General features: G+C 46.0%; 8 protein-coding genes, 4 long non-coding RNA genes and 2 pseudogenes across 12 annotated transcripts; 11 read left to right on the forward strand and 3 right to left on the reverse strand.

The window, feature by feature from the left end:
• Window positions 1-7,074: 7,074 nt before the first annotated feature.
• LOC120360613 (defensin beta 4A-like) lies at window positions 7,075-9,569 on the forward strand. Its single transcript, XM_039461120.2, has 2 exons — window positions 7,075-7,249; window positions 9,329-9,569. The coding sequence occupies exons 1-2, from the start codon at window positions 7,192-7,194 to the stop codon at window positions 9,463-9,465; spliced, it is 195 nt and encodes a 64-aa protein (XP_039317054.1). The 5' UTR covers window positions 7,075-7,191; the 3' UTR covers window positions 9,466-9,569.
• A 9,139-nt stretch (window positions 9,570-18,708) lies between these two features.
• On the reverse strand, window positions 18,709-20,271 carry LOC101051599 (60 kDa heat shock protein, mitochondrial pseudogene; annotated as a pseudogene).
• Window positions 20,272-22,068: 1,797 nt separating this feature from the next.
• On the forward strand, window positions 22,069-24,227 carry LOC101047470 (defensin beta 4A-like). The gene is made up of 2 exons (XM_003944604.4): window positions 22,069-22,265; window positions 23,994-24,227. Exons 1-2 carry the CDS (start codon window positions 22,208-22,210, stop codon window positions 24,128-24,130), a joined length of 195 nt encoding a protein of 64 aa, XP_003944653.1. The 5' UTR covers window positions 22,069-22,207; the 3' UTR covers window positions 24,131-24,227.
• Window positions 24,228-45,202: 20,975 nt separating this feature from the next.
• LOC141580885 (uncharacterized) lies at window positions 45,203-180,267 on the reverse strand. Its single transcript, XR_012513331.1, has 3 exons — window positions 180,015-180,267; window positions 46,955-47,036; window positions 45,203-46,249 (listed from the first exon to the last, which is right to left on the reverse strand). It is a non-coding gene; the product is annotated as an uncharacterized LOC141580885 (long non-coding RNA).
• LOC101047148 (defensin alpha 5) lies at window positions 66,946-68,662 on the forward strand. Its single transcript, XM_003944603.3, has 2 exons — window positions 66,946-67,159; window positions 68,423-68,662. The coding sequence occupies exons 1-2, from the start codon at window positions 66,988-66,990 to the stop codon at window positions 68,533-68,535; spliced, it is 285 nt and encodes a 94-aa protein (XP_003944652.1). The 5' UTR covers window positions 66,946-66,987; the 3' UTR covers window positions 68,536-68,662.
• On the forward strand, window positions 96,516-98,998 carry LOC101046624 (neutrophil defensin 1-like). The gene is made up of 3 exons (XM_003944601.3): window positions 96,516-96,646; window positions 97,999-98,185; window positions 98,768-98,998. The coding sequence occupies exons 2-3, from the start codon at window positions 98,011-98,013 to the stop codon at window positions 98,875-98,877; spliced, it is 285 nt and encodes a 94-aa protein (XP_003944650.1). The 5' UTR covers window positions 96,516-96,646; window positions 97,999-98,010; the 3' UTR covers window positions 98,878-98,998.
• Window positions 116,091-117,225, forward strand: LOC104650357 (defensin alpha 5-like). Its single transcript, XM_010332582.3, has 2 exons — window positions 116,091-116,347; window positions 116,989-117,225. The coding sequence occupies exons 1-2, from the start codon at window positions 116,176-116,178 to the stop codon at window positions 117,099-117,101; spliced, it is 285 nt and encodes a 94-aa protein (XP_010330884.2). The 5' UTR covers window positions 116,091-116,175; the 3' UTR covers window positions 117,102-117,225.
• LOC141580979 (uncharacterized) lies at window positions 134,577-135,756 on the forward strand. Its single transcript, XR_012513389.1, has 2 exons — window positions 134,577-134,877; window positions 135,520-135,756. It is a non-coding gene; the product is annotated as an uncharacterized LOC141580979 (long non-coding RNA).
• Window positions 148,733-151,254, forward strand: LOC104650356 (uncharacterized). Its single transcript, XR_012513329.1, has 3 exons — window positions 148,733-148,834; window positions 150,186-150,372; window positions 151,035-151,254. It is a non-coding gene; the product is annotated as an uncharacterized LOC104650356 (long non-coding RNA).
• On the forward strand, window positions 160,225-161,303 carry LOC141580883 (corticostatin-3-like). Its single transcript, XM_074384176.1, has 3 exons — window positions 160,225-160,449; window positions 160,681-160,712; window positions 161,038-161,303. The coding sequence occupies exons 1-3, from the start codon at window positions 160,278-160,280 to the stop codon at window positions 161,086-161,088; spliced, it is 255 nt and encodes an 84-aa protein (XP_074240277.1). The 5' UTR covers window positions 160,225-160,277; the 3' UTR covers window positions 161,089-161,303.
• LOC141580884 (uncharacterized) lies at window positions 167,161-169,713 on the forward strand. Its single transcript, XR_012513330.1, has 3 exons — window positions 167,161-167,278; window positions 168,634-168,820; window positions 169,488-169,713. It is a non-coding gene; the product is annotated as an uncharacterized LOC141580884 (long non-coding RNA).
• A 6,729-nt stretch (window positions 180,268-186,996) lies between the features above and the next one.
• LOC101049999 (defensin alpha 4) lies at window positions 186,997-189,426 on the forward strand. The gene is made up of 3 exons (XM_003944612.3): window positions 186,997-187,101; window positions 188,358-188,541; window positions 189,124-189,426. The coding sequence occupies exons 2-3, from the start codon at window positions 188,370-188,372 to the stop codon at window positions 189,243-189,245; spliced, it is 294 nt and encodes a 97-aa protein (XP_003944661.2). The 5' UTR covers window positions 186,997-187,101; window positions 188,358-188,369; the 3' UTR covers window positions 189,246-189,426.
• A 45,946-nt stretch (window positions 189,427-235,372) lies between these two features.
• On the forward strand, window positions 235,373-243,376 carry DEFB1 (defensin beta 1). Its single transcript, XM_039460993.2, has 2 exons — window positions 235,373-235,583; window positions 243,142-243,376. Exons 1-2 carry the CDS (start codon window positions 235,523-235,525, stop codon window positions 243,285-243,287), a joined length of 207 nt encoding a protein of 68 aa, XP_039316927.1. The 5' UTR covers window positions 235,373-235,522; the 3' UTR covers window positions 243,288-243,376.
• Window positions 243,377-247,365: 3,989 nt separating this feature from the next.
• LOC101046106 (putative RNA-binding protein 23 pseudogene) lies at window positions 247,366-248,556 on the reverse strand (annotated as a pseudogene).
• Between the last annotated feature and the right edge of the window lie 1,181 nt (window positions 248,557-249,737).

A 249,737-nucleotide genomic window follows, 5' to 3' on the forward strand; every position in this document is an offset into this window, starting at 1 on the left:
AAAGAGAAAAGTCATTCAGTAAAAACAGATCCAGAGATGACACGAATACTAGGATTGGCAAAAAGGGATATGAAAGACCTGTTATCAATGTGTCCAAGTTTGAAGAGAAAAACTCTTCATGATGAGGAGTGAGAGACGTCAAGAAATACATGGCATTTCCAGAGATTAAAAATAAACATCCGAGTAAAAAATATTATGAATTGAATTGTAACATACATTCCAAAATAAAGATCAGTAAACCTGAGTTTATATTACTACAAATGAATGAAGAAATAAAGCAAAGGGCGGGAAAAGGGGCTGGAAAACGATTAACAGTGACCTGCGTGGAAACATCAAGCAATCTAGCACCTATGTATGTTTAGAGGCAGAAAGAAGTTTTGGGAGAGAGGATAGAGCTAAGGAAAGAATGGCCTATTGTTTTCCAAATTTGATGAGACTATAAACGCACAAATTTACCACAATGAAGACATCCAAGCTGAACAAACATGAAGAAAACCACCTGAAGCATGTCATAATCAAATTATGTTAAATCAGTAATAAAAATTAAATTTTAAAAGCAGCCTGAGGCTGGGCACAGTGGCTCACCCTTGTAATTCCAGCATTTTGGGAGGGCAAGGCAGGAGGATCACTTCAGGTCAGGAGTTTGAGACCTGCCTGGCCAGCATGGTGAAACCCCGTCTCTCCAAAAAAAAAAATACAAAAATTAGCCAGGCATGGTGGCACACATCTGTAATCCTAGCTACTCAGGAGGCCAAGGCAGGAGAATCTCTTGAACCCAGGAGGCAGAGATGGCAGTGAGCTGAGATCACGCCACTGCACTCCAGCCTGGGCAACACAGCAAGACTCCATCTCAAAACAAAACAAAACAAACAAAACAAAACTTATTACTTACAGAAGAACATGTTAGTTACAGAAGAACAAAATATAAAATACCTTCAACTGCCAAAAGAAAAAAAAGTCATCTTAGAATTACATCTCAGCAAAAATATAGTCCTAAGAAAAGATAAACACACAACCAAATAATAAGCAAAGGCATTTTCCAGTAACAACAATAAAAGCTAAGAGAATTCCTGACCAGCAAGTCTGTACCATAAAATGCAAAAATAATTTTTTGACAGAAAGGGAAGATGCCAGGTAGAAATTTGGTTCCGTATGATGAGAATAGTGAGCTTCAAACATTCTGGAAGTTCCTTAAAGAGAGAGAGATTGCCAGTTCAGTAGAAAAGAAGACCCAACTGCATGCTGTCTATGAAAACCCACTTCATATATAAACTGTAAGAACAAATTCAGAGTAAAAGAAGGATGGAAGGAGATATCATATGAAAATATTAGTATAAAGAAAACAGAGTGGCTATATTGGCTCATTGGCATAAATTGGGGTAGATTTTAAAGGAAGGGGTATTACAGGAATAATGAGGGATATTTTTCCTCATGATAAAGCAGTTACATCACCAAGAACAGATATTAATATTAAATCAGTGTGCACCTAATAACAGAATTTGGAAATCCTTAAAGAAAAATCAATAGACATTAAATAGACAAATTAACAATTACAATTAGACAATTTAACACTTCTTCTAATAGATTTTTTAAGGGAGACAAAATATTAGTAAAGATTGAGAAAACTTAAAAACAGTATCATCCAGCACAACCTACTTGAGATTTATAGGACACTCTACCAAATAACAGCAGAATCCTTTCAAATATTACCCAATAGAACCCATACTAAGCTATGAAATGTCTCAAAAAATCAGCATTGTTTAAAATTATACAAAGTATAGTGTTGATCTACAGTGGAATTTACAAAGCTATCAATAAAAGAAAGGTATCTGGAAAAATCCCCATGTACTGTAATATCAATGAATGTATTTCTCAATGGTCAAAGGAGAAATCACAAGATACATTAGAAAATAAGTTGAACGGATAGAAAATGAAACCATAACATACCAAGATCTGTGGAACTGCTGCTAAAATAGCTCTTGGAGACAATTTTATAATTAAATGCTATTATAATAGAAGAGAAGCTCACAAATAAACAATTTAAGTTTCCACCGTAAGAAACGGAAAGGGAAAAGGGAGCAAATTAAACCCAAAGTAAATAAAAGGAGTGAATAAAAAGAAACTGGACACAAAAGAAAACATTAAAAATAAATAAGTAAAAGTTGACTCCTTGAGAGGATCCATAAAATTGTGAGAACTCTCACTACGTTCATTAAGGGAAAAAATAAATCACAGCAAGTCTCAGGTGCACACCCAGGCTTCAGGCAGGTTAGATCTGAGTTTTAGGGTCATGTAGACTAGCCGCCGCGAGATGGCGGTAACTGCATGCTCATTCCTCACCCCTACAAGGCCAGGCCAGGCTCTGGACTCCACTCAGCTCGGGAGCTGGCAGAGGATGACAGCAGCTCCATGGACTCTGGCCTCAGGCAGAGCACTACGGTAGCTCTGGGGCTGGAGGAGGATGAAGAGGGAGGTGATCAGGACACCACAGTGATTGTGTGGGGGTGGTTAGGAACATGGGCTTTGAAGAGAGGGGGATTTTATTTCAAATTGCATCTCTGCCACTTAGGAGACAGGTGACCTTCAACATGCCCTCTAACCTTTCTAGGCCCCAGGACCTGCCTCTGTAATCTTGGGTAATACCGGCCTGGCAGGTTTGCTCCTGAGCATTCAATGATATAACTTGCATAAAAATGGCCATGGTGGAGCTGGCTACTAAATTCCCACGGCTCAGTGCAAAACAGAAATGCAGGGTACTTGTTCGAGAAGCAGTAGAAGAAAGCGTCATGAAAGGCAGGAGGACGTTCAGCTCTCTGAAGCCAATATATTTCATTGTTTTAAAAATGTGATAGAGATAATAGTTATGCAGGAGGGATGACAGACTCAAGCAAATCTCCCCCCAAAATGAGTGTCATGATTCTAATAGAATCATAACATCTTATTAATGGGACATACGGATGAATTAAACAATGTTTCAGGTCCACTCATCTGTCAACTAATTTGGCCATCAAAGTTTATACCTGGTGCAACTTCATTTTTTCCTTTCGTGAAGAATCTGCTGAAGCAAACGTTTCTGGAATATTTTCTAAGCTGTGACAATATGAAGTTGAACTATTCTGATATATAAGAAATTTTAGTATATCTGGGGCGATATTTTCGAAATGGTTTTTATAAATGATATAGCTTCTTAGGCAAACCATTTTCACATAAGTTCGAACTGAATTTTACATGTGAATTTATCCAGTGGAATTTTGATGCCTCTTCTGATATTTCCTGTAGTTTGCAGGGACTTACCACAAGAACCAAAGGGACATTATAATCTGTAGTTTATTGAAAATATCTGCTTACCCATTCCACTCTGTATCTTTACTAATAAGAAGAAAAACCATTTAAAAATTGTCCTCCTTGTTAAGGTCTGATTCATCTGAAAGTTTATATAAAAGTAGCACTCTTCTGCATATAATCTATAGAATATAATTATCTTTATAAATGTAATTTCCATTTTTGAGGCCATGCTAACTCCTTGCATAATTCTAAACTCTCTGAAGAACTCTAATCAACTCCCTGGCCGACTTGATTGCGATGTCCGTGTGCACACTTTGTCTCGCCACCAATTACTGAGAGTTTGCTGCCTGAGCACCTGCGGTTCCCGTCCCAGTGCTCAGGCCAGAAGGTTCAGATTTTGCAGAAGCTCCAAGAAGAGTAACTCCAGGGATGAACAGGCACAAAGTGTCAGTGCTACCCACCCCGCCAGAGGCCCCCCTTTCACCCCAGGGCTGAGGACTGGTACTGACACCATAAGTAAGAGTCCTGTGAGACAGTGGGGCATGTGGAGACCAGGACTTTTTTTTTTTTTTTTTTAAATGGAGTTTTGCTCTTACTGCCCAGGCTGGAGTGCAATGGCACGATCTCGGCTCACCACAACCTCTACCTCCTGGGTTCAAGTGATTCTCTTGCCTCAGCCTCCCAAGTAGCTGGGATTATAGGCATGTACCACCATGCCCAGCCCCAGGTGTCTGGGCCGCTCCAGAGATGTGAATGCTAAGGGCAGCTAGACTAGCTATGACCAATCACGTGGCTGTGGTGCCGGGGTCTGAGCCTGTCCACTTCATGTCCATGTGTGTCCACTCTGCCCATGCGCACGCACCGCTCCACTTACAAAACGTTTAAGTTCAAAGACAAAATTACTCAGAATGTCGAGAGGGACGAGGCCTTCGGAGAGCAGTTCTCTGTGGGACCGCCCTGCCCTCAAACCCATGAAGCTGGCCATTCCACAGAAAGAGAAATGAATAAAACTGCCTCTGTGACTTAACACTAAGGATTCACTGCTGAGAAACTTTGTTTTCTAAAATCACAGGCATGAGCGACTTTGTTTTCTGGGATCCTATCTGTAGGAATGAGGCTTCCTTCTTTCGCCTGGGGAACTGAACCATGAGGCCACAAAGAAATAGCCTGAAAGTTCCTCCTCAGTTACAGGAAAGAGGTTTGGGAACACAGCATGGATGCTCATGTTCCATTAAAAACAGGCCACGTGTCTCCTCAGTCAGGCTTGATGGCTCCCCTTTTACACGGCTTTGCTTTGAGCTCATAAAAATAAATTAAATTAGATTTGACCTAAGCCTGGCATGCCCTCAGATTCTTTAATAGCTACATTTCTAGTTTTGGTGAAGAACCCCATGTCTGTGCTGGCGGATGGTCTTCCTTGCTGAAGCTGATAACTACCTTTGAAAGCAAAGGTGATATTCTGATGGTCCTTATCAGACAAGCCTTATCACCAGGATACAGGTGGCTGTGAAGGAGTCCCAGTGAGCTGTGCGGGGAAAAAAGCAGCAGCAGCAACCATAGGAATTTTCATGGGAAGAGTCAGCCCAGCTGTCCTTGAGCAACAGGCCCATGTTACCTCACCCTTGGGGACTTCTTCCCCAGGGACACAGAGGTGCTGCACTTCTCAGTGACTTTCCTATGTCAGAGCAATTTCACCTCCTTCTCTAACAAGGCCTCACAAATGGACTGAGATCTAGAGAGGACAAAATGTGTAAAACGACAATGCGATCGGGGTTCCTGGGATTGGAACAGGGTTATAGCAGAAACTCACACTTTTCTATGGGTGTGTTTTTAAATATGAGTATATTACTTTTATAATAACAATGTTAAGCATAGGAGTCATTAAGAACGTATCAATCAGGAGTGACGCCGCACATGAGAAAGTTGGGAATCAGTCTCTTAACTCAACCTCTAAGCCCCAATAAAGCCCCTTGCCAAGTACCAAGGCATCTCCTCAAGGATAGTTACTCAACAAAGAAAGAGACGTGACAACCTAATTCAGTGTGTGACTCTAGACTGAGCATGTACCCAGAAAAATCAGCAGCCAGGAAGCTTTACTTGGAGCAAGTGCAATGTCCATGGGCACACTTTTGCTCTGCAATTATTTACAGAGAGTTTGCTTCCTGAGCACGTGCAGCTCCCATCCCAGTGTTGAGGCTAGGGAGCTGCTCTTGTTAATTGGTACAAATGGCACTGGGACGGAGGTGGGCATTTTCCCTCATTTGTAAGAGATCCGTGCTGAGATAATTAAGGTGAGGTGTCATGATGTTTGCCTCTTTCTAAAGGTAACAGAAATATATATATATATATATATGTTTTAAAAACATCACTAACTTAGACAAAGCACATAAAGGCTTCACTTCACATTTTGTTTCTCTGTATGCTTTCGTCACCAGGAAGAAATAGTTCCAGTGTCAGGAATGAAGGAGTCTGCCCCTCATTTCCAGCCTGCTGGACACACAGGGAAGCGAAGTCCTGACGCAGCTGCAACCCTGGATGCAAATTCCCTCAGCGGTTCCCACAGCACCTGACCCAGCCCTTTCTTTGCATATCCCATCGGAAACACCCTCTGATGCAAAAAGCCACTGAGGATCCTGACCGTGCAATGTCCTCACCAGCTTCTTTTAAATCCACCTCTGGCCTCCCAGGACCCAGAAATCTTCAGAATGTGACATTTTAAAAGAGGTGAGGCAGGCCATGAGCAAAGGCTCACTGTCCCCATGGCTGTGTCACTGCTGCACCCTGAGACAGCTGGACACGGGCCTGCTCGTCCTTCAAACGCCCCTTAGATCCAAAAAGGGAAGAACCAGGAAGAAGGCCAGTTATACTCCCGAGAAAAGCCCCATCCCTGAGCCCCTGGCATGGGGCTCTATTCATTGGTCATGACCGCTGATGATTTCTCTGGGTTACAGAGGAAGGACAGGGTCCTGAGAGACCCACAGGGAGACCGTGTGGAGGCCTTGCAGCCCCACTGTGTGCTTCTCCACCAAACCCCGACAGCAGTGAGCTCCCTTAGCGCTGAGTCTGTGGAAGGCAGAGGAAGCCCTGGCTCCCAAAGCCCTGAAGCCCCGTGGAGCTGACGCTCCCAAGTGACTGTGTGAACTGAAGGAACTCAAGTGTGGGCCGTAGGCCACCTCCTGGCCCGGGCCTGGGCGGACTCTGAGGGGACACTGAAGTCCAATCACACCCTCCCATTCTCCTTCCCGAGGAAGGAAACAGGCACCCGTCTGCCTCATCTCTGTCCCGTGGGGATGATGGGGAATTTCAGGCGACTTTTCACGTGAATGTCACCAGCTGGGACCTCCTGGGAGGACTGGGCTCACCACGCTGCTGGTGCTGCCAGAGCCGTGAGCCCCCCAGGGTCCCCGGGTTTCAGTCAGCCCTGCTCCATCCCCAGAAGCTGAATGTTCCAGCAATTAGATGGAACCAGCTCCCATGTGGCTCGAGACTGTCCCCAGATAGGAAAAACAGGACGTTCCACAGAGCGGATGGCAGGTGAGCTCCACGCTACAGGCCCTGAGTTTGAGTTTGTTCCCCTGTGAGACAGGCCCAGCCCGTCACTCCAACCATACACTAGGTTTTAAATGATGCAAGACAGGAGGGATTTTCTGGTCCCCAGAGCAGACGGGGATTGTCTGGGGTTTCCCGAGTCCAAATTTGCATGCAGTCTCCTGAGTGTGCACTATTCTATTAGGACCATTCTCTGACTCACCAGCTAGGTGGTTGAATTCTACTCTTTGCAATGCGCATTGCAGCCAATACCAGGTCTGAATTCTACCTGGTGACCAGAGACCAGGACCTTTATAAGGTGGAAGGCTCAGTACCCTTCCCAGACTCAGCTCCTGGTGAAGCTCGCAGCCATCAGCCATGAAGGTCCTGTATCTCCTCTTCTCGTTCCTCTTCGTATTCCTGATGCCTCTTCCAGGTGAGATGGGCCAGCGAAATAGGAGGTTGGACAAATGGAAGAATGGGGCAGAGGCTGTCTGTGTCTGCCTCCTCTCTAATTCTCCGAACCCTCCCTCTCTTTCTCACCTCCTACCTCCCTCTCCCCTCTCCATCCGTCTCTCCTGCCTCTGTCTCTCTCCATCTCTCTCTCCTACCCCTCGCTGTTTCTCTCCTGCCTCTCTCTGTCCTGCCTCTCTCTCTCCTGTCTCTCCTCTGTCTCTCTCTCCTGCCCCTTGCTCTCTCCCTCTCTCTCGTCTATCTCCCTCTCCTGCCTCTCTCTCCCTCTCTCTCTCTCCTGCCCCTCACTGTCTCTATCAGGTCTCTATCTCACTCACCTGTCTTTGTCCTCTCTCCCTCTCCTGATCCTTGCTCCTTCCCTCTCTCTCTTTCCCTATATCTCTCTGTCCTGTCCCTCTCTTTCCCTCTCTGCCCCTCCTGTCTCTTTCTGTTTCTCTCTCTCTTCCCTATCTCTCACTCTCCCTCTCTCCCCCAGAGCTTGTCTTTCTCTTCCTTCTACACACACCTTTAGACTTAGTAGACCACATGCCTCGCTTAATAGAACCAGGCATGGGTTCAATACAAAAGGAGCTTGCGAGCCCAATGGACACTTCAAACTCTCTTTTAGGCTGATATGAAGGGCCCAGTAGCTTTTTAAACTCATCTCCTCACTGCTTTCCACGCTATGACTGCTAAGACAACGGTTGAAACCCTTTAGGTGACTTTTTAAAAACAAAAGTCAGAAATGTTACTTTATCTAGAGAAAGAAGTACAGAATGTCACTTTCTAAGGGTTTGCATTTCAAGGGTAGATACTGCAACTTGGACAACTCCAGAGAATCTTAAGCCCCCGCCTAACCTCTGGGAACTACTGCTACAGACACTCTGCCCCTGGGTCTTTTCTGATCCGAGGCCCTGAGAACGCTTCCCTGCCGCGAGGCCACTGCAGGTTCACAGGACAGGGACGGCCCACCGAAAGCAACTTTTAAACCTGGATGCCGAACCTTCATTTTCTCCTTGATATTATGGAAATAAAATAGAAAGCATGAAAGGATAAAAGAGAGAGAGTGGAAGAGAAGGATGGAGAGAAGGAGAAAGAAAATTTGAGACTGAAACCGATATTATGTTGTCAAAGCCTCGTTTTATCAATTTTGTTTATGGGTGCCAAATTACAAGGGAACAATGGGGCTCTGAGAGGCACCAGAGACCTCGATATTTTCCAACACGTAGCATAGTACCAGGAATAATGGAAGGAAGAAAGGGAGGGAGGGACGGAGGGAAGGATAAAACAAAGAAGGGTGACATTGGAACCAGGACTTAGATCTAAGAAACAAGCCGTAACAAAAGCTATTACTACAGTGAATGGTGGGTTTCAGCTGTAAGTTACTCCATGTTAAGTTCATACGCGTCAATTCCAGCCCAGCGAGATGCATGCTTTGATTCCATCTCAGTTCTCATACTTAACAGCCTAAACCAGGCGTCGCCAGACCTTTTACACCGGGGGCCAGTTCACTGTCCCTCAGACCGCTGGAGGGCCGCCACATACTGTGCTCCTCTCACTGACCACCAATGAAAGAGGTGCCCCTTCCTGAGGTGCGGCGGGGGGCCGGATGAATGGCCTCAGGGGGCCGTGGTTTGGGGACGCCTGGACTAAATGATTTGGAAAGCAAAAGTTACTGGCCTGTATGTTAAGATGGAGGTAGGGTGGCTTTGAGGTTATCTGCCCGTGGTGGAGCTTGAATTCACAAGAGATCCTCGATGAGGTCCTACCTGACCCCACCGGGATGCCCCGGTCACTCAGGAGAGATCAGAGTCTTTCACATTCTGGTTCTATAAAAATAAGCATCCCCCAAACCACAGCAGCGCCAGCCTCCATGTCCGAAACTTAGATCCCAGTGACTGGCTCACGTCTCATTATCATGATGGAACAGCCCAGGCTGGGGAAAGAGGCCCACTGCTGATTTACTCAAGGTCATCCTGACACAGGGTTTGTGGCTTTGCAACATGGGCTTTGAATTCTAACGTGCTGTTTGCTTCTTCTGTGTTTTCTTTTTCCCTGTTAGGTGTTTTTGGTGATATAAATAATCCTGTTAGCTGCATAAGGAGTGGTGCCATATGTCATCCAGCGTTTTGCCCTAGAAATTTTAATCAAGTCGGCACCTGTGGTATCCCTTTTACAAAGTGCTGCAAGAAGAAATGAGGAGGCCGAGAAGCTTCTGTGGCTGATGTGGATTCAGAAAGGGCTCCCTCAGCAGAGCCGTGTAACATGTAAACCAAATTAAACGAGTGTTCAAAGACAGAGAATCTAGATGCTGATAATTGCGGCAAGTTCATGGTGTTGGTTTGGGCAGGCCACTCTCCGGCATCCTGGGAATGTCCTTCTCTGCTCTGCAGACCAGTGCAGTGATCAGGGACACCACGCTGGAGCTTGGAATGCTTTCCAGGGTCACAGCCATCTGTCCCACTGCGTCCCCTGACCTTCCCTAGTCGCTCCCAGCATTTTCCTAGAATGGGTGCTTCCCTCCTCCTGCATCCTCCACTTTCATGCCCTCACCTACCCCTCACCATCCCTAAAAAGAGCAAGCCCAACTCAAAGACCACTTCCCTCATGGAATCACGGGAGACCCGCCAAGGGAGGAGATGCCCAGTCCTCTATTCTCTGCAAGCGCTCCCTTCTTCTGGTTTATGTTTCTCATGCCATTATGCTTCCTACAGAGGTGCATGAGTTTTTAATTCTCCATTTAGCTATGAGATTTCTACTGGTGTGGAGTTCGTCTTATTTATGTGCTGGTCATTCATAAACTATTTCATCAATTGGATGGCAAAATGGAGTTATACAAGGCTTTCCTTACACACAAACATCATAGGATCCAAGTAAATGCTGTTAAAAACAAGTCCTTTTTGAGAGCACTGTTAAATGAGGACAATATAGCATGGGACACAGGACAGGGGAGCAAACCTCAGGAAGAAAGACAGCGCCTGATGCCTTGTCAGCCTGGAGTTTGTTGTCCATGTCGCTATCAACATTTAGTCACATACATTTAACATGTTTCTAAAGAGTTTCAAACTCTCCCTCAACGGCCTGTCCTTTTCAATTTTTTTTAATTGTTGAGACCACATATCACTCTGTTGCCCAGGCTGGAGTGCAGTGGCATGATCTCGGCTCACTGCAACTTCCACCTTCCGGGTTCAATCGGTTCTCATGCCTCAGTCTCCCGAGTACCTGGGACTACAGGGGTTAGCTAACGCACCCGGATAATTTTTGTATTTTTAGTTAGGGTGTTTCATCATGTTGGTGAAGCTTGTCTTGAACTCCTGCCCTCAGATGATCCACCCTCCTCCACTTCCCAAAGTGCTGTGATTGCAGGCCTGAGGCACCATGCCAGCCTCCTCTGCCTGTCTTTTGCTGAGCCTTGTAGACTCTTCCAACCTCTGCCAGTTACCCCGTTACAAGGCCATTTCCCCATTTTTTATGTATCTTCATAGCAATGTCCCCTCCACGGTACCAGTTTTCTGTGTTAATTTGTTTTTTACTACTGTAAGGAAATACCTAATGCCGGGGAATTCATAAAAGGAGTTTATTCTGGTTTACTGTTCTGCAGACGTCATGAGTAAAATGGGGCCAGCGTCTGCTATGGTGAGGCCTCAGAAAGCTTCTAGTCATGGTGGAAGGTGAAGGAGGAGCAGGCGTATCACAGGGTGAGAGAAGCAACAAGAGCGGGGGAAGGTGCCACACCATGTTAAACAGCCAGAACTCCCACGACTCAAAGCAGGAACTTGTGGATTCTCTCCAGGACAGCACCAACCCATTCACGAATGATCCACTCCCCCGGCCAAACACATCCTGCCAGGCCCCACCTCCCACATTAGGAATTACGTGTCAACATGATATCTGGAAAGGCGAACATTCAAACGGTGTCACACCACAAATTACAGCCAAGAATAGCAGAGAGGGGGGCCACTGGAGGGAGGAGGGGTCCTGAGTTTTGGAGAAGGGCAGGGACACCTCCATTCTAGGGCTAGGGTGTGATGTGAGCGCACTGGGGGTCAGACGTCACCAGGCCAGAGAAAAGCAAAAACGCCCTAAGGAAGTGAACGGCAATTTCATGAGGACAGAAAAGACTTGAACACTTTGCACCCCCACAGCGAAGTCAAGAGACCCTCAGAGACCTGAGAAAGCCATCAGTGAGACGTGGTGCTATTTAGCTCTGGATAAAAGTGTTCTGCAACGGCTCCAAGAAACGTGTGAAGCCGTTCCCAAAAGGTCCAGACGAATCTACAAAATCTCAAATGTGAATGTGAATGTAAATAAGGTCTGACAGTCTTCACGGGAAAACAACGAAAGCTGCCACTCAGCCATTTCAGCTCTATAACACACTGAATTGAGTGAAATATTTCCAAGCATACAAACAAGGAAAATAGCGCTCATAACCACGAGGAAGTCATTCAGTAAAAACAGACGCAATGACGACAAAGACACTAGGATTGGAAAGAGGGAGGTAAGGGAGGGATTATAAAAGTCATAAATATGTGCAAGGCTGAAGAGAAAAACTTTTTGATGAGGAGAGACACATACAAAGAAATAAATGGACCTTCCAGCAATAAAACAAAATAAGAATGTGAATAAAAAATATTCTGAACGGAATTAATGGCATATGACAGTGTTGAAGAAAAGATCAATAAATCTGTATATTAATACAAACAAATGAAGAAATAACACAAAGGGAGAGAAAAGTTGGATAAACAATGAACAGTGTGCTGTGCAGAAATATCAAGCAATCTATCACCTTGTGTGTTTAAAGATAGAAGTTGAAAGGGAGGGGATAAAGTTGAGAAAATAATCCGTCTCAAAAAAGAAAAAAGAAAAAAGAAAATAGCCTATTTTCGTAAATTTGGTGAGACTATAACACAATTTGGTATTCAAAGACATCCAAGAAGAATAATTATAAAGAAAACAAGAGCAAGGATATTAGAATTATATTAGTCCATTTTCACACTACTATAAAGACAACTAGTTGAGACTGAGTATTTTTTAAAAAAGGTTTAATTGACTAACGTTCTACAGGCTTAAGAGGAAGCATGGCTGTGAATGCTCAGGAAACTCACAATCATCAGTAAGGTGAAGAGGCATCAAGCAAGTCTTACATGTGGCAGGAGAGAGAGAGAGTGAGAGCGCGAGCGCGTGCAGGGGAAACTGCTGTTTACAAAAACATCAGCTCTCATGAGAATTCACTCACTATCAGGAGAACAGCACGGGGGAACCAACAGCAGGATCTAGTCACCTCCCACCAGGTCCCACCGCCCCACACTGGGGATTATGGGGATTACAATGGGAGTTAAGACTTGGGTGGGGAAACAGAGCCAAACAGTATCAATAATCAAATTATTTTCAATCAAAAATAATGAGTAGTTTTTTTTTTTTTTTTTTGGACGGTCTTGCTCTGTTGCCAGGCTGGAGTACAGTGGCACAATCTCGGCTCACTGAAACTTCTACCTCCCAGGTTTAAGCAATTCTTCTGCCTCAGCCTCCTGAGTAGCTGGGGCTACAGGCAAATACCACCAGGCCCAGCTTTTTTTAAAAAAATAGAGATGGGGTTTTACTGTACTGGCCAGGCTGGCTTTGAACTCCTGACCTCGTGATCCTCCCTCCCAAAGTGCTGGGATTATAGGTGTGAACAACTGCACCCAGCTGAGAAAATCTTAGAGAAGACACACTGCTTACAGAAGAATGAAAAATCAAGTGATTAAGTACCAAAAGAAGAAACACATGTCAAGATAGAACACGCACAAGCAAAAAATATATTTCTAAAATTATGGTAAACACATATTCCAATAATAAGTAAAGACCTTTTCTAATAACAACAAAAACTAAGAGAATTCCTCACTAGCAAACCTGTACTACAAAACAAGATTCAATATATGCTGTCTGTAAAAAAAAAAAAAAAACAAAAACAAAAAAAAATCCCAATGTACAAACTAAATATAAAGACAAAGATAGCTTGACATAAAGGGATGGAAATAGCTACAGTATGAAAACATTAATCTAATAGAAACAATTAGTTGTACCGGCTAACTGACTCTAAATCAAAGTAGAGTTAAAAACAAGGTGTATAATCAGTGAGTAAGAGGGTGTTTTTCCCAGTGTTCAAGCAGTTAAGTCATCAGGGACAGATATTATTATTATTAAATTAGTATGCACCTAATAAGGGAATCTCAAAAATTGTAAAGATAAATTGATAGAACTGAGCGAAGAAAATGACAAATTAACAATTACAATGGGATATTTCAACACTTTTTTTCTTTTTAATAGCTTTTTTGTTTTTTGAAACTGAGTTTTGCTCTTGTCAACCAGGCTGGAGTGCTGTGGTGCGATCTCAGCTCACTGCAATCTCCACCTCCCGGGTTCAAGCAATTCTCCTGCCTCAGCCTCCTACGTAACTGGGATTAAAGGTGCATGCCACCACACTCAGCTAATTTTTATGTTTTTAGTAGAGATGGGATTTCACTATGTTGGCCAGGCTGGTCTCAAACTCCTGACCTTAGGTGATCCACCATCCTTGGTCTCCCAAAGTGCTGGAATTCCAGCTGTGAGCCACCATGCCTGGCCTCTCCTTGATAAGTTTTTTTTTTTTTTTTTTTTTTTTTTTTTTTCAGACACATATATATAAAGATGGAGGGGGTCTGAATAACGGTATCATCCACTGTGATCTGTTTGAGATTTACAGGGCACTCCCCCCAATAACAGTAAAATGCATTAATACGTTACCTAAGAGAGCTCATACTAATCTAAGAAGCAAGTCTCAAAAAATCAAAATAATTTAAAGTCAAATGGAACATAATGTCTATTCACAGTGGAATGTATGACGCTGTCATGAAGAGAGAGTTGGAAAATTCTCCAAATAGTAGGACATTACTGAACATGTTTCTAATGACTAAAAGGAGAAATTAGAAAATAATCTGAAGTGACAGCACATGAAAACATAACAAAATTTGTAGCAATACAGCTAAACCAGTGCTTGGAGAGAAACTAATAACCCTCACTGCTGTTACAATGGGAAGCAGAAAAATGCAGAAATACACAATCTAAGGTTTTACTGTAAAAATACTGGAGAAATAAAGAACTAAACTGAAAGAAAATGAGTGAATAAAAAGAATGTGAGCACGAAATAAAACATTAAAAATAAATAAATGAAAGCTAATTGCTTGAGATCATGCATACAATAGTGAGAACCCTCACTAGGTTCACTACAAGGGGGAAAAAAATCACAGGAAGTCTCAGGTGCACACCCGGGCTTCAGGCAGGTTAGATCTGCGTTTTAGGGTCATGTAGACTAGCCGCCGCGAGATGGCGGTAACTGCATGCTCATTCCTCACCCCTACAAGGCCAGGCCAGGCTCTGGACTCCACTCAGCTCGGGAGCTGGCAGAGGATGACAGCAGCTCCATGGACTCTGGCCTCAGGCAGAGCATTACGGTAGCTCTGGGGCTGGAGGAGGATGAAGAGGGAGGTGATCAGGACACCACAGTGATTGTGTGGGGGTGGTTAGGAACATGGGCTTTGAAGAGAGGGGGATTTTATTTCAAATTGCATCTGCCACTTAGGAGACAGGTGACCTTCAACATGCCCTCTAACCTTTCTAGGCCCCAGGACCTGCCTCTGTAATCTTGGGTAATACCAGCCTGGCAGGTTTCCTTTTGAGGGTTCAGTGAGATCACCTGTATGAAAATGGCCATGGTGGGGCTGGCTACAAAATTCTAGCCCCACCATGGCCATTTCATGAGCATGTGGCCTTCACGCTCAGCGTAAAATGGAAATACAGAGGAGCATGGTTTAAAGAGCAGAAAAAGAGGCCAGGCGTGGTGGCTCACGCCTGTAATCCAAGCACTTTGGAGGCCAAGGCGGGCGGATCACTTGAGGTAGGGAGTTCAAGACCAGCATGACCAATATGGTGAAACCCTATCTTTAAAAAAAAAAAAAAAAAAAAAAAAAAAGATCAGAAAAAGGAAGTGTAATGAACGCAGTAGGATAGTCATCTTTTTTTCAAGAAAATATTTTTCATGAATGAAAAATATAATAGTTATACAGGAGTAACCACAAAATCTTACAAATCTCCACAGAAATTAATTCTATAGTTTTAACAAACAATACTACTTTATTAATTGGATCTAGATGAATCAATTTTTCTGGCCCACTTTTTGTCAATTAATTTATTAAGTCATCAAACTTTATACCTTGAGCAACTTCATTTTATCTTTTGAGAAGAATCTGCTACAACAACTTTCTGGAAAATATTCTAAGCTATGACAACATGCCAATAAATTCTTCTGAAACAAATTTTAGTGTATCTGGAGCTGGCGATTCTTGTGAAATAATCTTTCTCAAAAGATGTAACTCTAAACAAATCAGTTTCACGTAAATTTTAATTTAAAGTGTAAATTTCGCCAATGAAATTTCGATGCATCTTCTGACATATCCTGTAATTTGCAGAGGCCCGCAGATGACCAATTGTGGCATCATGATTTATAACTTATTCAAAACCTCTGTTTATGAATTCTATTGTTGTGTATTTAATAACAAGAAAAACTTAATTTTTAAAATTGCCCTCCTTGTTAATAATTGATTATTCAGGTTTTTCTTTTCTTGACAAGTTCTCTATTTTGACAAGTGTAGTAGTATAGCTCACTACAGCTTGGACTCATGTGATCCACCTACCTCAGCCTCCCAAGCTGCTAGGACTATGAGCATGTGACACCATGGCCAGCTAATCTTTCTCTTATTATCATTATTATTCTTTGTAGAGATGGTGTCTAGTTATACTGCCCAGGCTAGTATCCAACGCCTGACCTCAAGCAATCTTCTGACCTCAGTCTCACAACGTGCTAGGATAACAGGCATGAACCACCATGTCTGGCCCATCAGAAATTTTACACAAATATTGCATCCATCTCTGTTAAATGTGACTATCATTACATGTTTAATTTACATTTCTGAGCCTTAACTAACCCCTTGAAGAACTCTAAACTCTCTGAAGAATTCCAGTAACTCCCTGGTATACTTTATTGCAAAGTCCATGCGCACACTTTTCTTTTGTGACTATCTATTCCCAATCTGCTATCTATCTGAGCACCTATGGCCCCTGTCCTGGGGCTCAGGTCAGGGGTAAGTACTTGTGCAGAAGCTCCAAGGTTGACTCTGAGGAAAAACAGGCACAGAGATGTCTCTGCTGCCTCCACACAGACACCCTCCTTTCACCCCAGGGCTGAGGATACTGTGGCTGCTTCCGCTGCCACCTCCCATCTCCGTCCCTTGCCATCTTCCTTCCCAGTCCAGGTGTGCCTGGGCCGCTCCAAGGATGCCCATGCTTAGGGCAGCAAGCTCCAGCATGTGATCTTCATGCCCCGGGCCTGGGCCTGCCCACCTCGTCTCCTCTCATAGCCGCTTTGCCCATGTGCACGCTCCATCTCAGTGGGCTTCACTTACAAAACACAAATTCTAAGAAAAAAGCAAGGAAGTCAGGAGGCTTTCAGCAGAGCCCGACACCAGGAACCGGCCCTTCTGAGAGAGTCCCCGTGTCCCTGCCCAGCCCTCAAGCCCATGAAGCTGGCCCTGCCTCCACAACTGAGAACCAGTCAAACTGCTTCTGTTCTTTACCACGGAGGACATAGCGCAGAGAAACGTTGTTTCCTAAACCACAGATAGGAAAGACTTTGCTTTCTAGGAGTCTAGTTATAAGAATGAGGCTTCCCACACTTGCCTAAGGAACTGAACCATTTTGCCACGAAGAGCGAGGCTAGAATTCTTTCCTCAGTTGTAGGAAAGAGGTTTAGGGACACAGCAGGGGTCCTCATGTTCCCTAATAGATAGCACAGTGAGTCTGTTTCTCAGTCAGGCTTGATGATGCCCCTTTTACAATCTGGCTTTGCTTTTAGCTCATTAAGAAAAAAAAAAATCAGTCATTTATATTTTTCCAAATCTTCACATCTCCAAATCCTAGAATTGCTGCATCTCTGCTTTTGGTGAAGAACCCCGACTATGCACCAGTGGACAGTCTTCCTTGCTGAAGCAATCACCAGGATGAACATGGATGTGAAGGAGTCCCATTAGACTGTGCCAGGAAAAAAGAAGCAGGTGCAACCACAGGAATTTTCATTAGGAAGAGTTCTCCCAGTTGTCCTGGAGCAACCAGGCCCATGTTACCTAAGCCTCGGTGGCTTCTTCCCCAGGGACACAGACGTGCAGCTTTTCATGGTGACTTTCCTATTTCAGAGCAATTTCACCTCCTTAACAAGGCCTTACAAACGGACTGAGATGGAGAGAGGACAAAAGATAGAAAACCAAAATGCTATCAAGTGGTTCCTGGGATTGCAACAGGATTAGAGGAGAAATTCACACTCTTCCATGCGTGTTTTTAAATGCGAGGGTATTACTTTGATAATAATACTGCTAAGCGTAGGAGTCATTGAGAATGTATTAGTCAAGATTGATGCCACACATGAAAGAGATGGCAACCAGTCTCTTAATTCAAACTCTAAGCCCCAATAAGGCCCTTCTCATAGTACCATGACATTTCCTTAAGAATATTTACTCAACAAACTAAGAGACATGACAACCTAATTCAGCGTGTGAATCTAGATCAAACATGTACCCAGAAAAATCAACCGCCATGAAGCCATCATTGGAACAACTGGAGCAATGTGAAATATTGACAAGATAATAAATAACACTGAGGAATTATTTTTCTTAACGTGTGTGAATTGTATTGTGTTCCATGTGGGAGTTTCCCCTCATATATAAAAGATTCATGCTGAGATAATTACAGTAAAGTGTTATGATGTTTGCCTCTAACTTTAAACAAAGTCATCACACAAAGGTTCTCACATGATTGGATATTTCTCTACTTTGTACACAATTTTTCTCACTCGGCACAGAAAGCCTCTGAACTTCTCATCTGGTGATCTCAAGCACCAAAATCCTGATGTTAACAGAATAGTAGTAAAAATGCCTCAGTGACTGAAGTTGAAAACAGAGCATTGGTACATGACTCTCATACCCAGTATCGGGAATGTACAACGTGTTATTCAAAAATATAAAATAAATTATCTGTAGGCATGAATAATGACTGCACTAAACCATTATGTATTTTGTCAACTGAAACCAGTAACTGATGGTTATTGGGGTTTCTCAACATCAGCCAGACTTTTCTTCATTTCTCCCAACTGACTTCTCCGAAGTTATTGGTGAGGAACACTGCCCTGGGCTTCCTTGCACAATTCGTTAATAAAGGTAAAGCACCATTCCAGGAATGAGAACAGGCCACCTCCCGTGCCACCTCCCATTCTACACATTGCATCCCATTCCAGGGCCATTCTCTTCTTTAGGAATTTGTGACAATATCTGATCTAATTAACAGAGAGCCTATGCCAGCAGCATCCAATAAGCAGTTCTCACAAACTTTGTTGGGTCAATAATTCCTTTTTCCACCATATTCAGAAAATCTCCCACCATAGCATCATAACCAACTTCTGAGGAAATTTGCAGAATTTTCTCAACTATCAAAGGTCCTTCGGCACCTGCATTCTTAGCAATAGTCACTGGCTGGAATTTTGTGTGTTCTTTTAATAATTTCTACACCAGTTTTTGGATCTTCATTAGCTGGGGTCAATGAGCCCAAGGCTGGAATGCACAGAAGCAGGGCACAACCCCCTCCCGGAACAATGCCTTCAACAGCTGCTCTTGTAGCACTAAGGGTAGCTGTAACTCTTTCTTTTCAGCATCTTGTGTCCCAGCAACCTTCAGCACAGCTGTTCAGTTTTTCATTTTCATATTCGCTCGTCGTGTCATCCAACTGCTCAATGATTTCTTGAATACGTTTTTCAATTTCCTTTTAAGAGCATGGCATCATCTTTGATCACACTGACCTCTCCAACTTCTCCTAAGTCACAAGGCTGAACATCTTCAAGGTTTAGGGTCAACCCCTCTTTTCCAGACACTGCACCACCAGGAGCAATAGGCCTATCTTCAAGCTGGTTCTTTCTATTGTCACCAAACCCTGGAGCCTTTGACTGCCACAAGCTGAAGACCAGCCTTTAGCCTATTCAAGATGAGTGTGCTTAGAGCTTCTTCATCAATGTCTTCAGTGATTATGAACAAAGGCTTACAGTGAGCTTTGGCAATTTCAAGAGTGGGTACGATGGACTGGATACCAGAAATTTTCTTTTCATTCAACAGAACATAGGCATCTGGGAATTCACATTTCTGACCTTTTGATGTACTAATAAAATATGAAGAAATATATCCTTGGTCACACGTTTATGCCTTCAATAATTTCTAATTCATCAGTGTTTTTCCATTCTTTACTGTGAGGACACCCTTTCTTCCAAGCTTCTTCACTGCATCAGCGATGATGTTACCAATTTCTTTGTCTCTGTTTGCAGAAATCAGCAACCTGCACAACTTCAAGGGTGGTCTCAGGTTTAGACTGCTTTTTAAGTTCAGCAATTACAGCACCACCAGGTAACATCACACTTCTCCAGATTTCCACTGGATTAGCACGTCTGCTAATCTTCTTGGAGTCTTACTTGGAAATAGAGCGTACCAGTACAATAGCAGTGGTAGTGCCATCCCCAAACTCTTTATCTGGGTTACTGGCAACATCTTGAACAAGTCTAGCTCCAACGTTTTTATATTTATCCTTTAACCCCATTGACGTTGCAACAGTCACACCATTTTTTGTTACTTTGGGACCTCCCCAGCTCTGCTCAGTAATCACTGTTCTTCCCTTTGGCCCCAGAGTAACGGCTACAGTGTCGGCTAGAAGGTCTAGGCCTTGAAGCATTAAGGCTCAGGCATCTCCGCCAAATTTTACATCTTTGGCATCAGCCCGAGTGAGATGAGGAGCCAGGATCCTGGATGCCGGTCTGATCTGGCAAAGACTGTGGGTAAACTGAAGCATTTCTGCGGGACACGCGCGTGGCGGGGCCGGTCATCGGCAGCGAGTGAGGGTCGTCTCTTACTTTCTAATTGTGATGTAGCAAATATACAAAAAACCATAAATTATTAATTTAGGCAGAGCACATAAAGGCTTTATTTCATATTCCATTTCTCGGTATGCTTTCTTTACCAGGAAGAAATAGTTTTAGCGTCAGGAATGAATGAGTCTGCCCCTCAATTCCAGCCTGCTCAACACACAGGAAATCAAAGTCCCAATAATTGGAGTGACTCCCTGGTGACTGAGCTCCAGTCCTGGATGCAATTTCATTTAGCAGCTGTGACAGCACCCGACCCAGCCCTTTCTTTGCATACTGCATCAGAACCTTCTTTGTTTCCTTTGGGACTGAGTCTTGCTCTGTCTTAAGTGATTCTCCTGCATCAGCCTCCCAAGTACCTGGAATTATAGGTGGAAGCCACCGCACGTGGCTAATTTGTGCATTTTTAGTAGAGATGGGAGTTCACCAAGTTGGTCAAACTGGTCTCATACTCCTGACCTCACATGATCCACCTGCTTCGACCTCTCGAAGTGCTGGGACGCCCATGGTGTGAGCTGCCATGCTAGGCCAGAAACTTCCTTGTATAAAAAATGTCATTAAGGCTCTTGGCCTCACGGTATCATCACCAGCTGCCTTTAAATCCACCTCTAGCCAGCCTGGAACCAGAGTTTTTCAGAACCTGACATTTTAAATCAAGAGGTCAAGCAGGCCACGAGCAAAGGCTCCTTGTCCCCATGGCCGTGTCACTGCTGCACCCTGAAACAGCACAGACACTGACATTGACAATGGGGGCCTGCCTGTCTCTCAAACTTCCCTTAGATCCAGAGAGAAAGGAACCAGGATGAAGGTCACTTGTTTTCCCAAGAAAAGGCCCTCCCCTGAGCACTGGGCACGGGGCTCTGTCCATTGCCTCTGGCCACTGATTGCCACTCTGGGTTATGGAGGAAGGACAGGATCCTGAGAGGCCCCAGAGACCTTCCGCAGCCCTGAAAACATGGGGCTCCTTCAGAAGTCTGTTCCATCACCCACAGGGAGACCATGTGGAGGCCTTGCAGCCCCACTGTGTGCTTCTCCACCAAACCCCGACAGCAGTGAGCTCCCTTAGCGCTGAGTCTGTGGAAGGCAGAGGAAGCCCTGGCTCCCAAAGCCCTGAAGCCCCGTGGAGCTGACGCTCCCAAGTGACTGTGTGAACTGAAGGAACTCAAGTGTGGGCCGTAGGCCACCTCCTGGCCCGGGCCTGGGCGGACTCTGAGGGGACACTGAAGTCCAATCACACCCTCCCATTCTCCTTCCCGAGGAAGGAAACAGGCACCCGTCTGCCTCATCTCTGTCCCGTGGGGATGATGGGGAATTTCAGGCGACTTTTCACGTGAATGTCACCAGCTGGGACCTCCTGGGAGGACTGGGCTCACCACGCTGCTGGTGCTGCCAGAGCCGTGAGCCCCCCAGGGTCCCCGGGTTTCAGTCAGCCCTGCTCCATCCCCAGAAGCTGAATGTTCCAGCAATTAGATGGAACCAGCTCCCATGTGGCTCGAGACTGTCCCCAGATAGGAAAAACAGGACGTTCCACAGAGCGGATGGCAGGTGAGCTCCACGCTACAGGCCCTGAGTTTGAGTTTGTTCCCCTGTGAGACAGGCCCAGCCCGTCACTCCAACCATACACTAGGTTTTACATGATGCAAGACAGGAGGGATTTTCTGGTCCCAAGAGCAGACGGGGATTGTCTGGGGTTTCCCGAGTCCAAATTTGCATGCAGTCTCCTGAGTGTGCACTATTCTATTAGGACCATTCTCTGACTCACCAGCTAGGTAGTTGAATTCTACTCTTTGCAATGCGCATTGCAGCCAATACCAGGTCTGAATTCTACCTGGTGACCAGAGACCAGGACCTTTATAAGGTGGAAGGCTCAGTGCCCTTCCCAGACTCAGCTCCTGGTGAAGCTCGCAGCCATCAGCCATGAAGGTCCTGTATCTCCTCTTCTCGTTCCTCTTCGTATTCCTGATGCCTCTTCCAGGTGAGATGGGCCAGCGAAATAGGAGGTTGGACAAATGGAAGATTGGGGCAGAGGCTGTCTGTGTCTGCCTCCTCTCTAATTCTCCGAACCCTCCCTCTCTTTCTCACCTCCTACCTCCCTCTCCCCTCTCCATCCGTCTCTCCTGCCTCTATCTCTCTCCATCTCTCTCTCCTACCCCTCGCTGCTTCTCTCCTGCCTCTCCCTGTCCTGCCTCTCTCTCTCCTGTCTCTCCTCTGTCTCTCTCTCCTGCCCCTTGCTCTCTCCCCCTCTCTCGTCTATCTCCCTCTCCTGCCTCTCTCACCCTCTCTCTCTCTATTTCCTACCTCTCCCCCCCCCTCCTGCCCCTCACTGTCTCTATCAGGTCTCTATCTCACTCACCTGTCTTTGCTCTCTCTCCCTCTCCTGATCCTTGCTCCTTCCCTCTCTCTCTTTCCCTATGTCTCTCTGTCCTGTCCCTCTCTTTCCCTCTCTGCCCCTCCTGTCTCTTTCTGTTTCTCTCTCTCTCTTCCCTATCTCTCACTCTCCCTCTCTCTCACCCCTCCCCACAAGAGCTTGTCTTTCTCTTTCATCTAGACTGAGTAGACCACATTCCTTACTTAATAGAACCAGGCATGGGTTCAATATAAAAGGAGCTTGCGAGCCCAATGGACACCTCAATCAATCTCTCTTTTAGGCTGATATGAAGGGCCCAGTAGCTAAACTCATCTCCTCACTGCTTTCCACGCTATGACTGCTAAGACTACGGTTGAAACCCATTAGGTGACTTTTTAAAAATAAAAGACAGAAATGTTACTTTATCTAAAGAAAGAAGTACAGAATGTCACTTTCTAAGGGTTTGCATTTCAAGGGTAGATACTGCAACTTGGACAACTCCAGAGAATCTTAAGCCCCCGCCTAACCTCTGGGAACTACTGCTACAGACACTCTGCCCCTGGGTCTTTTCTGATCCGAGGCCCTGAGAACGCTTCCCTGCCGCGAGGCCACTGCAGGTTCACAGGACAGGGACGGCCCACCGAAAGCAACTTTTAAACCTGGATGCCGAACCTTCATTTTCTCCTTGATATTATGGAAATAAAATAGAAAGCATGAAAGGATAAAAGAGAGAGAGTGGAAGAGAAGGATGGAGAGAAGGAGAAAGAAAATTTGAGACTGAAACCTAAAGTAACCGATATTATGTTGTCAAAGCCTCGTTTTATCAATTTTGTTTATGGGTGCCAAATTACAAGGGAACAATGGGGCTCTGAGAGGCACCAGAGACCTCGATATTTTCCAACACGTAGCACAGTACCAGGAACAATGGAAGGAAGAAAGGGAGGGAGGGACGGAGGGAAGGATAAAACAAAGAAGGGTGACATTGGAACCAGGACTTAGATCTAAGAAACAAGCCGTAACAAAAGCTATTACTACAGTGAATGGTGGGTTTCAGCTGTAAGTTACTCCATGTTAAGTTCATACGCGTCAATTCCAGCCCAGCGAGATGCATGCTTTGATTCCATCTCAGTTCTCATATTTAACAGACTAAACCAGGCGTCCCCAAACCTTTTACACCGGGGGCCAGTTCACTGTCCCTCAGACCGTTGGAGGGCCGCCACATACTGTGCTCCTCTCAGGCTTGGGAAAGACGCCCACTGCTGATTTACTCAAGGTCATACTGACACAGGGTTTGTGGCTTTGCAACATGGGCTTTGAATTCTAACGTGCTGTTTGCTTTTTTTTTTTCCCTGTTAGGTGTTTTTGGTGGTATAAATAATGCTGCTAGCTGCAAAAAGAGTGGTGCCATATGTCATCCAGTGTTTTGCCCTAGAAATTTTAATCAAGTCGGCACCTGTGGTATCCCTTTTACAAAGTGCTGCAAGAAGAAATGAGGAGGCCGAGAAGCTTCTGTGGCTGATGTGGATTCAGAAAGGGCTCCCTCAGCAGAGCCGTGTAACATGTAAACCAAATTAAACGAGTGTTCAAAGACAGAGAATCTAGACGCTGATAATTGCGGCAAGTTCATGGTGTTGGTTTGGGCAGGCCACTCTCCGGCATCCTGGGAATGTCCTTCTCTGCTCTGCAGACCAGTGCAGTGATCAGGGACACCACGCTGGAGCTTGGAATGCTTTCCAGGGTCACAGCCATCTGTCCCACTGCGTCCCCTGACCTTCCCTAGTCGCTCCCAGCATTTTCCTAGAATGGGTGCTTCCCTCCTCCTGCATCCTCTCCTTTCATGCCCTCACCTACCCCTCACCATCCCTAAAAAGAGCAAGCCCAACTCAAAGACCACTTCCCTCATGGAATCACGGGAGACCCGCCAAGGGAGGAGATGCCCAGTCCTCTGTTCTCTGCAAGCGCTCCCTTCTTCTGGTTTATGTTTCTCATGCCATTATGCTTCCTACAGAGGTGCATGAGTTTTTAATTCTCCATTTAGCTATGAGATTTCTACTGGTGTGGAGTTCGTCTTATTTATGTGCTGGTCATTCATAAACTATTTCATCAATTGGATGGCAAAATGGAGTTATACAAGGCTTTCCTTACACACAAACATCATAGGATCCAAGTAAATGCTGTTAAAAACAAGTCCTTTTTGAGAGCACCGTTAAATGAGGACGATATAGCATGGGACACAAGGAGAGGGAACCAAACCAAGAAAAAAGACAGCATCGACTCTAAGGGGAAGTATTAAGATCACTCCCTGTCCCTGCTCTCTCTCCTTGGGAAGGTTTGGTCCTTAAATCATGAACTCTGTGAGTATATCCTACATGTTTAAGAAGCTTTCTATTTCTTCACGTTAACTCTGCACTAAATGTGCATGTCATCTACCTCTGGGAAAATAAAACCCAGTTGTAAAATAATGCATTGTTTTTCCTAGTCTCAAGATTGAAAAAAGCAATCAGACCTTTTAGAGTAAATGCATTTTTATCTGGTTACAGATTTTATCTAGATTTGATGACAGAGCCAGGACTAGGATTAAGTGAGGGAGGCACTGGCCTCAGGTTTAAAATGTAAGCACCAAGATATTCCATTCTTAACATAGATGATTTCAGAAAGCAGTAATTTTAAGAATAATAACACTGATTAAAAAGTCACCATAATCAACAAAATATCCAAAATTTAAATCAAGACAGGGTCTAATCCAACTCAATCAGACTCAACCTTGAGTCCAGGACAGTCAGACCCTGCCTTTATGTAGCCATTTAATATTCACCACGCACACATTTTTATTTTGGATAAATTAGTTGATTTCCTAGTTCCTGGAAGAATGTATCATTTGATTGCATGAAAGAAGTGAAGCTTCACACAAAAAAATTACAAAGTCACCATGACAGTGACATTCCTTCCTATGTTCTGGGGAAACAGCATAATTCTCTTAGGAAGAAACTCTCCTTTAAGAAGACCTTTCATGGCTTTTTTATTGAAAGATAGGTCACCTGACTGCATCTGTCGGATGAAGTCCAGTAAGAGCTAAATCATTTTACATTTCTAAAAATCAAATGCCTTTTTAGTTTTTCACTTGGAATGAGAGCTAACGGTTTCTTGGATCTCAGAGGTTAACAAGGAAAGGAGTTCTGGGTTCCAGAAGAAACAGGTAGAGGTTATTACCAAGAATGCACATTAGCTAGAACACACTCTGACTTCTAATTTCATTTTTAACAGTTCTGTGAAGTAACTACCCATCATTATCCTCACGCATTTTTAAAACTGTGTCTCAATCAGTGGCTTCATATTTGTAAAATCCTAGAAATGGGGGAAAACCTCAGTCATTCATAGTGCAAAGCTACAAAGAAAATGGGAAGCTGGGTGCAGGAATGAAGTGGAGGTGGACAGAGAATGTCACAGAGAAGCCAGAAGAAAGAATTTCCACAAGATATTAGGAACAAAACACCAGTGGGAGTTCTGAGAAACATTTGACCATCTACACCAATGAGGAGTGGAAACTAGAGCTGTTTAATTTGGATGTTAAAAAATAGAATAATTCCAGAAGTTTAGAGAATTTGCCGAATTCATTCCAACCAAGTGAACTTGTATGTCATAATCTAAACCTCTGGACCTGTGAATTCATGATGTAACAGAATAAAACTATTCCCATTTCATTGTGCCTGAAGAATCGTAAGAAAAAATATTAAACACTGCATCTAATTCATTATTGAATTCACCTGGCTACGAAAGTGGCACCTGACCCTGTTTCAACTAAACTGAAAGCAGATGAGGAAACTCTGCAAAGAGCAGGCTTTGTCTGTGACTATTCTAGACAGAGTTTACTTTGCACACATCCTCTTAGTGTTTTCCAGAACGTTTTGGATATGTGGAATAATTTCACTGGTTTGAGCAGATTTTCAGCCATTAGTTCTTCAGTTATTGCTGTGGTCTCTCCTTCCTTTCTCTTCCTGGAAATAGACTTGCCAGCTAGATAGAGCTGGTACAGAAGTAATTGTGGGTTTTGCCTTTAAAGCTAATGGCAGAAGCCACAATTACTTTTGCACCAACCATATATTTACATATATGTACACACACATGCACACAATGTGTATTGCATATATATTCAATAGAAACACACACACACAGACACAAAGCACCCTTTCACTGTGTCTTCACATATATGTTTATGTCTTCTTTGTATTTTCCATTATTTTATATCTCTGCACTTCAACCTGACAATTTTCCAATGACTTGTATTTTTTTTTTTTTTTGAGATCAAGTCTCATTCTGTCGTCATTAAACAACAGCCATAGTGCAGTGTTGTGATCTCTGCTGCGGTGCAGTGGCACGATCTATACTCACTGCAACCACCACCTCCCAGATTCAAGCCATTCTCCTGCCTCAGCCTTCCAGGTAGCTGGGATTACAGGCACCCTCCACCACAACCAGTTAATTTTTTGTGTGTTTCTAGTAGTTTCACCAAGTTGGCCAGCCTGGTCTTGAACTCCCGACCTCAAGTGATTCACCTGCCTTGGCGTTCCTAAAGGTTAGGATTCCAGGTGTGGCCCACCGTACCTGGCCTACTGACTTGTATTCTTATTTTTGGATCCTCTACTCTGCTATGGCCAATGTGCTATTAATCCCATCTATTGTGATATTGACCTTGCATATGGTATTAAGTGCTAAAATGCAATTATTTAATATTTTTACATAAGACAGGAGAGTCTATACAATAATGAATGTGGTCAGACATTTTATAGATGCCCCAGCCTTCTTGAGATATAGGCTTTTTCATGCTGACACCTGTATCTTAATAAATCCAAAAGGAACAGCAGCTTCTTTTAAAAGAATACATTTCAGTGAAGGTCTTAATCAAAGAGAGATAATTTTGAAAAAACACTAAAGAAATACCAAAAATATTTAATTGTAGGCTATTTGGGGGATGGTAACACATCCAGGAAACTTTTCCTACGAGATCTGTGATAGAACTTTAAATGTGCTTTTCTGTGTTTTGCTCTCACATATGAACAACTTAGAATAAAGATGTATTTGTTTTTATTAATCCTAAATGACTAGGGTGGACAGATTTAGCAAATACAGGACACCCCGTTAATCTCATACTATTCGGGATGTAAATACACTAAAAAGTTATGGTTCATCTGAAAGCCAAATTGAACTGGGCCTCCTATATTCATCTGTTAACACTATGAATCACTGAAAAAAAATTTTCTTTAAAGACATTTGTCTTAATGAGACTATTTATTACCCCGTTGAGTATTATTTTACTAGGTATAGTAGGTACAATAACGGCATGCCAAAGATGCCCATGTTCGAATCCCTAGAACCTGGAATTATGTTACACTTCACAGCAATTAAGAATTAAGGCAGCAGAAACAATAATTTGCTATTAAGCTTACTTTAAAACCAGGAGATTAACTTAGATCATGTGAATGAGACCGGTATAATCCAAGGATCCTTAAACATGGAAAAGAAAGCAAAATAGCGTCTAGGTGATGACATGTGCAATGACTCGGCAGCCACTGCTGGATTTGAAGATGAAGGAAGGGTCCACAGACCAAAGAACACGGGCAGCCTCTAAGATTTGAAAAGGCAAAGAAAAGAAAAGAAAACTCCGCTTCTTAGAGCCTCTGGAAAGGAACAACATCCTGTGGACACCTTGATTTTGCATGTTTGAGCCCCAAAACTGCAAGATAATTTGTGTTGGTTTAGGGCACTAAGCTTATGACAATTTGTTACTTCAGCAACAGAAAATAACACAATTGGCCCTCAGTATCCATGGGGAATTGGTTCCAGGACCCCCTGTATATACCCCAAAAGCCTCAAATGCTCAAGTCCCTGACGTAAATTGGAGTAGTAATTTCACGCAATCTTCACACCTCCTTGCATATACTTTAAATCATTCCTAGATTTCTCGTAACACCGAACATAATGTAAATACTAAGTAAACAGGTGTGATGCTGTATTTCTTAGAAAAATAATGGCGAGATAAAAAATGTGTGCATGTTCAATTCAGAAACGGTGTTTTTTGTAGAATATTTCCTGAATTGGAACTCACCAATAGGAAGGGCCAACTATACACAGGTTTCAAATTATAAACTGAGCATAAAATTAGTAAGACAAAAGAGTGAAGGCTACTTTTGTGTAATGGAGAACAAAGATGAGAAACTATCAACATTTTACTGACTCTTACGTCTATTTTTGTCAAATTTTGAAGGCTTATATGAAAAGACAAAAAGACTCTCAGGAAGAAACAACAAAGACGGATAAAAGTTGAGCCCATTCCTCAGTTTCCATCCAAATGGACTCACTGATACGGGAACTGCCCTCCTAGAGTACACAAGAAGGAACCCATTGGCAGGTGTAAGACAGCTGTGCACAGATAGTGGATTATACGCAGTGCAACCAACAGATAAAGTGGGACTTCTTACTGCCCCCAGTTTGCCACAGGGACAGGTTACAGGCCACGGCACAGGGAGGAAGATTCACATGGAAACCAGCATCCTGTGGAATTGAGGAGACTGAGGTCAAATCTCACGTAGCACAAGATGCCCTGTGTTAGTCTGTGTGCACTGCTCTAAAGGAATACCTGAGGTGGGATAATACATAAGGAAAAGAAATTATTTTGACTCATTATGCTGCATGCCCTGTGAGAAGCATGATGCCTGCATTTGCTCCTTGTTAGGCTTCAGTAAGCCTTCAATCATAGTGGCAAGTGAAGTGGGAGCAGGAGAATCACATGCTCAGAGCAGAGAAGGAGAAAGGAGGTCCCACACTCTTCTAACAACTGCACGTGGTATGAACTCACAGCAAGAACTCACTCCCTCTTGAGAGGAAAGCACTTAGTCGTTCCTTAGGGATTCACTCCCACAACCCAAACACTTCCCACCAGAACCCGCTTCCAACACTGATGATTAGATTTCAGCATGAAGCTTCCAGGACAAACATTCTTCTTCCCCGGACCCTCAAATCTCAAGTATTTCTCACATTGCAAAATACAATCATCCCTTCCCAATCACTCCCAAAAGTCTTAACTCATTCCAGCATGAATCAAAAGTCCAAAGTCTCATCCTCTGAGACTCAAATTCCTTCGACCTATGAGCCTGTACTATCAGAAACTAGTTATTTACTTTCAAGTTAGAATGGTGGTACAGGTATTGGCTAGACACTTCCATTCCAAAAGGCAGAAATTGCCCAGTAAAAAGGGATTATAGACCCTACACAAGTCAGATACTCAGCAGGGCAGCTATTAAACCTCAAAGCTCCAAAAATAATTCTTGACTCCAAGTCCTATATTCTGGTGGGAGGATGGGCTCTGAAGACCCTGGGCAGCTCTGTCCCTGTGACTTTACAGGGTGCAGTCCACGTGACTGCGATCACAGGTCAGAATCGGATGCCTGTGGTTCTTCCATGCTGAGAAAGCTATGAACTGTGCTACCATTCCCAGGTCTGGAGGGCAGTGTTCCTCTTCCCTCAGCACTGCTAGGGAAATACCCCATTGGGGACACAGTGTGGGGAATCCAACCCCACATTTCCCCTTAGCACTGCCCTGGTAGAGTTTTTCTGTCGGTACTCTCCCTCTGCAGCAGGTTTCCACCTGGACAACCAGGCTTTGCCACACATCCTCTGAAATCCAGGAAGCATGGCTAGGAGGGCTCAGGAATCTCACAATCATGATGGAAGGTGAAGAGGAAGCAAGCAAGTCTTCCATGGTGTCGGGAGGGAGGGAGAAACTGCCATTTAGAAAATGACCACATCTCTTAAGAATTCACTTATATCAGCAGAACAGCATTGCAGAAACCACCCCCATGATCCAACCACCTCCCACCAGGTCCTGCCCCCTCACTGGGGATTATGGGATTACAATTTCGGATGAGATTTGAGTGGGGACACAGAGCCAAACCATATCAATAGTCAACGTGTTTTCAATAAAAAAATAATGAGAAAGTCTTAAAAGCATGCTGAGAGAAGACACTGTTTACACAAGTGCAAAAAATAAAGTGACATATTTAAGTACCTAAAGAAGAAAAATATGTCAACATAGCACCCTTCCAAGCAAAAATACATTTCTAGATTCATGCTAAACACATATTCCAATAATAAGAAAACTAAGAGAATTGCTCACTGGCAAACCTGTAGTATAAAACAAGACCTAAGTACTGACCCACTTTGCCACAAATAACAGCCTCTGGTTTTGGGAAGGACCTCATGTCTATGCTGGTGGTCCTCCTTGCTGAAGCAAGGTAATAACCCTACCTTTAAGACAAAAGTGCTCCTCCCCTGATCTTTATGAAACCCACTTAATCCCCAGGATGCACGTGGCTGTGAAGGAGTCCCAGTGGGCTGTGCCGGGAAAAAAGCAGCAGCTGCAACCATAGGAATTTTCATGGGAAGTGTCAGCCCAGCTGTCCTTGAGCAACAGGCCCATGTTACCTCAGCCTTGATGGCTTCTTTCGCAGGGACACAGAGGTGCTGCACTTCTCGGTGACTTTCCTCCTTCAGAGCAATTTCACCTTCTTCTTTAACAAGGCCTGACAAATGGACTGAGATCTAGAGAGGAAAAAAAGTGTAAAACCACAATGCTGTCGGTGATTCCTGGGATTGGAACAGGGTTATAGCAGAAACTCACACTCTTCTATGGGTGAGTTTTTAAATGTGAGTGTATTACTTTTATAATAATACTACTAAGCATAGGAGTCATTAAGAACATATCAATCAGGAGTGCTGCCGTCCATGAAAAAGATGGGAACCCTCCTCTTAACTCAAACTCTAAACCCCAGTAAAGTCCCTTGCCAAGTACCATGGGATTTTCTTAAGAATATTTACTCAACAAAGAAGAGACATGACAACCTAATTCAGTGTGCAAATGTCGATTGAACACGGACCCAGAAAAATCAACAGCCAGGAAGCTATTCTTGGAGCAATTGCAATGTCTATGTGTATACTTCTGTTATGCAGTGATTTGCTGGTGGTTTGCTTCCTGAGAGTATGGTTCCTGCCCCATGTGCAGGCCAGGGAATTATTCTTGTTACTGTGCATAAATGGTATTGTGATGGATGCAGGAATTTTTTCCTTATTTATAAAAGATCCATAATGAGATAATTAGGGTAAATGGTCATGATTTTTGCCTCTTACTTTCAAAAGGTGAAGATACAGAAAGTATATTTTAAAAATTACTAATTTAGACAGAGCACATAAATGCTTTTTTTTTTTCCACATTCAGGTTTTCTGTTTAGCTTCCTTGGCTGGAATAGTTTTAACATCAGGAATGAATAAGACTTCCCCCCTCAACTCCAGCCTGCTCAGCACAGAGGAAAACCAGCTCGTGACAAAGGGACTCCTGGTGACTGAGCTGCAGCCCTGGATGCAAATTCCTTCAGGAGTTGTGACCGCCCCTGACCCAGCCCTCTCTTTGCAGACGCCACGAGAAGCTGTGCTTCATAATAAGGAAGACATTGAAGATCCTGTTCATACGATCCATTGCAGCTTTCTTTAAAAACACCTCTGGCCTGCCTCAAACTGTGAGTTCTTAAAGTGTGACATTTTATTTTATTTTATTTTTTATTTTTTGAGATGGAGTTTCGTTCTTGCTACCCAGGCTGGAGTGCGATGGCGTGATCTCGGCTCACCGCAACCTCCGCCTCCTGGGTTCAGGCAATTCTCCTGCCTCAGCCTCCTGAGTAGCTGGGATTACAGGCACGTGCCACCATGCCCAGCTAATTTTTTTGTATTTTTAGTAGAGACAGGGTTTCACCATGTTGACCAGGATGGTCTTGATCTCTTGACCTCGTGATCCACCCGCCTCAGCCTCCCAAAGTGCTGGGATTACAGGCTTGAGCCACCGCGCCCAGCCAAATGTGACATTTTAAATGTAGACCATGGCTCCAGGCTCATTATCTTCATGGCTGTGTCACTGCACAGACACAGATCCTGGCGACTGCTTGTCTCTCCAACTTCCCTTAGGCCCAAAGAGGGAGGAACCAGGATGAGGGCCACTTATTCTCCTGAGAAAAGCCGGCCCCTGAGCACCTGGCGTCGGAGGCTGTGTCCACTGCCTGTAGCCACCGGACCCTGTCCTGAGAGGCCCCGGAGACCTTCCACAGCCCTGAAAACACGGGGCTTTAGCACAAGTGTGTCCCATCACCCACAGGGAGACCGCGTGGGGCCTTGCAGCCCTACTGTGTGCTTCTCTACCAAATCCCCACAGCAGTGAGCTCCCTTAGCGCTGAGTCTGTGGAAGGCAGAGGAAGCTCTGGCTCCCAAAACCCTGAAGCCCCGTGGAGCTGATGTTCCCCAAGTGACTGTGTGAACTGAAGAACTCAAGTGTGGGCTGCAGGCCACCTCCTGGCCTGGGCCTGGGTGGACTCTGAGGGGACACGTGAAGTCCAATCATACCCTCCCATTCTCCTTCCCAGAGGAAGGAAACAGGCACCCCTCTGCCTCATCTCTGTCCCGTGGGGATGATGGGGAATTTCAGGGGACTTTTCACGTGAATGTCACCAGCTCAGACCTCCTGGGAGGACTGGGCTCACCACGCCGTTGGTGCTGCCAGAGCCATGAGCCCCTCCAGGGTCCCTGGGTTTCAGCCAGCCCTGCTCCATCCCCAGGAGCTGAATGTTCCAGCAATGGATGTAATTAGATGGAACCAGCTCCCATTGTGGCCTGAGACTGTCCCCAGATATTCAGGCAAAACAGGACGTCCCACAGAGCAGGCAAGTGAGTTCCCGTTCACAGGCCCTGAGTCCGTTCTCTGTAATAAAGGCCTAGCCCCTCACTCCATTCACACCCCAGGTCCCAGATGACACAAACAGAACAAAACTCTGGTCCTATGAGCAGAACAAGGTGATTTACTAGGGTTTCTTGTGTCCAAATTTGCATAAGAGCTCCTGGGTTCCCGGAGCTTTGCTCTTTCTAGTACTTTGCTCTGAGGGCCATTTCTCTGAGTTCAGTTTCAATCACTGTAATTACTAACATGAAAGTCATTACCTGTTGTGAATTCTACCCAGTGACCAGGGGCCAAGGCCTGTTTAGAGGGAAGGCTCGGTGTCAGCTCGTGGTGAAGACCCCGACCATCAGCCATGAGTGTCCACTATCTCCTTCTCTTGTTCCTCTTCGTATTTCTGACGCCTCTTCCAGGTGAAATGGGTCAGGGAAATAGGAGGCTTGAATAAGCAGAAGAATGTGGTAGAAGCTCTCTCTTGCCTCTCTTTCACCTCTTTCTCATCCAAGTACTAATTAGGCCCACCCCTCCTTAGCGTCCAAGATCAGAGGAGATAGAGCATGTTCCGGTGGTAGGACCGTATCTCTCCTTTGTCTCCCTTTCTTCTTTCTCTGCCTCTTATTTTTCCCAGTCTCAGTGCACTCTCTCTCTCTCCCTGTGTCCCGACAGCTTGACTCCCTCACTCACACTCTTTCTTCTATGCTCACTTCTAGACTGAGTAGATTGTATGCCTTCCTTGATTGAGCCAAACTCCATTGCCTTCCATGTGAAAGGAGTTTAAGAGCCTCATGGCAGCCTAACGCCCTCCTCCAAGCCGGAGGGGCCCAATAGCTTGTAAATCTCATCTCCTCCCAGGTCTTCACTCTATGACTACTGAGACTATGGTTGAAACCTGTCGGGTGACTTTTATTGTTCAATAAAAGTCAGGAATTTTGATTTAATCCAAAGAAGAACAGAATGTCATTTTTCTAAATTTTTATATTTGAAGTGTAGATTTGAGTGACCTAGAGGATTTGGAGGAATGATAAGGTGCAGCCTGTACTTCGGGAACTTGTTTTTGGGACACTGGTCCTTAGTCTTTTCCAATCGAAGGCCCTGGAGAACACGCTGCTCCTCTGCAGGCTGCTCTAGGTTCACAGCACGAGAAAAGCTCATTGAAAGCCACTTTTAACACTGAATTCCCAATTTCATTTTCTCCTTGATATTTTAAGAATAAAATCAAAGGGTGAAGGAAGAAAAGGAGAGTGGTAGGAATAGAAAGAGACAATTTGAGCCTAAGACCTGAGATAGCAATCAGGCAGAAATGACGTTGAAAAAGCCTCATTTTATCAATTTTCTTTATGGGTTCTGGGTTACAGAGGAGCAGAAGGGTTCTTGGAGGCACCAGACACTTGGCGATTTTCCACCACTTGGGAGAGTAGGAAAGACGAGAAAGAAAGGGAGGAGGAAGGAAGGGAGGAAGGAAAATGGAAGGGTGAGACTGCGAACAGGATTTACAGATTAGAACGAATTCATTACAAAGATTTACTTCTGCTGTTAATTATTGTTTTAAATTGTAAGCTACTTTCTTTTTTTTTCTTGAGATGGAGTCTCTGTCACCCAGGCTGGAGTGCAATGGCGCGATCTTGGCTCACCGCAACCTCTGCCTCTTGGGTTCAAGTGATTCTCCTGCCTCAGCCTCCCGCATAGCTGGGATTACGGGTGCTCACCATCATGCCCAGCTAATTTTTGTATTTTTAGTAGAGACGAGGTTTCAGCAGGTTGGCCAGGCTGGTCTCAAACTCCTGACCGCAGGTGATCCACCAGCCTCGGCCTTCCAAAATGCTGGGATTATAGGCATGAGCCACTGCACCCGCACCTAAGCTACTTTCGTATTAAATTCACATTAAGCAATGTCTACCCTTTGAGCTACATCTTTTTCTTCTAGTTCAAATACTTAATGGACTTCATGATTTGGAAAGCTGAGGTTACTGGCCAGTGTGTGTAAAATGGAGGAAGGGTAGCTTTAGGTTATTTTTTCATGGTGGAACTGAATTCTCAAGGAGTCTTTGTTGAGCTGCTACCTGACCCCATCTGGGGGCCCTGGTCACTGAGCAGAGACCAGTCTTTTACATTCTGGTTACAGGAACTAAGCAACCCCAAAGCGCAGCAGGGCCAGCTTCCTTGTAAGAAACTCAGGTTCACATAATCACTTACTTAAGTCTCATGATCATGATGAAAAGGCCCAGGTTTGGAAAAGAAACTTGTCACAGATTTAATCAAAATGATACTGACACAGGCTTTGTGTCTTTCTGACATGGAGCCTTGAATTCTAGCGCCCTATCACTCCTATTGTTCTTTGGTTGCTCATTGTTTATTGTTTATCTTTTTTTCTTTCTTTAGGTTTTTCTAAAGATAGAAGAAATCCTGCTAGCTGCCACAGGAATAAAAGTGTGTGTGTTCTGAATATTTGCTCTAGAAGCTTGAAACAGATTGGCACCTATGGCCATAATAGAATAAAACGCTGCAAAAAGTAATGTGGATTCACAAAGGGTTCATTCAGCAGAGACATGCAACATGTAAACCAAATCAAGCTACGCTGTTCAAAGATGCAGAATCTTGATCCTAGTCATCGTAATGGTGATTGTGTGGTGTTGGTTTCAGACAAGCCCATCTCTGACATCCTTGGAATGTCCTTCCCTGCTCTCCAGACCAGGGGTCAGGGATGGCACGGGAGGAGTTTTGTGGGTTGCTCCTCCTGTAACCCCAAACCAACAGGAGTGATAGGACGTTAGAATTGAAAACCCCATGTCAGAAAGACACAAATTCTGTGTCAGTATCATCTTGAATAAATCCACCCTGAGTTTCTTTTCCAAGCCTGAGCCTTTCCATCATGATCATGAGAGGTGAGTGAGTGATTATGAAATGAGAGTTTCTGTCAAGGAGACTGATACTGCTGCAGTTTGGGGGAGATTTAGTTCCCAGAACCTGGAATGCTTTCGGGTTCATTGCCGTCTGCTCCCTTTAGGTCCCTTGACCTTCCCCGGTGATTCCCATTGTTTTCCTATAAACTGTGCTTTGCTCCTCCCACTTCCTCTCCTTGCATGCCCTCACCTACCTCACAACATCCCTAAAGACTGTGCCTTATTATTTTCTCAACTCAGACCTCTTTCCTCATGGAATCAGGGTGGATCCACCAGGCGGGGAACGCCCTGCCCTCCTGTGCTTCCCAAGTGTTCCCTTCCTTCTGGTTTGGGCTGTTTATGCAATTGTGCCTCCTGCTCTGGGGATACATTTTTACCTCTGCATTAGACTATGAGCTCCCTACAGGCAGGAGAGAGAGAGAGAAGAGAGAAGCACCATTGTAAAACCATCCGATCTCAGGCAAATTCACCCACTGTCACGAAAACAGCATAGGAAAAACTGCCTCCATGATCCAATCACCTCCCACCAGCTCCCTCCCTTGACACGTGGGGACGCAGAGACAAGCCATAATAGGACTCCAGCAATTCTTTCTCTCACCTGCTCTATCTCTTATTCTCTCTACTGAATCTATACCAACTAAAAGAAAAACACTTCTTGGACACACAAGAGCTGTTATCTTTTGTCTTCGCCCAGCTTTTCAGGAAAACCCTATGAAAGGGGTGCCTACATAGTCCCCACATCCTACCACCTGTCTTTCCCTCACTGCCACTTAAGCCTGACTTCTGTCAAGAGGGTCACAATGCCTCCTGCGTGACCTCACTCAGCCCTGCCTCTATCCATTGATCTGACCCCTAATTATGTGGTCACTGGCAGCTGCTCTCAGGTGTCCTTGCTCAAAGGGACACACAGCACACAGCCTGTGGAGGGAGGAGGAACCAACAGCAAGGTGGGTTTCCAGTAGGGTCCTCTGGAGTTACAGAAGGGGTGAGAGGCAATAAAGAGGATTGCTTGCAGGGTGCAAGTGTAGGAGATAGAAATGTGGACAACAGCTTTCAGCCTCCTCTTTACTTTCTAGAGGTATTATTATTATTAGCAGTATGATCACCATTATTATTCGCTGTGGTTTGAGTGTTTGTGTCGCTCCTCCAAAATTCATGCTGAAATCCAATTCCCAATGCAATAGTATTAAGAAGTGGAACCTAGGTCATGAGGGCAGAGCCCTCACAAATAGTTAGGACCCTCATAAAAGAGGTCCTAGAGAGCTCCCTTTCCCTTTCTACCTTGTGAGGGTCCAGTTAGAAGCCACCCTCTATAAAGAATGGGCTCTCACCAGACACCAAATTTGCCAGGGCCTTGATCTGGGACTTCCCAGCCCCTGTGAGCAATGTGTTTTGATTGTTTATAAATGACTCATCCTAAGGTATGTTGTGGTAGCATCTCAAATGGACCAAGGCATTCTCATCATCATCATCATCATTACTATCACAAAAGTACGATTGCTGAGGCCAAGGGAGCAAAACCCTCACAGCCTCTGTGCTAAATTTACTTTTAGAAAATATTTTACCAGAAACATTTTCCTATTTCAGATCAAGATCACTAAACTAGATCTCTATGTAGTAAGAGATTCAAATACTGATTGAAAGTTTCAAAGTTGAGACAGTTAATCTCTAAGTCACACCTGGACCAAAAGAAAATGTCAGAAACATACTTAGTTTATCTACTGAGAGCGTCATGGAGTTGTTTAAGGACAGAGGTTAAATGAGGAGCAAGAATGAAGACTTGATCGATGGCAGGCTGAGGAGGGTCCTGGAGGAGGCCACATGTGTGCAGAGACACTGAGGACAGGCAGATGAGTGCATCCTCACCAGACCCTCTCCCAGCCCAGGAGGTGATATATGGGCCAAAATATTAAAGAAGTCATTCACTGATGCCCTAACCTTGTTCCAAAAATAATTTGACATTATCCTCACGTGACGAGGATTTTCTGAGAGATGACGGATGAACGTGTACTCGCCCCCAAGAATGAGTAACCAGGAAAACGCTCCCTCTCAGCATCTCCTCCCGGATGAGACAAGGCTGTCTCTTTTAGGATGTGACTGTGGATGGCATGTAGTTAGAAGTACAAGTTTGTTCGACCTTAGCATAAAATCAGAAATGCACACTGATGGAGTTGCTGACATGACTTCCCAGTGGAAGGAGGCAGGACTCTTTCTCAAGTCTTTTCCCATCATAATCTTTGGGCTGAGAGAGAAAACTGGGATGAGCTAGTAAGATAAGCCAGTACCATCAATGACTGCTGTGTCCTGGGAGACCCCTGCGATTGGGCAATGTGTTGTTGACCATTTCCAGGGTGGCGACGGGGAGGACAATGGAGAGAGATGATGATCAACTCCAAGGCTCTTACTAAACCTCCCGCAGAGAAATCTGTGCTTATTAACAAAGGAGTTTCCTTAAGGACAGGGTAGCAACACACCCAGACTGTCTGGGTCAGTCCCAGTTTATGTCTGTTGCTCTGACTATCAATAATAGGCTCCCAAAGAGTTTTTCTGTTTGGGTTATAAATTATTTGGTGAGCTTGCATAGGGAGCACTGGCCTTTCCCACTTGACCCACCATGACCCACCTGAGGCAGACTTTCCCTCTGTGTCAGGAAAGTGCGGTTCAGACAGCCTTTTATGCACGACCCTGCTCATTCTCTAAACCTCAAGCTCTTTTGCTGTCAAACACACATAACTAGTTTATCTCACTAGGAATGTGTTCTTTCATTCAAAAAATATTATCTTTCTTTTTTTTTTAGCAAGAAAGACTGTAGAATAAGCAAAAGTTTTGATTATTGGTAGAGTCCAAATCCCAGCCCAATCACTAGTTGTAGATAACTTGTTAGAGAAAACGTCTATCTCATATAAAATTATGTCAACTAAGATACTGCTTTCAAGATTCATGGTACATGGTAGGTGTCCAAGAGCGTTCATTCTTACTGGAGTGACAGCTAGAGGAGTTTCAATATAATTTCATTAAATTATGTAAACTTAAGTTACGGTAACATTAAATAAGTGAAATTCAGCGGGGAATTGTGTGTGTGTTCCTACAATTTAGCTCCCATTTATAAGTGAGAATGTGTAATATTGGGTTTTCTATTCCTCTGTTAGTTTTCTAACTGAATTTAAACTCATTCCCAGACCACGTGTCCCCGTCAAGTGATGTACACTGAAGAAAGAGCCTCCTTCAGGCTGTGAGGTCTTCCTATAATCCTGACCAATCATTTCCCATCATGAGACTGCTGTACCTTCTCCTTCTCTTGCTTGGATATCTGATACAAACAGCCTCAGGTAAGCTACGAGCTCACCTGGAAGATGACGAGGTAGATGCCCTTGGGGCTGACGCAGGCCAAATTGATTCCTAAGGCAAGGAGGCACTGAATTAGGGGATAAACGAACAGCCGCAAGGCTCAGCAAAAGCACAGCATGTACAAGAAATGCCATTTTACAACTCCGGAGAGAGAAGCTTAAAGAAATTTAAAAAACATTTCCCAAGATTATGTTTATCTAGTTGTTGCAATTGATACCAGACATAAGAAACAATTGGGATAGATAACAGTAGTAGTAGGCATCATAGCTTACAAACCATTTCCACGAGATTCAAAACAATGGCAATAATACTAATAGCAGATAATGCCGACCACTTTCCCTTTACCAGACATCAAAACAAATATGTGTTGTGTTTTAACATATTATCTCCCATATACTTCTCATAAGAATGGGGCGGGGATTTTTAACCCTGTCTTACAGATGAGACTAAGAAATGGCATCGCTTGTCCAAAGTCACAAGGATTGTATGTGGTGAAGCCTAGATTCAAGCTCAAGTTGGTTTGGCTCCAAAGATTATGCTATTACTAAATACTCAACAATACCTAAAAATAAAAAATGAACAGTTTTAAGTATGGGTATTTCGCATGCAACACTTGGGACAAGCTTATACTACAAGAAGATTCATTGTTTATCTGATATTCAAATTTAACTAGAGGTCTCACATTTTCCTGGCAACATCCTGTATATGTCACATGGACCAGGTTACTCTGTGGTGAAAACAACATTCAAATCCTGGCATCCTAAAAAGAGCAAAGGTTTAATTCCTACTTCTGGTACAAATGCTTTGTGGCCATAGGGCTGCTCTGCTCCCTGTAGCTGCTCCACCCCACTGGTGGAGTGGCCACAACCTTGACTACTGTGGCCACTGCAAAGGAAGGAGCTCTGAGGTTCTCACACTCGCAGGCAAGGGCTTCAGCCCTGCAAGGACACATCACTTCTGCTCCAAATTTATTATCCAAGCAAGTCTCATTGGCCCTTCCTAAGAAAAGGCAGGGAGGCAATCCTAATTCACGGCGAAAAAATAGCCAGATCTATTTGGTGAACAGCTTAATACCCTAATTGTGATAGATAGATAGATGATTGATGATAGATCAGATAGGTAGATGATAGATGGACAGAATACAGATGATAGAGAATAGATTAGACAGATGATAGAATAGCTATAGATATGGATGTGGTTACAGATATGAACATATATCTGTACCTATATATGTATCCTTCTCATGAGAGATTAGGAGTGTCTGTGACTCACAAAGGAAAACCTGGTTACCCGTAACTATAGTTGTGGTGGAGTAGGAATTAGAAACCAAGTTTCCTAATCTTAGTTGAGTATGCTTTCCATCAAAACGCCATGCCTTTAAAAGACATAAGCGCCAATGGAAACCCTTCACATTCACTCTTTTCTTCTGGTTGTTGGTCATTCTCCCTGGCTCTTTAGACCTGCTCTCTGTATGACTAAGGTCGACCTCCTTGATGTAGTGCCATTCGCTCTCCAGCCTAGGTCCCTGAGCATAGGAAGGCAGGGTCTACTCCATGCCTTGGCTTTGACATTAAAAGGATCACAATTTATGAAAAAACTCACACTTCACAGAATATGGGAGGCACCACACTGAGGAATCAGAATACTCAGGACCCCACTTTAGTTATCTATTCATTCAATTCTTATTGACTAATTTGCACTCAGTCCTTGTAAAAGTGTTGCCCTGTCTAGAAGAAGGAAGGCACTTGAGAAAGCTTTTATGGCGAGCATGTGGAGGGAAGTGAATTTTATAGTTCTAGCCTTGCGGCACAGTCAGAAGAGACTACTACAGCAGTCGGCGAGCTTTTTCTGTAAAGGGCTAGGTGATGAATACTTTGGGCTTTGCGGACCATGTGATCTCTGTCACAGCAACTCATCTCTGCCTGTGTTGGATGAAAGCCCCAGCTGATGCGTAAATAAATGAGCGTGGCTGTTGTCCTCTAAAAGTTTATTTATGGACACTGAAATTTGAGTTTCATGTAATTTTTATGTATCACCAAATTGTGTTTTGAATTTTTAAAAATAAAGATGTAAGAACTGTCCTAGGTTCACACATCATATCTAAAGAAGCAGAGTTAGTTTTGCCCTGTGACCTATGGTGCGCTAAACAAGATGACAGCTAGTAACTTTTTTAAAACAGGATTTTACTTTTTTGTTTCTTTTCTCCTTCTTCCCTTATAGGGTATGAAAGAAAGGATACAGTCCTTGAATGTAAACACATGGGTGGTGTCTGCAGGCACCAAAAAACCCACGGATGCTCTATCCTGCCTGCACCGTGCAAAAGCCGGTACAAACACTGCTGTAGGCTGTAACTGCAACAGCCAGAGGGGCCTCAGGGTAGCCCAGGAGAACCACAGCCCCTGACTTCTGCTGAATAAAGCCATCACCACCCATGGGACCCTGTGGCTGAGAACATGCGTAACTTATAGACCGTTGGACCAGAGGCGGGCGAACTTAGAATCTGGGTTTGGTCACACCACTAATGCCTTGATTAATTTTAAATAAGGCCTTTGTTTTCCTAGGTTTCAGTTCCTGCACCTCTAACCACTGTAATGGGTATTTTCTGACACCTGTATGCTGTTTATATGTCCGTGAAGCTATGGATTTTGGGATGAGGGCTGTGTGTGTGCATGCATGTGTGTGTGTGTTGGCTCTAAGTTAAAAAGTCACAGAGGACTTATTTTTGTTTCCGTTTTCAAGACAGGGTCTCACTCTGTCTCCCAGGCTGGAGTTCAGCAGTGCAATCGTGGCTCCCTGCAACCTCAAACTCCTGGGCTCAAGCGATCCTCCCACCTCAACCTCCCTAGGAGCTGGGACAACAGGCATGAGCCACCAAGCCTGGATAATGAAAAAAATTTTTTTGTAGAGACAGGATCTTACTATGTTGCCAGACTGACCTCAAGCAATTCTCCCATCCAAAGTGCTGGGATTCCAGGAGTAAGCTACTACACTCAGCTCTCGCAGAGATTTTATTCATACTTGTTTGTATCCTTCTCCCTTAACAACTCTTGGGTATCCAGCAATGGATCCCAGGTGAGGATTAAACAGCTGAGAAAGTAAGTTGGCCTTCTACAGAAATATTTAACTTGGCACTTAGGCATTAACACATAGAATCAGAACTCAGACATTGCTGAAATCAACTCATGGATTTACAGAGGATCGAGATTTCGAGAGACAATGATTGTTTTCTTCTCTCCAAAGGCGCCTTTCCAAATATCAATATTTCTTTAAAATCATTTTCTTAGAACCCAAGGAATTGTTTTCAGCATAGATAAGATCAGATTTTACAGTGGAAGCCTGCTGATTAGACTGGAAATGTCTCCCATTTTGAAAGGGTCCAGAAACAATTTCTGAATCATCTTTTATCAGCTTCCTTTATTCAACTAAACTGAACTCTCATACACCACTGATAGGAATGCAAAATAGTATGGCTACTCTGGAAAACAGTTTGGTAGTTCCTTGCAAAGTAAAATATACACTTACCTAATGACCCAATAATCTTCCACATGAATATTTATCATAGAGAAATGAAATGTACTTTCAAACTAAAAACACGTATGCAAATGTTTATAGCAGTTCTATCAATAATTGCCCCAAATTGTAAGAAACACAGCTGCCTTTTTACCAGTGACCTGACCGTGGTACGCCACGTAATGAAAGACCACACAGCAACAATAAATGATTGATGCATACAATCGCATGGGTGAATCTTAAAGGCCTGTTGAATTAAGAAAGCCAGACATAAAGGCTACAGATTGCATGACTCCATTTATATAACACTGAAAGCAAAAGTGTAGGCTCAGAAACCAGATCAGTGACGGTCGGGGTTTCAGAGTCACTGGAGGGATTCGTCTATAAAGGATAATACGGTTTGGCTGTGTCCCCACCCATATCTCATCTTGAATTCCCACGTTATGGGAGGGACCTATAGGTAGGAGGTAACTGAATCATGGGGGCAGGTCTTTTCCATGTTGTTCACCTGACAGTGAATACGTCTCATGAGATCTGATGGCTTTAAAAAGGGGAGTTTCCTCCAAAAAGCTGTCTTCTCTTGTCTGCTGCCATGTAAGACATGCCTTTCACCTTCCACCATGAGTGTGAGGCCTCTCCAGCCACATGGAACCCTAAGTCCAATAAACCTCTTTCTTTTGTAAACTGCCCAGTCTCAGATATGTCTTTTTTTTTTTTTTTTTTTTTTTTTTTTTGAGACGGAGTTTCGCTCTTGTTGCCCAGGCTGGAGTGCAATGGCGCGATCTCGGCTCACCGCAACCTCCGCCTCCCGGGCTCAGGCAATTCTCCTGCCTCAGCCTCCTGAGTAGCTGGGATTACAGGCACGCGCCACCATACCCAGCTAATTTTTTGTATTTTTAGTAGAGACGGGGTTTCACCATGTTGACCAGGATGGTCTCGATCTCTCGACCTCGTGATCCACCCGCCTCGGCCTCCCAAAGTGCTGGGATTACAGGCTTGAGCCACTGCGCCCGGCTGGATATGTCTTTATCAGCAATGTGAAAATGGACTAATACAAAGAAACTGGGGCTGAAGGCCATATAGAAGTGTGGCAGTGAACACAGGGCTCTGCGTTTGCAAATCCGTCAGAACTCAACACCACAAACTTTGAATTTTACTATGTATAAAGTAAGCGGATGGGCAGAAAAATGGAATGCAGACTGTGACAAATAAATCTAACTGTATTAAAAATTTTGCACAGAAAATAATGTATTAAATATGTTACTCATTTCTAGTGTTTATTTTCTATCTCCCTATTACGTAAACACCATGAAGGTAGGAATTTTTATATTGCTTTGTTCACTGCTAGGTAAATGTTTGTTGACAAAAATGAATGAACGAAAGTTAACATAATTGGTAATTTTCTCTGCGTAGTCAAGCAATGTGGGGAGACAAATCAGAATTCTACCTCACTGTACTGATTGTGAACATTATCACAAATTTGACAATACACACATGTAACATTTAACATTTATAGCTAGTGTTCCCAGCCTCTCCTCTTTCTTCATCCATGACGAAGTGTTCCCACTACGTTTTTCCCACTAGGGTTCTTTCCCTTCCCTCCCTTCATCCCTGAGGTTTGTTCTACTACTACTGGACCAATCCTGTGTGCTTGAATCAAGAAGAAAAAGGAGGGAAGAAAAGGAAGTAGAAACAGAGGGCTAGAGTTGGGATTTAAAAAAAAATTGGAGAGAGATGATGGTGAATCTGTGAATAATGAGAAAAATATATGGGAGGACAAAGGAGGTTTTCACTTCATGGTGAAGAAATACAGGTGAGAGACTGAGTTATTTCTAAATTACTGGCTGATTTCCAAGCCCTTCTGGTAATAGTAGACTATGTTCCTGATGGACAGATAAACTGTTCTGACAGAGCATGCTGTGAACCAAGTTCATAGGCACCAAAAGTATTCAAAATCTAGTAATAATCCCTGTAAACAGACTGTATAGGAAGCCAGTGCCAATAAAAAAGAATTGGAGAAGTTAACATTTGTATCTTTATTTGGATATCTTTACTCATCGTTCATCTGCAAACCTGTGCTGAATTTTCCGTAGTTACTCATTGATTGGGACCTGGTCATGGTTCTGCTTGTCACTTATCACAGTGCCAGCCAAACTCTTCTTTTCCATGTGATTGTTTAGGGGTTGGCAGCATGTTTCACGTTTGTGTGTCTCATGTTTCTCCTTGTCGTTTGCCTCCCTGGGCACTTTGCAGTATTCGCAGTCTCCATCCTCCCACCTCCAACTTGCGTTGTAAGTTACAGAAAGCAATGGTCCTCTCTAAGCTAACTCCCTCACCAGAGCAGGACACAGATGCTCGTAGTGGAGGAAAGACTTGCTCAGGACACTACCTTGTGACCAAGGAAGACACAAAATAATCACACTTATTCCAGGACTCTAGCCTTACAGCATAAGCCTCTGATATGCAACTGGAATTCCTACCTCTCAACAGGCTTCTGCCTGCATCTCCACGCGGGACCGAGTACTTTGGGTAGTCTCTCTGGACAGGTGTGCCTCCCTCCTACCCATCCCAACACCACAATGTTCCCAGGACCGTACACCCTCAGTAGGTTCCTCCTACTCAGCCCAATACCCACTGCAGAGGTATCCTGAGACCAGCCCTGTCTTCACATCTCCTCTCCCAGCTGTAGTAAATTCTTTCATATCCAGTTCTCCCTTCCATGCACATAAAGCGTTGCAAATCACCGAAGGAAAGGTCTTAGACTGTGTGATCTTGGGCAAGTTATTTAACCTAAAAAATGCCTACCCCATCATGGCAACATATCTTCCTTTAATCAATCCTAATGATTGTAATCAATTATCTGGGCTTGAGTGAGGTTTGCTCTCATTCGAACTAAAGGAGCCATACTTCAGATCCCGTGCCTGCATTCCTTGTTGGGCTCCTCCATTAGCTTCTCCTTATTTTACAGCAAACAGTGAATGCTCTGCAGGGTCCTCTGAAAGGCTCACAATTTGGTGTTCCTTGCTTCAGGCAGATTCCACCTCTAAGGTAGCAGGGTCTTTCAAAATTAAGTGCCTTAGTGATGCCTGAAAAATGGAAAGATGTTTGTATGAAGCCAACAGTCTGAGGAGGAAAGCAGGAGAGTTCACCATGCGGATGGAATCTCCACCTTTCCCAGCTAAACACCAAAAGCAAGTGGCTTTGATTCCAAGGCCTCAGCCTCTTCTCCCTTCACCCTCTGATCCCATTGTTGTTGATATAACTACTGACCAAATCATCTTTCCACCCTCTGGAATAAACAGGAGTTGGTTCATGTGTCAGAGATGCAGTATGATCAATACCTTTCGCCTGGTCCATCTCTCAAGGCAACCCCACTCCCCTACCTCACGTGACCTGGCCCATCTCTCACAGTCTCTTAATACGGAAGCCCTGTCCAGGCAAACTCAAGTCACCACTGTGATGAGTGGCATGAGATGTCTGGTCAGGGCAAATACAAAGAATTTTTGTCTCCACCCCAGTTTATACTGATCACGTGAGTCAATAGATTTGGTCCTCAAATCATCCAATTCACCGGGGAAAGGGGGAGGAGTAGAAGATAGTGACCTAACAGGACTTTCAGCATCATAACTTTTAGCCAGTCACAGAGGAACTTTTTAGCTTTTCATTAAGTTATTTTGGGGGTGTAGTGATGACCTCTGAGTACCCCCCTAATCCTTAACCTTCCAACTATCGTTGGGGAGAGGAAAAAAAATGGAACAATGATAAGAAAGGGCCATGATGATGGTATTTACCGGGCAGTAGCTGGAAGATGGCAAAAAGAGCAGTGAGGAAAAAGTGGAGTCTCATCCTTACGGAACTGAGGTTCTCAAAGACCTGATGGGAAGAAACAAGAAGACACAGTCAGACAGCGGAGGTTCTGTCAGAGGGACTTGCAGTGGTGCGATTAGCACAGAGATCAGCATCTCACTACTCCCAGATCTGCTCCTCCATCACACATCTCTCCTGCTCCCTAGTCCCCAGCTGACACTTGCCCTGGTTTTCCTCAACACCTGGGTATGACGCTCTCCTCTAACCATCTCCTAGGAGAATGGTGTCAAGGTGATGTAGAGACCTGCAGGCAGGTAGTAGGGGCGAGAATCAAGCTTTCCTAACAATAGAATAAAGAGGGTCCTTCACAGGTGAGGAAAGTAATTGGAAAAGATTTTGAGGCAAGTTAACTAGATGTTTCATGCTCCTTAAAAGCATGATCCAATATGGCAATCGGTTAGTTACAGCCTCCCTAGAGAATCTTCATTAAAGGAAGAAAGAGTGAGTTCAAGTTGGTTAAAAGTTAGTGGAAAAATAAACTCAAATCAGTCCTAGAATTTGAATTTTATGATTTGCTTGCACTTAAATCTATTATTCTTCTAATTTTAAAAAACAATACATATTACAAAATTCCAAATAATAGACATATGTTTTAAAAAAATGAAGGTAGAAAACTCCCATAGCTTCTCCCTTCAACCATACACACCATTTACCATTCAAAGCATTTTAATTAATTTCCTTTGCAAACAAATTGTGTAAATATCTGTCTTAAATTTCAAATACAAGATCATACTTCATAGCCAGCTCCATCGCATGTTTTTCATATGTAAATCTTATCTGAGGTTATTTAATATTTGTTCATATATATTTGCCTCACATATTTACATGACTATACATATAACTTTTAAAATGTATGTGCCTTTTACTTTGTAAAAATTCCTAGAAATGGAGTGTCAATAGCTATGCATATTTCAAGAATTATTTATTTATCTATTTATTTAAAGATGGAGTCCCACTCTGTCACCCAGGCTGGAGTGCAGTGGTACTATCTGAGCTTACTGCAACTCTGCCTCCTGGGTTCCAGCAATTCTCTTGTCTCAGCCTCTTGAGTAGCTGGGATTACAGACACATGCCACCATGCCCAGCTAATTTTTGTATTTTTAGTAGAGACAGGGGTTTCACTATGTTGGCCAGGCTTGTCTCGAACTCCTTACATCATGATCTGCCCTCCTCGGCCTCCCAAAGTGCTGGGATTACAGATGTGAGCCACTGCGCCCGGACAATTGCCCACTTTAGAAAGTATTGACCCACTTTTTTCCTCTTACTGAAATGTACGGAAGTATTTTTCAACTATCAATATTCTTACCAATACTAATTATTATCAATTGTTTTACTCTTTGTCAATCATATCAGAGAATATAATATTCCCGCTTGTCTCACTATACCTTTTAAAAATTATTTCTGAGAATAAGCTTTTTTAAAAATGTTCATTAGTTTGTAGTGCTCCCCCAGATACAGGTGAGGGGACGGAAGGCAGCAAACCACACTGCTATGTGTGTACCTATGCAACAATCTTGCATGTTCATCACATGTACCCCAAAACCTAAAATGCAATAAAAAATAAATAAATAAATAAAATAAAAATAAATAAATAAAAATAAAAGAGTTGATGTAAAAAAATGTTCATTAGTTATTTTTGTTGCTTGTTATCTATTTTTCTGCTGGGTCACTCATCTGTACTTACTATTTCTAAAACTCTGCATATTTAATGTCCTTTATCACAGCTATTGCAAGAATTGTTCTGGCTTACTTTTTACTTTGTGTTTGCTCATCTAGTAGCCAAAATATGCACGGTGATCATCTTTTATGTAGTTTGTTTGATTTCCCTAAAAGACATTTGTTTTGGGTCTTTACCTAATTATTTCTATGTTCCTGTTAGTTTTTCAGCCTTGGGATAAAGGCTGTTCTGAAAAGTCATGGCAGACTTGTCTTCCCAGCAATGCCATGGAAACTGTTTCTTCCTGCATCCAGAAGTATAAATTTCCTGAGCCTGCAGAAATGTTAACACTCGCCATATGTTAGCTCATACAAAAGGCAGATGTCTGGGTTCATATCACTGTTCTCTTAGAAAACTGAGGCTGTACAGTAAAGAAACAAAATTATGCAGGATTCTAAGAAATTTAAAGTGTGAGGCTCATGTGGATGCTGGAGTACGGCAGAACATCCTACAGAGAGCACACAGCACATTTTGCACACTCACCACAGAGTAAACACCAACCTTGCCGACTATCAAACGCCCAGGCATTCCTAGCTCACACAATGGAGTCTATGCTCCTTTAATCTTCTGTCTCTTCTTGTGCCGGTACCATGAGATTGGAATGAACGTAGCTTCCACCAGTCTTTAACAGAATACATAGCTACCCTCTACATGGCTACACTCTTACAAAATAACTTTTAAATTACTTTATCAAGTTAAAATAATTTCATTGCTTTTTTAACTAATATGAAATTGAAACTACAAGTTTTGTTTAAGAAAAAAAGGATATGTGGACTATTGAGCTTTCCTAAGAAAAGAATTTTACTTCAAATATTTTTGTCTCATTTTAATATATCTTTTTGGTACTCTTCAAGAAGTTTCTTCATAATAATCCAAAACATTTTGTAACTTAATTATAAAAATAACTATAATTCTTTTTATTTGAGTCATTTTCTTCTTTCATTGTATTTTGTAATTGGCTACTGCTTGCATAGAGAAAGCTATTAATTTTGCACATTGAATTTATCTCTAGCTCACAGGTTGAACTCTTACTGGTTTTCATTTTTTCGTGATTACTTCTCCACAGGTTTTCAATCATAAAATCATAACTTTGTTAATAATTAGCATTTTGATACCTTATCTAAGTGCATTAACAATTGCTAGAGCCTTCAGGGATCATCTAACCCAAACTACCCACTTTTCAAATGAAGAAAGCATGGCCACACGAGAAATGTTGCATTACCAAGTAAGCCTGTGGTTGATGTCCCTTACATTTGCAGAACTCTCTCTCAGTTATGACAATGCAAAAATCGCCTCCTTCTCCAACTTATTCCACCTCTTCTTTCTTCTCTCCCTAATTCTTCCCTGCTCATGTCGAAGACCAACTTCCTTAATATTAAAAAACCAAATGAGATACTTAGTTTCTTTAAAAAGCAGATGTTTCAGTAGTTTCTCAGTGCATGTGATTTCTTCTGTAAAAGCCTTTGATTTTTCTTCCAGAACTTGATTAAGAATTTCAACTCATGCCTTAAGCACACGTTGTAGTTTCAGCCCAAATGTCCTTGGGGGATCAGAAATGAATTTGTCTCTGATAAAGGAACTGAGAGGATTTTAACGACGGCACACACACACGAAAAAACAAATAAACCAAAACAGTTCCTCTGAGGCCCTTGCACTGAGCTACCCCTTGTCAAAATTAGAGTGATTTAGTGAAAGTCATGATTTTCACTTAAGTTAGAGACAGAGAAAATGCACTTGGAACCTAGGAATATTTAGGGCCACTACTGTTTGTAAACCCTGAGGGAAATCACCGGAGGATATAGGGAAAGCCGGAAAAATTAAGTTCAATATAATGATGGTTGATATTTTAAGGAAAGAAAAGTAGAAAAGAAGAGAGGTGGAGAAAGGGAGAGAAAAAGGAAAAGAAAGAAGAGAAAGAGGAAGAGAAGAAGACAGAGAGTGAAGTTTTTTGTTTGTTTTTTGATTTTTGGGTTTTGTTTTTGTTGTTTTTGAGACGAAGTCTTGCTCTGTCACCCAGGCTGGAATGCAGTGGCATGATCTTGGCTCACTGCAACTTCTGCCTCCCAAGTTCAAGCAATTCTCCTGCCTCAGCCTCCTGAGTAGCTGGGATTACAGGCATGCACTACCACGTCTGGCTAATTTTTATATTTTTAGTAGAGGCGGGATTTCACCATGTTGGCCAAGAAAGTTTAGAACTCCTGACATTGTGATCCACCCACCTCAGCCTCCCAAAATACTGGGATTACAGGCCTGAGCCACAACCCTCAGCCCAGAATGAGATTTTATATGAATCTCTTGCAAAATTCTTCTGCACCTTGGGGCAGTCAAGGCCCGAGTCTGCTTCCCATCAGGGTACGCTCTAGAAAAGAAGGTCACTATGCAGACAAGCTTGAGGTTAGAACACTGCTATTCTGTTATCTGTGGTGAGAAAACAAAATGCCAGCTGTTCTCTCCTTTCCCCAACTCTCTGGCCCACAGAAGTCTGAGCTCATCAGCACTCTCCTTGACATAACAGGCCTTACTGAATCTCCTTTCTCTCGAAAAAGAACGTTGTCTCCTTGCCATCAGGAGCCTGTTGGATCATCCATATTTGTTAACCTATTATCTGTTGCGATGATGACTTGTTAACCCCAGGCTGGGTTTGCTTACTCTTTGTGTTGTCAGCATTGAGCTCCTCAGTTTGAATCAGACAAAGAATAACTGTCACCTAAAAGAACAAAACACCTTTTGCAAAACTATAGAAATGCAGAGCTTCATCTCCCTTCCCTGGGCTAACACTTTAGGTCTCTGAAGACACCAACCACACTCTCCTGAGCATTTTCTACTTTGTTTTGAAGAGCCCAGAACTCATAGCTGCTCCTCAGACAAAGTTTTCTCAATCCCTCACCAGCCTCTTTGTCCACTTCAAGGTCATTTCCAACTTGCCAATGTCCTCCTTAAAATGAGAACACAAGAAAGTGTATTTCAATGTAAGTCAATGAAAATGAAATATATCACCCTACATATGTGTAGATACGGGGCTTTTGGTCTTCTGTAAGATAGCTGTGAGGGTGGAAATGAGCATCCAAGTGCGATGTTTTCCTCAGTCAGGCTTGATGTCTGGTACATAAAAGCTCTAACAGTGAGCAAAGGATTGGGCTAAGTGTTCCGCATCCTCATCTCATTTAATCCTCAGAACAGTCTTCGGAGGTCCTAAGAATGACTGTTCTAGAGTTGAAGCGACAAGACCTCATCTCTGGTGAGGTTGAGCAGAAATTCAACTCAAGGTCATGTTAACCTATGCTCAAAACCAACACACGACATCACTTTCTGTAGCCTAGACTCTTCCATAGCAAAAGCTTCAGGGATCTTGAGAATATTATGCAGTAAATATATAAAATGCATTAAGATTTGGGGTTCCTGGGTCCTGGCTCTGACTCTGCTTCTGGTTTACAGGTCATATCACCTCTCTGTGCCTCAGGTCCCTCCTCTGTGAAGGACGAAATAACCTCATCAGTGATGGGGTTAGATGATCTTCCAAAGTCACTCCTCAGTTCTGAAATCTGTGGATCTACAAGCTTCTAAGAGTTGTGCACATGCCACAGGGAAGAGACAGAGAGATAGGAGTGAGAATGAAACGTTCTACTTGGTTCGACCACATTCCTGCCTAAGAATGTGGTATTAAAAATAGCTTGTCTGGAGCATTCAGCCTAGTACCAAATCCTCCCCAGTCTGCAAACTATCAAGCACTCAGTCACCTCCTTTCCCACCTGTGGACAGGAGCAGGGCTTGCTTGACCTCTTCCTCACTCTTGAATGATTATTTCTGAATGTGCCACTAATAGCCTGAGCATGTTCTGACCACACTGGTGTTGGTGAACCAGAGCCACCACTGAGCCAGCAATTTGCAGACTAGCCTCATGTGCCTGCACTGGCCCAAGCACAAGCATTAGGTACCCCATTAGCATTGTCAATGTGTGTGTGTGTGTGTGTGTGTGTGTGTGTGTGTGCGCGCGCGTGTGTTTTTCCTGTAGTGGACTTGGATAATAAGCGAAAGTTTTAGTTAACAGGAGCCTACGAACATGCTGGAGGGCTTAGCATAGTCACTTCTTCTCAGGAAGGTCACTAGGAAGCTAGTTTACCAACAGGAGCTAAGCAGGCACTCAGACATACAAACAACCAAAGCTCTGACCCTGGACAAGAGGTTACACAAGCAACAGGAAGGTGTCAAACATCCAAAGCACTGCCTCTGTGCGAAACCTTAGATGACAGCTGGGCCAGCTCTTCACATTGCAAGTGGAAAGGCTGAGACTATGACAACCAGAGGACATAGAAAAGATGAGAAGAACGGGAAAGAAAATTTCCATGAAATTACGGAACTTCCTTAGGGTTAAGATGGTAAATAAACGGAGACTGCAAGATCTCTGAGTGGAAGAGTAAGCCAAAAGGAAAGAGTATAAAATTATGGAAGAAAATCTAATAATAAGCAACAACTGCTGCTTAAAATACAGTCTGGTGGAGGCAGACCTTGAAACAAAGTGTTTGAATATAACTGGACCCAGGTTTTAACCACTGAATGAACAGTGGAGTAAGCGAGTATTGTAGAGCAATGTAATTAATTTTTCTGAGAAGAGGCAAAGAGTTTTGGTGCCTTCAGTGCTCAGGTTGGTACCTAGAGGATACTTTGTAAAAATGCATTTGGAATACATGGACAAAAAATGTTTTTGTTTAAAAAACACATCTTTAATTTAGTGTGACTCCAGTGACAGTATTTGCCTGTGAATTTTGGAGCAAGTTACTACTTATTCTTGGAGCTTAATTTCCTCATCTGGAAAATAACAAGCCTAGATTAGATGATCTCTAAGATTCTCTCCAACTTCTGGGGACACTAAGCACCGATGAATTAGTTCTCAGCAGAAAGCTTCCTTCAATACTAAATAAAAGCCAAATTCTCTGCTTCTCAAAGCAATTTTCCTTTTTTATCCCTTGTGCTAATAACAGGAAGTAAACTATTCAGAATGTAGAATTATCTGCCTTAAGTTGGGGTGGAAACCAATCTAACATCCTGGCCAGAAAAATAATTTAAAAGAAGGGTAATGAGATTTTCCATAATGTTTTTAAACCAGTAGCTATAGCACAAAAGTTAAAGAGTGAGGAATAAGCAGAATAGACATATTAGTTACAACGAGAAAAAAAGAAATATAACTATGTATGTGAGAGTTCAGCATTTTAAACAATGGAGAAATTTTGGATATTTTAATCACCAGCATAAGAAAACTACATATTTGACGGACAAAAACAAAACTTGATTCCTAACTTACTTCTCGCATCAAAAGACACTCTAATGACAGCAAAAGTTCAAATGTGAAAATAGCTTGTCAATTAGAGTATCTTTACAATCTTGATATAGGGAAGATAAGAATGTCACATAATCCACAAAATACTGATGACTTGGACCACATAAAACTTCACAAACTTCTTTATAAAACACAGACACACACACACATTAGAATTGTAAATGAAACCAAGAAAAGGAAATCTGCAATTTATATATCAGAAAGAGGTTGATATCACTTGTTCTTTATCAGGAGGAAATTACAAATCCATAAGAAAAAGAGGAAGATGACAAAAGTAGACAAAGAAATGCACGGATACGGCAGGTATAATAGGTCCTGTGCACATTGCTCACGGCTGCTCGTCTCTTTCCTTCCCCTCCCTGAGCTGCCAGAGAAGGCAAAACAGGCCGCTCTCAAAAACTCTCTGGTGTGAAGCAGCCAGATTATCATCATGTGTTTTAGAAATGAATAAAAACATGAATAAATGACAAAGCCAACCATTCAAGGTACTTTCTCACAGTTTAGGTCAGTCAATGAAAATACCTGGCACAGGCTCTCTCTGACAGCCTTCCAGCATGCACAGGGTCCAGAGAGCTGATTTCTAATTGCTGTCAGATCTCAGGCAAGTCACTTCAGCTCTCTGAACTTGTTTCCTCCTCTGTACAAGGGGGAAAGCATCTGTTACTGGTGTTTTTCAATGAGTAAGGGAAATAAAAGATATGATCATGCTTTATAATATCTCCGGGTGTTTCATGTGGAATATGGTGCAGGTGCCTGGAAAGGCATAGAAGAAAAGCAAGCTGGTAAATGTATGTGTCGGCTCGGCCAACAGAGACCTAAAACTGGCCTTTACAATAATTTTAAGTTGTGGATTAATCTTCTCAAGTCACATTTTCAGTAACAGTTTTAAGGAGATGTTCATCTTCTCTGCTTGAGGCAGGTGAAGTCTATAAGCCTGATCATGAGGAAAGAAATAGAAAAAAATGCAGAACAGATGTAGGAGTTCAAAAGGGTAAATATTATGAGACCATTTAAAACTACATAGCACTGTGTATCAATAGAAGAATTATGTAAAATTATAAAGAATTATTTCATTGTGCAAGAAAAAGTTGAATTCACTTGTAATGGCATCTGGTTAAGAAGAAATTGAAATAAAATTATTAATCCATCCAGGAAAGTTTTTCATAAAGTTTCAAATAAATTTGAAATTAAATTCTTAGACCTTCATCTATCCAAAAAGTTCCGATATCCTGAATGGTTTATTTCTTTAGGTTTTTAGAGAGTAAAGGTGTTAATGGAAATACCAAATAAATCAAAAGCAGAGATAATGCATTCCTTTTCTGTTGCATCATTTTTCTCTCTCTCTCTTTTTTTTCTTTTTTAGAAAGAGCCTTGCTTTCTTGCCCAGGCTATAGTGCATAGTGCAATGGTATGATCTCACATGACTGCCATCTCTGCCTCCTGGGTTCAAGTGATTCTCCTGCCTCAGCCTCACTATTCGCTGGGACTACAGGTGCCTGCCACCACACCCAGCTAATTTTTGTATTTTTAGTAGAGACGGTGTTTTACCATGTTGGCCAGGCTGGTCTCAACCTCTTGACCTCATGATCTGCCTGCCTCGGCCTCCCAAAGTGCTAGGATTACAGGCATGAGCCACCGTGCCCAGCCAGCATCATTCTTAATCCAACTAAGAACTATGATATTTTATTCATAATAAAGATGTGCTAAAGTTATGTGAACTACATGAACTCCTCCAACCCCAAGTCAAAATCTTAGAATCCATGCTAGGGTTCTACTCACACCTCTTCCTTCCACTACTGGTGGTCACATCATAAGGTGACAAAGTAAACTGTTATTTACACAATATAGAATATCAGCACTCACACCTGCCACAGACAGCTTACCACCATTATACATTATACAACAGACAGCTTACCACCATTATACATCATACATTATACAACTCCAGTGAGTCCTGCCCTTGGATGTTAGATCTAAACAAGACTAAGACAGGAACCAGCTCAGCCCTCTGCCTAGGCAGCCATGAGCAGGTGGTGTGCATATGAACACTGGGCTCGGACTGAAAAGACCTCAGAGGCCACTCAAAACAACACACTGCTTGGCTGCCACATGTGTGCCAAGAACAGAGCTCAGAATTTCACTGTTCTCACCCTTTTTATGCTTGAGACAATCCTGTGAGGTGGGTGCTATTGTTATATAATAACTTACTTTATTCCTCTTTAGAGAAGGTGGAAACAGAGGCTCAGAGAAGTTATGCAACTTACTGAACATCTCAGCGTCAGCACATGGCCGAGCTGGGATCTACCACAATTCTTCACCACATCCCTCCCATGCCTCTCTTCCTAGGAACTGCATGCTGTCAGGTCAGCCCACTTTTCTGAGCCTCTGAGTCTCAGGAAACTTGCATGGGTTAACCCCTGAGGTCTTCTAAATTCTTCGTGAGTAGGTTGACACCCTGCTCTGGCAATTTCCCTTAGAGGCCTAGGGAGGAGCTCAGATCCCTTGTGGAGCTTGAGCTGGCAAGAAGTTTAGGGCACCAGGGTGTAGCTCCTGCTATTTCGCTGTCCCTCCCTGATCACCTCCACCCAGTTTGCATAACAGCAAAACAGTGTTCTAATCCACTCAGGGACAGGACACTTACCTCTCTGCTGTATCCTTCCTTAAAGACAAAAGGAGGCTGTTACATAAAGCGACAGACTGGAAAAACCGGAAAAATAGCCTCCTTTCTGCCTTCCAGTGAGTCGGTTTCCAGGATCTAACTTAGCCTCACCCGGAAGGGTTAATTTGCAAAGGATTCTAGGAGTTAGAGTCCTGACATGGGCTTCCCAAGAAAAGACTCTGCTGGGGATAGTGCAGAGTAGTGCAGAGATGGAGGCCTTGAAAGGTGTCAATGTGTGCAGTTCATCCCACGGGCACGGGCAGATAGCTAGGCAACAAATAACAGCCACCTAAGGCTTTCTCAGCCACGCTGCTTTTAGAAACAGTCTGTCAGCATTTCTCCAGGCTCTACATTGTCTTTGAATATTGAATTTTTAACCCCAAAGTCCATGTAATTAATTCATGCAATTACTCAGTATTATTCGAATTTCCTGTAATTCATTCTGGCAACCACCCTGTATTATTTAAATTTTAATCCTCTTTTAGAATACCCATTCTCCATGTCATCTTTTCCAAACCTACAGCACTAAATGCCGTCAATTTCGGAAGGACTCCTCATTTATATGTTAGCTCCACCCACCCAGCTGAACTCCAGACTCCAGAACACATTTTCCTGGCATGTCCACTGGATCTCTGACAGGTATCTCACCCCTAGTGTCTGACACAAGACTTTTCATTATACATCTCCCCAGCTTGCACGAGCCACACACACATACAGGTGCTGTCATCTCAGAAAAGGGGACCACTGTCTCTGTATTGTTCAGGGTAAAAAATAAAAATATTCTTCAGATATCCTATTCCATATTCTTACATCAACAACTGCTGTTGCCATGTACCTTCAAGACAAATTCCGAACGGAGCCACTTCTTACCCTCTGCGCTGCCAGCACCTGGTGCAAACCACATTGTCCTCTCACCTGGCCTTCCACAGCCCCCTTGTAACTGGGCTCCTGCTGATATTTTGGTCTACTGTAGTCAATTTCCCACTTAAAATCTCAAGTTCTTATCAGGGTTTGCAGGTACGAAATCTGGATTTGGCCACCTCTGTCCTCAACTTCCCCCAAGGTTTACAACAGCCACCGGGCTTTTTTCAGAGGATGCTATTAGGGGCTGAACTATGTCGCCCCCAAATTCACTTGTCAAAGACTTAACCCTCAGTACCTCAGAATGTGGAGAGTCTGTTATTTACACAGTATAGAATATCAGCACTCACACCTGCCACAGACCGCTCACCACCATCATACATCTCCAGACAGTCCTGCCTATGCCAATAACAAACAGAATTTGGAGAGTCTTCGAAGAAGTATTTAAGTTAAAATGAGGTAAGGAGAGGGAGCACTAAACCCAGCCTGACTGGCGTTCTTGTAAGAAGTGAGGACACAGCCACATGCAGGCAGACCACGTGAGGATGCAGAAGACACTGTCCAAAAGCCAAGGAGAGAGACTTCAGAAGACGTCAGCCCTGCTAACACCTTCAGAGTTCCAGTCCCCAGCATGGTGGGCACATACATTCCTGTTGTTTTAGCCACCCGGTCTATGGAAATTTGTTGTGGTATCCTGAGCTGGCTCATCCAGATGCCAACATACAGGGTTTCCATGGCTCACCAGCTCAGAGCACCGGCAGAATCCTGAACAAGAGAAAATTCTTTGGTGAGAACACCTTATCCAACAGCCTCTGATGTTGAGAATCACTTGGGGTGGTTGGCAAAATATTACGGAAAATATTAAAGATATATTAGGGAAAGTTATAGATTAGTCTCAAACCATTTGGAAGGCCGAAAGGTTTTACTGGGGCAGGCCGAAGGCAGCAAGCTCGTCCATTATTTAAGTTAGAAAGAGATAGAGGCTGATGAAAGGCCTTAGCCCACACTCATTTGTCTCCACTCTGTTGACTCATGTTAATTTTGTCCTGGGTGGTCTCTCCGGGGAAGATGAAAGGGAAATTACTTGTTAATAGCATTTACTCTGCGCCCCAGGAACCTAAAGCTTTTACCGGTCTTAAAATCATTCTCTCAACCATGTTAATTATCCACAAGTGTATTAACTTAGAACCTCTGTTGTACAATCTTAAGGGAATAAATGTGTGGACAGACAGACTGCTTGTCTTTGGCCGGCTGACAGCAGCCAGTGGCCATCCCTAGCCCACTTGTATCACTGCAATGGTGTGACGGTGCATTCATCCATGTCACTGAGTCCGGGTCTGCAGGTCAGATTTCTGCAGACGTGTCCACATCTCACTCTGATGGGAAGGGGTACTGTTTAAACATGCCCTCTTCCCAGGGGTCCCGAGGCACACCACTGCCAGCAGCACAACCTCTCCTTCACGAAATCCTCACGCACTTGCCGTCTCACATCCATCCCCTTCAAATGAGGCATTAAGTATGAATAGTGAGAGATGAACATTAGTCAAGTCTGTTCTCCAGATACAGCTCAGAGCTAGTGCACAAAGCACAATGGTTGCCACAAGACAAACTCTTCCAAACTGTGTCAATGTCTGGAGCCCCAGAGGGCAGTCACAGTTCACCAACGTGGTAAATTACTCTTCTACCAAAACTCCGGCTTCCTCAGCCGGACACCCTCTCTGATTAAGTGTGCACCCACCTTCTCCCCCACCCCCTCCAGGGCCCCTGCCTCCCGGGAAGGACGGTAGCCTGCTGATGTGTGGTCCAGATGACGCATCTCTCCTGCATCATTACCTAACATGTCAGAGGCCGGGTTTCATTTTCACATCTGCATTGATAGACCCTCCCGCATGAGCAGTTTCCCAAAGAACGTCCACTTTCCTCACAGCCAGGACAAGATGGCAGCTCTGCTTTACAGCGTTCATCAGCACTGCCTCTGGGCACCCCTTTTCCAGAGCTGGTCAGTGTCCCTGGTCTAGCCAGACTCTTTCCCAACCATTTTCAAGACGCAACTCCTGGGTACTGAGTCCTGACAGGCACTAATTTCCACGATTCTCCAGGAAGGAACAAATAAGGGAATTACCACACGTGACCCGTGCATCCACAAAAGCAGTGCCTCTTTAAGACAGGGCAATGAGCTACCCATCCTCCTTAAGAGAAACTACTTTTGTGGATACATGGGATGCCCCCGCAGCTGTTCTCTTGCAATTGGTGTCCAGCAGCCTTTGAACAAGTGAGGAAGGTGCATCCCGTGGTGCAAAACTGGGCTGTAGGTGCCCACTTGGAGGAGCTGGAGGTCCTCGTGCTCATGAAGGCCCCTATCTCTCTCCCTGTCTCCCCTCTGCTTGACTGTTAATAGCAATAAACATGGTCATGTCTAAGCATCATTCATCCCCTGGAATATCCTGGAATTCAAAACCTCTAGTGTAAAACCAGATTCTGTAGGTATCTTAAGTATTTTCTTCCAGGCCAGTTCCCTTTCCCCCTACTTTTTAGCACAGTTAAGTTAATTCCTATGTTAAATGACTAAAGCATCGATCAGGGGAGTACATGCCTTCTAAGAGTGAATGTCTACATTATGGATGGAAATCCTGTTTTTGTCCTGGTCTTGAATAGAACTGGACAAGTAGACATTTCTACCCTGAGGTCTAGCTCCTCAGGGTAGAAAGTGCAGCACTGACCTCGCTATGAAAATGACCAGGACAACAGAAACAAAAAAGTAAGAAAAAAAAACAAGGGAAAGAAGGCTAAGGCTCTGCAGGGCTGTGAGCCTTCTAGAGGTCAACGTCCCTCAAGGGACCAAATACACTGAGCTTACCATGAAAACTCGTGTTTTGGAGATAGACGATAAGGTGCCAGGTAGAGACTAAATTGTTCATTTCTAGGTCTTCAAATGGAATCTTGACCGGATTTGGGTCTCAATTAACAAAATTCAAGGACAGCTGAGCCCATAGCAGGTATTACTGAGGATACAGGTCCCAGAGTGATGCTCAGTGGCAAAATGGGGGTCTGCAGCTGCAGGTGCCTCACCCAGTGACCTTGAGGAAGGTGAAGCAGCGTATTGGGCACAGTGCTGGGTTTGGGGCTATAGGAAATCAGATCAGAGCGGCCCAGAGGAGGACTGTGTCTGCTCACAGAAACATATCTCACAGGTCCTGTTAGAGCAGAATAAAGAGATTGTAAGTGACCACCTACCAGCCATTCAAGATCTGGTTCTTCCTTTCATGTTTTCTGTCATTTATATCACACAATCCTCCCTCCCTGCACACAACCTTTCAGACACGGAGACATACAACACATACATCCCCATTTTCCACCTCACAACACACCCCCCTCACTACATATGCATGCACATGCTTCCACACATACAAACATACACACGGGTACATGCATGCACACACACATACACACACACTCTGAAGTGCAGACTCCAAACTCGAAGAGACCTGGTTTAGTCTCTGAGGCTAAAGCTACTCAGATTAACATGCACAGGCCATGGAACGAAATTTTTGCACCAAGGTCCCCCGCTGGAGAGGCTCTATTGCCCCCAATTTACAGTTGAAAGACAGAGGCCATGATAGGTGAAGTCATTCACTAATGATCCCACAGCGAGTTGGTGGCACCATGGAGACTTCAGCTCCCAGCAGACAGCACATTGCCTGCTCTATTACCTGAAGCCCATAATGCAGAGTTTTCATCCCTGCAAAGGGGACAGCTACATCTGGGTCCTCTGTCCCAGGTTGCTCCAAGGCTAGAACCTTTTGCGCTTTCTCCAAAAGGGTCCAGAGAAGGATAAGGCTCTGCAGGGCTGTGAGCCTTCTAGAGGTCAATGTCCCTCAAGGGACCAAAGGAGCCTGTGTAGCTAGATGAGTGAAAAGACCCCAGCTCTGTGCTAGCTGGAGAAAGCAACATCCCAGGGCAACAAGCTACCCCAAACCTGTGTGGCTGTGAGATAGAGACATCCTTTGGGTGATACTTCAGACCTTTGACAATTCTCCAATCCAGCAGCTGCACTGAAACACCTGTTCTTCGTGTTCATGAAGGCCCCTATCTCTCTCCCAGTCTTCCATCTGCTTGACTGTTAACCAGTAATGAACATGGTCATGTCTAAGCATTACCTGTCCCTTAGAATATCCTGGAATACAAAACCTCTATTATAAAACCAAGTTCTGTAGTATCTTAAGTATTTTCTTTCAGGCCAATTCCCTTGCCCCCTACTTTTTGACACAGTTAATTCCTGTGTTAAATAATTAAATCATCAGTCAGGGAAGTACCTGCCTTCTAAGAGTGAATGTCCATATTATGGATGGAAATCCTGTTTTTGTCCTGTCCCGAGTATAGAACAGGTAAGATTGGACTCAGAGTAAAGGACAAGAAAAATAGTTCTTCAGTTCTTCAGGCTTTATTTTATATGATAGCAGGTTTTCGAAGTCAAGAGGACAATACATAATGGGGACCTTGCTGCAGTTAAAGAAAAAAAGGAACGGGAAAGGTATTTTCTTCTAAATGATTATTTACAAACACATTAATAAACTGAAATTATTTTCCATAATGTCAGTGAAGTTTTCTTTTTTTTTCTTTTTTTGAGACTGAGTCTCACTCTGTTGCCGAGGCTAGAGTACAGTGGCATGATCTCACGTCACTGCAACCTCTGCTGTCTGGGTTCAAGTGATTCTTGTGTCTCACCCTCCTGAGTAGCTGGGACTACCGGCACCTGCTACCACATCCGGTTAATTTTTGTACTTTTAGTAGAGAAGGAGTTTCACCATGTTGGTCAGGCTGGGCTCGACCTCCTAACCCGAAATCATCTGCCCACCTCAGCTTCCCAAAGTGCTAGGATTACAGGCGTGAGCCACCATGCCCAGCCCGGTGGAGTTCTCTAGAAATACTTCTGCCAGAAGTAAGTGAGAAACATGATGATTGGCAGCAGAGTTTTTCCAAGGCTGAGCAATGGGCTGCTGACAGCTCCTGAGAAGATGGGCCACCGGGCATCTTCCGGCTGGGGCAGTGCTCAGCTCTACCTGTCACACCACAGGGTCTGAACAGTGGCTTTTAAACCACCAATTTCTCTTTTCAGATTTTCTGCTCACCCAATTAATTTTGGGGTCCGAGAAGGAAGAAGAGAGACTGAAGATGTCAATTTCTCTAATTGATGAGGACTCTGGGTGATCAAACACGTGAGAGAATTCATGGAGAATGGTTAGAACTGGAATAAAAATGTCCCAAATTGTTTCTTGAATCATTGCTAAAGATTCAGAGAGACAATGCCAGAGAGACGTAGGCTGGGAAGCAATTGTGGAATGCTATCTGCAAACTCAGCACCGTCTAGTGAGAAATAGAGAAGCGGTATGAATATAGATAGTTTAAAACGTGGTGCTAAATGGCCACCAGAGCAAAACGAGGGCCATGAAAGGTTGAATCACTGATGCAGGAAGTTCAGTCCCTCCCAATCTCCCTGTTAATTCACTAAGTCAAATAAATATTATAGACGTTACAGATCTGCTTGAGATCCTCTCCTTTTCGTAAGGCAGAGTAAGTGAGAGATACACTATATTCGTTTCTCTGCAAGGAAAGAAGAAACTGATATACATATCAAACACCTCAAGCTCTCCACTGTATTCTAAGGGTCTGGCATCTATTCTTCTCCCTCAAAGCAATAGCATGACTTGATGCTCTATAATTTTGTAGGAGTCACAAAAAATAAAGACAGGAGTTTGGACTGGCACAAAGAGTTTAGAAGCCCACACAATCCCATTTATAATAGCTCTCAAAAATGAAATTCTTAGAAGTAAATTTAACAAAAAAGGTAAAAGATCTGTACACTGAAAACTATAAATACTGATGAATAAAAGTGAAGAAGACACAAATAAATGGAAAGATATCTTGAGTTCATGGATTCGAATAAGGACTATTAGTAAAATGCCTGTACTACCCAAATTGATCTGTAGATTCCCAACAAAATTCCAATGCAATTTTTCATGGAAATTAAAAGACTACTAAAACTGGTATGAAATCAGAATTGGCCCAGACTCACTAAAGAAGTCTTGAGCAAAACTAACGAAGCTACAGGCATCACGCTCTCTGATTTTAAAAGGTATTATAAAGTTATTATAAGCCAAACAACATGGTCTGGCATAAAAAGACACAATAACCAAAGGAAAGGAGTAGAAAGCCCCAGACTAAACCCAGGTATTTATGGTCATTTGATCTTCAACAGATGCCATGAACACACAATGGGGAAAGGACTTTTTCTTCAATGAAAGGTGTAAGGAAAACTAGATATCCACAAGCAGAAGAATGAAATTGGACACTTAACCCACACTGTACACAAAACTCAAAATGGATTAAAAATTTACATAAAGGATCTGAAATTGTAAATCTACTTGAAGAAAACATGAGGGAAAATCTTTATGACATTTCTCTGATCAGTTATTTCTAGGACAGGACTCCAAAAGCACAGACAACAAAAGCAAAAATAGACAAAGGAGGTTACATCAACTAAAAAACTTCTGCACAGAAAGGAAATGAAGCGCAGAGATGGCCCAAGGACTAGGAGAAAGTATTTGCAAACCATATATCTGATAAGGGGCTAACATCTCAAATAGGTAAGAAACTCAGACTACTCAATAAGAAGTAAACAATATCTCAATTTAAAAATGGGCAATGCATCTGGCCCACAGATATATGAAAACATATTCAACATCACTAATTATCAGAGAAATGCAAATGAATGCACACTGTGGTAATCATCTGTCAGAATGGCTTTTAAAAAAATAGACAAATAATACCTGTTGGTGAGGATATAAAGAAAAAAAACCCTTGTACACCATTGGTGGAAATGCAAATTAGTATAGCCATTTTGCAAAATAATATGGAGGTTCCTCAAAGCACTAAAAATAGAATTACCATATGATCCAGCAATCCCTCTTCTGGGTATATCTCCAAAGACATTGAAATCACTGCATCAAAGAAGCACCTGCTCTCCCATGTCCTTTGCAGCATTACTCAAAATAAGCAAGAGACGGAATCAGCCTAAATGTTCATCAGTGGATGAATGGATGAAGGAAATAGGGTATATATGCAAGTTGGTACACTATGCCGCCTTAGAAAAGAAGGGAATTCTTCAATCATGATAATGTGGATGGAAACAGAGAACGATGTGCTAAATAAAATAAACCAGGCACAGAAAGACAAATACGATATGATATCACTTATATATGGAATGTGAAAATGTTGATTTTAAGGAACCAGAGTACAAAGGTGGTTATCAGAAGCTGGAGGTGGGTGAGAGGGAAGGATAGGAAAAGGGAAGGTGTTGAGCCAAGGATACAAAGTTTCAGTTATGCCTGAGAGTAAGTCTTAGTGATCTCTGACACTGCAGGGTGACCACAGTTAATAGTAATCTATTGTGTATTTCAAACTGCTAGAGGAATTGATGTGTAATTCTTCTAAAAAAAAAAATTAAGTTGGAGGCTGGGCATGGTCTGATGACTGTAATCCCAGCACTTTGGGAAGCTGAGGCAGGCAGATCACAAGGTCAGGAGTTTGAGACCAGCCTGGCCAATGCAGTGAAACCCTGTCTCTACTAAAAATACAAAACTTAGCCAGGCATGGTGGCATATGCCTGTAGCCCCAGCCTTGGGAGGCTGAGGCAGGAGAATCGCTTGAACCCAGGGGGCAGAGGTTGAAGTGACCTGAGACCACGCCATTGCACTTCAGCCTGGGTGGCAGAGTGAGACTCTGTCTCAAAATAAAATAAAATAAAATAAATTAGTTAAATTGGTGAGGTGATGGCTATCTTAATTAGCTTGATCAGGTATTTCGACTATGTGGATATCAATCTAAACATCACATCGTACCCTATAAATATACACAAAAATTATTTTCAATTAAAAATAAATAAATTTTTAAAAAATTAAATGAAAATTCAAATGCAGAGCCCCCCCCCCCCACCACCAAGGGCCTACTGAGCACCAAAAGATTTGGATCAAATGTGGTAATATTATAGAAGTATGCAGTAATATCTTCAAAATGTATAAGATATAGTCTCTGTCTCTCTTTTTTTTTTTTTTTTTTTTTTGAAGAGAAAGGGGTCTCACTATGCTGTCAGGCTTGTATCGAACTCCTGGGCTCAGATGATCCTCCCACTTCAGCCCCTCAAGTAGCTAGAACTACCATCCTGGCTGAAGATGCATTCTTTGACCCAGCAATTCTAGTTCTATATACCTTATCCTTATAGGTAAGAGAACATATACTAACATAATCACTGGAACTTTACTTGTTACTGTAAAAGCTTAAGAATAACCAAATTGTAACAATTTTGTAATATTTTATCAATAGAAAAAAATAAGTTTTGGCATATACAAACCCTGGAATAGCATAAGGCTATTAAAATTTTTAATAGCATTCCATGTGTTTTGATATATAAAGTACACATGATACAGGTAAATAAAGCAAAGTGCAGAGTACTATGTATAACTGTTAATAATGATGGCTTCCTGGGTCAGAGCTGAAGGCCTGGGGGTAGGAATGGGAGCTCATTACTTCTTATATCTTTTGAATGTCGTTCCTTGCTCATGATTTAAAATCTTCTATAACTAAAGAAAAATCAAAGATCTCAGAAGGGGGCTTTAGGTGTCTACATTATTTTGGTATTCCTCAAAGTGGAGAGAAGTACCTGGTACACATTTTACATAATGCACTCAGATCACACTGACGTCTTGAAATAAATCTGAATTTTGCTTTTAATCTGATCAACGTGGCCTACTATTCTCCTGAACTCATTTCCCCCATAGCCTGACAAGCTCGTTGTCCTCTCCACACTGGCCCCAGCAGGCGACTACTCACCTCAAGATCTCAAAAGCCTGCTACATGAGGTTAGTAATATCTTTGAATCCTTCAATGAATTAACTCTCTGCTCCATTGGGACCCGAGTCTGACCCCAGAGAGTCATCCAGAGGGTACCAGGGACCATCTTCAGAAAACAAGAGGCATTTAATCACCAAACTTATTGAATGAAAGCACTGTTTTTCTTTTTTGAACATAAAGTAAATACTCAAGCAGATGGGAAACAGAACATGATAGTAGTGTCCTTATCATCATCAACAGCTTGGATCAAGAACAGGCACTAAGCACACAGACTCAAGCGGTGCTGAAAGCTGGGACAAAGAAGGGCATCAAAGAGACCTTGGGGGCAAAGGTGGCCCTTCCCCTCCCAATCACATGCCCACCTCCGCTGACTGTAGCTTCTGTCTCAGCCCTTCGCCCAGCAGAGCTATAAATCCAGGCCAACTCCTCACTCCCCACACATCCGCTCCTGCTCTCCCTCCTCCAGGTGACCCCAGCCATGAGGACCCTTGCCATCCTTGCTGCCATTCTCCTGGTGGCCCTGCAGGCCCAGGCGGAGTCACTCCAGACAGCAGCTGATGAGGCTGTAACCCAGTACCCGTCTGAGGAAGACCACAAGGACGTTACAGTCTCCTTTGCAGGAAATGGACTCTCTGCTTTTATGGCCTCGGGTAGGAGACATCAATCTCACAGATTTGCAGAATCTAGAAAGAAAGGACTGGAGGAGACAGGTGCTGGGGTCAAGTATGGAACGGTCTACCTCACTGGAGTGACTTTACTTAATCTTCCTGGACCTTGGTTTTCTCATCTATAAATTAAATAGTGAGAACCAAATACATTTAAAAGATTTTCTTTCTTCAAAGATGTGTAGTTCCAAGATATTTCTGTGACATTTACTACTTTTAGGATAGAAAGAACTACAATGACTAGCTCTTTGTGGGTCTAAATGGGTAGACTTGGTTATAGAGAGAATATTTTACTTCGTCCATTGGAGAAGATTTTAGAACGTAGAGAGGAACCTATGGGTGTGTTTTGATGTAGGCTAATAAGCTTGATTAAATCTACAATACATACTTAGATCCAAACATCGTGTCTCATACATATAGACAATTATTATTTGTCAATTAAAATAAGTAAATAAGTAAAATGTTAATAAAAAAGAGAATAAGGGGGCCGGGCGCGGTGGCTCACGCCTGTAATCCCAGCACTTTGAGAGGCTGAGGCGGGTGGATCACGAGGTCAAGAGATCGAGACCATCCTGGTCAACATGGTGAAACCCCATCTCTACTAAAAATACAAAAAATTAGCTGGGCATAGTGGCGTGTGCCTGTAATCCCAGCTACTCAGGAGGCTGAGGCAGGAGAATTGCCTGAACCCAGGAGGCGGAGGTTGCGGTGAGCCGAGATCATCACTCCATTGCACTCCAGCCTGGGTAACAAGAGTGAAACTTCATCTCAAGAAAAAAACAAAAAAGAGAGAATAAGGAATTTGAATTTGAAAGGTCTTCAAAGACTCTTAGAGCACCAAAGTATTTGAGCCCATGACATGGGCATGCACAATACAGCATCTCAAAGATTGATCCAGTTGCATCAGGAGCCTTGTTAGGCCATGGAGGTCACACATGGAGGTCAAGATGAGAGGTATGGATGAGGCAGAAGGCAGAGTAGGTAACCCTGAGGTTGAGAGGTAGGTTGTTGGATCAGAGAGCAAGTAATAGACATGTGCTAGATAGACTCAGATGGGGAAAAACGATGATCTTGCATGACTAACACATAGCTAGTAAGATTTCTTGTCATTTACGTCAAAGACATGAATTTCTCCATCTTCACATGACTGGTCTTGTGTCTCTTATTTAGACTACTGCAGTTAGTCTGGCTCTGCCTGTCCTTTCTCCCCTCTCCCTCACTGTGTCTGACCCTCTCTTCTTTCCACAGGTTCTCGGGCGAGAGCCGTCTGCTATTGCCGAAGCGGCTGTTGCGATTACCCCGAGTCCCACACCGGGAGGTGCACCCAGGGTGGCCGCAGCTACAGGCTCTGCTGTCGCTGAGCTCCCTAGATAGAAACCAAAGCAGTGCAAGATTCCATCCAAGGTCCTGGAAAAAGAAAAACATTTTACTCTGTGTACCTTGTGTCTTTCTAAATTTCTCACTCCAAAATAAAGTTCTAGCATTAAACTTAGGGTGCTTGACCTTTTTAATTTTCTTTTCTTTTTTTCTTCTTGCTTTTTATGCGGTGGTTTGTATGGTTTCTTTGTATAGAGAATTCTGATCCACATCAAGTTAACTGGCGTTTGCACTCCAATGATGCACAATTTGAACATCACAGAGCAATAACAAAATAGCAGAAATGAATATAATTGGGTTTGTTGTTGTTGTTTGAGATAGTGTCTCATGTTGCCACCGAAGCTGGAATACAGTGGTGCAATCTCGGCTCACTGCAGGCTTGACCTCTTGTGTTCAAGTTATCCTTCAACCTCAGCCTCTTGAGTAGCTGGGACTACAGGCATGTGCCACCACACCCTGCTAACATTTTGTATTTTTTGTAGAGTCAGGGTTTCACCATGTTGCCAGGTTGGTAGTGAACTCCTGAGCTTAAGGGATATGCCCTCCTCAAAGTGCTCGGATTACATGCTTGAGCCACTGTGCCTAGCAAGATATGTGTTAATTGGAATAGTTTGAACTTTAAAAATTCAGTGCATTCCTAATGATACCCCAAAAATAGAAGTTACTGTGATAAGAGGCAAAAAGTGGTTGTCGGCTCAACAGAAAGATAGATCTAATGGGCTATGTTTATTTGTCCTTTAACTTTAAAAAGTAGTCTAGATCTCCTGACCTCATGATTCGCCCGCCTTGGCCTCCGAAAGTGCTGGGATCACGAGCACGAGCCACCATGTCCGGGCATGGTTATCTATTCCTTAAGGTGTTAGATGTGTTTAGAAACAATCAGGCATGATAAATGTATTGCATCAATGTAGATGAAGATAATTTCAATAACTACCTTTGTAGCAACATTTAATACTCAAGAACTGGTTTAAATGTAGTGTAAACAGTGGTGATATTTTTCTCTGTGCACAGAAGTCCTTCCCGTATTAAAGAACCTACCAAGCTCGTGCAGGCTGGTGCTGCCTTTCCTTGCCTGATGGTCCTTGGTGAGAGCTCTCCATGTCACTGGGAGATAGACGGTAGGGGCTGGTTCTCTGCCTCAGCACCCCTTCTGAGCAGACTCTCTTCCACTCTTGCCATCACACCTGGTCCTGGAACTGCAGGGCCAGCAAGAGAGCATGAGAGAGGAGGGCAAGCATTCTCATGCACCACCCAAGAGACGAGGCGTCCTGGCAGCAGGAGCCAGAATGGGGAGTGGAGAGACCACAGATGCTATATACAAGTCTGTCTTTTGAGAAGATAATGTACAAAGTTTGTGAACTTAGGTCAGGTTGGCGTGTAGGGTGAAAGGGAAGGATTTTCCAAGTCTCACCTCGTTGCCTAAAAGTCATTGTGATGTTCCTCTATTTAAATGCTTTACTCACAGCTAAAATTGACTAATTGTTTGGTCTCTGTGCTTTCTTTTTGATGTATTCTGTGTGTGTGTGTGTGTGTGTGTGTGTGTGTGTGTGTGTGTGTGTGTGTCTGTGTGTGTGTGTGTGTGTGTCTGTGTGTGTGTGTGTGTGTGTGTGTGTGTGTGTGCGCGCGCACACATCTTTGACACGGCGTCTTCCTCTGTCCTCCAGACTGGAGTGCAGTGGCACAATCTTGGCTCACTGTAACTTCTGCCTCCCGGGTTCAAGTGATTCTCCTCCCTCAGCCTACTGAGTAGCTGGGACTACAGGCACTTGCCACTGCACCTGGCTAATTTTGGTATTTTTAGTAGAGATGGGGTTTCACCTTGTTGGCCCAGGCTGGTCTTGAACTCCTAACCTCAAAAGATCTGCCCATCTTGGCCTCCAAACGTGCTGGGATTACAAGCGTGAGCCACTGTACCTGGCCAATGGGTCCTATTTTTACAAGAATTTTAAAAGATATCTCCTGTTTCTCATCAGCCTTTATGTAAATATCAACTACAATGTTGGCGTTTGTTAGGGGCTCTGCTGCTGGGTCCAGAACAGCTACAGTATAAACAACTCTAACCTTCCCAGGCAGACCTCTTCAATATCCAGTTTTCCCTTGAAGCTAAGACCCTGGTCTTATATTAGTGATCAGGGGATATGAATAACTTCCATGGAGTAGGATTCCAAGGTCATGGGGGAGAATACCCACTCTCTACTACCCTGGGTAAAACTTGCAATAAGAAACAAAATGAATGTTTCCTCAGGCCCAAAGCTATTAAAAGGAACATTAAGTCTCTGGTCAAGAGGACAGCAGGTGACGCAAACCAAGATAGACAGAAGATGTTATTCTCCCTTCCTTCAGGCAACAGGAACTTTTTATAACTGTTAATATAAGTTCTTGGCTCAGCATGGACCTAAAAAAAAAGTCTGATAAAAGGCACTTCACTTTCATTTTATCCATGTCTTGCATGTATCTCCTCGTCTTTCCATCCCACACATCTTCATTTTTATGTCCCAATCCCGATCGGTCTAACTGCACATCTTCCTGTTCTTTGCTGCAGAAAATTCAGATGACCACACAAATCAAGGGTCTACCTAAACTGTATCTCTTAGTCAGGGTATCTTAGTATGTATCTCTCCAGAGAAACAGAACCAAAAGAATGTGTCTTTATAGAGGATTTGTTTTAAGTGCCTCATGTGACTAAGGAGCTTGCAAGTCAAAAATCTGCAGGATATTCTGTCAAGCGGAAGGCCCAGGGACGAGTCAAAGTTGCAGTTCGAGTCTGAAGCCTATCTGCTGACAGAATTCCTTCTTGCTCAGGGAAGGTCAACCTTTGCCTTAGTCAAGTCTTCAGCTGATTGGATGAGGACCACCTATATTATGCAGGACAATCTACTTCACTGAAAGTCTACCGACTTAAATGTTAATCACGTCCAATCATACATCCTTACATAAATATCCAGAATAATGTTTGACCAAATATCTGGGACACTGCAGGCCAGCCAAGTTGACACATAAAATTAACCATCACGCACTGGACCTTCAGTTTTACTGAGCAGTCTTCTAAGTCTCTGTATTTCAATCCTGTTCGAGTTCTTTAGAAGGACTTTAATAATATCCTACTTCTATCATATTTTGTATCATGTTTTTCACAGATAAAATGCTTGAAACTGTTTTCGTTTTTTAAGACAGAGTCTCACTCTGTCACCCAGGCCGGAGTACAGTGGTGTGATCTCAGCTGACTGCAACCTCCACCTCTTAGATTCAAGTGATTCTGATGCCTCAGCCTCCCCCACAGGCATATGCAACCACACCCAGCTATTTTTTTTGTATTTTTAGTAGTTACAGGATTTCACCACGTTGGCGAAGCTGGTATTGAATTCCCTATCTCAGGTGAGCCACCTGTCTTGGCCTCCCAAATTGCTGGGATTCCATGTTTGAGCCACCACGTCCAGCCTTGCTTCTGAAACTTTTGATACATCTTACATCTATGTGTAAATATAATCTGATAGTGGTCTTGCTTTATTTTGATAAACTTCTATAATTGTGTAATTGGTATTAGTATAATTTGAGTATATCCTCCAAAAGTTTATGTTGAAACTTAATCCTCAATATAACACTATTAAAAGGTGGGGTCTTTAAGAGGTGATGAGGTCTTGAGGGCGGTATGCCCCTGAATGGATTAACCCATTCATGAATTAACATGTTAATAGACTGTCACACGAGTGAGTCTGCTGTGAGTCTGTTCTAAAAGCCAGGTGTGCTCTCGTGTGTCCACCTCACCATGTGATGCCCTGTACCACTGGGGACTGCAGAGATTTCTTTAGCAAGAAGGGCCTCATCAGAAGCACTCTCTAAACCTTGGTTTTCCCAGCCTTCACAATTGTAAGAAATAAATTTATTTTCTTTATAAGTTACCCAGTCTTAGATATTCAGCTACAGAAACAAAAAATAATAAGACAGCTACCATCTTAGGACCAAGGAAACATGGCAATATTGGTTAATATCCATTCATTGGCTCCATTGTGTTAGGCACCACACCACTTGCTTTCCCTACCACACGAGGTAGGAGAGGGACAACTGTCTAGATCTGAGATGAGGAAGTGGAGGCCTGGTACATCGTAACCCTTCCTTCAGTCTTAGGTGTACCTGATGCTGCATAAGAAACAACAGCAAACAGAAAATGATGACCTTCCCAACATACAAAGGACCCAGTGACCAATCCTAAGAAGATGGCAATGTTCCAGAATTCAAAACAGCAGTTTTTAGGAAATTCAGCAAACTCTGAGATGACACAGAAAAGTAATTCAGAAATTTATCAGAAAAATTCAGCCAGGAGATCAAAATAGTTTTTTAAAAACCAAATAGAAATCCTGAAACTGAGAAATACATTGCCTGGCAGAAAACTTTATCAGACTTTCAGTAACAGAATAGATCAAGAAGAAAAAAAAATCAGTAAGCTCAAATGCAGGCTCTTTGAAAATACCAAGTCAGAGGAGAAAAAAGGGAGAAGGAAATGAAAAGAATGAAGAATGCGTATAAGATACAGAAAAGACCTCAAAAGAGCAAATCTAAGTCACTGGCCTTCAAAAGGACCTGAGAGAGGGCAAGGGCTACAAAGCTTAAATAAATAACAATAGAAAACTTTCCTAATATAGAGAAAGATAAATACCTAGGTATAGGAAGGTCAAAGATTGTCAAACAGATTCAACACAAATAAGACTATTGTAAGGAATATTGTAATCAAACTCTCAGAGACAAAGAGAGGATTCTGAAAGCAGCAAGAAGAAAGAAACAACACATAAAGGAGCTCCAATTCCTCTGGCTACAAACTTCTCAGTGGAAATCCTGCAGGCAAAGAAGGAGAGGGATGATATGCTCCAAGGGCTGCAGGCAGGGTGGGTTGTTGGGGGGACTTTCCCACCAAGAATACTGTACCCAGCAAAGCTATCTTTCATATACTGAGTAGAGATAAAGGTTGTCCCTGACAAACAAAAGCAAGAAATTCACTACCAGACCTGTCTGTCTTATTACAAAATTATAAAAGGAAATTCTTCAGTCTGAAAGAAAAGGATGCCAACATGCAGTAAGAAAACACCTGAAGTTATAAAACTAACTGGTAAGAATTGCCTGAACCCAGGAGGCGGAGGTTGCGGTGAGCCGAGATCATGCCATTGCACTCCAGCCTGGGTAACAAGAGTGAAACTCCATCTCAAAAAAAAAAAAAAAAAAAAAAAAACACTAACTGGTAAAAGTATACAGATAATTTTAGAATACTCTAATACTGTAATTGTGGTACGTAGATCTCTCACATCTCTAGTATGAAGACTTAAAGGCAAATTTGTTGAAAATAATAACTAAAACAATTTGTTAAGAGATAGGAAATACAAAAAGATGTACATTGAGACCAAAAAAAAGTCTAAATGTTGCGGGGAGGGAGGTAAAGTATAGAGTTTTAAAAGTTTTTCTCTCTGTTTCTTTTTCCTTTGCGATCAACATTAACTTTTCATTTGTTCAAAGTAACTTCTTATGAAAATGTTGTAATCTTCATACTAACCCCACAGCAAAATCCTATAATGCACACACTTTTTTTTAAAAGCAAAGAAGTAAAGCACTACCAGAGAAAATCATTTAGCCACAAAGGAGGAAAGTAATAAAAGAAGAAAGAAACAGAAGAGAGGAGTTGTAAAACAACCAGAAAACAAATAATAAAATAGCAATAGAAAGTTCTTATCTAGCAATAACATCAAATATAAACTAAATTCTTCAACTTACAGACATACAGGGCTGAATGGATGGAAAAACAAGATCCAACTATATGCTCCCCACAATAAAATTACTTCATTTTTAAAGACACATGTAGATTGAAAGTGAAGGGGTGAAAATAGATATTCCATGTAAATGGAAACCGAAAGAGAGCAACAATAGCCATATTTATATCAGACAAAATAGAATTCAAGTCAAAAATTTCAAAAAGATGCAAAGAAGGTCATTATATAATGATACAGTGGTAAATTTAGCAAAAAGATATAAAAATCCAAAGAGCATTCAAAGGCAAATATTAAATGGATCTGAAGGGATAAGCTGCAACAAAATAATAGCAGAAAACTTCAATGCCTCATTTTCAGTGAAGAACAGATCATCCAAACAGAAAATTAAAAAAAAAAAAAAATCAGAGTTAAACTCCACTCTGGCACAAAGGGACCTAACTGACATTTACAGAATATTTCATCCAACTGATGCAGAATACACATTCTTCTCAGCACATGGAACATTCTCCAGAACAGATCATATGTTAGTCCACAAAACAACGCTCAACAAATTTTTAAATCAAAATTATATCAACGGTGTCAAAATTATGTCAAGTATTATTCTGACCACAGTGGAATAAAATTTGAAATAGGTAATAAGAGGAACTTTGGAAAACATGCTCCTGAATGACCAATGGGTCAATAAAAAAATTAAGAAGAAAATTTAAGGATTGCTTGAAACAAATGAAATCAGAAACACAACATACCAAAACCTATATTCAAGCCATAGCTACTCTTAGCAGGTGGTCACTGGTAAAATGTTCCCAGGAGTTTAAGTGGGACAGAGAGATTGCAGGCTTCAAAGAAAGCGACAGCATTTCAAGTGGGTTATTCATCATTCTTGACTAAAACATCTCAAGGGCCAGACACAGCTGTGACCACCAACACCAACCACAAATGCCCAGAGCCCAGGAGAAGGGATCAGGTGTTCCCCACGTCCACCCCATGAGATTCTGAGGAGGTCTTAGCCCCAGACCGAGGCTCTGCTTGTCTGAAGAGGCAGTTCAGGGGTCCAGGCGCCCCACTGAGACACTGCATGGCTGGGGAACCTAATACAGATCCCAGGGGGACATTGTGGATCTGACAGAGACATGATCCCACCCCTCCTCTCGTTTAGATGGTGAAGGACACATTCAGATTGTGAAGGCCAGGAGCCTTCCTTGGTTTCCAGTAACTACCATTGCTTCAAAGTCCTGTGGTCCCTGAACTAACTTTCCCCATATTTCCAAACTGTGGGCTGGGCCAGGCTGACTCCATTCCGGGACATCTGCATTTCAGAAGTCCACCTGGCTCATTTCCCAGACCTGGGGTCTCCGCTAAAATTTCACTTTGTCACTGAGGTCTTCCCTGATTTCTCAATTCTAAATTGCAGCGGGTTTCCTGGGCAATCTCCATCCCACTTGTTCTCTTTATTGCTAACTGTGAAACTGTAACCATCTCACATTCTGCACACTTCGTTCACTCTCTGTAACATTTCTCTCCCTACTCTAGAAGGGAAGTGCATGTTCTGCGCATTGTCACACCACAGTGTCCAGATGACAGGCTAGCACATAGTAGGAGATCAATAAATTAATTATGATAAAATTAATTACATCCAATATTACCTAAGATATAAAATTGAGTTATTACTAAAATGTATAGGAAAAAATGAAACCTACAGAGGCAAAGCAGTCCATATATCAAGTTCCTGGGACAGTATGGAAAAAAAAAGGCCAATTAAAAACATTGAAGGCTAAAATATAGAAAAACATCTGCGGGAAAATGTGGTTTCATGAAGCAACGGGAGTTGAGAAGAAAGACAGACACCATTTTGGCTTTGAGCCAAGAAAAGACTTCACGGTGAAACATAGAGGTATTTAAGACATGGGTAGATTAAAAGAAGGGGTAGAGTAGAATGTTTGATGGAGAGACTAATTTCAGGGTAAGAAATATGCAGGATCGGGCCGACCTCCACTGAATTTACAGGAACGGACATTGCCAGAGAGAAGGATGCAGTCAAATTCAGGCTGATATGCTGAGAATCATCCATCAGTCCAAGGGAAAGGGGTTGATGAGGATGGAACATCCCTGCTCTGCTGTGTGGAAAAAGGCACACTGGGAGCATCACCTGCAGCTTCTGCTACTGCAGTCCAGGGTGGGCAACAAGAGCTGCAAACTCTAGGGACAGAGAAAGCAGGGAGAGGTGTCGAGGGTCTCCAGACAACCAGGGTGACTTGCTCGCCTTAAGTGAGACCCAGAACCGTTCACAAACGCTCAGTGTTCACTGACGACATACAGGAGATTTTCTACCTCGAACCACTCGTGCGGTGGAATCATAAAGAGTAAGTCAGATGCCTCATTCCTATGCAATTGCCCAAGAGGACAGCAGCCCTGTCTCTGTGGGAGGGTAGGAGCCTAACTCCAACAAGCACAAATTAGCAAACACAGATGGCCCAATCACACTGGCCAACTTCCCTCCTAAGGACCTCCACAACTATCCTGCTAGTTTCCCCAGGGCTAAAATTCTCCTGCCTTTGCTTGAGCAAAGTTGAGTCCAACGGCTCTTCGTATTACAGTGTTTTGACTCCTATTGCAACAGTCTTCAATAAACGCTTCCTTGACATTTCTTAAAAGTCTCAGTGAAATTTTTATTTTACAAGAACAGTATAAACTTGTTTTTCTGTTTGTTCTGAACTCTGCTTGCAAACAAAAGCAGCATGTAAGGGATTGGAAAAGTACTCGTTTCCTTTTCTGAAGTTCTGTATTTCTTCATTTGCCACTAAAAGCCAGATAACTCATAAAGAAACTAAGGGAAGGAGTCCACTCTAATATTTCCTGGCAGACCATCCTCCCAACCTCTCAATTCTTTCTGGATGACAGTGACACCCCCTCCCCTTTGCCCCAGCTCTCCACCCAATGGCCATCCACTAAATCCTTCCACCAGCTGGAACTCCTCCAGCTTCTGAACATCAACTATGAAGCTTCCCATGCCTGACGTCACCCGCTGTCCTTCCAGCCTCTCATGTAGCCGTCCCTCCTTCCCTGTTGATCAGTGAGAGCCTGATGCCCAGCCTGCACCCGGGACCCCTGTCCTCTGCTCTCATATCCTGTCCTTGTGCACTGCACCATCTTTGCCTCGGGTTCTCTGAGTTTGACATTTTTGATGTTTTTCAGGCATCTTAGTGGGGTCTTGAATTCAAAGGTCAAACCATGACAAGCTGAGTTAACATTTTGACTCCTACATACTGGAATTGAGGAAGAATTCTGGCTTCAGGAAATACTTGTTCCAAGGACTCAAAGCATGCATTACACGGTTGTCTTCAACTTTCCCCCCCACCCCCTTTCTTTCTCTTGATTTTACTTTGGGCTGTCTCCCCAGGCGACAGCCATGTGAATTGTGGTCACCTTTCTATGACCACCGTAGCTAATCCTCTGGAGAAAATCCTTACTCTTTTCCCTGTTGTTACAGCCAACCGAGTCCCACGCCCTCCTCCGAGTCTGTCACTGAGGGCAGAGGTTGGCACCATGCCTGGGTCCCATACTGTCCCTGCTCCCCAAGGAAGAATTTAACCTGAGAACAGTTGACAGGGATCACTTGGTCCCTGGAAAAAGTCCACAAACCCATTTCCCCACCACGATGGATTTCTGTGTTACAGTTCGGAAACAAAGTGAGAAGATCCATCAATATTTTAGAGAGGCAAAAGTTTACATACAGTAAGTGCACAAATCTAACTTCTCTCCCCAACAATGAGAACTTCTCTCCCTGTTCACCTGTAGCTTTGTAAAAAGCCACCACAAAATTTAGAGGATTGAAACAGCACAATAAGGTCTTCACTAATACATTTACAATGGGGCCCGGCTCCCTCCAGGGGTATCAGAGGAGAGGTTCTGCTAGTATCTAAAGATCTCACAGCAGAGACCCTGGTGCACAGGACGCAGGTGGAGCTGGCTCAGCGGGGAGCTCCAGCAAGACTGAAGGAAGGGACTGTGTGACGTGCTGGGGTTGGCTCCTGCTGGTTTATGACAGAGGCGTTTTTTGTGAGATAATTGTTAAACGATCCACAGCTGGGACAATTTTAAGAACAGAAATTTTAAAACACTGCAAATCAGAATTTTTTCCCCTAGAAACCTGGTTGTTTTGCATTCTCCAGCTGGTCCCCGAAGGTGGGCTCAGTTCCTCTCCCTGTGCAACACAGGCTTCCTCCATGCATGGCGCCTGGGGCTCCAGAGTCACCAGCACTCTTAGTCTGTAACTGCTAGTGAAATAATGCCATAAACCAAGTTGCTTATAAAAACAGAAATGTGTTTCTCACTGAGAAGTCCAAATCAAGGTGCCAGGAGATTTGGGCACTTTCTGACTCATAGATGGCATCTTCTCACCGTATTCTCATCTGGTGAGAGCGGAGCGGGAGCTCTCTGGGGCATCTTCTATAAGGACACTTAATGCTACTTCTAAAGCCTGGGTCCTCCTGACCTTCTCACCTCCCAAAAGCTCCCACCTCTTAATACTATCAACTAACGGTTTAAGATTTCAACATACGAATTTCAGAGGGACAAAAACATTCAGGTTGCAGCACCATCCAATAGAGAGGAAGTGAAAGATACCAGTTCATTAGGCCCGATTCCAGAAAAACAGCATGGCACTAAGCCAGGGGAATTCAACTGGTCCAGATGTTACCCGGTCTCAGTTCAACAGCACACAAGTACACCTCCTTTTTTGTTTAAGAGTCAATGATTTAGGGACATATTTTAAACAGCTCAAGGGAGTTATTCCCTCGTAGTTTTTTGTAAAATTGTTGCAGAGGCCAACACCAGGCACATGGACGGCCTGTGAGAGGTGGCTGGGAAGGGTGAACAAAGGAGCTCCTGCCTCTCCCAGATCTGCAGGTTCGGGAGTCTCTGTGTGGCACAGGCAGCACCAGGACCCTCCCTGCAGGATGCTGGACAAAGGGCTGAGGAGAGGGACAGGGCGCTGCAATATGAGGAGCTGGGAGATGGACAGTCCTCAGAACTCACCCCAATGCAGCCCCGCCCTGCCCCAGGGTAACACGCATGCTGTATTCCATGACTGCCCTTCCCTACCAGGTCAAAACCATGTCCCCAGGTCCCTGCCCAGGGTCCACACACCCTGTGTTTGCTGGGGCCACCGGACACCTTCAGCATGTGTGACAACATCCTTGCTGCTCCTGGAAGCCTCTCTCCTCTCACACCCACAGCTTCCCCAGAATATTTACTCCAGCCTGATGGTGTCAAGGCTCTTACTGAGAGTCAGCTCCAACCCAGTGCAGGCTCGCTTCAATATTCTCTGGAAATGCAAATGCATGTGTATGTGAGAACAGTTTCAACCATGTCTACACTGGAAGTCTACACTTGCAGAAATCCATGGAAAAACAGATTGCGGTCAGGGGTCATGGATGGCTACAGCCTCAGAACACAGCACCCCAACCCAAGGGGTTGTCAAGAAAACAACAGCCTCACCAGAGCCAGGGGACTCCACGGAATCTCACCTTGACGGCGAGGTCACCACTAAGGCAGCCTCTCCTTACTGCGACAGGGTAGCAAGCTGGCCATCCCCAGGACACGGTGCTGGTCGCTTCCAGTACCTGGACCGCTGCATTGCTGCTCTCTTGACCCATGCTTTGTTGAGTACCCTGCAAGTGACTTCATAGAAAGGTATTTTGCTGGGAACCCCATTTGTGTTCGTGTAACTGCATTATACCCTCTAATGTAAGGAAACCGCAGGGCCTCAGTCATACCACAAGGCTGCCCTACAAGTTATGCAAAAATTATGGACTTGAGAGACCTGTGCATACCACCACCACCCCCAAATCCAACCAGCTCTCTCAATAATGCTGTCTCCCGTGTTACTGAGCAAATGCCTATGGACTGGAGTGTGTTGTGTGCAGGAGGCTGGTCCAGCTGTAACTTCTGCAGGACGCTGATGTTCCCACAACCACCAGATCTTACCCATGTGCACACACACTCCCTCCAGTTTTGCCTCTACATCCATATCCACTGGGCCCGGCAGGCACCTACTAATGTCCCAGAATCTAAAAACCGTCATCTGGGGCCCAGTTCCTCAAACAGCCCTAATTTCTTCCTATGCTGGGATGAGCCCACCGCCGACTTCCCCCAACGGTGAAATTGCTGGGCCTCCCACAGATGGAAGGGAGGGAAGAGCTGCTGCAGTGCTGCGGGGGGGAGGAGGGGAGGCGTTCCCCTTTCCTCGAACACTGTGTGAGCACTACTAGGTCCCCCTCTGATGACTGAGGACATCTCAAGGTGAAAATATACTGGAGCTACTGAGGAGCAAAAGAGAAACAGCCCTTGGCACAAACAGATAGCTCTTCAGTGAAAACGCTCTGGCATCGATGGGGGGTGGGGTGGGGTGAACGAGAGGAGGGCGGTGAGCAGACGTAAGAGCCTCAGGACCACGGGTCATCACAGGTGATGGCTGTTACCTCTCATGAAGCTGCACGAGCCTGATGGCTAATGGGGGGTAAATATACCCATCCTGTGTTGCATCTGTTCACTGAAAGCTCGTGCAGGAGTAACAGCCTTTATGGATAGGGCTTGGACTTCAGCATTTGTACTTAAATGAGTATGGGGGCTGGGAGGAGAGGGGAGAGAGGGAAGCAACCATCTGAAGCTCCCTTATTGTCTCCAAACCCTTTGATGACCTTCCTATTCCAGGTGTGCCATATATTGGCTTGGCGCCTTGATGACTTCACGGGTTGTGTTATGGATCCTGCTAAGAGTCCCTGTTTCAAGTCCGTCTATATGTTTACCAACAACCACGTGGACTAGCCTGTGTTATTTTCTATTCCATTTAGAGTAAGCTGGGACCACCTCTTATTTCCCAAAGGTAGATCATACGATTCCAGAATTTTCCTTTAGGTGAAGACTAGGAAATCAAGACCACTTCTGCTTAGGAGAGCCTTGTCCTCTTAGATAGATCAGGGTAGCTGAGTAACAGCTCCTGCGTGGGATTGCCAGGTGATCGAGCCGTCTTCCCTTCAAGAAGTGGGAAAGTGGTGTGGACCGCTTTAATTCTTAATGAACGAGCACCATTAGGGGTGATGGGCTGGGCATGGTGGCTCACACCTGTAATCCCAGCACGTTGGGAGGCCCACGTGGGCGGAGGGGAGGGGGAGAGAAGATTGCCAGACAGCGCTGGGCCTCCAGGATAAGTTTATGTGGGGCAGGAGCGCCACCTGCTGTCCTCATGGTGCTACTGTAGTGCTGCCGGCCCCACTTTGTAAGGGGTGGGGTTCTCCTTTCCTGGAATACTGTGTGAGGCGGGCAGATCACCTGAAGTTAAGAGTTCGAGACCAGTCTGGCCAAGGTGGTGAAACCCCGTCTCTACTAAAAATACAAAAATTAGCACGGCATGGTGGCACATGCTTGTCATCCCAGCTATTTCGGAGGCTGAGGCAAAATTGCTTGAACCTGGGAGGCAGAGGTTGCAGTGAGCCACGATCACACCATTGCACTCCAGCCGGGGCGACAGAGCAAAGCTTCGTCTCACAAAAAAACAAACAAACAAAAAATGATAATAGTATCGCATGGCATAAAATGTTTAACATTTTAGTTGTCCTCAAAGAGCTTTTTGAACAGAACATTTTACAGAGAACTTGGGAGTGAAGAACAGCAGTAATAATTGCCTCCGCGTTTGAATAAATAAGATTTGCCTGGAAAAACTTAAGAACAAATCTCTCTCAGATTATACGAATGCAGATCACATAATAAACCACATTGAATGTAGCAATATAACACAATTTCCATCATGCCAAGCACATTTCATTGTATATTTGGCCCCAAACCTCTGGTACACCGTATATAGAGAAGGGAAATGCATTTGGTAACTTCTTAAAAAATTGGTTATACCAGTTTTTTGTGTTATTTTGTTTTTTTTTTTTAAGCTATATAAAATTGAGATATAATTCACATGCTGTACAGTGCACACATTTAAAGTGCAGGATTCAGTGGTGTTTGGTATATTCGCAGATACGTGCAACAGTAACCACAGTCACATTAATTTTCATCACTTCATAAAGAACACAAGGTCTTTCCATTCCTCCCTCCCCCTATTTCCATCCCTCTACCTCTGAGTAAGCACTAAGCTGTTTTCTGTCTCCACAAATATGCCCTATTCTGGATATTCTGTATAAACAGAACCATATAACACATGGTCTTTTGTGTCTGACTTATTTCCCACCAGTGTTTGTGTGGACATATGTTTCTATATCTTGGGTATATACCTAGGAGTGCCATTCCTAGCTCACAGGGTAATTCTATGTTTAACTTATTAAGGAATCTCCAAAACTGTTTCCCTCAGAAACTGTCTCATTTTACACCCCCACCAGCAATAAATTCCTCCACGTTCTCCAGAGCTTTTGTCTCCTATCTGCCTTTTTGATACTAGAAAACCCTGGTGGATACAAAGTTGTATTTCACTATGGTTTGATTTGAATTTCTCTAATAAATAATGACGTCAATAATTTTTTCATGTGCTTATTGACCATCTGTATATCTTCCTTAGAGAAGTGTCTGTAGAGATCCTTTGCCCATTTTTAAATTTGTTTATTTAGTTTTAAGGGTTTAGCCATCAGAAGTCTGCATATTTTCTGGATACATGCCTTTCATGAGCTATGTGATCTGTAAGTATCTTCTCTCATTCTGTGAGTTGCATTTTCACTTTCTTGATAGTGTAACTTGAAACACAAAAGGTTTTAATTGTGATAATATCCAATTAACTTGTTTTTTCTTTTGTTTCTCATGCTTTTGATAGTATATCTAAGAATCCATTGCCAAACAGGGGTTATGAAGGCTTGCACCTATGTTTCCTTATAAAAGTTTTATGCTTTTAGATTTTACACTTAGATTTCTAACCCACTTTGAATTATCTTTTAAATATAGTGTGAGGTAGGGTTGAACTCGTTCTGATGCATGTGGCCATCTAGTTTGCCAACCATTTGTTGAAAAGAATTTTCTTTCCTTCATTGAATGGTCTTGGCACCATTGCAGAAAATCAGTTAATAACCATAGACATATTTTTATTTCTGGACTCTCAATTCTCTTCCACTGATCCATGTCTGTCTCTATAGCAGTACCACCCGGTCATGATTACCATTTCTTCCTAGGATCTTTTGAAAACAGGAAGCTTTTCTTCTTTTTCAAGATTATTTATCTATTCTGGGATCCTTGCTATTCCATATAAATTTTAGAATCACCTGGTCAGTTTCTACCGGGAAGTCCTTAGGGATTCTGAAACAGACCGAGCTGAATCTGTAGATCAGTTTGGAGAGGACTGACATCTCACATTAAGTCTTACAATCCAGGAGCATATGATCTTTTTCCGGTTATTTAGATATTCTTAAAAACTTTTTTCAACTCTGTGGTTTTGGGAGTGTACGTTTTGCACGTTTTTGTTAATTCTACAACTAGGTATTTTCTTTCTGATGCTATTTTAAAAGGAGTTTTTAAGCTTCGTTTTTGAAAAGTTTGTTGTGAAAGAAAAAATACAATTGATTTTTGTGCACTGGTCTTCTAGTTTTCAACCATACTAAACTCATTTATTAATTCTAATAGTTTTTAAATAAATTGTTGCGGATTTTTCTATATGAACGATCATGTCTTTGCACACAGATATTATTTTACTTCTTCTTTTCTAACCTGGTTGTCATTTATTTTTTTCTTCTTGCCTTACTGCCCTAGAACCTCCAGTACAACGTTGAGTAGAAGTGGTGAGTTCAGATATCCTTGGCTTGTTTTTGAGCTCAGTAGGAAAGCATCCCACTTTTTTTAAAAAACCATTGAGTATGATGTTCGTTGTGGGTTTGTCATAGATGTCCCTGGTGCCAAAAAAGTTGGCGACTGCTGCCTTAGCAGCTTGAGAGTGTTCCCCTCAAGCCCAGTGACTGTTTTTATGCCTAATGGCATCTCATATTTCTCTATCTGTATTCATATTTCTTTGTTCTTTTTTCTCTGTTCTCTGGATGGTATAATCTTTTATTAATCTGTACGTACATTTCCTAATTCTTGGTTCTACCAGTTTAAGTATACTACTGAGTAGCTGTTAATAAAAATTACACTTCAATTATTGTGCTTAATTCCAAAATATCATGTGTTTCTTCATAACTTCACATTATTATATTCTGCATTTAAAAAGGTATTGTCACACGGTTTCCTTTAATTATGTAATAATGGTTTCTTTTAGTTCTTTAGTCATATTTATCATTCATACTTATTTTTTCTATTTTCATATATTTAGAGTTTTGCTTTTATTACATGTATCATTTACAAATATTTTCTCTCTCTTGCTAGGTTGCCTTTTTGCTCAGTTGCTTCCTTTGCTACGCGGATGTTTCACAGTTAAATGAAATCCCATTCGTTTATTTTTGCTTTTGTCACCTCTGCCTTTAATGTAATATCCAAGAAATAATCTTCCATTCCAGTGTTAGGAAGCTTTATCCCTATGTGTTCTTCTAGTAAGCTTTGTGATTTCCAGACTTATATTTAGGTTTCCGATTCATTCAGAGTTGATTTTTATATACAGTGTGAGATAAAGGCACAAATGCCGGACACACCAAATTATCAGCAGTGTACTTTCAACAGATAGACTTTCCAGTTGTCACTCCTCTCAATACAGCCGGAAATAAAAAGAAACACATTTTTAACCTTATTCAGATCCACTCTTTACCTAGTATCACACTGAACTTCTTTCACTGATTGCCTGCTGAGGTCACTGTCCGCTCCACACTAGCAGCAGCAGGAGACTCTTCTTTCCAGAACCTCAAAAGCCTCCTTCATGCGGGTGAAAATGCCCCCAAATCCTGCAATAAATCACTCTCCACTTCATTGGGGTTCAGGTCTGGCCTCAGGGTCTAGACCACCAGAGAACAGCAGCGCTCTTCTTCAGAAAATAAGAGCCATTTATTGCCTGAACTTATTAAATAAGAGGACCGCTTCTTTTCTTTTTTGAACATTAAGAAGTAAATGTTCCAGCAGATGAGACAACGGGAAACTACAGCCAGGTCCTTATTATCACTATTAGCTTGGACCCAGAACAGACACTCAATAAACAGACTCGTGCTATGATGAACACTGGGAGAACAGAGGAGCATCAAAGGGATCTTGAGGGCAAAGGCAGCCCTTCCCTTTCCCAATCACATGCCCCAGCTCCTGTCACTGCAGCATCTGTCTCTGAGCCTTCTTCCAGCAGACCTGTAAATCCAGGCTGGCTCCTCCCTCCCCACCCATCCACTCCTGCTCTTTTTTGTCCAGGTGACCCCAGCCATGAGGACCCTCCTCTCCTCGCTGCGATTCTCCTGGTGCCCCTCCAGGCTTGAGCCACTGCAGGCAAGAGCTGACTACCTGCAGCCCAGGAGCAGCCTGGGGCAGATGGCCAGGACTTTGCCATCTCCTTCACACGGGACAAAAGCTCACGTTTTAGAGCTTCAGGTGAGATACTCAAGCATTGCAGAGCTAGGAGCCTGGAGAAGAAAAACTGGGAACCTCTAGAATCAGACCCAACAGCTGCCTTTTTCTTTTATGAGATCACCTCCCCAGGCCTCAATTCCCTCAAGTGTAGACTGAAGAGACAGAATCAGATGACATTCAATGGACATTGATCTTCCAAAGATAGGTGATTTTGTGAAAAGTCAGTGAAATTCAGTCATCTTATGCTATGTGGGAACATACTGGGGAGTCTCTCTGGCATCAAGGATGAGAACCCACTTGGAAAGAAGCATCTTTCACTTTATTAGAGGAGCTTCACAAATGGGAATGGACCTGACAGCGTGTTCAAAGGTGTGTGTGAAGAAACAGCGTCACAAAAAAGGTGAGCAAATGAGAACAGATCTCTCATCCTGCCTGCGACCAGCACTGCGATGTGCATTCCTCCTATTGGTTGGGCTGATCTTGCTGCTGCTGTGATGTGGCCACCATGACGAATGCAATCAGCCCTTTAAGTAATTGCACGGGAATTCTTACCACTCGTGTCTGACCCCAGTCCTAATGCCTGAAGTTTCTCTGTGTCTCCAGGCTCAATGAGGGGCTTGGTCCGCTATTACAGAATATCAGGCTGTCATTTTTCCAAACACCTCTATGGGACCTGCATCAGTAGTGGGATCTGATAATTTTTCTCCTGCCTCTGATATGGAGCATGGAGGAAAATGAGTTCATAATTTGCTTTGAGATCTAGAGGAGAACTATTATTACTACTTTACCTTGTATTCAATTTTCTTTTCTTATTCCAAATAAAGTCTTTGTAGCAAGTTCTCTGTGCTTGTACCTGTTTGATGTCTAATGCATCTCTTAGTCAAGATTCTTTGGGATGCAAGTAACAGAATCCTAAATGAGGTTTTTAAACAAAATACAATTCCAAATTCTAGGAATACCAAGTACAAACATTGGCTTCAGACACAAATTGATTTACAAGCACAAATAATGCTGCCGATCTCTCTATTTCTCTGTCTTTCCTCTGCCTCACTTTGATTGGATTCACTCAAAGGTAACTCCCACGTGTTAGAAAAAACAATCATCGTCAGCCTCCAGTTCACACGATCATAACATCGCTACATCTTAGGAAAAACCACTATGTTCTTTCCTGAAGTGTGGGAGTTTCATTGAACAGACCCAGATCATACAACTGCCTTTGGAGTCCTGGGTTCATCACTACTCTACTGAGACAATTTAATTGAGATTGGAATGAACAGTTGAGAAAGCTCTAACGGGCTAGGTGTGGTGGCTCAGGCCTGTAATCCCAGTACTTCGGGAGGCTGAGATGGGTGGATCACCTGAGGTCAGGCGTTCGAGACCAGCCTGGCCAACATGGTGAAACCCTGTCTCTACTAAAAATACACAAATTAGCCTGTAATCCTAGATACTTGGGAGGCTGAGGCAAGAAAATCACTTGAACCTGGGAGGCAGAGGTTGCAGTGAGCCACGATCATTCAATTGCACTCCAGCCTGGGTGACAAGAGTGAAATTCCATCTCAAATATAAAGCTGTAATTAGTACGGTAAAGAGCACAGGAGCATCACACTGCGGCAGACTCGTCATCGATATTTTCCACATTTACGAGAGAAAATCTTGATTTCATGTTCATAAAGTTGTCTTCACACAAACAAAATGCAGATTCCTCAACTGTATTCTGCAAAATGCACCCTTGAGACAGAAGAAGAGGGATATAGGGTCATCAAGGGTTAAGGCAGAAACAAAAGAGCAGCCGGTGTAGCCAGTTCCAGGCGAGATTAGGCAGCACACCAAATTCTTTAGCTTAATACAAACCCTAACTGGGGGGCTCTTGAGCCATTTGCTTGAACTGGCTCCCACTCAGTGGCGTGTTAATAAATCTGCACTCTCGTGACTGCGTTCTCATGTTGCTTTGTTTTTCTTTCGTTGCTTCCTTCTTTTGTTGCTTTGTTTGTGCGTTTTGTTGAAAATTATTTGTTCAACGTGCCAAGAACCTGGACAATTCACAGTCAAGAGCTTCCATCTGGTAACACTCTCTGGGGTTCCCTCAAAACTGCAGAGGACCTGATTCTACCTGAAAATGCAATTTTAAAGGGGCACCGGGAAAACAGAAGTGAGGGAAAAGTTCTCCAAGTAATCTGCGTCCCTGCTGGTGCTGCAGGGCGCTGAGGTTCTGATACCCAGAACATCAGTGGGTGAGCAGGAAACCAGGTCTGGGGAAAAGGAATCTTAACAGATGCGCTGAGCATCTGCCGGGAAGGCCACAGCGCCCCCTGCTGTCCTGTCCCCAACTGCAGCCCCGCCCCCCCCCCCCCCCCCACCAGGCACAGCACACCTGGGGTCTGCACCTTCCTGGGCCTGTCTTCCTCCTCTCCTCCAAGAGGACAGGGTCACCGCCTAACCCCGGTGTCCCTGAGGGCCAGGCTGACCTCTTGCTGGGGTGAGATGTGATCCTTCCTCCTGTCTGTCTTCTCTTTCTTTCCCTAGGCACCCACTGAACCTTGAACACTAGTTCAACATATCCTGCAAATAGCCTCTGAGGACATGACCACAAAGCCCCGAGAAGAATTCCAGCATGAGCCCCAGAGTCTTTACGTCACTGTAAATTTAGTAGTGCCAGTTTGTGATTGCGCAGTACATTTTTTGTATAAAAACATGTCTGTTCAAGCCGTGGCTACTCTTACTGGGTGGTACTGGTAAGATGCCGCCAAGAACTCTTACAGTGACAGAGAGATCAGTTTCCAAAGAAAGAAATAGTGTTTCAGGTGGATTATTCACCATTCTTGAATAAAGCAATCTAATGAGTCCAGACACAGCTGTGACCACCAACACCAACCACAAATGTCCAGTGCCCAGAAGGAGGCAGGCGCTGTCCCTGTCCAGCCCAGGCAGATTCCAAGTGGGTCTCAGCCCCAGACTGAGGCCCTGCCTGTCTAAAGAGACAGCTCAGGAGTCCAGGCACCCCGCCAAGACATTGCACAGCTGGGGAACCTAGTACAGACCTCAAGGAGGACACAGTGTGTTCATGCCTGACAAAAGTATTGCTCCCAGATCTTCCCCCTTGTATAGACAGTGAAGGACACATATTAGGATTCAGGGGGTGAAAACCGAGCAACCTTCCTTGGATTGCTATAACTGCCTTGGAGTTGGAGTTATGTGGTCCTTGAACTAACTCTGCAAATTATTCCTAACTGTCCACTGGACCAGGATCACTTCATCTGGGGGCACTTGGTCTTCACCCAGAAGTCCGCCCGGCTCACTCTGCCAGCCCCCGGGGCCTCAGCTAAAACATCACTTTGTCACTGAAGCCTTTCTTGATTTCTCAATTTAAAATTGCAACAAGTTCTCCTGGAGACCTGCATCCTCCTTGTTCTCTTTATTTCTAACTGTAGAATTTCAAACCATTTCACATCCTATACATTGAACTTACTCTCTGCAACATATGACTCTCTATGCTAGAAAGGAAGCTGCATGTTTTGTTCATTGCTGTACCTCAGTGCCCAGATGACTGGGGGTCAACACATTAATTCTGATTAATTAGTTTTCCCCGACATCATGTAATATTACAAAATTGCATTATTATTACTCAACTTCATAGAAAACAGCTGAAACCTACAGGGGAAACAATTCCATGTGTCCAGTTCATGTGATACCAGACCTTTCAAAAACCAAAATCATTTAAGAATGAAACATAGGAGACTATCATGAGTAAAATTGTGGCTTTCTGTAAACATTAGGACTTTAGAAAGAAGAGATTATTTTGGCTTGTAGTGGCAAGGATAGGTTTGATGGTGATTCTTAAACTGGAACATAAAGATGTTTTCAAGTGAATAGGTTAAAAGAAGGATGAGAGAAGAATGTTTGCTGGAGAGAATGGTATGAGGGAGAGAGGTAGGTCAGGGTCTAAATCACTGGATTTGGAGGAATTGATGTTGCAGGAGGAAAGAACGAAGTAGTAATTGGAGCTCACGTTCTCAGAGGCATCCATCAATTTAAGGGAAAGGGGCAGACAAGGGCAGAGCATCCCGCTCCTCTGTATGGTTAAAGGCACACTGGAAGAACCACATGAGGCTTCTGCTTCTGCTGTCTAGGGTGGGCAATGACAGCTGCAAACACTCAGGAAGAAGAATGAAGGGAGGGGGTGAGGATCTTCAAACAACCAGGGCAACTTGCTCAGGCTCAAACAAAACCCAAACCTTATTAGTGGAATGCACATACACAGGACGTTTATGGAATGCCTACAAACTATTTCAATCTTAAATAAGCCACTCTTGTGGTAGGATAAGAAAATAAAGAGCAAGTCAGGTATGAAGCAAAGCACCCTTTTCTCTGTGGGAGGATAGGAGCCTAACTTCCATAAATGCACATTGGGAAACACAGATGGCCCAATCACGCTGCTCAACCTCCCCACCACCAACTTCCAGTACTTTCCCACCAGCTCACCCCAGGGCTTAAACTCTCCTGCCTTTGGCCTCAAGAGAGTTGAGTTCAACCGCTTTCCCTATTGCAGAGATAACACCTTTTGCAACATTCCTCAATAAGCAATTCCTTGGCATTTCAAAAAAAAGTATCTGGTGCAATTTTTCTTTTAAACAAAGGATATTGGCTCGTTATTGTTGCTGTCGATATTTTGTGCTTGTTTATACGACATCCTGAACTCTGTTTACAATAAGAAAAGAATGTAAGGGATGGGAAAATGACTTGTTCCCTTTTCTGAACTTTGGCATATTGTTTCTTTTGCTGCAAAAGCCCTGTAGCTCACAAGGAAACCTAAGATTATGAGAAATTATTTCTCACTCTAATATTTCCCAGAAGGTCACCCTCCCTACCTCTCAGTGCTTTGTCCTCCTGGATGACAGTGACCCCACCCCCTCTTGGCCTCCGCCCTCCACCCCAGGGCCACCCACTACCTCCTGCCAGCACCTGGAACTCCTCCAGCTCTGAACGTCAGCCATGAAGCTCCCCGTCACGACCTCACCCGCTGTCCTTTCAGCGTCTCATGTAGCCATCCTCCTCCCCTGCTGATCAGCATCAATAAGGCTGTCTCCCCAGGGCTGTGCGTGGGAACCAGCAGAGAGCCCGATGCCCAGGCTGCACGCGGGACCCCTGTCCTCGGCTCTCATCTCTTGTCCTTGTGCCCCGCACTGTCTTTGCCTCCCATTCTCCGAGTTTGGTATTTTTTTATCTTTTTCAGTCACATTAGTGGTGTCTTGAATTCAAATGTCAGAAACCACGACAAGCTGAATGAACGTTTTGACTGCCACCTGATAATCAAGAAAGAATTCTGGCTTCATAAAATGCCTGATCCAAGGTCTCTAAGCACGAGTTACCTTGTCGTTACCTCTTTTTCCTCCTTTTTTCTCTTGATCTTAACTTGGGCTCTCTCCCCAGGTGACAGCCCTGTGAATCATGGTCATCTCTCTGTGACCTTCGTAGCTAATCTCTTGGAGAAAATCCCTGCTGATTCCCTGTTGTTCCAGCAAACCCCCAAGTCCCATGCCCTCCTCTGAGTCTGTCACTGCAGGAGAGGTTGAGACTCCACCTGGCTCTCACACCACCCCTGCTCCGAGCCAGAAGAATTTAAACTAAAAGTGGGTGAGAGGCAATTCTTCAGTCACTCCAGAGTCCACAGTTCCATGCTGTCATTGCGATGGGCTCTTGGTGACACTTTGGGAATAAGTGAGAAGGTTCAGTCCTACTTCATCAATATTATAGAGAAGCTAAGTTTTACACACACACACAAATGCGCACATTTGACTTCTCACCAAGACTCGGAAATGTCCTCTGTTCATTTAGGACTGTGTGAAAAGACACCACAGAAAGTAGTGGATTGAAACAGCATGATCAGGCCTTCACTCACACATGCGCAATTGGGGTTTGGATTCTTCCACGGGCGTAAGAGAGGCTCTGCTGGGATCTGAAAAGCTCAGGGCCAGGACACTTGGGCGCACATGGCGGGCAGTGCTGGCTCAGCTGGGAGCTCTGAGAAAGCTGCAGGATAAGACCCTGTAGTGCGCTGGGGCTGGATCAGGCCAGCTCATGAGAAAGCAGCTTTTGTGCGATAATTCTCAAACTGTCTATAACTGGGAGCATTAACCACATTAGTTTCCAAACACTACAAGTCAGAGTTTTGTTTTTTTCCCAGGAAGCTGGTTGCTCCTGGGTTCTCCAGCCTGTCCTTGCAGGGGAGCTCAGTTCTTCTCTCCGTGTGACACTCAGCCTTCCTCCAAGCATGGTATCTGGGCTCCAAAGGCACCAGCCCTCTTAGCACATGTGGACTGCTAAAAAAAATTTAAAATGCCATGAACCAAGTTACTCTAACACTGCCTAGATGGTCGCCCTCACGACCTCTCAGTGCTGTGTCCGCCTGGACAACAGGAACCTTTCGACCCTCCACCCCATGGCCACACCCTAATCGCCTCCACCACTCAGAAGCCCCCCGAGAGGCCGAGAAGTCAAATCAAGGTGGCAGCAGACTCGGCGTCTGGAGAGGACCAGCTTCGTGTTCAGACACAGCAGCTTCTCACCGGTCCTCGCCTGGTGGAAGGAATGCAGGAGCTCTCCGGGTCCTCTTCTACAGGGACACTCGTCCTCCTCACGGGGACTCTACCGTGCTGACCTGCTCACTTCCAAAAAGGCCCCTTCTCCTAATGCTATCGTCTTAGGGTCTGAGATTTCAATATGCACATTTCAGAGGGAAAAAGTATCAGGCTCCAGCACCATCCGATACAGAGGAAGTGAAGACACCAGTTCATTAGGGCCTGATCCCAGAACACAGCATGGCATTTAGTTGCATGTAGTCTGTTGGTCAAAATATCACCCATCCCAGAAATAAGAGGAGAGAACAGAAACCTCCGTTTCTACAAAAAGGAGTAAAAGAATTTCAGAGCCATGTTTTAAAAAATCTCAGTGAGGCTGCTGCCTTATGGTTTATTGTAACATAAGCCCGCTGCAGACATCTGCAGCACATGTGAACACCAGACACATAGACAGCTTGTGAGAGGCGCTGGGAAAGGCAGACGAAGGGCAGGGACTCGGGGCCTTTGCCTGTCCCAGCTGGATCTGCAGGTCTGGGAGTCGCTGTGTGGCACAGGCAGCACCAGGACCCTCCCTGTAGGATGTTGGACAAAGGGCTGAGGGGAGGGACAGGGTGGTGCCCTCTGAGGAGCTGGGAGACGGACAGTCCTCAGAACTCACCCCCATGCAGCCCCCACCCTGCCCCATGGTAACAGGCACGCTGTGTTCCATGACTACCCTTCCCTACCAGGTCAAAACCATGTCCCCAGGGCCCTGCCCAGGGTCCATACACCTTGCGTCTGCTGGGGCCACCGGACACCTTCAGCATGTGTGACAACATCCTTGCTGCTCCTGGAAGCCTCTCTCCTCTCACACCCACACCTGCACCCCAACTCACAGCTTCTCCAGAATATTCACCCCAGCCTGATGATGTCAAGGTTTGTATTGAGTCTAGACTCGCTTCAATAGTCCCTAAAATTCAAATGCATGTGCCTGGAAAAAAACAGATTCAGCTGTGTCTACACATAATGTCTACAGTGTAGACACTGATTGTCTACACTGCCACAGTCAGCGGAAAAATCAGGCTGGGTTTGGGGGCTCTGAATCCACATGGAAGTGGGAGTACTGTGAAAAATGTTCAGATGTAACAACTTTTTTGTTTAAACTGCAGAATTCTGCCAAGTTTCCTGTGCAGCCAAAAATGAAAAGTGAAAAGGACCATGGAGAAGAATCTGTTGTAATTTGAGTTTCAGAGTTTGAGAGTCCCCTGGGGGAAGGATGGACACAATGACAAAGACATCCTGTCTTTGGAGACAGCTGTACCCCCCTTGTCCATTCTGCTGGGGCCCACCTATGGAGGAGGCTAACATGGGAGCACGGCCGTGAGGCAGACGTTGAGCAACGTCCCGCAGACGGCTCCCAGTCCTGCAGCCAAGCATGGGAGGGGGGGAGAGCACACCCTGCGTTAGGGGCGGGGAAGGCCACCTTTCCAGGGACAGCAGCCACCAGTGACTCTGAGCCAGCTGGAGGGTCTCTGCTCTTCCCGAGCTCCCCAAATCGCTCTGGGCGCTGCATGTAAAGCTGCCGCGGCAGGGCTGCTGCACCTGTCTCCCTCTTCCTGGACAGTGGCCAGGTTTCTGCAGGCCTCACTCATGGTCCCTGCAGCACTGTGGTAAAGATTCTGGGCACCAGTGGGTTCTCACTGAGCTGACCAAGTCCCCTTGCAGTTAAAACCAAATCCTCCCACTAATGTGCCAGCCACTTTGCGGCAGGCCCTACGTGTACAGGGACAGCCTGTCTTTGGAGACAGCTATACCTCACTTGTCCATTCTGCTGAGACCCACCGATGCCATCACCCAGAAGCCCTTCACATCCTATTGGGGCCGCAGCAGGATACAGCATGCAGCTGGTCCAGCAGGTGGTCTCTCCAGGCCACGCCTAGGTCCCGGGTTCTGAGTTTCACGGGGAGGCCCTCACTACCACCAATCGCAACTCTCAGAGCCTCTGGACAAAGCACACTTGTCCTGACCATGGGCTTCTGCACCTGTCGTCTTCCAGAGACCATAGCTCCTTCTGTCCTGGGTGGAGCAGGTGTTCTCTTTTCGTGGCATTCTTTGCTTCCTCCTTTAGAACCACACCTATCACTGACTCAGATTGAGGCTCCCACTTCAGGGCATCGCAACACCAGGGTTAAGGGAGTCTCATTTAGCCCATCGTCCCCTAGCCACCAGCCTCCTCAGGTGGCACAGTGGCCTCCTAAAGTCATTGTTATTAATGTCTCTGGATGTGCCATGGACACCCGAGGCTCCTTCCAAGGGCCATTGTTTTTTTAACTCTCAACCCCATGGCCACCATCACCTCATCACAATTGGGCTAGACCCACTGTGGTGCCCACCATGGTGACCACAGGAGAGTTAGGTTCTTTTTCCCTTGGAGATCACATTATTTGCATGTCCTCCAATAATGAGATCTCCCCGTACCGTCACCCCACATCGCCCATCTCAACATCAAACATTGACTGAACAATGGATTGTGGATGGATGGTAAACTACGATCTTCTGAGGACTGATGGCCCAGGCCCACTGGCACCCCTCAGGGCCACGAGGCTTTTGCCAGACCACACCACACATTTGACATGCAGCTTTCTGGCAAAAGCTCCCGTTTTTACCGGTTTTAAAGGTTAGCTAATATTTCCCACTTACTCCTCCGGGCAGGAAGTAGGGATTATTGCTCCAGAACCCACCAAGGGTGCAGTCAGAGGCAGCCAATGAGGAGAAGAAGGCTTCATACTAGAGACATTGACTACATCAGGCAAAGACCATATGGAAGCACCATCACCAAACATGGCCTGTGACCACTGGGGAGAAAGGCTCCAAGGAAAAGTGGGTGTGAGGTGACCCCATAATCAGTGTCAATACGGAAGCACTGGGAAGAAAGCCCTGAGTGATGAGACGTCAGTGTTCTCTAGGATTGGCCTTGCTTGGTATCTTATGCCCACATGGCTTGTGGGGTAGCTGTTAGACCCAGGCCTGCCAGCCTAGAGAACTGCTAGAACAGGCAGAATTTGTACCCCAGGCTGGAAATCTGTGGTATTCCCTGTAAGCCCTGTTAGAGGGGCTGCACCCGAAATGCAACCTGACCTGTGTCCAAGGTGGGCAACTCAATTCTTAGATATTGAATGGGTCCCCTGGCACCAATGCTTAAACACCAGGAGCCCTCACAACCATAGATCACGTTTTAAGGATGAGGAAGCGGTTCTCTGGATGCACAGGCTTCAATCCAAATGGGCTAAAGATGCAGCAGCACAAACCCAGACCGCAGCCTGAAGGGTTGGAGCCTTGCATTCAGAGAAAGCTTGCAAACATGACCACGGGCTCAGGGATACCGCTCTGCTCCAGTGTGTATGAGTTATGGATGGAAACCTCCTATGCCTCCCGGGAAGCGCCACTGAAGCTTTTCCTAAATGCTTCCCTGAAGACCCACAAGGGCTGAGAGGCTGTGCAACACCAGCAGTAGAGTGAATGCTCAGACTCCCACTTCGTGTCCTGAGTGGCTCTGGAAAGGCCACCCCCACCCTGGTGGCTAGCGCTTCAGACCAGTTCTTGGCCCCAGTGATCCTAGACAACTTTTGAACCTTAAACTGTTCCTTGGCCAAGCAAGGAAGCTACTGTCCCCTCTAGGGAACCACATGCTGTGTGTACATCCATCACTCCAGAGGACCAAAAAAGGTCTGTTCCACATGGCAACAGAAGCCCAGGCGGTATTCAGTCACACCTGGGTGTCCTCCAACATCCCAACTCAGCCAAATTGGCTTCGACTTGTTTTTATGTTTAGACCCTAGGTTCTCAGGACACTGTTTCAGAAACAGATTCCAAATCCTTTCCTGTGTGTGGTGGCATGCATATCCTAGTCTCTGCAGGGTGTATACAACAATACACAGCCAGGCTGTCCCGTAGGCTTTAAATATTCCCTTGGTACAGGTAGTTCACCTCGGCCACAGCCAATGAATGATAGGTCAATGGCGTTAGGAGTTATGGAGAATCCATAGTTGGTTGCTGCCTGGCTCTGGCCAGGGTTGACCAAGGTAGAGGAGTACCTCTGTGGAGTTCTGCTTTAACCTCACCTTACCACCAAATTTCTCAACTGTTCTTGCCACCACAGTTATTTAATGGACCCAACAGAAAGTAACCCGGGAAATTAGGACACCTCATCCCAAAAGACCTTTAAATAGGGGAAGTCACCTTGTGCACAGCTGCTCCTTGCTACAGAGGACCTGAGACAGAAGACTGCTGTCTGCCTTCTCTGGTCACCCTGCCCAGCTAGAAGATCTGTAAGTAACAGAACACTTAAGCTTTTATACTGAGTTTTTATCATTGAAGCTATGCCTCCAATCTGACCTCTGACTGTGGGGCCACCCCAGAGGGACCCAGCAAGTGAGTCCCTGCCGTGTACTTCTGTCTGGACTTCTGGTGGCTGCTGGGGACAGTGGCTTCCAGCTAAGTTAATAGAGAAACTCAAGCAGTTTCCTTCTAAACACATGGCCATTGACATGACCAGTAGAGACAATCACAGCTCTTTAGAACATTCTTTTGAGAAAAGTTTATTCAGGTCCTTGGTCTTTGTTTCAATCAGGTTGTTTGTTTTTGCTATTGAATTGTTTGACTTCCTTATGTAATCGAATATTTACCCCTTCTACCACGTAGGTTTTGCAAATATTTTCTCTCATTTTCTGGGTTATCTTTTCACTCAGCTGATTGTTTTCTTTGCTGTCCAGATGCTTTAGCATTCAATACAGCCCCACTTGTCTCTTTTCCCTTTTATTGCCTGTGCCTTTGGCGTCATAGCCAAGAAATCATTCCCACGTCAATGTCAAAAGCTTTATCCTTATACGAAAATAGTTTATGGTGTCAGGTGTTACGTTTAGCTCTTTAATTCATTCTGAGTTGATGTTTTGCAATCAGAGAGATAAAAATCAGAGCTAATTTAAACACATACATATATAAACTCAGGAGGTAGTATACACTAAAAACATACAATTGTTAATTGTCAAGTCTAAATAGAGCTGGAAATGATAAATGTTTTTTCACACCTAGACAACTCTATGTCACTGAGCTTATTTCACCTTTAGCCTGATAAAATCATTGTCCTCTCCACCCTGAGTCGTGCAGGAGACTACTCACCCCATAACCTCAAAAGCCTCTTCATGAGGATGGTAAGTCACTTGACTCCTGCAGTGAATTACTCTCTATTCCACTGGAACTCAAACAGGACATCAGAATCTAGACCTCCAGAGAGCCGCAGGACCCATCTTCAAAAAATAAGAAGCATTTGTTCCCTGAGCTTGTTGAATGAAAGTGCAATTTCTATTCTTTTTGGAATGTTAAAAAGTAAAAAATAATATTTAAGCAGGTGAAAACAGGAGTAACATAGCAGGGTCTTTCTTGTCATTATCAGGTTCAGCCTAGCACAGACATTAAACGTACAGATTCTTACGAGCATGAAATTGGGAAGACAGAAGCATTCAGGGGACATTGAGACCCATGGGTCTCTCTTATAAAATTCACACCTCCTCTCACTGAGGGTCGGGAAGGTTTCTTGCCTCTGAGCCTTCTCCCTGCAGAGCTATAAATACGGGCTGGCTCCTCACTCCCCAAACATCCGCTCCTGCTCTCCCTCCTCCAGGTGACCCCAGCCATGAGGACCCTCATCATCCTTGCTGTCATTCTCCTGGTGGCCCTGCAGGCCCAGGCAGGGCCACTCCAGGAAAGAGCTGACGAGGCTGCTGTAGCCAAGGAGGAGATTTCAGCGAACAATAATGAAGTGGCTATTTCCTTTGCATGGGACGAAAGCTTGATTCGAAGGGATTCAGGTGAGAGACACCAGCATGCAGGGCTGCCTTGTCTAGAGGGATGGACGGGAGATGGGTTCCAGAATTGGGTCTCAGCAGTCTATGTCACTTAGGTGGCTTCATTTAGCATCTCTGGGCCTTGATCGTCTCATCTATAAATTATACAGTGAGCCAAATAAATCTAAGAAATTTTATTTCCCCAAAGACTTGATTCCAAGAAATGTCTGTGACATTCACTAGGTTTAAGATACAAAGAGACAGACCGACTAGTTATTTCTGGATCTAAACTGGCAGACTTATTTTTAAAGAGAGTATTTGACTCTATCTATAGAAGAGCTTTAAAAACTGGAGCCAAGTCTAAGGGTGTGTTCAGGTGTGTGTGTGGTGGGGCAGAAGTGCAAAAATGAGAACAAAAAAGAATGAGTCCCAAATCCTGTGTGACCAGCACTGCTCTGTGTATTTGTTCCTACTGACTGAGGTTGTTCTTGCTACCAGCTGCAAGGCAGCTGATGTCACCGATCAGCCAGCATGTGACTTCTCCACGATTCTTTTAAATACCCACTGCTGACCTTGTACTCAATTTCTGATGCTCTTCCTGTCCAGGCTCAAGGGAAAACATGGCCTGCTTTTGCAGAATACCATCATGCATCGCAGGAGAACGTCGCCTTGGAACCTGCTTCTACCAGGGAAGAGTATGGGCATTCTGCTGCTGAGCTTGCAGAAAAAAGAAAAATGAGCTCACAGTTTGCTTTGAGAGCTACAGGGGATCGCCGCTGCTCCTGTACCATGTCCTCAATTTCCCTTCCTCACCCTGAAATAAATGCTTTCTAACAAGCTGTGTTTGCACCTCTTTAATGTATGATATGTGTCTGTGTCAACACGCGTGGGATACTGGTACCAAAAAGAGGAATCAAAATTTGAACAAAATAAAATTACAAATTCTAGAAATTTCAAGCAGGAATTTGGGTCCAAATTGAAATGAAAGCTCAAGTGATGCCACTGATCTCCCCATCCACTGCTCTGTCTTTTCACTCTGCCTCATTTTCTCTGGATCCACTCTCAAGGAACTCCCTTGTGCTGGGTAGACAACCAGTGTCAGCTTAAAGTTTATGCAGTCATAAAACTGTTACTTCTCCAGGAAAACCTCCATCTTCTGTGCTAAAGCACTGGAGTTTAGTTAAACGTAGCCAGGTCACACATTTGCACATTTTTTTTGTTTTTTGAGACAGAGCTTCGCTCTTGTTACCCAGGCTGGAGTGCAATGGCGCCATCTCGGCTCACCGCAACCTCTGCCTCCTGGGTTCAGGCAATTCTCCTGCCTCAGCCTCCCGAGTAGCTGGGATTATAGGCATGCACCACGATGCCCACCTAATTTTTTGTATTTTTAGTAGAGAGGGGGTTTCACCATGTTGACCAGGATGGTCTCGATCTCTTGACCTCGTGATCTACCTGCCTCGGCCTCCCAAAGTGCTGGGATTATAGGCGTGAGCCACCGCGCCCGGACACACATTTGCCCTTTAAGACATAGGGTTAGATGAGATCCATTGAAACGACCTTAATTAAGAAGGAAAAGTGTTGTTTTCAAAGATGGGATGCATGGACCAGAAGGCACAGCAGCCCACGCTGAGAGGTCTCATGATGAGCACCTTCCAGCCATATCTGCTAAGACCTGAATTTCACACCCATAAAGTCGTCTTCACACCCAGAAAATGCACAGGCACAAATGCTCCACTGCACTTTGCAGTGTGCACTCTCTTGTGTTACTTTAAAGCTGCCGAGAACCTGATGCTACCTGGAAAATACAGCTTTGGAGGGGAAGAGAGAGGAGCGAGGGAAAACGTTTCACCAGGAGCATGGTAGCTTTCTTGTTGCTGCAGGGTACTGAGACAGCTCAGGGGTCCAGGCAGCCCACTGAGATACCACATGGATGGGGAAGGCCATGCAGATCCCAGGGAGGACAGAGTGGGTAACAATCCCAGACTTCTTCTTGTTTAGATGGTGATGGTCACAAATAGGGAGTCGGGCTGTGAAGGCCAGGAGCCTTCTTTGGGTTCCTGTCACTGCCACTGACTCTGAATCACGTGGTCCCTGAATTCACTTTCCATATTATTCCGAATTATGGACTGGGTCAAGATGACTGCATCTTGGGGCATCTGCAGAGTTCCACCTAGCTTTCTCCCAAGCATCTGAGGTCTCAGCTAAAACTTCACTTTGTCACTGAGGTCTTTTCTGATCTCTCAACTTCAAATTGCCACAAAATGCCCCTGGTGACAACCATTTCCCTGCATTTCTTTACTGCTAACTCTAAAATTGCAATAATCTCACCTTGTGTACACTTCACTGGTTCTCTGGAACATATGCCTCCTGACTCTAGAATGGAAGCTGCATATTTTGCTCATTGTTGTGCCAGAGTGCACAGAATACTGCATAACACGTAGTAGGGGATTAATAAATTAATTCTGATTACATTTATTAATTACATCTAATAGCATATAACAACATAAAGGTGTTATTTATTAATTGTTATTACTAAATTGCATAGGAAAAAGCTAAGGTCAACAGAAGTAGAGCAGCCCATGTTTCTAGACAGCACACCTTTAAAAAACAAAATAAATAAAAACATTCAAGGCTGAAAGATGAAAAAATATCATAGGCAAGATTTGGCATCATGAAGCTTTAGGACTTTAGAAGAAAGAGGCCATTTTGGCCAGAAGTGGCAAAAAGATTTCACGTGAATCTTGAAGTAAAACATGAATGTGTTTAAAACATGGAGAGATTAAAAGAACAGGTAGAGTAAAATGTCTGGTGGACAGAACGGCATCAGGGAAAGAGATATACAGGACGGGGTTTGACCTCTGCTGAATTTAGGGGAATGGATATTACCAGAGAGAAGGATGGAGTAGAATTCAGGCTGAGATGCTGAGAAGCAGCCATCCGTCCAAGGGAAAGGGCCAGACGAGGACGGACCATCCCTGCTCCTTCGTGTGGGTAAAGGCACACTGAGAGCACCACAGGTGGCTTCTGCTACTGCAGTCTGGGGTGGGCGATGATAGCTGCAAACTCTAGGGACAGAAAATGCAGGGAGGGGCATGACGGTCTTCCAACAACCAGGGCAGCTTGCTCAGCCTCAAATACGGCACATCACTGTTTACTGGGATGCATGGACATTCTACGTCTGGTAATGACACACGAGACATTTGCTGCCTTAAATGAGCCATTCATGTGGCAGGACAATAAAATAAGGAATAAGTCAGATGCCTCATCCCTTTAAATATGATTACTCAAGGGGATAGCAGCCTCAGTGGGAGGATAGGAACTCACTCCAATAAGCACAAACTGGCACACATAGACGGCCCAATCACACTGCAAGGCTTCCCACCACCGACCTCCAGTGCATTCTCACTAATTCGCCCAGGGCTCAACGTTCTTTGACTGTGGCTTCAGGAAAGTTGAGGCCAACGTCCGTCCCTATTGCAACGTTTTGACTCCTATTTCGAGAGTCTTCAATAAGCGCTTCCTTCACGTTTCTAAAAAGTCCTGGTAGGTTTTTTTCTTGTACGATAAATGAAATAGGCTTCTTTTGCTGTTTCTTTTCTGATTTTCTACACTCTACTTATAAGCAAAATCGGAATGAAAGGGATCTGAAAAGTACTCATTCTATTTATGACTATCTGTATTTTTTTTTCTTTTCCACTAAAAAACAAATAACTCATTAAGTAACTCAGGGAAAGAGCTTACTCTAACATTTCCTGGAAGTCACCCTCCCAGCCTCTCAGTGCTTTGTCCTCCTGGATGACAGTGACCCACCTCCTCCTTGTTCCAGCCCTCCACCCCATGGCCAGTCCCTACCTCTTGCCACCACCTGGAACTCCTCCAGCTCTGAACATCAACTACCAACTACGAAGCTCTCCATCTCTGACTCACCTATTGTCCTTCCAGCCTCTCACATAGACATCCATCATTCCCTGCTGATCAGCATCAAGGCTGCTCTCCCAAGGGCTGTGCATGAAAATGATCCAGGAGTCTGTTCCCCAGGCTGCACCCAGGACACCCGTGATCTGCTCTCGTCTCCTGTTCTTAGGCACTGTACCATCTTTGCCTCAGGTTCTTTAAGCTGGTAATTATTTTTTTAAATCTTTTTCAGGCATATTAGTTGAGTTTTACATTCAAATGTAAGAAACCACAACAAGCTGAATTAATATTTTGACTACCACCTGATAGTCAAGAAAGAATTCTGGCTTCATAAAATGCGTGATCCAAGGAGTCTATGCATGAGTCACCTTGCTGTCTTTACCTTTTTCCCCCCTTTTTCCTCTTGATCTTAACTTGGGCTCTCTCCCCAGGTGACAGCCGTGTGAATCATGGTCATCTCCCATGACCTTTGTAGCAGATCTCAAAAAAATCCCTCCTCCTTTCTCCACTGTTTCATCCAACTCCTGAGTCCCATGTCACCCTCTGAATCTGTCACTGAGGGGAGAGTTTGAGACTCCACCTGGATCCCACACTACCCTTGCTTCCCACACTAAAATGCACAGTCCTCCTCAGAGCTCATCTCCTGCCCCACCCTAACACATCTGCTGTGTTCCACAACTGCCCTTCCCTACCAGGTCAAAACCATATCCCCAGGGCCCCGTCCAAGGTCCACACACACTGTGTCTGCTGGGGCCACCGGACACCCTCAGCATGTGTGAGAATATCCTTGCTGCTCCTGGAAGCCTCTCTCCTCTCTTACCTATAACCCCACCCACAGCTTCTCCAGGATGTTTACCCCAGCCTGATGATGTCAAGGTTTTCACTGGTCTCCTGGGGGGTTTCCCAAGTCACCAGCCTCCTCGAGCAGCACAGTGACCTCCTAAAGTCATTGTTATTACAGTTGTGGCATGGGCCATGGAACCCCCAGGGGACCAAGCTCCTTCCAGAAGCCCTGAAGCTTCCTCTCAACCCCTCTCATCACTATCAGGCCACACCCACTGCGGGGCCCGCCGAGATGATCAAAGAAAAACCAGATACGTTTTTCCTTAGTGATAACATCACAATTTCTCCAATAATGGGAATTCTCCCCACCATAACAAGATGTCCACTGTCTCAACCTCAAACATTGACTAGAGACCTTATCAGGGATGAATACTAAGCCATGATTCCTTGGCAGTGGATGGCCCAGCCCCACTGGCACCCAACAGGGCCACAGCGCTTTTGCTCCACCACACCTCTCCTCTTGACCTGTGACATCTGGCCAGAGCTCCAGTTTTTACTAATTTTCAAGGTTAGCTGACAGCTCCCTCTCACTCCTCCCTTCAGAAGTTAAAATTATTGCTCTAGAGCCTAGGGAGAGCACAGACTGGCTCACTAAACAGGAGAAGGGCTCAAACTAGTGGACACGGTGCTGGAGGCTCCGACCTGGCAGTACTGAGCTCGCCATCCCCAGCACATGGTGCTGGCTCACATCCAGTACCCGCCCCTTGCCTTGCTGCCTCCCTTACCTTGTGTTTCGCTGAGGACCCCACAGATGACCTCATAGAGTGGAATTCTGCTGAGATCGCTATTCGCCTTCAGCGTAATCCCATCACTTTATGGTGCAAGGAACCCACAGAGTCTGGGTCATATTGTAAGGCTGCACTAGAAGCTATGCAAAAACTATGAGCTCGTGGGAGCCCTGTGTGTAACAACACCATGCCCGACTCTAAGCAGCTCTCCCAGTGATGCTGCTGATGCGCTGCTGGGGAAACGCCTGTGGACTCGAGTGTGTTCTGTGTGCAGGAAGCAGGTCCAGGCTTACTTCTGCAGGACACGGGGCATTTCTAAAACCTCACGTGCATACACACCCCTTCATATTTTGCCCCTACAACCTCCTCATTAGCCCCCTACAGGCACCTACTAATGCCCTAGAACCTAAAACCATCACTAGGGCCTCAGTTTCCCCACATAGCCCAAACTTCTTATGCTGGTATGAGGCTGCTGCTCACTTCCTCCAATGCTGAAGTTCCTGGAACTGCCATACATGGGGAACTCACTGCTTCCTCAGAGGGACAGCCAACCCCACTGCTCTAATGAGGTTGAGATGCCTCCTCCTTCCTTAAGATTGAGGGAGATGCTTCACCTCTCACTCCACTGCCCCAGTCCTCCACAGCCCAATACCTGCTGCCTTCATGCAGAGCTGCAGGGGACGCCCTGAGCGCCCGGCCTGCTGGACCAGCGCAGTGCACGAGCCTCCCACAGCGGCAGTGGCTGCCCAGCCTGTACACCTGGGCTCTATAACCTCACTGTAGGTATCTATTCCCTCAGGAGTAACTGCATTCTTTTCTCATTTCCAGAAACCTTATGCCATCTACCTCACTCTGAGAAGGAGGAGGAGGGTGGAGAGTGGTGCATTTTAAACTGTGTGCTCCTCTCCCTAGGGCTTCCCTCAAATAACCCAGGAGGGAGGACATGGGCCCGACCCTGCATATCTCAAGCGCCCAGTGATCATCGCACTCATGCTGTGCACGTGGAGACTCTGAAGCCTGCACAGAATTGGCTTAGGAACAAGGTATTTGAGCACACAGAAGCAGGTTAACACTGATCTCACTGCCACCTTGGCCGCCTCCCTGAGAGACTTCACAGAGATAATCAGGTCTCAAGCAGCCAACTCAGGAGTCCTTGGCCCCAACGGTCCTAGATGGTCGTTTAGCCTTAAACTGTCCATTAGCCTAGGAATGAGGCAATTGTCCGCTCTCTAGGGAACCACATGCTGTGTCCACATCCTTAACGAACCCCGCAAAATCTGCCCTGCCTGGCGACACAAGCCGACGTGGTATTCAGTCTCACTGGGTGTTCTGCAATGTCCCAACCCAGCCGACCGTGTTGATGTGTTTCTATGGTTAGAGCCCAGGTACGGGGGAGGCTGGTTCAGAGCAAGATTCCTAATCCTCTCCTGTGTGTGGGTGGCATTCAAGTCCTTTCTCCTGAACAGAGGATATACCGTGATATGCAGGCCAGGCTCTCCCGGTGGCTTTAAATATTCCCTTGGTGCAGTTAGCTCAGCCTCAGCTACCAGCACAGGCATCCCAGGGTCAAAGTCTAAGGAGCTGTGGAGAATCCATAGGTGGTTGCTGCCTGGGCCTGGCCAGCGTTCACCAAAGTAGACCAGGGGTCAGTCCCTCTGTGGACTCCTTTTTGGAGCCCAACTTCCCACTGAATTTCTCAACTGCCCTTGCCACTGGAGTTATTTAATAATGCAATAAACAGAAAGTAACCCCGGATATTAGGACACTGATCCCAAATGAACCTTAAATGGGAAGTCCTCTCCTGTTTGTACACGGCTGCTCTTGCTACAGGAGGCCTGGGACAACGGACCGCTGTCAGCCCTCTCTGGCCACTCTGCCGAGCTTGAGGATCTGTAAGTAACACAAAACTTCAACTTTCACATTGAGGTTTCCACGCTGAAGCTGTGCCCCCAATCAGACCTGTGACCCTCAGGCCACCCCACAGGGACCCAGCAGGTGAATGCCCTGCTGTGCACTTCTGTCTGAACCTTTGGTGGCTGATGGGGGCCAAGGCTACCAGCTAAGTTAATAGAGAAACTCAAGGAATTTCTTTCTAAATACACCTGTCCCACTTGACGTGTCCAACAGAGGCAATAATCTCTCCTTAGAACATTCTTTTCTTTTCAGAGAAGCCTCTCCAGGTCCTTGGCCTGTTTTTCAATCAGGTTATTTGTTTTCTGCTGCTGAGTTGTCTGACTTCCTTATGTATTTGGATATCTACCCCTTCCACCGCTACTGTTTGCACATATGTTCTCTTATCTTCTGGGTTGCCTTTTCATCCAGTGGCTTGTTTGTTTTGGCCCTGCAGACGCTTCAGCGTTCAGTGCAGCCCCATCTGTCTCTTCTCCCTTTCACTGCCTGTGCCTTTGGTGTCACGGCCAAGAAATGGTTACCTGCATCAGTGTCAAAACTTTATCTTCGTATGTTCCTCTCGTAATTGTATGGTTTCAGATCTATGTTTAGGTCATTACATTTTGCGTTGATTTGTGTATATGATAAAGGACCACATGTATACGAACATCAAATCATAAGGTGATATAGAGTAGATACATATCACGTTTAATTCTGATTCATATCTCAATAGAGCTAGAAAGAAGTTTTTGGCTGTAGATGAACTTTTTACCTCTATATCACTGGGCTCATTTCACCTATACCCTGATGGGATCATTGTCCTTTTTCACACTGACCCCTACAGGAGGCTACTCACCCTGTAACTCCATGAGGGTGGTAATGCTTTTGACGCCTGCAACAAATGGCTCTTCACTTGATAGGAATTCATGCCTGCTGCCAGAGTCTAGAGCTACAGAGGATAGTGGGGCCATTTGCAGAAAATGAGACATTAGTTCCCTGAACTTACTGAACAAAAGCACTGCTGTTATCCTTTGCTTGAATATTAAAAAGTGCATATTTAATGAAGTGAGAAACAGGAAGAAGATGCCAGGATCCTGATTACCACCATCTTCTCCAACCCAGCACAGACACTACACATAGAGATTCACACTAGACTGAAAGCTGGGAGAGCAGAGGAGGAAAAGAGGGACATGGAGACCAGTGGGTCCCACACAATCTGCAACGAAACGCACACCTCTGCTCACTCCGAAGGTTCCAGGCTCCTTGTCTCTGAGCTTTGTCCCTGCAGAGCTATAAGTCCAGGCTAACTCCTCACTCCCCATACATCCACTCCTGCTCTCCCTCCTCCAGGTCACCCCGGCCATGAGGACCCTCGCCCTCCTGGCTGCCACCGTACTCCTGATGGTCCTGCGGGCCCAGGCGGAGCCACTCCAGGCAGGAGTTGACGAGCTCGCAGCCCAGGAGAAGCCTGGAGCAGACGCTGAGGAAGCGTCTGTTTCCTTTGTATGGGAGGAAGGTGCCGCACGTCAGCTTTCAGGTGAGAAAGGCCAGCACGCAGAGCTGCAGAGTCTAGAGGGACAAACAGGAAACGGGCTCTGGAGTCCAGTCTCAGTGGCAGATGTCACTGAGGTGGCTTTACTTAGCAGCTCTGGGCCCTGATTTTGTCATCTATAAATCGAATAGAGAGCCAAGTAAGTGTAACAGACTTGAGGTTGCTCTGCCTGTCGAGCAGTCATTCTTTCATTCCTTTGCTTTTTAAATAATGCTTTCACTTTAGAGAAAAAACAAAACTAAAAAATAAAGATTTGATTCCAGGATACGTCTGTGAAATTCAGTAGGTTTAAGATAGGAAGAGACAGTCTGACTAGTTCTTTCTGGATCTAAACAAGTGGACTTAATTACAAGGAGAATATTTTGCTGTATCTATAGAACAGTTTTGAAAAGGCAGAGCCAAGCCAAAGAGTGTGTTCGACTGTGTGTGTAATGGGGCAGAAGCACAGAAATGCGAGCAAAAGAGAATGAGAGAATCGAATCCTGTGTGACCAGCACTGCTCTGTGTATTTATTCCTATTGACGGAGGTAGCTCGTGCTACTGGCCCTAATGCAGCCAACGTTACCCATCAGCCAGCATGTGACTTCCCAACATTCCCTTTACCACCCACTGCTGACCTTGTGATCAATTTCTATTCTCTCTGTGCCTCCGCAGGCTCAGGAAGAGGCTCACGCTGTGTTTGCAGAGTAGGACCCTGCCGTTCCGGAGAACGTCAAGTTTGGACCTGCTTAATTGTTGGTAGATATTGCTGCCGCTGAGCTTGCACATAAAAAGAAGCTCACAGTTTACTTTGTGAGTTAAAGACATCCTTGTTACCCCTGTACCGTGTCCTCAGTTTCCTTTCCACATCCCAAATAAATGCTTTCTAATGAGTTCTCTGTGTTTACGCCTCTTTAATGTGTGATGTGTGTCTGTGTCAACATACTTGGGATACACATAGCAGAAACCTAAATCAAATTTTCACACAAAATAAAATTCCTAATTCTAGGAATTTCAGACAGGAATTTGGACTTGAGACCCAAACTGAAACGAAGGTCCAGATGACAACAGCGGTCTCCCCATCCACTGCTCTGCCTTTTCACTCAGCCTCGCTTTTTCTGGACCCACTGTCAAAGAACTCCCATGTGCTGGGCAAATAATCAGTGTCAGCTTAAAGTTCATGCAGTCACAAAACCATTCCTTCTCAGGAAAAACCACCATCCTCTGTGCTAAAGAATTGGAGATCATTTTTGAAACAATCCCAGATTATACATCTGCCTTTTAAGACATAGGGTTACGTCAGATCCACTGAAGCAGCTTTAAGAGAGAAACAGGTGTTTAGCGAAGATGGGTTGTGTGGAACGGAAAGTGAAGCAGCCCCCACTGAGAAGTCTCATTAAACACACCTCCAGCCACGTCTACTACGACCTGGATTCCACACCCATAAAGTCGTCTCCACTCCTAGAACACGCACTCGCACAAATGCTCCACGCACTCTGCAGCCTGCACTCTCCTGGCTTGCCTTAAAGCTGCTGAGAACCTGATTCTGCTTGGAAAATACAGCCTCAAAGGGGCAAAGAGAAAAATAAAGAGACAAAAAACATTTCATCAGAAACCTTCAGTTCCTGTCGCTGCTGCGGAGCGCTGAGTCTCTGATACCCCAAATATCTGGCACATCAGTGGGTGAGCAGGAAACCAGGTCTGGGGAAAGGGAATGAACCAGGAGCGCCCTCTGAGATGCTCAGAGCATTTGCCCGGGAGGCCACAGCGCCCCCTGCTGTCCCCCCTCCACCTGCAGCCTCTCCACCAGGCACAGCACACCTGGGGTCTGCACCTTCCTGAGCCTGTCTTCCTCCTCCCCTCCAAGAGGACAGGGTCACTGCCTATCCCCAGTGTCCCTGAGGGCCAGGCTGACATCTTGCTGGGGTGACATGCCCCTTCCTTCTCTCTGTCCTTTTTTCTTCTCCTCTGATTCCCATTGACCCTGAGCACTTGTCCAACGTGTTCTGCAAACGGCCTTTCAGGACAGGACCACACAGCCCGGGGAGGAGTCCAGCGTGAGCCCCTCGTATTTACTCTGGATCTGGTAGTTGTAACCGGTGAATTCAAAACACACATTTGACAAAAAAAAAAAACTATATTCCAGCCATGGCTACTTATAGCGGGTGGTCACTGGTAAAATGTCTCAAGAGTTTGAGTGGGACAAAGAGATTACAGGCTTCTCAAAAAGAGACAGGGTTTCAAATGGATCATTCACCTTTCTTGATTAAATCATCTTATGGCCCAGATAGTTCTGTGACCACCAACACCAACCACAAATGCCCAGACCCCAGGAGGAAGGAGCAGGTGTTCCCCCCATCCACCTCAGGCAGATTCTGAGCAGGTCTTGGCCCGGGACTGAGGCTCTGCCTGTCCAAAGAGGCAGCCCAGGAATCCCACTGAGACACTGCACAGCTGGGGAACCCAACACAGATCTTAGGGAGGATACATGGGTCTATGTCTGACAGACAAATGGTCCCAGCTCTACCTCTTCTTTACACAGGGCAGGACACATATTAAGATTGGGAGCACGATGGCCAGGTGACCTTCCTTGGGTTCCTGTGACTGCAACTGACTTGAAGTCACATGCTCCTTGCTGTAACTCTGCATATTGCTCCTAACTGTCCACTGGGCCAGGCTGACTCCGTCATGCGGCTTCTGCACCTCACCCAGAACTCCACCTGCCTTGCACCCCAGGTCCTGGGGTCTCTGCAAAAACTTCCCTTTGCCACTGAAGGCTATGCTGATTTTTCAATTTTAAATTGCAACTACTTCCCCCTGGAAACCTCAATCCCCTTCTTCTCTCATTTTAAACTGCAGAATTTCACACCATCTGACATTCTGTACATTTCACCTGCTTTCTGTAACGTTTGCCTCCCTGCTCCAGAAAGTGAGCTGCATGTGTCACTCATTGTCAGAGCACAGTGCACAGACGACTCCCTAACAAATGATAGGAGATCAGCAAATTCATTATTATTAAGTTAATTAATCCTATCTAACATCACATCTTATTAAAAAATGACATTGTTATTATAAAACTTCATAGAATAAGCATGACATCTATGGGGATAAGGCAGCCCATGTGTCTATTCCATACAACAGCATTCCTATAATAATCGTTTAAAACATGTTGACAACCTTCCTGCCAGTGAGCGCAGTCTACACAGCATCCTACTGAACGTCTTCACGTTTCCTCTGCACACTGGAATTTGCTCTCTCACCTCCCTCCTTGCCCCAGTCCTGTCCTCCTTCAAGGAGGACATGAAGCCTCTACTGTTCCACAGGGTCACTTGACTTCAGTTAGACACTTAACTGGGGATACTTCTTCCACAGTGTCACTTGACTTTAGGCACTTAGTGGGGACAACCTTTTTGACACCAGGGTCAGGTGGAAGACAATTTTTCCATGGGGGTTGGGGATGGTTTTGGAATGAAACTGTTCCATCTCGTATCATCAGGTATTAGTTAGATTCTCATAAGGAGCACACCACCTAGGTCCCTTGCACGCACAGTTCACAACAGGGTCCACACTCCTATGAGAACCGAATGCCACTGCTGATCTGACAGGAGGGGGAGCTCAGGCAGCAATTCTCACTCGTCCATGACTCACCTCCTGCTGTGGGGCCCAGTTCCTAACAGGCCACAGATCAACACTGGTCCTGAGCCCAGGGGTTGGGGACCCATGCCAGAAGCAATGAAGATATTTGGAAAAGGGGGCCTGGGATTCCAGCCTAGTTTTGGTGATGCTCAACCTTTACGGTTGTAGGCAACACTTGATCCAATGAACCAAACAATGGTATTCTATAAAACAAGAACACTAATGTGTTCTTTCCTTTTACGATCGATTGAAGGCAGCACTGTGTGATGTCATAGAAATGTTATTAATGGGATAACTCCTATAGACATAGTATTATCAAAATACATAAAGATTTACTGTACTAATATTGGCTAATATGAATTGATTACTAAGAAATTCTCATCCATTATAATAACTAACAGTCACACTAATCCTTTTACTCCCTGTTACCATTAAATTGTTTTCTCTGAAATATACATTAAAGAGAAAAATGAACATTAGCTAATCTACCTTAATCAAAGACAAAAATGATTGAGCAACAAGGCTGATGCAAATTCCATACACTTCATTCATGCCCTGTACTCTCTATTTCTCTGAATTCTGCAGTGCTGCCTTCTGTAAGGTCCTTGGCTATTGGTGTTCTGAGCCTAGAACCTGACAGCAGCTGATGCTCCAGGGATATTTGCTGACTGAGAGTCTTATGTGAGCATCACAGGCTCTCCTTGGCATAGGCCTTTGTAAAGCCCCTCCTTTGGGATTTCATGTGAAACACCTGGGATCTGATCTTTTGGTCCACACCCTTTAAGTAGATGAAGTCAAGTTTATTACCAGATGCCATCAGTCCGAATTCCCATTGATCCTCATTATTGAGTAAAGAGATTTATTATTCTCAGGAAATGGTGGCCTGGATTACTGTTGACCTCTCCACAGACTGCGCTCTCAGAAAATGATATGGCCAGAAGGATGCACCCATCTGCATCTACAGGTGCATGAGATTGTAGCAAGAACAGGTCCCCAAGAGTGTGATTCATCTTGGGGTCCTGCACTTCCTATCCAGAAGCAGGATCTGAATGTCTCTAAGGAGGAAAGAGACATGCACTCCCAGGGTTTACAAGTCAGCGAGATGCAAGACCAGAGATGAGGGGCTTCGGAAATTGAATTCTGTGTTTACACTGAAATGTGTGTCCTTTGGGGAGAACTGAGGCATAGCACAGTGGAACAGAAGAGGAGCTGAAACAGACCACACAGAGTACCTTTGTGGCCTCAAAGTCACTTTGAAATTTCTCTGATCTAACAGCTCCATGTATGGTGCTGTTTCCTACATATATTCTGGGCCTCTGTATGTGCCATTCATATGCCCAACTGGTACAGATCCTGATAGCCCTCCCTGGGACGGCACAGCCTCCTCAGGTTGAGTGGCAGCAGATGGAAAGGCCACCCTGACTCACAGCACAGAGCATAAACTAACACACGCAAGACTGAATTTTACACGGTTACATGGGAAAGACACAACACTATGAAATTTCAAAGAAATTTAAAATCTACATAAAAATAACTCTGCATCAGAAGAAAACCTTTAGAGAATGACAACTCTAAAAATACTTTGAGTACATATGACAGAGTTAATTTCAAACTATATAAAGAGATGCTACCAATAAAAAAAAAATAGCCAAGAAAGTTAAAAAAAAAAAAAAAAGGACACTTCAGAGAAAATAAATACACGTGCTTTCGGCATTAAAACATTTTTACCCTAATTTGTATGAAAAATGCAAAGCAAGACTCCACTGGGATATCAAATTGTACTTAGCACAGAAATGGTTTTGAAAGCTCTATAATGCATGTATCAGCTGCTTTCAGCCACAAAGTGTAGGAAACCCAAATAAACAGTGGATTCCAAAGGTAAGATCATGTTTCTCCTACGTTGTGACACAATCATATGTGGGCAAACAGGAGTGGGTGCAATATCTCAACCGTGGCCTCAAGAACCAGAAATCTTGTATCTTCCTGCTCCTCCATCCATATGAAGGACTTATCTTCTTTGCGGTAAAAAGACCGCTGTTGGTGCAAGTTCAAGAGCTTCCAAGAGCCAAAAAGAAATAAGAAAGAACACATAAAAGAATCACGGAAAAATATAACACAAAAACGAATTCATTTCATTAGTTTAAAGAGTACCCCTCTTTGGGATTATCTTTTATGGGTCATAACAGAGCCCACTGGTCCCTGAGCTGCAAGAGAGTCTAAGCCATCAAGTATTCCTAGAGGAACATATTGCTCCCCTAAACATAGGCAGGAAGAAAGGGCAATGACAATTGGTAAATATTAGGTTGGTGCAAAAGTAACTAGGGCTTCAGACCAAGAATTTTAAATCATTATAACTATGCTCAAACACAGCATTGTTAATCCAAATAGGAACCATTACAATCAACACACTTTTGCCAACGAGAAATAAGGTTGTTTATTCCTGTAGTGTAAAAATCCGTGCTTCCAGATTCAATGAACTCTTGGAAAGCATTTCCTTCATCCTGCTAGTTGTGAAAGCATTTTCCTTGCAGAAGGTTGTCCAGGTGCTTGAAGAAGTGGTGGTTGGTTGGCAAGAGGTCAGGTGAATAGGGCAGATGAGGCAAAACTTCACAGACCAATTCGTTCAGCTTTTGAAGCACTGGTTCTGTGGCGTGCCGTTGGGCATTAGGCAGGTAAGAATTGGGCCCTTTCTGTTGACCAATGCCGGCTACAGGTGTTGTAGTTTTTGGTGCCCATCATGAATTTGCTGAGCATACTTCGCAGATGCAATGGTTTCTCAGGGATTCAGAAAGCTGAATCAGTAGTGGGTCAGACTGGCAGCAGGCCACCACACAGTGACCGTGACCTTATTTTGGTGCAAGTTTGGATTTGGGAAGTGCTTTGGAGCTTCTTCTCGGTCCAACCACTGGGCTGATCTCCACAGGCTGTTGTATAAAATCCACTTTTTGTTGCATGTCACAACCCAATCGACAAAGGCTTTGTTGTTTCATAGAAAAAGTGAAGGCAACACTTCAAAATAACGATGTTTTAAGTTTTCTGTCAACTCATGAGGCACCCACTTACTGAGCTTTTTCACCTTTCCAGTTTGCTTCAAATGCTGAACAACTGCGGAACGGTTGACGTTGAGTTCTTTGCAACTTCTCGTGTAGTTGTAAGAGGATCAGCTTCAGTGAATGCTCTCAGCTGGTCGTTGTGAACTTCCAATGGATCGCCGCTATGCTGCTCATCCTCAAGGTCCCCTTTGCAAAACTTCCCGAACCACCATTGCCCTGTGTCTTGGTTAGTGTGTTAGTGCAGTGGGTCAAAATGCGTTGTCCTGGGCCAAATGTGTTTTGATGTTGTGAGTTATCTCTGCTGCTTTATGACCCATTTTCAACTACAATAAGAAAATTGCTCAAATTTCCATTTTGTCTATCATTTCCACAATAAAATAAATATAAAATAGCAGCAAGTAATAAGATACTAGCAAAAAAAACATAAAGTGACAAGTGTGCATTAAAATGATGTAAACTGTAACCACATTTATTTAAGAATGTATTCCATTATCAAAAGGCAAACTTCTACAATACAAATACTGCAATTACTTTTGCACCAACCAGGGCTTTCTAAAAGAAATTCCACTGGGAAACAGTTGGGGAGATTTCTGTTTTTAGCGCATTGAATAAACTTCAGTGAGGACAACATAGCAACAATTTCAAAATATTTAAGACACGTTCCTTAACCCAGCAATTCTGTTTCTAAAAACAAATGTAAAAGATATTGTCATTTATGGGCAAACTGATGACTACAAAATTATATTCATTGCTGTTTAAACCTGTCATAGCAAAGCTTAGAAATACACAGATTATAACAATTTGACAACATTTTCACAATATAAAAATAATAAAGTGATGGCATGTGCAAAAGCTGGAGGAGTATAAGGTATCATTGTAATGACGGAGTTCTTGGAGGTTTTTTTTTGTTTTGTTTTGTTTTGTTTTTTTTGAGACGGAGTTTCTCTCGTTACCCGGGCTGGAGTGCAATGGTGTGATCTCGGCTCACCGCAACCTCCGCCTCCTGGGTTCAGGCAATTCTCCTGCCTCAGCTTCCTGAGTAGCTGGGATTACAGGCATGTGCCACCATGCCCAGCTAATTTTTTTTTTTTTTTGTATTTTTAGTAGAGACGGGGTTTCACCATGTTGACCAGGATGGTCTCAATCTCTTGACCTTGTGATCCACCCGCCTCAGCCTCCCAAAGTGCTGGGATTACAGGCTTGAGCCACCGCGCCCGGTGTTCTTGGAGTTTTGATATACGACGTGTACAAGACACAAAGGAAAAAGCAAGTGAGGAAGAACGTGTAAAACTGGGAAGTGGTGGTTTTCAGGAGCAGAACCGCAGGGCGGAGGGAACAGATGGGAGCCTGTCACCCTTTCCACCTGTTGTTCCAGCTGCATGATTCTAGATATAATTTGGGAGGCCGATGCAGGTGGATCACCTGAGGTCAAGAGTTTGAGACCAGCCTGGTCAACATGGCGAAACCGGATCACTGAAAAGAATACAAAAATTAGCCGATCATGGTGGGGAATGCCTGTAATCCCAGCTACTGGGGTTGAGGCTCAGGCGGGAGAATTTTTGGAACCAGAAGGCAGAGGTCGCAGTGAGCCGAGATCACACTACTGCACTCCAGCCTGGGTGAAAGAATGAGACTCTGTCTCAAAAAAAGGAAAAAAAAAGAAAAAAAGAAAAACAGATTTTATAATTAAAACAATATCAAAGATTCTAGAAGAGGGCTACGGACATGTCAAATGTTTTGATATTTCTTAAAGTACAGATATATTAATGGTACAAATCTTAAAAATGACATTCATTTCTTAAAATTAACCCTCCATCTGACTTTGGATTTACTTATTCTTGACCTAGTGTCCTAATGAGCTCTTTCGCCTGTAGCCTGAAAAAGTCATTCTGCCCTCTTCACACTGGCCCCACGAGGAGGCTACACACACTATAACCTCTTCATGAGGGTGGAAATGCCCCTGAGCTCTGCAATGGTTTACCTTTCCACTCCACCGGGTTCAGGTCAGGGGCCCCAGAGAGTGGCAGGGCCCATCTTCAGAAAATAAGAGGCATTTGTTCCCCAACTTAATGAATGAAATTGTGGTTTCTTTACATTTTTCAGTATCAAAAAGAAAATATTCAAGTCAACTGCAAACAGCAAAGTAAATCAGGGTCCTCAGCCTCCCTATCAGCTTGGATCCAGTCCAGACACTCTAAACATAAGGTCTCACGGCCACGATGAAAGCTGGGAAAACACCAGAACACAAAAGGGACCTGGAGGGCAAGGGCAGCCCTGCCCCCACCCAGCACATGCACACCTGCTCTCACTGCAGCATCTGTCTCAGCCCTTTTCCCAGCAGACCTATAAATCCACGCTGAGTCCTCACTCCCCACACATCCGCTCCTGCTCTCCCTTCTGCAGGTGACCCCAGCCACGATGAGGACCCTTGCCACCCTTGCTGCCATTCTCCTGGTTGCCCTCCAGGCCCAGGCTCAGCCATCCCTGGCAAGAGCTGACAAGATTGCAGCCCAGGAGCAGCCCGGGGCAGAGGACCGTGACTTTGCCATCTCCTTCACACGGGACGCAAGCTCGGATTTTAGAGCTTCAGGTGAGATATTCTAGCATTGCAGAGCTAGGAGTCTAGAGGGGAAAAACCAGGCACCTCTCGAATCAGACCCAACAGCTGACTCTTTCTAGAGAGGAAAAACCAGGCGCCTCTAGAAGCAGACCCAAGAGCTGGCTCCTTCTCTTTTGTGAACACCTCCCCATGCCTCAGTTTCCTCATGTGCACAGTAAAAGGAAGGAACCAGTTGATATTCCAGGGATGACTTTCCTCCAAAGATGTTTGATTTTCTGACAATTCTGAGACTCACACTTGTTTTATGCTCTGCAGAAACATACTGGGCCATCTCCCCAGCGTCACTGGTGAGAGCCCACTTTTGAAGAAATACAGTTTACTTTGTCTACTAGGGGAGTTTTAGAAACTGGGGACAGGTCTAAGAGTGTGATCAGATGCCTGAGGGATGGGGCAGGAGCACAAAAAGGTGAGTGAAGGAGAATGGGTCTCTAATCCTACCTGTGAGCAGCACTGCGGTGTGCTTTGATTCCTATTGATTGGGCTGATTTTGCTGCTGCTGTGATGTGGCCACCATGATGAATGTGATCAGCCCAGGAGGTAACTGCACGGGAATTCTCCTTACCACCCCGTCTGACCACAGCCCTAATGCCTGATGCTCTATGTGTCCCCAGGCCCAGGGACCCGCTTGATGTGCTCTTGCAGAATAGGAGTCTGTCGCCTTGAAGAAAGCGTGTATGGAACTTGCACCTCCGACGGCATCCAGTACATATTCTGCTGCCTCTGAGCTTGCAGAACAGAAGAAAAGAAGTTCATAACTTGCTTTCGGACCAGGAAGATAACTTTCCTTATGCCTGTACTTGGTCCCTAGCTTTCTTTCTTCATCTCTCATAAAGTCCTTGTAGCAAGTGTTCTGTGTTTGCACCTCTTTAATGTTTGATATGTGTCTAAGTCAGGACTGTAGGAAGCAAGTACCAGAACCCTAAATTCTGCATGTTACACAAGACACTTCCAATTGTAGGAAGATCGGAGATGAACAAAAGCTTCAGACACACATTGTTAGGAGAGCTCAAATGATGCTGCCCGTCTCCCCATCTACTGCTCTGCCTTTCCACTCTGCCTCATTTTGACTAGATTCAAGCAAAGACCATGCTTAAGTGTTCCATAAACCATCACTGTCGGCTTCAAGCTTACACAGCCAGAACATTGCTTCTCCTCAGGAAAAGCCAGCACATTCTTTCCAGAAGTGTTTGAGTTTTCCTGAGCAGTTCTGGAAAGCACATCTGCTTTTTAGACCTGACAAAGTATCACCTCCATGGGAAAAAGAAATCAGTTAAATTGGAAGTGGATTTTACAAAGATGTGCTGAGTAGAACAGAAAGCACAGGGCCACCTCGCTGGGATGTCTTCATTAAGAGTATTTTCCAGCCATACCTACTAACATCTAGATTTCATACACACAGAGTTGTCTGCACACGCAGAAAACGCGTGCACACAATAGCCTATGGCACTGGGTGGAAGGCACTTTCTTGGGTTATCTTAAAGCTGCAGAAAATCTGGTTCTGCCTGGAAAATACTGCTTCTAAGGCATCAGAAAAAGTGAAGAGAGGGACAAGAGTTCTCCAAGTAACCCAAGTCCCTGCTGATGCTGCAGGGCACTGAGGTTCTAATTCCCAAAACATCCTGCACATCAGTGGGTGAGCAGGAAACCATGTCTGGGGAAAGGTAATGAACCAGGAGCGCCCTCCAAGATACTCACTGCATTTGCCATGAAGGCCACAGCGCCTCCTGCTGTCCTGCCTCCAACTGCAGCCTCCCCACCAGGCACAGAACACTTGGGGTCTGCACCTTCCTGAGCCTGTCTTCCTCCTCCATGCCAGGAGGGCAGAGTCACTGCCTAACGCCGGTGTCCCTGAGGGCCAGGCTGACCTCTCTGGGGTGTGATGTGACCCTTCCTCCTGTCTGTCCTACTCTTCCCTGATTCCCACAGACCCCTTGAACCTTTGTCTGATGTGTCCTGCAAATGTTCTTTCAGGACATGACCTCACAGCTGGAAGAGTCCAGCGTGAGCCCACTGTATTTACTCTGGATCTGGTAGTTGCTGTTGGTGAATTAAAGCTACATGTTTGGAGGAAAAGGCTATATTCTAGACACAGCTACTCTAAGCAGGTGGTCACTGTTAAAATGCCGCAGGGAGTTTGAGTAAGACAGAAAGATTACAGGCTTTAAAGAAAGGACGGTGTCTCAAAGGTCTAATCATCATTTATGGCTAAATTATCTCATGACCCAGACACTGCTGCGAACACCAGCATCAAGAGCAAATGCCCAGAGCCCAGGAGAAGGATACTGGTGTTTTCCACATCTACCCCATTCAGATTCTGAGCAGGTCTTGGTCCTGGAATGAGGCTCTGCCTGTCTGAAGAGGCCGCTCAGGGGTCCAGGTACCCCTTTGACACAATACACAGCTGGGGAGCCCAATGCAGGTCCCAGGGAGGGCACACTAGGTCTGTGTCTGACAGAGAAATGATCTGAGCTCTTCCTCTTCTTTAGATGGTGACAGAAACATATTGGGATTCATGGCATGAAGGTCAGGAGCCTTCACTGGTTTCTAAGAGTTGCCATTGATTCAAAGTCATGCAGTCATAAGTTACTTTCCATATTGTTCCAAACCATCCTGTGGGCCGGGCTGACTCCATCTGGGGGTGTCTGCACTTCCAGCAAAAGGGCACCCATCTCATTGCCCAGACCTGGGGTTTTCAGCTACAATTCTACCTTGTCACTGAGATTTTCTCATTCTTTAATTTTAAATTGAAATAAGTTCCCCCTAGTGACCTCCAGCTAAGTGTAAAATTGTAACCGTCTCACCTTCTGTACATTTCATGTATTCTGTGTAACATTTATGTCTATACAAAAGAAGGTGAGAGGCATGTTTCACTCATGGTTATACCACAGTGCATAGAGAACTGCCTAACATATAAGGGGATCGATAAATTCATTATGAATAAATGAATTATTATCATATAATTATATAAAATTGTATTATTATCACTAAACTGCATAGGAATAAACAAGCCTACTGAGGCAAGGCAGTCTATGTGTCTAGTGTCTGTAACAGCAAACCTTTACAAAACAAATTAAAAGCATGGAAGTCTGAAATGTAGAAAAATATCCTGAAAGAAATGAGGTTTCATGAAGCATTTGGACTTTAGGAGAAAGACAGAGATCATTTCTTCTTGCAGTGGTAATAAAGGATTTCATGGTGACACACGAAGACACTGAAAATGTGGATAGGTTAGAATAAGGGGCAGAGCAGCATGTTCAGTGCAGAGAACAGCGTCCTGTCCTCAAGCCAAAGAGGCGTCCCCCAACTTCAGCCCCTGGAGGCTGTGGCCACATTAGAGGGGACTCTAGGCCACTGGTGCCTGTCACCAGATCTCCAGCTCAACAGCAGATGCTGCACTCCTGCTTGACACAGGCTGTGGCCCGCACTCCCTTCTTCCTGGGACATCACATCTCAGCACATGGACTTCACTGGGCCCATCCCACCACAGCCAGTACCTTCTGCTGTGCAGAAGCAGACACACATCCACTACACTTCCGGGGACTCTTTCAACCCAAGAGCCTTGGTGTAGCTGGTGCTCTCTTGCTGTGACATTTCCCTCTTGGAAACCATCCAACATCATCGACTATGACATAGGCTCCCACTTCCAGGCAGCAGTGACACAGGAATGGGCCTCACAGCATGACACTTTAGGGAACACTCACTTGACCCGTCGCCCCCAAGCCACAATCCTCCTCAAGCAGCACAGTGGCCTCCTAAATTCATTCCGATTGAAGCTGTGGCATGGGCTATGGAACCCCAAGGGGACCAAGCTCCTTCCGAGAGTCCTAACTGTCTTCACTCTCTACCTCACGGCCACCAGCGCCTCAGCACAATTAGGCCAGACCCACCATGGTGAACACCTTGGTAATCACAGAAGAGTCAGGTGTTTTTTCCGTTACAGATAACATCACTCACATTTTCTTCAATCATGAGAACGCCTCTTATTGTCATGAGAGGTCCATCGTCTCAACATCAAACATTTACTGGATGATGCACGGTGGATGGATAGCATGTTATGATCCCCTGAGGACTGAGGCCCAGGCCCAAATGCACCCAGCAGGCCCAAAATGCTTCTTCTGCACCAGCCTTCCATCTTGACATGCTGCTTCCAGCAAAAGCTCCAGTTCTGACTACTTGGAAAGGTAGCTCATGTCTCCCCCTCACCCCTCCCTGGAGGTGAAGGGATTACTGCTCCAAGACCCGGGCACAGACTGAGTCACTAGACAAAGAGAAACCTTCACACTAGTGCACACAGACTACATTAGCTGATGACCACATGGAAGTATCATTCCCAAACGTCGCCTCTGTAATGGTGGAGAACGACTCTGAAGAAATGTTGGTGAAAGGTTACTCCATGATGGATGTCAATATGGAAGCATCTGGAAGTAAGCCCTGAGTGATAAGATGTTGGTGCTCTACCTGATAAGATGTCTGGCATCTTATGTTCCCATGGCTGTGGGGCTACTGTCAGACTCAGGATTCAAAGCCCAAAAGCTGCTAGAACAGAACTGCCCTGGTCAGAACTTGTACCCCAGGCTGGAAAGCTGGGGAGTGCTGGAATCCTGTGAACGTCTGTGCCCCACATGCCATCAGACCTCAGTCCAAAGCTGGCAACTCTATCCTTAGGCATCGAATGGGTCCAGTGGCATTGAGGTGAAACACCAGCAGCCCTCACAATCACAAATAACAGTTTAAAGACCAGCTGGTGGGCTGGGCACAGTGGTTCACCCTGTAATGCCAGCACTTTGAAAGGCCAAGGCACGTGGATCACCTGAGATCAGGAGTTTGATACCAGCCTGATCAACATGGAGAAACCCTGTTTCTACTAAAAACACACAATTAGCTCGGTGCAGTGGCCCATCCATGTAATCCTTGCTACTGGGGAAGCAGAGTCAGGAGAATTGCTGGAACCTGGGAGGCAGAGGTTGCAGCGAGTTGAGATTGTGCCACTGAACCTGGTAAACAGGAGTGAAACTCTGTCTCAAAATAATAATAGTAATAATAATAATAATAATAATAGCAAAGGTGGCCCTCCCAAGGAATGCCCAGGTGTGAATTCAAACTGACTAACAACACTGCAGCCCAAACCCAGACTACAGTTGCACATTGGAGCCTTGTGTACAGAGACAGCTTGCAGAATGATCATGGGCTCGTGGATGTGCATGTGCTCTGGTGTATAAGGGTTGTGGATCGAAATATCCTACACCACTGAGGAAAACACAGCCCAAGATTTGGTTGAATGCTTCCCTGAAGGCTGAAGACCCACAGGGCTGACAGCCTGTGCCACAGCAGCAGTAAAGCGAAAGCCCAGACCCCCACTTCCCTTCATGGGTGGACACCTGGGCAGGCCACCCCCATGGGAACAGTCATTTGTTTCAGACAACAGTGCCCCTGCCCAAGGAGTAGTCAAGGGAAAAAATGGCCTTGCTGGAATTGGAGACACCAAGGACCCTCGCCTTGACTGTGGGGTCAGGAACAAACCAGCCTCTCCTCACTGCTGTAGGATACTCCTTACTCCTCACTGCCGTGTTCCCCACCTCAGCACATGGCGCTGCTTTTCGGCACATACTCCGACCCTTGCCATACTCCTTCCTTAGCTCAGGCTCTGTTGGGCGCTCTGCAGATGACCCAATGCAATGGTATTTTGCTGAGATCACCATTGGTCTTCAGTGTGACCCCATGAGCTCTACCTCCAATAGCAAGGAAACCAAAGGGCCTAGGTCAGATCGTGAGGCTGCCCTACAAGTTAGGGAAAACATACGGACTTCTGAGACTTACGTGTAACAGCACCACAGCCAAATCTAACCGGCTCTCCCAGTAATGGCTCTCTCATGTGTTACTGAGAAAATGTTTGTGGATTGGAATGTTCTGTGTGCAGGACGCTGGTCCAGGTTTGACTTCTGCAGGTCACTGGATGTTCCCGCAACATTCGAATGTTCCCCATGTACACACCACCCCTTCTCATTTTTCCTCTGTACCCACATCCACTAGGTTCTTACAGGGCTCCTACTAATGCCCTAAAACCTAAAACCATTTCCTGGTCCCAGTTCCCCAAATAGCTGTAATGTGTTCCTCTGCTGGGACGAGACCAGTGCCCACTTCCTCAAATGGTGAAATTCCTGGGCAGCTGTAGGTCAGGAACTCACTGCTTCCTCAGACTGACAGCCAACCCCACTGTTCTGGAACAGCGACCACCCCTAATGACACCTGAGATGTCTCATCCCTCCTTAAGATTACAGAAAACATTTTAACTCTTACACATCGACAATTGTTGAGTCCTGAAGCATCTAACTGCAAGGCAAGGAGGTAACTGTTCCCCCTAGGAAACCACGTGCTGTGTGCACGTGCTCAACTCAGGAGAGTCCAACAAATCTCACCCGCTCTCCAGTCTCACCCAGGTGTTCACCACATCTCCACTTGCCTGAATGGCTTTGGTGTGTTTTTATGGTTAGACCCCAGGGCCTGCAGAGGCTGATTGACAGCACAATCCAAAATCCGCCTCAGTGTGTAGGCTGGTGCTTTTTCCCTAGTCCTTACAGAGTGTACACTATAATAGGCAAGCTGGCCCTTCCTGGTGGTTTTAAACATTCCCTGGGTCCAGGTAGTTCAGCCTCAGCTACCAGCACAGGCATCACAGGGTCAATGTCTTAGGAGTCGTGGAGAATCCACAGGTGATCGCTGCGTGGGCCTGGCCAGGGCTCCCCAAGGTAGAGGAGGGGTCAGTCCCTCTGTGGACTCCGGTTTGGAGCCCAGCTTCCCACTGAATTTCTCAACTGTCCTTGCCACCGGAGTTATTTAATAATGCACTTAACAGAAAGTAACCCCGGATATGAGGACACCTGATCCCAAATGAACCTTAAATAGGAAGTCCTCTGCTGTTTGTACACGGCTGCTCTTGCTACAGGAGGCCCAGGACAACGGACTGCTGTCTGCCCTCTCTGGTCACTCTGCCTAGCTTGAGGATCTGTAAGTAACACAAAACTTCAACTTTCACATTGAGTTTTCCACGCTGAAGCTGTGCCCCCAATCAGACCTGTGACTCTCAGGCCACCCCACAGGGACCCAGCAGGTGAATGCCCTGCTGTGCACTTCTGTCTGAAACTTTGGTGGCTGCAGGGGGCCGCGGCGACCAACTAAGTTAATAGAGAAACTCAAGGAATTTCCTTCTAAATACACCTGTCCCACTTGATGTGTCCTATAGAGGCAATAATCGATCCTTAGAACACTCTGCTCTTGTGAGAGAAGCCTCTCCAGGTCCTTGGCCTGTTTTTCAATCAGGTTATTTGTTTCCTGCTGCTGAGTTGTCTGACTTCCTTATGTATTTGGATATCTACCCCTTCCACCGCTATGGTTTGCACATATGTTCTCTTGTGTTCTGGGTTGCCTTTTCATCCAGTGGCTTGTTTGTTCTGGTCGTGCAGATGCTTCAGCGTTCGGTGCAGCCCCATCTGTCTCTTCTCCCTTTTACTGCCTGTGACTTTGGTGTCACAGCCAAGAAATGGTTACCTGCATCAGTGTCAAAGCTTTATCTTCATATGTTCCTCTCGTAATTGTATGGTTTCAGATCTATGATTAGGTCTTCTTGACATTTGGAGTTGATTTGTGTATATAGTATATGATAAAGGACCACATGTATACGAACATCAAATCATAAGGTGGTATACAGTAGATACATATCATGTTTAATTCTTATTCATATCTCAATAGAGCTAGAAAGCAGTTTTTGGCTGTAGATGAATTTTTACCTCTATATCACTGGGCTCATTTCACCTATAGGCTGACAGGGTGATAGTCCATTTCACACTGACCCCTAGAGAAGGCTACTTACCCCATAACTCCATGAGGGTGGTAATGCCTTTGACGCCTGCAACAAATGGCTCTTCACTTTATAGGAATTCATGCCTGCTAACAGAGTCTAGACCTATGGAGGATAGTGGGGCCATCTGCAGAAAATGAGACATTTGTTCCTTGAACTTACTGAACAAAAGCACTGCTGTTATCCTTTGCTTGAATATTAAAAAGTACATATTTAATGAAGTGAGAAACAGGAAGAAGATGCCAGGATCCTGATTATCACCATCTTCTCCAACCCAGCACAGACACAACACATAGAGATTCACACTAGCCTGAAAGCTGGGAGAGCAAAGAGGAAAAGAGGGACATGGAGACCAGTGGGTCCCACACAATCTCCAATGAAACGCACACCTCCGCTCACTCCGAAGGTTCGAGGCTCCTTGTCTCTGAGCCTTGTCCCTGCAGAGCTATAAGTCCAGGCTAACTCTTCACTCCCCACACATCCACTCCTGTTCTCCCTCCTCCAGGTCACCCCGGCCATGAGGACCCTCGCCCTCCTCGCAGCCACCGTTCTCCTGATGGTCCTGCGGGCCCAGGCGGAGCCACTCCAGGCAGGAGCTGACGAGCTCGCAGCCCAGGAGCAGCCTGGAGCAGACGCTGAAGAAGCATCTGTTTCCTTTGTATGGGAGGAAGGTGCCGCACGTCAGCTTTCAGGTGAGAGAGGCCAGCACGCAGAGCTGCAGAGTCTAGAGGGACAAACAGGAAACGGGCTCTGGAATCGAGTCTCAGTGGTGGATGTCACTGAGGTGGCTTTACTTAGCAGCTCTGGGCCCTGATATTCTTATCTATAAATTGAATGGAGACCCAAGTAAGTGTAACAGACTTGAGGTTGCTCTGCCTGTCGAGCAGTCATTCTTTTATTCCTTTGCTTTTTAAATAATGCTTTCACTTTAGAAAAAAACAAAAGTAAAAAATAAAGACTTGATTCCAGGATACGTCTGTGAAATTCAGTAGATTTAAGATAGGAAGATACAGTCTGACTAGTTCTTTCTGGATATAAACAAGTGGACTTAGTTACAAGGAGAATAGTGTGCTCTATCTATAGAACAGTTTTTAAAAGGCAGAGCCAGGCCAAAATGTGTTCAACTGTGTGTGTAATGGGGCAGAAGCACAGAAATGAGAGCAAAAGAGGAGTGAATCGAATCCTATGTGACCAGCACTGCTGTGCATTTATTCCTATTGATTGAGGTTGCTCGTGCTACTGGCCCTAATGCAGCGTCACTACCCATCAGCCAGCATGTGACTTCCCAACATTCCCTATATCGCCCACTGCTGACCTTGGTGATCAATTCCTGGTTCTCTCTGTGCGTCCGCAGGCTCAGGGAGAGTCTCACGCTGCATTTGCAGAGGACTACTCTGCCTTCCCGGAGAATACTACGCTGGTGACTGCTCTTTTGCTCATAAAAGATGCTGCCGCTGAGCTTGCACATAACAATAAGCTCACAGTTTACTTTGTGAGTTAAAGACATCCTTGTTTCTCCTCTACCCTGTCCTCTGTTTCCTTTCTTCATCCCAAATAAATGCTTTCTACCAAGCTTTCTGTGTTTACGCCTCTTTAATGTGTGATGTGTGTCTATGTTAACTTACTTGGGACACACGTAGCAGAAACCTAAAGCAAATTTTCGCACAAAATAAAATTCCTAATTCTAGGAATTTCAAACAGGAATTTGGGCTTCAGACACAAATTGAAACGAAGGTACAAATGACAACACCGGTCTCCCCATCCACTGCTCTGCCTTTTCACTCGGCCACACTTTCTCTGGATCCACTGTCAAAGAACTCCCATGTGCTGGGCAAATAATCAGTGTCACTGTAAAGTTCATGCAGCCGCAAAATCATTTATATTCAGGAAAAACCACTATCCTCTGTGCTAAAGAATTGGAGATCATTCCTTAAACAATCCCAGATTATACATTTGCCTTTTAAGACATCGGGTTACGTCAGACCCAATGAAGCATTTTTAAGAGGGAAATGGGTTGTTACGAAAACGGGTTGCATGGAATGGAAAGCGAAGGAGCCCACGTTAAGAGGTCTCATTAAACACACCTACCAGCCACCGTCTACCAAGACCTGGATTCCACACCCATAAAGTCGTCTCCACTCCTAGAACACGCACATGCACAAATGCTCCACGCAATCTGCAGCCTGCACTCTCCTGGCTTGCCTTAAAGCTGCTCAGAACCTGATTCTGCTTGGAAAATACAGTCTCAAAAGGGCAAAGAGAAAAGTAATGAGACAAAAAACATTTCATCAGAAACCTTCAGTTCCTTTCGCTGCTGCGGAGCGCTGAGGCTCTGATACCCCAAATATCTGGCACATCAGTGGGTGAGCAGGAAACCAGGTCTGGGGAAAGGGAATGAACCAGGAGCGCCCTCTGAGATGCTCAGAGCATTTGCCCGGAAAGCCACAGCGCCCCCTGCTGTCCCGCCTCCACCTGCAGCCTCCCCACCAGGCACAGCACACCTGGGGTCTGCACCTTCCTGGGCCTGTCTTCCTCCTCCTCTGCAACAGGACAGGGTCACTGCCTAACCCCAGTGTCGCTGAGGGCCACGCTGACATCTTGCTGGAGTGACATGATCCTTCCGTCTGTCTGTCCTTTTTTTTCCTCCTCTGACTCCCATTGACCCTGAGCACTTGTCCAACGTGTTCTGCAAACGGCCTTTCAGGACAGGACCACACAGCCCGGGGAGGAGTCCAGCGTGAGCCCCTCGTATTTACTCTGGATCTGGTAGTTGTAACCGGTGAATTCAAAACACACGTTAGACAAAGGAACAATATTCTAGCCATAGCTATTCGTAGCAGGTGGTCACTGGTAAAATGTCTCAAGGAGTTTGAGTGGGACAGAGAGATTACAGGCTTCTCAAAAAGAGACAGTGTTTCAAATGGATCATTCACCTTTCTTGATTAAATCATCTTATGTTCCAGATACTTCTGTGATAAGCAACACCAACCACAAATGACCTGACCCCAGGAGGAAGGAGCAGCTGTTCCCCCAATCCACCTCGTGCAGATTCCGAGCAGGTCTTTGCCCGGGACTGCCTGTCCCAAGAGGCAGCCCAGGAATCCCACTGAGACATTGCACAGCTGGGGAACCCAGTACAGATCTTAGGGAGTAAAGATGGGTCTATGTCTGACAGAGAAATGATCCCAGCTCTACCTCTTCTTCAGAAAGGGCAGGACACATATTAAGATTGTGAGCACAATGGCCAGGCAACCTTCCTTGGGTTCCTGAGACAGCCACTGACTTGAAGTCACGTGGTCCTTGCTGTAACTCTGCATATTGCTCCTAACTGTCCACTGGGCCGGGCTGACTCCATCACGTGGCTTCAGCACTTCACCCAGAACTCCACCTGCCTTGCACCCAGGTCCTGGGGTCTCTGTCAAAACTTCCCTTTGCCACTCAGGGCTATGCTGATTTCTTAATTTTAAACTGCAACTGGTTCTTCACTAATTTTAAACTGTAGAATTTCACACCATCTGACATTCTGTACATTTCACCTGCTTTCTGTAATGTTTGCTTCCCTGCTCCAGAAAGTGAGCTGCATGTGTCACTCATTGTCAGAGCACAGTGCACAGATGACGCCCTAACAGATGGTAGGAGATCAGCAAATTCATTATGATTAAGTTAGTTTATCATATCTAACGTCATACGTTATTATGAAATGACATTGCTATTATAAAACTTCATAGAATAAGCCTGACACCTATGGGGAAAAGGCAGCCCCTGTGTCTAGTCCATACGATAGCATTTCTATAAAAATCCTTTAAAACTAACATAGAATACCATGGGTAAAACAAGATATTAGCATTTTAATACATTAAAAAGAAGAGGTAAAGCAGTATTCTAGGTAAAGGAAATGGCTTTGGGACAAGAAATATGCAGGGTCAAAGTCCACTAAAGTTAGAGAAATTACTGTTGCAACAGAGAAGAATGAAGCAGAATTCAGGCTGAGGTGCTGAGAAACATCCATGGATCCAAGGGAAGGGGGCAGATGAGGACTGAGCTTCCCCTCCTCCACTGGGAGCACCACCTGTGGCTTCTGCTACTGCAGCCCAGGGTGGGCAATGACAGCTGCAAACCCTAGGGACAGAGAAAGCAGGGAGAGGTGCGAGGGTCTCCAGACAAGCAGGGCCACTTGCTCAGCCTCAAATAAGACCCAGAAAGAATTATCTAAAAAACATACTCTGTATGTACACTGAAGACCTACCAGGCATTTTAAATAACCCACACATGTGATCAAACCATAAAGAATAAGTCAGAGGTGGGCCACGTTTTCAAAATGTGATTATCCCAGGACACAGCGTCCCTGTCTCATGGCAGGGCTTCCATAGTGCGGTTCTGAAGCCCTCCAGGGCATGGAAGCGCAGCGGAAAGGGTGCCTGGCCGTTTCATCTCCACTCACCCACTCCTGTTCTTAAGCCCTCATCCTCACGATGTGAAGCTGTGTCTAGAACATCCCAGGAAGCTTCCCATCCACAAGTTCCAGTCCAAACTCACTTGCCGTTCCCCACGTTGACAACCTTCCTGCCTGTGAGCACAGTCCACACGGTGTCCTACTGAACGTCTTCACGTTTCCTCTCCACACTGGAATTTGCTCTCTCACCTCCCTCCTTGCCCCAGTCCTGTCCTCCTTCAAGAAGGACATGAAGCCTCTACAGTTCCACAGGGTCACGTGACTTCAGTTAGACATTTAACTGGGGACGCTTCTTCTGCCATGTCACTTGAATTTAGTTACGCACTTACTGGGGACAACTTTTTTGGCACCAGGGACAGGTGGAAGAAAACTTCTCCATGGAGGGGGCTGAGGATGGTTTTTGAAATAAAACTGTTCTACCTCATATCATCAGGCATTAGTTAGAATCTCATAAGGAGCACACCACCTAGGTCCCTCGCACGCACAGGTCACAACAGGGTCCACACTCCCATGAGAACCGAATGCCACTGCTGATCTGACAGGCAGTAATTGTCGCTTGTCCACGACTCACCTCCTGCTGTGGGGCCCAGTTCCTAACAGGCCACGGATCGACACTGATCCTGAGCCCAGGGGTTGGGGACCCATGCCAGAAAAATGAAGAGATTTGGAAAAGGGGGACTGGGATTCCAACCTATCTTTGCTGATGATGAATCATTATCATTGGAGGCAACATTTTGATCCTATGGACCAAACTATGGTATTCTTTAAAATAAAAACACTAATGTGTTCTTCCCTTTTATGATGGATTGAAGGCAGCATTGTGTTACGTCATAGAAGTGTTATTAATTGGATAACTCCTGTAGGCCAGACAGTATTCTCAAAATGCGTAAAGATTTACTGTACTAATATTGGCTAATATGAATTGATGGTACTAAGAAATACTCATCTGTTATGACTAAGTCATATTAATCCCTTTACTCCGTTATCATTACGATTTTTTCAGAAATATACATTAAAAAGAAAAATGAACATTATATCATTTACCTTAACTAAAGTGAAAAATGATTGAGCAACAAGGCTGATGCAAATTCCATACGCTTCATTCATTTCCTATACTCTCTATTTCTCTGAATTCCGCAGTGCCGGCTTCTGTAAGTTCCTTGGCTATTGGTGTTCTGAGCCTAGAACCTGACAGCAGCTGATGCTCCAGGGATACTTGCTGACTGAGAGTCTTATGTGAGCATCATGGACTTCCCTTGGCATAGGCCTTTGTAAAGCCCCTCCTTCTGGGATTTCATGTGAAACACCTGGAATCTGATCTTTTGGTCCACACCCTTTAAGTAGATGAAGTCAAGTTTATTACCAGATGCCATCAGTCCAAATTCCCATTGATCCTCATTATTGAGTAAAGAGATTTATTGCTCTCAGGAAATGGTGGCCTGGATTACTGTTGACTTCTCCACACACTGTGCTCTCAGATAATGATATGGCCAGAAGCATGCACCCATCTGCATCTACAGGTGCATGAGATTGTAGCAAGAACAGGTCCCCAAGAGTGTGATTCATCTTGGGGTCCAGCCCTTCCTATCCAGAAGCAGGATCTGAATGTCTCTAAGGAGGAAAGAGACATGGACTCCCAGGGTGTACAAGTCAGTCCGGTGCAAGACCAGAGATGAGGGGCTTCGGAAATGGAATTCTGTGTTTACACTGAAATGTGTGTCCTTTGGGGAGAACTGAGGCACAGCACAGTGGAACAGAAGAGGAGCTGAAACAGACCACACAGAGTACCTTTGTGGCCCCAAAGTCACTTTGAAATTTCTCTGCTCTAACAGCTCTATCTATGGTGCTGTTTCTTACATAAATTATGGGCCTCTGTATGTGTCATTCATATGCCCAATTGGTACAGATCCTGATAGCCCTCCCTGGGACGGCACAGCCTCCTCAGGGTGAGTGGCAGCAGATGGAAAGGCCACCCTGACTCACAGTACAGAGCATAAACTAACACACGCAAGACTGAATTTTACAAGGTCAGGTGGGAAAGACATAAAACACAGAAATTGACAAAGAAATTTTAAATCTACATAAAAATAACTGTATATCAGAAGAAACCCTATAGAGAATGACAAACTCTAAAAATATTTCAAATATATATGACAGAGTTCATTTCAAACTATATAAAGAGATGCTACCAATCAAAAAATAAATAGGCCAAGAAAGTTAAAAAAAAAAAAGACACTTCAGAGAAAATAAATACAAGTGCTTTTGAGCATTAAATCATTTTGACCCTAGTTTGTAGGAAAAGTGCAAAGCAAGACTCCACTGGGATATCAAATTGTACATAGCACATTGGAAATGATTTTGAAAGCTCTATAATGCATTTATCAGTAGCTTTCAGCCACAAAGTCTAGGAAAACCAAATGAACAGTGGATTCCAAAGTAAGATCATGCTTCTCCTATGTTGTGACACAATCAGATGTGGGCAAACACGAGTGGGTGCAATATTTCAACCGTGGCCTCATGAACCAGAAATCTTGTATCTTCCTGCTCCTCCATCCATATGAAGGAATTATCTTCTTTGTGGTAAAAAGACCACTGTTACTGCAAGTCTAAGAGCTTCCAAGATCCAAAAAGAAGTAAGGAAGAACACATAAAAGAATCACGGAAAAATATAACACAAAAACAGAAATTCATTTCATTACTTTAAAGAGTACCCCTCTTAGGGATTACCTTTTACTGGTCAGAACAGAGCTCACTGGTCACTGAGCTGCAAGACAGTCGAAGCCATCAAGCATTCTTAGAGGAAATATTGCTCCCCTAAACAGAGGCAGGAAGAAAGGGCAATGACAATTGGTAAATATTAGGTTGGTGCAAAAGTAACTGGGGCTTTGGACCATGAATTTTAAATCATTATAATTAGGCTCAAACACAGCAGTGTTAATCCAAATAGGAACCATTATAATCAACACATTTTATCCAACGAGAAATAAGGTTGTTTATACCTGTAGTGTAAAAATCCGTGCTTCCAGATTCAGTGAACTCTTGGAAAGCACTTTCTGCATCCTGCTGGTTGTGAAAGCATTTTCCTTGCAGAAAGTTGTCCAGAGGCTTGAAGAAGTGGTGGTTGGCTGGCAAGAGGTCAGGTGAATACGGCAGATGAGGCAAAACTTCACAGCTCAATTCATTCAGCTTTTGAAGCACTGGTTCTGTGGCGTGCCGTTGGGCATTAGGCAGGTAAGAATTGGGCCCTTTCTGTTGACCAATGCCAGCTACAGGTGCTGTAGTTTTTGGTGCCCATCATGAATTTGCTGAGCATACTTAGCAGATGCAATGTTTTCTCGGGGATTCAGAAAGCTGAATCAGTAGTGGGTGAGACTGGCAGCAGGCCACCACATAGTGACCGTGACCTTATTTTGGTGCAAGTTTGGATTTGGGAAGGGCTTTGGAGCTTCTTCTCGGTCCAACCACTGGGCTGATCTCTGCTGGCTGTCGTATAAAATCCACTTTTTGTTGCATGTCACAAGCCGATCGACAAATGCTTTGTTGTTTCGTAAATTAAGAGAAGACAACACTTGAAAATGACAAGGTTTTAAATTTTCTATCAACTCATGAGGCACCCACTTACTGAGCTTTTTCACCTTTCCAGTTTGCTTCAAATGCTGAACAACTGCTGATCAGCTGACGTTGAGTTCTTTGCAACTTCTCGTGTAGTTGTAAGAGGATCAGCTTCAGTGAATGCTCTCAGCTGGTCGTTGTGAACTTCCAACGGATGGCCGCTATGCTGCTCATCCTCAAGGTCCCCTTTGCAAAACTTCCCGAACCACCACTGCCCTGAGTGTTGGTTAGCTCATTACTGCAGTGGGTCATTAATGCATTGTCCTGGGCCAAATGTGTTTTGATGTTGTGAGTTATCTCTGCCGCTTTATGACCCATTTTCAACTAAAATAAGAAAATTGCTCAAATTTCCATTTTGTCTATCATTTCCACAATAAAATAAATATAAAATAGACAGCAAGTAATAAGATACTAGCAAAAAAAAAATAAAGTGACAAATGTGCATTAAAATGTTCTGAAATGTAACCACATTTATTTAAGAATGTATTCCATTATCAAACAGCAAATTTCAACAATACAAATATCGCAATGACTTTTGCACCAACCAAGGCTTTCTAAAAGAAATTCCACTGGGCGACGGTTGTGGTGATGTCTGCTTTTAGCGCATTGAACAAACTTCGGTGAGGAGAACATAGCAACAACTTCAAAATATTTAAGACACGTTCCTTAACCCAGAAATTCTATTTCAAAAAAATATTAAAAAGATATTGTCATTTATTTGCAAACTGATTACTATAAAATTATACTCATTGCTGTTTAAACCTGTCATAGCAAAGCTTAGAAATACACAGACTATAACAATTTGACATTTTCACAATATAAAAATAGTAAAGTGATGGCATGTGCAAAAGCTGGAATAGTATAGGGTATAATTGCAATGATGCTATACTTGGAGGTTTTTTTTTTTTTTTTTTTTTTTTTTAGACGGACTTTCACTCTTTTTACACAGCCTAGGGTGCAATGGCGCGATCTCGGCTCTCTGCAACCTCCGCCTTCTGTGTTCAGGCAATTCTCCTGCCTCAGCTTCCTGAGTAGCTGGGATTACAGGCACATGCCACCATGCCCAGCTAATTTTTTTTTGCATTTTTAGTAGAGACGGGGTTTCACCATGTTGACCAGGATGGTCTCGATCTCTTGACCTCGTGATCCATCCGCCTCGGCCTCCGAAAGTGCTAGGATTACAGGCTTGAGCCAACGCGCCCGGCGTTCTTGGAGTTTTGATATATTACGTGTACAAGACACGAAGGAAAAAGCAAGTGAGGAAGAACGTGTAAAACTGGGAAGTGGTGGTTTTCAGGAGCAGAACCGCAGGGCTGAGGGAACAGATGGGAGCCTGTTATCCTTTCCACCTGTTGTTCCAGCTGCATGATTCTAGATATAATTTGGGAGGCCGATGCAGGTGGATCACCTGAGGTCAGGAGTTTGAGACCAGCTTGGTCAACATGGTGAAACTCGATCTCCGAAAAGAATACAAAAATTAGCCGAGCATGGTGGGGAATGCCTGTAATCCCAGCTACTGGGGTTGAGGCTCAGGCAGTAGAATTGTTGGAAGTGGAAGGCAGAGGTCGCAGTGAGCCGAGATCACACTACTGCACTCCAGCCTGGGTGAAAGAATGAGACTCTGTCTCAAAAAAAAGGAAAAAAAAAAAAAAAGAAAAAGAAAAACAGATTTTATAATTAAAACAATATCAAAGATTCTAGAAGAGGGCTACGGACATATCAAATGTTTTGATATTTCTTAAAGTACAGATATGTTAATGGTACAAATCTTACAAATGACATTCATTTCTTAAAATTAACCCACCATCTGACTTTGGATTTACTTATTCTTGACCTAGTGTCCTAATGACCTCTTTCGCCTGTAGCCTGAAAAAGTCATTCTGCCCTCTTCACACTGGCCCCAGGAGGAGGCTACACACACTATAACCTCTTCATGAGGGTGGAAATGCCCCTGAGTTCTGCAATGGTTTACCTTTCCACTCCACCGGGTTCAGGTCAGGGGCTCCATAGAGTGGCAGGGCCCATCTTCAGAAAATAAGAGGCATTTGTTCCCCAACTTAATGAATGAAATTGTGGTTTCTTTACATTTTTCAGTATCAAAAAGAAAATATTCAAGTCAACTGCAAACAGCAAAGTAAATCAGGGTCCTCAGCCTCCCTATCAGCTTGGATCCAGTCCAGACACTCTAAACATAAGGTCTCACGGCCACGATGAAAGCTGGGAAAACACCAGAACACAAAAGGGACCTGGAGGGCAAGGGCAGCCCTGCCCCCACCCAGCACATGCACACCTGCTCTCACTGCAGCATCTGTCTCAGCCCTTCTCCCAGCAGACCTATAAATCCACGCTGAGTCCTCACTCCCCACACATCCGCTCCTGCTCTCCCTTCTGCAGGTGACCCCAGCCACGATGAGGACCCTTGCCACCCTTGCTGCCATTCTCCTGGTTGCCCTCCAGGCCCAGGCTCAGCCATCCCTGGCAAGAGCTGACAAGATTGCAGCCCAGGAGCAGCCCGGGGCGAGGACCGTGACTTTGCCATCTCCTTCACACGGGACGCAAGCTCGGATTTTAGAGCTTCAGGTGAGATATTCTAGCATTGCAGAGCTGGGAGTCTACAGGGGAAAAACCAGGCACCTCTCGAATCAGACCCAGCAGCTGGCTTTTTGTAGAGAAGAAAAACCAGGCGCCTCTAGAAGCAGACCCAGCAGCTGGCTGTTTCTCTTTTGTGAACACCTCCCCAGGCCTCAATTTCCTCATTTGCACAGTAAAAGGAAGGAACCAGTTGATATTCCAGGGATGACGTTCCTCCAAAGATGTTTGATTTTCTGACAATTCTGAGACTCACACTTGTTTTATGCTCTGCAGAAACATACTGGGCCATCTCCCCAGCGTCACTGGTGAGAGCCCCACTTTTGAAGAAATACAGTTTACTTTGTCTACTAGGGCAGTTTTAGAAACTGGGGACAGGCCTAAGAGTGTGATCAGATGCCTGAGGGATGGGGCAGGAGCACAAAAAGGTGAGTGAAGGAGAGCAGGTCTCTAATCCTACCTGTGAGCAGCACTGCGGCGTGCATTGATTCCTATTGACTGGGCTGATTTTGCTGCTGCTGTGATGTGGCCACCATGATGAATGTGATCAGCCCAGGAGGTAACTGCACGGGGATTCTCTTTACCACCCCGTCTGACCACAGCCCTAATGCCTGATGCTCTATGTGTCCCCAGGCCCAGGGACCCGCTTGATGTGCTCTTGCAGAATAGGACTCTGTCGCCTTGAAGAAACCGTGTATGGAACTTGCACCTCCGACGGGATCCAGTACAAATTCTGCTGCCTCTGAGCTTGCAGAACAGAAGAAAAGAAGTTCATAACTTGCTTTCGGACCAGGAAGATAACTTTCCTTATGCCTGTACTTGGTCCCTAGCTTCCTTTCTTCATCTCTCATAAAGTCCTTGTAGCAAGTGTTCTGTGTTTGCACCTCTTTAATGTTTGATATGTGTCTAAGTCAGGACTGTGGGAGGCAAGTACCAGAACCCTAAATTCTGCATGTTACACAAAAGACACTTCCAATTCTAGGAACATCGGAGATGAACAAAAGCTTCAGATACACATTGTTAGGAGAGCTCAAATGATGCTGCTCGTCTCCCCATCTATTGCTCTGCCTTTCCACTCTGCCTCATTTTGACTAGATTCAAGCAAAGACCATGCTTAAGTGTTCCCTAAACCATCACTGTCAGCTTCAAGCTTACACAGCCGTAACATTGCTTCTCCTCAGGAAAAGCCAGCACGTTCTTTCCAGAAGTGTTTGAGTTTTCCTGAGCAGTTCTAGATCGCACATCTGCTTTTTAGACCTGACAAAGTATCAGCTCCATGGGAAAAAGAAATCAGTTAAATTGGAACTGGATTTTACAAAGATGTGCTGAGTAGAACAGAAAGCACAGGGCCACCTCGCTGGGATGTCTTCATTAAGAGTATTTTCCAGCCATATCTACTAACATCTAGATTTCATACACACAGAGTTGTCTGCACACGCAGATTTCATACACACAGAGTTGCGTGCACACAATTGCCTATGGCACTGGGTGGCAGGCACTTTCTTGGGTTACCTTAAAGCTGCAGAAAATCTGGTTCTGCCTGGAAAACACTGCTTCTAAGGCATCAGAAAAAGTGAAGAGAGGGACAAGAGTTCTCCAAGTAACCCAAGTCCCTGCTGGTGCTGCAGGGCACTGAGGTTCTAATTCCCAACACATCCTGCACATCAGTGGGTGAGCAGGAAACCACGTCTGGGGAAAGGGAATGAACCAGGAGCGCCCTCCAAGATACTCACTGCATTTGCCATGAAGGCCACAGCGCCCCCTGCTGTCCTGGCTCTCCACCAGGCACTGCACACTTGGGGTCTGCACCTTCCTGAGCCTGTCTTCCTCCTCCATGCCAGGAGGGCAGAGTCACTGCCTAACGCCGGTGTCCCTGAGGGCCAGGCTGACCTCGCTGGGGTGTGATGTGACCCTTCCTCCTGTCTGTCCTACTCTTCCCTGATTCCCACAGACCCCTTGAACCTTTATCTGATGTGTCCTGCAAATGTTCTTTCAGGACATGACGTCACAGCTGGAAGAGTCCAGCGTGAGCCCACTGTATTTACTCTGGATCTGGTAGTTGCTGTTGGTGAATTAAAGCTACATGTTTGGGGGAAAAGGCTATATTCAAGACACAGCTACTCTAAGCAGGTGGTCACTGTTAAAATGCCACAGGGAGTTTGAGTAAGACAGAAAGATTACAGGCTTTAAAGAAAGGACGGTGTCTCAAAGGGCTAATCACCATTTATGGCTAAATTATCTCATGACCCAGACACTGCTGCGAACACCAGCATCAACAGCAAATGCCCAGAGTCTAGGAGAAGGATACTGCTGTTTTCCACATCCACCCCATTCAGATTCTGAGCAGGTCTTGGTCCTGGAATGAGGCTCTGCCTGTCTGAAGAGGCCGCTCAGGGGTCCAGGTATCCCTTTGACACAATACACAGCTGGGGAGCCCAATGCAGGTCCCAGGGAGGACACACTAGGTCTGTGTCTGACAGAGAAATGATCTGAGCTCTTCCTCTTCTTTAGACTGTGACGTAAACATATTGGGATTCATGGCATGAAGGCCAGGAGCTTTCACTGGTTTCTAAGAGTTGCCATTGATTCAAAGTCATGCAGTCATAAGTTACTTTCCATATTTTTCCAAACTGTCCTGTGGGCCGGGCTGACTCCATCTGGGGACATCTGCACTTCCCGCAGAAGGGCACCCATCTCACTGCCCAGAACTGGGGTTTTCAGCTACAATTCTACCTTGTCACTGAGATGTTCTCCGTTTCTCAATTTTAAATTGCAGTTATTTCCCCCTAGTGACCTCCAGCTAAGTGTAAAATTGTAACCATCTCACCTTCTGTACATTTCATGTATTCTGTGTAACATTTATGTCTATACAATAGAAGGTGAGAGGCATGTTTCACTCATGGTTATACCACAGTGCATAGAGAACTGCCTAACATATAAGGGGATCAATAAATTCATTATGAATAAGTGAATTATAATCATTATCATATAATTATATAAAATTGTATTATTATCAGTAAACTGCATAGGAATAAACAAACCTACTGAGGCAAGGCAGTCTATGTGTCTAGTGCCTGTAATAGCAAACCTTTACAAAACAAATTAAAAGCATGGAAGTCTGAAATGTAGAAAAATATCCTGAAAGAAATGTGGCTTCATGAAGCATTTGGACTTTAGGAGAAAGACGGAGATCATTTTGTCTTGCAGTGGCAATAAAGGATTTCATGGTGACACATGAAGACACTGAAAGTGTGGACAGGTTAGAAGAAGGGGCAGAGCAGCACGTTCAGTGCAGAGAACAGCATCCTGTCCTCAAGCCAAAGCGGCGTCTCCCATCTTCAGCCCCTGGAGGCTGTGGCCACATTAGAGGGGACCTTAGGCCACTGGTGCCTGTCACCAGATCTCCAGCTGAACAGCAGATGCCGCACCCCTGCTTGACACAGGCTGTGGCCCGCACTCCCTTGTTCCTGGGCCATCACCTCTCAGCACATGGACTTCACTGGGCCCCTCCCACCACAGCCAGTACCTTCTGCTGTGCAGAAGCAGACACACATCCACTGAACTTCCAGTGACTCTTCAAACCAAGAGCCTTGGTGTAGCTGGTGCTCTCTTGCTGTGACATTTCCCTCTTGGAAACCATCCAACATCATCGACTATGACATAGGCTCCCACTTCCAGGCAGCAGTGACTCAGGAATGGGCCTCACAGCATGACACTTTAGGGAACTCTCACTTGACCCGTCACCCCCAAGCCGCCAGCCTCCTCAAGCAGCACAGTGGCCTCTTAAAGTCATTCCGATTCAAGCTGTGGCATGGGCTATGGAACCCCAAGGGGACCAAGCTCCTTCCGAGAGTCCTAACTGTCTTCACTCTCTACCTCACGGCCACCAGCGCCTCAGCACAATTAGGCCAGACCCACCATGGTGAACACCTTGGTAATCACGGAAGAGTCAGGTGTTTTTTCTGTTACAGATAACATCACTCACATTTTCTCCAATCATGAGAACGCCTCTTATTGTCATGAGAGGTCCATCATTTCAACATCCATCATTTACTGGATGATGCACTGTGGATGGATAGCATGCTATGATCCCCTGAGGACTGAGGCCCAGGCCCAAATGCACCCAGCAGGCCCAAAATGCATCTTCTGCACCAGCCTCCCATCTTGACATGCTGCTTCCAGCAGAAGCTCCAGTTCTGACTACTTGGAAAGGTAGCTCATGTCTCCCTCTCACCCTTCCCTGGAGGTGGAGGGATTACAGCTCCCAGACCCGGGCACGGACTGAGTGACTAGACCAAGAGAAACCTTCACACTAGTGCACACAGACTACATTAGCTGATGACCACATGGAAGTAGCATTCCCAAACGTAGCCTGTGTAATGGTGGAGAACGACTCTGAAGAAATGTTGGTGAAAGGTTACTCCATGATGGATGTCAATATTGAAGCATCTGGAAGTAAGCCCTGAGTGATAAGATGTCGGTGCTCTACCTGATAAGATGTCTGGCATCTTATGTTCCCATGGCTGTGGGGCTACTGTCAGACTCAGGATTCAAAGTCCAGAAGTTGCTAGAACAGAACTGCCCTGGTCAGAACTTGTACCCCAGGCTGGAAAGCTGGGGAGTGCTGGAATCCTGTGAACGTCTGTGCCCCACATGCCATCAGACCTCAGTCCAAAGCTGGCAACTCTATCCTTAGGCATCGAATGGGTCCAGTGGCATTGAGCTGAAACACCAGCAGCCCTCACAATCACAAATAACAGTTTAAAGACCAGCTGGCGGGCCGGGCACAGTGGCTCACCCTGTAATGCCAGCACTTTGAAAGGCCAAGGCACGTGGATCACCTGAGATCAGGAGTTTGATACCAGCCTGACCAACATGGAGAAACCCTGTTTCTACTAAAAACACACAATTAGCTGGGTGCAGTGGCCCATCCATGTAATCCTTGCTACTGGGGAAGCAGAGTCAGGAGAATTGCTGGAACCTGGGAGGCAGAGGTTGCAGCGAGTTGAGATTGTGCCGCCGAACCTGGTCAACAGGAGTGAAACTCTGTCTCAAAATAATAATAATAATAATAATAATAATAATAATAATAATAATAATAGCGTAGGTGGCCCTCCCAAGGAATGCCCAGGTGTGAATTCAAACTGACTAACAACACTGCAGCCCAAACCCAGACTGCAGTTGCACATTGGAGCCTCACGTGCAGAGACAGCTTGCAGAATGATCATGGGCTCGTGGATGTGCATGTGCTCTGGTGTATAAGGGTTGTGGATGGAAACATCCCACGCCACTAAGAAAAACACAGCCCAAGCTTTGGCTGAATGCTTCCCTGAAGGCTGAAGACCCACAGGGCTGACAGCCTGTGCCACAGCAGCAGTAAAGCGAAAGCCCAGACCCCTACTTCCCTTCATGGTTGGACACCTGGGAAGGCCACCACCATGGGAAGAGTCATTTGTTTCAGACAACAGTGCCCCTGCCCAAGGAGTCGTCAAGGGAAGCAATGGCCTTGCTGGAACTGGAGACACCAAGGACCCTCGCCTTGACTGTGGGGTCAGGAACAAAGCAGCCTCTCCTCACTGCTGTAGGATACTCCTTACTCCTCACTGCTGTGTTCCCCACCTCAGCACACGGTGCTGCTTTTCGGCACATACTCCGACCCTTGCCATACCACTTCCTTAGATCAGCCTTTGTTGGGCGCTCTGCAAATGACCCAATGCAATGGTATTTTCCTGAGATCGACATTGGCCTTCAGTGTGACTCCATGAGCTCTATCGCCAAAAGCAAAAAACCAAAGGGCCTAGGTCAGATCGGAGGCTACCCTACAAGTTAGGCAAAACATATGGACATCTGAGACTTATGTGCAACAGCACCACAGCCAAATCTAACCGGCTCTCCCAGTAATGGCTCTCTCATGTGTTACTGAGAAAATGTCTATGGATTGGAATGTTCTGTGTGCAGGAGGCTGGTCCAGGTTTGACTTCTGCAGGTCACTGGATGTTCCCGCAACCTTGGAACCTTCCCCACATATACACCACCGCTTCACATTTTTTCTCTATACCCCCATCCACTGGGTCCTTACAGGGCACCTACTAATGCCCTAGAACCTAAAACCATTTCATGGTCCCACTTCCTCAAATAGCTGTAATTTGTGCCTCTGCTGGGATGAGACCAGTGCCCACTTCCTCAAATGGTGAAATTCCTGGGCCAGCTGTAGGTCAGGAACTCACAGCTTCCTCAGAGTGACAGCCAACCCCACTGCTCTGGAACAGGGACCACCCCTAATGACACCTGAGACGCCTCATCACATCTTAAGATGACAGAAAACACTTTAACTCTTATTGGTAGACAATTGTTTAGTCTTGAAGCACCTTACTGCCAGGCCAGAAGGTAAGTGTTCCCCCTAGGAAACCATGTGCTGCATGCACGTGCTCAACCCAGGAGAGTCCAACAAACCTGACCCGCTCTCCAGCCTCACCCAGATGTTCACCACATCTCCGCTTGGCTGAATGGCTTTGGTGTGTTTTTATGGTTAGACCCCAGGACCCGCAGAGGCTGACTGAGAGTAAATTCCCAAAACCTCCTCACCGTGTAGGCTGGTGCTTTTTCCCTAGTCCTTACAGAGTGTGCACTATAACAGGCAAGCTGGCCCTTCCTGGTGGTTTTAAACATTCATAGGTCATGGTACTTGAGCCTCAGCTACCAGCACAGGCATCCCAGGGTCAGTATCTTAGGAGTCATGGAGAATCCATAGGTGGTTGCTGCCTGGGCCTGGCCAGGGCTCACCAAGGTAGATGAGGGGTCAGTCCCTCTGTGGACTCCTGTTTGGAGCCCAGCTTCCCACTCAATTTCTCAACTGTCCTTGCCACAGGAGTTATTTAATAATGCACTTAACAGAAAGTAACCCCGGATATGAGGACACCTGATCCCAAATGAACCTTAAATAGGAAGTCCTATCCTGTTTGTACACGGCTGCTCTTGCTATAGGAGGCCCGGGACAACAGACTGCTGTCTGGCCTCTCTGGTCACTCTGCCTACCTTGAGGATCTGTAAGTAACATAAAACTTCAACTTTCACATTGAGTTTTCCACGCTGAAGCTGTGCCCCCAATCTGACCTGTGACTCTCAGGCCATCTCAAAGGGACTTGGCAGGTAAATGCCTTGCTGTGCACTTCTGTCTGAACCTTTGGTGGCTGCAGGGGGCCGCGGCTACCAGCTAAGTTAATAGAGAAACTAAAGGAATTTCCTTCTAAATACACCTGTCCCACTTGACGTGTCCAACAGAGGCAATAATCGCTCCTTAGAACATTCTTTTCTTTTCAGAGAAGCCTCTCCAGGTCCTTGGCCTGTTTTTCAATCAGGTTATTTGTTTCCTGCTGCTGAGTTGTTTGACTTCCTTATGTATTTGGTTATCTACCCCTTCCACCACTACAGTTTACACATATGTTCTCTTGTGTTCTGGGTTGCCTTTTCATCCAGTGGCTTGTTTTGGCTGTGCAGATGCTTCAGCGTTCAGTGCAGCCCCATCTGTCTCTTGTCCCTTTCACTGCCTGTGACTTTGGTGTCATAGCCAAGAAATGGTTACCTGAATCAGTGTCAAAGCTTTATCTTCATATGTTCCTCTCGTAATTGTATGGTTTCACATCTATGTTTAGGTCATTAAATTTTGAGTTGATTTGTGCATATAGTATATGATAAAGGGCCACATATATAAGAACATCAAATTATAAGTTGGTATACAGTAGATACATATCATGTTTAATTCTGATTCATATCTCAAAAGAGCTGGAAAGACGTTTTTGGCTATAGATGAATTTTTTACCTCTATATCACTGGGCTCATTTCACCTATAGGCTGACAGGGTGATAGTCCATTTCACACTGACCCCTACAGGAGTCTACTCACTCCATAACATCATGAGGGTGGTAAAGCCTTTGACGCCTGCAACAAACGGCTCTTCACTTGATAGGAATTCATGCCTGCTGCCACAGTCTAGACCTACAGAGGGTAGTGGGGCCATCTGCAGAAAATGAGACATTTGTTAATTGAACTTACTGAACAAAAGCACTGCTGTTATCCTTTGCTTGAATATTAAAAGGTACATATTTAATGAAGTGAGAAACAGGAAGAAGATGCCAGGATCCTGATTATCAGCATCTTCTCCAACCCAGCACAGACACTACACATAGAGATTCACACTAGAGTGAAAGCTGGGAGAGCAGAGGAGGAAAAGAGGGACATGGAGACCAGTGGGTCCCACACAATCTCCAACGAAACGCACACCTCCGCTCACTCCGAAGGTTCGAGGCTCCTTGTCTCTGAGCCTCGTCCCTGCAGAGCTATAAGTCCAGGCTAACTCTTCACTCCCCACACACCCACTCCTGTTCTCCCTCCTCCAGGTCACCCCGGCCATGAGGACCCTCGCCCTCCTCGCTGCCACCGTACTCCTGATGGTCCTGCGGGCCCAGGCGGAGCCACTCCAGGCAAGAGCTGACGAGCTCGCAGCCCAGGAGCAGCCTGGAGCAGACGCTGAAGAAGCATCTGTTTCCTTTGTATGGGAGGAAGGCGCCACACGTCAGCTTTCAGGTGAGAGAGGCCAGCACGCAGAGCTGCAGAGTCTGGAGGGACAAACATGAAATGGGCTCTGGAATCGAGTCTCAGTGGTGGACGTCACTGAGGTGGCTTTACTTAGCAGCTCTGGGTCCTGATATTCTCATCTATAAATCGAATAGAGAGCCAAGTAAGTGTAACAGACTTGAGGTTGCTCTGCCTGTTGAGCAGTCATTCTTTTATTCCTTTGCTTTTTTTATTTTTTTATTTTTTTTGTACTTTTAGTAGAGATAGAGTTTCACCACGTTGACCAGAATAGTCTCGCTCTGTTGACCTCGTGATCCACCTGCCTCGGCCTCCCAAAGTGCTGGGATTACAGGCGTGAGCCACCGCGCCCGGCCTATTCCTTTACTTTTCAAGTAATATTTTCACTTTAGAAAGAAACAAAAGTAGAAAATAAAGACTTGAATCCAGGATACGTCTGTGAAATTCAGTAGGTTTAAGATAGGAAGAGACAGTCTGAATAGTTCTTTCTGGATTTAAACAAGGGGACTTAATTATAAAGAGAATATTTTGCTGTATCTTTAAAATAGTTTTTAAAAAGCAGAGCCAAGCCAAAGAGTGTGTTCGGCTGTGTGTGTAATGTCGTAGAAGCCCAGAAATGAGAGCAAAAGAGAATGAGTGAATCGACTCCTGTGTGACCAGCACTGCTGTGTATTTTTCCTATTGACTGAGGTTGCTCGTGCTACTGGCCCTAACGCAGCCAACACTACCTATCAGTCAGCATGTGACTTCCCAACATTCCCTTTACCACCCACTGTGGACCTTGGTGATCAATTTCTCATTCTCTCTGTGCTTCCGCAGGCTCAGGGAGAGTCTCATGCTGCATTTGCAGATTTGGAGGCTGCCATTCCAGAGAACGTGAAATTGGGTTCTGCTTTGGTGGTAGAAGATGCTGCTGCTGAGCTTGTAGATGAAAATAAGCTCACAACTTTTTTTGAGCGTTAAAGACATCCTTGTTACTCCTATATTGTGTCCTCAGTTTCCTTTCCTCATCCCAAATAAATGTCTTCTAACAAGCTCTCTGTGTTTACGCCTCTTTAATGTGTGATGTGTGTCTATGTTAACATACTTGGGATACACATAGCAGAAACCTAAATCAAATTTTCACACAAAATAAAATTCCTAATTCTAGGAATTTGAAACAGGAACTTGGGCTTCAGACCCAAACTGAAACGAAGGTCCAGATGACAACAGCGGTCTCCCCATCCACTGCTCTGCCTTTTCACTCGGCCTCACTTTTTCTGGATCCATGGTGTCAAAGAACTCCCATGTGCTGGGCAAATAATCAGTGTCACTGTAAAGTTCATGCAGTCACAAAATCATTCCTTCTCAGGAAAAAAATCACCATCCTCTGTGCTAAAGAATTGGAGACCATTCTTTAAACAATCCCAAATTATACATCTGCCTTTTAAGACATCGGGTTACCTGAGATCCATTGAAGCAGCTTTAAGAGGGAAACGGGTGGTTAGCAAAGACGGGCTGCGTGGAACGGAAAGCGAAGCAGCCCACGCTGAGAGGTATCATTAAACACAGCTCCAGCCACGTCTATTAAGACCTAGATTCCACACCCATAAAGTCGTCTCCACTCCTAGAACACGCACATGCACAAATGCTCCACGCACTCTGCAGCCTGCACTCTCCTGCCTTGCCTTAAAGCTGCTCAGAACCTGATTCTGCTTGGAAAATACAGCCTCAAAGGGGCAATGAGAAAAATAAAGAGACAAAAAACATTTCATCAGAAACCTTCAGTTCCTGTTGCTGCTGCGGAGCGTTGAGTCTCTGATACCCCAAATATCTGGCACATCAGTGGGGGAGCAGGAAAGGAGGTCTGGGGAAAGGGAATGAACCAGGAGCGCCCTCTGAGATGCTCAGAGCATTTGCCCGGGAGGCCACAGCGCCCCCTGCTGTCCCGCCTCCACCTGCAGCCTCCCCACCAGGCACAGCACACCTGGGGTCTGCACCTTCCTGGGCCTGTCTTCCTCCTCCCCTCCAAGAGGACAGGGTCACTGCCTATCCCCAGTGTCTCTGAGGGCCAGGCTGGCATCTTGCTGGAGTGACATGATCCTTCCGTCTGTCTGTCCTTTTTTTTCCTCCTCTGACTCCCACTGACCCTGAGCACTTGTCCAACGTGTTCTGCAAACGGCCTTTCAGGACAGGACCACACAGCCCGGGGAGGAGTCCAGCGTGAGCCTCTCGTATTTACTCTGGATCTGGTCGTTGTAACTGGTGAATTCAAAACACTCATTTGACAAAGAAACTATATTCCAGCCATGGCTATTTGTAGCGGGGTGGTCACTAGTAAAATTTCCCAAGGAGTTTGAGTGGGACAGAGAGATTACAGGTTTCACAAAAAGAGACAGTGTTTCGAATGGATCATTCACCTTTCGTGATTAAATCATCTTACGGCACAGATAGTTCTGTGACCACCAACACCAACCACAAATGCCCAGATCCCAGACGGAAGGAGCAGGTGATCGCCACATCCACCTCATGCAGATTCTGAGCAGGTCTTGGCCCGGGACTGGGGCTCTGCCTGTCCCTAGAGGCAGCCCAGGAGTCCCACTGAGACATTGCACAGCTGGGGAACCCAGTACAGATCTCAGGGAGTAAAGATGGGTCTATGTCTGACAGAGAAATGGTCCCAGCTCTACCTCTTCTTTACACAGGGCAGGACACATATTAAGATTGAGAGCAGAATGGCCAGGTGACCTTCCTTGGGTTCCTGTGACTGCCACTGACTTCAAGTCACATGCTCCTTGCTCAAACTCTGCATATTGCTGCTAACTGTCCACTGAGCCGGGCTGACCCTGTCTCACGGCTTCTGCAATTCACCCAGAACTCCACCTGCCTTGCACCCCAGGTCCTGTGATCTCTGCCAAAACTTCCCTTTGTCACTGAGGGCTATGCTGACTTCTCAATTATAAATGGCAACTAGTTCCCTCTGGAAATCTCAATCCCCTTCTCTCATTTTAAACTGTAGAATTTCACACCATCTCACATTCTGTACATTTCACCTGCTTTCTGTAACATTTGCCTCCCTGCTCCAGAAAGTGAGCTGCATGTGTCCAGCAGTTGGGCCAGGCTCAGTGGCTCACCCTGTAATCCCAGCACTTTAGGAGGCCAAGGCAGGTGGATCACCTGGGGTCAGGAGTTTGATACCAGCCTGACCAACATGGAGAAACCCTATCTCTACTAAAAATACAGAATTAGCCTGGTGCAGTGGTGCAAGCCCGTAATCCTACTTACTGGGGAAGCTGAGTCAGGAGAATTGCTTGAATCTGGGAGGCAGAGGTGGCAGTGAGTCTAGATTGTGCCACTGAACTCCAGCCTGGTCCACAGGAGTGAAACTCTGTCTTAACATAAAACAGAAGAAGAAGAAGACTACCACGAAGACCATAGGTGGCCCTCCCAAAGAATGCCCAGGTGTGAATTCAAACTGGCTAAAAACACTGCAGCCCAAACCCAGACTGCAGTTGCACATTGGAGCCTCACGTGCAGAGACAGCTTGCAGAATGATCATGGGCTCATGGATGTGCATGTGCTCTGGTGTATAAGGGTTGTGGATGGAAACATCCCACACCACTGAGGAAAACACAGCCCAAGTTTTCGCTGAATGCTCCTCTCAAGCCTGAAGACCCACAGGGCTGACAGCCTGTGTGACAGCAGCAGTAAGGCGAATACCCAGACCCCCACATCCCTTCATGGGTGGACACCCGGAAAGGCCACCCCCATGGGAACAGTCATTTGTTTCAGACAACAGTGCCCCTGCCCAAGGAGTCATCAAGGGAAGCAATGGCCTTGCTGGAATTGGAGACACCAAGGACCCTCGTCTTGACTGTGGGGTCAGGAACAAACCAGCCTCTCCTCACTGCTGTAGGATACTCCTTACTCCTCACTGCTGTGTTCCCCACCTCAGCACACGGTGCTGCTTTTCGGCACATACTCCGACCCTTGCCATACCCCTTCCTTAGCTCAGCCTCTGTTGGGTGCTCTGCAGATGACCCAATGCAATGGTATTTTGCTGAGATCACCATTGGTCTTCAGTGTGACCCCATGAGCTCTACCTCCAATAGCAAGGAAACCAAAGGGCCTAGGTCAGATCGTGAGGCTGCCCTACAAGTTAGGGAAAACATACGGACTTCTGAGACTTATGTGTAACAGCACCACAGCCAAATCTAACCGGCTCTCCCAGTAATGGCTCTCTCATGTGTTACTGAGAAAATGTCTGTGAATTGGAATGTTCTGTGTGCAGAAGGCTGGTCCAGGTTTGACTTCTGCAGGTCACTGGATGTTCCCGCAACCTTCAAACCTTCCCCACGTACACACCACCCCTTCTCATTTTTCCTCTATACTCACATCCACTGGTTTCTTACAGGGCACCTACTAACGCCCTAGAAACTAAAACCATTTCCTGTTCCCACTTAACCAAATAGCCGTAATTTGTGCCTCTGCTGGGATGAGACCAGTGCCCATTTCCTCAAATGGTGAAATTCCTGGGCAGCTGTAGGTCAGGAACTCACTGCTTCCTCAGAGTGACAGCCGACCCCACTGTTCTGGAACAGTGACCACCCCTAATCAGACACGAGACGCCTCATCCCTAGTTAAGATTACAGAAAACACTTTAACTCTTACTCACAGACAGTTGTTTAGTCCTGAAGCATCTCACTGCCAGGAAGGAGGTAACTGTTCCCCCTAGGAAACCATGTGCTGCGTGCACGTGCTCAACTCAGGAGAGTCCAACAAACCCGACCCGCTCTCCAGCCTCACCCAGGTGTTCACCACATCTCCGCTTGGCTGAATGGCTTTGGTGTGTTTTTATGGTTAGACCCCAGGGCCTGCAGAGGTTGACTGAGAACAAAATCCCAAATCCTCCCCACTGTGTAGGCTGGTGCTTTTTCCCTAGTCTTTACAGAGTGTACACTCTAACAGGCCAGCTGGCCCTTCCTGGTGGCTTTAAACATTCCCTGGGTCCAGGTAGTTCAGCCTCAGCTACCAGCATAGGCATCACAGGGTCAATGTCTTAGGAGTCGTGGAGAATCCATAGGTGGTCGCTGCCTGGGCCTGGCCAGGGCTCCCCAAGGTAGACGAGGGGTCAGTCCCTCTGTGGACTCCGGTTTGGAGCCCAGCTTCCCACTGAATTTCTCAACTGCCCTTGCCACCGGAGTTATTTAATAACGCACTTAACAGAACAACCCCCGGATATGAGGACACCTGATCCCAAATGAACCTTAAATAGGGAGTCCTCTGCTGTTTGTACACGGCTGCTCTTGCTACCGGAGGCCTGGGACAACGGACCGCTGTCAGCCCTCTCTGGTCACTCTGCCTAGCTTGAGGATCTGTAAGTAACACAAAACTTCAACTTTCACATTGAGTTTTCTACGCTGAAGCTGTGCCCCCAATCAGACCTGTGACTCTCAGGCCACCCCACAGGGACCCAGCAGGTGAATGCCCTGCTGTGCACTTCTGTCTGAACCTTTGGTGGTTGCAGGGGGCCGCAGCTACCAGCTAAGTTAATAGAGAAACTCAAGGAATTTCCATCTAAATAACCTGTCCCACTTGACATATCGCATAGAGGCAATAATCGCTCCCTAGAACACTCTGCTCTTGTGAGAGAAGCCGCTCCAGGTCCTTGGCCTGTTTTTCAATCAGATTATTTGTTTTCTGCTGCTGAGTTGTCTGACTTCCTTAACTATTTGGATATCTACCCCTTTCTTCACTACCGTTTGCACATATGTTCTCTCGTCTTCTGCGTTGCCTTTTCATCCAGTGGCTTGTTTGTTTTGGCCGTGCAGATGCTTCAGCGTTCAGTGCAGCCCCATCTGTCTCTTCTCCCTTTCACTGCCTGTGCCTTTGGTGTCACAGCCAAGGAATGGTTACCTGCATCAGTGTCAAAGCTTTATCTTCGTATGTTCCTCTTGTAATTTTATGGTTTCACATCTATGATTAGGTCTTCATGACATTTTGAGTTGATTTGTGTATATAGGATATGATAAAGGACCACATGTATGTGAACATCAAATAATTAGGTGGTATACAGTAGATACATATCATGTTTAATTCTGATTCATATCTCAATAGAGCTAGAAAGAAGTTTTTGGCTGTAGATGAACTTTTTACCTCTGTATCACTGGGCTCATTTCACCTATAGGCTGACATGGTGATTGTCCATTTCACACTGACCCCTACAGGAGGCTACTCACCCCATAACTCCCTGAGGGCGGTAATGCCTTTGACGCCTGCAACAAACGGCTCTTCACCTGATGGGAATTCATGCCTGCTGCCACAGTCTAGACCTATGGAGGCTAGTGGGGCCATCTGCAGAAAATGAGACATTTTTTTCCCTGAACTTACTGAACAAAAGCACTGCTGTTATCCTTTGCTTGAATATTAAAAAGTACATATTTAATGAAGTGAGAAACAGGAAGAAGATGCCAGGATCCTGATTATCACCATCTTTTTCAACCCAGCGCAGACACTACACATTCACTCTAGCCTGAAAGCTGGGAGAGCAGAGGAGGAAAAAAGGGACATGGAGACCAGTGGGTCCCACACAATCTCCAACGAAACACACACCTCTGCTCACTCCAAAGGTTCGAGGTTCCTTGTCTCTGAGCCTTGTTCCTGCAGAGCTATAAGTCCAGGCTAACTCCTCACTCCCCACACATCCACTCCTGCTCTCCCTCCTCCAGGTCACCCCGGCCATGAGGACCCTCGCCCTCCTGGCTGCCACCGTACTCCTGATGGTCCTGCGGGCCCAGGCGGAGCCGCTCCAGGCAGGAGCTGACGAGCTCGCAGCCCAGGAGCAGCCTGGAGCAGACGCTGAGGAAGCATCTGTTTCCTTTGTATGGGATGAAGGTGCCGCACGTCAGCTTTCAGGTGAGAGAGGCCAGCACGCAGAGCCGCAGAGTCTAGAGGGACAAACAGGAAACGGGCTCTGGAATCGAGTCTCAGTGGCGGATGTCACTGAGGTGGCTTTACTTAGCAGCTCTGGGCCCTGATATTCTCATCTATAAATCGAATAGAGAGCCAAGTAAGTGTAACAGACTTGAGGTTGCTCTGCCTGTCGAGCAGTCATTCTTTTATTCCTTTGCTTTTTAAATAATGCTTTCACTTTAGAAAAAAAACAGAAGTAAAAAATAAAGATTTGATTCCAGGATATGTCTGTGAAATTCAGTAGGTTTAAGATAGGAAGAGACAGTCTGACTAGTTCTTTCTGGATCTAAGCAAGTGGACTTAATTACAAGGAGAATATTTTGTGCTATCTATAGATCAGTTTTGAAAAGGCAGAGCGAAGCCAAATAGCATGTTCAGCTCTGTGTGTAATGGGGCAGAAGCACAGAAATGAGAGCATAAGAGAATGAGTGAATCGAATCCTGTGTGACCAGCACTGTTCTGTGTATTTATTCCTATTGACCGAGGTGGCTCATGCTACTGGCCCCATTGCAGCCAACGTTACCCATCAGCCAGCATGTGACTTCCCAAGATTCCCTTTACACCCATTTGGTGATCAATTCCTGGTTCTCTCTGTGCGTCCGCAGGCTCAGGGAGAGGCTCACGCTGCTTTTGCAGAGGACTACTCTGCTTTCCCGGAGAACGTCACGTTGGTTACTGCTCTTTTGGTCGTAAAAGATGCTGCTGCTGAGCTTGCACATAAAAGTAAGCTCACAGTTTACTTTGTGAGTTAAAGACATCCCTGTTTCTCCTCTACCCTGTCCTCTGTTTCCTTTTCTCATCCCAAATAAACGCCTTCTAACAAGCTCTCTGTGTTTACGCCTCTTTAATGTGTGATGTGTGTCTATGTCAACATACTTGGGATACACATAGCAGAAACCTAAATCAAATTTTCGAACAAAATAAAATTCCTAATTCTAGGTATTTGAAACAGGAATTTGGGCTTCAGACCCAAACTGAAACGAAGGTCCAGATGACAACACCAGTCTCCCCATCCACTGATCTGCCTTTTCACTCGGCCTCACTTTCTCTGGATCCGCTGTCAAAGAACTCCCATGTGCTGGGCAAATAATCAGCGTCACTGTAAAGTTCATGCAGCCACAAAATCATTCCTTCTCAGGAAAAACCACCATCCTCTGTGCTAAAGAATTGGAGATCATTCTTTAAACAATTCCAAATTATACATTTGCCTTTTAAGACATCGGGTTACGTGAGATCCACTGAAGCAGCTTTAAGAGGGAAACGGGTGGTGAGCGAAGACGGGTTGTGTGGAACGGAAAGTGAAGCAGCCCCCACTGAGATGTCTCCTTAAACACACCTCCAGCCACGTCTACTAAGACCTGGATTCCACACCCATAAAGTCGTCTCCACTCCTAGAACACGCACATGCACAAATGCTCCACGCACTCTGCAGCCTGCACTCTCCTAGCTGCTCAGAACCTGATTCTGCTTGGAAAACACAGCCTCAAAGGGGTAATGAGAAAAGTAATGAGACAAAAAACATTTCATCAGAAACCTTCAGGTCCTGTCGCTGCTGAGGAGCGCTGAGTCTCTGATACCCCAAATATCTGGCACATCAGTGGGTGAGCAGGAAACCAGGTCTGGGGAAAGGGAATGAACCAGGAGCGCCCTCTGAGATGCTCAGAGCATTTGCCCGGGAGGCCACAGCGCCCCCTGCTGTCCCGCCTCCACCTGCAGCCTCCCCACCAGGCACAGCACACCTGGGGTCTGCACCTTCCTGAGCCTGTCTTCCTCCTCCTCTGCAACAGGACAGGGTCACTGCCTATCCCCAGTGTCCCTGAGGGCCACGCTGACATCTTGCTGGGGTGACATGCCCCTTCCTTCTCTCTGTCCTTTTTTTCTTCTCCTCTGATTCCCATTGACCCTGAGCACTTGTCCAACGTGTTCTGCAAACGGCCTTTCAGGACAGGACCACACAGCCCGGGGAGGAGTCCAGAGTGAGCCCCTTGTATTTACTCTGGATCTGGTAGTTGTAACCGGTGAATTCAAAACACATGTTAGACAAAGGAACTATATCCCAGCCATGGCTACTCGTAGCAGGTGGTCCCTGGTAAAATGTCTCAAGGAGTTTGAGTGGGACAGAGAGATTACAGGCTTCTCAAAAAGAGACAGTGTTTAAAATGGATCATTCACCTTTCTTGATTAAATCATCTTATGTTCCAGATACTTCTGTGATAAGCAACACCAACCACAAATGACCTGACCCCAGGAGGAAGGAGCAGGTGTTCCCCCCATCCACCTCATGCAGATTCTAAGCAGGTCTTTGCCCGGGACTGAGTCTCTGCCTGTCCAAAGAGGCAGCCCAGGAATCCCATTGAGACATTGCACAGCTGGGGAACCCAACACAGATCTTAGGGAGTAAAGATGGGTCTATGTCTGACAGAGAAATGGTCCCAGCTCTACCTCTTCTTCAGAAAGGGCAGGACACACATTAAGATTGAGAGCACGATGGCCAGGCAACCTTCCCTGGGTTCCTGTGACAGCCACTGACTTGAAGTCACGTGGTCCTTGCTGTAACTCTGCATATTGCTCCTAACTGTCCACTGGGCCGGGCTGACTCCATCACGTGGCTTCAGCACTTCACCCAGAACTCCACCTGCCTTGCACCCAGGTCCTGGGGTCTCTGTCAAAACTTCCCTATGCCACTGAGGGCTATGCTGATTTCTCAATTTTAAACTGCAACTAGTTCTTCTCTCATTTTAAACTGTAGAATTTCACACCGTCTGACATTCTGTACATTTCACCTGCTTTCTGTAACGTTTGCCTCCCTGCTCCAGAAAGTGTGCTGCATGTGTCACTCATTGTCAGAGCACAGTGCACAGACGACTCCCTAACAGAGGGTAGGAAATCAGTAAATTCTTTATGATTAAGTTAATTTATCATATCTAACATCATACCTTATTACAAAATGACATTGCTATTATAAAACTTCATAGAATAAGCCTGACACCTATGGGGAAAAGGCAGCTCCTCTGTCTAGTCCATACAACAGCATTTCTCTAAAAGTCATTTAAAACTAACATGGAATACCATGGGTAAAACACGGCTTCGTGGAGCATTACTACTTTCTAATGAAGAAACTAGCCATTTTTACCTGTAGTGGCAAGAAAACAGTTCATGATATATCTTTAACTGAAACGTACAAGATATTAGCATTTTAATACATTAAAAAGAAGAGGTAAGCAGTATTCTAGATAAAGGAAATGGCATTGGGACAAGAAATATGCAGGGTCAAAGTCCACTAAAGTTAGAGGAATTACTGTTGCAACAGAGAAGAATGAAGCAGAATTCAGGCTGAGGTGCTGAGAAACATCCATGGATCCAAGGGAAGGGGGCAGATGATGGAGCATCCCGTCCTCCACTGGGAGCACCACCTGTGGCTTCTGCTACTACAGCCCAGGGTGGGCAATGACAGCTGCAAACCCTAGGGACAGAGAAAGCAGGGAGAGGTGCGAGGGTCTCCAGACAAGCAGGGCCACTTGCTCAGCCTCAAATAAGACCCAGGAAGAATTATCTAAAAAAATACTCTGTATGTACACTGAAGACTTACCAGGCATTTTAAATAACCCACACCTGTGATCAAACCATAAAGAATAAGTCAGAGGTGGGCCACGTTTTCAAAATGTGATTATCCCAGGACACAGCGTCCCTGTCTCACGGCAGGGCTTCCATAGTGCGGTTCTGAAGCCCTCCAGGGCATGGAAGCGCAGCGGAAAGGGTGCCTGGCCGATTCATTTCCACTCACCCACTCCTGTTCTTAAGCCCTCATCCTCACGATGTGAAGCTGTGTCTAGAACATCCCAGGAAGCTTCCCATCCACAAGTTCCAGTCCAAACTCACTTGCCGTTCCCAACGTTGACAACCTTCCTGCCTGTGAGCGCAGTCCACACGGTGTCCTACTGAACGTCTTCACGTTTCCTCTCCACACTGGAATTTGCTCTCTCACCTCCCTCCTTGCCCCAGTCCTGTCCTCCTTTAAGGAGGACATGAAGCCTCTACAGTTCCACAGGGTCACGTGACTTCATTTGGACACTTAACTGGGGACGCTTCTTCTGCCATGTCACTTGACTTTAGTTAGGCACTTACTGGGAACAACTTTTTTGGAGCCAGGGACAGGTGGAAGACAACTTTTCCATGGAGGGGCTGGGGATGGTTTTTGGAATGAAACTGTTCTACCTCATATCATCAGGCATTAGTTAGAATCTCTTAAGGAGCACACCACCTAGGTCCCTCGCACTCACAGGTCACAACAGGGTCCACACTCCCATGAGAACCGAATGCCACTGCTGATCTGACAGGCAGTAATTGTCGCTTGTCCACGACTCACCTCCTGCTGTGGGGCCCAGTTCCTAACAGGCCACACGGATCGACACTGATCCTGAGCCCAGGGGTTGGGGACCCATGCCAGAAAAATGAAGAGATTTGGAAAAGGGTGACTGGGATTCCAACCTATCTTTGCTGATGATGAATCATTATCATTGGAGGCAACATTTTGATCCTATGGACCAAACTATGGTATTCTTTAAAATAAAAACACTAATGTGTTCTTCCCTTTTATGATGGATTGAAGGCAGCATTGTGTGACGTCATAGAAGTGTTATTAATTGGATAATTCCTGTAGGCCAGACAGTATTCTCAAAATGCATAAAGATTTACTGTATTAATATTGGCTAATATGAATTGATGGTACTAAGAAATACTCATCTGTTATGACTAATAGTCACATTAATCCTTTTACTCCATTATCATTACAATTTTTTTCAGAAATATACATTGAAAAGAAAAATGAGCATTAGATTATTTACCTTAATCAAAGTCAAAAGTGATTGAGCAACAAGGCTGATGCAAATTCCATACACTTCATTCATGCCCTGTACTCTCTATTTCTCAGAATTCCGCAGTGCCGGCTTCTGTAAGTTCCTTGGCTATTGGTGTTCTGAGCCTAGAACCTGACAGCAGCTGATGCTCCAGGGATACTTGCTGACTGAGAGTCTTACGTGAGCATCACAGACTCTCCTTGGCATAGGCCCTTGTAAAGCCCCTCCTTTTGGGATTGCATGTGAAACACCTGGAATCTGATCTTTTGGTCCACACCCTTTAAGTAGATGCAGTCAAGTTTATTACCAGACGCCATCAGTCTGAATTCCCATTGATCCTCATTATTGAGTAAAAAGATTTATTGCTCTCAGGAAATGGTGGCCTGGATTACTGTTGACTTCTCCACACACTGTGCTCTCAGATAATGATATGGCCAGAAGCATGCACCCATCTGCATCTACAGGTGCATGAGATTGTAGCAAGAACAGGTCCCCAAGAGTGTGATTCATCTTGGGGTCCAGCCCTTCCTATCCAGAAGCAGGATCTGAATGTCTCTAAGGAGGAAAGAGACATGGACTCCCAGGGTGTACAAGTCAGTCCGGTGCAAGACCAGAGATGAGAGGCTTCGGATATGGAATTCTGTGTTTACACTGAAATGTGTGTCCTTTGGGGAGAACTGAGGCACAGCACAGTGGAACAGAAGAGGAGCTGAAACAGACCACACAGAGTACCTTTGTGGCCCCAAAGTCACTTTGAAATTTTTGTGCTCTAACAGCTCTATCAATGGCGCTGTTTCCTACATATATTCTGGGCCTCTGTATGTGTCATTCATATGCCCAATTGGTACAGATCCTGATAGCCCTCCCTGGGACGGCACAGCCTCCTCAGGGTGAGTGGCAGCAGATGGAAAGGCCACCCTGACTCACAGCACAGAGCATAAACTAACACGTGCAAGACTGAATTTTACAAGGTCAGGTGGGAAAGACACAAAACTCAGAAATTGACAAAGAAAATTTAAATCTACATAAAAATAAGTGTACATCAGAAGAAACCCTATAGAGAATGACAAACTCTAAAAATATTTCAAATATATATGACAGAGTTAATTTCAAACTACATAAAGAGATGCTACCAATCAAAAAATAAATAGGCCAAGAAAGTTAAAAAAAAAAAGGACACTTCAGAGAAAATAAATACACGTGCTTTTGAGCATTAAATCATTTTGACCCTAGTTTGTAGGAAAAGTGCAAAGCAAGACTCCACTGGGATATCAAATTGTACACAGCACATTGGAAATGATTTTGAAAGCTCTATAAGGCATTTATCGGTAGCTTTCAGCCACAAAGTCTAGGAAAACCAAATGAACAGTGGATTCCAAAGTAAGATCATGCTTCTCCTATGTTGTGACACAATCAGATGTGGGCAAACACGAGTGGGTGCAATATTTCAACCATGGCCTCAAGAACCAGAAATCTTGTATCTTTCTGCTCCTCCATCCATATGAAGGAATTATCTCCTTTGTAGTAAAAAGACCGCTGTTACTGCAAGTCTAAGAGCTTCCAAGATCCAAAAAGAAATAAGGAAGAACACATAAAAGAATCACGGAAAAATATAACACAAAAACAGAAATTCATTTCATTGGTTTAAAGAGTACCCCTCTTAGGGATTATCTTTTACTGGTCAGAACAAAGCTCACTGGTCCCTGAGCTGCAAGAGAGTCGAAGCCATCAAGCATTCTTAGAGGAAATATTGCTCCTCTAAACATAGGCAGGAAGAAAGGGCAATGACAATTGGTAAATATTAGGTTGGTGCAAAAGTAACTGGGGCTTTGGACCATGAATTTTAAATCCTTATAACTAGGCTCAAACACAGCATTGTTAATCCAAATAGGAACCATTATAATCAACACATTTTATCCAACGAGAAATAAGGTTGTTTATTCCTGTAGTGTAAAAATCTGTGCTTCCAGATTCAGTGAACTCTTGGAAAGCACTTTCTGCATCCTGCTGGTTGTGAAAGCATTTTCCTTGCAGAAAGTTGTCCAGAGGCTTGAAGAAGTGGTGGTTGGTTGGCAAGAGGTCATGTGAATACGGCAGATGAGGCAAAACTTCACAGACCAATTCGTTCAGCTTTTGAAGCACTGGTTCTGTGGCGTGCCGTTGGGAATTAGGCAGGTAAGAATTGGGCCCTTTCTGTTGACCAATGCCGGCTACAGGTGTTGTAGTTTTTGGTGCATATCATGGATTTGCTGAGCATACTTCGCAGATGCAATGGTTTCTCGGGGATTCAGAAAGCTGAATCAGTAATGGGTCAGACTGGCAGCAGGCCACCACACAGTGACCGTGACCTTATTTTGGTGCAAGTTTGGATTTGGGAAGTGCTTTGGAGCTTCTTCTCGGTCCAACCACTGGGCTGATCTCTGCTGGCTGTCGTATAAAATCCACTTTTTGTTGCATGTCACAAGCCGATCGACAAATGCTTTGTTGTTTCATAAATTAAGAGAAGACAACACTTGGAAATGACAAGGTTTTAAATTTTTTGTCAACTCATGAGGCACCCACTTACTGAACTTTTTCACCTTTCCAGTTTGCTTCAAATGCTGAACAACTGCGGAACGGTTGACGTTGAGTTCTTTGCAACTTCTCGTGTAGTTGTAAGAGGATCAGCTTCAGTGAATGCTCTCAGCTGGTCGTTGTGAACTTCCAACGGATGGCCGCTATGCTGCTCATCCTCAAGGTCCCCTTTGCAAAACTTCCCGAACCACCACTGCCCTGAGTGTTGGTTAGCTCATTACTGCAGTGGGTCATTAATGCATTGTCCTGGGCCAAATGTGTTTTGATGTTGTGAGTTATCTCTGCCGCTTTATGACCCATTTTCAACTAAAATAAGAAAATTGCTCAAATTTCCATTTTGTCTATCATCATTTCCACAATAAAATAAACATAAAATAGACAGCAAGTAATAAGATACTAGCAAAAAAAAAAAACATAAAGTGACAAATGTGCATTAAAATGGTCTAAAATGTAACCACATTTATTTAAGAATGTATTCCATTATCAAACGGCAAATTTCCACAATACAAATATCGCAATTACTTTTGCAACAACCAGGGCTTTCTAAAAGAAATTCCACTGGGCAACGGTTGTGGTGATTTCTGCTTTTAGCACATTGAACAAACTTCGGTGAGGAGAACATAGCAACAACTTCAAAATATTTAAGACATCTTCCTTAACCCAGCAATTCTATTTCTAAAAACATATTAAAAAGATATTGTCATTTATGCGTAAACTGATGACTACAATATTATATTCATTGCTGTTTAAACCTGTCATACCAAAGCTTAGAAATACACAGACTATAACAATTTGACAATATTTTCCCAATGTAAAAATAGTAAAGTGATGGCATGTGCAAAAACTGGAATAGTATAGGGTATATGCAATGATGCTATTCTTGGAGGTTTTTTTTTTTTTTTTTTTTTTTTTTTTTTTTTTTTTTTTTTGAGACCAAGTTTCACTCTTGTTGCCCATGCTGGAGTGCAATGGAGCTATCTTGGCTCACTGCAACCTCCACCTCCTGGGTTCAGGCAATTCTCCTGCCTCAGCTTCCTGAGTAGCTGGGATTACAGGCACATGCCACCATGCCCAGCTATTTTTTTTTTTGTATTTTTAGTAGAGACGGGGTTTTACCATGTTGACCAGGATGGTCTTGATCTCTTGACCTCGTGATCCACCCACCTCTGCCTCCCAAAGTGCTGGGATTACAGGCTTGAGCCACCGCGCCCGGCGTTCTTGAAGTTTTGATATACGACGTGTACAAGACACGAAGGAAAAAGCAAGTGAGGAAGAACGTGTAAAACTGGGAAGTGGTGGTTTCCAGGAGCAGAACCGCAGGGCTGAGGGAACAGATGGGAGCCTGTTACCCTTTCCACCTGTTGTTCCAGCTGCATGATTCTAGATATAATTTGGGAGGCCGATGCAGGTGGATCACCTGAGGTCAAGAGTTTGAGACCACCCTGGTCAACATGACGAAACCCCATCTCTGAAAAGAATACAAAAATTAGCCTAGCATGGTGGGGCATGCCTGTAATCCCAGCTACTGGGGTTAAGGCTCAGGCGGAGAATTGTTGGAACCCGGAAGGTAGAGGTCGCAGTGAGCTGAGATCACACTACTGCACTCCAGCCTGGGTGAAAGAGTGAGACTCTGTCTCAAAAAAAAAAAAAAAGGAATTAAAAAAGAAAAAAGAAAAACAGATTTTATAATTAAAACAGTATCAAAGATTCTAGAAGAGGGCTACGGACATGTCATATGTTTTGATATTTCTTAAAGTACAGATATGTTAATGGTACAAATCTTACAAATGACATTCATTTCTTAAAATTAACCCTCCATCTGACTTTGGATTTACTTATTCTTGACCTAGTGTCCTAATGAGCTCTTTCGCCTGTAGCCTGAAAAATCATTCGGCCCTCTTCACACTGGTCCCAGGAGGAGGCTACACACACTATAACCTCTTCATAAGGGTGGAAATTCCCCTGAGCTCTGCAATGGTTTACCTTTCCACTCCAACGGGTTCAGGTCAGGGGCTCCAGAGAGCGGCAGGGCCCATCTTCAGAAAATGAGAGACATTTGTTCACAACTTAATGAATGAAATTGTGGCTTCTTGACATTTTTCAGTATCAGAAAGAAAATATTCAAGTCAACTGCAAACAGAAAGGAAATCAGGGTCCTCAGCCTCCCTATCAGCTTGGATCCAGTCCAGACACTCTAAACATAAGGTCTCACGGCCACGATGAAAGCTGGGAAAACACCAGAACACGAAAGGGACCTGGAGGGCAAGGGCAGCCCTGCCCCCACCCAGCACATGCACACCTGCTCTCACTGCAGCATCGGTCTCAGCCCTTCTCCCAGCAGACCTATAAATCCACGCTGAGTCCTCACTCCCCACACATCCGCTCCTGCTCTCCCTTCTGCAGGTGACCCCAGCCACGATGAGGACCCTTGCCACCCTTGCTGCCATTCTCCTGGTGGCTCTCCAGGCCCAGGCTCAGCCAACCCTGGAAAGAGCTGACAAGGTTGCAGCCCAGGAGCCGCCTGCATCAGAAGGTCGTGACTTTGCCATCTGCCTCACAAGGGACGCAAGCTCGGATTTTAGAGCTTCAGGTGAGATATTCTAGCATTGCAGAGCTAGGAGTCTAGAGAGGAAAAATCAGGCACCTCTCGAATCAGACCCAACAGCTGGCTCTTTCTCTTTGTGAACACCTCCCCAGGCCTCAATTTCCTCATGTGCACAGTAAAAGGAAGGAACCAGTTGATATTCCAGGGATGACTTTTCTCCCAAGATGTTTGATTTTCTGACAATTCTGAGACTCACACTTATTTTATGCTCTGCAGAAACATGCTGGGCCATCTCCCCTGCGTCACTGGTGAGAGCCCCACTTTGGAAGAAATACAGTTCACTTTGTCTACTAGGGGAGTTTTAGAAACTGGGGACAGGTCTAAGAGTGTGCTCAGATGCCTGAGGGATGGGGCAGGAGCACAAAAAGGTGAGTGAAGGAGAGCAGGTCTCTAATCCTACCTATGAGCAGCACTGCGGTGTGCTTTGATTCCTATTGATTGGGCTGATTTTGCTGCTGCTGTGATGTGGCCACCATGATGAATGTGATCAGCCGAGGAGGTAACTGCATGGGGATTCTCCTTACCACCCCGTCTGACCACAGCCCTAATGCCTGATGCTTTATGTGTCCCAAGCCCAGGGACCCGCTTGATGTGCTCTTGCAGAATAGGACTCTGTCACCTTGAAGAAAGCGTGTATGGAACTTGCTCCTTTGACGGGATCCAGTACAAATTCTGCTGCCCCTGAGCTTGCAGAACAGAAGAAAAGAAGTCCACAACTTGCTTTCAGACCAGGAAGATAACTTTCCTTATGCCTGTACCTGGTCCCTAGCTTCCTTTCTTCATCTCTCATAAAGTCCTTGTAGCAAGTGTTCTGTGTTTGCACCTCTTTAATGTTTGATACGTGTCTAAGTCAGGACTGTGGGAGGCAAGTACCAGAACCCTAAATTCTGCATGTTACACAAAAGACACTTCCAATTCTAGGAAGATCGGAGATGAACAAAAGCTTCAGACACACATTGTTAGGAGAGCTCAAATGATGCTGCTCGTCTCCCCATCTACTGCTCTGCCTTTCCACTCTGCCTCATTTTGACTAGATTCAAGCAAAGACCATGCTTAAGTGTTCCATAAACCATCACTGTCGGCTTCAAGCTTACACAGCCATAACATTGCTTCTCCTCAGAAAAAGCCAGCACCTTCTTTCCAGAAGTGTTTGAGTTTTCCTGAGCAGTTCTAGATCGCACATCTGCTTTTTAGACCTGACAATGTATCAGCTCCATGGGGAAAAGAAATCAGTTAAATTGGAACTAGCTTTTACAAAGATGTGCTGAGTAGAACAGAAAGCACAGGGCCACCTCGCTGGGATGTCTTCATTAAGAGTATTTTCCAGCCATACCTACTAACATCTAGATTTCATACACACAGAGTTGTCCGCACACGCAGAAAACGTGTGCACACAATTCCCTATGGCACTGGGTGGCAGACACTCTCTTGGGTTACCTTAAAGCTGCAGAGAATCTGGTTCTGCCTGGAAAATACTGCTTCTAAGGCATCAGGAAAAGTGAAGAGAGGGACAAGAGTTCTCCAAGTAACCCAAGTCCCTGCTGGTGCTGCAGGGCACTGAGGTTCTAATTCCCAACACATCCTGCACATCAGTGGGTGAGCAGGAAACCAGGTCTGGGGAAAGGGAATGAACCAGGAGCTCCCTCCAAGATGCTCCCAGCATTTGCCCGGAAGGCCACAGCGCCCCCTGCTGTCCTGCCTCCAACTGCAGCCTCCCCACCAGGAACAGCACACCTGGGGTCTGCACCTTCCTGAGCCTGTCTTCCTCCTCCATGCCAGGAGGGCAGAGTCACTGCCTAACGCCGGTGTCCCTGAGCCAGGCTGACCTCTTGCTGGGGTTTGATGTGTCCTGTCTCCCTGTCTGTCCTACTCTTCCCTCCCCTGATTCTCACAGACCCCTTGAACCCCTGTCCAATGTGTCCGGCAAATGTCCTCTCAGGACATGACCCCCCATCTGGAAGAGTCCAGCATGAGTCCACCCACTGTATTTACTCTGGATCTGGTAGTTGCTGTTGGTTTATTGAAAATATGTGTTTGGAGGAAAAGGCTATACTCAAGACACAGCTACTCGTAAGGCGTGGTCTCTGTTAAAAGGTCCCAGGGAGTTTGAGGGAGACAGAAAGATTACAGGCTTAAAAAAAGGGACGGTGTCTCAAGGGGCTTATTCACCATTTCTGACTAAATCATCTCATGACCCAGACACTGCTGCGAACACCAGCATCAACAGCAAATGCCCAGAGTCCAGGAGAAGGATGCTGCTGTTTTCCGCATCCACCCCATTCAGATTCTGAGCAGGTCTTGGTCCTGGAATGAGGCTCTGCCTGTCTGAAGAGGCAGCTCAGGGGTCCAGGTACCCCTTTGAGACAATACACAGCTGGGGAGCCCCATACAGGTCCCAGGGAGGACACACTAGGTCTGTGTCTGACAGAGAAATGATCTGAGCTCTTCCTCTTTAGACGGTGACGGAAACATATTGGGATTCATGGAGTGAAGGCCAGGAGCCTTCACTGGTTTCTAATAGCTGCCATTGATTCAAAGTGATGCAGTCATCAGTTACTTTCCATATTTTTCCAAACTGTCCTGTGGGCCGGACTGACTCCATCTGGGGGCATCTGCATTTCCCGCAGAAGGGCACCCATCTCACTGCCCAGACCTGGGGTTTTCAGCTACAATTCTACCTTGTCACTGAGATGTTCTCCATTTCTCAATTTTAAATTGTAACAAGTTCCCCCTAGTGACCTCCAGCTAAGTGTAAAATTGTAACCATCTCACCTTCTGTACATTTCACGTATTCTGTGTAACTTTTATGTCTATACAAAAGAAGGCATGTTTCACTCATGGTTATACCACTGTACATAGAGAACTGCCTAACATACAAGGGGATCGATAAATTCATTATGAATAAGTGAATTATAATCATTATCATATAATTATATAAAATTGTATTATTATCACTAAACTGCATAGGAATAAACAAGCCTACTGAGGCAAGGCAGTCTATGTGTCTAGTGCCTGTAACAGCAAACCTTTACAAAACAAATTAAAGCATGGAAGTCTGAAATGTAGAAAAATATCCTGAAAGAAACGAGGCTTCATGAAGCATTTGGACTTCAGGAGAAAGACAGAGATCATTTTGTCTTGCAGTGGCAATAAAGGATTTCATGGTGACACATGAAGACACTCAAAATGTGGACAGGTTAGAAGAAGGGGCAGAGCAGCACGTTCAGTGCAGAGAACAGCGTCCTGTCCTCAAGCCAAAGCGGCGTCCCCCAGCTTCAGCCCCTGGAGGCTGTGGCTGCATTAGAGGGGACCCTAGGCCACTGGTGCCTGTCACCAGATCTCCAGCTGAACAGCAGATGCTGCACCCCTGCTTGATACAGGCTGTGGCCCGCAATCCCTTGTTCCTGGGCCATCACCTCTCAGCACATGGACTTCACTGGGCCCCTCCCACCACAGCCAGTACCTTCTGCTGTGCAGAGGCAGACACACATCCACCGCACTTCCGGTGACTCTTTCAACCCAAGAGTCTTGGTGTAGCTGGTGCTTTCTTGCTGTGACATTTCCCTCTTGGAAACCATCCACCATCATCGACAAAGACCTAGGCTCCCACTTCCAGGCAGCAGTGGCACAGGAATGGGCCTCACAGCATGACACTTTAGGGAACACTCACTTGACCTGTCGCCCCCAAGCCACCAGCCTCCTCAAGCCGCACAGTGGCCTCCTAAAGTCATTCCATTTGAAGCTGTGGCATGGGCTATGGAACCCCAAGCCATCGTCTCAACCTCAAACATTTACTGGACGATGTACTGTGGATGGATAGCACGCTATGATCCCCTGAGGACTGAGGCCCAGGCCCAAATGCACCCAGCAGGCCCAAAATGCCTCTTCTGCACCACACCTTCCATCTTGACATGCCGTTTCCAGCAGAAGCTCCAGTTCTGACTACTTGGAAAGGTAGCTCATGTCTCCCCCTCACCCCTCCCTGGAGGTGAAGGGATTACTGCTCCAAGACCCAGGCACAGACTGAGTCACTAGACAAAGAGAAGCCTTCACACTAGTGCACGTAGACTACATTAGCTGATGACCACATGGAAGTATCATTCCCAAACGTCGCCTGTGTAATGGCGGAGAACGACTCTGAAGAAATGTTGGTGAAAGGTTACTCCATGATGGATGTCAATATTGAAGCATCTGGAAGTAAGCCCTGAGTGATAAGATGTCGGTGCTCTACCTGATAAGATGTCTGGCATCTTATGTTCCCATGGCTGTGGGGCTACTGTCAGACTCAGGATTCAAAGCCCAGAAGTTGCTAGAACAGAACTGCCCTGGTCAGAACTTGTACCCCAGGCTGGAAAGCTGGGGAGTGCTGGAATCCTGTGAAAGTCTGTGCCCCACATGCCATCAGACCTCAGTCCAAAGCTGGCAACTCTATCCTTAGGCATCGAATGGGTCCAGTGGCATTGAGCTGAAACACCAGCAGCCCTCACAATCACAAATAACAGTTTAAAGACCAGCTGGCAGGCTGGGCACAGTGGCTCACCCTATAATCCCAGCACTTTGAAAGGCCAAGGCACGTGGATCACCTGAGATCAGGAGTTTGATACCAGCCTGACCAACATGGAGAAACCCTGTTTCTACTAAAAACACACAATTAGCTGGGTGCCGTGGCCCATCCATGTAATCCTTGCTACTGGGGAAGCAGAGTCAGGAGAATTGCTGGAACCTGGGAGGCAGAGGTTGCAGCGAGTCGAGATTGTGCCGCTGAACCTGGTCAACAGGAGTGAAACTCTGTCTCAAAAATAATACTAACACTAACACTAACACTAATACTAATACTAATACTAATACTAATACTAATACTAATACTAGCATAGGTGGCCCTCCCAAGGAATGCCCAGGTGTGAATTAAAACTGACTAACAACCCAGCAGCCCAAACCCAGACTGCAGTTGCACATTGGAGCCTCATGTGCAGAGACAGCTTGCAGAATGATCATGGGCTCGTGGATGTGCATATGCTCTGGTGTATAAGGGTTGTAGATCGAAATATCCTACACCACTAAGGAAAACACAGCCCAAGATTTGGCTGAACGCTTCCCTGAAGCCTGAAGACCCACAGGGCTGACAGCCTGTGTGACAGCAGCAGTAAAGCCAATGCCCAGACCCCCACTTCCATTTATGGGTGGACACCTGGGCAGGCCACCCCCATGGGAACAGTCATTTGTTTCAGACAACAGTGCCCCTGGCCAAGGAGTCGTCAAGGGAAGCAATGGCCTTGCTGGAATTGGTGACACCAAGGACCCTCGTCTTGACTGTGGGGTCAGGAACAAACCAGCCTCTCCTCACTGCTGTAGGATACTCCTTACTCCTCACTGCTGTGTTCCCCACCTCAGCACACGATGCTGCTTTTCAGCACACACTCCGACCCTTGCCATACTCCTTCCTTAGCTCAGGCTCTGTTGGGCGCTCTGCAAATGACCCAATGCAATGGTATTTTGCTGAGATCACCACTGACCTTCAGTGTGACCCCATGAGCTCTACCTCCAATAGCAAGGAAACCAAAGGGCCTAGGTCAGATCGTGAGGCTGCCCTACAAGTTAGGGAAAACATAGGGACTTCTGAGACTTACGTGTAACAGCACCACAGCCAAATCTAACCGGCTCTCCCAGTAATGGCTCTCTCATGTGTTACTGAGAAAATGTCTGTGGATTGGAATGTTCTGTGTGCAGGACGCTGGTCCAGGTTTGACTTCTGCAGGTCACTGGATGTTCCCGCAACATTCGAATGTTCCCCAGGTACACACCACCTCTTCTCATTTTTCCTCTGTACCCACATCCACTGGGTTCTTACAGGGCTCCTACTAATGCCCTAAAACCTAAAACCATTTCCTGGTCCCAGTTCCCCAAATAGCTGTAATGTGTTCCTCTGCTGGGACGAGACCGGTGCCCACTTCCTCAAATGGTGAAATTCCTGGGCAGCTGCAGGTCAGGAACTCACTGCTTCCTCAGACTGACAGCCAACCCCACTGTTCTGGAACAGCGACCACCCCTAATGACACCTGAGATGCCTCATCCCTCCTTAAGATTACAGAAAACATTTTAACTCTTACTCATCGACAATTGTTGAGTCCTGAAGCATCTAACTGCCAGGCAAGGAGGTAACTGTTCCCCTAGGAAACCACGTGCTGCGTGCACGTGCTCAACTCAGGAGAGTCCAACAAATCTCACCCGCTCTCCAGTCTCACCCAGGTGTTCACCACATCTCCGCTTGGCTGAATGGCTTTGGTGTGTTTTTATGGTTAGACCCCAGGGCCTGCAGAGGCTGATTGACAGCACAATCCCAAATCCGCCTCAGTGTGTAGGCTGGTGCTTTTTCCCTAGTCCTTACAGAGTGTACACTATAATAGGCAAGCTGGCCCTTCCTGGTGGCTTTAAACATTCCCTGGGGCCAGGTAGTTCAGCCTCAGCTGCCAGCACAGGCATCACAGGGTCAGTGTCTTAGGAGTCATGGAGAATCCATAGGTGGTTGCTGCCTGGGCCTGGCCAGGGCTCAACAAGGTAGAGGAGGGGTCAGTCCCTCTGTGGACTCCGGTTTGGAGCCCAGCTTCCCACTCAATTTCTCAACTGCCATTGCCACCGGAGTTATTTAATAATGCACTTAACAGAAAGTAACCCCGGATATGAGGACACCTGATCCCAAATGAACCTTAAATAGGAAGTCCTCTGCTGTTTGTACATGGCTGCTCTTGCTACAGGAGGCCCAGGACAACGGACTGCTGTCTGCCCTCTCTGGTCACTCTGCCTAGCTTGAAGATCTGTAAGTAAAACAAAACTTCAATTTTCACATTGAGTTTTCCACGCTGAAGCTGTGCCCCCAATCAGAACTGTGAATCTCAGGCCGCCCCACACGAACCCGGCAGGTGAATTCCCTGCTGTGCATTTCTGTCTGAACCTTTGGTGGCTGATGGGGGCCGCAACGACCGGCTAAGTTAATAGAGAAACTCAAGGAATTTCCTTCTAAATACACCTGTCCCACTTGATGTGTCCCACAGAGGCAATAATGGCTCCCTAGAACACTCTGCTCTTGTGAGAGAAGCCTCTCAGGTCCTTGGCCTGTTTTTCAATCAGGTTATTTGTTTTCTCCTGCTGAGTTGTCTGACTTCCTTATGTATTTGGATATCTACCCCTTCCACCACTACCATTTGCTCATATGTTCTCTTGTCTTCTGCGTTGCCTTTTCATCCAGTGGCTTGTTTGTTTTGGCCGTGCAGATGCTTCAGCGTTCGGTGCAGCCCCATCTGTCTCTTCTCCCTTTCACTGCCTGTGACTTTGGTGTCACAGCCAAAAAATGGTTACCTGCATCAGTGTCAAAGCTTTATCTTCGTATGTTCCTCTCGTAATTTTATGGTTTCAGATCTATGATTAGGTCTTCATGACATTTGGAGTTGATTTGTGTATATAGGATATGATAAAGGACCACATGTATACGAACATCAAATCATAAGGCGGTATACAGTAGATACATATCATGTTTAATTCTGATTCATATCTCAATAGAGCTAGAAAGAATTTTTTGGTTGTAGATGAAGTTTTACCTCTATATCACTGGGCTCATTTCACCTATAGGCTGACAGGGTGATAGTCCATTTCACACTGACCCCTAGAGAAGGCTACTTACCCCATAACTCCATGAGGGTGGTAATGCCTTTGACGCCTGCAACAAATGGCTCTTCACTTTATAGGAATTCATGCCTGCTAACAGAGTCTAGACCTATGGAGGATAGTGGGGCCATCTGCAGAAAATGAGACATTTTTTTCCCTGAACTTACTGAACAAAAGCACTGCTGTTATCCTTTGTTTGAATATTAAAAAGTAAATATTTAATGAAGTGAGAAACAGGAAGAAGATGCCAGGATCCTGATTATCACCATCTTTTTAAACCCAGCGCAGACACAACACATAGAGATTCACACTAGCCTGAAAGCTGGGAGAGCAGAGGAGGAAAGAGGGACATGGAGACCAGTGGGTCCCACACAGTCTCCAACGAAACGCACACCTCCGCTCACTCCGAAGGTTCCAGGCTCCTTGTCTCTGAGCCTTGTCCCTGCAGAGCTATAAGTCCAGGCTAACTCCTCACTCCCCACACATCCACTCCTGCTCTCCCTCCTCCAGGTCACCCCGGCCATGAGGACCCTCGCCCTCCTCGCAGCCGCTGTTCTCCTGGTGGTCCTGCGGGCCCAGGCGGAGCCACTCCAGGCAGGAGTTGACGAGCTTGCAGCCCAGGAGCAGCCTGGAGCAGACGCTGAGGAAGCATCTGTTTCCTTCGTATGGGATGAAGGCGCCGCACGTCAGCTTTCAGGTGAGAGAGGCCAGCACGAAGAGCCGCAGAGTCTAGAGGGACAAACAGGAAACGGGCTCTGGAATCGAGTCTCAGTGGTGGATGTCACTGAGGTGGCTTTACTTAGCAGCTCTGGGCCCTGATTTTCTCATCTATAAATCGAACAGAGAGCCAAGTAAGTGTAACAGACTTGAGGTTGCTCTGCCTGTCGAGCAGTCATTCTTTTATTCCTTTGCTTTTTAAATAATGCTTTCACTTTAGAAGAAAACAAAAGTAGAAAATAAGGACTTGATTCCAGGATACGTCTGTGAAATTCAGTAGGTTTAAGATAGGAAGAGACAGTCTGACTAGTTCTTTCTGGATCTAAACAAGTGGACTTAATTGTGAGGAGAATAGTGTGCTGTATCTATAGAACAGTTTTGAAAACACAGAGCCAAGCCAAAGAGTGTGTTCAACTGTGTGTGTAATGGGGCAGAAGCCCAGAACGGAGAGCAAAAGAGGAGTGAATCGAATCCTGTGTGACCAGCACTGCTGTGTGTATTTATTCCTATTGACGGAGGTTGCTCGCGCTACTGGCCCTAATGCAGCCAACATTACCCATCAGCCAGCATGTGACTTCCCAACATTCCCTTTACCCCCCACTGCTGCCCTTGGTGATCAATTTCTCATTCTCTCTGTGCCTCCGCAGGCTCAGGAAGACGCTTACGCTGCATTTGCAGAGTAGGACCCTGCCATTCCGGAGAACGTCCATTTGGGTTCTGCGTATTTGGTATAAGATGCTGCCGCTGAGCTTGCACATAAAAAGAAGCTCACAGTTTACTTTGTGAGTTAAAGACATCCTTGTTACCCCTGTTACTCCTTGTTACCCTGTCCTCAGTTTCCTTTCCTCATCCCAAATAAATGCTTTCTAACAAGCTCTCTGTGTTTACGCCTCTTTAATGGGTGATGTGTGTCTGTGTCAACATACTTGGGATACACGTAGCAGAAACCTAAATCAAATTTTCGAACAAAATAAAATTCCTAATTCTAGGAATTTCAGACAGGAATTTGAACTTGAGACCCAAACTGAAACGAAGGTCCAGATGACAACACCAGTCTCCCCATCCACTGCTCTGCCTTTTCACTCGGCCTCACTTTCTCTGGATCCGCTGTCAAAGAACTCCCATGTGCTGGGCAAATAATCAGTGTCAGCTCAAAGTTCATGCAGCCACAAAATCATTCCTTCACAGTAAAAACCACCATCCTCTGTGCTAAAGAATTGGAGATCATTCTTTAAACAATCCCAGATTATACATTTGCCTTTTAAGACATCGGGTTACATGAGATCCACTGAAGCAGCTTTAAGAGGGAAACGGGTGGTGAGCGAAGACGGGTTGCGTGGAAAGGAAAGCAAAGCAGCCCCCACTGAGAGGTCTCATTAAACACACCTCCAGCCACGTCTACTACGACCTGGATTCCAAACTCATAAAATAGTCTCCACTCCTAGAACACGCACATGCACAAATGCTCCACGCACTCTGCAGCCTGCACTCTCCTGGTTTGCCTTAAAGCTGCTCAGAACCTGATTCTGCTTGGAAAATACAGCCTCAAAGGGGCAATGAGAAAAATAAAGAGACAAAAAAACATTTCATGAGAAACCTTCAGTTCCTGTCGCTGCTGCTGAGTGCTGAGGCTCTGATACCCCAAATATCTGGTACATCAGTGGGGGAGCAGGAAACCAGGTCTGGGGAAAGGGAATGAACCAGGAGCGCCCTCTGAGATGCTCAGAGCATTTGCCCGGGAGGCCACAGCGCCCCCTGCTGTCCCGCCTCCACCTGCAGCCTCCCCACCAGGCACAGCACACCTGGGGTCTGCACCTTCCTGGGCCTGTCTTCCTCCTCCCCTCCAAGAGGACAGGGTCCCTGCCTTACCCCGGTATCCATGGGGGTCAGGCCGATATCTTGCTGGGGTGTGATGTGATCCTTCCTCCTGTCTGCCCTTTTTTCTTCTCCTCTGACTCCCACTGACCCTGAGCACTTGTCCAACGTGTTCTGCAAACGGCCTTTCAGGACAGGACCACACAGCCCAGGGAGGAGTCCAGCGTGAGCCCCTCGTATTTACTCTGGATCTGGTCATTGTAACCAGTGAATTCAAAACACTCGTTTGACAAAGAAACTATATTCCAGCCATGGCTACTTGTAGTGGGGTGGTCACTAGTAAAATTTCCCAAGGAGTTTGAGTGGGACAGAGAGATTACAGGCTTCAAAACGAGGCAGTGTTTCGAATGGATCATTCACCTTTCTTGATTAAATCATCTTATGGCCCAGATAGTTCTGTGACCACCAACACCAACCACAAATGCCCAGACCCCAGGAGGAAGGAGCAGGAGTTCCCCCACCCCCCCCAAACAACTCATACAGATTCTGAGCAGGTCTTGGCCCGGGACTGAGGCTCTGCCTGTCCAAAGAGGCAGCCCAGGAATCCCACTGAGACATTGCACAGCTGGGGAACCCAGTACAGATCTTAGGGAGGATACATGGGTCTATGTCTGACAGACAAATGGTCCCAGCTCTACCTCTTCTTTACACAGGGCAGGACACATATTAAGATTGAGAGCACGATGGCCAGGTGACCTTCCTTGGGTTCCTGTGACTGCCACTGACTTCAAGTCACATGCTCCTTGCTGTATCTCTGCATATTGCTTCTAACTGTCCACTGAGCCGGGCTGACCCTGTCTCACGGCTTCTGCAATTCACCCAGAACTCCACCTGCCTTGCACCCCAGGTCCTGTGGTCTCTGCCAAAACTCCCCTTTGTCACTGAGGGCTATGCTGATTTCCCAATTATAAATGGCAACTAGTTCCCTCTGGAAACCTCAATCCCCTTCTTCTCTCATTTTAAACTGTAGAATTTCACACCATCTCACATTCTGTACATTTCAGCTGCTTTCTGTAACATTTGCCTCCCTGCTCCAGAAAGTGAGCTGCATGTGTCCAGCAGGTGGGCCAGGCACAGTGGCTCACCCTGTAATCCCAGCACTTTGGGAGGCCAAGGCAGGTGGATCACCTGGGGTCAGGAGTTTGATACCAGCCTGACCAACATGGAGAAACCCTATCTCTACTAAAAATACAGAATTAGCCTGGTGCAGTGGTGCAAGCCCGTAATCCTAGTTACTGGGAAAGCTGAGTCAGGAGAATTGCTTGAATCTGGGAGGCAGAGGTGGCAGTGAGTCTAGATTGTGCCACTGAACTCCAGCCTGGTCAACAGGAGTGAAACTCTGTCTTAACATAAAAAAGAAGAAAAAGAAGAAGACTACCACGAAGACCATAGGTGGCCCTCTCAAGGAATGCCCAGGTGTGAATTCAAACTGGCTAAAAACACTGCAGCCCAAACCCAGACTGCAGTTCCACATTGGAGCCTCGTGTGCACAGACAGCTTGCAGAATGATCATGGGCTCATGGATGTGCATGTGCTCTGGTGTATAAGGGTTGTGGATGCAAACATCCCACACCACTAAGGAAAACACAGCCCAAGTTTTCACTGAATGCTTCCCTGAAGCCTGAAGACCCATAGGGCGGAACGCCTGTGTGACAGCAGCAGTAAAGCGAATACCCAGACCCCCACTTCCCTTCACGGGTGGACACCTGGGCAGGCCACCCCCATGGGAAGAGTCATTTGTTTCATACTACAGTGCCCCTGCCCAAGGAGTCGTCAAGGGAGGCAATGGCCTTGCTGGAATTGGAGACACCAAGGACCCTCGCCTTGACTGTGGGGTCAGGAACAAACCAGCCTCTCCTCACTGCTGTAGGATACTCCTTACTCCTCACTGCCGCGTTCCCCACCACTGCACACGGTGCTGCTTTTCGGCACATACTCCGACCCTTGCCATACTCCTTCCTTAGCTCAGGCTGTGTTGGGCGCTCTGCAGATGACCCAATGCAATGGTATTTTGCTGAGATCACCACTGACCTTCAGTGTGACCCCATGAGCTCTACCTCCAATAGCAAGGAAACCAAAGGGCCAAGGTCAGATCGTGAGGCTGCCCTACAAGTTAGGGAAAACATAGGGACTTCTGAGACTTACGTGTAACAGCACCACAGCCAAATCTAACCGGCTCTCTCAGTAATCGCTCTCTCATGTGTTACTGAGAACATGTCTGTGGATTGGAATGTTCTGTGTGTAGGAGGCTGGTCCAGGTTTGACTTCTGCAGGTCACTGGATGTTCCCACAACCTTGGAACCTTCCCCACGTACACACCACCCCTTCTCATTTTTCCTCTGTACCTACATCCACTGGTTTCTTACAGGGCACCTACTAATGCCCTAGAAACTAAAACCATTTCCTGGTCCCACTTCCCCAAATATCTGTAATTTGTACCTGTGCTGGGATGAGACCAGTGCCCATTTCCTCAAATGGTGACATTCCTGGGCAGCTGCAGGTCAGGAACTCACTGCTTCCTCAGACTGACAGCCGACCCCACTGTTCTGGAACAGCGACCACCCCTAATCAGATGCAAGACGCCTCATCCCTCGTTAAGATTACACAAAACACTTTAACTCTTACTCACAGACAATTGTTTAGTCCTGAAGCATCTCACTGCCAGGCCAGGAGGTAACTGTTCCCCCTAGGAAACCATGGGCTACGTTCACATGCTCAACTCAGGAGAGTCCAACAAACCTGACCCGCTCTCCAGCCTCACCCAGGTGTTCACCACATCTCCGCTTGGCTGAATGGCTTTGGTGTGTTTTTATGGTTAGACCCCAGGGCCTGCAGAGGCTGATTGAGAGCAAAATCCCAAATCCTCCTCACTGTGTAGGCTGGTGCTTTTTCCCTAGTCCTTACAGAGTGTACAGTATAATAGCAAGCTGGCCCTTCCTGGTGGCTTTAAACATTCCCTGGGGCCAGGTAGTTCAGCCTCAGCTACCAGCACAGGCATCACAGGGTCAGTGTCTTAGGAGTCGTGGATAATCCATAGGTGGTCGCTGCCTGGGCCTGGCCAGGGCTCCCCAAGGTAGAGGAGGGGTCAGTCCCTCTGTGGACTCCGGTTTGGAGCCCAGCTTCCCACTGAATTTCTCAACTGCCCTTGCCACCGGAGTTATTTAATAATGCACTTAACAGAAAGTAACCCCGGATATGAGGCCACCTGATCCCAAATGAACCTTAAATAGGGAGTCCTCTGCTGTTTGTACACGGCTGCTCTTGCCACAGGAGGCCCCGGACAACGGACCGCTCTCAGCCCTCTCTGGTCCCTTGCTAGCTTGAGGATCTGTAAGTAACACAAAACTTGAACTTTCACATTGAGGTTTCCACACTGAAGCTGTGCCCCCAATCAGACCTGTGACTCTCAGGCCACCCCACAGGGACCCGGCAGGTGAATGCCCTGCTTTGCACTTCTGTCTGAACCTTTGGTGGCTACAGGGGGCCGTGGCTACCGGCTAAGTTAATAGAGAAACTCAAGGAAATTCCTTCTAAATACACCTGTCCCACTTGACATGTCCAACAGAGGCAATAATTGCTCCCTAGAACGCTCTGCTCTTGTGAGAGAAGCCTCTCCAGGTCCTTGGCCTGTTTTTCAATCAGGTTATTTGTTTTTTGCTGTTGAATTTTTTGACTTCCTTATGTATTTGGATATCTACCCCTTCCACCACTACAGTTTGCACATATGTTCTCTTGTGTTCTGGGTTGCCTTTTCATCCAGTGGCTTGTTTATTTTGGCCGTGCAGATGCTTCAGCGTTCAGTGCAGCCCCATCTGTCTCTTCTCCCTTTCACTGCCTGTGACTTTGGTGTCACAGCCAAGGAATGGTTACCTGCATCAGTGTCAAAGCTTTATCTTCGTATGTTCCCCTGGAATTTTTATGGTTTCACATCTATGTTTAGGTCGTTACATTTTGAGTTGATTTGTGTATATAGTATATGATAAAGGACCACAGGTATACAACCATCAAATCATAAGGCAGTATACAGTAGATACATATCATATTTAATTCTTATTCATATCTCAATAGAGCTGGAAAGAAGCTTTTGGCTGTAGATGAACTTTTTACCTCTATATCACTGGGCTCATTTCACCTATACGTTGATGGGGTCATTGTCCTTTTCACACTGACCCCTACAGGAGGCTACTCACCCCGTAACTCCATGAGGGTGGTAATACCTTTGACGCCTGCAACAAACGGCTCTTCACTTGATAGGAATTCATGCCTGCTGCCAGAGTCTAGACCTACAGAGGGTAGTGCGGTCATGTGCAGAAAACGAGACATTTGTACCCTGAACTTATTGAACAAAAGCACTGCTGTCAGCCTTTGCTTGAATATTAAGAAGTAAATATTTAATGAAGTGAGAAACAGGAAGAAGATGCCAGGATCCTGATTATCACCATCTTTTCCCCCCCAGCACAGACACTACACATAGAGATTCACACTAGACTGAAAGCTGGGAGAGCAAAGGAGAAAAGAGGGACATGGAGACCAGCGGGTCCCACACAATCTCCAACGAAACACACACCTCTGCTCACTCCGAAGGTTCGAGGCTCCTTGTCTCTGAGCCTTGTCCTTGCAGAGCTATAAGTCCAGGCTAACTCTTCACTCCCCACACATCCACTCCTGCTCTCCCTCAGGTTACCCCGGCCATGAGGACCCTCACCCTTCTCACTGCCACCGTACTCCTGATGGTCCTGCGGGCCCAGGCGGAGCCACTCCAGGCAAGAGCTGACGAGCTCGCAGCCCAGGAGCAGCCTGGAGCAGACGCTGAAGAAGCATCTGTTTCCTTTGTATGGGAGGAAGGTGCCGCACGTCAGCTTTCAGGTGAGAGAGGCCAGCACGCAGAGCTGCAGAGTCTAGAGGGACAAACAGGAAACGGGCTCTGGAATCGAGTCTCAGTGGCGGATGTCACTGAGGTGGCTTTACTTAGCAGCTCTGGGCCCTGATTTTCTCATCTATAAATCGAACAGAGAGCCAAGTAAGTGTAACAGACTTGAGGTTGCTCTGCCTGTCGAGCAGTCATTCTTTTATTCCTTTGCTTTTTAAATAATGCTTTCACTTTAGAAAAAAACAAAAGTAGAAAATAAAGACTTGATTCCAGGATACATCTGTGAAATTCAGTAGGTTTAAGATATGAAGAGACAGTCTGACTAGTTCTTTCTGGTTCTAAACAAGTGGACTTAATTACAAGGAGAATTATTTTGCTCTATCTATAGAACAGTTTTTAAAAAGCAGAGCCAAGCCAAAGAGTGTGTTCGGCTGTGTGTGTAATGGGGCAGAATCACAGAAATGAGAGCAAAAGAGGAGTGAATCGAATCCTGTGTGACCAGCACTGCTCAGTGTATTTATTCCTATTGACGGAGGTAGCTCGTGCTACTGGCCCTAATGCAGCCAACGTTACCCATCAGGCAGCATGTGACTTCCCAACATTCCCTTTACCACCCACTGATGACCTTAGTGATCAATTTCTCATTCTCTCTGCACATCTCCCCCAGACTCAGGGAGAGGCTCAGCCTGTGTTTGCAGACAAGGACGCTGCCGTTTCGGACAACTTCCATCTGGGACCTGCTTCCTTGGTCGTAGAAGATATCGGTTCTGCTGCCGCTGAGCGTGCAGATGAAAATAAGCTCACAATTTACCTCGAGCGTTGAAGACATCCTTGTTACCCCTGTACCGTGTCCTCAGTTTCCTTTCCTCATCCCAAATAAACGCCTTCTAACAAGCTCTCTGTGTTTATGCCTCTTTAATGGGTGATGTGTGTCTGTGTCAACATACTTGGGATACACGTAGCAGAAACCTAAATCAAATTTTCGAACAAAATAAAATTCCTAATTCTAGGAATTTCAAATAGGAATTTGGGCTTCAGACCCAAATGGAAATGAAGGTCCAGATGACAACAGCGGTCTCCCCATCCACTGCTCTGCCTTTTCACTCGGCCTCACTTTCTCTGGATCCACTGTCAAAGAACTCCCATGTGCTGGGCAAATAATCGGTGTCAGCTCAAAGTTCATGCAGTCACAAAATCATTCTTTCTCAGGAAAAACCACCATCCTCTGTGCTAAAGAATTGGAGATCATTCTTGAAACAATCCCAGATTATACATCTGCCTTTTAAGACATCGGGTTACCTGAGATCCACTGAAGCAGCTTTAAGAGGGAAACGGGTGGTTAGCGAAGACAGGTTGCATGGAACGGAAAGAGCAGCAGTCCTCACTGGGATGTCCTCATTAAACACATCTTGCAGCCACGTCTACTAAGACCTGGATTCCACATCCGTGGATTCCACTCCCAGAAAACCATTGCACCCTCATTTTCTGGGAGTCATCTTCACTCCCAGAAAACACACATGAACAAATGCTCCACTGCACGTTACAACGTGCACTCTCTTGCCTTGCCTTAAAGCTGCTAAGAATCTGATTCTGCTTGGAAAATACAGCCTCAAAGCGGCAATGAGAAAAATAAAGAGACAAAAAAAAAAACAAAACACATTTCATCAGAAACCTTCAGTTCCTGTCGCTGCTGTGGAGTGCTGAGGCTCTGATACCCCAAAACATCCTGCACATCAGTGGGTGAGCAGGAAACCAGGTCTGGGGAAAGGGAATGAACCAGGAGCGCCCTCTGAGATGCTCAGAGCATTTGCCCGGGAGGCCACAGCGCCCCCTGCTGTCCTGCCTCCACCTGCAGCCTCCCCACCAGGCACAGCACACCTGGGGTCTGCACCTTCCTGGGCCTGTCTTCCTCCTCCCCTCCAAGAGGACAGGGTCACTGCCTAACCCAGTGTCCCTGAGGGCCAGGCTGACATCTTGCTGGAGTGACATGACCCTCCCTTCTGTCTCTCCTTGCCTTTTCTACCCTGATTCCCACTGACCCTTGAGCACTTGTCCAACATGTCCTGAAACAGCCTTTCAGGACAGGACCACACAGCCCAGGGAGGAGTCCAAGGTGAGCCCCTCGTATATACTCTGGATCTGGTAGTTGCAGTTGGTGAATTTAAAACACACATTTGGAAAGGAAACTATATTCAAGCCATGGCTACTTGTAGCAGATGGTCACTGTTACAATGACAGAGAGGTTACAGGCTTCAATGAAAGGAAGGTGTCTCGAGTGGGTTATTCACCATTCCACACTAAGAACATCTCATGGCCCAGACACTGCCGTGACCACCAACACCAACCACAAATGCCTAGGGCCCAGGGTGAGGGAGAAGGTGTTCCCCACATCCACCCCATGCAGATTCTAAGCAGGTCTCAGCCCCAGACTGAGGCTCTGCCTGTCTCAAGGGGCAGCTCAGGGGCACACACACACCACTGAGATGTTGCATATATGGGGAACCCAATACAGATAGCGGGGACGACAGAGTGGCTCTGACGGAGAAATGATCCCAGCTCTTCCCTTTGTTTAGACAGTGACAGTGACGGGCACAATAGGATTCAGGGTGTGAAGCCTCTGCAGCCTTCTTTGGTTTCTGGTTGACTACCACTGATTCAGAGTGCTCCAGTCATGAACTAACCCTATACATCCTCCTAAACTGTCACGTGGGCCAGGCTGACTCCATCTCAGGGCATCTACCCTTCACCAACAACTCTGCCTGGCCTGCTCCCCAGCTCTGGGGTCTCAGCTAAAATTTCACTTTATCACTGTGTTCTTCCTCAATTTCTCCATTTTAAATTGCAACAAGTTCCCCTGGTGAGCTCCATCCCTCTGGTTCTCTTTATTTCTAACTTAAGAATTGTTACCACCTCACCTTCTGTGTATTTCACTGACTCTCTGTAACATTTGTGTTTGCTTTTGTTTGTTTGGTTTTTTGTTTTGTTTTGTTTTTAAATACAGACATTTTATTAAGAAGTTAAGCATGCTGTAAGTTTCAATCTCTCTAATGGATATTAGAGATGTTTAGTTGTTAAAGCACTCATGACATGTTTTAAAATTAAACATCTGCCTTTATAAACGAAGTCTAGGTAATAACGTCTAAATGCACGGACTTGGGTTTTGGGAGTGAATGCTGGAGTTTTTTGCAGACTTGCAGCTATACGGTATATAAACTGCAGCTGTTTTATAGCCACAAAGTCAGGTGTGTCCAAATGAGACTTTACTTCTTCATGATTTTAAAATTTCATTTGAGACAAGGTCTCACTCTGTCGCCCGGGCTGAAGTGAGGTGTTGTGATCACAGCTCAGTGCAGGCTTAAACTCCTGGGTTCCTGGGCTCAAGACATCCTCTCACCCCAGCGTCCCAAGTAGCTGAGACTACAGGTGTGAGCCACCAAACCCAGCTAATTTTTTAAGAAATTTTTGGTAGGGACAAGGTTCTCACTATGTTGCCTAGGCTGGTCTCAAACACCTGGGCTCAAGTAATCTTCCTGCCTTGGCCTCCCAAACCGCATACATTTAAGTCATAAAGAATTACAATACAGAGGAGCCAACAGTCATCACGCAGGCAAAGAGCAGCCAGGCACCAATGCAGGGAACTCCCCACGTGTCTCATGGGGAACATTTGCCTTTGTATGCTAGAAGAAAAACTCCACGTTTTGCTCATCGTACCACAGTGCATACATGAGTTCCTAACACATCATGGGGGATCAAGAAATTCAGTATAAGTTAATTAATCATATCTAACATAACATATAACATCACATTGTTATTATAAAACTGTCTAGAATAAACCTACAACTGCAGATTTAAGACAGTCCTTGTCTTAAATCCTAGCTCCTGCGATAGCATACTTTTAAGAAATAAATTAAAAACACTAAAGGCAAAAATACAGAAAAAATACTTGGGCAAAATGTGATTTCATGAAGCATTAGGACTTTAGAAGAAAAAGATTATTTCAGCTTGGAGTGGCAATAAGAAAATGTGTGGGTAAGCATAAAGATACTTAAAACACGGAGACACTTACCAAAGGAGTTTAATGTTTAAACTCCTTTAAAGCATGTTTAAAGCATGTTCAATGGAGAGAATCGCATCAGGGCAAGAGCTATGCAAGAGGAGGTCAATCTCCACTGAATTAAGAGGAAGTGCTGTTGCAACAGAGAACGATGGAGTAGAATTCGGGCCTATTTGCTGAGAAGCATCTCTCAACTCAAGGGAAATGGGCAGAGGGGGATGGAGCATCCCTGCTCCTCTGTGTGGATAAAGGCACACTGGGACCATGTGTGGCTTCTGCTACTGCAGTCCAGGGTGGGCAATGACAGCTGCAAACTTTAGGAACAGAGAATGCAGGCAGATGTGTGAGGGTCTCCAAACAAACAGGGAAACTCACTCAGCCTCAGATGAGATCCAGAACGGTTCCCTGGAAAGCACGTGCAGTCTGTGTTCACTGATGTACAAGAGATTTCCACCTTGAGCCATGCTGTGGTAGGACAATAAAAGAGAAAGTCAGACGCCTCATCCCTGTAAATGGAATTTCCCAAGGGGAAAGCAGCCTCCTCTCTGTGGGAGGATGAAAGCCTAACTCCAACAAGCACAGATTAGCAAACACAGATGGTCCAATCACACCAGCCAACTTCCCTCCTGGGGATGTCCCGGGCTATCACCCAGCTCCCCGCAGGGCTTAAATCCTCCTGCCTTGGCTTGAGGAGCCGGCAGGGCAACGACTTTCCCGATTGCAGCATACCGACTGCTATTTCAACAGTCTTCAGTGAACACTTCCTTGCATTTCTGAAAAGTCCGGGTGACATTTTATTTTACAATAAAACACATAGGCTATTTTTTCTGTTTCTCTGTTTGATTTTCTGAACTCTGCTTACAGGAAAAAGCTGAATGTAAGGGATAGAAAAACTGTTTGTTCCCTTTTCTGAATAAGTGTGTTTTTTTTTTCTTTGCTGCTGAAAGTCAAATAATTCATTAAGAATCCTAGAAAAAGAGTTCACTCTGATATTACCTGGCAGGTCACCCTCCCAATATCTCACTACTTTTACCTTTGAATGACAGCGACCCTCAACCATCTTCGTTCCAACAATCTGTTTCACCCACTGGACACCCACAAATTCCTGCCAGCACCTGGAATTTCTCCAGCTCTGAAAATCAACTGTGAAGCTCCCATCCCTGATCTCATCCGACGTCCTTCCGGCCTCTCACATAGCCATCCCTCCTTCACTGCTCATCAGCATCCATAAGGCTGTTCTCGCCTGGGCTTGACGGCTCAAGCCTATAATCCCAGCACTTTGGGAGGCCAAGGCGGGTGGATCACCTGAGGTCAGGAATTCAAAACTAGCCAGGCCAACATGGTGAAACCCCATCTTGACTTACAAAATAATAACAACAAAAAATTAGCCAGATATGGGGGTGGGAGCCTGTAATCCCAGCTACTGGGGAGGCTGAGGCAGGAGAACGGCTTGAACCCAGGAGACGGAGGTTACAGCGAGCCAAGATCCTGCCATTAAACTTTCCCCTGGGCGACAGAGTAAGATTCCACCTTAAAAAAAAAAAAAAAAAAAAAAAAAAAAAAAAAAAAAAAAAAAAAAAAAAGCTGTTCTCCCCCCGGGGCGGTGCATCAGGTTTACCTGCACCCGGGACCCCTGTCCTCTGCTCTCATCCCGTCCTTGTGCCCTGCACCGTCTTTGCCTCAGGTTCTCTGAGTTTGGTATTTTTGATGTTTTTCAGTCGTCTTAGTGGTGTCTTGTATTCAAATATCAGAGTGCAGGGCGGTGCACTCTGAGGAGCTGGGAGAGGGACAGTCCTCAGAGCTCACCCCCACGAAGCCCCCACCCTGCCCCATGGTAACACGCACTCTGTGTTCCTTGACTGCCCTTCCCTACCAGGTCAAAACCATGTTCCAGGGCCCTGCCCAGGGTCCACACACCCTGTGTCTGATGGGGCCACCGGACACCCTCAGCAGGTGTGACAACATCCTTGCTGCTCCTGGAAGCCACTCTCCTCTCACACCCACACCTGCACCCTCACCAACAGCTTCCCAGAATATGGCGTCAAGGCTCTGATGGTGTTCAGGTTGACGCTGTCAAGGCTCCTAGTAAGTGTCCAGACTCACTTCAATATCCCCTGGAAATTCAAGAGCACGTGGCTGAGAGCAGCGTTTCAGACACATCGGCTGTGACTGGAAGTCGACATTGGTGAAAAGCACTGGAAACTCAGGCTGGGGAGACCACGGATGGACTCGGAAGCGAAAGCGTTGCAAGAACTTTCAGACAAAACACTTTTGCTTAAACCTCAGAGTTCTGCCAAGGTCCCGGGGCAGCCCAGAAAGAGAAGTGGAAGAGACCACGGGCGATGAATCCCTCTCTTCTAATTTGGGTTGGCGTCTGAGAGTCACGTGGGCGAAGAGGAGGTGAGGCACAGGCGCAACCTCAGCACAGACTGAGAACCTGAGGGGCCCTGGGCTGCCAAGTCCACCCCTGCCACAGAGCAGTGTGCCCCCGCTCCGCCACCGAGCCTGCAGTTTCCACCCCTCCAGCCGTGCATGGGAGGGAACGACCTCAGGACGCTGGACTGGGGAGGGAAAAGACAGAACCAGCAGCCGCCACTGACTCAGTCCACCTGCAGCCCATCCGTGCTCTTTGAGCTCCTGAAATCCCTCCACGTGCTGCTGGTGAGGCCGCCGGCGCCAGCCCACACCCCTGCCTCGGGGCGGCTGCACCTGCTCTCCCTCCTCCTCAACCCGCCCAGGTTTCTGCAGGACTCACCCCGCCCCCTGCTGGCCTCTGCTCTGATGCTCTCCCCGAAATGAGGCTGCCATGGTGATGCTACTGGGCAGCACCCTGCCCCCAACACCGACTCGCCTGGGCACTCCAGGCCACCTCAGCGTTATCCTTTTATTCTGTGTAGTCACCGCTGGCTGCACGGCACATCATACCCTCCTGACTCTGCCTGCTGTTTGTCTCCTCCACTAAGCTACGAGATGGAAACGGTGCTTGTCACTCCCTGGTGCCAAAATCCAAGTCGAGCAGCCACCGGATGGTCCTCCAGCACCATCAAGGCCCTGACCCCACATACAGTCCAGTCAGCAGAGGGCAGACAAAGGCCCAGGGCACAGTGTTTTGCAGCGGGAGGCTTGGCCGATGCATTCTGCTCACTCCCATCCCACAGGGGTGGCAGTCTGCGTTTGCTTTGACTTTAAAAGGGACCCAGTACCTGTTTACCAGACTGCACGAAGGTGGTCTCAGTAGGCTGGCCAGCCCCTGCCTGTAACGCGCGCCCAGGACCCCCTGTGATTCAGTGTAAACCCCTGTACCGTGTGGCATGACAGCATTTTGCTCAGAAGCCCCTAGAAGAAGGAAGTAAAAACCACGCTGGTCGCTTTAGTGGCTTCCTCCAAGCCCATGGCTGGGCCACAACCCACACACGGTGGGTTCACAGTATTAAATCCCTACAGCAGTAAAGATTCGAGGGATCACCTGGCCCTCATGAGCCAGCACATTCCCCTTGCAGTTAAAACCCGAGTCTTCACCATTCGTGTGCCAGCCACTTTGTGGCAGGCCCTGTGCCTACTGGGACATTCTGCTGTGGCGGCACTGCACCCCACTTGTCTGTTCTGCTGAGGCCCACAGCTGCCACCACCCAGAAGCCCTCCACACCTTACTGGGGCCACAGGAGAATACAGCATGCAGCTGGCCCAGCAGGTAGTCTCCCAGGCAGTGCCCAGATCCCGCGTTCTGAGTTTCATATGGAAACTCACTACCACCAATCACAACTCCCAGAGCCTCTGGACAAAGCACACCCATCCTGGCTATCGGCTTCTGCAGCCAAAAACTTCCTGGCCGCTGCAGCTCATTACGCCCACTTAAAAGGGTGGCTACCACTGCACACAATGCCTGTATAGACATGGGCACTACGGGACATGCTCTAGTGCTGCTGTGCCCCCAGATTCCAGCCATGCTGCATGTCTGATTCCTCCTGACAGAGGCTCAGCCGCTAATGTGTCCCTAAGAACATGGGAACAGCACCCGCAGGACAGGCCAGACCTGGCACATGGGTCCTTGGGAGGGGGCAGGAAGCTGAGGCCATGTTCCTGTTTCTCAGCCCCTGCAGATAAGCAGAGAGAAACCAGCAGCAGCGACCCTGTTGCCCCAACGATCGGTGACCTGATGAGGCCCTGGGAAGAGCGGGACATGGGGAGTCCCCATCCCTCAGGGAGGGCAGCGCTGCCCTGCAGGCTGGGAGCCCACTGGCCAGCAACCACCTCCCACATTTATCACAGCAGGGCCCACATAACAGGTAGGCGGGCTGAGCCCAGCCATAGAGCAGGTGGTGCCAGTGTCGGGGAGGTTGCTGTGACCATAACCCCACCCAGGGTCGTGTTTCTGCAGATTCCTGGGCTGTGCCCAGCGTATTGGGAGCACCCTGGGGCCACGCCTGTAGGGCTCTTACAACTCTGGAACGGCCTCTGCGGGGTGCACCTGTTTGGTCAAATTAGGGAGGCTCCAATCCTCCTACAGGTGATTCATGCCTCATGCATTCAGAACAAACATGCCCAGGCTCTTTTCCACCACCCGAAGCAGGAGGCAGCCACAGTGAGACTACGCCCATCTCTGGCCTCCACACTGAGCCGGCTGAGAGCCCCTGATGTCCCGTTCCCAGGAGGTTAGGGTCAGACACACCTCCCAGGGCCTGGGTGAGATGCTCTTTTTTAATAGACTCCAGGTCCTCAAGTTCCGTATTCCTCAGGTGCTGACAGAGTGGAGTCACCCAGCCTCAGGTCATGAGAGCTACAGCCACATTAGAGGGCACCTCACGCCACAGGTGCCTCCCACCGTAGCTCCAGGCAAGCAAAACTACGACCAGCACTCCCTTATTCCTGGGCCATTGCCCAGGTAGCAAATTGGCTTCACTAGGCCTCTCCCATAACAGCCAGCACCTTCCACTGTGCATGACCTTCCCATGTGTCAGTGACTGCTCCACCTGTACACCGGGCTCTGTGACCTCACCGTAGGTATCTATTCCCTCAGGAGTGACTGCATTCTTTTCTCATTTCCAGAAACCTCATCCCATTTGCCTCACTATGAGGAGAAAGAGGAGGAGGAGGAGGAGGAGGGTGGAGGGTGGAGGAGGAGAAAGGAGGGAGGAGGGAGGAGGGAGGAGGGTGGAGGGTGGAGGAGGAGGAGGAGGGTGGAGGAGGAAGAAGGGAGGAGGGTGGAGGGTGGAGGGTGAAGGAGGAGGAGGAAGAGGGAGGAGGAAGGAGAGAGGAGAGAGGAGGGTGGAGGGTGGAGGAGGAGGAGGGAGGAGGGAGGAGGGTGGAGGGTGGATGGTGGAGGGTAGAGGAGGAAGAGGGAGGAGGAAGGAGAGAGGAGAGAGGAGGGTGGAGGGTGGAGGAGGAGGAAGAGGGTGGAGAAGGAGGAGGAAGGTGAAGGAGGAGGGAGGAGGGTAGAGGGTGGAGGGTGGAGGAGGAGGAAGGAGGAGGGAGGAGGGTGGAGGGTGGAGGAGGAGGAAGGAGGAGGGAGGAGGGTGGAGGGTGGAGGAGGAGGAAGGAGGAGGGAGGAGGGTGGAGGGTGGAGGAGGAGGAGGATGGAGGAGGAGGGAGGAGGATGGAGGGTGCAGGGTGGAGGGTGGAGGAAGGTGGAGAAGGAAGGAGGGAGGAGGGTGGAGGGTGGAGGAGGAGGAGGAGGAGGGTGGAGGGTGGAGGGTGGAGGAGGAGGAGGGTGGAGGAGGAGGAGGGTGGAGGAGGAGGAGGGTGGAGGGTGGAGGGTGGAGGGTAGAGGGTAGAGGAGGAGGGTGGAGGAGGAGGAGGGAGGAGGGTAGAGGGTGGAGGGAGGAGGGTGGAGGAGGAGGAGGAAGGAGGAAGGAGGGAGGAGGGTGGAGGGTGGAGGGTGAAGGGTAGAGGAGGAAGAGGGAGGAGGAAGGAGAGAGGAGAGAGGAGGGTGGAGGGTGGAGGAGGAGGAGGGAGGAGGGAGGAGAGTGGAGGGTGGAGGGTGGAGGAGGAGGAGGGTGGAGGAGGAGGAGGGAGGAGGGAGGAGGGTGGAGGGTGGAGGGTGAAGGAGGAGGAGGAAGAGGGAGGAGGAAGGAGAGAGGAGAGAGGAGGGTGGAGGGTGGAGGAGGAGGAGGGAGGAGGGAGGAGGGTGGAGGGTGGAGGAGGAGGAGGAGGGAGGAGGAGGGTGGAGAAGGAAGGAGGGAGGAGGGAGGAGGGTGGAGGGTGGAGGGTGGTGCCTTTTAAAATGTGCACTAGTCTCCCAAGGACCCCCCTACAAATAACTCGGGAGGAAGCACACGAGGGAAAGCTCATGCATTCCAAGCACCCAAAGGCCGTCCTCCTAAGTGTGTGTAGGGAGATTCATGGCCTCTGGAATTTGTGAATAAGGTATTTGCGTACACAGCACAAACTAACGCAGGCTAACACCAAGCTCCCTGCCACACTGGCCACCTTCCTGAGGGACTTCTGAGAGACATTAGGTCTCACGCAATAATTTGATGAGTCCTTGGCGCAGGTGGCCTTGAACCATCTCATGCCAAGCGAAAAGGTGATAGTCCCCTCTAGGGAACCCCATGCTCTATACACAACCTTTACTCAGGAGCCTCCAACCTGCCCTACCTAGCAACGCAACCCCAGGCGGTATTCTGTCTCACCCAGGTATTCTCCAGTATTTCTCACCTGAAGGGCTTGGATTTGATTTTATGATTAAACCACATGGCTTGGGGATGTTGGTTCAGACCAGAATCTAACTCCACCTCTGTGAGTGGGTGTTCTCACCCTAGTCTCCTCTCCACAGTGTGTGGGTGGTATTCTCACCCTAGTCCCCTCCCCCCATGTGTGGGTAGCGTTCTCACCCTTGTCCCCTCCCACGTGTGTGGGTGGTATTCTCACCCTAGTCCCCTCCCGCCGTGTGTGGGTGGTATTCTCACCCTAGTCCCCTCCTCCCATGTGTGGGTAGCGTTCTCACCCTAGTCCCCTCCCCCCTGCGAGTGGGTGGTGTTCTCACCCTAGTCTCCTGTCCCCTGTGAGTGGGTGGCGTTCTCACCCTAGTCCCCTCACAAGGTATATATAACAATATGCAGGCCGGGCTTTCCTGGTGGCTTTAAATATTCCCTTGGTCCAAGTAGTTCGTCCTCAGCCACCAGCATGGGCATCACGGGGGCAATTGTCTTAGGAGTCATGGAGAATCCATAGTTGGTTGTGGCCTCCGCCTGGCCAGGGCTGACCAAAGCAGATGTGGGGTTCGTCCCTCTGAGGACTCCTGTTTGGATTCAAGCTTTCCGCCAAATTTCTCAACTGCCCTTGTTAACAGTTATTGAAAGTGCCCAATAGAAAGTAACCCTGAAAAATTAAGACACCTCATCCCAAAAGACCCTTAAATAGGGAAGTCCTCTCCTGCATGTGCAATGCTGCTCTTGCTACATGAGACCCGGGACAGAGGACTGCTGTCTGCCCTCTGTGGTTGCCCTGCCTGGCTTGAGGATCCGTAAGTAACACAAAATTTAAACTTTCACATTGAGGTTTCAACATTGAAGCTGTGCCCCCAGTCTGACCTCTGACTGTGGGGCCACCCCAGAGGGACCCAGCAGGTGAATTCCCTGCTGTGAACTTCTGTCTGGGCCTCTGGAGGCTTCTGGGGGCCGTGGCTCCCAGCTAAGGTAACAGAGAAACTCAAAAAGTTTCCTTCCAAACACACGTGACCTACTTGACATGTCCAGTAGGGACGGTCATAGCTCTTTAGAACATTCTTTTATTTTGAGAGAAGCCTTTACAGGTCCTCAGCCTGTTTTTCAATCATGTTGTTGACTTTTTGCTATTGAGTTGACTTCCTTATGTATTCGGATATTTACCCCTTCTACCGCATAGGGTCTGCAAATATTTTCTCACATCTTCTGGGTTGCCTTTCACGCTGTTGGTTGATGCAGGTGCTTTAGCGTTCAGTGCAGCCTGGCTTGTCTATTTTCCCTTTTATTTATTGCCTGCGCATGCGGTGTCAAAGCCTTATCTTCGTATGCTCTGCTAGCAGTTTTATGGTTTCAGGTCTATGTTTAGTCTTCAGTCCAGGTTGAGCTGATTTTTCTACATGGTCTGAGGGAAAGAACCGCATGTGTGCACATGGCAAGTCATGAGCCTTACACAACTCTTTCTCCGTCTCACTGAGCTCATTTCACCTGTTGCCTGATAAGGTCATTGTTCTCTTCACCCTGGGCCCTACAGGAGACTGCTCACTCCATAACCTCAGTCTCCCCTTCAGGACGGTATAATGACCTTGAAGTCTGCAATGAGTGACTCTCTGCCCCCCTGCAATTCAGGTCTGGCACCGGTGTTTAGACCTCAAGAGAATAGTAGGGCCTATCACCAGGAAATAAGAGTCATTTGCTCTCTTAAATTATCAAACGGAAACACTGTTTCCATTCTTTTTTGAATGTTAAATATTTAACCAGGAAATACTAGATATTTCTGAGAAAAAGGAAAAATATGCCAGGGTCCTCATCATCACCATCAGCTTCAATCTGGTGCAGACACTAAACGTAGAGCTTCGTGTGAAGAAAGCTGGGAGAGCAGAGGAGCCCTGGAGGGATGTTAGGCCAATAGGAGCCCCGCACCCTCTCTACCGAAATGTACACCTCCTCTCACTCAGGATGCCCAGGTTTCTTGTCTCTGAGCCTTCTCTCTGCAGAGCTATAAACCCTGACTGGCTTCTCCCTCCCCACACAACTGCTCCTGCTCTTCCTCCTCCAGGTTGCCCCAGTCATGAGGACCCTCGCCCTCCTCACTACCCTTCTCCTGGTGGCCCTCCAGGCCCAGGCAGGGCCACTCCAGGCAAGATGTGATGAGGCTGCAGGCCAGGAGCAGCGTGGGGTCGACAACCAGGACGTATCTATTTCCTTTGCATGGGACAAAATCTCCGCTCTTCAGGTTTCAGGTGAGAGAAGCCAGCACGAAGAGCCACAGAGTCTAGAGGGATGGATGGGAGACAGGCTCTGGAATCAAGTCTCAATGGTGGATGTCACTTAGGTGGCTTTACTTAGCAGCTCTGGGCCTTGATTTTCTTATCTCCAAACTGAATAGAGAGTCAAACAAATCTAAGTAGTTTTCTTTCTCCAAAGAGTTGATTCCAAGATATGTCTATAAAATTCACCGGGGTTAAGATATGGAGAGACAGACTGACTCATTCTTTCTGGATCTAAACAAGTAGATATTACAGGGAGACTATGTCATTCTGCCGGTAGAGAACATGTTAAAAACTGGAGATGAGCTTAAGAGTGTGTTCAGGCGTGTGTGCTGGGGCAGAAGCACAGAAATGAGAGCAAAGGAGGACAAGTCACGAATCCTGTATGACCAGCACTGCTCTGTGTATTTATTCCTATTGGCTGAGGTTGTTCGTGCTACCTGCTGTAATGCAGCCAACATCCCCCCTCAGCCAGCATGTGACTTCCCAAGATTCCCTTTATCACCCACTGCTGACCGTGGTGCTCAGCTTCGGATGCTCTGTCTGTGTCCCCAGGCTCAACGAGGGGCTTGGCTTGCACTTGCAGATTAGTGTACTGCCAGCCAGCAGAACATAGTGTTGGGAGCTGCATCATCGGCGGTATGGGCTTCACATACTGCTGCTCGCTTGAAGATTAATATTCTGCTGTCCAAGAAAATGCCATGCGTCATCGGTGGTATGAGCTTCACATTCTTCTGCAGCTGAGATTGCAGAATAAGCCCATCAATTGCTTTGAGAGCTACAGGAAATGTTTTTTTCTCCTGTACTGTTTTCTCCTTAACATCTTTCTTGATCCTAAATAAATGCCTTGTAACAAAATGTCTTTGTTTACACCTCTTTAAAGTTTGATACGCGTCTGTGTCAAGACACTGGAAAGCACCTACCAGAATCCCGTATCAAGATTTTTGAACAAATTGAAGTTTCAAATTCTAGACGTTTTAAGGAGGAGCCATGACTTCAGACACAAATCGAAATGAAGGCACAAATGATGCCACTGATCTCACCATCCACTGCTCTGTCTTTTCACTCTGCCTCATTTTGAACAGATTCACTCCCAAAGGCAACTCTCATACACTAGGCAAAAGAATCAGGTTAGCTACTTACAAACATCACTACTTCTTGGGGAAAACCACCATCCTCTGTGTCAAAATATTGAAGTTGTATTGAACGTGCCCAGGTCACCCATTTGCCTTTTAAGACATAGGGTTACATGAGATCCATTGAAACAACTTTAATTAAGAAGGGAATTGGTTGTTAGCAAAGGCGGGATGCGTGCAACGGAAAACACAGCAGCCCACGCTGGGATGTCCTCATTAAACACACCTCCAGCCACATCTACTAAGACCTGGATTCCACACCCATAAAGTCGTCTTCACTCCCAGAAAACGCACAGGCACAAATGCTCCACGCACTTTGCAGCCTGCACTCTCCTGGCTTGACTTAAAGCCGCTGAGAACCTGAATCTGCTTAGAGAATACAGCTTCAAAGGGGTAATGGGAAAAAGGAAGAGAGAAAAAAACATTTCACCAGAAACCTTCAGTTCCTGTTGCTGCTGCAGGGCGCTGAGTCTCTGATACCCCAAAACATTCTGCGCATCAGTGGGTGAGCAGGAAACCAGGTCTGGGGAAAGGGAATGAACCAGGAGCGCCCTCTGAGATGCTCAGAGCATTTGCCCGGAAGGCCACAGCGCCCCCTGCTGTCCCGCCTCCACCTGCAGCCTCCCCACCAGGCACAGCACACCTGGGGTCTGCACCTTCCTGAGCCTGTCTTCCTCCTCCTCTGCAACAGGACAGGGTCACTGCCTATCCCCAGTGTCCCTGAGGGCCAGGCTGGCATCTTGCTGGGGTGAGATGTGACCCTTCCTCCTGTCTCTCCTCTCTGTCCATCCCCTGGAAACCCACTGTACCTTTAGCAATAGTTGAGGCTGGCTTGCCAATGGCCTATGAGGACATAGCCGCACAGCCCCAGGGACAAGTCCAGCTTGAGCCACAGATTTCTTATATTTTGGATCCAGCAGTTACAGTTTGTGCATCCACTACACATGCTGGAAAAAATAACTCGTCTGTTCAAACCATAGCTCGTCTTATCTGGAGGGTCATTCACAGAATGCCCCCAAGACTTCCAAGAGTGACAGAGAAACCACAGTTTGCAAAGAAAGCAACAGTGATTCTAGTAGGATTTTCCCCATTCTTCATTAAAACAGTCTGATGGACGGAGACACAGGTGTGACCACCAACACCAACCACAATACCCAGAGCCCAGGAGAAGGAAGCAGGTGTTCCCAGGCAGATGCTGAGGAGGCTTCAGTGCCAGACTGAGGCTCTTCCAGCCTAAAGAGGCAGCTCAGGGGTCCAGGCACCCCACTGAGACACCACACAGCTGGGGAACCCAATAGAGGTCCCAGGGAGGACATAGTGGGTCTGTGATTGACGAAGAAATGGCCCAAGCTCTTCCCCTTGCACAGAAGGTGAAGGTGATATTTGGGGTTTCAGGATGTGAAGGGCAGACAGTCTTCCTTCAGTTCCTGTAACTGCCACTGACTTGCAGTCATGTGGTCCTTGCTGTAACCCTGCATATTGCTTCTAACTGTCCACTGGGCCGGGCTGACTCCATCACATGGCTTCTGCACTTTGCCCAGAACTCCATCTGCCTTGCACCCCAGGTCCTGGGGTCTCTGCTAGAACTTCCCTTTGTCACTGAGAGCTTTCCTGATTTCTTAATTTTAAATTGCAACTAGTTCCCCCTGGAAACCTCTCTCCCCATCTTCTTTTTATTGTTAACTGTAGAATTTTAAGCTACCTCACATTCTGTGCATTTCACTTACTCTCTGGAGCATTTGCCTCAAAACAGTGGGAGGGAAGCTGTGTGTTCTATGCACCATCATCCCCCAGTGCATAGATGACTGTCTAATACATGGCGCAAGATCAAGAAATTAATTCCAACTAAATTAATTTTACTTAAAATTTATATTGGTACAAAATTGCATTGTTGTTCCTAAATAGCTTACAAAAAAGTACTGAAACCTACAGAGGTAAAGCAGTCCATGTGTCTAGTTCACGTGACAGCATTCCTTAAAAAAACTAATTAAAAAGACTAAAATATAGGAGCTATGATGGGGAACATGTGGCGTCATGAAGCATTAGGACTTTTGAAAGACAGAAAAGGCCATTCTGTCTTGGAGTGCCAAGGACAGATTTCATGGTGAATCTTAAACTGAAGCATAAAGATGTTTAAATTTTCAATAAATTAAAGGAAAGGTTAGGCAGAACATTAGGTAGTGAACAGAGAATCAGGACAAGGGCTATGCAAGAGGCGGCCAACCTCCACTGAATTAAGAGGAACTGCTGTTGCAGCAGAGAAGGATGGAGTAGAATTCGGGCCTATTTGTTGAGAAGCATCTCTCAACTCAAGGGAAAGGGGCAGAGGAAGACGGAGCCTCTCTGCTCCACTGTGTGCATAAAGGCACACTGGGACCACCACGTGTGGCTCCTGCTACTGCAGTCTAGGGTGGGCGATGACAGCTACAAACTCTACGGACAGAGAATTCAGGGAGAGGTGTGAGGGTTTCCAAACAACCCGGGCAACTTGCTCAGCCTCAAGTGAGACCCAGAACTGTTTCCTGGGAAGCACTCTCTGTATACTGGTGACGCACAGGACATTTTCTCCTTTGAATAACTACAGTGGTAGAACAGCAAGGAGTAAGTCAGAGGCCTCATCCCCATAAACGTAATTACCCAAGGGGATGGCAGCCTTGTCTCTGTGGCAGGATAGGAGTCTATCCGTCTATCCCCTAACAAATTAGCAAACACAGCTGGCCCAATCACACTGCTCAACTTCCCCACCAGCAACCGCCAGAACCTTTCCACTAGCTTCACCCAGGGCCTCTGTATTCCTGCCTTGGGCTTCGGGACAGAGGAGTCCAACGGCTCGCCCATTGCAACGTTTTGACGCCTATTTCAACAGTCTTCAGTAAATACTTCCTTGACATTTCTTAAAAGCCCTGTGATTTCCTTTTAATACCAGACATTGGTGTTTTTTTGTTTGTTTGTTTTGTTTTTTGTCTTTTCGGTTTCTCTGTTTGAGATCCTGAACTCCTCTTCCAAGCAGAACCAGAATGTAAGAACCCAGATAACTACTAGTTCTCTTTTCTAAACCTCTGTATTTTTTCCCTTTGCTGCTCAAAGCCACTCAACTGATTAAGAAACTTAAGATTATGGGAAACGGTCTTTCACTCTAATGTTACCTGGCAGGTCACTCTCCCAACCTCTCAGTGCTTTGTCCTCCTGGATGACAGTGACCCCACCCCCTCTTGGCCTCCGCCCTCCACCCCAGGGCCACCCACTACCTCCTGCCAGCACCTGGAACTCCTCCAGCTCTGAACGTCAGCCATGAAGCTTCCCGTCACGACCTCACCCGCTGTCCTTTCGGCGTCTCATGTAGCCATCCTCCTCCCCTGCTGATCAGCATCAATAAGGCTGTCTCCCCGGGGCTGTGCGTGGGAACCAGCAGGGAGCCCGATGCCCAGGCTGCACGCGGGACCCCTGTCCTCGGCTCTCATCTCCTGTCCTTGTGCCCCGCACTGTCTTTGCCTCACTTTCTTCCAGTTTATTTTTGATCTTTTTCAGACATGCTAGTGGAGTCTTGGAGTAAAGCATTAGACATCATGTCAAGCTGAGTCAACCTTTTTTTTTTAGAGGCAGGGGTCTTGCTATGTTGCCCAAGCTGCTCTCAAGCTCCTGGCCTTAAGCCAGTCTTCCTCAGCCTCCCGAAGTGCTAGGATTACAAGCTGAGCTACCTTGCCCGGCGCTGGGTCAACATTTTCATTCCCATACCTAGGAAGTCTGGCTTTACGAAATGCCTGATCCCAGGACTCAAAGCATGAGTTACACTGTTGTTTTCACCTGTGTTCCCCTTTGTTTCTCTTGATCTTACTTTGGGCTCCCTCCCCAGGTGACAGCCCACGTCATTCGTGGCCATCTCCCTGTGACCTGTGTAGCTAATCTCCTGGAGAAAATCCCTATTTCTTTCCCTGCTGTTCCAGCCAACTCCCGAGTCCCATCCCTCCTCTGAGTTGTTACTGAGGGCAGAGGTTGAGACTCCACCTGACTCCCGTACTAACCCTGCTCCCAGCAGGAAGAATGTAAACTAAGAATGGGTCAGGGGCTTCTTCAGTCACTCCAAACAGTCTACAGTCTCATGCTCCCACTACCATGGGCTCTTTGTGACACTTTGGGAACCAGGTGAGAGGTTCCAGCCTACTTCACTAGCATTTTAGAGAAGCGGAAGTTTACACACGCAAAAATGCACAAGTCCAGCTCATCGCCAAGACTGCGAAAATGCCCTCTGTTCATCTACTGCTCTGGGAAAAAACATCCCAAACATAGTGGATCGAAACAGCACGATCAGGGCTTCACTCACACACACACTGTCTCCTTCCACGGGCATCAGAGGAGAGGTTCTGCTGGGATCTGAAGACCTCAGGACAGAGCCCCTCACCCACAGGTGGCAGGCAGGGCTGGCTCAGCCAGGAGCTCTCACAGGGCTGAGGGATGGGACCTCAAGGTGTGCTGGGGCCATGCCGGCTCATGAGAGACGAGGTTTGCGTGACACTCTTTAAACTATTCATAGCTAGGAGGATTTCAACCACAGAAATGTACAAACACTGAAAATCAGGGTTTGGGTTTTTCCAGAAAGCTGGCTGCTCTGTGTTCTCTAGCTCGCCCTTGCTGGTGGTCTCAGTTCATCTTCCTGTGCGGGACTGAGGCTTCCTCAAAGCACGGTGTCTGGGCCTCAAAGGGACTAGCCCTCCTAGTCCATCTGAGCTGCATTTAAAAAAAAAATACCGTCAACTGAGTTGCTTATGAACAACAGATGTATTTCTCAGTGTTCTAGAAGCTGAGAAGTCCAGATCAAGGTGGCAGCAGATGTGGTGTCTGGTGAGCACCAGCCTGTTGGTTCAGAGATGGCACCTTCTCACTGTGTCCTCGCCTGAAGGAGGGAATGAAGGAGCTCTCTGGGGCCTCTTCTATAAGGGCACTTATCCTACTTGTGAGGTGCCCTCCGGACCTACTCACCTCCCCAAAGGCACCATCTGTTAATGCTATCACCTGGCTGTTTAATATTCCAATATAGTCATTTCAGAGGGACAAAAATATTCAGACTGCAGCACCATCCAAGACAGAGGAAGTGAAAGATACCAGGTTCTTAGGACCTGGGCCCAGCAAGTGGCATGGTGCTAAGTCAGGCGTATTCTCTCAGTGAAGGTGTCACCTGACTTAGATTCAACAGGAAAGGAGTAAACTTCCCTTTCTATGGGAGGAGAGTCCAAGAATTAGGGCCACATTTTAAAACAGCCCAAGAGAGTTATTCTTTCATAGTTTTTTTTTGTAAAACTGCTGCAGGCAACAATGCCAGAGACACAGACAGCTTGTGAGAGGGAGCTGGGAAGGGTGGACATAGGGCAGGGACTCAAAGCTCCTGCCTGTCCCAGCTGGATGTGCAGGCCCAGGAGTCGCTGTGTGACACAGGCAGCACCAGGACCCTCCCTGCAGGGAGGTGGACAAAGGGCTGAGAGGAGAGGCAGGGCGGTGCCCTCTGAGAAGCTGGGAGATGGACAGTCTCAGAGCTCACCCCCACGCAGGCCCTGCCCTGCCCCACGCTGACACGCACGCTGTGTTCCCCGACTGCCCTTCCCTCCCCTCCCCTCAGCCCTCTGACCACCTCCCTGCAGGGAGGGTCCTGGTGCTGCCCGTGCCACACAGCGACTCCTGGGCCTGCAGATCCAGCTGGACAGGCAGGAGCCCCACGTCCAGCCGCCTCTCACACGCTGTCTATGTGTCTAGCATTGTTGCCTGCAGCGATTTTACCCAAAAAACTATGAAAGAATATCTCTCTCGGGCTGTTTACCAATAGAATACACCATACCATTTGCTGCGCCCAGGTCCTAAGAACCTGGTATCTTTCACTTCCTCTGTCTTGGATGGTGCTGCAGTCTCAACATTTTTGTCCCTCTGAAATTCTTATGTTGAAATATCAAACCGCCAGGTGACAGCCTTAAGAGTGGTACCTTTGGGGAGTGAGTAGGTCTGGAGGGCACCAGGACTGCCCTTCCCCACCGAGTCAAAACCACGTCCCAGGCCCATGGGGCCTGCCCAAGGTCCACACACCCTCTGTCCGCTGGGGCCACCAGACAGCCTCAGCATGTGTGGGAATATCCTTGCTGCTCCTGGAGGCCTCTCTCTTCTCATGCCCACACCTGCACCTCCACCCGCCGCTTCCCCAGAATATTTTCCCCAGCTTGAGGGTGTCAAGGCTCTTGTTGAGGGTCTGTAAGTGTAACTGCATGGGCAGGAAAGAACGGTTTAAGTTGTGTCTACACTCAGATTGACACTAGCGGCAGGTCCAGGACACCGGGCTGGGGACGGGGCGGCGTTGGGATAGAAGTGAAAGTGTTGAAAGACTTCGAGATGTGGCACCATTTTGTGCTTAAACCACAGAGTTCTGCCAGGGTTCTGATGCAGCCCAGAAAGAAAGGTGAAAGGGACCAGATGATACAGAGTCACCCCGGTCTAACTGACATTTTAGAGTTTGGGAGCCACGTGAGGGAGACGAAGGCAAGGCCCAGGTGAGACCTCAGCACAGACTGAGAACCTGACCCGCCCTGGCTGCGCGGTCCCCACCATAGACTGGGAAGGAGGCAGGGACAGCAGCGGCGCCACCCCAGAGAAAGAGCAGAGGCTCCCCGGCTCAGGACTTCAGCACAGGAGGTAAAGACATCACCACACTTGGTTAGAGACGGGGTGACCAGCCTTCCAGGGCCGCGGCCAGCGTATGCAAAGTGTCAGTATTACAGTAGGAGTTTAGTAGTGCCCCCTGAGCTGCTGCTGTAATATTGACACTTTGGGGTGCATAAGAAAGCAATGTGTTTGCCGACAGCGCTTCACAGCGCTCCCATTGGAAGTCCCGTGTGGGTAATGACTATTTAAGGGCGGGAGTGCCACCTGCTGTCCCTCAGGGGCTGCTGCAGTGCCGCTGGCCCAATTCTCTGCAAGGGCAGGTCCTTCTGTACTGGAAGGCAGTGTGAGCTCTGCCAGGTCGGCTTCTGATGCGTGAGGCATGGTGGAGCCCCTGAGGAAAGAGACAGTCCTGGGCCTAAGTCGACTGCTTCTTGGTGGCACCTCCAGGATGCTGGGTTCTTATTAGGGCTTCCATGTGGGAGTGAGGTGGGGTTAATTTAAGAAAGGCTCATAGCTTCAGCTTCAGAAGCTGTTTGTGGCATTTGTAGGATTCAAACTCATGGAAAATTCCCTCCTCTCTGCCTTTTTTTTTTTTAATTAAAAGAAATCACTTAGGAAAATAACTTATCACAGAGAAAATAATTTTTTCTTTCTCTCAGTAGGAATATGAGAATGATGAATTTGGTTAGACAATTTTATTTTACTTGGTGACTTTTAATCTTAGGAAACTCTACCTTCCTTTTAGAATAATATTTTAATTGCCAGGCACAATGGGTTTCAGTTTTTGAATCTTGTATTTATTTTTCTGTATAATGAAATTAATATCTAGACTTGACCACTATCTGCCCACCCCACTGGCACTCCCATCTTAGGGCATTTGCACGCATATCAGTCAGGTCTTTATTGGCACCTAGTAGGACATGTGCATTTAAAAGCCTGTCCTTAAAAATAGAAGACAGAAGTATTAAAAGTATTTTTTTCTTTTTTTTTTTAAAAAAAAAAGAAAGAAAGACAGTTAGCAGAGATGAGGTCCTCATGACTGCGGGTCACATGAGGTTACTTCTCTCCGGGATGCAGGAGCCTGATGGCTAACAAGGGGGAGATACACCTGCCTCGATTTTGTGCATGATCAGTGAAAGCTGAATCCTAGAGAAATGGGCTCTGCTCTTCTAAACAGAGCTCGTGCTTTAGTATTTGCATGTATGTGACACTGGGGCAGGGAGGTAAGTAGAGAGAGGGAAAGGAACCACGCGAAGTTCCCTTGTCCCGGACACCCTCAGATGTTCTACTGATCTAGAAGTGTTGTTTACTTCCAGGCATTCCGTCCCTGGGCGTGGTGCCTGTGTGGTGACTTCACAAGCTGAGATATGGATTCTGATAAGCCTTCCTGCTCCCCATCTGTCTAAATATTTAGCAATGGCCATGGGGATTGGTCTGTGTTATCTTCTATTTCAACTAGAATAGGCTGAGAACACTTCTTAGTTTCCAAAGATAGAGCATACAATTCCAAAATGTTCCTTTAAGTCAAGACAAATTAGAACACTTATTTACAGAAGTATCTTGTCCTCTTAGCTAGATAAGGGTATCTGAGTAACAGCTCTGGGGATAGGATTTCCTGGTGATAAAGTAATTATTGCCTTTCCCATGAACTACTGGGGAAAGAGGCACAGCCAGCTATAACTCACAGTGGGCAATTATAATTTGGGTTGGATAGGGCAAGTTTAATTAGAAATTTGGATCTGAATTAAATGGTCATCTCCTACTGGGTAAATGAAGGCCAAATTCAAATAAATACAAAAGAAACTTATTTTTTTAAATGCCCACAGATTCCATAACAAAACCAAAACAGAAATCAAGAAAACAATTTCATTTACAATAGCATCAAAAAATAAATCACCTAAGAAGAAACGAGGAGGTAAAAGATCTACACACTGAAAATGAAAAAAAACAGTGAAAGAAACTGAAGAATGCAGAAATAAATGGAAAGATGTCCTGGGCTGATAATTGGAGTTAAGACTGTTAAAGCATCTATCTCAAACAAACCAACATACAGATTCAGCACAATCCCTATCAAAATCCACATGGCATTCTTCACAGAAATTTCTTTTAAAAATCCTAAAACTTGTATGAAATGGTAAAAGAACCCAAATAGCCCAAATATTTCTAAGTGGGGGTGGGGGGGAACAAAGTTAAAGGCATCACAATTCCTGGTTTTAAATTATATTAGAAAGCTATAGTAATCAAAACAATATGGTGTTGGCATAAAACCAGACACATACCAGTGAAATAAAATTGAGAGTCCAGAAATAAATCCAAACACATATGGTCAAGTAACTTTTGACAAGGGCATCGAGAAGACACAATGGGGACAAAGTAGTCTCTTCAATAGATGGTGGTGGGAATACCATTTCCACATGCAAAACAAAAAAACTGGACCCTTATGCCATACACAAAAGTCAACTCAAAATGGATAAAACACCTGAATAGAAGACCAGAAATAAGAGACTATAAAAACAATGGTAGAGTTCTATGTATTTGGAGCTACAAAGTATCAAGTTACAGCACTGGGGGATAAAAACAAAGTATAAACCAATATGTTTAATTTTGCAGTAGAGATTTCCTGGAACAGAGCTGAAGCGCTGGGACAGGGACGGAGGCTCATTACTGCTTCTACCCCTTGAATGTTCCTTGTGAATTATTTAAAAATTTCTAAAATTAAAAATAAAATTTCAGAGGGGGATTGTGGGCACGTCAATTGTTTTGATATTTCTCAAAGTGGAGAATACCTAGTACATATTTTACTTGATATGTTCAGATCACATTGGTTTCTTAAAATAAATCTGTCTTTTGGCTTTCGTTTTACTAATTCTTAGTATTCCACTGAGCTTATTTCCCCTATAGCCTGAAAAAGGTCATTATCTTCTCCACACTGTGCCCCCTAAGAGCCTACTCACCCCATAATTTCATGAGGACAGAAATGCCCCCCCGAATCCTGCAATGAATTAACTGTCTACTCCAGTGGGCTCCAGCTCTGGCCTCAAGGTCTAGACCTCCAGAGAGTGGCCAGCCCCACCTTCAGAAAAAAGAGGCATTTGACTCCTGAACTTACTCAGTGAAAGCACTGTTCTTTTCTTTTTTGAATAGTAAGAAGTAAATATTCCAGCAGATGGAAAACAGGAAAATGTAGCACTGTTCTTATCATCACTATCAGCTTGGACCACAACAGACACTCAATAAAAAGCCTCACGCTACAATGAAGGCTTAGAGAACAAAGGAGCTTCAAAGGGACCTGGAGGACAAGGGCAGCTCTTCTGCTCCCCAGTCACATCACACGCACATCCCATCTCACTGCAACATCTGTCTCAGGCCTTCTCCCAGCAAAGCTATAAATCCGGGCTGGTTCCTCACTCCCCACACATCTGCTCCTGCTCTCCCTCCTCCAGGTGATCGTCGCCATGAGGACCCTTGCCCTCACCCTCCTCGCTGCTGTTCTCCTGGCGGCCCTCCAGGCCCGGGCTGAGCCACTCCAGGAAGGACCTGATGAGGCTGAAGCCCAGGAGCAGCCTGGGGCACACAACCAGGACTTTCCCATCTCCTTTACAAGGGATGCAAGCTCAGATCTTACAGCTTCAGGTGAGAGAGAGAGCATTGCAGAACTCAGAGTCTCGAGAGGAAAAACCAGGCAGGCACCTCTAGAATCAGACCCAACAGCTGGCTTTCTCCGTTACGCGATCACCTCCCCAGGCCTCAATTACTTCATGTTTGTACGGAAAAGAAAGAATCAGTGATATTCAAGGAATAACTTTTGGCGAAAGATTTTTTAATTCTACGACAAGCCTATGAAGTTGTCTAATTTTTTGCTATGTAGAAACGTAGTGAAAAGTCTCTACTCAATACTCATCAGGGAACATTTTTTCATCTGACTTTTATAGGAACCTTTGGAAACTAGAGACAATCATACAGGTGTGTTCAGCTCTGTGTTTGTGACAGGGCGGGAGCCTATAAGTGTAGCACATCAGAATGGGTCTCTAATCTTGTGTGCTTGGAGTATTTATTCCTATTGATTGTGCAATCATGCTATTGGCTGTAATGCAGCCAGCATTACATGTCAACCAGCATGCAGTTTCTCCAAGAGTCTCTTTACTACCTACTGCTGACCCTGGTACTCAATTTCTGATGTGCCCTCTCTCTCTCTCTCTCTCTGTCCCCAGGCTTAAACAGAAGATTCATTTGCTATTGCAGAAGAACCTGTCGTTATGTATAACGTTCCCATGGGATCTGCAGGATGAGAGGTGTTTGCCAGGTTCTGTTGCCGCTGAGGAATGAGAACAGAGAGAAACATACTCATAATCTGCTTTGTGACCTAGAAGAAAACGGTTGTATGTCCTACACTTTGTCCTCAACTTTCTTTCCTCATCTCAAATAAAGTCCTTTCAGCAAGTTCTCCATGTTCGTGCTTTTCTGATGTTTGGTAGTTCAGGATTTTTCAGATGCAAAACCTGGAACCCAAGTCTTATCTCAAAACACCAGCTCTTCAGGAGAGCTTTCTATGTCGAGCAGAAAAGTGGTGGAGAGGAGGTTGAGAGAAGAGAGGATTTGGTTTGGTTTTTTGTTGTTGTTGTTGTTGTTGTTGTTGTTGTTTTTCTGAAACAGAGTCTTGCTCTGTCCCCCAGGCTGAATTTCAGTAGCATGATCTTAGCTCTCTGCAACCTCCACCTCCCAGATTCAAGCGATTCTCCTGCCTCAGCCTCCAAGTAGTTGGGATTACACATGTGCACCACCACACCCTGCTAATTTTAATATTTGTAGTAGAGACAGGGTTTCGCCATATTGGCCAGGCCAGTCTTGAACTTCTGACCTCAAGGGATCTGCCCACTTTGGCCTCCCAAAGTGCTGGGATTGCTAGCATGAGCCACTGCACCTGGTCTTAGGCATTCTGTTTGAATGTTAATGCCGGTCAGCTGTGTCTGAATTCCAAAGGGTGGAGCGTATATAAGGCATTCATCTGGAGGTCTGGCCAGACTCCCAGTTCTTCTGCTCTTCTTCAGGGCCCTCTTATGTCTTTGTAGGGGGGACCATGTTGAAGTGGCCTATTTTCCAGTTCTCTATCACACTGAGAGATGACCATGAGTGAGTGATTCTCCAAGGCAGCACTGAACGAGGAGAAATGTGAAGTCACAAAAGCATTTCCAAGCCTGACTTTGCCACTTTCTACCTGAATGGACTTGACAAACCCAGCATGAAAATGGAGCCTTCATTTCCTCCTCTACAGTCCGTGTGGCAGCTGCCTCAAAACCTAACTGCGGGACCTCACAGGATTCCTGATAAAGGCGGGGTAGGGAACTCAGTCATACAGCACGGATTCGGAAGGTGACCTAGCAAGTGGGGGTGACCTAGAGCCCCAAGCTGCTTCTTTCCCCAGGACCAGACCCTGGCAATAAGCAAATAGAGAAAACGCTCTCCAAATAAGGCTGGGATCATCGTACCCCACAACGTAAGCACAGGGCTTCCCCATGTGAAAAGCCCTCCGCATCATTTCCTTCCCCACGCAAACCCTTGAGACAAGGCTTTACATTCCTGCTTTATGTGAGGCTGGTGAGGGTGCCGCAGTCACCAAGTGTGGACCAGCCTGACGTCCGTGCCCAACACCAGGGTCCCCGGGACACAGAATACCAGGGTGTGACTGGCACTTCCAAGGAAACTCCAATATCTCAAATCTGTCTCAAAGCTGCTGCAGGCTGGAAACCCATCCTTGAGGACAAGGAGAATGTGGCTTTGGGGGTCAGAAGCCAGAGAACATGCAAACCCAAGAAACGCCTTGTGATGGCTGATGTTATGCCTGGGCCAGGGTTCCCAGACAGCTGGACAAACATGCTTCTGGATGCTTCTGTAAGGTTGTTTTAGGAGGAGGTAAATATTTAAATTGGTGGACTTCAAGTAAAGCAGACGGTCTTCCATATTGAGGGTGGGACACAAATGGAACAAAGAGTGACCTCCCCAGAGTGAGAGGGAATTCTGCCGGCAGACGGCCTCAGGGACCGGGTCTCTGGCCTGCTGGCCTCCTCATCAGGTTTGGGGGGTTCACTGTACCCCACACAGTAAAGAAACTGGTTCTGCTTCTCTGGAGAATGCGGACTAACACAGACCCTGAGCAAATGATGGAGAGGAGACCTCCCGGGTGGCTCCAGATGGCCCCACGGCGTGGGCTGTGGCTGTCTGGGCTCTGCAGGGACTACCTTTATACTGGCTCCTAAACCCTGTAGACAGTCCCCGTGCAGGACAGCACTGAAAGTTCTCCAGGCCTCATACCCAGCCCCTTCCCCTAGAGACACAGTACAGGCTCTAGCTGAGGATGGCTCAGACAGCCTGGGCCACATGGCCCAGAAACCCCGCCATAACTAAGCCACACACGCCACACACACAAAGACAGCCAGACAGGAGAGGTGAACAGAAGCTAAGAAACGCACAGCAAGGCCCAGGTGTCGGACTGATGGGGCCCTGGCAGCTGGAGAGGAGGGTTGGTGGAGCAAACAGAGAGATGTGAGGGGAGCACCCCTCTTGCAGAATTGCAGCGATTCGGGGGAGCCCAATACTGTCTCTGTGGAGACCGCAGGACAAGGCGAAGGTGCCACGTTGTCTGAAGCCCAGCAGCCAGCACTGAATGGTGGCTTGGACGTCCCTGCCCACGATCCCTCCTAGGGAGCCCCGTCTCAGAGCTCACCTGGGCAGAGTGAACACCCCTGTCTTTCCTCACTGCTCACCTGCCTGTCATCTCCCTGTGCAGGCTGACGAGCGGAATAAGGGCATGGCACAGTAACCTGCCCAAAACTCGGGTCGACCATGCTCAGGACTGGATTCTCTCTGTTCTCATCAGTCTTCTCCTGCAAAAGACAAGGGAGGCTAAGGAGAAATTGATAGAGAGGTGGGCAAGGGGAAGTCAGGGCAGGGGGGAAGTGAACAGAGCAGGTGCCGTGGAAACCATTTCGCTGGAACCCAGGTCACTGCCCTTGGTAGACACGAAATTCAAAATAAAGAGAGCTCGAAGTTACTGGGATCTTCGGGACGCACCAAAGCAACGCTTAGCAACCAGGAGGGTGTGTGCTCCTCTGAGGGAACACGGGGCTGAGGGTAACTGTTGAATAGACGTACCCATATTCAGGGTTACAGTATTAACTATATTCGACAAGTGAAAGAGCCAAAGAGAATTTTGCTTTTTGTACTACAACCTCAACAATGATTACACCAAATCTCATCTGTCCAAATTGTACAACAAATTCAGTGACTCTCAAACAGACACCCCTAAGACTCTCTGGGTCAGCGGAGGGGGATATAAGTATGGGGTTTTCATGTTATTCAAAAGGGACGTGAGGGTTTGGTTTTCGTTTGTTTGTTTGTTGAGACAGCATCTCACTCCCTTGTCCAGGCTGGAGTGCAGTGGTGTAATCTCAGCTCACTGCAACCTCCACCTCCTGGGTTCTAAGCCGTTCTCTGCTTCAGCCTCCAAGTAGCTGGGATTACAGACACCTGCCACTACACCCGGCTAATATTTTTAGCAAAGACTGGATTTCACCGTCTTGGCCGGGCTGGTCTCAAACTCCTGACCTCAAGTGATCCACCCGCCTCAGCCTCCTAAAGTGCTGGGATTGCAGGCATCAGCCACTGCCAGCTCTGAGTTTGTGAGGCTGCAAAACAGTGACAGAGAGGAGCCCCCTTGCGGGTGGAGTTCGTCTCTATTCTACCACTAGAGGGCGGCAGCGTGTCCCATCGTGTCCCCAGGCCCCTGACAGCGAGGTTTCCAGGGACCCCGAGGGGTTTCACCCCTGTTACCCTAGTCCCCGCTAAAGGGAAAGCACTTTCAGAGAAAGTGAAGGGGCCCAAGTCCCAAGAGAAACAAGCTGGCCAAAAGGTTCCACCACACATCCACCCGGCAGCGCTCACTCCGTCTTCCCTCCCAAACATTCTCCAGTGAAAAACCTTTTTCTCTTTCATTTTTTCTCGTGCCAAACTGTAAATTTCTTTAAGGCATGCATATAATTAGTCCTATTTTTATTATTTGTTTCCATTAACACAAAATTACATGCCAATAAATATAATCACAACAAACATGATACAGAGAAAAAAAAAAAAAAAATCTCTGTACCCGTTGTTAAATGCTAGCGTGCTGAGAGGCATGAAACAGAGAATCACTGCTCTCTTTGTGACCTACTGTTCTTTCTTAATGATAATTAAGCAAAAGTGATGAGTGAAATAGTGGTTATCCATATTAAATGCCTATAAATATTTTGAACGAAGACTGCCTATTTCACATTTAAAGTTTGCTTGGTGGTGTATCTCAGTCAAATTGATGATAAAGCTATCGACAGGAAATACTATGTATCTGCATGATTTCTATGCTTTGTTTCAAGAACACATAGAAACAAAATAGTCTCAGAGGTATCTGCAGAAATAAAAGAATTAAAAACCTTCAGCAAAGTCAGAATATTCTTTTTTATACAACATTAAATAACACTGTATTTTTAGATTTCATCTTTAACCCCTCATCAGTAGCCAGTTTCAACAAGTCACGGTTTCATTTATTTTTCCATTAAAAAAACAGATTCTGGTTCCTGCATTTCCTGTGCATCAATCTTATTCCCAAAACAAAATTTGAATGTGTTACCGATGTCATAGGCTGTTCAGTGATACAAGGATAGATAGACAGAGATAGATGTGATAGATATAGAGATATCTTCCTCATATCTGCTCACTATGCCAGGGTATCCTTAAAGCATTTGTTGAACTTGGCAGAGCCACAGCAGTGAAGAAACCTGGGTCTTGAATGACTGCATGGAGTAAAGGCTGCCCCCACCTGAGTGCCCCAATGGCCCCCATCCTGTAGCCTATTCTATGAGTGATAAGTAACCTTTATTGTATTGAATCACTATGATTTGGGAGTTATTTGCTCTGATATTTTCAATATTTGGAAATAATTGCACTAATAAAAGTTGTAATTTCTCTGAAAGTCAAACTGAACTGAGTATCTCTATATTATCTGCTAACACTAAATTTCATCCACACAAGCAAAAGATAAAGGACACCTGCAGCCATCTGTTTTAAACACAGTTTCTGATTTGGTTATTTCTGCCCTAGTTGCTTTCCTTATACAGTGAGAAGAAACAATCTTAGGACTATCTCACCTTAATAAAATCGAGTTGTTTTACAACAAAAATACTATCAAAGTCAAAATAAATAATGAGATTACGAATACTCCGATCTCTCTGGAGGAAACGGATGTAACAGACAGATGGCTTTTCTTTGACTTCTTCTGCCTGAGTGGAGGCAGCAGGGTTGAGAAAACAGGGTTTTGGGGCACTTACACAAGGGCATCCTTGCTCCATGCAGCCATTCAGGAGCCAGATTTCTTCTATGCTGTGCCTCTGTTGAGTTCAACAAATGCTTCAAGGACACCCCGGCATAGTGAGCAGATAGGAGGAGGGTATCTCTATCTCTAGCTCCTTGTCTATCTATCTATCTCCATTATCTATCTATCTCCTCTATCTATCTGTATTTCTTTCTTTGTATCACCACACAGCCTATGATGTAGGTAGCACATTCAAACTTGGTTTCATCAAATAAGATCGGTGCACAGGAAATGCAGGAACCAGAACTCACTGCTTTCACAGAAAGATAATTCATATACAACTCTACAACTCTTTTTTTGAGATGGAGTCTTCCTTTCGTTGCCCAGGCTGGAGTGCAGTGGCGCAATCTTGCTCACTGTAACATTTGCCTCCCGGGTCCAAGCAATTCTTCTGCCTCAGCTTCCCGAGTAGGTAGGACCACAGGCGTGCGCCACCACACCCGGCTAATTTTTGTATTTTTAGTAGAGACGGGGTTTCCGCATGTTGACCAGGTTGGTCTCGAACTGCTGACCTCAAGCAATCCACCCGCCTTGGCCTCCCAGTGGTAGGATTATAGGCGTGAGCCACCTCGCCCAGATAGAATGACACTATTACTTGTTTAAACTACCTATTGATGAGGGGCTCCGAGCCCTGCTGCCTTGGGTTTCTTGTTTCCTCTCTACCGCTTTCTAGCCAGTTGAGCTTGGTCAAGTTACTGGGGAAAGAAGCGGCCTTATCTCCAAACCTCAGCCTCATACCTCACCTTCAAGCTCTATCTGTGAAATGGGCATGAACATTCCCTGCTCTTCCTGTATCACTGCTTATTGGAAGAACTTTAAAGCACTCACTGTAGGAATGTAAGTACTATCTGCATCTTTAGTGAAGAAAGTATAAATTTTCCTGAACGGGAGAGGGACTGTATTTCCTTTCAGATAGGAGCAGCCGATGGAGATTCCTACCGCTTCAGGAGGACATGGTTAACTCTCAAAGAATGAAGGGGGAAAACTATGACACTCTCCCATTAAGAGAAAGAAAAGTTTAATTTAACTTAAGAAACACTGAAATTATTAACCCTGGAAAGTGAAACCAAGTTGGCTTTTTTCTGAGTGGTCTGCTATGAGGACTCACAGAGACAAACACACACAGGACTCCAGAGCGGGAGCAGATTGAGATTGCATCTCTCTTTCCTGGACATTGTGAGGCCCCTTAACATTTTTCCTTTTGTAGCAAGAAAATGTTATTTTCTGTTTCATTTTTTATTTTCTTTTTAACTAGTTTTTCTTCTACTTTGAACCCTAAGAAGATAGCAAGAAAACTTTATTGTTTCTTTTTTCATCTTTTTTTGTTTTAAATACATTTCACTTTTTCCCCTCTCCTTTGAACCCGAAGAAGCTAGAACATTTTGAATCATAATCATTTCTTCTTCCATTATCCTGCATGAAATCCACCAGAACCGTTTTTTGGGCTAAGATTTGTACATTATTTTTATGCTTCATTTGCATAGGAAGATGTCTAGCAAGTTTACCCCTGCCTCTTAAGTACACTGAATGCATGACCTCATTGGATTTACTTTTTTGAGGTTCCAAAAAGGCATCAGAACAGGATCTGTGCTCTACAAATGCTTGTGTTTGTTTTAATTAGGCGTGGTAAAACACACATGCATATCATGAAGGAAGAAGCTGATGCTCACAGATTCCCAGAAGCAGGAGCCCACCATGCCGGGACCATGCCAGAAGCACCAGGGTGGGTCAGGAGGCAGCAGGAGGAAGAGGGGAGAGGATGGCCCAGAGCTTCCTTGAGTTCTCACAGCAGAGTGGGCGAGGCCAGGCAGGTTCGCTATATCCCCAAGCTTAGAATTGGATACTTGGGATAGCTTTGACAGGCTCTGAGCTCTAGGAGTGACCCCTGGTTGTCTGGTACGTGGCTCTAGGGTGACTTGGGGCAGGCTGGGAAATATTGCTTGGTGTGTGTAAGTTTGATAGAGAAGGTAGTTAGGGCATGGGCTCTGGGCTGTGAGTGTGCTCACAGGGGGCTGCTTGCTAGCTCTAGCAGAAAGAGGGGGTGATGCACTGAAGGACAGGATATGTGGTCTCGTGGTGGTGTCCCTATATGTAGTAGATGGGAACGTTCTCTGTCCAGGGATGGGGTCTGAGTGGAAGGCTTTATTTCTCTCTTCCCTCCACGGCAATTAAAACACTGTCTTTTTTTTTTACTGACCCGATGAGCAATTCCTACAGGATCAAGGCACCAAACACCACAGCACCAAGAATACAGAAAACGCAGTCAATACTGTTTGAGTGACATTATTTCCTCTGCTCAGATGCTTCCGTGGGAGCCTCTGAAGACACTTTTTGACCTTTCCATTCTGTGTCATTTTATTGACTTTGGGGCATCAAAAATTGGCTCCCAGCTTCAGAGGTCACTCATCCACTCTCCTCATCATTTACCAGGTGTTCTCTGAGCCCCTGTGATGGGCAGGGACAAGGCAAGTGTTCCCGGGACGGAGAAGTTCACCCCTGCCTTCCAGGAGCTCAAGTTGGGGGGACACAGAGATCTACAGTTACCAAATTGCCAGGTAGGTGCTTAAAGGAATATGAACAAGTTGATAGGAGTGGGCCCTAGAAGTGACACTGAACTGCCTTCTGAGGGATGTGGGGCCCAGGGGAGGGGGGTGAGGCTTGTAAACAGAATGAGGGGCTAATGCACTGAAGGAAGGGGTGCGTGTTCCCATTCTGGTGTCCATATATGTAGTAAATGGGACTTTCTCTGCCCAGGGATGGGGTCTGAGTTGAAGCCTTTATTTCCCTAGTCTCTCCATTGCAATTCAAAACACTGTCTTTCTCATTGATTGGAAAAAAGAAAAACAACTTTTTTTTTTTTTTTGAAGTTCTATTATGTATCAAGAATTACCTTAGCCATGTTGGATTCAGCAATGAACAAGAAAGTCAGGGTCCCTGCCCTCAGGGGGCTTACATTTTGGTGACAGACAGCAGCAACCAACCGAAAAAGGAGCCTCTGCCTTTATGAGTGAAGAATAAACAATTAAACGAGTGTCTACCGTAAACAAACAGAGCATTCAATGCTAGGTCGTGACCCACGGTGCCAAGAAAAACAAAGCTGGGCAAGGAAACAAGTAGGCAGGACGATGACGATTCCAGAAAGTAAAGTAGCGTGGGGACGATGCGTTCATCCAGATGGTCAGGCAAGGCGCCGATGAGGTCTGAGTGGCAAGGACGAGCCGCGTGCAGAGAGCTGCGGGCAACAGCCACCTGCAGAGGGGAAGGCGAGGGCAAAGGGAGGACGTGCCCCGTGTCTATGTACCATGAAATGTCACGAGGGAGCAATGAGCTAGGAAATGGCAAAATGTGACATCTCAGAAAACTCACCTTGATGGAAATAGTAGATACTGGGGGCTCCAAAGAGCAGGGGAGCCTGGGAAGGGACGGAGTGAGGGTCGAAAATGTATCCATGAGGTACACTGCGCACCTTTTGGATAATGGGTACCGTAGAAGCCCGGTCCTTACCAGCACACAATACTCCCATGGAACAAACATGCACATGTATCCTCTGAATCTAAACTAAAAAGCTTTTAAACAAAAATCACGTTGGTTGCTGAGCGGCAAAAGGGTTGAGGAGGAGAGAGGACAGAAGCGGGGTGACTGATTAGGAGGTCACCACGGCGAGCAGGGAAGGCGGATACACAGGTCCAGAACATTCCAGGGAAAGGAAGGCAGCGTCCCAAGAGTGGGGAAATCACACATCTGCAAGCAGCATGGCCCCGCGTACAGACCCCCGCTCCACGGCCCCGCGTACGGACCCCCGCTCCACGGCCCCTGTCACACCTTCTCTCTCCAAGCTTCCTTTCTCTAGCCTTTGCCTCAGGGTTAGTAGGCTTGGGTAAGTGACCCATGTTCAGTAGCTGATGTTCAGTGGCCCGTGCACAGATCCACCCTCAGCTGCTTAGTGTGGATGACATCACTTAAAACTTTCTCACTCTCATTTTTTTCCCCTCATTTCAAGAATAGGGAAATAAAGTCTTCAACCCAGAGCCCATCCCTGGACAGAGAATATTCCCATCTACTACATATATAGACACCAAGATGAGGTCACGTAGCCTGTAAAATCTAAGACGCTATCTCAATTATTTGAAACTGAATCCTGTAAACATAAGGGAGTGTTAAAAAAAACAAACAAAATAAACAGATCTGCCCTTTATTCCAGCCTCTGGTTGAGGTAAAGCCCAAACTATTAACTTGAGGCCCATTTGATTCCTCGGAGGATCAACATTCTTCCTGTCTAGACCCCAGGTCTTGAGATTATTGCACCCTAGGACAAGCTAGGCTGCCATGCCTAAAGAAAGGCTGGTGGCCAGACTTCTGTCCCAGGCAAACACGGTCCAAGTCATGTTATCCCATTCACCTTGGCTGTGGAGAAGAATCCCGAGGCCACATTCAGGAAATCAGTCATGTTGGTATTAGGGATGTCGGCTAAGCATAAGAGATAGAAAAACACTCCAGAGCAAGAGTCTGTCCTCCGTCCGAGCATTCACAGGGCAGCTTGGCCCTTGACCCTGAAAGAAAACCCTTGCCTCTCCTACTTCTGTTTTGCTTGGAACCTCACACAGACATTTCATTCTTGAAACTTTTGTGTTGGCCTCCTCCAGAGAAATTAAACTGTACAGTTAGAACAAAACTGTCCCCTACACCTAGGGTTTGGTTTAGGCCCTTCATTCATTTTCTCTAAGCCCAGTTGTTCAATGCGTAATGCCGGGTACCATGTCTTTCCTATTACCACACAGTGAGTTTCACAGGCTGCTTGTCATTACGTCACTCAATGTAGACTCACGGTTCAGTTCATTAAAAACCTATACACACATCAAAGAAGAAAACTTGTGCTGTCAGCGGATGTGGTGGCTCATGCCGGTAATCCCAGCACTTTGGGAGGCCAAAGCAGGGAGATTGCTTGAGCTCAGGAGTGTAAGAGCAGCCCAGGCAGCATGGTGAAACCTGTCTCTACAAAAATTAGCTAAGTGTGGTATCACACACCTGCACTCCCATATACCCAGGAGGCTGCGGTGGAAGAATGGCTTGAGCCCAGGAGGCTGAGGTTACAGTGAGCCATGCTCATGCCACTGAAGTCCAGGCTGGGTGACACAGCAAGCCCCTGTCTTAACAAAACATAAAAAACAAAACAAACAAAGAAAACCTCACGTCTAAATGTCTCCCTGTAGATTCCCCTGTCAATCTGTCTTAATCTAGGGATCTAAAAAAAAAAAATATTTAAAGAGGTTTATTCTGAGACAAATACAAGTGGCCAAGATTCCTGACACAGCTCCAGGAGGTGCTAAGAACATGTGCCAGAAGTGGTTGGGTTACATCTTTATCTTATACATTTTAGGGGAACCGAAGTTACAGGCACACATTCATCAATACATGTAAGATATACATTGATTTGGACCAGAAAGGCGGGACAGCTTCTGGGTCATAGGCGGATTGAAAGATTTTCTGATTGGCAATTGGTTGAAAGAGTTGGTATCTAAAGACTTGGAATCAAAGAAAAGAGTGTTTGGATTAAGCTAACAGGTTCTGCATACCAAGGTTCTTATTATGTAGATGAAGTCTCCAGAGAGAGTAAATGGTAAATGCCTCTGATCAGACCTGAGAAGGTACCAGACCCTCAGCTCATCTCTCCTGGTGGCTCATTTTTTCTTTGAATGTGTTACTTCTCAGATTTCCATTCTTTTTTTTTTTTTTTTTTTTAATGGATGTTTTTGCTGTCAAGGTTTTTAAGCACCTTAAGAAGTTGCTTTGACCCAAGCAGACACTGTTCCAGAGGCAGAAGCAGGAACTCAGCTGCCCCACGGGTTTTACTTGCTCATGTATTCCTAGTCTTTGAAACACTAATGCTCTGTAAGCAACTCTCAGGTATGCCAGGAGAATTTAGAAAAAAAATTCCAGTAGGCCGGGCACGGTGGCTCAAGCCTGTAATCCCAGCACTTTGGGAGGCCGAGGCGGGTGGATCACGAGGTCAAGAGATCGAGACCATCCTGATCAACATGGTGAAACCCCGTCTCTACTAAAAATACAAAACATTAGCTGGGCATGGTGGCGCGTGCCTCTAATCCCAGCTACTCAGGAGGCTGAGGCAGGAGAATTGCCTGAACCCAGGAGACGGAGGTTGTGGTGAGCCGAGATCGTGCCATTGCACTCCAGCCTGGGTAACAAGAGTGAAACTCTGTCTCAAAAAAAAAAAAAAAAAAAAAAAAAAAAAAAAAAAAAAAAATTCCAACTTGAACCAAAAATATTTCACTAACAACACTGATGACAATATTATTTCTAGCTCTCATCAAATGAATCTCTTTAGTTATTTTGACTTGGTGCTATTCAGATTTGGGGTTCTGAAGTTAAATGAGAAAAGCACCCAGAATATAAGTGAGCCCTGATGCTCCTCTCTTGTCCCCTCCACAGGTCTCCCTCCCACTGTAGAATAACTTTTAGTGGCTTTGTCACTGAAAAATATAACCGAAGGCAAGTGTTCACCACCTCCACCACTCCCTTAAAAGATTCTGTCATGGAAGCTGGGCACAGTGGCTCACACCTGTAATACCAGCACTTTGGGAAGCTGAGGTGGGTGGATTGCCTGAGGTCAGGAGTTCAAGACCAGCCTGACCAACATGGAGAAACCCTGTCTCTACTAAAAATAGAAAATTAGCCAAGCATGGTGGCGCATGCCTGTAATTCCAGCTACTTGGGGGGCTGAGGCAGGAGAAAGGAGAATCACTGGAACCCGGGAGGTGGAGGTTGCGGTGAGCAGAGGTCAGTGCTGCTGAACTCCAGCCTGGGCAACAGAGCGAGACTCTGTCTCAAAAAAAAAAGACCATTCTACGGTCATTCAGCATTTGAAGCAAATTGGAAAAGTGAAAAAGCTCCATAAGTGGGTGCCTCATGAGTTGACAGAAAATTTTTTAAAATCCTCTTCTCTTATTCTACGCAATAGCGACAAATCATTTCTTGATCAGATTGTGACGTGAAGAAAAGTGGATTTTATACCCTAAGCGGTGGAGACCGGCTCAGTGGTTAGTCTGAGAAGCTCCAAAGCACTTCCCAAAGCCAAACTCTTGTCAAACATAGGTCATGGTCACTGTTTGGTGGTCCAGTCCACCAAAGAATCCCCACGAAACCATGACATCTGAGGAGTATGCTCAGCAAACCCGTGAGACGTGTCCTACACTGCAGTGCCTGCAGCCGGCATTGGCCAGCACAAAGGGCCCAATTCTTCCTGACAATGCCCGACCCCACGCCGCACAATCAACGCTTCGAAATTTGAACGAATTGGGCTATGACGTCTTGCCTCATCCGCCACATTCACCTGAACCTCTCACCAACCAATGACCACATCTTCAAGCATCTGGACAACGTTTTACAGAGAAAATGCCTCCACAACCAGCAGGATGCAGAAAATGCTTTCCAAGAGTTCATTGAATCCCAAAGCACAGATTTTTACACCACAGGAGTAAATCAACTTATTTCTCATTGGCAAAAATGTGGTTGATGATAACAGTTCCTATTTTGACTAATAAAAATGTACTTGAGCCTAGTTCTGATTTAAAATTCATGGTCTGAGACTGCAATTGCTTCTGCACCAACCTAATGTTAAGATGAGGTCTCCCCAGCTCCTGGGCTGAGGACACTCGGCCTGCCGAAGGAGGACACAGAGTGCATTCTACCACAACTGCCACACTCCAGGGGCCCGCTCCAGTCAGTCACCCTGAACTTCAGCTCAGTACAGCATTTTCCCACATTTTGCCATCTAGCCTTAGGCAAAACAGGTGTTGTTGTACAGTTAAAGAAAATGTGACCGGGGCACTTTGGTTTTATGCTCCCAGTCACTCGTCTAATACTTAGCCATGCGGGTTTGGCATTCAGAGTCACAGACCTGGGATTCAATGCTACAGCCTTGAGCCTAGTCATGCAGAAAGGAGCGGGGCCTTAGCCCATTTGACCTTCACTGCTGTAAGGCCACTGTCACCCCAGCCCCCAGGACAGCACAGAGACTCAGGGAGGCAAGTACTTGAATTCTACCTGCCCCACACTGCTGGGCTGGAATTCGCCTTAGAGGTCTGCCTTCGTGAACACCAGGGAGGTGGAAGCCATTCTTTCCATGCCACAGACTTACAGGTGCCATCTATAGACATTTCAGGCAGTACTGAATGGAAGCCAGGAAGCCTGGGTGGGCATGCAGAGAGAAGAGTCCTCTCTGCCCACCCCCACCCCAGGCCGCACTCGTGCCCTCGTTCACACCTGTCCTGGGAGTGCCTATGCTGGTGACTTGGGCAGAGGGACGGTGGAGGGAGGGCATGTCGGGCCTGAAAGAATTGTGGGGGCTTCATCCAGCCTGCCCTCTCTTCTCCCCATCCTTTCTCTTTCCGCCAGGTCCCTGCTGCCCCTGGGCTCCTTCCCAGCCTGCGCCTTATCTGGGATGTGTCCTGGGAGGCAGTCCATAGCAACTGCGCTTCACCTTATTGTTAACTACCCTCTAGGCTCCTCTCCCAGGCTTCAAGTTTGGGTGGAGGATGTGACCAGCAGACAAAGTGATGCCTGCGTGCCTGGGCAAAACAGGAAGAGAGGAGACACCAGCGGACTCGGCCTGTGTATGTCACCTGTGTGTCAACATGTGCATGTGTGTCTGCGTGTGTATCTGTGTATGTCTGTATGTGTCAACATGTGCATGTGTCTGTGTGTGTATCTGTGTCTGTGTCTGTGTATGTGTGTGTGTTTACAATATTGGTGGCTCCCCCTCCAGAGAGGTCTTCTCAGACTGCCTCCTCTTACACCAACTTCTTCATCCTTTTATCCAGATTAATTTTGTATACACATTCCCCTGCCTGACACCGTATCTTACACACACACACACACACACACACACACACACACACACACACACCAGTTTATGGGTTTGTTGTCCCTCTTTCCCACTGGGTTAACCTATTCTAGAGAAATAGAAGTTCTAGGAGGGAAGGAAGCTTGCTTGTCCTATGACTGCATGTGAGTGGCATCAGGACAGAGCCCTCCAAGTGCAGCCGGGAAGCAGGGAGGGCGGGATCAGGGAGGGTGGGGTCAGGGGGACAGTCATCCTCCAGGCTGCAGACCAAGGTCACAGAAACCTCCCCACCCACGGCTGAGGCCTGCGCTCGGGAAGGCTGAGAAACCTCCACCATCTCTCAGGAATGGTGGCCTCCACTTCACCAACACTTTCCTAATCCTGCACAAGTTCCCCACAGTGGCAAACCCTGACTCAGACCCACACGTGGGAGGGACGCGAGTGTTGCCGCTGAGGGCACAGCCAGCCTGGAGTCAAGAGGCTCCCAGACACACAGCAAGCAGTCAATCAACATCCATGAATAAATGGGCAAACTAATAAGGAACACACTGATATTTAGACTGATTTAAATGCAATAGAAAAGGTCTGGCGTAGTGGCTCACGCCTGTAATCCCAGCACTTAGGGAGGCCAAGGTGGGCTAATCACTTGAGGTCAGGAGTTGGAGACCAGCCTGGCCAACATGGTGAAAACCCATCTCTATTAAAAATACAAAATTTAATCAGGTGTGGTGGCGCATGCCTATAGTCCCAACTACTCAGGAGGCTAAGGCATGAGGATTGCTTGACCCCAGAGGGTGGAGGTTGCCGGGAGCCAAGATCATGCCCCTGCACTCCAGCCTGGGCAACAGAGTAAGACTTGGTCTCAAACAAAAAAAAATGCACTAGAAAATTTCAAGACTATGATTTTCAACAACTAATAATCTTGTTCATCTATTTAAGAATATTGCATGGCATATTTATTTAACCTGTGAAAGGAAAATCAGTCTCAGGACCACCAACTCACTGGCCACTGTGGCGGGCAAACCAGCCTCCCATTTTAATCCTAAATAAGATAGCTACAAAGACTTAAAAAGTTACACACCTCCCTCACAACTTTCCCATCCGGAAATTCCTTGTGGGCCTCAAGATCTTTACCCTCGAACAGTTGTGCTGCATTTCACCCTGACAGTGTAAACCGATAGCTTATCTTCCCAGGTGTGGGACACAAAGTCATCCCTCTGCTCACCTGAGGCAAATGCATATCTGATCGCTTCCTCAGACCTTTTGTTTACGGAGAATGCAGATTCACTGAGTCAGACAAAGGCATAAGGGACTATTCCCCTACCAACCTCTCACATGTAAATTATATACTCACTGAAAGGCCGAGCAAAGACTCAAAAAAATGCAAACTTTGGGCTCCTATCTACCTATGACCTGGAAGCCCCCGCTTTGAGTTATCCCACCTTTACAGACCTGCCGAGACCAGCTCTGTCGTGGAGACCCCAACCCAGCAGTGCTGAGGGAATTATGAAGCAGACACAAAGAACACCAAAGTGGGACTATCAGGGGACCAACAGCCTTCCGAGCTGAGAACGTCAAGGCACTGATAGCATTCTGGGCTGATGGCCTCAAGGAGATGCTGACCCACGCATTGATTCTCTCTGAACAGTTGATTATTATTATCAAACAGTTGTTCCATGTTTTCTCACCGAATCAAGATAAACTGAGCAGACAGCTGGTGCCTGCTTACCACTGATCAAAGACAAACTAACAAGCGTTCTCCATGAGAGAGCCACAGAGGCAGGGTCACACATCACATGCTGAAATAACTAATTTTAACTGGTATATGATATACACATACTGTTTACTACTTTGGAACACCCTGAGCAATTTTCCGCTTGGAGGGGCCGGCCCGGTTTTCCTTGCCGCTGTTCTTAGCAGACAATATAATTTGTCCTACACTCAGCACAGACCAAACCAATGTACAGCTTACACATATTGATTGGTCTCATGTGTCCCTAAAATGTATAAAAAGCAAGGTGCCCCCCCGACAACCTTCCATGCATGTTGTCACAACCTCCTGAGACTGTGTCATGGGCACATCTTTAACCTTGACAAAATGAACTTTCAAAATTGATTGAGACCTGTCTCAAAAACAAAAGCTCATTGTTACCACAGTTTGCACAATTTCTCAGCAGCCAGTTCGCTGAGATACCTGGGATCTGTCATCAGCTTTGTTTGTGAAACCCAGTTGTCGTTCCTTCCTTCAAAAGTAGAGCAGGGACGCCTTACACTTCACCTGCACCCGCTTTTATCTCATCCCGCTGTGGGCAGGCCTTGCTTACTGTCCCTGCCACCTGTGGCTTTAGTGGCTCGTGGGCAGGAACCAAACTTCTTAATCTCTAAAATCCCAGCCCCATGCACATCCTGGCACAGAGGATAGGCTCCGTGACTGTTTGCCAAATGAGTACAAGGAAGGAAATCTGTGTGCAGTGTGCTTCATTACTAGTCGGCTTTGGTAAGAGCAAGTCTATGACAGATTCCATTATTTCCACTAATTGTGCATTAGAAGTTGCTTTCCTAGAATCAAAGCATACCATGGTGCAGAGATGACAACCGCGTGCCCCAAATGCTCCATTGAGGAGGTACCCAGTTTAAATAGCAATCATTCATATTAACATTTTAGATGAATTAAGAATCCATCCATCTATTAGAGATACAGCCTGATAGGTTGGAAAGGGCATGGGTCTTGGAGTCCAAAGCCTAAGTCCGGATCCTGACTTCACCGTTTTCCTGGCTGGCCCTGGAAAGATTGTTTTGTATTTCATTAATAACTCTAAACTGCCTGTCTATATTTGGGCATTACGGTCTGCTTTGCTGGGTTGTTTTAAGAATGTAATACGATATGTGCCGACTATATGGCACAGCATTTATTGATGAGGATGTAGAGAAATCAGAACCCTTGCACACCGTGGGTGAGAATATAAAATGGCGCAGCTGCTATGGAAAACATCATGGTGGTTCCTTAAAAATTAAACACAGAATTACCATGTGATCCAGTCCATCCTCACATTGTTATAAAGAAATACCTGAGACTGGGCAATTCATAAAGAAAAGAGGTTTAATTGACTCACTGTTCCATAGGCTGTATGGGAGGCATTGCTGGGAAGACCTCAGGAAACTTATAATCATGGCAGAGGGCAAAAAGGAAGCAGGCACATCTCATATGCCAGAGCAGGAGCAAGAGAGAGCAGAAGGAGGGAGGTGCCATGCACTTTTAAACAACCAGATATTGTGAGCACTCACTATCATGAGAACAGCAAAGGGGAAATCTGCCCCCATGATCCAATCACCTCCCACCAGGTTTCTCCCCAGCGCAGGAGATTGCAGTTCAGGGTGAGATTTGTGTGAGGACACAGAGCCAAACCATATCAACACCCAAAGGCAGTGAAATCAGGGACACAAACAGATGTTTATACATTCATGTCTATAGCAACATTATTCACAATGGCCAGAGCAGGGAAGCAATGAAATTGTCCATGGACTGCAGAACGGGTGAACAGAATGCATTGTCCACAGGCAGTGGAGCATTACTCAGCCTTAGAAAAGGAAGGAGATTCGGACACAGGCTACTCCACGAATGAACCTTGAAAGGATTACACTAGATGAAATAAGCCCAGTCACACAAGGACAAATACTGTATGATTCCACTCATATGAGGTACCTAGAGTAGCTGAATTCATACAGATGGAAAGTAGAATGGGGGTCACCAGGGACAGGGAGGCAGCGAAATGGAGAGCTGGTGTTTCACAAGCAGAGTTTTCACTGGGAGAGAGTTTAAAGTATCTGGAGATGGGTAGTGGTGGTGGTCGTGCAATATACATACAGTTAGTGCCACAGAGCTGCACAGGTAAAATGGTTATGATGGCCAATTTGATCTTATATAGATTTTCCACAATTTTTTTTAAAAAGTAGCCTTTTTACAAGATGGCACTAAAAGCAAAGAAAGAAGCTCCTGCCCCTTCTACAGCCAAAGCCAAAGCAAAGGCTCTGAAGGCCAAGAAGGCAGTGTTCAAAGGTGTCCACAGCCACAAAACACAAAGAAGATCCGCATGCCACCCACTTCAGAGGCAGCCCAAATATCCTCAGAATAGCGCCCCCAGGAGAGCGAGCTTGACCACTATGCTATGGGCAGGTTTCTGCTGACCGCTGAGTCGGCCGTGAAGAAGGCAGAAGGCAACAGCACACGTGTGCTCATTGTGGATGTTAAAGCCAACAAGCTCCAGATCAAACAGGCTGTGAGGAGGCTCTAGGACAGGCGTCCCCAAACTTTTTACACAGGGGGCCAGTTCACTGTCCCTCAGACCGCTGGAGGGCCACCACATACTGTGCTCCTCTCACTGACCACCAATGAAAGAGGTGCCCCTTCCTGAAGTGCGGCAGGGGGCCGGATAAATGGCCTCGGGGGGCCGCATGCAGCCCACGGGCCGTAATTTGGGGACGCCTGCTCTAGGACACGGATGTGGCCGAGGCCAGCACCTGATTCGGCCTGATGGAGAGAAGAAGGCACGTGTTCAACCAGCTCCTGATGACGATGCTTTGGGTGTTCCCAACAAAATGGACATCATCTAAACTGAGTCCAGCCGGCTCATTCTAAACATATATATGTTTTTCTAAATATATATTTTCTAAATTATATATATAAAATAAATTATCTTATATATATAATTTAGAATTAATTTATTTCTTATGCCTTATACTTTATTTCTGGTGAAAGATGTATATATACACACACATATGTAAAAGATATAAATATATGTGTGTGTGTGTGTGTGTGTGTGTGTGTGTGTATGTATGTATATGTATATACAGCTAGTGTTCGACTTATGACCACGATTGGTTCTGACAGACCGATCGTAACACGATTTGGTCGTAAGTTGAGTAGGCTATATGTACAGTACTGTGAAATGATGTTATAAAAATCTTTAAGTCATATTTTATCATAATTTTCCTTCATTATTGTTATATATCATAATTTTCTTTGTTCATTTTATGCCATTTGTATCATCTCTACACCATTTTGTTTCTTATTTTTATATTCGTCAGGGTTAAGTAAAACACTGCATTACCAGTACAACTGGTTTAATATTTGCAAAACATACAAAATTACAAAATACAGGTGCATACAAAACTACAAAATACAGGTGTAAAAAATGGTAGTGCTGCCGGAAGCTGGTCCGCACTGTCGGACGCGCAGCTGGGCAACGTTTGCGCTGCCAGACGCGGAGCAGTCATGGCTAGCGATTGTGGTCGTAAAGTCGAATGGTCGTAAGTTGCATAGGTCTTAAGTCGATCAATACCTGAATGTATCTTTTCACCAGAAAAAAAAAAAAAAGTATATGGCACAAGAAATAAGTGCTTCTTTTTTTTGAAACGGAGTTTCTCTCTTGTTACCCAGGCTGGACTGCAATGGTGTGATCTCGGCTCACCGCAACCTCCACCTCCTGGGTTCAGGCAATTCTCCTGCTTCAGCCTCCCAAGTAGCTGGGATTACAGGCACGCACCACCACGCCCAGCTAATTTTTGTATTTTTAGTAGAGACGGGGTTTCACCATGTTGACCAGGATGGTCTCGATCTCTCGACCTCGTGATCCACCCGCCTCGGCCTCCCAGAGTGCTGGGATTACAGGCTTGAGCCACCGCGCCCGGCAAGTGTTTGCTTTTATTTGTCTCCTTGTGAGGGTCAGATCTTAAGAAAAGCTTACGGAAGTCAAGTGTGACGGTGATGACGCAGTTGGAAAGATTGGGCACGTGCAGGTTCTTGCCCCTGCGAGGCCGCTGCTGCAGTCCAGCAAGGCTGTTTTCAAGCCTGAATCCTGAGCCGTTGCTCAAAGCCTGTCCTCTCTCCAAGGTTCTGAGCAGACCATCCAGAAAGTGCAGTGGACATGGTTTCCGGGAGGGGTAGACCCATGGCTGTAGACTGCAGCCGGGGGTATCGCTGGATCACAAGTCCATTCTCTCTATGACACGAACCAAACTGCTGGTCGTGTAGAGACAAACCTGGGGATCTGTGAAGATTTGGAAGCATTGAGCACCCCTACCGAGAGCGTTCCCTCAGTCCCTGACACCAGAACACCTGGCATCCCAGGTGAAGGCCTAGCTCAGCTGCCATCTCCAGGAGGGAGCTGAGGTCTCACTGCAGCGACACATCTGCTATTCCATCCCTCCAAGACGCGGCAGCCCAACGGCTCCATCCAGTCCTCTCATTTCACTGCATCACTAGCCAGTGGAGTCACTGTTTAATACATGAATGTTAGCAAACCCCACGATCACACAAATGAAAATATCTACACCTAGTATTTGCATTTGATATATAAACATGTTGGTTGTACAATGAGAATTACAGTTATCTTAGCCCACGGTGGTAATCTAACAACTCCTATGATCCAGGCCAGCTCCAATGCCCTGAGCCCAGGGACTAAATACTGAAGCAGAGAAACACAGTAAGCCTGGGCTAGATGGAAGGACAGTCGACCCCAGCTCAGGGACATTGTTGGGAGCCCAGGGTGGGCCACACAGGTATAGGGAGTAAGAATACAAAGATGATTGAGATGAAGTGTCCACCTTCAAGGAATGTGAGCTCCAGGTGTCTATAGGAAAAGCTAAAAAAGTAAGGCCCACCATCACTGACCTGGTGCAGGTACTATCCTCATTTCATAGCAACATTTAATCCTTGCAACAATCTTTTGCAGTAGATACTGGTTATTGTCACCATCTCACAAATGGGGAAACCGAGGCACAGAGAGTTAGGTAACTCACCTGATACCACCCTGTTCCTCACAGCGGGTAACATGGGTTTTAGCCTCCTGAGTCTGCAGGCCTGCCATGCTGTAGCAGGCAGCCCAGTCCTAAAACCCAAGCCAGGAGGTGAGGAAGGTTTCCAGGCTGCACGAAACTCTCCTGGAGGGAGCAGATCCCATTCTGAATCATAGATTCCAATGGAAGAAGGTGAAAACCTTAGAACTCATAAGGGCCTCATCGTGCTTAATAAACGAGGAACCAAGGCTGGGAAGGGGCCCCGTGAGGATTGCAGTTGGGCCCTGCTGGGAGCATCAAGCTTGGTCTTCCAGACGGCTGTGTCTCCAGTGCTGGCCACTTACGGACACAGCACAAGCAGTTTGCTTTGGTGAGAAAGCCGGGCTCAAAGCCAGGGCTCACACAGCAGGTGTGCGATGATTTCCTAAGCCTGCAGGGAGCCAGAATCCAGCACCCAGCCTGGCCTTCCACTGGCTTTACAGGGAAGCAGCTGTGCTGGATGATGGAGGGTGAGGGTGAAATGAGGGTTTACAGAAGTAGGAGGGAGTAACTGGGGAGAGAGTACACTTTTTCCTGCTAAGACAGCTGTTCCATTACATCCTGAATTACCCGATTGTCAATACCGTTAAAAAATAAAGCTTGCGGCCATGCATGGTGGCTCACACCTGTAGTCCCAGCACTTTGGGAGGCTGAGGTGGGAAGATCACCTGACGTTGGGAGTTTGAGACCAGCCTGATCATCATGGAGAAACTCCTCTCTACTAAAAATGCAAAATTAGCTGGCCATGGTGGCACACACCTGTAGTCCCAGCTAGTCGGGAGACTGAGGCAGGAGAACCACTTGAAAACGGGAGGTGGAGGTTGCGGTGAGCTGAGAGTGTGCCATTGTACTCCAGCCTGGGCAACAAGGGTGACACTTCATCTCGAAATAAATAAATAAATAAAAATAAAATAAAACTTTCTCGGTTCTGGACACTCTTAAAGGCAGTTGTAATTTTGAAGTCCATAGGTAGAGGTAGGGCAGTATTTTGTGAAGATTTGGGCCAAGACCTGCCTCCGACCTGGCCTCCTCCCTGCCGAGCTCATTGGCCTTTTCTGCCCAGAAGTCAGCCTGCAGCAGGTGAGATCCAGGACTTAGAAGCAAAGTCTGCCTTCACAGGGTAAATTGGTGGCAGCCCCCGAAGCAGCCTGCCTTACACAAGGGCGTGAACCCCAGGAGTCAGATTCTTCCTTCTCCTCACTGGTCACTGGCTTTTCTCATCTCCATGTGATTCTTTACCTTTTCTTCCTAACCTTCCTGGACTCCCAGAAATACCACAGGACCAGAAGCCAGAAGGCTCAACATCTACAGACCCGGTAACTGGGAGACACAGGGCAAGTCGGTCCCTACTGTTGAACATCAGTTTCCACATCGAGAAAATGGGACCATGGGGAGATGGATCTGCTATCCTAGTCTCACTGGTGGAGGCAGTGATCACATGAGGGCCTGAGTCCCACAGAACCTTTTACACACTGGACAAACATGCCAGAACGGGAAGCCCCAGCAAAGATGGCTAACAGGGGGCACCCCGAAGAAATGGGTGGCCATTTCTTAGGATGTTTTCTCCAAGCTAAAGGTGATGAGACATCCTATTCATGACCTTAGACCCTAATAATCAGCTGTTCAATCAATGAGTGCATAAACGCACCAAAACCAGTTAAGGATGCATGCATCTGAAATCAACAAATACCCACTGAGCTTTCATTATGTGCCAGCTGTTGTCATGGGTTTACTTTGTATGAAATGCAAAGACTAAATCATCTTCATGTTCTGATGTAAAGGCAATAAAGAGGCAAATAACTGTAATTCAAGGCAGAGACACTGGGAGGAAAGGAAAAAAATACAGTACGCATTCAAAAGGAGAAAAACGCGACCTCATTGGAAGGTCGGGAAAGGTTCACTAGCCTTGACACACGGACAGAATTCCAAACTGTGTCACCACGAAAGCAGGTCCCAGGCTAAAGCTATTAAGGCAGGCGATGCAGGATTTGGAGGGAGCAGTAAGACCAAAGCACAGGTATAAGTGGAAGTGGACACTAAACAAGGAAAATGTGATCAGATCCCAAGAACAGAGGTTTCCAAACATCGGCTGAGGATGCTAGATTTACTCTCAGGAAAGGAAAGAGCGTTGGGTTCTTCCAGGCACTGACTGACAAAACAGATTCCTTTTGCAGAAGAGCAAGTGATCAATTACAGTTTCAATTAATCACCCCCTGCCTGAACATAACTTTCTGCGACCTGGTACAAACACTCTGTCCCACGTGAGCCAGTCACTAGCTCCTGAAACCTAGCGATCATCACGTACTAGATGGGATTAGCAGTACCCAGATCACAGAGTTGTTTGGGAATTAACTGTGACAAGAGCTATGCAAGTATCTGGCTTGAAGATGTGTCTTTTTGTCCAAAGTACACGAACAACTTTTTTTTTGGTAGGGACTTACTTGCAATACAGATAAACCTGAAATGAGGAAATACATTCCGGAATTATCTAGCTGACTAAGACTCCATGTCACAGGTTAGAATTTCAGGGGTGGGAGGCAGTGGCTTGCCAAGGCTGCACGGTCAGTCCCCCAGACCACTGAGTCCAGAGCCCAGGCCTGCTGACCCCAAGTGTCCTCTCTCTTGTTGCTGGCTGGCTTCTCAGAAACCAAACATCAGCCTATGGGAGGCTGAGCAAGCAGATCTCTTGAGCCCAGGAGTTCAAAACCAGCCTGGACAACATGGTGAAACCCCATCTGCACACACACACACACACATACAGAGAGAGAGAGAGAGAGAGAGAGAGAGAGAGAGAAAGAGAGAGAGAGAGATAAGAAATAAAAAAAAATAGCTGGGAGTGGTGGCACCTGCCTGTGGTCCTAGCTTCTCAGGAGGGTGAGGTGGAGTCTGGAAATCTGTTGAGTCTGGGAGGTTAAGGCTACAGTGAGCCATGATCAGGCCACTGCACTCCAGCCTTGGTAACAGAGAAAGACCCTGTCTCAAAAATAAGTAAAGAGAAGTTCCCCATCCTTGGCAGGGTTTCCCCGTCACGGTGGCCGAGCCCTGTGTCTGCTGTCCTCCTCGCCCCGTTTTTCAGGGCCAGCTGCAATGCACTTTGCTAGTTCCTGACACGGATGGTTCTGAGGGTCTGTGTCCTCTGTCCACAGTGCTTGTAGCCCCCCCTCTCCCTGCACCACTCCTTTTGTCTGGACAGCTTCTGTTCCACTTTTTAAATCTCAGCTTCAACACCCCAAGCTCTGAAGGGACTTCCCTCACACCCAAATGATGTCAGGACCCTCGAATCACGTGAATACCACTCGTGGGCTGCTCCTGCAAGATTTAACACCTCACAATTATTTGATGCTTGTATGCCGTGCTTAGAATGAGAGTCGTCTCTGTCTTGCCCATCTGTGTGTGTGTGTGTGTGTGTGTGTGTGTGTGTGTGTGTGTGTCTGTGTTGTTTGTTTTTATTGCCAGGCACAGCACTGATAAAAGTCCTTCCAGGTCTACTGTTGATTGACAGGAGGCAACATGTTCACCACATCCCTGAGTCCAAGTCTTTCCTCTACGGGCTTTGACTCTGAAGAGTCCCTTGGTGACTGTGGACAAAGAGCTAAAGTGGGCTGCAGGGAGGAGTGTAGGATTGGTCTGCCCTCCTCACCCTGAAGAGCCTAGCAAGTGTGCAACCCCGTGAATTATCACGAGGCTAGCTCCCCTCCACCCTCCCCTCCACTTGCAACAGACCCTGGCAGGCAGGACCCTTAGCCTCTTCCCTCCTTCCAGATAATTCCTGTTCTGGTGCATTAGCCAGGGTTCTCCGGAGAAACAGAACCAAAAGCAAGTTCCTAAACAGATGGAAAGATGCTTCTTAGGAGGGACTGGATCCTGTGACAATGGAGGCTGAGGAATCCCACTGCCTGCGTCTGCAAGGCAGCAGGAAAGCTGGAGACGTCATGCAGTCCAAGCCTGAGGGCCTGAGCACCAGGGCAGTCTACGGGGCAAGGCTTGGCCTGAGTCTGAAAGCACCTAGAAGTTCCAGTGTCCTGGGCAGGAAAGGATGGGTGTTCCAGCTCAAGAAAGGAGAGCCAGTTTGCATCTTTGTTCTACTCCTGCCTCCAAGAAATTGCACAATGCCCACCCACACTGGTAAGTGCACATTTCTTTACTACAGATTCAAAAGCCAACCTCTCTCCAAAGCACCGGCAGACACACCCAGAAAGAATGTGTTACCAGCTGTCTGAACATAGCCCACTCAGGTTGATAAATAAAATGACCCATCACACCTGGGTCCTACCCCACTTCCTGTGAGGTTGAATCCTCCACACCATGCAGGCTGTTGACCAACATGGTCTCATCTAACTCCAACCACAGCTTTCGACTCTTCAGAGGAGGGAAGAGTCTCAGGATAGTCACAAACTGCCCCAGGTCACACTGAGAGAGCAGGAATGCCAACATGTTTTTCTGCCACCAGAGTCCTGCTGTGTCATTAAGATTTGATTCCGTGGCTTTGCAGGCTCCAAGGATAACACGTCCAGCATTCCCTAGTCACTCTGCAAGTTCCCTTTAAATGCCACTTCCGCAACAGTGCCTTTCCTAAGCTCCATGAGAACCAGTCACTCTTCCCCTCAGCTCCCAGAGGGGACTTCTAGAGCCACTGTTGATCTAGCCAGTGGCACGACTGGTTTCTCTGGTGCCCCCATAAGCCTGTGAGCTCCTTGGGGACAGGAGCCAGTTCTTCATCTCTGCTTTCTCCAAATCTAGCCCAGCCTTTGCATACAGAAGATGCTTATTACTAACATGGGTTGAATATTATAAATCAAAGGGCAATGTACCTAACCTACTCACATCTGTTTCTTTTTCTGGGAAGAAGGGATAAATAATTCTTGCACAACCTGCTTCACAGGGTTGGCGTAAAATTGGAAATGAGAGGAGGTGTTGCCATTACTTAAAAATACCACTGAATATAAGATTCAGAATTCATTATCTACTTTTCAGAGGGGAATCAGGAGAGGGGGAGAGAAGACCACATTAGTTATTTGCATCAATTATGAGATTCACCTTAACATCACAATGTTAAATTTGAAAAAGCGTACATTTACAAATCCTAGAAATACATTAAGGTGTGTAAAAGCACAAAGTAGTGGCATTTTGTGTTGTGGTCACTGGCGGGGGGGGGGGGTTATTAAGAAGATAGATCCTAGAGCCTTATTATTGAAAATTCTGATGCAAGGGTGATTTTGTTTCGGTAAGGAATCACCAGGTGATTCTGATGGGCTGCCTGGTTTGGAAACTGGTCCCTAAAAAGACGTAAAATTCGCCCTCTTCTTTTAAAAAGGAGGAAACTGGAGGTGGCGGACAACCCGTAGCTTGTCACAGGTCAGGCACACGCGTTCCACCAAAACCCTGGCTCCAGCTTTGCCTCCCACTCTTCTTTGGAGCGTCCCACCAGGCCACTGCAACCCCTTCTGGCTGCGGCTCAGGCTTTGCCGAATGCTGATGACTTCGGCCAATTCTGGACTCCTGACATCACTGGCTGTTCTCATTTCTGCAAAGCCAACGAACAAACCATTCACAGGAAAAAGCTGGTTACCGCAGGAAGCAGTTTGGGGGGATTGCAGATGAGAGCTGACAGTTGCACACACAACATTGGTTTTACATTTTTTAGGGTCTAGCAACCCTTTTACTTCAGACCCAAGACAAACCAGATGAACACAGGATCCCTTGAGTTGCTGAAATGCTTCCAAATGCCTTTGTTTTCAACAAGGTTTAAACAGTATGAAACAACCCGGCTGGCATTTGGCAGAGGACCACCATGATTCCCCTTGGTGTGAAACAAAAGGAAGTGCCCGGAAGTCAAGGAGCTTGGAGAGCCGTAAGAAGGCTCAGATTTTTTGGTTTGCTTTTACTCATTTGTCTTATTTTTAATTGGCACATAATAATTATATGTATTTATAGGTTGCACTGTGATATTGACATATACACACCTTGTGTTAAGATCAGTAAGCCAGACACAGAGAGACAAATACCACCTGATCTCAGTCACATGCAGAAACTAAAAAGTGGATCTCACAAAAGTACAGAGGAGAATAGCCTTACCTGAGACTGGGGAGGGGAGGGGAAGGTGGCAAGGGAGAGGGGAGGGAGAGGTGGGGAAGGGAAGGGGAGGGGAAGGTGGGGAGGGGGAGGTAGGGAGACAGAGGGGAAGGGAGGTGGAGAGGGGGAAGTGGGGAAGGGGAGGTCGGGAGGGGGAGGTGGGGAGGGGAGGGGTTGGTTAACAGGTGAAACGTTACAGCTAAACAGGAAGAAAACTTCTGGTGCTCTACTGCCCAGTGGGGTGATTATAGCTGACGCTGATGTATTATATATTTCAAAATAGCTAGATTCTGAGATTCTGAGAAACTAGGGCCAGGCTTAGGGGTGAAGAAGGACTGTTCAGCCTCTCAGGCAGCACCACGCACCCCAGCCAAGTAGGAGTGTGCGGGTCCAGTGCCAGGACAGACGCAGGAACAGTCACTTCACTTCAGAGGCTCAGGGAAGCCTCTGATTGTCCCTCTGTTAGCTTTCACGGGGTCACGTTGAATGAATCCGTTTATGCTCTGCAATTAGCTTCTGTATCTGTAAGTCATCTAATTATGTTGAACTCGATTCGTTCTGCTTTTCCTTTATTTTAACTGCCAGAAACTGTCTGTTACAGAAAAGCCATTCAGGAGGCCTGGACTGTGGGAGAAATGGCTACGGCTATAATGTGGGCTGGGGTGCAGAGCCAGCCTTGGTGGTACCAGTGGAACCCCTAAGTCCCAGGGACTCCCAGAACCTCCCTGGGGTAGACACCGGAGGTATCCTTCCAGCTACCATCCTGATGGGTGGTAAATGGTGATTCTGGGCATCACCGGGCAGAGCTGATCTCCCTGCTTGGCTCAGAGTTCTCCAGGCAGAGGTGTGTTCTCAGTCCCATCTGTCAGAGCGTGGCTTGCAACTACCTGAGACGTATAGGCTGGTCATGACTGTACATGCTGCCCTTTACCAAGAGTGTTTGTACTGCCGTGGGGACATCATCCAACACTCGGTTCTGGGAAGAATGTTAGAGGCATTGCAACACGTCCTGGGAGGATTGCTGGGGAGCGGGGGTGGACATCAGGAGCATCCATGCACCTCTCTGCCGCCTCTAAGGCTTTTTCTATTAGGTATCAGAATGGGATGTGGATCTAGATCGAAAAGAGAGGCTGCCAAGTGAAGCCTTTTTCTGAATCGTAGAATTACTAATGACTTTGTGTTTCTTCAGAGTGTATATAATGTCTCCAACCTGGCTAACAAAAAGGCTGTTATGTGAATTATGAATTATAATACCGATGTCACTGTAGGAATCAGTCAGTGTAGTGGGAGAAACTACAGGAAAAGGGAGTCGAGCCTTCTGAAAGGTCAGAAGGCTCTGCAAAGCTCCAGGGGAGACTAGCTGAAGGCAGCTCTTCTATAACTCTGAGGCAGAGGGCAAGGAGTGGGTACAAGGCAGTGCAGGGGAATTTTTCTTAAACAGGCTTGTTTACTTATGCTGACCAGGAGCTGATCGTTGATGATCCTTGCCCTTGACGTTCCTGGAAAGGGGAACAATAAATGTTAACGACCTGCAGCCGGTGTTTGCTCCAGGCTTTTGGCATTATGCCTGTGTTGAATAAAAGCTCCAGCTTCTTGAGGCTGCACTTTAGCCACTAGACTCAGGCAGCCCCCCAGCTGCTCTTACACTGCATACCTGTGTCTGAGAACTCCTTTCATCTGTCGCTCGGTCAGGGTCTGTGGGATGGACCCGGCATGTCACTCTTTGTTACACTTTGCCCTCATATTTCAGAAAGGAATTGAAATAGAAATTATCTGTAAATAGGATTTGCTTCTCAAGAAATCCTTTGAAACCCTTTGAAGGCACCAAGCACCTGCAGATTCATAGTGTGAGTCTGAGCCTCTTGCATCACCTCCTTAAGGTACACTGACATCATACACGCATGTTATCTCCAGTGTGGCCCAAACAGGCATGGAGAACCAGGGTTCTACTGCTGGTTCCCTTTGGAGCAGTGTTGCTCAGTAAGGCCACCGCTTGGGTCAGACGCCCATCCCTGGACCTATCATTTTTGACTAGAAGGAGTGGATGATGTGATTATACTCAAAATAGAAGAGACTGAAATATTTTATTACACTGAGCAATTCTATCCTGCAGAACAAACAGAAAAACATAAGCCAGGTTGAATGATAAAGTGGAGAACACATTGGTAATGTACATGACGCATGTCAGCACTGATTTCAAAGAACAAAAACATCTGCAAAACAATTTTTTAAAATGATCCAATGGTCATTTGACGAAACTGACCAAGGCAATGCAATGCAAACAAAATAGCAGAGAAACAACGAGATGCACGGATCCACCCTTCCCCAAGTCACCAGGCACCACAGCGCTTCCTGCTCCGACCACGCTCCTCGAAAGTGGCCTCCGGGCTACACGTTAAGGAATATCCATTTCCCATCCTTCTTCCAGGGTGTCGGGCAATTGCTGTAATATGACCTACCACTCATGGACAATTTCTGCTCTCTGTGCCCTGCGTTCCACATTTCTGTTCATTTTCTCATCTAATAATCACGACATCTAAAAAAATGGAGAGTTCTCTTTTCTTATACAGAAGACAAGGATGTTGACGACCGCTCAGATGACTCTTCAGTGGCTAGGATAGGATTCCAAACTGGTCCTGTCTGGTTCTTTCCTCTGCCAGGGCCTCTCAACCTTGGCACAATTAACACTAGGGGCTGGATAGTTCTTTATCACAGGAGGCCAGCCTGTGCCTTGTAAAATGTTTAGCGGCGTCCCTGACCTCCAGTGACCAGATGCTCATAGCGTCCCATGCCAAGCTGCAGCAGAAGTGTCTCCAGACGTCACCAAAGTCCCCTGAGTGGCAAAATCACCCTCGGTTGAAAACCACTGCTTTCAACTATGTTTTTAACCCAGCTGCCCTAATTCCATCCCAGATCCACAACAAGAAACCCAGTGATCCTCTGGAGCAGGACTTGATGTCACTTTTAGACCCCAGAGTTCAAAGCCCTGTAACTCAATGTTACACAGATTTTAAAAGCATATACAGGAAAATACATGGATATAATAACCTTAGTTTTAAAAAAATTATCTTTTGTTTTTACCCTAAGCAAACCAAAACTTAATAATAATATGACAACTTGATTATATAAAAGGTTTGGGGTTTTTAAATATATAAATCCTCTTATTGTGACTTACTTGGACTGTTCATGACGTGGTCAGACTTTCTGATTTGTTCTGAATGTCCTTCCTTTTTAAACAACCAATTATTTCATTTTAGGACTAAATTTACCATACAAGATCCTTTCTTATATACAATTATTTCTCTTTAAGTTTTTTTACTTCGAAAAAACAAGTTCTTAATTTTTATAACTTTGTTTACAGTTTTTAAATTTCCTGGTTCCTTTTACCTTGTTTTATATGTAACCTTTAAATAAGCTTTGAATTAGACAAAATTGTTCACCTTTTTTTGTTTGTTTTTTTAGAAGATACCCCCACTTTTTTTATTTAGCAAGAATGTTTTCCTACAATATATATATTTTTGGAAAATACCCAAATAATGAAATATCTATTATTTAATTTAATATTGCTTTATATTATAAATTATGACCAGTTTGTCTACAAGTATTTCTCCCATCACATTTACTTAGATTATTTATGAAAACTGTGACAGTCATGAGTTAAAGTTGTGAAACCACCACGCAAAATTATAACTAATACAGTGAAAAAGAGATCTGACCTAACGGGTTCCATCTTGCTCACAAGCTCCCACTTGCCCTTGTTCATTTCTGGGCATAGCCCGAACTAACTTTGGGAAGAAATTCAGTTCTTGGTTTGACTCTGAAACAAAATTGATAACAGTCCTTTCAAAAACAGAACCCCTTCTTGCCTGGGGTCCACTCTGCCTTCCCAAGACTAACAAATTAGCTGCAAGATTAGAAATTGCAGCTTAGGGGGTCCTATAGCTTCTGGCTCCAAGAGTCTGAACCTCCCCAAATTGCCCCTGGGGTCACATCACTATTGTAAACCTCAGATTAGTGCTTGAGACACGTGTCAGACCCTGCACCCCATGGATCAGCTGACACGACCCGGACCGGTGATCTGGCCCAGTGAGTTCTGCCATCACACCCAGGAACAGAAGATGGCAAGAAAACTCACGTGGACCCTCTCTGATTCCATCTCCAACCTGGCCAACCAGCACTGCCCACTTCCCAAGCCCCTACCTGCCAAATTGTCTTTAAAAACTCACATCCCTGAATGCTCGGGTAGACTGATTTGAGTAATAATAAAACTCTGATTTCCTGTACAGCTGGCTCTGTGCGAATTACTCTTTCTCCATTGCATTTCCCGTCTTGATAAATTGGTTCTGTCCAGGTGGCAGGCAAGGTGAACCCACTGGGCGGTTACAGTACCTTTCATAGATTTATAAAACCTCCATCCCTTTTTTTCCTATCTTGGACTTTCCGATTCCTGATAACGTATTTCATAACCCTAGGCAGTTGTCAGCTGAACAGCCTTAAATTTGCACATGTAAAGGAAACAACTCAGGTGAAAATCAAATAGTACAATTTACATCATAAAGCAGAGAGAGAAAAGTCTGGTGGTGCTAGAGGGAGACACTTTTATTTTTCTTTGAGCCAAATTAAACAGAAAATTAAACTACACTCTTGCTTAAAAACCCAAGAGTAGCCTCTGTTGCAATAACTATTTTAGTCACACACACAAAAAGTCAGGTGAAAACATAATTCAGTCAACTGAGAAGAAAAAGAAAAAGAAGAACTTTTGCTCCAAAAAAAGGCAAGGTCTTAGGAGAGAAAAACAAATAACAACAAAAGACAAGACATGAAGGCCTTTCAAATACAAACCTGCACACACACACACACACACACACACACACACACACACACATCTTGGATATTAACCTTTCAATTAAGCTGACATTTAACCATTGAGCTCCTTTAAAATAATTTTTTTAATCTTATTACCCTATTTTAGCTAGGGCAAAATGCTGCTAAACTGACAATGATCACACAAATTACATGATTTCTGAGCGTTCTAAGTATAAGCAGAAATTAATACCAGCTGGTTGTTAAATACTAACTTTAGTCATTTAAAAGGAATTTGCAAGACAGTATGCCAAACCAATTTCTTACCTAGTGATGGGTCTGAGGCTACAGACTGTTCTCTACCATCCTAGAAGCGGGGGCAGGGGGAGGGGGCAGGGGGTGGGGAAAAGCAAACCTCATTTTCCCTGTTGGAAGCCAGCTCAAACTCCGTAAAGGAATTACCTGCCTTTTACTGTCATAGAGGCAGGAAAACTTGCCTTCCTGTTGGAAGCAAGTCAAACTCCAAACAAAGGAGTTGTACAGCAAAATAAACTTTAGATCTCAACCTAATCTGGGCAGATAAGGGATGCCCTGGAGGATCAAGAATTGCTCTCAGACCTCAGCAAACTGTCCTCTTGATTTCAGCCATAAAGTTAGCTCATGCTGTACCAAGCACGGATAGGAGATTTGTCAAAGGTCGGGGCATCTCCACGCAGAATCCCCACGTGGTTACCAAAATGCAAACCCAAAATTTTGAGACAGGTCTCAGATAATTTAGAAAGTTTATGTTGCCCCGGTTGAGGCCTATCCCATGACAGAGCCTCAGGAAGTCCTGACAATGTGTGCCCAAAGTGCTCGGGGTACAGCTTGGTTTTAAACATTGACATGAGACATCAATCAATATGTTAGAAGTACATTAGTTCTGTCCAGAACGGTAGAGACAGCTCAAAGCAAGCCCCCACATGCCAACTCCGGGCTTTCAGGTCACGGGTATGTGAGAGACAGATGATTATATTCTTTTTTTTCTTTTTTTGAGACGGAGCGTGGCTCTGCTGCCCAGGCTGGAATGCAATGGCCTCGGCTCACTGCAACCTCCGTCTCCCAAGTTCAAACGATCCTCCTGCCTCAGCCTCCCAAGTAGCTGCCATTACAGGTATGTGCCACCACGTCCAGCTAATTTTTGGATTTTTAGTACAGACGGGGTTTCGCCATGTTGGCAGGGTGGGTCTCCAACTCCTAACCTCAGACGATCCACCCTCCTTGGCCTACCAGAGTACTAGGATTATAGACGTGAGCCTCTGTGCCCTGACTGGTTGCATTCATTTGAATTTATGATAAGTCTTTTCAAAAGAGGCAATAAGAATACAAATCTATCTCTGGGAGCAAAAAGATGAATAGAAGAGGAGGCAGATTTGCCCTCAGCAGTTCCCAACTTGAAGAGGCCAAAGACATTTTTCTTTCACAACCTTACTGAACCCACACTGGGTGTAATAACCTGGAAGGCCTCCCCAGGAGGCAGTCAGCACAGAGGCTTTCCAGGCTATTACACCAGGTTTTCCATTTACCAGCTGGGTGACCTTGGGCAGTTTATTTCAATTCTCTGCAACCCAGTGTTTTTCTTCTCTAACGTGAGGATAATATTGCCTGGTCAAAGAATCATAGTGTTGGTTCGAGAAGACAGAAAGAAAGGGCCATAAAAACAGGGGTGGGATCCTGTAGCTAGCTCATTGAGGCAGCTCACAGGGGGGTGTTTGGGCGCAACTTGAAAGAGGATGAGCCACGTCTCACCCAAAAGCAGCAAGGAGACCAACGTTTCAGTTCTTCCTTTTCTCTTGCCGCAAGGTCACTGCTCCCAGGTCAGACATAGCTCAGCCTCTTCCAAGTCTCTCTTAAGCTTCTTAACCATTCCTCCCAAACCCCCTCTGTTAACTGCCAAAATAAGCTAGCTACAGGATCCCACCTGATGTCTTTCTGTCCCTTTCTTTCTGTCTCTCTGAATATATTTCTCTCTATCTCTACCTCTCTCCGTCTATTTTCATTTCTGTCTCTGTCTGTTTCTATCTCTCTGTTTCTCTGTGTCTCTCTACTGTCTCTCTGCCTCTGTTTCTGTTTGTCTCTGTCCATCTTTCTGGTTCTCTGTCTTTAGCTGGCAGGGGTGCAATGGGAGTATATGGCAGGTGCATGTTTGGGTGCAGAATGACATTCTGCCAGGGGTGGAGTGGCTGAGGGTCTGTCCGCTCTGGGTGTGTCATGCTAAGTGGCTGCAGCATGGGGTTCTCATGAGACCAGCATGATGGTGTAGGGTGGATGCCATTCCTGGAAGCTGAGCCTCGAGCTGGTTTCTCCAGCAACTCCACCCCACTCCCCAACCCTCTGCCAACCCTGCCCATATCCTCCAGATAAACTCTTCCCTTCCTTGATCAGCGAGAGCCAGCTTGTGCTGCTTGCAAGTAAGCCACTGAGACACCAGGAAAGCTGCTCACAGAATTACAATGAAAATCAGTGATAAAATGTTTCTTCCATCTTTAGAATCAAGGAACACCCCCTGACCTCCAAGGGCCACACTGGGCTCACTTTCTGAGGAGTGCCATTCAGAAACTTCCCAGGAACCGAGAAAGGAGAAAGGTTGGTCCATCGAGGACAGTGTTCTGCATAAGCGGAGAGACGAGACGGTAGCCTCGGCCAGGGGAAAGCACTTCATTACAACCAGCTCTGCTTTTGCAAGGGAAGAGGGTGAAGTTTGAGGTTGTCTTGCAGGAAGACAATCAAACTAAAGAGACCAACACCAGCTTAGAGCCGGGTGGCCCCCTCCTCAGAGCTTCCCTGTGGCCTCTCCTCCATGGGCCCCAAAAGGAGGGAGTCCAGCGTGAGCACCCTTTTCCAGAAACCCCATCAGAACTGCCTAACTTAGAAAAGCAAACAGGAGGAGCTGGCACCAGGGCTCCAGGCTGAAAGCTAAATCTGGCGGCAGCCAGATGGAGACAGTGTGCCATGTGACTGCCGACTGCTCAGGGCAAATGACACCAGGGGTTGGCAATTAGAAGTTCAGCCCGGACTGCGGCACCTCCCTTCAGCTCCGTCGACGAGGTTGTGCAATCTACCAGTCCTATAAATACAGCGTCACTCCAGCCTCTGGAAGCCTCTGTCACCTCAACCTCCAAAGGAGCTGCTCCTCCATTCCTGAAACCTGGGTCCTGCCTGCCAGTCGCCATGAGAACTTCCTACCTTCTGCTGTTTACTCTCTGCTTAGTTTTGTGTGACATGGCTTCAGGTAAGCTCCAGTACCTGCTAGAGTTTCCCATCCCCAGGGTTGGGGACACTGGGCTGATGTGAGCCTCGGATGGCTGCCTCCATGTCCCAAGGGACGAGGGACAAGCAGCAGGAGAGCATCCATGGTTGAGTGGCCTATAGTTGGCAGAAGGCAGCTGGCAAGGCCTGCCAAGCCTTGAGAGTCTGCGAGCAGCCAAGGAATGAGCCTGGCAGGGACACGGAGCTAGTCACAGGCAGCTGCCTGCATCCTCGTCCTGGACACAAAGACAGCATCCTACGTGGATGAGAGGGCCTCTTCCCCTGCAAGACAGTTCTCCACACTGAGAGCCAGCTTCCTCAGACCAGGTCACTGGGTGCAGCCTCCCGGGATGCCCTGCTACAGGTGAGGCACTGCCGCCCCACCCACCAGGCCAGCTCAGCCGGTGCCTTGGACTCACCTCATGTGCAGGCAGGGAGGGTCCACAGACGGTCCTCTCCCTCTCCTGAGAAATGCATCCATGTTCTCCAGGCTAGGGGTCTCCCCAGTCAGTAGGAGGGGGCTTCCAGTGAACCAGCTGGATGTCAGCTTCTCTGGGCCAAAGTAGCCATGACCTTGATGTGAGGGGAGACACTGCAGGAGATTATCGGGGACACGTTTGATCCCAGCCCTCTCCCTCACTCACACAAGCCACGTGGTGCTAAACTTTGGTTTATTCATCTGCAGGATGAGGGGGCTGAGGTGGATGACTTTAAAAGCACTCCGGTTTGGAAAGTCTCTGTAAGTTCCTATTGTAAGTTACTCTAGGCCATCACTGTAGCTAACAGATAAGCCTAATTTACTCCAATTATGCCTCAGTTTTTCCATCTGAAAACTGACATGCAGAGCTTTTCATGCTGCCAGTGGCTACCACGGGTTTTTTTTTTTGGTTTTGGGTTGTTTGTTTTTTAAGACAGGGTCTTGCTCCGTCACCCAGGCTGGAATGCAGTGGTGTGATCTCAGCTCACCACAGCCTCTGCCTCCTGAGCTCAAGCCATCCACCCACCTCAGCCTCTCAAGTAACTGCAACAACATGCATGCACCACCACACCTGGTGTGTGGTGAATTCTTTCATTTTTATTTTTTGGTATAGATGTGGTCTTACTAGGTTGCCCAGGCTCTTCTCAAACTCCTGGGCTCAAGTGATCCTCCTACCTCAGCTTCTCAAAGAGCTGGGCCTACAGGTGTGAGCCACTGCACCCAGCCTATCTTTGTTTGTTTTTCTTTTTTAAAGAATAGAAACTATAACTTCATGCCATGTAGTAAAAGTAGATGCTGTTTAATTATACCTGTATTTCAGTTTGGGGTGTGTGCATATGCTTTTACCGAGTAGTATTGAGAAATTTCTTTCTTACAGTGGTTCAGTCCAAAATCAAGAGTTTGAAAGCCACTTTGTTAACACTAAGAAGTTTTATTTTCAGTCTGTTATATCCAAATGGAATTATGAGAAGCTATTCTCGAGCCTTCCCAGTCACAACTCCCTGCTTCCATCAAGAATAATCAGTCACTTGATTTTTATGGTGATAACTTTTCAGGTTCTTTATGCTTTTATTACACTAATATTCAAGTTGAATAGTATAGCTTTGTTTGTGCACAGACTTCTATTAGCCAGTAAATGCCCATATGCCTCTATTTCTACATGCTGAAAAGCTGCATTACTGGACCATAGGATATGCATATATTCCGTTGTTTTAGACAATGCCAAACTGTTTTCCAAAATTGTTTATAGCAATTTGCACTCCCACAAGCAGTGAATAAGAGTTTCTCTTGGTCAGTATCCTTGCCAACATTTGATAGCATCAATCATTTTTAAATTTTAGCCACTTAGTGGGTGTAGCAATAGCTCATCGGAGTTTTAATTTGTATTTCCCTGATAAATAATAAGTTGGGCCCTTTTATATATAGTTACTGGCAACTGGGATATTTTTTGTAAAATGCCTGTTTGTCTTTTGCTCATGTTTTCTATCAGATTATCTGTCTTTTCTTATTTATAGTTCTTAATGTATTGTCAACTATGTACATTACAAATATCTTCTCTTGCTTTGTATCTTGATTTTTCACTCTCCTAAAGGAAACTTGCCTTGAACAGAGGCTTTTATCATCATTTCAATGTAGTTGAATGTGTCATGTCTTTTTCCCTAAGGTTACTGCTGTTTGTACCTTGTTTAAGAAGACTTTCTTCATATCAAAGACATGAAGATAGTCGCCAATATTGTCTTCTAAAAGCTTATCCTTTATATATATATATATACATTTAGGCTTATAATCCATCTGGCAATGGTGTTTCTGTGTGTGTGTGTGTGTGTGTGTGTGTGTGTGTGTGTGTGTGTGTCTTTGATGTGAAGGGTCAAGTTATTTTTATTTTCCCAGTATGAATATCTGATTGTTTAGAAACAACTATTTTTTTTTTGAGACTGAATCTTGCTCTATTGCCCAGGCTGTAGTGCAGTGGCATGATCTTGGCTAACCACAACCTCTGCCTCCCAGGTTCAAGCAATTCTCCTACCTCAGCCTCCCGAGTAGCTGGGATTATAGGTGCCCACCACCATACCTGGCTAATTCTTGTATTTTTAGTAGAGACAGGGTTTCCTCATGTTGGCCAGGCTGGTCTCAAACACCTGACCTCAAGTTGTCCACTTGCCAAAGTGCTGGGATTATAGCCATGAGCCACCATGCTCAGCCCAGAACCAGCAGTTGCTAAGACTATTTTTCCCCACTGTTCTGCTGAGCCACCACTATTCTACATCAATTCTCCATGTGTTTATGAGCCTCTATTTTTTTTTTTTTTTTTTTTTTTGAGATGGAGTCTCACACTGTCGCCCAGGCTGGAGTGCAATGGCACGATCTCAGTAACTGAGTAACTGAACCTCTTTCTACACTCTTTATCTTACTTCATTTGGACATTTGTCTCTCCTTGTGCCATCAGCACACTGCCTTAATCACAGTGGCTCTACAATTAGTCTTGAAATCCAGTGAAGCAAATCTCTCACCTTTTTCCAAATGTGTCTCGACTATTCTTGGCCATTTGAATTTACAAATAAAAATTTGAATCCATTTGTCAGATTAGAATCTCTTCCCATGGCATTGGGTTGAACCAGAAGATTGATTTAAGCAAAAATAATCTTTAAGTGCTTAAACAGAGCATTTCCACTCATTTAGGTCTTCTTTATTTCAAAATGTCTTATGCCTTATGGATAGAAGTAGTACACCTATTTTCTTAGATTTTTAACTAGGTATTTGTTACTTGATGCTCTTTGACATGGTATGTTGCTTTCACATCATTTTGGCTATTGGTTGCAAATACACAGATGTAAAATGGATTTTTTTTCTTTTTTCTTTTGTATTTGGTCTCATATACAGCAAACTTGCTAATCCAGCTTGCTTAATTCCTTTTGAACTGTCTATGTATAATCATAATGTCTGCAAATAGTGATAATTTCATCTCTTCCTTTCCAGCTCATATTATTTGCTTATGTTTTTCTTATCCTGTTCCACTGGCTAGTATATGAAACACAGTGTTAAATGGAAACGGTAATAGCCATTTTTCTGGCCCCATTGCCAATCTCAAAGGCAAGGCTTTTGTTTATTATCATCGAGAGTGTTATTTTTTTTCAGGTTTTATAGTACCATTGATTAAATAAATTAGTTACAAGGTTTAAGATTTTTTTTTTTTTTTTTTTTTTTTTTTTTTTTTTTTTTTTTTTTTTGAGACGGAGTTTCGCTCTTCTTACCCAGGCTGGAGTGCAATGGCGCGATCTCAGCTCACCGCAACCTCCGTCTCCTGGGTTCAGGCAATTCTCCTGCCTCAGCCTCCTGAGTAGCTGGGATTACAGGCACGCGCCACCACGCCCAGCTAGTTTTTTTGTATTTTTAGTAGAGACGGGGTTTCACCATGTCGACCAGGATGGTCTCGATCTCTCGACCTCGTGATCCACCCGCCTCGGCCTCCCAAAGTGCTGGGATTACAGGCTTGAGCCACCGCGCCCGGCTGATTCTCTGACATCTACAAAGTGCACGTGTGTGTGTGTGTGTGTGTGTGTGTGTGTGTGTGTGTGTGGTCAGATATTCTAGCTGTTCTTTTTGGGCTGCCACTATTATTGGAAAACATAAACCTTCAGAAGCATTTAGATCACACAAACATCTCTTAAGAAGCACGTAAGAGAAACAGACATGTGCACAGTGATATTTTAACACAAGGAGGAAGGCAAATGTCACGGAAATGGTCAAGGCAAGTGCTTTTAAAAGGCCTCTAGACTGAAAGCAGCATAGACTGCTCCAGCAGGAAGGAACCTCAACATTCCAGACCAAAGGTTCTGAAAGTATGGACTCTGGACCAGAAGCTTCATCATCTGGGAGCTTATTTTAAAACGCAAATTATCAGCCCCAACCCAGACCCACTCAGATGCTGAGACTTGGAATATGATCTTGTCACCAGGTAATGAGCACAGTACCCAACAGTTAGTTTTCCAACCCTTATTCCCCTCCCTCCCTTCCCCTTTAGTAGCCCCCAGTATCTATCGTTCCCATCTTCATGTCCATGAGTACTCAGTGTTTAGCTCCCACTTCAGGTATTTGGCTTTCTTTTCCTGTGTTAATTTGCTTAGGCTATTGGCCTCCAGCTGCATTCTTGTTGCTGTAAAAGACAGTACTTTCATTCTTTTTTACGGCTGCATAATCTCCTCCATTTTAAATTTGAGAAGCTGGGGCCTAGAGAGGTTAAGTGGTTTGCCAAAGATCACACAGTAGATTAGTTTTAGAACACAGAATGTAACCAAAGTACCCTGACGCTAACTTTGCTGCAATTTCTTTTGTGTCCCATAACGTACTAGATCCTTGAAGGTAATGCCAGAAATTAGTTCTGGTTATACATCATGACACCATAGTCAACTAGCGATGTCGTAAAGTGGAGTTAGAACTGAAGTGAGGTCAGGAGGCATCCATTCTGGTAGGGGGTTGGTCTTTGACCAGCTACAAGCTCTGGGGGCATCACTGGACCTTGGTTTCTTCACCTGGGGAGAGGATCACAGAGAGGTTGAATTAACTGAGCTCTGAAGTCCATCTTGGCTCTAAAAAGCTACACCCAAATATTAAATCTGGGCCTCCTCTGCTTACTCAGCATGTATATATACCCATATATACATATTTGATTACTGAGAAGAACAATCAAGAACAAGGATGTGTAGACCTTCACGATTTCAAAGTGCTTTCAGATTTGTAAGTTCAACTGATCTCTCTAATAAGAGATGATCACCTGTAGAGTTTCCATCTTGCAGGTCAGGTTGGAGTAGGCATCCTCTAAGTATCTTCTGAGCACTGAGAGCCTCCAGCACAGACAGACTAGAGCGGAAAGTGGAGACTTTGGGGGAGGCTGGTTGGTCATGATCTTACTTGAGGTCAACATTGTGGTGTGGTTCTTAAAACACAGTACTATCTCAGACAGCATCAGTAGGCATTAACGCGAGAAACAGAATACAAGCTGGCAATCAAGAGACTGTGTTTTGTGTGAAGAAATGAGTGGCCTCGGCCCAAGATGCCTCCCTGAGTAATGGGATGGTAGCATGAGAGTTTCTCTCAATTCTCTTCCATCTCCACAGCAACACAGTTCAATAGAATGTTCTGTGGTGGTGAAAAGATTCTGTATCTGCTCTGTTCGATGAATGCAGCACTCACTAGCCACCTACGGCTTGTGAGCGTCTGCAGTGTGGCTGAGGGGATTTCAATTAATTTAAATGAGAACAGCTGCAGGAAGCGAGCGGCTGCCATATTGGATGGTGCAGCTTTGTAGCGAACAAAATGAGGGAAATGGGGCCTTTTGTGACCTTGGTTGGTGGGACACATTTAAGGGACTCTGTATCGATACCAGGCTTCAAACGTTGGGAACTCTATTGGCCAATTTAAACACATCCACAGGAGAATAAAGAGGTTTGGGAAGGGCCTGGAAAGCAGGCATTGAGGACAGTGAGCAAAGAAGAGTTTTTCTTTTTTCTTTTTTTTTTTTTGAGGCAGAGTAATTTTTCTCTTGTTACTCAGGCAGGCATGCAATGGTATGATCTTGGCTCACCGAAACCTCTGCTCTGCCTCCCGGATTACAGTGACTGTCCTGCCTCAGCCTCCCTAGTAGCTGGGATTACAGACATGTGTCACCACTTCCAGCTAATTTTGTATTTTTAGTAGAGACCGGGTTTCTCCATGTTGGTCAGGCTGGTCTTGAACTCCCGACCTCAGATGATCAACCCGCCTCGGCCTCCCAAAGCGCTGGGATTACAGGTGTGAGTTACTGCACCCAGCCAGAAGAGTTTTTCAAAAGTGGAATTACTGCAAACATCAGAAAAAACAGCTGCAGGATGGAAGTTACTGATGGGACAATTTCCATCAGTGTGAAAGCCATCTTTCCAACAGAGATCTGTGACATTAGAATATACTGTCTCCTAGGGTGGTGATGGCTTCTTGCATTAGTTTGCTCAGGCTACCAGGTTTATGGTTTAAACTGCCCATAAACAGACTGGGCGTTTTAAACAACAGAACTGTACTTCCTCAGGGTCCTGGAGGCTGGAAGTCTGAGATCAAGGTGCCGGCAGGGCTGGCCTCTCTCAGGTCTCTCTCCTTGGCTGGTAGAAGGCTGCCTCCTCCCTGCGTCCTCACACGGTCTTTCCTCTGTGCGTCTCTGTCCCAGTCTCTTCTTCTGCAAGTCATACGGATCAGAGCGCATCCCGATGACCACATTTAACTTGAATCACCTCTTTAGAGTTTCTCTCTCCAAATACAACCACTTTCTGAGGCACCGGTTAGGACGTCAACACAGAAATTTTTTTCCGAGGGGATATATTTCAGTCCAAAACACCTACCAGTGGAGGCATGCAACACGATGGCCTGATGGTCCCTGGCCAGGACTATCATAGGCGACTGCTTCCTGTGTCATGGAGCAGAAGCCTAGTCCAGAGTACTGTCTCTATTTATGAGATCTGGGATACTGCGAGAAGGGCAAAATCAATTCCAAGTAGAAAAAAAACTGTGAAAGCTTTGGAGAGTAACCACAATTTCAGCCTGGCATGAAAGGATCCTAGATTTCAGCTGAAATGGTGATGTGGGAAGTGGGGGAGCCGGAATTCAAGACAGAGGGAACAGTATAACTGAAGGCAGGGCGGGAAGGAAGTATAGGCTGTGTTCGCAGAGTGGCACCTGCTTCCACATTTCTAAAACACAGGATGTGAGTTTGAGCGTGGTGAGACAAGGCAGAAAACTTATCTGGAAAATTATCTGAATTCCCTGCACTCCTCAAATATCTCAGCTTAAGAAAAACCCACTCGGAACCCCACTGTTCACCCTTGACTTGTATTTGACCACAGCTGGCATAGCCCTGGACTGAGTAAGCTCTTCAGTCACCTCATTTCATGAGCAGCTCCCAAGATCAATCACGTGCAAATTTCTTGGAAGAGAAAACTCTCCAGTGTTTTGCAGTTATTTGTCCTGGTCTCACGAGATGTTCTCAAATCGTTGCAGCTACAAGCCATGAGTCTGAAGTGTCTGTGTTCCCTCCTTACAGGTAACACCTTTCTCACAGGCTTTGGCCGCAGATCTGACCATTACAATTGTGTCAAGGGTGGAGGGCAATGTCTCTATTCCGCCTGCCCAATAAATACCAAAGTTCAAGGCACCTGTTACCGTGGAAAGGCCAAGTGCTGCAAGTGAGCTGGGACTGACCAGAGGAAAGGACGCGGAAGCCAAATGAACTATTAATAATCATTCTTTTAATAAAGGAAAACTGTTTTTCAAGTATACATCCTTTGGCCAAAATGAATCTTGTGTCTCAATTGGAAGAGGTCAAGGAGTAGGGGGTTAGGGTGCATGGGTTGGAACATGAGACGGGTCGGACCACAAAGCTTGCCTGGAACAGGGCAGTGATGGCCCAGTCTTGAGTGATGTCACCTCCACTTTGTTTGATCCCCAAACCAATACGTGACTGAGTCTTTTTTTTTTTTTTTTTTTGACATGGAGTTTCACTCTTGTCACCCAAACTGGAGTGCAGTGACACGATCTCAGCTCACTGCAACCCCCACCTCTCAGGTTTAAGCAATTCTCCTGCCTCAGCCTCCCAAGTAGCTGGGATTACAGGCACCTGCCACCACACCAAGTTAATTTTCAGGTTTTGTTTTTATTTTTACTAGAGACAGGGTTTCACCATGTTGGCCCGGCTAGTGTTGAACTCCTGACCTCAGGTGACCCATCTGTCTCGGCCTCCCAAAGTGTTGGGATTACAGGTATGGGCCACCACACCCAGCCCCAACATGTGACTCATTCTGAGAGTCCACATAATTCAGAGGTCTTAGCAGTCTCCTCCGTGAAACAGTCCATCGGCAGAACCCAGCACTTCCATTTTTTCTCCTTCCTGGTCTTAGGGCAGTATGTTGGTTAACCTTAGCATTTGAGAATCTCCATAATGACCATAAAGATATTTCACTTAAGTTTTGCCCTTTGGTGCTCATGTTTGGGTTCCCAGATCACAATTCCTAAATCTACTGCAATGACATAACCTAGTAACATATCATTCACAAAAGTGTGTGTATGAGCCAGCTACATCTGCATTTCATTCCCTCCAGACTATTAGGCCTGCAGACACCATGTGGGTGGAGGAAAATGGGCTACCATCCTTTTTTTTTTTTTCTTCAATAAATCTCTTACAATTCCTGATGATACATACTGTGCTATTATCTCCCGAATCTGGCAACAGCAACTGTAACTTCCCCTTCCACTGTTGTAAAGCTTTTCTCGCCAGCCTCCCGTCATAGATTCAAACACAACACCCCTCTCTGCAAGGAAAATGCGGGGAGAGGAAAATTCTGGCTTATGGGGTGGATCTTCACCTCTACTCAGGTATTCTTGTAACCCAGACACAACTTGTGGTTTTCATCATGGTGCATCCAGCCTCTTCCTTCCTCTGAACAGCTGAGGAATAATCCACGACCCTTCTACCTTGAGAAGAAATCTCAGGCATGTGATCAACCCCCACCTCAAGATATTTGAGTCCTTCCAGATAGCATTTCTCTGGACAATAAGTTAATTAAAGGCAAATTCCCCATGAACCTTAGTACAGCCAGGGTTTGGGAAATCTGGTTCCCCAAGACCTAATTCTTAAGGTGAAAAAATAACTAAATAAAAAACACATGTTCGCTCCCCATTCTTCAGTCTACGCGGCTGTGGCAATTTGGCGTCCCCAGCCTAGAGCCCTTCAAGTGACTAGAAGCACATGTTTATGGATCCCCAGGCACGTGACGGAGCTACTGACTAATTCAGAAGGAAGATGGTAAGTCACTGAGAGCACTGTCACCAGAAACAGCAAACTCATGGCCAGAATGAACAACATGATTCTTCTAGTCTCTCCTATCCCAACAGCACTGGCAGACAATTTCTTTTGAGACACAGCTCTTGGCCTGTTACTGGACCTTAATAGAGAGTGAATACTTGACCACAGGCCACCAAGTTAGCACGAAACTTGAGCTGCCCATCACAAACTGGGTGTTATCAACCGGCGACATCACAAAATTGAGCATGTACAGCCTTGCTCCATTGTCGAATGGATGTGGCATATGCATCACTGGGTCTGGGCAGACCCTGAAGGTACAAGTAAGTTACATGGTTCTATGGAGAAGTGGCCCAAATGCCCGTGCTTCCTACATCCACCACACTGCCTTCTCTCTCTGAGCCTGTGCCTACAGCCTCATGGTGAGTTCCCTATAAAGATTTGACAGAGAAAGAGAAAATTTGCACCTGGTTTACAATGATTCTGCACAACACGCTGGGTAGATGGCTATAGCACTGAGCCCCTTCCTGGGCCATCCCTGAAGGACTTTCCCTGAAGTGGAGAAGGAAAATCCTCTTGGTGGGCAGAACTTCACACAGTGCACCTGGCTGTGCAATTTGCTTGGAAAAAGAAATGACCAGGTGTGTGATTATGTATTCATTCGTAGGCTGTCGCCAATGGCTAGGCTGGGTGGTTACGGGCCTGCAAGAAATAGGACTGGAAAATTCACAACAGGCTTCTCTGAATGGACAAAAATCATGAAGATACTTGCGTCCTGTGTGATTGTCCATTAAATGACGACCTCAGCAGAGGAGGACTTTAACATTTGAGACGGTAGACTAACCCATTCCATGAAGGTCAGTTGGCCTCTTTCCTCCGCCACCTGTCTCCTCATGCAGTGGGTTTATGAATGAAGTGGTGACGGTGGCAGAAATGAAGCTTAGGCAGGAGTGACCTGGTGACCTGACTACAGCTTCTGTTAGGTCCAATCTGCCAGCAGCACAGACCCACACTGACATGTAAAAGCCTCCGGAAAACATCTCAACAGCAAGATTGTGGCGCAAATATAATATTATTTTTCACTTTTCAAACTTTAGAATCAACTATAGGCAATGCACAGGAAATTCTTTTTATACTTACGATTATAATATAATCATGATGGGTTATATCTGGCAATATCAAAGTATAACTGACAGCAGTTGAGACGTAGCAAAGAAGAGACGAAGAAAGAGGTAAGGGGTAAGGTCTTGTCCTACATAGTGAGTAGTGGGGGACATTTTCTAAAAATATTACATAAGAAATTAAAGGTATAATGAAACCAACTAAAGAAAAGCAACTAAAGTAATAACGTACCTATCAAAATTTGGAAGTAAGACAGAGAGGGGGTTGGGTAGTTTTTTGTTGTTGTTGTTACTAATCTTTTATAATCCCTAGAAACATCATGGTTTGGGCTCATAACAAGTTGTCAGCCAGGCACACAACAGAGACCACACACAAATAGGCAACAGCCCCCACAAGGAGGAGGCTTGCCTTTTGTACAAAGTTTATACACACACACACACACACACACACACACACCACACACACACACACACACATTTATGTACACAGACACAAGGGGATAAAACCCAGTGAGAAGGGCTCACACATGCCCAGGTGGGAAATGGGAGCAGCTTTACTGCCAGGGTTGAGGCCACAGTGGAGGCACACACGAAGTGGTAGAGAGCAGCCCCCTTCCATCTTCCCACCCTGGGCCCAAGGGAGGATCTGGGAGGAAGGACAAGTATTCAAAGGAAGATGGAAGACACTGGAAAGGTACACTCCACCTCTTACTAAATTCCTGAAAGCCCCTAAATGCCTGGCAGGATAGATCACTCCCATGCCTCCTAGCAAGATGCGGAGTCTGCAGTAGGTCTGGCCTCAAGCTGCATCAAGCTAAAGTCGGAGGTTGGTTTCTCTGCACGAACCCATGCTATCTTCCAGGGCCCTAGTAGCAGAAAAAGAGCACCTTCAAGGCTCACCCCACAAACTCAGTCCTCTGGATTCAGAGGTCCTAAGGGTTTTCCTTGACAGAATGAAGGATAAAGGTTCAGGAAAAGGAGAGAGGTCAGTGTCTTCAGTTAATGCCCTATGGCCTTTCCAATGGGGGAGGAATTGAGGAATCATTAAGGTGTAGGAAAGGACAAGGAGGTCATCTCAGAGACAACACACATGGAGAAACAGGTACTCAATGCAGGTATAGATTCTGCTTTCTTCAACTGGGCGCTTTGCTCAGCAGAGTCCATTTCCAGTGGGGCCATGAGCAGGAGCTCTTCTTGGTGTCTTAAGGGTGGCCTCAGTTCCCTCAGAGACAATGTCCATGCCCTCAGGATGGCTTGGTCCACAAAATGGAGAGATGGGGCCATGGAAGAGTAGATGTGAAGTGGCAGGACCCAGAGGCGCAGGGAGACAGTCTGCTGTGCCACCAATTTACATGGTCTGGGGGGTAAAGAGGCTGGAGAGCTAGCAGCACTGGGAGGCAAGGTTCAGGGCTGGACTCAGAGCAGTCAGAGCTGCTGGGTTCAGGGCGCCCAGGGGAACTGCTCCATGTAGTTGTGAGGCAGCAGCCTGGGCGGCAGTAGCAGCAGTGGCAGTTGATTTCAGAGCCTTCTGCCCATTTGGCCACAAGCTGCAAACATCCACCTGCTGATCCCAGATCCAGGTCCTGGTCTCCATCAGGGAAAGTGATGTCTGTGCCACCGTCCAGTCGCTCAGTCACGTGGCCAACCCTCATAGGTCGACCAGCAAGCTCAAAGCCACTCAACTGTTCCAGGGCCCGCCAGGCACACTCAGAGTCAGAGAACATGATGAAACCATAACCTTTAGAGCAGCCTGTATCTGAGACCTTCATCGGGACAATATTATCAATTTTACCAAAGGGCTCGAAGATGCCTCGGAGCATGTCTTCAGTGACACTGAAGTGCAGGGAGCCCACATGGAGGCACACTGGTCCACCAGTGCCCTTTTGCAGGTTGTTGGCCATGGCTGCCAGTCGTTTTTTCTTTGCCTGTGAAGCCTGTACAGTGAAAGGCGCTCCCAGCAACCGTTGCCCAGTTAGCCCAATGGCCAGAGGCACAGACTGGATTTCACAGAATTCCACATAGGCAATGCCCTTAAAGGGCGTGAGTTCCGATCTGAGATGACACGTACATCACGAACCTTGTCTACAGCAGAGAAAACGTCCTCCAGATCTGGAGGCCTAATGTGGGCAGCTAACTGCATACAGAAAACCGTGCGGGCATCAAGCTCCTCAGGACTCGGATCATCAGCTGGCTCCGTGGCTGGGCTCCTCTCTCCAAAGTGAGGACTCTTACTGTGTCCACACCCATGGCCAGTGGCAAGTGGGGGCTCCTGTAGCGCACACGATCCTCATGACGACAGTCACGACTTCGCGACCCACTATGTCGACGATCCCCAGCCACGGCTACGGTGACGATGCTGCCCATCTCGACTTCGACTCTGACTGTCTCTCTGTCTGTGCTGATCCCAGTCTAGACCATGACTGTGCTTTCTATCCCTGCTTCTACTATGGCTCCGACTCCCCTTCTTCAGCCCTGAAAGCTGCCAGGCATCTGAAGAGGCCATTTTCCCCCCAAAGCCAAGTAAAACCCGGTGTTTCCAAATCAGGGGTCCTCTTGCTTGCTTATCTCCCTGATGGTGCTGCTTCCACTGGTCCCATTGCCACTGTTGCTGGTGCTGCGGGTGGTATTCCTGGAATAATCCTGACTTCTTTCCTCTGTTGCTCATCCTCTTCTTTTTTATAGGGAGCTTCCAGCATGGCCTCAATCACTGTATCAAAGTCATCAGGTGCCATTCTGTTAGATCAGTTCTGGGTCCCCGCAGGGACGTCCCGGTTCTCGCTGTTCCTTTGGGTATGTTGTGGGGAGTGAAGCTCAGATATTTCCTAGAGTCTAGGCAAGAAAAGCAGCAGGGCAGGTGGAGCTGCTCCTCTTCCTGCAAAATGGCGGCAACTCCACCATCTTCCAGCGAGTAGTTTCTTGGTCTGTTCAGGCAACTGTGACAAAAGCACTATGGACCAGGGAGCTTTAACAACCCATATTTCTCAGACTTCTGGAGGCCGGGCAGTGCGCCCCTTACCTGCTGAGGGTATGCTTCCTGGTCCACAGATGGTCATCTTCTCCCTGGTCGCACAAGTGCTCTTGGGACTGTACTTGCAAGTTAGGTCTGAAATGTTTCAGAATGAAAATGTGGGAAAGGAAATAATAATCACAAGAACTAAGATTTTCTGTATATAAGATTTAAATAAAATTGAAAGATTACACTAAAACCCTGTAATATATGTGTGTGTATGCATACGTGTGTGTGTGTGTGTGTGTGTGTGTGTGTGTGTGTATTTGTGCATGCTTTTTTGAGGCAGACCCTTGATCTGTCACCCAGGCTGGAGTGCAGCGGCATGATCTCAGCTCTCTGCAACCCCTGCCTCCTGGCTTCAGGCAATTCTCCTGCCTCAGCCTCCGCAGTAGCTGGAATTACAGGTGCATGCCACCATGCCTGGCTAATTTTTGTATTTTTAGTAGAGATGGGTTTTCACCATGTTGGCCAGGCTGGTCTCAAGCTTCCGATCTCAAGTGATTTGCTCAACTTGGCCTCCCAAAGTTCTGAAATCATAGTCATGAGCCACTGCACCTGGCCTAAAACCCTGTAATCTTACTTTGAATTGCAGCTGTCACTATAACTTTATGACTTTTTCCCCCTTAATAAAAAAAGTTTATCTCTTAACCTTTGCCCTTGAAAATGCAGTGACCACACAATAACACTAAGCCCTCCAGCACTAATGCAAT

This window comes from Saimiri boliviensis, chromosome 13 (assembly GCF_048565385.1).
Source record: "Saimiri boliviensis isolate mSaiBol1 chromosome 13, mSaiBol1.pri, whole genome shotgun sequence".
In the NCBI taxonomy this organism is placed as follows: Eukaryota; Metazoa; Chordata; class Mammalia; order Primates; family Cebidae; genus Saimiri; species Saimiri boliviensis.

Excerpts from the sequence above, each read along its gene's own strand:
- LOC120360613 (XM_039461120.2), top strand. The coding sequence starts at position 7,192 with ATGAAGGTCCTGTATCTCCTCTTCTCGTTCCTCTTCGTATTCCTGATG. Across the intron at positions 7,250-9,328 it reads ATTCCTGATGCCTCTTCCAG|GTGTTTTTGGTGATATAAAT; the intron begins GTGAGATGGGCC and ends TTTCCCTGTTAG.
- LOC101047470 (XM_003944604.4), top strand. The coding sequence starts at position 22,208 with ATGAAGGTCCTGTATCTCCTCTTCTCGTTCCTCTTCGTATTCCTGATG. Across the intron at positions 22,266-23,993 it reads ATTCCTGATGCCTCTTCCAG|GTGTTTTTGGTGGTATAAAT; the intron begins GTGAGATGGGCC and ends TTTCCCTGTTAG.
- LOC101047148 (XM_003944603.3), top strand. The coding sequence starts at position 66,988 with ATGAGGACCCTTGCCATCCTTGCTGCCATTCTCCTGGTGGCCCTGCAG. Across the intron at positions 67,160-68,422 it reads CTCTGCTTTTATGGCCTCGG|GTTCTCGGGCGAGAGCCGTC; the intron begins GTAGGAGACATC and ends TTCTTTCCACAG.
- LOC101046624 (XM_003944601.3), top strand. The coding sequence starts at position 98,011 with ATGAGGACCCTCATCATCCTTGCTGTCATTCTCCTGGTGGCCCTGCAG. Across the intron at positions 98,186-98,767 it reads CTTGATTCGAAGGGATTCAG|GCTCAAGGGAAAACATGGCC; the intron begins GTGAGAGACACC and ends CTTCCTGTCCAG.
- LOC104650357 (XM_010332582.3), top strand. The coding sequence starts at position 116,176 with ATGAGGACCCTTGCCACCCTTGCTGCCATTCTCCTGGTTGCCCTCCAG. Across the intron at positions 116,348-116,988 it reads CTCGGATTTTAGAGCTTCAG|GCCCAGGGACCCGCTTGATG; the intron begins GTGAGATATTCT and ends ATGTGTCCCCAG.
- LOC141580883 (XM_074384176.1), top strand. The coding sequence starts at position 160,278 with ATGAGGACCCTTGCCACCCTTGCTGCCATTCTCCTGGTGGCTCTCCAG. Across the intron at positions 160,450-160,680 it reads CTCGGATTTTAGAGCTTCAG|AAACATGCTGGGCCATCTCC; the intron begins GTGAGATATTCT and ends TATGCTCTGCAG. Across the intron at positions 160,713-161,037 it reads CCATCTCCCCTGCGTCACTG|CCCAGGGACCCGCTTGATGT; the intron begins GTGAGAGCCCCA and ends ATGTGTCCCAAG.
- LOC101049999 (XM_003944612.3), top strand. The coding sequence starts at position 188,370 with ATGAGGACCCTCGCCCTCCTCACTACCCTTCTCCTGGTGGCCCTCCAG. Across the intron at positions 188,542-189,123 it reads CTCCGCTCTTCAGGTTTCAG|GCTCAACGAGGGGCTTGGCT; the intron begins GTGAGAGAAGCC and ends CTGTGTCCCCAG.
- DEFB1 (XM_039460993.2), top strand. The coding sequence starts at position 235,523 with ATGAGAACTTCCTACCTTCTGCTGTTTACTCTCTGCTTAGTTTTGTGT. Across the intron at positions 235,584-243,141 it reads TTTGTGTGACATGGCTTCAG|GTAACACCTTTCTCACAGGC; the intron begins GTAAGCTCCAGT and ends CCCTCCTTACAG.